General features: G+C 50.1%; 4 protein-coding genes across 9 annotated transcripts in view; 3 read left to right on the top strand and 1 right to left on the bottom strand.

Annotated features, from left to right (window-relative positions):
- U2AF1 (U2 small nuclear RNA auxiliary factor 1) overlaps positions 1-41,373 on the top strand; it is a 54,993-nt gene extending 13,620 nt beyond the window's left edge. The window contains exons 2-8 of one of the 2 annotated variants that reach the window (XM_075332736.1): positions 3,702-3,764; positions 29,328-29,394; positions 29,482-29,531; positions 29,776-29,874; positions 30,897-31,030; positions 40,196-40,288; positions 40,738-41,373. In XM_075332736.1, the coding sequence (XP_075188851.1) occupies positions 3,702-3,764; positions 29,328-29,394; positions 29,482-29,531; positions 29,776-29,874; positions 30,897-31,030; positions 40,196-40,288; positions 40,738-40,894 (663 nt within the window). In that variant the 3' untranslated portion in view covers positions 40,895-41,373. Of the gene's footprint in view, positions 1-3,676; positions 3,765-29,327; positions 29,395-29,481; positions 29,532-29,775; positions 29,875-30,896; positions 31,031-40,195; positions 40,289-40,737 lie in introns of both variants that reach the window. The other variant, XM_075332738.1, reaches the window with a different exon arrangement.
- Positions 41,374-70,806: 29,433 nt separating this feature from the next.
- Positions 70,807-96,336, top strand: CBS (cystathionine beta-synthase). 4 transcript variants are annotated; one of them, XM_075334808.1, is made up of 16 exons: positions 70,807-70,938; positions 77,681-77,874; positions 77,959-78,065; positions 78,179-78,313; positions 78,807-78,886; positions 91,484-91,618; positions 91,863-91,932; positions 92,296-92,387; positions 92,705-92,830; positions 93,099-93,183; positions 93,314-93,419; positions 93,509-93,586; positions 93,993-94,127; positions 94,396-94,504; positions 94,640-94,724; positions 96,026-96,336. In XM_075334808.1, the coding sequence occupies exons 1-16, from the start codon at positions 70,822-70,824 to the stop codon at positions 96,181-96,183; spliced, it is 1,812 nt and encodes a 603-aa protein (XP_075190923.1). In that variant the 5' UTR covers positions 70,807-70,821; the 3' UTR covers positions 96,184-96,336. The 4 variants fall into 4 exon arrangements, with proteins under 4 accessions (XP_075190923.1, XP_075190922.1, XP_075190926.1 ...); XM_075334807.1 differs by having other exon boundaries at positions 96,023-96,336; XM_075334811.1 differs by lacking the exon at positions 70,807-70,938 and adding an exon at positions 71,044-71,124 and having other exon boundaries at positions 96,023-96,336.
- Positions 96,337-120,264: 23,928 nt separating this feature from the next.
- Positions 120,265-231,732, top strand: PKNOX1 (PBX/knotted 1 homeobox 1). Of its 2 annotated transcripts, none has more exons than XM_075332731.1 (11): positions 120,265-120,386; positions 171,533-171,632; positions 172,081-172,196; positions 172,307-172,478; positions 172,798-172,962; positions 187,874-187,964; positions 202,326-202,423; positions 202,529-202,657; positions 202,880-202,956; positions 203,165-203,334; positions 231,074-231,732. In XM_075332731.1, exons 1-11 carry the CDS (start codon positions 120,301-120,303, stop codon positions 231,283-231,285), a joined length of 1,416 nt encoding a protein of 471 aa, XP_075188846.1. In that variant the 5' UTR covers positions 120,265-120,300; the 3' UTR covers positions 231,286-231,732. The 2 variants fall into 2 exon arrangements, with proteins under 2 accessions (XP_075188846.1, XP_075188847.1); XM_075332732.1 differs by lacking the exon at positions 120,265-120,386 and adding an exon at positions 127,057-127,141.
- A 5,130-nt stretch (positions 231,733-236,862) lies between these two features.
- NDUFV3 (NADH:ubiquinone oxidoreductase subunit V3) lies at positions 236,863-247,402 on the bottom strand. The gene is made up of 2 exons (XM_075334806.1): positions 246,533-247,402; positions 236,863-237,073 (listed from the first exon to the last, which is right to left on the bottom strand). The coding sequence occupies exons 1-2, from the start codon at positions 247,323-247,325 to the stop codon at positions 236,904-236,906; spliced, it is 963 nt and encodes a 320-aa protein (XP_075190921.1). The 5' UTR covers positions 247,326-247,402; the 3' UTR covers positions 236,863-236,903.
- Between the last annotated feature and the right edge of the window lie 13,261 nt (positions 247,403-260,663).

Genomic DNA, 260,663 nt, shown 5'->3' with positions numbered 1-260,663 from the left:
GGTCTGTGGTGGGCTCGGTATTACAGGTAGGGGGGTCTGTGGTGGGCTCGGTATTACAGGTGAGGGGGGCGTCTGTGGTGGGATCGGTATCACAGGTTGGGGGGGGGGGTCTGTGTTGGGCTCAGTATTACGGGGGGGCTGTGGTGGGCTCGGTATTACGGGAGGGGGGTCTGTGGTGGGCTCGGTATTACGGGGGGGGCTCTGTGGTGGGCTCGGTATTACGAGGGGATCTGTGGTGGGCTCGGTATTACGGGGGGGGGGGTCTGTGATGGGCTCAGTGTTACAGGTGAGGGGGTCTGTGGTGGGCTCGGTATTACAAGTGAGGGGGAGTCTGTGGTGGGCTCGGTATTACGGGGGGGTCTGTGGTGGGCTCAGTGTCACACGTGGGGGGGGGTCTGTGGTGGGCTCGGTATTACAGGTGAGGGGGGGGGGTCTGTGGTGGGCTCAGTGTTACAGATGAGGAGGGGTCTGTGGTGGGCTCGGTATTACGGGGGGGTCTGTGGTGGGCTCAGTGTCACACGTGAGGCGGGGTCTGTGGTCGGCTCGGTATTACAGGTGAGGGGGGGGTCTGTGGTGGGTTCAGTATTACAGGTGGGGGGATCTGTGGTGGGCTCGGTGTTACAGGTGAGTGGGTCTGTGGTGGGCTCGGTGTTACAGGTGAGGGGGGGTCTGTGGTGGGCTCGGTGTTACAGGTGAGTGGGTCTGTGGTGGGCTCGGTGTTACAGGTGAGGGGGGGTCTGTGGTGGGCTCGGTGTTACAGGTGAGGGGGGGTCTGGTGGGCTCGGTGTTACAGGTGAGTGGGTCTGTGGTGGGCTCGATGTTACAGGTGAGGAGGGGGTCTGTGGTGGGCTCAGTGTTACAGGTGAGGGGGGGTCTGTGGTGGGCTCGATATTACAGGTGAGGAGGGGGTCTGTGGTGGGCTCGGTGTTACAGGTGAGGGGGTCTGTGGTGGGCTCAGTATTACAGGTGAGGAGGGGGTCTGTGGTGGGCTCGGTGTTACAGGTGACGTGGGTCTGTGGTGGGCTCGGTATTACAGGTAGGGGGGGGGGTCTGTGGTGGGCTCGGTATTACAGGTAGGGGGGTCTGTGGTGGGCTCGGTATTACAGGTGAGGGGGGCGTCTGTGGTGGGATCGGTATCACAGGTTGGGGGGGGGGTCTGTGTTGGGCTCAGTATTACGGGGGGGCTGTGGTGGGCTCGGTATTACGGGAGGGGGGTCTGTGGTGGGCTCGGTATTACAGGGGGGGGTCTGTGGTGGGCTCGGTATTACGAGGGGATCTGTGGTGGGCTCGGTATTACGGGGGGGGGGGGGTCTGTGATGGGCTCAGTGTTACAGGTGAGGGGGTCTGTGGTGGGCTCGGTATTACAAGTGAGGGGGAGTCTGTGGTGGATTCGGTATTACAGGTGAGGGGGGGTCTGTGGTGGGCTCGGTATTACGGGGGGGTCTGTGGTGGGCTCAGTGTCACACGTGGGGGGGTCTGTGGTCGGCTCGGTATTACAGGTGAGGGGGGGTCTGTGGTGGGTTCAGTATTACAGGTGGGGGGATCTGTGGTGGGCTCGGTATTACAGGTGAGGGAGGGGGTCTGTGGTGGGCTCAGTGTTACAGATGAGGAGGGGTCTGTGGTGGGCTCGGTATTACGGGGGGTCTGTGGTGGGCTCAGTGTCACACGTGAGGCGGGGTCTGTGGTCGGCTCGGTATTACAGGTGAGGGGGGGGGGGGTCTGTGGTGGGTTCAGTATTACAGGTGGGGGGATCTGTGGTGGGTTCGCTGTTACAGGTGAGGGGGGGTCTGTGGTGGGCTCGGTTTTACAGGTGAGGGGGGGTCTGTGGTGGGCTCGGTATTACAGGTAGGGGGGGGTCTGTGATGGGCTCGGTATTACAGGTGAGGAGGGGATCTGTGATGGGCTCAGTGTTACAGGTTAGGGGGTCTGTGGTGGGCTCGGTGTTACAGGTTAGGGGGTCTGTGGTGGGCTCGGTATTACAGGTGAGGGGGGGGGTCTGTGGTGGGCTCGGTATTACGGGGGGTCTGTGGTGGGCTCAGTGTCACACGTGAGGGGGGGTCTGTGGTGGGCTCGGTTTTACAGGTGAGGGGGGGGTCTGTGGTGGGCTCGGTATTACAGGTGAGGGGGGGGGTCTGTGGTGGGCTCGGTATTACAGGTAGGGGGGTCTGTGATGGGCTCGGTGTTACAGGTGAGGAGGGGATCTGTGATGGGCTCAGTGTTACAGGTTAGGGGGTCTGTGGTGGGCTCGGTGTTACAGGTTAGGGGGTCTGTGATGGGCTTGGTGTTACAGGTGAGTGGGGGGTCTGTGGTGGGCTCGGTGTTACAGGTGAGGGGGGTCTGTGGTGGGCTCGGTGTTACAGGTTAGGGGGTCTGTGGTGGGCTCGGTGTTACAGGTGGGGGGGGTCTGTGTTGGGCTCAGTGTTACAGGTTAGGGGGTCTGTGGTGGGCTCGGTGTTACAGGTTAGGGGGTCTGTGGTGGGCTTGGTGTTACAGGTGAGGAGGGGGTCTGTGATGGGCTTGGTGTTACAGGTGGGGGGGTCTGTGGTGGGCTCGGTGTTACAGGTGAGGGGGGGTCTGTGGTGGGCTCGGTGTTACAGGTGAGTGGGTCTGTGGTGGGCTCGGTGTTACAGGTGAGGGGGGGGTCTGTGGTGGGCTCGGTGTTACAGGTGAGTGGGTCTGTGGTGGGCTCGGTGTTACAGGTGAGGGGGGGTCTGTGGTGGGCTCGGTGTTACAGGTGAGTGGGTCTGTGGTGGGCTCGGTGTTACAGGTGAGGAGGGGGTCTGTGGTGGGCTCGGTGTTACAGGTGAGGGGGTCTGTGGTGGGCTCGGTGTTACAGGTGAGGGGGTCTGTGGTGGGCTCAGTATTACAGGTGACGTGGGTCTGTGGTGGGCTCGGTGTTACAGGTGACGTGGGTCTGTGGTGGGCTCGGTGTTACAGGTGGGGGGGTCTGTGGTGGGCTCGGTGTTACAGGTGAGTGGGTCTGTGGTGGGCTCGGTATTACAGGTGAGTGGGTCTGTGGTGGGCTCGGTATTACAGGTGAGGAGGGGGTCTGTTGTGGGCTTGGTGTTACAGGTGAGTGGGTCTGTGGTGGGCTTGGTGTTACAGGTGAGTGGGTCTGTGGTGGGCTCGGTGTTACAGGTGAGGGGGGGTCTGTGGTGGGCTCGGTGTTACAGGTGAGGGGGGGTCTGTGGTGGGCTCGGTGTTACAGGTTAGGGGGTCTGTGGTGGGCTCGGTGTTACAGGTGAGTGGGTCTGTGGTGGGCTCGATATTACAGGTGAGGAGGGGGTCTGTGGTGGGCTCAGTGTTACAGGTGAGGGGGGGTCTGTGGTGGGCTCGATATTACAGGTGAGGAGGGGGTCTGTGGTGGGCTCGGTGTTACAGGTGAGGGGGTCTGTGGTGGGCTCAGTATTAGAGGTGAGTGGGTCTGTGGTGGGCTCAGTATTACAGGTGACGTGGGTCTGTGGTGGGCTTGGTGTTACAGGTGACGTGGTTTTCTTAGAGTCCACTTTTCGGGTGTGTTGCTGCTGGTTTTACCGGTGACTTAGTGGCTGTCTTCCAGGAGCGGCGGTTACCGATGGTCTGCTGGTCACCTTGGCGATAGTGACTCCTGGTGATGAGTTTGCCCCTAGTGTAGATTTTAGTGTGTGTTTATAACAGGGACCTGTTTTCTCCTCAGGGTTAACTGCTCCTTTTACTTTAAGATTGGGGCGTGTCGCCATGGAGACCGATGTTCACGACTCCACAACAAGCCCACGTTCAGCCAGGTGAGTGTGCCCTCCACTGATTACACATTACTGATCTGAAAGTACACCCGTAAATGTCACCTGGGTCACCAAGCAGACCCATCATCTTGCCAGGTCGGGCCGCCGGGACCTCTTTGTTCTAGGTCCAGGTTACTGGGCTCGGTATTACAGGTGGGGGCACCTCTGGGTGTGTGAGTAGCCTCCATCTACTGTGGTGCACCTCCGGGTGTGAGAGTAGCCTCCATCTACTGTGGTGCATCTCCGGGTGTGAGAGTAGCCTCCATCTACGGTGATGCACCTCCGGGTATGAGAGTAGCCTCCATCTACGGTGGTGCACCTCCGGGTGTGAGAGTAGCCTCTATCTACCATGGTGCACTGTGACGGGGTATGCGACAGAGCAGGCAGGGACAACCAGGCCAAGGAACAATCTAACAAGTTTTATTGTGGAAAGGAGCATAGAACATCCAATATCAATATTGTTCTTTAGATTCCATAATGAGTCGTCAAAATTCCGGCAATCCGACGCTAGAGAACACGTTGAAGTAATCCTTGGAAGAAGTCAATGGATCCAACAGATTAGGGACACAACCCAATCCCACGTGACAGCTTCCATAAATCCACACACGGGTGCCAGAGTCTTGCCTCAGCGAAGATCTTAGCTGCTTGAACCACAGCACACACTCAACTCAACTGTCTGATCCACCAAGAGTGTGTTCTCCAGGGCCTGTTGCTCCCTCCCTGGAGGGGAAGGGTTCACACCCACTTTTGAGTAGTGGCTATGTATGGAGAAGTCTCCAGAAGCTCATGGCTCCATTGTCTCCCGCAGGCCTGTCTATTGGAGTCACCCCCAGCTGAGAAGAACAAAGATAGCCAAGCAACCTACATGACCCTATTCACTGTGTGCAGAATTATTAGGCTATGTGCCCACGGGGACAGTGTCCTGTGGATATATCCGCAGGACATTCCGACTAGCGGCTAAATGATCAGTTGTCTAAAATAAGCATCGCTTACTGCGCATGCGCCGCTACCGCCTCCTCCTCTCCTGTTGATCCGCCCGCCTGCTCCTGGCCACGTTCCCGAGCTACGTGCACCCGCCGCCTATCATGCACCCGCCGGGAAACCCGCCAATTTTCAAGACTGCAGTGGAGTGTCACAGAGATTAACCCTTACACCACCAGCGTGCTACAGTGATTAACCCTTACACCGCCAGCCCGCTGGGAAGCCCAATATTCAAGGCTGCAGTGGAGTGCCACAGTGATTAACCCTTACACCGCCAGCCCGCCGGAAAAGCCACCAAATTCAACTTTGCAGTGTAGTTCCACGGTGATTAACCCTTACACCCACAGCTGTATACAGCAAGCTGTATACAGATCGGGGGGGCTATATACTGTTGTAGAGGAGGAGAGCTATATACTGTTGTAGAGGAGGAGAGCTATATACTGTTGTAGAGGAGGAGAGCTATATACTGTTGTAGAGGAGGAGAGCTATATACTGTTGTAGAGGAGGAGAGCTATATACTGTTGTAGAGGAGGAGAGCTATATACTGTTGTAGAGGAGGAGAGCTATATACTGTTGTAGAGGAGGAGAGCTATATACTGTTGTAGAGGAGGGGAGCTATATACTGTTGTAGAGGAGAGCTATATACTGTTGTAGAGGAGAGCTATATACTGTTGTAGAGGAGAGCTATATACTGTTGTAGAGGAGGAGAGCTATATACTGTTGTAGAGGAGAGCTATATACTGTTGTAGAGGAGAGCTATATACTGTTGTAGAGGAGGAGAGCTATATACTGTTGTAGAGGAGGGAGCTATATACTGTTGTAGAGGAGAACTATATACTGTTGTAGAGGAGGAGAGCTGTATACTGTTGTAGAGGAGGAGAGCTATATACTGTTGTAGAGGAGGAGAGCTATATACTGTTGTAGAGGAGAGCTATATACTGTTGTAGAGGAGAGCTATATACTGTTGTAGAGGAGAGCTATATACTGTTGTAGAGGAGGAGAGCTATATACTGTTGTAGAGGAGAGCTATATACTGTTGTAGAGGAGGTGAGCTATATACTGTTGTAGAGGAGGGAGCTATATACTGTTGTAGAGGAGAACTATATACTGTTGTAGAGGAGGAGAGCTGTATACTGTTGTAGAGGAGGAGAGCTATATACTGTTGTAGAGGAGGAGAGCTATATACTGTTGTAGAGGAGAGCTATATACTGTTGTAGAGGAGGAGAGCTATATACTGTTGTAGAGGAGAGCTATATACTGTTGTAGAGGAGGAGAGCTATATACTGTTGTAGAGGAGGGGAGCTATATACTGTTGTAGAGGAGAGCTGTATACTGTTGTAGAGGAGAGCTGTATACTGTTGTAGAGGAGGAGAGCTATATACTGTTGTAGAGGAGAGCTATATACTGTTGTAGAGGAGGAGAGCTATATACTGTTGTAGAGGAGGGGAGCTATATACTGTTGTAGAGGAGAGCTATATACTGTTGTAGAGGAGAGCTATATACTGTTGTAGAGGAGAGCTATATACTGTTGTAGAGGAGAGCTATATACTGTTGTAGAGGAGGAGAGCTATATACTGTTGTAGAGGAGGAGAGCTATATACAGCTATATACTGTTGTAGAGGAGGAGAGCTATATACTGTTGTAGAGGAGGAGAGCTATATACAGCTATATACTGTTGTAGAGGAGGAGAGCTATATACTGTTGTAGAGGAGGAGAGCTATATACTGTTGTAGAGGAGGAGAGCTATATACTGTTGTAGAGGAGGAGAGCTATATACTGTTGTAGAGGAGGAGAGCTATATACTGTTGTAGAGGAGGGGAGCTATATACTGTTGCTGAGGAGGAGAGCTATATACTGTTGTAGAGGAGAGCTATATACTGTTGTAGAGGAGAGCTATATACTGTTGTAGAGGAGAGCTATATACTGTTGTAGAGGAGAGCTATATACTGTTGTAGAGGAGAGCTATATACTGTTGTAGAGGAGGGGAGCTATATACTGTTGTAGAGGAGGGGAGCTATATACTGTTGTAGAGGAGAGCTATATACTGTTGTAGAGGAGGAGAGCTATATACTGTTGTAGAGGAGGGAGCTATATACTGTTGTAGAGGAGAACTATATACTGTTGTAGAGGAGGAGAGCTATATACTGTTGTAGAGGAGAGCTATATACTGTTGTAGAGGAGGAGAGCTATATACTGTTGTAGAGGAGGGAGCTATATACTGTTGTAGAGGAGAACTATATACTGTTGTAGAGGAGGAGAGCTATATACTGTTGTAGAGGAGAGCTGTATACTGTTGTAGAGGAGGAGAGCTATATACTGTTGTAGAGGAGAGCTATATACTGTTGTAGAGGAGGAGAGCTATATACTGTTGTAGAGGAGGGGAGCTATATACTGTTGTAGAGGAGAGCTATATACTGTTGTAGAGGAGGAGAGATATATACTGTTGTAGAGGAGAGCTATATACTGTTGTAGAGGAGGAGAGCTATATACTGTTGTAGAGGAGGGGAGCTATATACTGTTGTAGAGGAGAACTATATACTGTTGTAGAGGAGGAGAGCTGTATACTGTTGTAGAGGAGGAGAGCTATATACTGTTGTAGAGGAGGGGAGCTATATACTGTTGTAGAGGAGAGCTATATACTGTTGTAGAGGAGGAGAGCTATATACTGTTGTAGAGGAGAGCTATATACTGTTGTAGAGGAGGAGAGCTATATACTGTTGTAGAGGAGGGGAGCTATATACTGTTGTAGAGGAGAGCTGTATACTGTTGTAGAGGAGGAGAGCTATATACTGTTGTAGAGGAGGGGAGCTATATACTGTTGTAGAGGAGAGCTGTATACTGTTGTAGAGGAGGAGAGCTATATACTGTTGTAGAGGAGGAGAGCTATATACTGTTGTAGAGGAGGAGAGCTATATACTGTTGTAGAGGAGGGGAGCTATATACTGTTGTAGAGGAGAGCTATATACTGTTGTAGAGGAGGAGAGCTATATACTGTTGTAGAGGAGAGCTATATACTGTTGTAGAGGAGGGGAGCTATATACTGTTGTAGAGGAGAACTATATACTGTTGTAGAGGAGGAGAGCTGTATACTGTTGTAGAGGAGGAGAGCTATATACTGTTGTAGAGGAGAGCTATATACTGTTGTAGAGGAGGAGAGCTATATACTGTTGTAGAGGAGGGGAGCTATATACTGTTGTAGAGGAGAGCTATATACTGTTGTAGAGGAGGAGAGCTATATACTGTTGTAGAGGAGGAGAGATATATACTGTTGTAGAGGAGAGCTATATACTGTTGTAGAGGAGGAGAGCTATATACTGTTGTAGAGGAGGGGAGCTATATACTGTTGTAGAGGAGAGCTGTATACTGTTGTAGAGGAGGAGAGCTGTATACTGTTGTAGAGGAGAGCTATATACTGTTGTAGAGGAGGAGAGCTATATACTGTTGTAGAGGAGGAGAGCTATATACTGTTGTAGAGGAGGGGAGCTATATACTGTTGTAGAGGAGAGCTATATACTGTTGTAGAGGAGGAGAGCTATATACTGTTGTAGAGGAGGAGAGCTATATACTGTTGTAGAGGAGGGGAGCTGTATACTGTTGTAGAGGAGGAGAGCTATATACTGTTGTAGAGGAGGAGAGCTATATACTGTTGTAGAGGAGGGGAGCTGTATACTGTTGTAGAGGAGGGGAGCTATATACTGTTGTAGAGGAGAGCTATATACTGTTGTAGAGGAGGAGAGCTATATACTGTTGTAGAGGAGAGCTATATACTGTTGTAGAGGAGGAGAGCTATATACTGTTGTAGAGGAGGGGAGCTATATACTGTTGTAGAGGAGAGCTGTATACTGTTGTAGAGGAGGAGAGCTATATACTGTTGTAGAGGAGAGCTGTATACTGTTGTAGAGGAGGAGAGCTATATACTGTTGTAGAGGAGTGGAGCTATATACTGTTGTAGAGGAGAGCTGTATACTGTTGTAGAGGAGGAGAGCTATATACTGTTGTAGAGGAGAGCTATATACTGTTGTAGAGGAGGAGAGCTATATACTGTTGTAGAGGAGGGGAGCTATATACTGTTGTAGAGGAGGAGAGCTGTATACTGTTGTAGAGGAGAGCTATATACTGTTGTAGAGGAGGAGAGCTATATACTGTTGTAGAGGAGAGCTATATACTGTTGTAGAGGAGAGCTATATACTGTTGTAGAGGAAAGCTATATACTGTTGTAGAGGAGAGCTATATACTGTTGTAGAGGAGAGCTATATACTGTTGTAGAGGAGAGCTATATACTGTTGTAGAGGAGAGCTATATACTGTTGTAGAGGAGGGAGCTGTATACTGTTGGTGAGGAGAGCTATATACTGTTGGTGAGGAGAGCTATATACTGTTGTAGAGGAGGAGAGCTGTACACTGTTGTAGAGGAGGAGAGCTATATACTGTTGTAGAGGAGGAGAGCTATATACTGTTGTAGAGGAGGAGAGCTATATACTGTTGTAGAGGAGGAGAGCTATATACTGTTGTAGAGGAGGAGAGCTATATACTGTTGTAGAGGAGGAGAGCTATATACTGTTGTAGAGGAGGAGAGCTATATACTGTTGTAGAGGAGGAGAGCTATATACTGTTGTAGAGGAGGAGAGCTATATACTGTTGTAGAGGAGAGCTATATACTGTTGTAGAGGAGAGCTATATACTGTTGTAGAGGAGAGCTATATACTGTTGTAGAGGAGAGCTATATACTGTTGTAGAGGAGGGAGCTGTATACTGTTGGTGAGGAGAGCTATATACTGTTGTAGAGGAGAACTATATACTGTTGTAGAGGAGGAGAGCTGTATACTGTTGTAGAGGAGGAGAGCTATATACTGTTGTAGAGGAGAGCTATATACTGTTGTAGAGGAGAGCTATATACTGTTGTAGAGGAGGAGAGCTGTATACTGTTGAAGAGGAGGGGAGCTATATACTGTTGTAGAGGAGAGCTATATACTGTTGTAGAGGAGGAGAGCTATATTCTGTTGTAGAGGAGAGCTATATACTGTTGTAGAGGAGAGCTATATACTGTTGTAGAGGAGGGAGCTGTATACTGTTGGTGAGGTGAGCTATATACTGTTGTAGAGGAGAGCTATATACTGTTGTAGAGGAGGGAGCTGTATACTGTTGGTGAGGAGAGCTATATACTGTTGGTGAGGAGAGCTATAAACTGTTGTAGAGGAGAACTATATACTGTTGTAGAGGAGGAGAGCTGTATACTGTTGTAGAGGAGGGAGCTGTATACTGTTGGTGAGGAGAGCTATATACTGTTGTAGAGGAGGAGAGCTATATCCCGTTGTAGAGGAGGAGAGCTATATCCCGTTGGGGAGGAGGAGAGCTATATCCCGTTGGGGAGGAGGAGAGCTATATCCCGTTGGGGAGGAGGAGAGCTATATACTGTTGTAGAGGAGGAGAGCTATATACTGTTGTAGAGGAGGAGAGCTATATACTGTTGTAGAGGAGGAGAGCTATATACTGTTGTAGAGGAGGAGAGCTATATACTGTTGTAGAGGAGGAGAGCTATATACTGTTGTAGAGGAGGAGAGCTATATACTGTTGTAGAGGAGGAGAGCTATATACTGTTGTAGAGGAGGAGAGCTATATACTGTTGTAGAGGAGGAGAGCTATATACTGTTGTAGAGGAGGAGAGCTATATACTGTTGTAGAGGAGGAGAGCTATATACTGTTGTAGAGGAGGAGAGCTATATACTGTTGTAGAGGAGAGCTATATACTGTTGTAGAGGAGAGCTATATACTGTTGTAGAGGAGAGCTATATACTGTTGTAGAGGAGAGCTATATACTGTTGTAGAGGAGGGAGCTGTATACTGTTGGTGAGGAGAGCTATATACTGTTGTAGAGGAGAACTATATACTGTTGTAGAGGAGGAGAGCTGTATACTGTTGTAGAGGAGGAGAGCTATATACTGTTGTAGAGGAGAGCTATAAACTGTTGTAGAGGAGAACTATATACTGTTGTAGAGGAGGAGAGCTGTATACTGTTGTAGAGGAGGGAGCTGTATACTGTTGGTGAGGAGAGCTATATACTGTTGTAGAGGAGGAGAGCTATATCCCGTTGGGGAGGAGGAGAGCTATATCCCGTTGGGGAGGAGGAGAGCTATATCCCGTTGGGGAGGAGGAGAGCTATATCCCGTTGGGGAGGAGGAGAGCTATATCCCGTTGGGGAGGAGGAGAGCTATATCCCGTTGGGGAGGAGGAGAGCTATATCCCGTTGGGGAGGAGGAGAGCTATATCCCGTTGGGGAGGAGGAGAGCTATATCCCGTTGGGGAGGAGGAGAGCTATATCCCGTTGGGGAGGAGGAGAGCTATATCCCGTTGGGGAGGAGGAGAGCTATATCCCGTTGGGGAGGAGGAGAGCTATATCCCGTTGGGGAGGAGGAGAGCTATATCCCGTTGGGGAGGAGGAGAGCTATATACCGTTGGGGAGGAGGAGAGCTATATACCGTTGGGGAGGAGGAGAGCTATATACCGTTTGGGAGGAGGCGAACTATATACCCTTGGGGAGAAGGAGAGACCATCCGTTGCAATCTGCCCTTACTAGAAGCCTATGAGGAAGAAACTGCTTGTATGGGGAGCTCTAGTTTCCAACATGGGGTCACATGTGCGGGAGCTCCACTGTTTGGGCACATCAGGGGGATCTCCAAACGCAACATGGTGCGGCTAACGATTCCAGCTAATTTTCCATTGAAAAAGTCAAATGACGCTCCTTACCTCTGCCGTGCGCCCAAACAGTGGTTTTCTTTCTCGTATGAGGTATCAGCGTACTCAGAACAAATTGCCCAACAAATTCTGCGGTCCAATTTATCCTGTTACCCCTGTAAAAATTAAAAAATTGAGCCTAAAATAACATTTTTGTGGAAAAAAAAGAACTTTTTTGTTTTTATGTCTCAATGTATGAAGCACGTTAGGGTTCAAAGTGCTCATTACCCATCTAGATTTATGCCATGGCGGGTCTAGTTACCAAAATGAGGTCACTTGTGGGGGAGCTCCATTGTTTAGGCACCTCAGGGGGTCTCCAAACGCAACATGGCGTACGCTAATAATTCCAACCAATTTTGCTGTGAAATGGTGCTCCTTCTCTTCTGAGCCCCGCCGTGCACCCAAACAATTACTTTCCACCACATATGAGGTATCTGTGTACTCAGGAAAAATTGCACAATACATTTTATGGTGCATTTTTTCCTGATACCCTTGTGGAAAAAAAAGCTACCTGGTTGAAATAACAATTTCATGGTAAAAAAAAAATATATATTTTCACGGCTGAACATTCTAAACTTTTGTGAAGCCTCCAGGGGTTCAAAGTGTTCAGTAAACATTTAGATAAATTCCATGAGGGGTCTAGTTTCCAAAATGGGGTCACTTGTGGGGGAGGTCTATTGTTTAGGCACCTCAGGGGGTCTCCAAACACAACATGGCATCCACTAACTATTCCAGACAATTTTGCGTTTGAAAAGTCAAATGATGCTCCTTGCCTTCTGAGCCCTGCTGTGCGCCCAAACATTTGATTTCCACCACATATGAGGTACCTGTGTGCTCAGGACAAAATGCACAATACATTTTAAGTTGCAATTTTTCCTGATACCCTTGTGAAAAAAAAAGCTACCTGGTTGAAATAACAATTTTGTGGTAATTTTTTTTTATTTATTTATTTTCACGGCTCAAAGTTATTAACTTTTGTGAAGCCCCCAGAGGTTCAAAGTGCTCAATAAACATCTAGATAAATTCCATGAGGGGTCTAGTTTCCAAAATGAGGTCACTTGTGGGGGAGCTCCATTGTTTGAGCACCTCAGGGGGTCTCCAAGCACAACATCGCATCTGCTAATTATTCCAGACAATTTTGCTTTCAAAAATTCAAATCATGCTCCTTCTCTTCCGAGCCTTGCCATGCACCCAAACAATTGATTTCCCCCACATATGAGATATCGGTGTACTCAGGAGAAATTGCACAATTAATTTTATGGTGCATTTTTCCTGATAACCTTGTGAAAATGCTAAATTTTATGGCTAAAGTAACATTTTTGTGTAAAAAAAGTAAAATTTTCATTTTTTCCTTCCACATTGCTTTAGTTGCTATAAAGCTCCTAAAGGGTTAATAAACTTCTTGGATGTGGTTTTGAGCAGTGTGAGGGGTGCAGATTTTAGAATGGGGTCACTTTTGGGTATTTTCTGCCACCTAGGCCTCTCAAAGTCACTTCAAATGTGATGGGGTACCTAAAAAATTATTTTTGTAAATTTTGTTGGAAAAATGAAAAATTGCTGATGAACTTTGACTCCTTCTAACTTCCTAACGGAAAAAAAATGTGTTTAGAAAATTGCGCTGGTGTAAAGCAGACAAGTGGGAAATGTTATTTAGTAACTATTTTGTGTGACATATCACAGATTTATAGGCATAAAATTTAAAATTTTGAAAATTGCTAAATTTTCAAAATTTTAGTCAAATTTTTAAAATTTTCACAAATAAACGCAAAACATATCGTCCTAAATTTAACACTGACATGAAGTACAATATGTCACGAAAAAACAGTGTTAGAATCACCAGGATCCGTTGAAGCGTTCCAGAGTTATAACCTGTCAAAGTGACACTGGTCAGAATTGCAAAAAATGGCCCGGTCTTTAAGGTGAAAACAGGCTGGGGGCTGAAGGGGTTAAATTACTACCCTCCGATATGTAATCAAAGGTTTAGCAGCAGTCATTTCGCTGAGGTCACTGTCCTCCAAAATGTGCCAGTTGGGTCATTCCGTGTCAAGTGGACCAGTTTTAAAAATCGTCCCCACTCGACGTTCTCCGATTTTGCTGAAAATTTATAAGGATGTACATGTATGTTTGAAAAGAGGTTCTGTAAATTTTTAGGGCCAGATCTCAAATATATTGGGCACTGTTGACCTTTCACTGGAGGCCCCCCCCAAGGCTGCGGCTTCAGCTTAGAGGATTGTGCAGACTTTGGCACATAGCCATTAGAGTTCTATACTGGCTATGATGCTGAAATTTGGCATACTAGCTCAACTTTTGCTGCTAAACGCGATAAAATTATTACCGGCTATGACAAACCAATATTTCGCCCGCAATTTTGTGTCAAAGTAGCTTGCAAAACGCCATGCATAAAATTTATGCCAAACTTTGCCCATATATAACTCAAGACCAAAAACCAATAGGAACTGGTGCTTTGCCCTGTACAACAAACACCTACATGACTGTGCATTGCTGCAATATCACGGTCAAAGCATATGTATTTGTGGAAATATTCACACCCACATATGATGAAAAACTTAAAAAAACCGAATTTTACCTATTTTTAGGTCAAATTTCCCAAAAAGGGTCCCCCTAAAATATATTAATTCTGTTATCATTTGAAAGAGCACATTTTTCTCTACAAGGATCATTGGGGGTTTTTTTGGAGTCTCTCCATTTAAGAAAAGAAAAATGCCACTGAACATGGTACAAGTAAAATATATCTTTGTACCGTGTTAGCCAGTAGAGATAATTTATTTATTTATTTAATTTATCTCTACTGAACATGGTGTTATTTATTAATCCGCAATGAATGTAACTGCACTATTCATCCCTTGCGTTGGTCCATGGTGGTTATACCACAACCAATTCCCTAAGAATTGGTATTATAATCCTATTAAGAATTGTAATAATGCTGTCTTTCGAGAATTGGCAGCCCCATCGCCTAGGAGCCATGGCCGATAGCCGTGCAAGGCAAGTCGCGGGCGGTCTCTTTATCGCAGGTTCCAAAGCCTGAGGGTGGGTGTCTTTGCCTAGGATCCCAAGCCTAATATTGGGGATCTTTTGTTGGTTCCTAAGCCATAATGTTCAGTGTAAGTAAGTGGTCTGGAATTGTTGCTGAATTTTCTGTATTGTCGGCCCATTGCTGCTGCAGCTGGTGCTGGAATTATTGCAATGATCGACTGCTCGGGAATCCAGCATGTATCATTATCACAGGCCAGTGACAGAAGCTGCTCCATGAGGATGCATAAAATGTATTAATGCATCATGGTCGTCGACTGAAATTTCAGAAATATTTCCAATCCACCAGTTCCTATGGTAAATGCAGGCAATGTATTGCCCTGGCTGGAGGTGATTGGCACAAAAGGCATTTCTGATCTGACAGATCCATCTACATGGGCAATGACAGATGAAGGCTCATTTCACACCCTTGAAATGCCAATCTTTTTGTCATCAATTTCATTCTCCATCACTAAAAAATAAATAATATATGCATTCAAATGTAACAATAGTCAATAGGTTTATAGGTTTTTGATTATAATAGACATTGCTAGCAACAATACAACTCTGTAACGTGATAAGAATCTGAAAATCAAACACAAAATCAATGCATTACGTGCACACATAACACCATGTTCAGTGGCATTTCTCTTTTCTTAGGCTATGTGCGCACTGGGAAATGGAATTTTCTTGAGAAAATTCCGCATGCTCTCAAAAATTACCGCACCCGCGGTAAAAAACCGCGGGAAACCGCACCCGAAAACCGCATGCGTTTTGCTGCGGTTTTACCGCGGTATTATTTGCGGTATTGCCGCGTGCGGGTTGGGATGTGCTTTATTGCATTCAATGCAATAAAGCACATTGAAAAAAAAAAAAAAAAGTCATTTAATTCTGAGATAGTAGATAGATAGATAGATAGATAAAGAGACAGAAGAATAGATAGAGGGATAGATAAAGCGATAGATAGATGACAGATCGCTGCATTTCCCACGGTCGGCAGTGAGTTCACATTACCGGCCGTGGGAAATGACCGGTAATTACCTCTGCTGTCTGCTGCATTCAGCCTGTGTCTGTGACAGTCGCGGCTGGATGTCAGCAGTGCAGGACGCCGGAGCTGTGGATTATGCCGGAGCTGTGTGGATTACGCCGGAGTTTTGTTGCGGGAGGGGTTAATAAAATGGTGAACGAGGCTTGTTGGTTTTATTTAAAATAAAGGATTTTTCGGTGTGTGTGTTTTATTCACTTTACTTACGGGTTGATCATGTCAGCTGTCACATAGACGCTGCCATGATCAAGCCTGGGGTTAATGGCGGTGATCCCCCACCATTAACCCCTTGTATTACCCTGCCGCCACTGCTACACGGCGGCAGGAAGAGCCGAGGACACTCCCGGTGCTGCCGCATAATGGATGCGACAGTGCCGGGGCAGCTGCGGCTGATATTCTCGGCTGCCGGAGGGGGAGTGAGGCGGGGGACATTAACCCTGCCCCTCTCCCTCCCCAGCCTGAGAATACCGGGCCGCCGCTGTGTGCTTACCTCGGCTGGATGGTAAATATGCAGCGGAGCCCACGTTCTTTGTTTTCTATATTTCCGTTTTCTTTCTATGTGTGTTCTATGTGTCTGTGTTCTATGTGATCTATGTCTGTGATGTCTGTGTGTGTGTCTGTGATGTGTTCTATGTCTGTGTCTGTGATGTCTGTGTTCTATGTCTGTGTGTGAGTGTGATGTGTTTGTGTTTACTCTCTGCACGGCTTCCTCTTCCTGTAATGACATCACTTCCCTGCAAAACCGCAAGCAAGTGATGTACATTACCGGAGGTAAACCGCAAAATACCCCAGGGAATAACGCAGGAAAACGCAGTGAACCGCACAGAATTTGCTGCCTGCGTTATTCCCTGCGGGATTTCACGATTACATTGGAGTCAATGGAGTGAAATCCCGCAGCGATGTGCGGAAAAGAAGTGACATGCACTTGTTTTTGCTACGGGATTCCCGCAGCAAAACATGCAGCTGTCAAATTCCGCCCAGTGCGCACAGGATTTTTTTTCTCCATAGGATTTGCTGGTGATTCACTGCAGAGATGTTATGAACATTTTCTGCAGCGAAACATGCAGCAAATCCGCGAAAAATCCGCGGCAAAATCCGGTAAGTGCGCACATAGCCTAAAATGGAGAGACTCCAAAAAAACCCCCAATGATCCTTGTAGAGAAAAATGTGCTCTTTCAAATGATAACAGAATTAATATATTTTAGGGGGACCCTTTTTGGGAAATTTGACCTAAAAATAGGTAAAATTCGGTTTTTTGAAGTTTTTCATCATATGTGGGTGTGAATATTTCCAGAAATACATATGCTTTGACCGTGATATTGCAGCAATGCAAAGTCATGAAGATGTTTGTTGTACAGGGCAAAGCACCAGTTCCTATTGGTTTTTGGTCTTGAGTTAAATATGGGCAAAGTTTGGCATAAATTTTATGCGAGGCGTTTTGCAAGCTACTTTGACACAAAATTGCGGCCGAAATATTGTTTTGTCATAGCCGGTAATAATTTTATCGTGTTTAGCAGCAAAAGTTGAGCTAGTATGCCAAATTTCAGCATCATAGCCAGTATATTACTCTAATGGCTATGTGCCAAAGTGTGCAAAATCCTCTTAGCTGAAGCCGCAGGCTTGGGGGGGGCCTCCAGTGAAAGGTCAACAGTGCCCAATATATTTGAGATGTGGCCCTAAAAATTTACAGAACCTCTTTTCAAACATACATTTACATCCTTATAAATTTTCAGCAAAATCGGAGAAGGTCGAGTGGGGACCACTGGTCCACTTGACACGGAATGACCCAGTTTCTGTACAGGGAGTTTTTAACAGCAGATTCTAACGGGACAAATTTAAAATTAAAAATAAAGCTACGGGGCTGTACCCTCTTAGAGGACCAATCAATGGAGCCAGAATCCCTTTTCCTAGTATGATTTAATATGCGTTTATCAAAAGAAGCCTCTCTTACCTGTTGTGGATGTCCTCTCTCCCTTAACCCTTTCACGACCGGCCGATTTTTCGCTTTCCGTTTTTTTTTTTCGCCATTCTTTTTCTGAGAGACGTAACTTTTTTATTTTTCAGTCAATATGGTCATGTGAGGGCTCATTTTTTGCGGAACGAGCTGTACTTTTAAATGAAACCATCAGTTTTACCATATTGTGTACTAGAAAATGGCAAAAAAATTCCAAATGCTGAAAAATAGCAAAAAAAGTGCGATAGCACTATGGTTTTTGAGATATTTTATTCACTGTGTTCACTATATGGTAAAACTGATGTGTGGGTGTGATGCCTCAGGTCAGTGCGAGTTCGTAGACACCAAACATGTATAGGTTTACTTTTATATAAGGGGTTAAAAAAAAATCGGAAGTTTGTCCGAAAAAAGTGGCGCACGTTTTACGCCATATTCCGTGACCCGTAGCGTTCTCATTTTTCGGGATCTTAGGCTCAATGACGGCTTATTTTTTGCGTCTCGAGCTGACGTTTTTAACGGTACCATTTTTGCGCAGATGCTACGTTTTGATCGCCTCTTATTGCATTTTGCGCAAAAGTTGTGGCGACAAAAAAACGTCGTTTTGGCGTTTGGAATTTTTTTGCCGCTACGCCGTTTACTGATCAGATTAATTGATTTTATATTTTGATAGATCGGGCGTTTCTGAACGCGGCGATACCAAATGTGTGTATATTTTTTATTTTTTTAACCCTTTAATTTTCAATGGGGCGAATGGGGGGTGATTTGAACTTTTAGGTTTTTTTGTTTTTTTTTAATTTTTTAAAACTTATTTTTTAACTTTTTTTTTTTATTTTACTAGTCCCCCTAGGGGGCTATTGCGATCAACATTCCGATCGCTCTGCAGTATCTGCTGATCACAGCTATACAGCTGTAAACAGCAGATACGCTGTCTTTCTCTTTTGCTGTGCCCCGGGCACAGCGAAAGTGAAACCAAGTCATGTGTAGTACAGGAGTCATCACATGACCCTGTGCTACCATGACAACTATCGGGAGTCACGTGATCGCGTCACGTGACTTCCGGTTTCGGGTGGTAAGTAAATGCTTACCGCAATCGCGCTTATAATGGCGCTGTCATGTATTGACAGCGCCATATAAGGGGTTAATCGGCACGAGCAGATAACGATTCTGCTCGTGCCTAGCAGGCACACATCTCAGCTGTGAAAATCAGCTGAGATGTGTGCCGATCGCGGCATGCTGCCGCCGGAGGACCGCGGGCAGTAACATTATGTCATTTAGGACGTAATTTTACTGCCCGCGGTCGTTAAGGGGTTAATCTTAATTTCAAGTCGGCCGATTGTTGCAAAAAAACCCGCATCATCACTATTGACGCGTCTCAGGCGATCCAAATGTCCTGCGGTTTGCAGGTCTAGAGTTTCTCTGCCTCCTCAAGGAGGTGATTTACACAAATTGCTCTTACAAACGGAGGTGAGGCTTATTACTAAATATAGAGCCCAAGGGAATTTAGGATTAAATGACAAAAACGACCTCTGTTTTCTTGTGGTTTTGTACACCTCATTGTGTCCGCATATTTTAATATATGTTGGTTTGTTATTGTTTTGTACTATATTGATTGTAGTTTTATCTTGTATGACATTGTGAACGTTATGCACTATTTTGTTGTTTTTTGTTGCACTCCGCACATGTTTTTAATTTGGCAGTGACGTAGACCTGACACAGCCCTCTCATAAGGCGATGGTCTATGCCTGTCCACATGGACCCGAAGAAGCGTATTCATACGCGAAACTGCCGTCGTCCGTGAGGGGGACCTGCTGTCAGCTCTGCTCCTGCTGTTTTACTGCACCTATATTCAATAAAGATTTATGCTGGATTCCGGTGAGTGCCGTCCTTTCTCTAAATTGGATTCTGCTCAGGAACTTTTACCTTACGAGATGTGCACCTCATTACCAGCCCACGTGGAGGATCCCTGTCCACTTTCCGTTGAGAGCTTCTAAGGATCATGCCTGTGGGTGGGTAGTTGCAGCAATTTTCCTGTTTCAGTTTTGTCTGAATTAACCTAGGACTTAGTGGCAGCTTTGGGCTGCTATTAACTCCTTATTAGCACGATTGCCACAGCACCAGGCCAATTCGAGATGAGCCGGGTAGAGTCCCGGGACTATTGCATCTAATGGATGCGACAATTCCGGGTGGCTGCTGGCTGATATTGTTAGGCTGAGGGGCTCCCCATAATGTGGAGCTCCCCAACCTGAGAATATCAGCCTTCAGCTGTGTGGCTTTACCTTGGCTGGTATCAAAATTGGGGGGGGGGGACAGCGCTTTGTTTTTTTTTTTAATTATTTATTTTACTACACGATATAGACATGCCCAACGGCGGCTGTGATTGGTTGCAGTGAGACAGCTGTCACTCAGTGTGGGGGGCGTGTCTGACTGCAACCAATCATAGGCGCCGTTGGGTGGGGAAAGCAGTGAATACGGGATGGAATAATGAGCGGCCGGCTTTTTCAAAAGAGGAAAAGCCGCCAGAGCAGTGTGACAGCCATGCAGCGACGCGTCCGTGATCGGTTAGTATGAGAGAGGGGATGAGAGGGAGAGACCGAGAGAGAGACCGATCAACAGACCGACCGACAGAGAGAGAGACCGACCGACAGAGAGAGAGAGACCAGGAGTAATTGTAAACGATTTAGAGCGTTCTGCTGGACATGCTGAGCATGATCAGTAGAACTTGACGGAAACCTGCAATGGAATCCGTCACCAAATGCATGGAAACGGTATCCTGCACCATAGACATTCCTTATGCCTCTTAAGGATCCTGACGGAATCCTGCGGAGTGCGTTTTTTACAGCAACAAAAAACGCTACATTCAGCGTTCCTTCCGCCCGACGGTCACTGACAATCCCTGACAAAACAACTGATGCGCCGCGGGGCAGATGCAACGCAAGCCCATCCGTTGCAATCCGTCCTTAATAGATGAATATAAGGAATAAACATTTTCCTGCAACGGTTACTTTAATTCCTCAAGGCGGCGGATTGCAACAGATGCTGCACAACGCAAGTGTGAAAGCAGCCTTAGTCAATGCTTCCTCCAAAAATCCTGGCTTTTCCTTCAGATTTTTTTTTCCATTTAAAAATCCCATGTTCTATTTTGCAGTGCCAATCGCCGCTGGAAAAGCGAAATGATTAGCGCTAAAAAAAAAGCACTATTGTGAAACTGGCCTTAGGCTGCTTACACAACAGCCCTTTTCAAAGCACTTTTCACAGGTGCTTTTACAGTGCCTGAAAAAAGCGCTCAGGAACTGTGCTGATGTGAATGTGGCCTTAAGCGCTAGTGTCACGGGCGGGGAGGACGCCGTCGCTGCTGCGCTCTCGCTAACACTCGGGTCCGGCGCTGCTGCGATGGCTGCTCGGTGGCTCGAGCGGTGGGCCGGATCCGGGGACTCGAGCGGCGCTCCTCGCCCGTGAGTGAAAGGGGTGGTTGGTTTGGGGGATTTAGTCCGTGACGCCACCCACGGGTCGTGGTGAAGATAGGCACCACCGCTGCTGTTGACGGGGATCCCGGGAGCGATGGTAGGGAGCAGCTGGGATGTTGTTTCCCCCCTCCGTGGGTAGGGGTCGGTGGTCCCGTGGCCCGATGATGTGACGGGGAGGCAGGGTTGGTGAGATGCAGGGACAGTGCGGCGCGGTGCCGGATGGCACGGATGTACTCACTCAGCAAGAAAGGTACAAAGTCCTCTGTAAACCAAACGGCTGGATGGACGGGTCCCGCAGCCGGCTGCAGTGTCTTTTCCCGGACAGGTGATGGCGGCTGTCTTTCCCTGCACCTTGATGTTCTCCTTCTGGCTACTATGGATTCCCAACGGTAGTCCGCTCCCCGGTGTATGGGTACCGGAGGAGCCTGTTTGCCCGCAGGCGCTGGCCCTTGGGTCTCTAGCCTTAGGCGGTAGCTGTATACCCTCACGGTGTGGGCGGTTGCCTTCAATCGGCACTTTTGCTGTTGTGAAACCCCTGGGGTTCCTGTTACACTCGGATCTGACTATTGACGGCGGATCCAAGCCTGGTCGGGGTCCGATGGGCCTGCCTGTGTGTGATGGCTTCACTTCGCTCCCCGGTCGGTACCGGCGGGCCGTCGCCTGTCCCCAGTCCTACGGTTCCGCGTTGCTCCACCACTCCTGCAGACGGCCACCACCGTCTGCCAACCTTGCTGTCAGTGCCTGGGCCACAAACCCAGACACCTAAGTGCTCACTCCTCTCACTTCAAACTCCAACACTGTTCTACACTGAACTGTCACTTTTCCCGCCTCCAGGCCTGTGAACTCCTCGGTGGGTGGAGCCAACTGCTTAGCTCCGCCCCACCTGGTGTGGACATCAGACCCTGAAGGGAGGCAACAAGGGTTTCTGTTTGGCTGTTGTCCCTGTCTAGTGGGGGGTGGGGTGTTTGTATGTTATCTGTGTTGACCTGGCTAGGCCAGGGTGCCACACTAGCGCTTTTAAGTCCATAGGTATTCATTGTAACAAAACGGCTATTTTCCTAGAGATGTTCTGAGCGGTTTCCCAAGTGCTTTAAAATCGCACACTTTAGCAGTGAAAAAGCGCTGTTGTGAAAGTCTCCTTAGGGACCATTTTAAATGCTTAGGAAGCCTTTGCAGGTGTTTAGGATTCATTTTTCTAATTTTTTTAAATACAGTGGAACCTTGGTTTACGAGAACAATCCGTTCTGGGAGTGTGCTTGTAAACCAAGTTACTCGTCTAGCAAAGCAAGATTTTCCATAGGAAATATTGCAAGATCAAACAATTAATTCCACAACTTGTTCAATGTCCCATCCTGGTCCCCTATTGTGCCATTCCACACATGCACAAACACAAACAAACACACACACACACATATTATGCTCACCTTACCTTCCATTCCATCGCCGGCCTCCCGGTTCTTGTAGTTCGCCGATACAGAATGTGTATCGGTAACCATCGCGACGATGGAGGAACGTCCGCTGCTAGAGCGCTGACGTCAAAGGCAGGAGCCGCTTACCTCTGATTGGTCAGCGCGCTGCCTTTGAGAAGCGGCTGACAAGTGGAAGTTCCTCCATTGTCGCAATGGTTACCCGATACACATCCTGTATCAGTGAACTACAAAAACCATGAGGCCGGCGAGGGAACCGAAAGTAAGGTGAGCATAATATGTGTGCTTGTGTGTGTTTGAAAGGATTGCAAGAGCGGGTTAGAGCACGGTTAAAGTACGGAAACGGAAATATGTGCGGTGAGCATTTTGCTCGTACAGCAAAGCTTGCTCGTAAACTGAGTTACAAATTTACAGCAAGCTTTGCTCGTATAGCAAAATGCTTATGTTATGCCCTGGACTAGCCAGGTAGTCACAGACACACCAACTTCCCCGGACAGGTGACACCCGTCACACTTTAAACCCTTGTTGCCACCCTCCAGGGGCTGATGTCCACACCAGGTGGGGCGGAGCCAGGCGGTTTTCCCCGCCCACCGAGGAGTTCACAGGCCTGGAGACGGGAAAAACAGTCAGTTGAGAGTAGTGAGGAGTTCTAGTTTGGAGAGTGGAGGAGAAAGCACACGCACCAGCGGACCTGTGATCAGGCCTGCCAGTGGAACTACCAGGTGTCTGGGTCGGAGCCCAGTCACCTTCAGCAAGGTCGGCAGATGGTGGTGGCCGTCTGCAGGAGTTGGAAAACGGTCGGTGGAACCGTAGGACCGGGGTCGGGCGGTGGCCCGCCGGTACCGAACCCGGGGAGCCGATTGGAAGCCAAGCACCAGGCAGGGTACTCAGACCCCGACTAGGCTCAAGGCCGCCCTTTTAGTCAAATTAACTGATTGAGGTCTGGATTATAGGTGCATTCCCACACAAGTCCCGACTGAAGACAACAGCCCACCCGTACCGGATAAGAGCCACCGCCACAGGCTAGAGATCCAAGGGGCCAGCGTCTGCGGGCAAACGGGCTCTTCCGGCACGTATACGCCGGGGAGTGGACTCCCAGTGCCCAGGCACAGGAGTCAAACAATAAAAACGCTGGTGCAGGGAACGACAGCCATCAACAACCCGTCCAGGGAGAACACTGCAGCCGGCTGCGGGCCCCTTTCATCACTCCGTTTGGTTTACCAGTGTCTTGTGTCAGAGTGAGTACAACAGTGCCATCAGGCACCGCACCGCGCTGCAACGCAACCCTGCGCCCTGCACCCCGGCCCCTGCCTACCGGGCCTCGGGACACACTGCCCCTACCCACGGAGAGGTTAACATCAAGCTGCACCACTACACCGCTCCCGGGAGCCCCCACCTTCACCGCAGCGGTGGTGTCCACCATCACCACAACCCGTGGGTGGCGTCACAAACTATCTCCCAAAACACAAATCCCCTTTTTACTCGTGAGCGAGGAGCGCTTCTCGAGCCCCCGGATCCGGCCCCACTCGAGCCACTGAGGAGCAAAGTGCCGGACCCGAGCGTGATTTCCCCGAGCGGCGGCCCCCATGAAACGGAGGATCGGTCCCCTTTTCCTCCGCCCGCGACACTTACAAACCGGATTACTTGTAAACAGAGTTTCCACTGTAATGACTTTTGGGTTTTCCTTGGCTGTAAGCAATCAGCATCAACATTAACAGAAATAAACACTTGAGAATGTTCCCTCTGTTTGTAATTACTCTACATACGTGGTCACAATTGTTGGTACCCCTCGTTTAATAAAAGAAAAACCCACAATGGTCACAGAAATAACTTTAATTTATCCAAAGTAATAATAAATAAATAACAAATCAATGAAAATGAACACATGAAAGTCGGCAGAACTACTTGCACAACTTTTGACTGCTTTCACATGAGCACTTTTAGAAGCTCTAATCACCAAGATCTTCCACGGTGTGATTAGAGCTTGAGAGGCCCCATATGCCCACTGTACGTGATCAATTGTGGGATCCGCAGTGCAGATTCCGCAGTGCAGATTCCGCAATTGATTTGGGCAATTCATTCCTGAGGGAATTTCTACTCTGCGACGTCGCTGTGACCGGCGAACCGCCTCCTTTCTAAGGGGGCGGTTCATTCAGCGTCACAGCGACGTCACTGAACCGCCGCCCAATAGAAGCGGAGGGGCGGAGATGAGCAGGACGTAACATCCCGCCCACCTCCTTCCTTCCACATTGCGGGCGGCCGCAGGGAAGGAGAAGTTCCTCGTTTCTGCGGTGTCACACATACCGATGTGTGCTGCAAGAGCAACGAGGAACTACATCACTAGCTGCAGCAGCAGCGATATTCGAGAATAGGGGGCATGTCACCGATGAGCGATTTTGACCATTTTTGCGACGATTCAAAATCGCTCATAGGTGTCACACGCAAAGACATCGCTAAAGCGACTGGATGTGCGTCACAAATTCCGTGACTGCAACGAGATCGCTTGAGCGATGTCGCAGCGTGTAAAGCAGCCTTTAGGCTGCTTTCACACATGCGTTGTGCGGCATCCATTGCAATCCGCCGCCTTGAGACATTACAGTAAAGCCATTTCTTCCTCATAGGCTTCTAGTAAGGGCGGATTGCAACGGATGGTCTCTCCTCCCCAAGGGTATACAGCTCTCCTCCTCCCCAAGGGTATATAGCTCTCCTCCCCAAGGGTATATAGCTCTCCTCCCCAACGGTATATAGCTCTCCTCCTCCCCAACGGTATATAGCTCTCCTCCTCTCCAACGGGGTATACAGCTCTCCTCCTCTCCAACGGTAAATATCTCTCCTCCTCACCAACAGTATACAGCTCTCTCCACCAACAGTATACAGCTCTCTCCTCTACAACAGTATACAGCTCTCCTCCTCTACAACAGTATATAGCTCCCCTCGTCTACAACAGTATATAGCTCCCCTCCTCTACGACAGTATATAGCTCTCCTCCTCTACAACAGTATATAGCTCCCCTCCTCTACAACAGTATATAGCTCTCCTCCTCTACAACAGTATATAGCTGTATACAGCTCTCCTCCTCTACAACAGTATATAGCTCCCCTCGTCTACAACAGTATATAGCTCCCCTCCTCTACAACAGTATATAGCTCTCCTCCTCTACAACAGTATATAGCTGTATATAGCTCTCCTCCTCTACAACAGTATATAGCTCCCCTCCTCTACAACAGTATATAGCTCTCCTCCTCTACAACAGTATATAGCTCTCCTCCTCTACAACAGTATATAGCTCTCCTCCTCTACAACAGTATATAGCTCCCCTCCTCTACAACAGTATATAGCTCCCCTCCTCTACAACAGTATATAGCTCTCCTCCTCTACAACAGTATACAGCTCTCCTCCTCTACAACAGTATATAGCTCTCCTCCTCTCCAACAGTATATAGCTCTCCTCTCCAACAGTATATAGCTCTCCTCCTCTCCAACAGTATATAGCTCTCCTCCTCTACAACAGTATATAGCTCCCCTCCTCTACAACAGTATATAGCTCCCCTCCTCTACAACAGTATATAGCTCTCCTCCTCTACAACAGTATACAGCTCTCCTCCTCTACAACAGTATATAGCTCTCCTCCTCTCCAACAGTATATAGCTCTCCTCTCCAACAGTATATAGCTCTCCTCCTCTCCAACAGTATATAGCTCTCCTCCTCTCCAACAGTATATAGCTCCCTCCTCTACAACAGTATATAGCTCCCCTCACCAACAGTATACAGCTCTCCTCCTCTACAACAGTATACAGCTCCCTCCTCTCCAACAGTATATAGCTCTCCTCCTCTCCAACAGTATATAGCTCTCCTCTCCAACAGTATATAGCTCTCCTCCTCTCCAAGAGTATATAGCTCTCCTCCTCTACAACAGTATATAGCTCCCCTCCTCTACAACAGTATATAGCTCCCCTCCTCTACAACAGTATATAGCTCTCCTCCTCTACAACAGTATACAGCTCTCCTCCTCTACAACAGTATATAGCTCTCCTCCTCTCCAACAGTATATAGCTCTCCTCTCCAACAGTATATAGCTCTCCTCCTCTCCAACAGTATATAGCTCTCCTCCTCTCCAACAGTATATAGCTCCCTCCTCTACAACAGTATAGAGCTCCCCTCACCAACAGTATACAGCTCTCCTCCTCTACAACAGTATACAGCTCCCTCCTCTCCAACAGTATATAGCTCTCCTCCTCTACAACAGTATACAGCTCCCTCCTCTCCAACAGTATATAGCTCTCCTCCTCTACAACAGTATATAGCCCCCCCCCGATCTGTATACAGCTTGCTGTATACAGCTGTGGGTGTAAGGGTTAATCACCGTGGAACTACACTGCAAAGATGAATTTGGTGGCTTTTCCGGCGGGCTGGCGGTGTAAGGGTTAATCACTGTGGCACGCTGGCGGTGTATGGGTTAATCTCTGACACTCCACTGCAGTCTTGAAAATTGGCGGGTTTCCCGGCGGGTGCATGACAGGCGGCGGGTGCACGTAGCTCGGGATCGCGGCCAGGAGCAGGCGAGCGGATCAACCGAAGAGGAGGAGGCGGTAGCGGCGCATGCGCAGTAAGCGATGCTCATTTTAGACAACTGATCATTTAGCCGCTGGTGACATTCCGCAGGTGCTCCCAGGAAACAGCACCAGCAGCCGGGTCACTCTCTCAGCGTCTGCAGGAGAAGGTGGGCGGGCCTGAACTAGCTCCGGCTGTCACATCACCGGAGCTCGTGCAGGCTCCACCCACCTCTTCCTTCCTGTACCTGGATTCACCGCGCTCCTGTACACCAAACGAAGAAAGTGACTCTGGTGAGGCAGGTAAGTATATGGGACCCTTTTGAGAAATCCGCAACAATAATGGACATGCTGTAGATTTTTTCACACGAAAATCCGCACGATTTCCGCTGCGGAAAAATCCGCAGCGTGGGCACAGCATTTCCCAAATGCCATAGAAATGGCTGGGGAGTAGCTGTGCTGCAGATTTCTGGAAAATCCGCGGCTTTTCCGTGAGAAATCCACGGCAAAATCCGCGTATTTTCCGCAGCGTGGGCACATAGCCTTAGGCAAATGAGTATTTTGATCACATGATACTTTGTATACATGTTGTCCTACTCCAAGCTGTATAGGCTGAGAGCCAACTACCAATTAAGTAAATCAGGTGATGTGCATCTCTGTAATGAGGAGGGGTGTGGTGTAATGACATCAACACCCTATATAAGGTGTGCTTAATTATTAGGCAGCTTCCTTTCCTTTGGTAAAATTGGTCAGAAGAGAGATTTGACGGGCTCTGAAAAGTCCAAAATTGTGAGATGTCTTGCAGAGGGATGCAGCAGTCTTGAAATTGCCAAACATTTGAAGCGTGACCACCGAACAATCAAGCGTTTCATGGCAAATAATCAAGAGGGTCGCAAGAATCATGTTGGGCAAAAAAGCACAAAATAACTGCCCATGAATTGAGGAAAATCAAACGTGAAGCGGCCAATGCTATTTGCCACCAGTTTGGCCATATTTCAGAGCTGCGACGTTACTGGAGTATCAAAAAGCACAAGGTGTGCCATACTCAGGGACAGGCCAAGGTAAGGAAGGCTGAAAAACCACCACCTTTGAACAAGAAACATAAGAAAACGCCAAGACTGGGCCTAGAAATATCTTCAGACTGATTTTTCAAAGCTTTTATGAACTGATGAAATGAGAGTGACTTTTGATGGGCCAGATGGATGGGCCAGAGGCTGGATCAGTAAATGGCAGAGAGCTCCACTCCGACTCAGACGCCAGCAAGGTGGAGGTGGGTACTGGTATGGGCTGGTACTATCAAAGATCAACTTGTGGGACCTTTGAGTTGAGGATGGAGTGAAGCTCAACTCCCAGACCTACTGCCAGTTTCTGGAAGACAACTTCTTCAAGCAGTGGTACAGGAAGAAGTCGGTATCATTCAAGAAAAACATGATATTCATGCAGGACAATGCTCCATCACATGCATCCAACTACTCCACAGCGTGGCTGGCCAGTAAAGGTCTAAAAGATGAAAAATAATGACATGGCCCCCTTGTTCACCTGATTTGAACCCCATAGAGAACCTGTGGTCCCTCATAAAATGTGAGATCTACAGGGAGGGAAACAGTACACCTCTGGGAACAGTGTCTGAAGGCTGCGGTGGCTGCTGCACGCAGTGTTGATCGTAAACAGATCAAGCAATGACACAATCTATGGATGGTCGGCTGCTGAGTGTCATCAGAAAAAAAGGTGGCTATATTGGTAACTCATTTTTTGGGTTTTGTTTTTGCATGTCAGAAATGTTTATTGTTGATCAATAATAAAAAAAATCCTCTAAAATACAACTCTCCTAATAATTCTGCACACAGTGTATGGCATAGAGTAGTACATGAATACAGGCCGGAGGGATGAGGGACCCACCACCACATGCACATCTCGGGAACCCTCTGCCCGTCTACGGTCTCTTTGTGTGGGGTCTTTATGTTTCTGAAGCCACTAGGCCTGATAAGAGTTTGAGGTCAGTGATCTGGAGTCTGTTTTACGTGTCATGTTGATAGGTGTGACTATCACTCATGTGCGGCCTGCTGTCTGTACACACGTGGGACAAGGTGTCAAGACCTCGCACGGTTTTAGTATGACACTGCAGTGGGTGAGGAGAACCCCTCCGATGGTTCCCCCTGTGTGTGGTAGCTCATACATCTTCCAACCTTCCAACCATCAGCCACATGAGTAAATATAAAGGATTGGTAAGTGATGATATGGGGTCCTAGCTGTATGATGGAAATGCACTCTAATGGATAGCTTATAGGTGACGTGTTTGTGCTCTGAGATTATAAATAAGTATTGAAGAATTCCTGTGATTGGCATAACTACATGAAATGTTATTTGTGGCTCCTTTTATTCCAGACTATCGCTCTACTTAACATTTACCGAAATCCACAGAACTCCTCGCAGTCGGCAGATGGCCTGCGCTGTAAGTGCCCCCCCCACCTGTCCCCAGAAGGGTCCTGCCCAGCATAGGGTCCTGACCGTCCTTGCTGATCCTTCTCTTCCTTCCCAGGTGCTGTGAGTGACGTAGAGATGCAGGAACATTACGACGAGTTCTTTGAGGTAAGAGGCAGCAGTTGCTGCTCTGTCTGCCCGGCTGCCAACACTGGAGCTGAACGTCTGTTGTGCTGACGGTTATGGCGCGCCGCTCGTCCTGCTTCCAATAGGTCCTTGTGTGTTCATTGATGACATCAAAAGCTGTGAATGTCCTGCTGTCATTAATGGGAGAACATGTGGATTCTGCATGAGCTGTATTCACACACAGTAGTTGGCTTTATTAATTGTATTCCTTGGGCTGTTCCTGTAGGAAGTATTCACGGAGATGGAGGAGAAGTATGGAGAAGTAGAGGAGATGAATGTCTGTGATAACCTGGGAGACCATTTAGTGGGGAACGTATATGTGAAGGTGAGTGTTATCCGCTTCCCGGGAGGTGTCGCCTGCAGCGTGCCTTCAAACAGTCACGGGGCTCATGTAGCCACCTGGCTCTGGGTCTACGCTCGGTACTGGGGGTTTGGACGCACTTGACCTTGCATGTGCTGACGTCTTGCTGTGAGTGTTCGCTGCTCTGGAGATTGGCTCCTTATAATGTGGTCACTTATTCACTGAGCACTGGTCTCTTGTGCTACGCTCAGTTATGACTTACTGTACTTATAAGATTGCAGCCATTTTCTGTATCCACCTGAACAGCATAAAGCCAACTCCAGTCACTAAAGGTTATCATTAGATACATGTGAATGATATACATACACCACCGAGCATTTAAGTCAGTGTATTGTACATGTGTGATGAGAAAGGTACTAACTGTACCCATGTAGAAAAGCAGTAATGAAATGGTAAAATATGTAAGACGCGGTCATCGGGGTGTGCAGATAGAATCTAATTCAACGCCATCTTACAGAACGAAACAAGCGCTGGGGCATCCTCCTGTGGTGGTCAGTATCTGATGTGTTCTCTCCTGAAGGTTATTATTCAGATGGTGGTCATCACTTTCCCTCCACCTGTGGTGATCAGTATCGGATGTGTTCTCTCCTGAAGGTTATTATTCAGATGCTGGTCATCACTTTCTCTCCACCTGTGGTGGTCAGTATCTGATATGTTCTCTTCAGAAGATTATTATTCAGATGGTGGTGGTTACTTTCCCTCCATCTGTGGTGATCAGTATCTGATGTGTTCTCTCCTGAAGGTTGATATTCAGATGGTGGTCATCACTTTCCCTCCATCTGTGGTGATCAGTATCTGATGTGTTCTCTCCTGAAGGTTGATATTCAGATGGTGGTCATCACTTTCCCTTCACCTGTTGTGATCAGTATCTGATGTGTTCTCTCCTGAAGGTTGATAGTCAGATGGTGGTCGTCACTTTCCTGGAGATGGCAGCATGCCGTTGATACTTTGTCCCCATTTTATTACCTGACATAATTTGGTTTCAGTTCCGGCGAGAAGAAGATGCAGAAAAAGCTGTGAAAGATCTAAATAATCGTTGGTTTAATGGTCAGCCCATCCACGCAGAGCTGTCTCCAGTTACTGATTTCCGGGAAGCTTGTTGTCGACAGTATGAAATGGGGTGAGTGTATGACATGAGGGAATCGCAGAGCAAAGTGGTAGGGCAGGCATTACTGTTGAGATGCCCACAGAGGCGGCTAGATGGCATGGACTTTGGGAAGTCCATAAAGGTAGCGGGTGATCATGACTTTTGGGGAGCCCTCAGAAGTGGCAGGATGGCATTGATGTTGGCAAACCTATGGAGGTGGCGGGCGGGCATTGCCTTGGGAAGCCCACAAAAGGTGGCTATATAGCATAGACTTTGGGAAGCCCATGGTGGTGGCGGGCATGGCCTTTAGGGAGCCCACAGAGGTGGCTGGATGTCATTCACTTTGAGAAGCCCATGGGGTGGCGGGTGGGCATGGCCATTAGGGAGCCCACAGAGGTGGCTGGAAGGCATTGGGAAGCCCATGGAGGTGGCGGGCGGGCATTGCCTTTGGGAAGCCCACAAAGGTGGCTAGGTGGCATGGTCTTTGGGAAGCCCATGGAGGTGGCGGGTGGGTATGCCCTTTAGGGAACCAACAGAGGTGGCTGGATGGCGTGGACTTTGGGAAGCCTATATAGAGGTGGCAGGTGGACATGACCTTTGGGGAGCCCACAGAGGTGGCTGGAAGTTTGTAAAGCCCATGTAGGTGGCGGGCATGGCTATTAGGGAGCCCACAGAAGTGGCTGGATGGGATTGCCTTTGGGAAGCCCACAAAGGTGGCTAGATGGCATTGACTTTGGGAAGCCCATGGTGGTGGTGAGCATTCATGGCCTTCAGGGAGCCCACATAGGTGGCTGGATGGCATTGACTTTGGGAAGCCCATGGAGGTGGCAGGCGGACATGGCCATTAGGGAGCCCACAGAGGTGGCTGCCTGGAAGGCATTGGCTTTGGAAAGCCCATGGAGATGGCGGGCGGGCATTGCCTTTGGGAAGCCCACAAAGGTGGCTAGATGTCATGGACTTTGGGAGGTCCATGGTGGTTGCAGGCGGGCGGGCATGGCCTTTAGGGAGCCCACAGAGGTGGCTGGATGGCATTGACTTTGGGAAGCCCATGGAGGTGGCAGGCGAGCATGGCCATTAGGGAGCCCACAGAGGTGGCTGGAAGGCATTGGGAAGCCCATGGAGGTGGCGGGTGGACATGACCTTTGGGGAGCCCACAGAGGTGGCTGGATGGCATTGACTTTGGAAAGCCCATGTAGGTGGTCGGCGGGTATGGCCATTAGGGAGCCCACAGAAGTGGCTGGATGGCATTGACTTGGGAAGCCCATGGAGGTGGCGGGCATGACCTTTGGGGAGCGAGCCCACAGAGGAGGATGGCATTGACTTTGGGAAGCTCATGGAGGTGGCGGGCATGACTTTTGGGGAGCGAGCCCACAGAGGTGGATGGCATTGACCTTGGGAAGACCATGGAGGTGGCAGGCGGATATGGCCTTTAGGGAGCTCACAGAGGCGGCTTGATGGCATGGACTTTGGGAAGCCCATATAGAGATTGACCCAACCCATCACTACTTCTACAATGGTGTTGTCACAAAACGGGCCGGGGGGGGGGGGTCACTAGAGATCCCTCCGCTCTGTCGTGGACCTGTCCATCCGTGACAACCCCACTCCTCGCAATCCCACCCTGACGTCTTTATTACGTCAAAGCTGTGTGGTACGACTTTGTCACTCCCGCCAACATGCGACGTTCCATGCCCCCAAGGGGTACGTAAGGTCCACTTGGCATAATGTAACACTGACACATCCTGTCCCCGCGGGCACAGGGAGGGGAAGCAGTGCAGGCCACGCAACCTTCGGTGCACCACCCAGCTTTCTCACAACCCGATCAGGTCAACAAAAAGTTTCCATTAGCCCCAGTGGAACAGGAATCTGCCGGTCCGGTACAGTCCAGTAGTCTGCCACCAGTTCCTCCTTAGATATAGGCCTGGTCCGTTAGCAGGACTATATTGGGCCGGAAATCAGCCCCAGGTAGCATGTAATACTAAGCCAAACTCAAGAAAATGAGGTTCGGGGATCGAGATAAAAGCAACAGCCCAGGATTAAATTTTATATTTAATCGCCTTAAGGGCACATTAGATAATACACTATATACAAGATGGGATTTACAGAATATGTCAGAAGTACAGTTACAGATAAGTTATGGTTACACACAGATGGATCCGTTACCTTGTTCCTTTTTGATTAGGCCTGGTGCTGGCTTACACAGGGGAAGCGCTGTGGAGCCACTGGTTTCCTGGGACTCCCCACATGTGTACCGCACGTGACCTCTCAGAGAAGAACACTCAAATTGTCTGCAGTGGTTTTTATGGACCTACATACCCTTCACGTCCCCTCTACTTTGTGACCTAAGACTAGGCTGAACATGGGATGTGCTGCGGCTTTCCAGAAAGGTATGAATTTGCGTTTTTCCCATATCTCCGCCCCTGATTGACTCATGCGGCTGATATGACCATCAATTTCCTAGTTATGATTTGATCTATAGTTATGAAATATGATAGGTCTGTGGGCTTCCCCCTGCAAGATATTGATTTTGAGCTAATCTGCACATCACACTATTAATAGAAAATGTGTGATGTGCATCTTGCTGTCATGAAGCTGGAAATATACCTGTCCTATATGTGGGATCGAAGCGCTCCCTAATATTGTAACTTTTACATAGGAGTCTCAAAGTCTAGGACCCTGGTTTGAAGCTGGATGTAAAACTGTCCGCCCATCTCTTTGGCTTAATGCTCTTCACAGCAGGGGGTTGCTTCTACTCAGGAACTTCATTAGGCTTAATTGGATTTGTCTCCTTGGCCATTTGATCTGGGGAATTCTTCCCTGCAGGGCAGGGTGTGTGTAAATGACAGTAACAGCTGACTGACCTTTGACTGTCATATTTTTCATAATATATCTCAGAATAATCCTCACACCTTCCCCCTTTAGAGGGTGCTAGGGGGCAGCACATTTCTGTGTTTCCCCGAATGCCCGTCTGTGACCTCTCCTTGCCGGGACAACCCATCGGCGTTACGGTGGTCACTGTCTTTCTTGTGGCGAATGGTGAAGTGGAAGGCTCAAGCACAACAACCTCCTATTCGTCCTGGAGACAATGTGTAGCCAGCTAAGGAGGTTGTGGTCCGTATCCACGATGAAGTGACGCCCGTATACGTAGGGTTGCAGACTCCCACTTATGGCTAGGCATTCCTTTTCCATCATGGAGTAGGCCACCTCCCTCGGTAACAGCTTCCTGCTCAGGTACAAAACTGGGTGTTCGTGGCCCGTTGAGTGAACTTGGCTGAGTACCCCGTTGAGGCCAAAGTCACTGGCGTTGGTTTGTATTGCAAACGGCCGCATGACGTCGGCTGCCTGTAGTACTGGGAAGCTGCACAGGGCGATCTTGAGTGCCCGGAAGGCTGTCTTGTAGTCCATTGTCCAATCGACTGCGGTGGGCAGCTTCTTCTTGGTGAGGTCTGTCAGGGGCTTCGCCAGGCTACTATAGTGTGGAATGAACCTCCTATGGTATCTGGCGGTCCTCAAGAAGGACATCATCTGCTTCTTAGTTTTGGGGGAGGGCAGGATGTGATAGCATCCACTATCTCGGGCTCTGGCATCAGAGTCCCCAGCCTACCCGATGACCCAGGTAGAGGACCTCACTCATGCCCAGCTGACACTTCCCCTGGCTTAATGGTCAAGGCTGCCTAGTGGATCCACCTGAGCACCTGCTCTAGATGCTCCAGGTGATCTTCCAGGTGGGACTAAAGATGGAATGTCATCCAGATACATGGCCGCGTATCCTTCAAGTCGTCCCTTGAGCAAGGTGTCGAACATTCGCTGAAAAGTGGCAGGGACATTTTTTATTCTGAATGGCATGATCGTGGACTTATACAGTCCAAATGGGGTGATAAAGGCAGAACATTCCCGGGCCTCATGGGTCGGGGGTTCTGCCAATATCCCCGGCTCAGTTCTATGATGGTCAGGTACTTTGCCTCGGCCAACTGATTGAGCAGGTCATCTATGCGTTGCATTGGGTACGCATCGGCAACCTTGACAGCGTTTAGCCCCCTGTAGTCCACGCAGAACAGAGTTGTTCGGTCCTTCTTTGGGACGAGAACTACAGGCTAGGCCCAAGTGCTGTTGGATGCCTGGATCACCCCCAGCTTCAGCATCTCGTCAATCTCCTGGCGCATGTGCTGCTGCACCTCCAGGGAGACCGATATGCTGAATGCCGGATTGGGGGATGATCCCTGGTGTCCACATGATGGACGGCCGACTCTTCCTTTCGGGCTGGCTGCTAAACAACTCCCAGAAGAGGTGTAGTGTATCCCACAGCTGAGACCGTTGGTCCTCCAAAAGCTGGTGGCCAATCTCCACATCTTCGATGGATCCACCTTCCCTGACCTGGACAAGCATATCCAGGCTGGTGTCTGTTTCTCCCTCTTTGGGCAGATTGCACACGGGAAGTGCACAAGCCTCCCGCTCATGATGTGCCTTCATCATGTTCACGTGGAAGGCCTTCCATGGGTGGGTTTCAGGGTGGCCAGGTACGTTACAGGGTTGAGCTGCTGGTACACGAGGTATGGGCCTTCCCAGGCCACCTGAAGCCTATGCTGTGATACGGGAACCAGTACCCACACTTTTTGACCCACTTGGTAGGTCCTCTCACAAGCATTCTGGTCATACCAACGCTTCTGATTGGCCTGGGCTTGACCCATATTGTCATGCACCAGCTGCGTCAAGGCCTGCATTTTGTCCAGGTAGCGCATAACATACTCGATGACCGACACTCCAGGAGTGACCAAGTCCCTTTCCCAAGCTTCTTTCACCACAGCCAGGTGGCCCCACACACATCGCCCGTACAGGAGCTCAAAAAGTGAGAATCTCATTGAGGCCTGTGGAACCTCCCGATAGGTAAATAACAGGTGTGGGAGATACCGCTCCCAGTCATGCCTGTGGGAGTCAACCAACTTCTGAAGCATCTGCTTTAGGGTGCCATTGAACCGCTCACACAAGCTATTAGTCTGAGGGTTCTAAGGGCTGGCCGGCCACTAGTTGTTGCACCTGGATTTGCTTACAAAGGGACTCCATCAGCTGCTACATGAATTGGGTCCCCGGTCAGTGAGCATTTCCTAAGGAAAACCCACTCGGGGGAAATCTCCAGCAAGGCGATGGCCACCTTGTCAGTCCGAATGGACGACAAGGCTACCACCTCGTGGTACTGTGTGGCATAATTTACAGTTATTATAGTTAGTACGAAGCGTTTCGCAGAGCTGCTGGGATGGCCAGCAGGCCAACTAGGTCCACAGCCACCCTCCTGAAAGGCTCGTCAATGATGGACAAAGATATCAGTGAGGCTTTGGGGCATGGCCCCGCCTTCCCCACGCTCTCACAGGTGTCACATCAGCCCCCATTTTTGGCTACTAGAAATGCTTGGTTAACCTGGCCTTGGTCTTCGCGATCCCTAGGGGTCCGGCTATTGGAATCCCATGTGTGATCCGCAACAACTCCACCTGGAACAGATAGGGTACCACTAACTGTTGGTCCCTGGGCCACACCTCCGGTGAACCCTGCTAGGACGTGACCCAGTACAGCCGTCCTTGGTCCCAGATCACCCACTCCGGGTCTGAGTCCAAGGGAGGCTGTGCTGTCTGCTCCTTAAGAGTTTTCAGGCTGTTGTCAGCTTCCAACCCTGCCTGAAACCCCTGACTAGACGTGGCCAAAATAGATGAAACTGCCACATCTTCTGTCAGTTCCCCAGGACCTGTGTCCTTGTCTCCGTTAGACTCTGCTGCCACTTGGTCGGAAGTGTAAAAGCTTTCGGACCTCCATGAAGCTCCTTGGGCACCAGCACTCCCAACGCGATTGACAGTGGCTACGGCCGCTGTTACCACGGGTCGTGCCTGTTTCTCCTCAGTTACTGACCAAGTCGCCGGTTCATGCAGCATTACCTGGCTTCCTGACACCCTGGTTGTGGAAGAACCCTGCAAGAGATTTTACCTGGGAGCTCTTCCGCTCCTGTGACAGCCCCACCCCAGTCTCAATTGCCTGTCCCCCCCATCCCCTATCTTGTGGCGGCGGCAGATCCCTGGCGTGAGGTCTCATCCAGGGGCCCCGCATTCCCTGTGGAGGCCTCCACCTCCAGCACTGGTTTTCTCCCTGCAGAATCCTGTCCTCTGCTTATCCTTACAGAGGACAAAAGGTCCCAGCACACTGGCTGATTACCTGTAAAGGCATAGTCACACTTTTCTGTGACCTTTCCGCTGCCACAGCTGTAAATCCTGTGTGTGTGTGTGTGTGTGTGTGTGTGTGTGTGTGTGTGTGTGTGTGTGTGTGTGTGTGTGTGTGTGTGTGTGTGTGTGGTATAAAGTGTAAGCGAAGTTCCCAGAGTTCACTCCCCCCTCCCCTACAGCAAGCACAGGTAATATAGAGAAATTAACAACATCAACAGGTCAACACTGTCTGAAGGATCAGCACTTGGGATTTCAGTGGCCACATACTGGGAGACTACCCGCCCCAAATCTGTCTCAAGTGACACATTTGCAGGAATATTTGCAGTTATTCCCACTTCCCTCATCCGGTGCCCCAATCCAAATAAACCTTGACGACAGGCAGCACCGGTTCAACGCCTTCAATTCCGGAGACGATAAGGATTTTCCCAGGTACCAAATCTTGGGGGACACCATCTCGTGCCGTACCAGGGTCATCTCAGCGCCGGTGTCCCACAGCCACATGGCCACAGCCTGGCCAATGGTGACTGGTTGGAAATTGACAAGGGACCTACCACCACCCCTGCCCACACACAGCACCATGGACAGTTTTTGGGACAGGGACAGAGTCTTGTGACGCTGGGGATACATGGTCTTGAAGTGTCCGACTTGATTGCATAGGTGGCACCTTCTGGGTTCTGCCACGGGCCTAGAGAGGGAAGTCGAAGGGGCGAAGGGGACACCCCCTGCAGTCTAGGAGCAGGAGAGACCTTTTCAGGATTCATCTTACCCCCTCTCCAGGTGCTGCTAGCAGCCTTCTTGGCCTCAGGGGCCCGATTTTTTTTTTTTTTTCGTGTAGTCATCCGCCATGGCGACTATAGCAGAGGACCCCTTTGGCTTTTGGTCACAGGTGAACTGGCGGAGGTCTTTGGGGCAGTTCTACTAGAATTGTTCTGTGATGAACAAATCCAGGATCTCTGGGCTGGTGGTGAGCTTCAGGACCTTGGTCCAGTGGTTGGCAGCTCTCACGAGGGCCCGCCTGTAATCGGCCCAGGTGTCTTCTGCTCCCGTACTGAATTTCTTGCAGTAGGACTTTGGAGTTAGGTTTTACTGTTGGATCAGCGCCTGTTTGATGACGTCCTAGTCCTAGGTCTAATGGCAAAGAAAATTCCAAACTCCAAAATTATGTTTTTTGGTTGCCACAAAATTGTTTCAAAAAGGCAATAACAGGCGACCAAAGCTTAGCATCTGCGCAAAAATGGTACCGTTAAAAACGTCAGCTCGAGACGTAAAAAATAAGTTGTCACTGAGCCCCAGATCATGAAAACAAATTTGTATCGACCTGAGGCATCATATGGACACATCAGTTTTACCATATAGTAAACACGATGAATAAACCCCCCCCGAAACAATCCTGCTGTAATCCCACTTTTTTTTGCAATTCCAAAATTAATAAATTACTAGGAAACAATAACCAAAACAACAAATGAAAAAATCCCCAAAAAAAAGATATCTTTGTTACAGTCTTGTTAAAAACAGTCCAAAAAGTGCACAAGTAGCCATAAAAGGGTTATCCGTGAGAAGGGGACCTGTGCACCAAAGTGTAGCTGATAAAGTACCGGAAGGACTCAAAAGGATGGCTAAATGAGGTCACGTCCCAAAAATATTGGAAGATGTACTTTCCCTATGTCCACTCGTTCCTACCTGTCAGCGGAGTGTCAACACACTAATACTTGGTGCCACCGCTCCACGTCGGCTGTCCCTCACTTACCCTGCATACAAATTATAACACAAGTCCACCATCTTTTTTGTTAAAGTGCAAGTGCAATGACAGGTAGGAAAGAGTGGACATAGGGAAGGTACATCTTCCAATATTTTGGGGACGTGACCTCATTTAACCATTCTTTTGAGTGCGTACTCCTGCCGTTACTTTATCAACTACACTTTGGTGCACAGGTCCCCTTTTCACGGATAACCCTTTTTATGGCTATTTGTGCACTTTTTGACCGTTTTTAATAAGACTGCAATAAAAATATCTTGTAGGGGTTTTTTCAGTTGGTGTTTTGATTGTCAGACGTACAGTTACAGATAAGTTATGGTTACAAACAGATACATAGATTTATCTTTTACCTTGTTCCTTTATGATTAGGCCTGGTGCTGGCTGGCACGGGGGGGGGGCATTGTGGAGCCACGGGTTTTCCTGGGAGTCCTCACACGTGTACCACACGTGACGTCTCAGAGAAGAATACTCAAAAAATGTCCGCACTGGTTTTTATGAACCTACGTACCCTCCATGTCCCCTTCCACCTTGTGACCTAAGACTGGACTGAAAATGGGCTGCGCTCCCAGTTTACAGAAAGGTATAAATTTGCAGTTTTTCCCATATCTCTGCCCCTGAGTGTCCCACGCAGAAGATATGTCCATTATATTTCCAGTCATGATTTGATCTTTCCATAGTTATGAAACATGATAGGTCTGTGGGCTTCTCACTGTGAGATATTCATTTTGCGCTAATCTACATGTCACATTTTTAATAGAAAATATGTGATGTGCGGCTCGCCGTTGTGAAGCCGGAAATATGCCTCCCCTATATATGGGACCGAAGTGCTCACTAATATTGTAACTCTTACAATGGAGCCTCCAAGTCTAGGACCCTGGTTTGAAGCTTGGTTGTAAAACTTGGAAATGCCCGGCCATCTTCTTGGCTGAATGCTCTTCATAGCAGAGGGTTGCTTCTACTTGGGAACTTCTTTAGCTTAATTGGATTTGTCTCCTTGGACATTTGGTGACTATATCTGGGGAATTCGTCGCTGCAGGGAAGGGAGTGTGTAAATGAACAGTGACAGCTGACTGACCTGTAACTGTCATAATCATCACAATATTTCTCAGAATAATCCTCACAGGTGTCTTTTATATGCCCTGGCTTCTGATGCAATAGATCCGTGTCTATGACGAGCTGCTGCCATGTACGGTGATTTCTACGTTCACTTTTGCTTTACGGGTATTCATTTTCTGTCTTCAGGGAGTGCACACGTGGTGGCTTCTGTAACTTCATGCATCTAAAGCCCATCTCCCGAGAGCTGCGCAGAGAGCTGTATGGCCGACGGAGGAAGAAGTAAGCTGACAAGTCTCCTGTAGACACACTTAATCTTCCATGTTTTTTGTCATAAGCGATAAGTTAATGTTTTTTAGATGGGCAGGTTCTGCCTGGTCTGGTCACAGCCGGTCTCTATTTTTTTCTTTATTGATAATTGTGTCCGTATCTGACTTTCATAACGCTTCCCAACATTATCTCAAAATCCAGATTTACTAGAACATGCTACGGCCATTGTCTAGCTGCATTGTCTATTAACCGGTTTTGAGTGGTTGTACCCCAGTTATGGCTGACCTCAAGAGACTGAGCATTATAGCACAATAAGCTTCTTCCGGGCCCTATTCCGGTGCTGGGCTGTGCTCACACACCGTTTCTGCTGGATGGGTTGTTTGGGAAATATCTCAGCATTGTATTGTTCTCACACCTCTTTTGCTCCTGAAAGGCATCATGATTCCTTTTTTTTTCTTCAGGCATCGTTCCCGCTCCAGATCCCGTGAACGTCGCTCTCGTTCTAGAGACCGCGGCAGAGGTGGTGGTGGTGGTGGTGGTGGTGGTGGTGGTGGTGGTGGTGGACGTGACAGAGATCGACGGAGGTCCAGAGACCGAGAGAGGTCGGGACGTTTCTGAGCCTCTGTTTTTATTCCATGCGGTGGGAGTTTCCAGTGACTGAAGTTGGCGGCAGGGGCTGCACTCATCAGCTCTGGGGGGGAGGGGATGCTGGGATGTATTTCATTTTTTTTTCTAAGAGCCAGGCTTCTGAATAAACATTTGTAGTGATCCAGTATCTAGTGTCAGTCTGTTCCATGAGACGCCACCATATGGGGCGCCATCTTTGGCTGTGTAGACTCACGCCATGTGGCGAGGTTGCACCTCCAGTCGGACGCCTGTGCCAAGATTCTGGTGATAAGGTGACACATTCCTGGCTCTAGAGAATCCATGGAGCAGTTCGGTACGTAAGCTGCAGTATAAATATGCTGTTGTATGCGACGGCAGTAAGTATCACAACTGTACGGAGCACAGGGCTCACAAAAAAAAAAAAAAACCTCTCACCCCTTTGCCTTAGGAACAAATTTTGGTTTTAGAAATCTAGTTTTTTCAATCCGCTCTTGGAGGAAACTTGCCTTTTTCCGTTGATTTAGATGTATGAGGGCACGTGCAGGTGCAGTTTACACCACTAACTTTACCACATAATGTACTGAAAATGAGAAAAAATTCTAAGTGGGGAGAAAAGAAAAAAAAAAACATAATTCCACCACGTGATTCTCTGTCAGTACAATTACATTGACGCCAAACTTGTACCGGGTTTTTGTTTTTTTTATATTATAGTTGTTAAATAAATTGTCACCCTTTGAGAAAAACATAAATAAAATAAATTTGTATTGTCGCCAGTTTCTCAGACACCACTTTTTTCTGTTCCTGTTGATGGACCTATTTCTGAGCTAAATTTAATGTGATATTTTGATAATTTCTTCGGCGCTCCATTGGGAGACCCAGACGATTGGGTGTATAGCACTGCCTCCGGAGGCCACACAAAGCATTACACTAAAAAGTGTAAGGCCCCTCCCCTTCTTGCTATACACCCCCCGTGGGATCACGGGCTGCTTCAGTTTTCAAGCTTTGTGCGAAGGAGGTCAGACATCCACGCATAGCTCCACTGTTTAGTCAGCAGTAGCTGCTGACTATATCGGATGGAAGAAAAGAGGGCCCATACTAGGGCCCCCAGCATGCTCCCTTCTCACCCCATTCCTATTGGCGGTGTTTGTTAAGGTTGAGGTACCCATTGTGGGTACGGAGGCTGGAGCCCACATGCTGTTTTTCCTTCCCCATCCCCCTGAGGGCTCTGAGGAAGTGGGATCTTACCGGCCCCCAAGCCCTGAGGCCGGGCTCCATCCACAGACCCGTAGAACCTGCTGGATGCGGAGCTGGGTACCGTTCAGGGACAAGACCCTGCAACTTTCAGGTACTCTGTGTCCCCGTATGGACAGGCCGCGCACACTCCAGACTTGCTGGGTGTGCTAGTGCGCCGGGGACAGTAGCGCTGCGCGCTGGGGTTACAGTCACTGCAGTTTCGCTGAGGGACTTTATGTGTTGGGGACTGCCGCGCCGGCCGCCCCTGGAGCGGCGGCGCGGCTGAGACTTGTGGTGCGCCGGGGACTTAGCGCCGGCCGTGCTTTTACGACGGCGGCGCTTATAAATCTAGTCCCCGGCTTTTGCGGCCTAGCTCCGCTTCGTTCCCGCCCCCACCCTGTCAATCAGGGCAAGGGAGAGACGCTGTACGATAGTCAGCGCCGAGGGCTGGAGTCTGATTTACATACTCCAGCCCTCTCACTGGGCACAGTGGGACGCCAGTTCCCGCTCTTTGTCTGCACACGCCCAGGGCCCGCCCCTCTCCACAGGACGCCGGCAGCCATTCCTACATGCAGTCTGGCTGGAGAACGGACACAGGCTCTGGGAGACCCAGACAAGGGATTTCTGGCGACCACACACCCGCGTTAAGCGGGCGGTAAGCAGCACATTAGTGCTGGCCCCACTAGTGCCACAGTGTTATATTGGTGTATTTTTTTCTCTATACCATATATATATATATATTGCACTGTAAGGTCGCTTCTTGGCTGTATACCCTATATTGCTCTGAGGAGACGACAACATGTCATCCGCAAAACGCAAGGGTGCCAAGACACAGGCTGTATACGCTGCTTGTGCCGCTTGTGGGGCTGATCTACCGGCAGGTTCCAAAGACCCCCATTGTGTGCAATGTTCGGTCCCTGTGCCACTTCGTCAGCCGGAGTCTATGGTGGTAGTGGCCCAGGCAGAGTCACCGGTGAACCCTGTCCCGGTGACGGGGACAGAGTTGCAGTTTTTGCTGACAAGATGTCTGTCACTATGACAAAAATCCTAGAGACCTTGCAGGCCAGGACGGTCACTCAGACCATGGACACTGCTGCGTCAATGTTCCCCGGTCCCCCTCAGTTGGAATTAATCCGTGCTTCAAGGGGGTCCCAGACATCTCAGGCTGAAGGCTCTGACTCAGATGACAGTCCCAGGCAGCCTAAGCGAGCTCGCTGGGAGAGACCCTCCACGTCATCACGCGGATCAGGGTCTCAGCGAGAAGAGTCTCTGCGTGATGAGACAGAGGAGGGTGATCAGGAGTCTAATCCTGACACCGCTCTCAATCTGGATACTCCTGATGGTGACGCCATGGTAAATGACCTTATAGCGGCCATCAATAGACTGTTGGATATTTCTCCCCCAGCCCCTTCAGCAGAAGAGGCAGCTGCACAGCAGGAGAAGTTCCATTTCAGGTACCCCAAGCGTAAACTGAGTACTTTTCTGGACCACGCTGACTTCAGAGAATCAGTCCAGAAACACCAGGCTTATCCAGACAAGCGTTTCTCCAAACGTCTTAAGGATACACGTTATCCCTTTCCCCCTGACGTGGTCAAACGCTGGACCCAGTGTCCAAAGGTGGATCCCCCATTCTCCAGGCTTGCGGCTAGATCCATAGTTGCAGTGGAGGATGGGGCTTCACTTAAAGATGCCAATGACAGACAGATGGACCTTTGGTTGAAATCTGTCTATGAAGCTATCGGCGCGTCATTTGCTCCAGCATTCGCGGCCGTGTGGGCACTCCAAGCTATTTCAGCTGGTCTGGCACAGGTGGACTCTATCATACGTCCAGCAGTGCCGCAAGTGAAGTCCTTAACTTCGCAAATGTCTGCGTTTGCGACCTATGCTATCAACGCTGTCCTGGACTCTACGAGCCGTACCTCAATGGCGTCTGCCAACTCGGTGGTTTTGCGCAGAGCCTTGTGGTTAAAAGAATGGAAAGCGGATTCTGCTTCCAAAAAATGTTTAACCAGCTTGCCACTATCTGCAGACAGACTGTTTGGTGAGCAATTGGCTGAAATCATTAAACAGTCCAAGGGTAAAGACTCCTCCTTACCCCAGCCCAGATCAAGCAAACCTCAACAAAGGAGGTGGCAGTCGAGGTTTCGGTCCTTTCGAGGCTCCGGCAAGGCCCAATTCTCCTCGTCCAAAGGGACTCAGAAAGAGCAAAAGGGCTCAGATTACTGGCGGGCTCATTCACGCCCCAAGAAAGCAACCGGAGGAACCGCTTCCAAGGCGGCTGCCTCATGACTTTCGGCCTCCTCCCTCCGCATCCTCGGTCGGTGGCAGGCTCTCCCGCTTTTGCGACATTTGGCTGCCACAGGTCAAGGACCGGTGGGTAACAGACATTTTGTCTCACGGGTACAGGATAGAGTTCAGTTCTCGTCCTCCGCCTCGGTTCTTCAGAACTTCCCCACATCCCGACCGAGCAGAGGCTCTTCTGCAGGCGGTGGGCTCACTAAGAGCAGAAGGAGTGGTGATCCCTGTTCCGCTTCAGGAACAAGGGCAAGGTTTTTACTCCAATCTCTTCGTGGTTCCAAAAAAGGACGGCTCGTTCCGTCCTGTTCTGGACCTAAAGCTGCTCAACAAGCATGTGAACGCCAGGCGGTTCCGGATGGAATCCCTCCGCTCCGTCATTGCCTCAATGTCTCAAGGAGATTTCCTTGCATCAATAGACATCAAAGATGCTTATCTCCACGTGCCGATTGCTACAGAGCACCAACGTTTTCTACGTTTTGTGATAGGTCACGAACATCTCCAGTTCGTAGCTCTGCCATTTGGTCTGGCGACAGCCCCACGGGTTTTCACCAAGGTCATGGCGGCAGTGGTAGCAGTCTTGCACTCCCAGGGACACTCGGTGATCCCTTACTTGGACGATCTACTTATCAAAGCACCCTCTCAAGAGGCATGCCAACACAGCCTGAATGTTGCGCTGGAGACTCTCCAGACTTTCGGGTGGATCATCAACTTTTCAAAGTCAAATCTGTCACCGACTCAATCACTAACGTATCTTGGCATGGAGTTTCATACTCTGCCAGCGATAGTGAAGCTTCCGCTGGACAAGCAACGGTCACTACAGACAGGGGTACAGTCTCTCCTTCACGGTCAGTCGCACTCCTTAAGGCGCCTCATGCACTTCCTAGGGAAGATGGTGACAGCAATGGAAGCAGTCCCGTTTGCACAGTTTCATCTGCGCCCACTTCAATGGGACATTCTCCGCCAATGGGACGGGAAGTCAACTTCCCTGGACAGGAAAGTCTCCCTTTCCCAGACGGCCAAGGACTCTCTGCAATGGTGGCTTCTTCCCACCTCATTATCACAGGGAAGATCATTCCTGCCCCCTTCCTGGGCAGTGGTCACGACAGACGCAAGTCTGTCAGGGTGGGGAGCAGTTTTTCTCCACCACAGGGCTCAAGGGACGTGGACTCAGCAGGAGTCCACCCTTCAGATCAATGTTCTGGAAATCAGGGCAGTATATCTAGCCCTACTAGCCTTCCAGCAGTGGCTGGAAGGAAAGCAGATCTGAATTCAGTCGGACAACTCCACAGCGGTGGCATACATCAACCACCAGGGAGGGACACGCAGTCGGCAAGCCTTCCAGGAAGTCCGGCGGATTCTGCTGTGGGTGGAGGACAGAGCATCCACCATATCAGCGGTTCACATACCGGGCGTAGAAAACTGGGAAGCAGACTTCCTCAGTCGCCAGGGTATGGACGCAGGGGAATGGTCCCTTCACCCGGACGTGTTTCAGGAAATCTGTCGCCGCTGGGGGGTGCCGGACGTCGACCTAATGGCGTCGCGGCACAACAACAAGGTCCCGACGTTCATGGCGCGGTCTCGCGATCAAAGAGCTCTGGCGGCAGACGCCTTAGTGCAAGATTGGTCGCAGTTCCGGCTCCCTTATGTGTTCCCACCTCTGGCACTCTTGCCCAGAGTGCTACGCAAGATCAGATCCGATTGCAGCCGCGTCATACTCGTCGCCCCAGACTGGCCGAGGAGGTCGTGGTACCCGGATCTGTGGCATCTCACGGTCGGCCAACCGTGGGCACTACCAGACTAAGGCTATGTGCGCACGTTGCGTAAAAACATGCAGTTACGCTGCGCTTTGTAGCGCAGCGTAACTGCATGCATCCTGCGGCCCCTGCACAGTCTATGGAGATTGTGCAGGGGCCGTGCGCACGTGGCGTCTAAGAGCGCAGCGCTTCGGCTACTGCCGAAGCGCTGCGCAAAAAGAAGTGACATGTCACTTCTTTCCTGCGCTTTGCCGGCAGCTCCTGCTCTGTCTATGGCAGGAGCTGCAGGCAGAGCGCATGGAATCGGCGCTCACTACGGACATTTCTGCAGCGATCTAAAGCGCACATGTGCTCTTCAGATCGCTGCAGAAATTTCTGCAGGGCTTGTACGCAACGTGCGCACATAGCCTTACTGTCCCAAGGGCCGTTTTTCCATCGGAATTCTGCGGCCCTGAACCTGACTGTGTGGCCATTGAGTCCTGGATCCTAGCGTCTTCAGGATTATCCCAAGGAGTCGTTGCCACCATGAGACAGGCTAGGAAGTCCACTTCTGCTAAGATCTACCACAGAACGTGGAGGATTTTCTTATCCTGGTGCTCTGCACAAGGAGTATCCCCCTGGCCATTCGCGTTACCTACTTTTCTTTCCTTCCTGCAATCTGGGTTGGAAAAGGGCTTGTCGCTCGGCTCCCTTAAAGGGCAAGTCTCGGCACTATCTGTGTTTTTTCAAAAGCGTCTAGCACGACTTTCTCAGGTGCGCACGTTCCTGCAGGGGGTTTGTCATATCGCCCCTCCGTACAGGCGGCCGTTAGATCCATGGGATCTAAACAGGGTACTAGTTGCTCTCCAGAAGCCGCCCTTCGAGCCTCTGAGGGATGTTTCACTTTCTCGTCTCTCACAGAAAGTGGTCTTTCTAGTGGCGGTCACGTCTCTTCGGAGAGTGTCTGAGCTAGCAGCGCTGTCATCCAAGGCTCCCTTCCTGGTGTTCCACCAGGACAAGGTAGTGCTGCGCCCCATTCAGGAGTTTCTCCCTAAGGTGGTATCCTCTTTTCATCTTAATCAGGATATCTCCTTGCCTTCCTTTTGTCCTCATCCAGTTCTTCGGTATGAAAAGGATTTACATTTGTTAGATCTGGTGAGAGCACTCAGAATCTACATTTCCCGCACGGCGCCCCTGCGCCGCTCGGATGCACTCTTTGTCCTTGTCGCTGGTAAGCGCAAAGGGTCGCAGGCTTCAAAAGCCACCCTGGCTCGATGGATCAAAGAACCAATTCTTGAAGCCTACCGTTCTGCTGGGCTTCCGGTTCCATCAGGGCTGAAGGCCCACTCTACCAGAGCCGTGGGTGCGTCCTGGGCATTACGACACCAGGCTACGGCTCAACAGGTGTGCCAGGCAGCTACCTGGTCGAGTCTGCACACTTTCACCAAACATTATCAGGTGCATACCTATGCTTCGGCGGACGCCAGCCTAGGTAGAAGAGTCCTGCAGGCGGCAGTTACCTCCCCGTAGGGGAAGGCTGTCTTCGCAGCTCTAACATGAGGTATTTCTTTACCCACCCAGGGACTGCTTTTGGACGTCCCAATCGTCTGGGTCTCCCAATGGAGCGCCGAAGAAGAAGGGAATTTTGTTACTTACCGTAAATTCCTTTTCTTCTAGCTCCTATTGGGAGACCCAGCACCCGCCCTGTTGTCCTTCGGGATTGTTGGTTTTTTTCGGGTACACATGTTGTTCATGTTGAACGGTTTTCAGTTCTCCGATGTTACTTCGGAGTGAATTTGTTTAAACCAGTTATTGGCTTTCCTCCTTCTTGCTTTAGCACTAAAACTGAAGCAGCCCGTGATCCCACGGGGGGTGTATAGCCAGAAGGGGAGGGGCCTTACACTTTTTAGTGTAATGCTTTGTGTGGCCTCCGGAGGCAGTGCTATACACCCAATCGTCTGGGTCTCCCAATAGGAGCTAGAAGAAAAGGAATTTACGGTAAGTAACAAAATTCCCTTCTTTTTTATTGCATTTTTGGACAGAGAAATTTCTGTCCTGGTGTTCCAATTTTATTTTTCAAACTACAAGACCCGTCAGTTACCAAATATGATTCTATTTTTGGAATTGGGGAAAAGTGTGATGATTCAAACTTTTATTTTTTAATAATATTAACCTTATAAGAGGGTAACGGGACATGTCCTGGTTGGAGTGAGTCACCGAGGTGCCTAGCCTCGGACACATGAAACCCAGAAAATGGGCTCCAGCTCCTATAGTGCTGAGAGGGTTTTTAATGGGCCGGGTTTTAGGAACGGTCACTAGAGCTGGGTGGGACTGGCCATTCCCTTCCTCCCAGTTCCAGATTTTGGATGAAGTAATAAAAGGAAACTAACCTACCGTATTGGTGCAGTGAAAAAGTGTTGGTCAGCTCTGGAAGATGCTGTGTTTGAGGACGTAAGAAAGACCTATATGGACTGCTCTGGTTGTATAAGTTTTCCTAATACTTATGCCAGAGGAAAGGTTGTTTGTTTTGTTTTGGAGGTTTATGGACTTTAGGAATAAATCTTCCCGTGTTTTGTTTTTTTCTTTCTATAAACCACGCTGCCTGTGATTACCTCGACTGCTGCCGATGAGTGAATGCCTTACAGTTGATGCTTGGAGTGCGGGCAGTGAATCCCAAGCAGCAGAAGCCATTGTGGACTGAGCTTATGTCCACATGATCAATGTTTGCAGCATTTTTGGACCGTGTTTCGCTGCGTCCAAGCACAGTGGATGGGATTTACTGAAATCTCCTGCCCACTGTGCTTTCCATGCCACACGTCAGTTTATGCTTGCAGAGACGTAAGTGTTCTCAGCAGGAGAACACAGTGAAAATCCGCTGCAACCAGAATCCTGATCTTGAGCACGGACGCTGCATTCTCCCATGGAGAACACTTGCGTCACCTTGGGAGGGAAGACGCTGCGTCTGAAATACAGTATCTCCTGATTGTGTCCTGGGTGAAAGCTGCTATTCAGGCTGGAAACATGGAGAAGCTAATCAAACAGCTGGCCCAAGCCGCAGCAACATCAAACTCAGAAAGAGACTAAGAAACTCCAGATGCAGCACCCCCTCCAAGCAGAGACAACGATATCCAGGAGAGGAAGACTGTTAGAAAGGCATTGCAGACAATGACTTCAGGGAATGATGACTTGTTGTTCCTGACTATCTTGGAGAGGGTGGCAGAGCGGGAGAAATTGCCTTGAGAGCAGTGGGAGAGGTTCTGGCTCCATACTTGACGGGGAATCGCAGAAGGAATAATACAACTTAAAACTTCAGGATACCAAGGAATATAGCTGAGATCTTGGCTCAATCCGGTGTTAAGCCTACTTTACACGCTACAATATATCTTACGATGTGTCGGCGGGGTCACGTCGTAAGTGACGCACATCCGGCATCGTAAGGTACATTGTAGTGTGTGACAGGTACGTGCGATTGCGATTGAACATTAAAACGTTGATTGTATACACGTCATTGAATCCTGACGAATTGCACGTCGGGTTGTTCAATGTTCCCGAGGCAGCACACATCGCAGTGTGTGACACCCCGGGAACATTGAACAGATCTTACCTGCGTCCCGCGGCTCCAGCCGGCAATGTGGAAGGAAAGAGGTGGGCGGAATGTTTACGTCCCGCTCATCTCCGCCCCTCCGCTTCTATTGGCCGGCTGCCACGTGACGTCGAACGTCCCTCCCACTCCAGGAAGTGGATGTTCGCCGCCCACAGCGAGGTCGTATGGATGGGTAAGTATGTGTGACGGGGGTAAATCGTTTGTGTGACACGTTCAACAAATTGAACGTGCCGCACATACGATGGGGGCGTTGCAAATCGCATACGATATCGTATGCGAAATTGCAACGTGTAAACCAGGCTTTAAGGCCGCTTTACACGCTACGATATATCTTACGATATGTCGTAGGGGTCACGTCGTAAGTGACGCACATCCGGCACAGTTTGATATATCGTAGCGTGTGACAGCTACGAGCAACAGTGAACGAGCAAAAATACTCACCTTATCGTTGCTCGTTGACACGTCGCTCATTTTCTAAAAATTGAACGTCCTTCTGTGGTCCAGTTGTTCAGCGTTCCCGGAGCAGCACACATCGCTCCATGTGACACCCCGAGAAGTGGATGTTCGCCGCCCACAGCGAGGTCGTTTGGAGGGTAAGTACGTGTGATGGGGGTTTAAGACTTTGTGCGACATGGGCAACAAATTGCCCATGCCGCACAGACGATGGGGGCGGGTGCGATCGCACGAGATAACGACGTGTGTAAAGCAGCCTTTACCCTGGCAGTCTGGGCACAACGGGTGCACCACTGGAACTATTACAGGGATCAGCCTTCCCGTTCGCAGATGTTCCACCTGCTACACCTGGTGCAAAAGTGGCTGCAGCCTGAGACTTCTCCCCCAGCACACATGGTGGAGAGGGTTGTGATTGACTGATTTATACACTCTCTGCAAAACCGATTCAGTGCTGTGTTGCCAAAGGAGATCCCAGAACCCTGATGGCCTGTTGGAGAGTTTTATGGGGTGTCATGGGGCTTCGGCAACACCTTACTGGGGTTCTCAAAGGGGGGCAGACACTCTAAAGATGGAGGGCTAAAACTTCACCAGTGGGATGCTAAAGGCCCAAGAAGAGTCCAAACAGCCTCTGAGAGATGAGTCCCTTGCTGTGGTCTGCTGAAGGTGTCATGCCCCTGAGTATATAGCCACCCGGTGCCTCCTGACCTCTGAGTTCAAGAACTGCAGCATAATCCGGCGCTGCTCCTACTTTGCATACCCCTCTTGCAGTGCAATTCCCCATTCTGGCAAGGGTCCTCAGGCCTACAAAGTGACTGTGAACAATCCACAGGTGTAAGGACTGATAAGGGCCACACTTCCACATATGGTTGTCCCAGGAAAGATGGTTGATGTGAGGTGTATATATGGGATGTCAATAATTACCTGGTGGCCTGCGTCAATATAAAAACGGACCATAGTACTTTGTCTCATGAAGTGGGGGTGGTTAAGGAAGTAATGCACCCTATAATAGTGGGACTTGATTTTTCTGTGTTTTGGGACATGTGGGGGAAAGCATGGTCTTCTGATGCTGACAAGTTTCCATTTTCTTTGGTTTCGGGTGATGTTACCTCATCACCGTCGCCAGCTAGCAATGTTCTTGATCTGGAGGTGTCCCAGGGAAACTTTGGTACCGCTCAGCTCAGGATTTAACTCCTGTAAGGTGCCTTGGAAAATGTTAGTGTTAAATGGAGTTCCACAAGAGGAGTGGGGCAGTAATCAACTTCTTCATTGTTCTATGAATGGTAATTTATTGTATCAGGTGACTAGGTAATAGATCAGTTACTCGTGCCCAAGCCCTATAGATGCAGTGTTAGATCTGACTTATTCTCATGTATTGGGTGGGCATCTGGGGGTAGAAAAGACCCAAGAAAGGGTCCTCCAGAGAGTCTATTGGCTTGGCTGCTATACAAAAATCCAGAATTGCTGTCGGTCCTGTCATAGGTGCCAATTAACCTCCCCAGTGCCCCATTTTCGCAGTCCTCTAGTTCCATTGCCCATCATCGAGAATGCGATTGAACGTGTAGCTATGGACTTAGTGGGACCCCTGGTAAAGTCCGCAAAGTGGCATAAATAGATCTTGGTGGTCCTGGACTATGCCAAACAGTACCCGGAGGCAGTGACTTTAAGAAACTCCTCCGCAAAGTGCATAGCTCTCAAATGGGTCTGGTGAGGGATTGTCTTATAGATCAAGGTTCATGTCCAAGATCATGAGAGCATTATGCAAAGTACTACAGATTTCACAGTGAACGACCTCTGTGTACCATCCGCAGATGGACGGTCTTACATAGAGATTCAATAAAACTCTGAAGGCCATGCTGACGAAGGCAGTGGATAAGGATGGCTGGGACTGTGCCCTACCCTATCTGTTGTTCTCCATAAGGGAAGTTATTCAAGTCCCCACAGGCTTCTCATTTGAGCTGCTTTACGGTCGACACCCTCGTGGCATACTGGATCTGGCAAAAGAGACCTGGGAAGCAGAGACCACACCCTGCAGAAGTGTGATCGGACATATGACCCAGATGCAAGACATGTTTGCCAATGTGATGCCCAATTTGAAGGAACACTTCCTCAAGGGTGTATAATCGGTCGACTAGAGTGTAACTGTTCAATCCTGTACATTGCGTTCTTGTGTTTTTACCCACAGTGGAGAGCAAATTCTTGGTCAAGTGCCAAGGTCCGTATGAAGTGGTGGAAAAAGTTGCAAACGTCAGCTATATAAAGTTCACCAGCCAGGGAGAAGGAAGCCTTACCAGGTTTATCATGTCAATGTGATTAATCCCTGGCAGAACAGAGAATCCGTTTAGGCTCGTTGTCTGGAATAGGAGACATTAGAAACCTTGTCCTGCTACCAGAAGCAGCACTGTCGGGAGGTTTAGCATAAGATTAGAGACCTGATCTCAGAGTTAACCAGTGTCTTGGGGTCCTCCGATTTCACACAATCAACAGAGTGGGAGATGAGTGAACAATCCAAAGATCCTTTATTCCATGCAAATCAGAAGATCCATAAAATAATCCACCAAACAGAGGGTAAAGTAGTCCAGTAATGGCATAAAAGTCCTAGGCGGTTAGTCACAATCCTCCAGCAGTCCATTTCCAGGGATATCAGGGTTTCTCACAGTCTCTGTGGGGTGTCAGCTTCTCCATCAGAGGATCAATCTTACTCCTTCTCACTTGTAAGTCTCACCCAGAATGCCTGTATCAAGGCAACCAGACAGGTTGAGCCTTTTAAGCCCCCACCCCCAGACCTAGAGATGGAGGCACTACAGGGGGTGATTCCCAGTATTTGGAGAGCTGGGTATTAAAGAATAGATAGTTAGGAAATATCCTTGGGGGCTTAACAAAAGGAAAGCAAATGGTAATCGAGGCAAGTTAATTAACCTGCAGACGGGACAAGGAATACACAGAATGAATGGAGCAACTCTCCTAAAATATGAACGTACACAAAATGATACACAACCCCCCATTATTCCACCATCACAACCTCTCCCTCCTTAATAAATGAGTGCGCCATGAGGTCTACACAGACTTCTGGCCACCTCGCTTAAGTCCATGTTGCTCAGCTGTGGATAGTCCCTTGTACAGCGGTAACATTGTAAGGACAAGCTGCCCTTTGTGTCCTCCTTCACTCAAACTGTGTTTCCTGCACCCACTCAACATTGTAGATCTCCCACATCATTTCCTAGGAGAATATCTGTAGGCAGACCGCTCATCACCCCTACCACGCATTGCTTGACTCCAAAGCCAAAGTCCAGATGTACATTCGCTGTTGTGATATTCCTCCTTTGGCCTCCAGCCAATTAAATAACAATCCCTGGTTCATAATGTATCGACTCTGGCTGAACCACTCAGGGATCAGCTATTGTGAGAAATACCCCAGAGTCACAAAATCCCATCACTCTCCATCTATCCAGCATGACCTTCTGTAAGTGCTTACTTTGATGATAGGAGGAACTCTGAGCTGTGGCTCGCACCCCATAAACCCCCCAAGTGGTCAACCAGGAGTGTCTAAGTCATTAGGAAAGTCAATTTGAAGGGATGAGAACTCTTCCCCCATTGTATTTGGCTGTAGAGGATGAACAGGTAGATTCCTCAAACGACCAGCAGGGCAAGTGTCTTGCAAATGCCCAGGCTGCCAACATCGATAACATCTCCTCTGCATAGTACTTCTTCCCATTTGCATTATGGAGAAGACAGTGGGAGAACCTGGTGACAAAAGCCAGAGGCCATACTCTCCAACAGGGGCATCTATGGTGCAGTAATGAGCGGTACACTCCAGTATAGGTGGTGGTACCTCTTCCTCAGGCGGGATGGAATGCACAAAATGCACTGGAGGAGGTAGAGATGCTTGGGGCTCCTTTTGAGTCCTTGAGGAACAACCGAATTGCAGGTGCCCAGGTTGCCCACACCCATAACATTTCTCTGTGATTCACCCAGGGCGTGGTCGAAACTTTTGGGCCCCAGGATTGTGGGCTGTGGCTGTCATTGGACTGTGGCTGGTTGGGGGGCAGTTATAACCGGAGGAGGTCAGAGCACAGGAGCAGGCTGTGGCTTATTGTCCAGAACTGTCCTCCATTGCGGTCGGATAGTAAGAGCCTCATCAGCCAGGGCTGCAGCTCGATCTAAGGTTTGTGGCGTGCGCTCTCGAACCCAATCTCTTATTTGTAGGAACACCTGTATAATATCTTCCAACGCGCGTTTCGCCGTCTTTATCAAGGGAAACGTCTCACGCGTTTGGAAGCCTCCCAGTGGTCCCCTGCTTGTAAGTACTTCTTCTCGAATGATATATGATGCATCTATATACAAATGTATACCTTGGCGTGTTCTAGGCATGATATTCTCACCAGCATATCTGTTCATCCTTGGCTTATAGGATATATATGTGTAATTTATAGTTATAGGCTTTTTTGCAACATCTGGTGCATTGGGCACTATTTACCTAATTAAATACCTATTTGGTTATATATACTTCTATTTTTGATTGATATGTACCTTGCTTTGGATGAGCACATATGCTGAGCACACCTTATGTCTGCTGTAAATGATTGATGCAAAATTCTCTGGACAAACGGAATATATATGGAGCCCTTACACATGTAATGATTTGATATACTCCATCTCTACTCCTCAGATAGTGTTTATCCATAACCTATAAGAGATTATATGTGCCTTTAAGCTACAGGCTCTTTTGTAATAACTAGTGCACTGGGCACTTTATATTTAAATAGTTATCTACCTGGTTATACTTATCTTTACTCAATCTCTATATACTATGCTCTGGATAAACATCTTTGCTGAGCATACTATATATCTGTTTTAAACGATTGATGTAATAAGTTCTCTGGTCAAATGGAGTACATATGGAGTTCTCATATATATATTTGCATATATTGTATATATTTGTGCTAGTCAAATTGACCATTCACACATTAAAGCACTGGCTTTTTACTTGCCATCTTAGGCCTTAATCCTATCTAATTTATCTATGTTTGATATACTCCATCTCTACTCCTTTGACATTGAGATTATACTGTTGTTTTATATATCACTAAATGACCTTGATGTGATCTATACTCACAAGTTTCCTCTATTTAGTCCACATATAGGAATTTAACTAATATTTTCTATCAGTCCAGGGCATTGAGCACTTTCTTTATAATCTTATATTACATTCGGTTTCATATAATTGAATTTGTCCACGTATATAGTAAAGCCCATTAATTCCTAGTCAGGTGTATTTAACCCCATTTTTGGACACCTGTCTGTTGTAACTTAGACCTTATATGATTAATAATATAAGCTACTCTTATTACCTATATATCTAGAGGTTTTAGATTACATCTAGTTGCATGGACTGATTTATTTCATATCACTCCATAGGTATACTAATTGATACTTTGCATTGATCATCTATATTATCCCTTTACAAGTTTTGGGTGGCCAACTGGGGGTCATTTTGTACAATCACTGTTTTATTTCCTTCTCTCTCCCCTTTTTCCTTATTTCTCTTTTGTAATCCCAATTCTTTTAAAAAAAATTATACAATAATAAAAATTGTTTTTTACAGTATGTGTTTCAGTGTTTTTCCTGTAGGTTTTCATGTTTATGCACACTGGAACCACTAATATGTTATCTTGTATATTAAAATATAGAAGAGGTTACAAAGGGGCACAATACAAATACAGTGTAGACAGTAACATAAAAATAAAAGGGATAAACATGAAACTTACTAAACTCGTGTCATATATGTGACATCCAAATTTATGGAGGTAGGGGCTCCAGTAGAAGATGGTAGACTAACGGGCATCACCACAGTTTAACTATGCCCTGCTGAACGGACAAAGCCCAAAAATGAGTTTCTGACTTTTATGACCTAAGTTTACCATCCAATCTATGACCTAATTTTACGATACCTTGTGGGCTGTGCCGAGGGCTTCAGAAAAATAGGTAATTCTAGTTTTTCCGCATATCTTTGCCCCTGGCCACACAGGTAAGAGGATATTAGTGTTATATATTATACAGGGCTGTGGAGTCGGAGTCGTGGAGTCGGAGCTCATTTTGGTGGAGTCTGAGTCGGTATAAAATGCACCGACTCCGACAATATATAATAAATTGGGGACAGTAGTGCAATGCAGAATGTGCTGAATATTTTACTAAATAACATTTAGTATAATGCTTATATTTAAGTGAAAAATGTATTGTAGTACAATGTGAACATCAGACATTTAATTATTTTTATGATACAATAATCAAGATATTTGGATAGAACATAAAATATATTTATTGGAATACAACTTTAGAACACAAAAAACTAATAAATTGTAAATATGTAATACAATATGTAATATATGTATATATATATATATATATATATATATATATATACACACACACATACACACACACACGATATATATGTAATCTACTGTATATTAGATAGTGTATTACATATTTACAATTTATTACAGTTTGTGTTCTAAAGTTGTATCCAATAAATATATTTTATGTTCTATCTAAATATCTTGATTATTGTATCATAAAAATTATTAAATGTCTGATGTTCACATACACATGTTCATGTATTACAATAAATTTTTCACCTAACTATAAGCAATATATGTAGGAGTCGGTGCAAGAGAAATTGAGGAGTCGGAGTCGCAGTTGAAGGTTTGGCTTACCGACTCCACAGCCCTGGCTCACAGTCATCTGTCCAGGTGACTACTTGCGGTAGCTTCTTTTTGGTGTGGTCAGTCAACAGCTTAGCAAGGGCACTATAGTTAGGAATGAACTTCCTATAGTACCCTGCTGTACCCAAGAAGGACATCACCTGCTTCTTTGGCTTGGGGATAGGCCAAGAGGTGATGGCATCAACCTTCCCTGGCTCTGGTTTTAGGATCCCACCACCCACTGTGTCCGAAGTACTGCACCTCCGTCATGTTGATCTGGCTTTATAGTCAGATCAGCGCTTTGGATCCGCCTGAGCACCTGCTCCAGGTTCCCCAGTTGTTCCTCCCAACTGGGAGTAAAGATGGCAATGTCATCCAGGTAAGCGACAGCAAACCCTTCTAGTCTCTCGAGCAGCTGGTCGACCAAGCGCTGGAAAGTGGCAGGGGCATTTCTCATGCCAAGAGATTCATACAGCCCGAATGGGATGATGGTGGACTTTCTTGTGCTTCCTTGGACATAGGAATCTGCCAGTACCCTCAACTCAGGTCCATGATTGTCAGGTATCGGGCCCCGGCAAGGCAATTCAGCAGCTCGAGGCGTGGCATTGGGTATGCATCGGTTGCTGTGATGGCATTTAGCCTCCTGTAGTCCATGCAAAACCGGGTTGTCCGGTCCTTTTTTGGAACCAAAACTACCGGCAAGGCCAATGCACTTTTGGACCTCCGGATCACCCCCAGGGTTAGCATTTCATCAGTCTCCCTTTTTATGTCCTTTTGGAAGACACGGCATGGGGGGATAACTCCCTGTGTCCACCTGGTGGGCGGCTAGCAACGTCTTCCCTGGGACATTCGTGAAGGTTGTCAGGTAGGGTCGGAATACCTCCCACAGCTGGGACCTTTGGTCCATGGATAGCTGTGGGTTGAATGCCGCCTCCTCAATAGACCCTCCATCCCAGACCAATGCGAGCAAGTCCCACCTCCTCAATTTTCATTCTCCTCCTCCTCTGAGCCGACAATACTGAGAACATCTAACAAAACTGTGGCCATTGACTGGGGGGAGATAGATCGTAAAATGTTTTGGGAGGCTCAATTTCAGGACCCCACCTTAGGACTTATCCGCAATGCGGCTGCCCAACCTGGTGGAGGAAATCAGGGGGGAGGTGTATAGATGGGAGAGAGGACTCTTATATCGGGAAAAACCTGCATCCTGCCCAGAGGAACCCTGGACCCATGTACATCAGCTTGTGGAACCCCAGCAGTACAGATGACAACTCTTGCACTTGGCTCATGATGTTCCTGCAGCTGGACACATAGGGGTCAAAGACCCGCACCCGCCTACTGCGTAGCTTCTTTTGGCCAAGGGTCACTCAAGAAGTGCAGAAATATAGAGCCTCTTGTCCTGTGTGTCAACGTATAAGAGGGAGCCCCATGTCATGGCCCGCTCCAACCCATGCCTTTGATAGGAGAACCGTTCCAAAGAGTTGCCATTAATTTAATAGGCATCTTAGCCATCCACCACCGCAGCGGAAAAAGTTTCATCCTCACCCTGGTAGACTTTGCCACCCAGAGGCTGTTGCTTTGTCCTCCATAGATGCGGAGCATGTGGCTCATGCTCTACTGCACATCTTCAGTCAAGTAGGGTTTCTGCAGGAGGGATTCATTGACTAGGGGGCCCAATACCAAAGCGAGCTGATTCAGACCTTCTGGGAGAAACATTGAGTCCGCCCCATGCGCACCACCCTCTGCCACCTTGCAACTAATGAGTGTGAGCGCTTCAACGGAACGCTTAAACAGCTCATTAGCCATTATGTAGAATCCATGGGGGGAGACTGGGAGAAAAACCTGCAGCAGCTCCTTTTTGCCTACCGGGAAGTGCCACAGGACTTCACCGGGTTCTCCCCCTTCGAATTGCTGTATGGCCGAAAAGTACAAGGGCCTCGCTCTGTTGATTGTGTGATATCGGAGAAGGACCCTGTCACACACATGATGTAATAAATAGAAACCTTCATTACACCACATTTGGCTATGCTGCTTTGATTTCTGCAAGCGCTTGTAAAACAAATCTTATTAATTTGGAGTTCCAAGGGCATAGAAGTAGAGTTTTTCGCTCACAACTACGTCACACAATGGTGTTATCAGTCTTATTACCTCACACAGGGGGTGTTATCAGTGTTATATAGTGTTATCACCTCACACAGGGGGTGTTATCAATGTTATTACCTCACACAGGGCATGCTATCACTGTTATTACCTCACACAGCGGGTGTTATATAGTGTTATCACCTCACACAGGGGGTGTTATCAGTTTTATTACCTTACACAGGGGGTGTTATCAGTTTTATTACCTTACACAGGGGGTGTTATCAGTGTTATTACTAGAGATGAGCCACCCCCCTAGTGTTCGAGTTCAGTTCCTGGAATGGTGGGTGTGTTCGTCGAACACCTTCGAACCCCATTGAAAACAATGGCAGGCAAACACTAACACATACAAACACCTAGAAAACACCTTCTTCTAAGGTGTCCAAAAGGTGACAACTCAGAAGACACCACAAACACATGGAAAAGTCACAAGTACATATACTCATTCTGAAAGAAAAGAGCTGGACGAGTAAAAAAAGAAGACACAGATATAGGCATGTCATGCCTTTCTAAAATCATGTAAAACACAGCAAGGGGACTCCAACAAGAGTCTCTATTTTTTAAAAAAATTGGGCCACAGACACCACTTAAGTGGCATCAATTGTCCCACAGTTGCAAACTTAACATGTTGATTTGCATGAAGCACAATCAAAAATCCACAAGTGTTTACTCTCCCCAGGATGACACAGGGGTAGAAAAGTCCTTGCGGATCCATGACTTGTTCATCTTGATGAACGTCAGTCTGTGCACATGGTCACTGGACAGACGCATGCGCTTATCTGTCAGCACACCCCCAGCAGCACTGAATACACGTTCCGAGAGAACGCTGGCTGCGGGACACGACGAAATCTCCAAGGCGTATGTGGGGAGCTCAGGCCATTTTTCCAGATTGGAAGCCCAAAATGTGCAAGGTTCCAGTTGCAGAGTCATAGCATCGATATTCACTTGGAGATACTCCTGTATCATCCTCTCCAGGCGTTGACTATGTGTCAGACTTCTTGTGTCTTGTGGCCTTGCAAAGGATTTGTCTAAAAAATTCATGAAACAATTCCATAAAATTGCTGTTACCACCAGATACGGTGTTGCTGGTACGGTTTGAGTGATGATGACTCGACAGTCCCATAGTTGACAAGTTAGAACTGTGAGATTCACTCTGTGCACCACTGGTGTTTATTGGAAAAGCTGAGCTAAGATTGCGTAACAGCTTCTGCTGATACTCCTGCATACGTCAGTCCCTTTCTATGGCAGGAATTATTTTACCAAATTTTGACTTGTACCGGGGATCTAAGAGTGTGGCAACCCAGTAGTCAGCATTACTTCTAATTCTGACAATCCGAGGGTCATGTTGTAGGTAGTGCAGCAAGAAGGCGCTCATGTGTCTTGCGCATCCAGGAGGACCAAGTCCTTGTTGTGTTGGTGGCGGCGAGGTGAGAATCATGCTTCCTTCCTCTGCCCTCTCCCCCCCAACCTCGCACAACAGAAATGTGATCATGGTCTCCCTCATCTGCTGAGTCTTCCATGCCCATCGCCAGTTTGTCCTCCATTTTTTCCTGGGCTCCTGCACCTTCCTCAGTTTGGCTGCTACCATGCGCCCTTGTAATCCCTCTCCCCCACCATCCCATGCCTGCCGCCTTGGTGCTGCTGACTGTCTGGACCTTGTAGATCTTGGCATCCCTTCCGCATATGAATCTTCCTGTACTTCCTCTTGTCCCACCACCTGACTCCGAATATTGTTTAGAGTGTGCTCCAGCATGTAAATGACTGGAATGGTCATGCTGATAATGGCATTGTCAGCGCTAAACATCTTCGTCGCCATGTCGAAACTGTGCGGAAGGGTGCATAGGTCCTTTATCTGAGACCACTCCAGCAGCGTGATCTGCCCCACCTCTGGATCTCGTTGGCCCAGGCTATACGTCATTACGTATTGCAGCAGGGCTCGGCGGTGCTGCCACAGTCGCTACAACATGTGGAGAGTCGAATTCCAGCGTGTCGGTACATCGCATTTCAGGCAGTGAACCGGCAGGCCCAAAGACTTCTGGAGGGATGCAAGCAGTCCAGCTGCAGCGTGTGAATGGCGGGAGTGAGCACATAGTGACCGTGCCCTGTGCAGAAGCCCATGTAGGCCGGGATAGTGGGTTAAAAATTGCTGGACAACAAGGTTAAACACGTGAGCCATACAAGGCATGTGTGTCACCTTGCCCAGGCGAAGGGCCACACCCAGGTTTTCAGCATTGTCACACACGGCCTTCCCTGGCTGCAGGTTGAGTGGAGACAACCATTGATGAAACTCGGTCTCCAGAGCTGACCACAACTGGTCAGCTGTGTGACTCACATTTCCAAGACATTTCAACTTAAAGACCGCCTGATGTCGTTGAGCTCTGCTGCCAGCATAGTAAGGAGGAGTGCGGGATTCCTTGTGCGCAGTTACAACGCGGGTGGCCTGACCAGACAGGCTTTGGGCGGAGGTGGAGGACCCAGACGAGGTGGAAAAGGCAGAAGCAGTTGAGGAACTTTTACAGACAGAGGATAGACGCACAACTCGTGGGGACGGCAAGACTTGTACAGCAGTGCCCAGTCAGCGACATGTAAGCCCCTGTCCATGCTTACTGGTCCAAGTATCTGTGGTGAAATGCACCTTGTCACACACAGAGTTTCTCAAGGAAGCGGTGATGTGTGCAACATGCTGGTGTAGCGCAGGCACACCTTTCTTGGAGAAGTAGTAGCGACTGGGCATCTAGTACTGGGGCACAGTGACTGACATAAGGTCTCGAAAATACTGTGTGTTCACCAGGCGGATAGGCAGCATTTCTGTAGCCAACAGCTTGCAGATGCTGAAAGTCAACCTCTTAGCTTTGTCATGGTTAGGAGGAAATGGTCTTTTACTTGTCCACATCTGAGGGACCGAGGGCTGGCTGCTGTGCTGAGACGGCGTTGAGTAGGGTGTCCCTGGAAAACTGCTGGTCTGTGAGGAAAGTGCAGGCGGAGACATAATGTTGCCTTCATCCAAAGGTGGTGCTCTCGATGTCAGAGAGCTCAACACCAGCAGCTGTTTCCACTTCCAAAACAACTGACGACCTGCCAATCATACTGCCTGTTGCGGGTAAAGAGGTGGAAGGTCTGCGTTCAAAAGCATGTGTGACTGCTGTCTCCACAGTCACAGAGGATTAAGAGCACACGGATACAGTTGAAGGGGCAGACAGTGGTTGGCCCACTCCGCTAGGCCGCATTGTAGAACAGTGAGCTTCCTACTGTGACTTATACTTCATATCCATGTGACGGTTCATGGACGAAGTACTCAAACTAGTGAGTTTTTGGCCTCTACTTAGAGATTGGCGACAAATCTTACAGATGACATGAGTTGGGAGATCCTTTGCGATGTCAAAAAAGGACCAGGCTAGGGAAGACTTAGAGCCCATGCAACCTGCAGAGACACCCCGACTTGTGCTCAGAGGCAGAGTTGTGGCTGAGGATGCAGTTGTTGACGTGCTTCCAGTACTCTGTCTCTGTCCAGGAAGGCGCAACCTAACCTCGTCGTCAGTAGCATCCTCTTCCACCTCCTCTGCTAACCTCATAGAGTACCTGACTGTGGGTGACAGTAAGTGGGATCTACAACCTCATCATCACCCTGTGTGTTTGCACTCCCCTCGTCCTCAGAGCCAACCTCTTCCTGCCCTGACCTAATACTTAAGTTGTCATTCCAATCAGGTATCTGAGTCTCATCGTCATCAGCATGTTCCTCATTGTCTCCACCAAGAGGAGTTACAGTTTGGGAATGAGGGTCTACATTATGCTCAGAACCTTCTTCATCTGGGCCTGAATCTGACTCACAAAGCTTATGTGAATCAGTGCAGATATTTCCTTGTCTGGACTCACTGTAGCTTTGGAGCAGACCTCTGATTCCCAGGCTATGGTGTGACTGAACAGCTCTGCAGACTCAACCATCTCTATTACCCCATACTCAGCAGGGTGGGTGGAGACTTGAGAGCTGGTAGGAAGCAAGTGCGATTGGGGTGACAACTCAGAGGACTGGAGTCTTTGAGATGTTGAAGTTGAGGTGGAGGAGATGCCACTTGATGGAGCACTTGAGATCCATTCAATCATCTGCTGCTTTTGTGCCTCATCTACCTTTGGTAGCAATGATCGTTTCCGTAACAAAGGGATCATATCAGATTGTCCACGGAAAGTAGTAGACATCTTACTTTGGCTGGAAGATGGTCTTTCATCAGCAGATGTTACTGTTGCTTTACCACCTACCACACGAACACAAACTTTTTTTCCCTTTCAAACACACCTGTTCCCCTTTCCACCAGCATCTGGCCTTTTGCCACTCATTTTGTTTGTGAACAAATTGGACACTGTTTGTTGCAGTTAAAAATTGGATAGTAGAAATGGAGAAGTGGTGTAGAATGGAGAGGTGAGGTAGCTTTCTTGACAGCAGAGGTACATCACTGACTATCACCCATGCTAATACTATGCCCCAAGGAATTGCCTGAGCTGATTTAGACAGACGCTGTGAAAAACCCTTGCACAGCGCTGGCACAGACCTGCCTAGCAAAAATGGCTATGAGCTGCTCTAATCTAGCCCTGAAAAGGGCTGAAATTAAAACTAGTCCCCACTCCCTAAACCGATGTCTCAATTGCACTTTATAGTGCCTTCAGCAGCAGCAGCGGGAGCGGTGACTGACACACACCCGCAGCAGTGAGATAATGGCGGCGATGGGGAAAATGGCCGGGTCTTATAGAGCAAGGACATGTGACATGCACAGCCAATGAAACATGCCCTTGCTTGTCTGGCAAAAATTCACTTTGCTGTGTGTGTGTCTGTCTGTGATTGGCTGACAGCCTGGCCCGCCCCACTGTACACTGTTAGGGGAAAAAAAATGGCGATCGCCATTCTTTCAGCACTCAGCAGCAGCAAACCCCTGCACACTATACTCTGAATTTTGATATCATTAGTAACAGTGACTGACAGTATTACAGTGACAAGCCAGCTAGTAACTAGCTACGCTTTTGGTGATCGAACCATTATCGTTACATTACATTATTGTACCATTACATTACGTATCGTACCATTACATTATCGGTAACTCGACCGGTCGAAAGTTAAGCAAATCATTCGAGTTCGTCGAACGACTCGAACAACGCCCAAAACAACTCGAATTTGAAATTGGTGAACGGTTCGATTCAAACGTTGCTCATCTCTAGTTATTACCTCACACAGGGGGTGTTATATCGTGTTATTACCTCACACAGGGGGTTGTGGAGACATGGAGCTCAGTGGGTGCTCTTGTCCACTGGCCCGGCCGTCTTTAGAAAGACAGCGTGGCTCAGGGCTCATCCCAACTGAACGCGCGACCTCCTTAACCGTGGGCGGAACACTACTCAGACAACACAGGGTGCGGGAACCACAATATTAACACTAGAACTACTGAGGTTGTCATTTTGACTACTTTGCACTATGTATTTCTATATAGGTGTCACGAGTCCAGTAGTTCTAGTGTTAAGACTTTATTGGATCCCCAAAATATTAACGGCACATAACACAACCAGCAAAACACACAAATGTAACAGGCAACAAAGTCTCAGCCTTCCGCTGGCTCACCAGGGATTTAGAATGTCCATGCCTCAGAGGTTCCAGGGCTATTTACTCCAATCCAGCAGCACCCCGCTTTCGGCGGGCACCCACCGAGACTGGAATAACGCCAGATTTAGGAAGCTGGCTGAGGTCTGCAAAGTCTGTACCAGGTGACTGAATTGTCCCAACCTGGGTTTCCTCCTTAAGTAGTCTATGGTTTGAAGTCATGTAGCCAAGTGTTCCTCTAGTCGGAGCCAAAGTCCCTTGACCGAGTCCACAAGGTATCCTGGTTCTGATCCTCTAGTCAGCTCCTAAGAGCTTAGACTGGATCATGCAAAATCCATCAACAACTGGTGACTTAACCCCTTCACGACCGCGGGCAGTAAAGTTACGTCCTATTTTAACGTGACTTAACGACCAGGGACGTAACTTTACTGCCTAAAGTTCATTTGATTGCCGTGGCCATAGCAACGGCTTTCAAATGATGTTCCCTGCTGTTTCTTACAGCAGGGGACCTTTGCTTGACCCCAGGGGGGTTGGCATCGCCAACCCCCCATAGACGATCGATGTGATTGGCTGTTCAAATCTGAACCGCCAACCACATCGTTCGCACCGATTTCGGCAAAAATAATGCCAGAATTAGTGCGATACTATGAGATCCTGCTATGACGTGCTGTAGCAGCTGCAGCATATCATAGGTGGACCTCAGACATGTCGCCCCCAGTCCCTGCAGCACTGATTGGAGCGATCGTAATATGACGCGCAGTCGCTCCAATCAGTGTGTGTGCAGTGGGGCGGTCTGATCTGCAGGTGGCTGCCCTCCCCAGGCCTGTGCTGGTCTGGGTACCCTCCCCCCAACATGTCAGCAGCGTGCACTGGCTGGTACTTGTGGTACCACGCCACCTCTGCTGCTGCTGATGTCACCGCTTCTGCTCCTGCACCACGTGAGTATTCCGCTCCCCTTGCAGCCCGTGCGCGCTCCCGTTATGGCCCCTGCGTGCTCCCGTTATGGCCCCTGCCCCCCTGCGATCCCCCCCCCACGCCCCGATCTGCCCCCCGACATCCCGATCTGCTCCCTCTGCGATCTGCCTGCCTCCTCTGTCATCTCTATTCTGCTTCCTTCCTTCTTTGCTTCTCCGGTATCCCACTCCCCCTTTGCTTTCCCCCTCCCCTCTCCCCTCGACGTTCTCTTACCTACCTTCACCGGGTCATCACTGGCTCGATCACATCTGCCTCCATCGCTGGGTCCTTCCTGGGTATTCTGCAGAGCTGTCCAACGTCCTGCCTGCTGCTCCTGTAAAGCTGTCCATCTCGCTTGCCTTCTGTTCCTCCTGCAGTTCCTCTGGTCAGTGATCCTCCTGCTAATCCTCTGGGTACTGTGAGTATAACTTTTTTTTTCCTGTATCCTGTCCATTTTTACACCTCATCTGTCCGTGCATCCCGCCGAGCACTGATCAGGGATGCAGATAATGGATCTGCATCCGTGGTCAATTTTTGGCGTGACTTTTTTTCCCCGTATCCCCAACGCGTTTTGTATCGCATCCGTCCGTGCGTCCCGCCGAGCGCTGATCAGGGATGCAGATAACGGAACGGCATCCCTGCTCAATTTTTGACGTGACTTTTTTTTTTTCCGTATCCCCGACGCTTTTTATATCTCATCCGAACGTGCGTCCTGCAGCGGCCGATCAGTGCACCGCGTCTGTGCGTTTGAAAAGTCAAATGACGTTCCTTCTTTTCTGAGCCCCGCTATTCGTCCAAACAATTACTTTCCACCACATATGAGGTATCTGCGTACTCAGGAAAAATTGTACAATACGTTTTATGGTGCATTTTTTCCTGATACCCTTGTGAAAAAAAGCTACCTAGTTGAAGCAACAGTTTTGTGCTAAAAAAATTTTTTCTCTTTTCACGGCTCAACGTTATAAACTTCTGTGAAGCCCCCAGGGGTTCAAAGTGCTCACCAAACATCTAGAAAAATTATTTGAGGGCTCTAGTTTCCAAAATAAATTGTAGGGTGCACTTTCTCTTTTCTCCCTTGTGAAAATGAAAATTTTATGGCTAAAGTAACATTTTTGTGTTAAAAAGTAAAATTTTCATTTTTTTCCTTCCACATTGCTTTGGTTGCTGTGAAGCTCCTAAAGGGTTAATAAACTTCTTGGATGTGGTTTTGAGCACTTTGAGGGGTGCAGTTTTTAGAATGGTGCCACTTTTGGGTATTTTCTGTCATCTCGGCCTCTCAAAGTCACCTCAAATGTGATGTGGTCCCTAAAAAAAATTATTTTGTAAATTTTGTTGGAAAAATGAGAAATTGCTGATGAACTTTGACCCCTTCTAACGAAAAACAATTTTGTTTCAAAAATTGCGCTGATGTAAAGTAGACATGTGGGAATTGTTATTTAGTAACTATTTTGTGTGACATATCTCTCAGATTTATGGGCATAAATTTTCAAAGTTTGAAAATTGCGAAATTTTCAAAATTTTCGCAAAATTTCCTAAATTTTCACAAATAAACGCAAAAAATATCGGCCTAAATTTACCACTGACATGACGTACAATATGTCACGAAAAAACAATCTCAGAATCGCCAGGATCCGTTCCAGAGTTATAACCTGTCAAAGTGACACTGGTCAGAATTGCAAAAAATGGCCCGGTCATTAGGGTGTTTTAATGGCCGGGGTGAAGGGGTTAAGGAAGTCCCTTATTATAGCCATAGCCTTCCCTTTGGATATACTGTGTCCTTCTCGGATTGGTTGTACAAGATTGCTTCTCTTATTGGATGAATTTCAAGCTGCATGGATAATGTTCATTAAAATGATGTGGATAGAAAGACTGAGGATATCTACATGAAGTCTGCAAGTCACAGACTAGACAATGGCTACTAAGGTAATTTACATTAGATTAGCAATACACAACTACATTACAATGAATGCTCCAAAGGGTCTGGTAGAAACAATAGTTTAGCAAACATGAGTTAACACACAGAAGAACAATACGTCTGGCTGAATTTTAAGAAACTTTAACCCATGCTAGGCATTGGGTGTTCATGTCGTCACAGGGGTGTTATATCGTGTTATTAGCTCACACAGGGGGGTGTTATCAGTCTTATTAGCTCACACAGGGGGGTGTTATCAGTCTTATTAGCTCACACAGGGGGGTGTTATCAGTCTTATTACCTCACACAGGGGGGTGTTATCAGTCTTATTACCTCACACAGGGGGTGTTATCAGTCTTATTACCTCACACAGTGGGGTGTTATCAGTCTTATTACCTCACACAGTGGGGTGTTATCAGTCTTAACACCCCCCTGTGTGAGGTAATAAGACTGATAACACCCCCCTGTGTGAGGTAATAAGACTGATAACACCCCCCTGTGTGAGGTAAGAAGACTGAAAACACCCCATGTGTGAGGTAAGAAGACTGAAAACACCCCCTGTGTGAGGTAATAAGACTGAAAACACCCCCCTGTGTGAGTTAATAAGACTGATAACACCCCCCTGTGTGAGTTAATATCAGTCTTATTAACTCACACAGGGGGGTGTTATCAGTCTTATTACCTCACACAGGGGGGTGTTATCAGTCTTATTACCTCACACAGGGGGGTGTTATCAGTCTTATTACCTCACACAGGGGGGTGTTTTCAGTCTTATTACCTCACACGGGGTGTTTTCAGTCTTATTACCTCACACAGGGGGTGTTTTCAGTCTTATTACCTCACACAGGGGGTGTTTTCAGTCTTATTACCTCACACAGGGGGGTGTTTTCAGTGTTATTACCTCACACAGGGGGGTGTTTTCAGTGTTATTACCTCACACAGGGGGGTGTTTTCAGTGTTATTACCTCACACAGGGGGTGCTTTCAGTGTTATTACCTCACACACGGGGTGTTTTCAGTGTTATTACCTCACACAGGGGGTGTTTTCAGTGTTATTACCTCACACAGGGGGTGTTTTCAGTGTTATTACCTCACACAGGGGGTGTTTTTAGTGTTATTACCTCACACAGGGGGTGTTATCAGTGTTATATAGTGTTATTACCTCACACAGGGGGTGTTATCAGTGTTATATAGTGTTATTACCTCACACAGGGGGTGTTTTCAGTGTTATTACCTCACACAGGGGGTGTTTTCAGTGTTATTACCTCACACAAGGGGTGTTTTCAGTGTTATTACCTCACACAAGGGGTGTTTTCAGTGTTATTACCTCACACAGGGGGTGTTTTCAGTGTTATTACCTCACACAGGGGGTGTTTTCAGTCATTACCTCACACACGGGGTGTTTTCAGTCTTATTACCTCACACAGGGGGTGTTTTCAGTCTTATTACCTCACACAGGGGGTGTTTTCAGTCTTATTACCTCACACAGGGGGTGTTTTCAGTGTTATTACCTCACACAGGGGGGTGTTTTCAGTGTTATTACCTCACACAGGGGGGTGTTTTCAGTGTTATTACCTCACACAGGGGGTGCTTTCAGTGTTATTACCTCACACACGGGGTGTTTTCAGTGTTATTACCTCACACAGGGGGTGTTTTCAGTGTTATTACCTCACACAGGGGGTGTTTTCAGTGTTATTACCTCACACAGGGGGTGTTTTTAGTGTTATTACCTCACACAGGGGGTGTTATCAGTGTTATATAGTGTTATTACCTCACACAGGGGGTGTTTTCAGTCTTATTACCTCACACAGGGGGTGTTTTCAGTGTTATTACCTCACACAAGGGGTGTTTTCAGTGTTATTACCTCACACAGGGGGTGTTTTCAGTGTTATTACCTCACACAGGGGGTGTTTTCAGTCATTACCTCACACACGGGGTGTTTTCAGTGTTATTACCTCACACAGGGGGTGTTTTCAGTGTTATTACCTCACACAGGGGGTGTTTTCAGTCATTACCTCACACACGGGGTGTTTTCAGTGTTATTACCTCACACAGGGGGTGTTTTCAGTGTTATTACCTCACACAGGGGGTGTTTTCAGTGTTATTACCTCACACAGGGGGTGTTTTCAGTGTTATTACCTCACACAGGGGGTGTTTTCAGTGTTATTACCTCACACAGGGGGTGTTTTCAGTGTTATTGCCTCACACAGGGGGTGTTTTCAGTGTTATTACCTCACACAGGGGGTGTTATCAGTGTTATATAGTGTTATTACCTCACACAGGGGGTGTTATCAGTGTTATATAGTGTTATTACCCCTCACACAGGGGGTGTTATCAGTCTTATTACCTCACACAGGGGGGTGTTATCAGTCTTATTACCTCACACAGGGGGGTGTTATCAGTCTTATTACCTCACACAGGGGGGTGTTATCAGTCTTATTAACTCACACAGGGGGGTGTTATCAGTCTTATTAACTCACACAGGGGGGTGTTATCAGTCTTATTAACTCACACAGGGGGGGTGTTATCAGTCTTATTAACTCACACAGGGGGGTGTTATCAGTCTTATTAACTCACACAGGGGGGTGTTTTCAGTCTTCTTACCTCACACAGGGGGTGTTTTCAGTCTTCTTACCTCACACAGGGGGGTGTTTTCAGTGTTATTACCTCACACAGGGGGTGTTTTCAGTGTTATTACCTCACACAGGGGGTGCTTTCAGTGTTATTACCTCACACAGGGGGTGCTTTCAGTGTTATTACCTCACACAGGGGGGTGTTTTCAGTCTTATTACCTCACACAGGGGGGTGTTTTCAGTCTTATTACCTCACACAGGGGGGTGTTTTCAGTCTTATTACCTCACACAGGGGGTGTTTTCAGTGTTATTACCTCACACAGGGGGTGTGATCAGTCTTATTACCTCACACAGGGGGTGTTTTCAGTCTTATTACCTCACACAGGGGGTGTTTTCAGTCTTATTACCTCACACAGGGGGTGTTTTCAGTGTTATTACCTCACACAGGGGGTGTTATCAGTGTTATATAGTGTTATTACCTCACACAGGGGGTGTTATCAGTGTTATATAGTGTTATTACCTCACCGTTGCGGATTCCCAGTGGTGACGTCACAGCTCTACAATATGACTGTGCAGTCCGGGTTGCATCATGCCCATCTGCTTTCTCTCTCAGGTGCGCGATCTCCGCCCACGTGACCGGGCACCATCAGCGTTTTGTGCGCGTTTGATTGGATATGAATGGTTACTTTGGACGTTCATCCCTCTTATCGTTTGACCAATCACGGATCCCCCTATTAACCACCGCCTTCCGTCTGACCAATGAGAAGACGGAACTGCAGTCCTAGACCAATCACGTGTCTGTGTTCTGTCAATTCCGCTCACTGCAGCTGCTGCGACTCTTACCAGGATCGGGAGCGCCTGAGTCTTGTCCGCCAGGTGAGGTGTCCGGGGGGGCTCTGCTGCGCCTCCTGCCCCCAGACTCCGGGGTATGCGCCCACCCACAGCTGCCCCTCCCCGTCCTCTTCATCCACATGCTCAGTGCCAGGGGTGAGGGGGTCTACAGCCCACCACGTCCAGGGGTCACCGTGCTGTGTCCCCTTCTCCTGGGTCCATGTGCCGCAGGTGAGGGAGTCTTTAACCCCGATGTCTGGATGCCGCAGGTGAGGGGGCCCCCCCCCCCCCCCTTCCCCGGTTTCTGGCTGGGTGCCGCAGGAGAGGGGGTCTCCCCCCACTAACCCCCCCCCCCCTCCCCCGTGTCTGGCTGGGTGCCGCAGGAGAGGGGGTCTCCCCCCACTAACCCCCCCCCCCCCTCCCCCGTGTCTGGCTGGGTGCCGCAGGAGAGGGGGTCTCCCCCCACTAACCCCCCCCCTCCCCCGTGTCTGGCTGGGTGCCGCAGGAGAGGGGGTTTTTCTCCCCCGGTGTCTGGCTGGGTGCCGCAGGTGAGGGGGGTTTTTCTTCCCCGGTGTCTGGCTGGGTGCCGCAGGTGAGGGGGGTTTTTCTTCCCCGGTGTCTGGCTGGGCGCCGCAGGTGAGGGGGGTTTTTCTTCCCCGGTGTCTGGCTGGGCGCCGCAGGTGAGGGGGGTTTTTCTTCCCCGGTGTCTGGCTGGGCGCCGCAGGTGAGGGGGGTTTTTCTTCCCCGGTGTCTGGCTGGGCGCCGCAGGTGAGGGGGGTTTTTCTTCCCCGGTGTCTGGCTGGGCGCCGCAGGTGAGGGGGGTTTTTCTTCCCCGGTGTCTGGCTGGGCGCCGCAGGTGAGGGGGGTTTTTCTTCCCCGGTGTCTGGCTGGGCGCCGCAGGTGAGGGGGGTTTTTCTTCCCCGGTGTCTGGCTGGGCGCCGCAGGTGAGGGGGGTTTTTCTTCCCCGGTGTCTGGCTGGGCGCCGCAGGTGAGGGGGGTTTTTCTTCCCCGGTGTCTGGCTGGGCGCCGCAGGTGAGGGGGGTTTTTCTTCCCCGGTGTCTGGCTGGGCGCCGCAGGTGAGGGGGGTTTTTCTTCCCCGGTGTCTGGCTGGGCGCCGCAGGTGAGGGGGGTTTTTCTTCCCCGGTGTCTGGCTGGGCGCCGCAGGTGAGGGGGGTTTTTCTCCCCCCGGTGTCTGGCTGGGCGCCGCAGGTGAGGGGGGTTTTTCTCCCCCCGGTGTCTGGCTGGGCGCCGCAGGTGAGGGGGGTTTTTCTCCCCCCGGTGTCTGGCTGGGCGCCGCAGGTGAGGGGGGTTTTTCTCCCCCCGGTGTCTGGCTGGGCGCCGCAGGTGAGGGGGGTTTTTCTCCCCCCGGTGTCTGGCTGGGCGCCGCAGGTGAGGGGGGTTTTTCTCCCCCCGGTGTCTGGCTGGGCGCCGCAGGTGAGGGGGGTTTTTCTCCCCCCGGTGTCTGGCTGGGCGCCGCAGGTGAGGGGGGTTTTTCTCCCCCCGGTGTCTGGCTGGGCGCCGCAGGTGAGGGGGGTTTTTCTCCCCCCGGTGTCTGGCTGGGCGCCGCAGGTGAGGGGGGTTTTTCTCCCCCCGGTGTCTGGCTGGGCGCCGCAGGTGAGGGGGGTTTTTCTCCCCCCGGTGTCTGGCTGGGCGCCGCAGGTGAGGGGGGTTTTTCTCCCCCCGGTGTCTGGCTGGGCGCCGCAGGTGAGGGGGGTTTTTCTCCCCCCGGTGTCTGGCTGGGCGCCGCAGGTGAGGGGGGTTTTTCTCCCCCCGGTGTCTGGCTGGGCGCCGCAGGTGAGGGGGGTTTTTCTCCCCCCGGTGTCTGGCTGGGCGCCGCAGGTGAGGGGGGTTTTTCTCCCCCCGGTGTCTGGCTGGGCGCCGCAGGTGAGGGGGGTTTTTCTCCCCCCGGTGTCTGGCTGGGCGCCGCAGGTGAGGGGGGTTTTTCTCCCCCCGGTGTCTGGCTGGGCGCCGCAGGTGAGGGGGGTTTTTCTCCCCCCGGTGTCTGGCTGGGCGCCGCAGGTGAGGGGGGTTTTTCTCCCCCCGGTGTCTGGCTGGGCGCCGCAGGTGAGGGGGGTTTTTCTCCCCCCGGTGTCTGGCTGGGCGCCGCAGGTGAGGGGGGTTTTTCTCCCCCCGGTGTCTGGCTGGGCGCCGCAGGTGAGGGGGGTTTTTCTCCCCCCGGTGTCTGGCTGGGCGCCGCAGGTGAGGGGGGTTTTTCTCCCCCCGGTGTCTGGCTGGGCGCCGCAGGTGAGGGGGGTTTTTCTCCCCCCGGTGTCTGGCTGGGCGCCGCAGGTGAGGGGGGTTTTTCTCCCCCCGGTGTCTGGCTGGGCGCCGCAGGTGAGGGGGGTTTTTCTCCCCCCGGTGTCTGGCTGGGCGCCGCAGGTGAGGGGGGTTTTTCTCCCCCCGGTGTCTGGCTGGGCGCCGCAGGTGAGGGGGGTTTTTCTCCCCCCGGTGTCTGGCTGGGCGCCGCAGGTGAGGGGGGTTTTTCTCCCCCCGGTGTCTGGCTGGGCGCCGCAGGTGAGGGGGGTTTTTCTCCCCCCGGTGTCTGGCTGGGCGCCGCAGGTGAGGGGGGTTTTTCTCCCCCCGGTGTCTGGCTGGGCGCCGCAGGTGAGGGGGGTTTTTCTCCCCCCGGTGTCTGGCTGGGCGCCGCAGGTGAGGGGGGTTTTTCTCCCCCCGGTGTCTGGCTGGGCGCCGCAGGTGAGGGGGGTTTTTCTCCCCCCGGTGTCTGGCTGGGCGCCGCAGGTGAGGGGGGTTTTTCTCCCCCCGGTGTCTGGCTGGGCGCCGCAGGTGAGGGGGGTTTTTCTCCCCCCGGTGTCTGGCTGGGCGCCGCAGGTGAGGGGGGTTTTTCTCCCCCCGGTGTCTGGCTGGGCGCCGCAGGTGAGGGGGGTTTTTCTCCCCCCGGTGTCTGGCTGGGCGCCGCAGGTGAGGGGGGTTTTTCTCCCCCCGGTGTCTGGCTGGGCGCCGCAGGTGAGGGGGGTTTTTCTCCCCCCGGTGTCTGGCTGGGCGCCGCAGGTGAGGGGGGTTTTTCTCCCCCCGGTGTCTGGCTGGGCGCCGCAGGTGAGGGGGGTTTTTCTCCCCCCGGTGTCTGGCTGGGCGCCGCAGGTGAGGGGGGTTTTTCTCCCCCCGGTGTCTGGCTGGGCGCCGCAGGTGAGGGGGGTTTTTCTCCCCCCGGTGTCTGGCTGGGCGCCGCAGGTGAGGGGGGTTTTTCTCCCCCCGGTGTCTGGCTGGGCGCCGCAGGTGAGGGGGGTTTTTCTCCCCCCGGTGTCTGGCTGGGCGCCGCAGGTGAGGGGGGTTTTTCTCCCCCCGGTGTCTGGCTGGGCGCCGCAGGTGAGGGGGGTTTTTCTCCCCCCGGTGTCTGGCTGGGCGCCGCAGGTGAGGGGGGTTTTTCTCCCCCCGGTGTCTGGCTGGGCGCCGCAGGTGAGGGGGGTTTTTCTCCCCCCGGTGTCTGGCTGGGCGCCGCAGGTGAGGGGGGTTTTTCTCCCCCCGGTGTCTGGCTGGGCGCCGCAGGTGAGGGGGGTTTTTCTCCCCCCGGTGTCTGGCTGGGCGCCGCAGGTGAGGGGGGTTTTTCTCCCCCCGGTGTCTGGCTGGGCGCCGCAGGTGAGGGGGGTTTTTCTCCCCCCGGTGTCTGGCTGGGCGCCGCAGGTGAGGGGGGTTTTTCTCCCCCCGGTGTCTGGCTGGGCGCCGCAGGTGAGGGGGGTTTTTCTCCCCCCGGTGTCTGGCTGGGCGCCGCAGGTGAGGGGGGTTTTTCTCCCCCCGGTGTCTGGCTGGGCGCCGCAGGTGAGGGGGGTTTTTCTCCCCCCGGTGTCTGGCTGGGCGCCGCAGGTGAGGGGGGTTTTTCTCCCCCCGGTGTCTGGCTGGGCGCCGCAGGTGAGGGGGGTTTTTCTCCCCCCGGTGTCTGGCTGGGCGCCGCAGGTGAGGGGGGTTTTTCTCCCCCCGGTGTCTGGCTGGGCGCCGCAGGTGAGGGGGGTTTTTCTCCCCCCGGTGTCTGGCTGGGCGCCGCAGGTGAGGGGGGTTTTTCTCCCCCCGGTGTCTGGCTGGGCGCCGCAGGTGAGGGGGGTTTTTCTCCCCCCGGTGTCTGGCTGGGCGCCGCAGGTGAGGGGGGTTTTTCTCCCCCCGGTGTCTGGCTGGGCGCCGCAGGTGAGGGGGGTTTTTCTCCCCCCGGTGTCTGGCTGGGCGCCGCAGGTGAGGGGGGTTTTTCTCCCCCCGGTGTCTGGCTGGGCGCCGCAGGTGAGGGGGGTTTTTCTCCCCCCGGTGTCTGGCTGGGCGCCGCAGGTGAGGGGGGTTTTTCTCCCCCCGGTGTCTGGCTGGGCGCCGCAGGTGAGGGGGGTTTTTCTCCCCCCGGTGTCTGGCTGGGCGCCGCAGGTGAGGGGGGTTTTTCTCCCCCCGGTGTCTGGCTGGGCGCCGCAGGTGAGGGGGGGTTTTTCTCCCCCCGGTGTCTGGCTGGGCGCCGCAGGTGAGGGGGGTTTTTCTCCCCCCGGTGTCTGGCTGGGCGCCGCAGGTGAGGGGGGTTTTTCTCCCCCCGGTGTCTGGCTGGGCGCCGCAGGTGAGGGGGGTTTTTCTCCCCCCGGTGTCTGGCTGGGCGCCGCAGGTGAGGGGGGTTTTTCTCCCCCCGGTGTCTGGCTGGGCGCCGCAGGTGAGGGGGGTTTTTCTCCCCCCGGTGTCTGGCTGGGCGCCGCAGGTGAGGGGGGTTTTTCTCCCCCCGGTGTCTGGCTGGGCGCCGCAGGTGAGGGGGGTTTTTCTCCCCCCGGTGTCTGGCTGGGCGCCGCAGGTGAGGGGGGTTTTTCTCCCCCCGGTGTCTGGCTGGGCGCCGCAGGTGAGGGGGGTTTTTCTCCCCCCGGTGTCTGGCTGGGCGCCGCAGGTGAGGGGGGTTTTTCTCCCCCCGGTGTCTGGCTGGGCGCCGCAGGTGAGGGGGGTTTTTCTCCCCCCGGTGTCTGGCTGGGCGCCGCAGGTGAGGGGGGTTTTTCTCCCCCCGGTGTCTGGCTGGGCGCCGCAGGTGAGGGGGGTTTTTCTCCCCCCGGTGTCTGGCTGGGCGCCGCAGGTGAGGGGGGTTTTTCTCCCCCCGGTGTCTGGCTGGGCGCCGCAGGTGAGGGGGGTTTTTCTCCCCCCGGTGTCTGGCTGGGCGCCGCAGGTGAGGGGGGTTTTTTTCTCCCCCCGGTGTCTGGCTGGGCGCCGCAGGTGAGGGGGGTTTTTTTCTCCCCCCGGTGTCTGGCTGGGCGCCGCAGGTGAGGGGGGTTTTTTTCTCCCCCCGGTGTCTGGCTGGGCGCCGCAGGTGAGGGGGGTTTTTCTCCCCCCGGTGTCTGGCTGGGCGCCGCAGGTGAGGGGGGTTTTTCTCCCCCCGGTGTCTGGCTGGGTGCCGCAGGTGAGGGGGTTTTTCTCCCCCCGGTGTCTGGCTGGGTGCCGCAGGTGAGGGGGTTTTTCTCCCCCGGTGTCTGGCTGGGTGCAGCAGGTGAGGGGGTCTTCCCCCCCCTTCTTTCCCCCAGTGTCCGGGCTCCTGGTTGCAGAGATGACCCACAGTGTTCCCTTAGCCTTCTCCTCGGCTCTGGTAGGCATGGTGGCTTGGTGGTGTTGGCTCCTCGTATTCCTTTGTGGTGTTTACTTTCAGGTGTAATGATTCTGCATCTGTTCTTAGATGGTGGTGATGTGAGAAGATGCCTCTGGCAGATCTAAGTTCACATTTCCGTTGTTTTTCATCAGTCACATGCGTTGCTTGGTGCTTGTCGGACTCTGTTGTAAAAGAGAGAGTGATCAGCTAATCGGTCACAATAGCCGGCCGCCGGGTGATCAGCCGATCGCTCACAGCAGCCGGCCACTGAGAATGTGTGCGGGGGGCGGAGCCGAGCGGGGAAGTGTCGGGCTCCATGCACACGTAGCCAGGGTAAATATTGGGTGACTAAGCAAAGCAGTTTGCTTGGTTACCCGATATTTACCTTGGTTACCAGCGTACACCGCTTAGCGCTGGCTCCTTGCACACGTAGCCAGGGTAAATTTCGGGTAACTAAGCAAAGCGCATTGCTTAGTAACCCGATGTGTACCCTGGTTACATGTGCAGGGAGCCAGAGAGAGCATGCGCAGCGAAATCCTACAGATTGCGCTGCTCAAAAAACGTTACAAGCTGCGTTCCTGCCGCCCGACGGTCAGTCGTTCCACGACTGATCTGTCGGGCGGAGCATGCAACGCAGCCTCATCAGTCACAATCCACCGCTCATACGAGTCTATGGGAACAAAGGAAACCGCCAAACGGATTGTGACTGATACAAATTGACGGAAATGGGAACCTAGCCTTATAGAAAGGATCTGCCTCCACGTTCATAGATGTTTGGCCTCCTCCAGGCTATTAGATCTCTAGCATCAGGAGTCTGAAGTTGGGGAGTACACTGTTAATGATTAAGGGGCTAATCCAGGAGGTTTGTCATACATCTCCTCACAATGGTCTGACCTAGCAGAAGTCCATGTCATGTGGAGCTGATTGGCCCCTGGGCCCCCAGATGCTTGCACACATTGTGTATTCTAAGCTTCTGTTTATGGGGTTTATGGGGTGGGGTATCCTAAAACTGCCGTTCACTCGTGTCCTTGTCCCAGAGCGCCCCCTTGTGCTCATTCTGATCAGGAGCCCCTGTGTTACGTGGGTGTGATGTGTGTCCTGCGGATGTCCATAGGAGCAGCTTCTTGTCTGTTTCCAATCCCTGATGGTCACACGGCCTGTAGTATGGATTTTGTTCTGCTGTGTATAAGTGGTTGGGGAGCTGTATCCTGTCAACCAGGTGATAAACCTCCCATTCCCCTCCCACAGGTCATCATGCCGTCTGTCCCCCCTGAATCGGAATCTGTCTCTTCTCCTCACCTTGCTAATAATCGCGTCACCAATGGTACTGTGAACGCAGAGCTTAGCGCGGAGCGGAAGTGGATCCGCCCAGACCTCCCCAGCAAGTGCACATGGCAGCTGGGAACGTCACCGGCCGAGTCCCCGCATCACCATGTGCCCCTGTAAGTATAATATGGGCAGCAGTCCTCCAGACACATCTGCTCGCTGCTACCTATGCAGGGACTAAGCAATCCTCTTTAATCCAGTAACCCCAGTCCATCCATCCTCCCGAACATCCTGCAGAAGATTGGTCACACTCCACTCGTTAGGATCAACAAGATCGGGAAGAGGCATGGACTCAAGTGTGAGCTGTGTAAGTAGCCACCGGACGGAGAGTGTCCGTCTCTTATTAGTTGCCCCCTTTCTTGCTAATCCTGTGTGTTCTCTGTACACGTTTTGATCTCCCCTTGTGTCTGTGTCCTGCAGTGGCCAAGTGCGAGTTCTTCAATGCCGGAGGCAGTGTGAAGGATCGGATCAGTCTGCGCATGGTGGAGGATGCGGAGAGAGAAGGGGTTCTTAAACCAGGAGACACCATTATAGAACCAACATCTGGAAACACTGGTGAGAATATAGGCGGCTTTATTACACGTGGCTTGCGTTACATTACTCCCCCCACACAGTGTGACCAGTGCCCCCCCGCATAGTGTGACCAGTGCTGGTGGCTGGAGACAGCGGTATTACATGTGGCTTGCATTATATAACTGTATATTAGATTCTCGTCCTTAAGTTGTGACGGGTGGTGCCGGCCCACTGGCTACTGAGGTGGCAGATACATATAGAAGTGGTGAGACAAGTTTGATCCCAATGTAGATGTTGAACCTTCACAGCTCCAGCACCTCGTTTTCTGGTCTCCATGTGACCGGAGGAGATGATGTCCTTTCTGAACGCTCTGGATCCCAAGGGTCAGAGCAGATGTGTGGGTGGCGAAGGTCTTGTTTGTCTGGTAGCGTTGTAGTCACAGCGGATAGTCCAGCATTGTTCAAGTCTCGGCCTCATTCTCTTCCCCTCCATATCTCACTGTATAGTATCCTATATCTCATACCTTCCTTCTCAGGGATCGGCCTGGCCCTGGCTGCTGCAGTGAAGGGATACCGCTGTATTATTGTAATGCCGGAGAAGATGAGTATGGAGAAAGTAAGTTTATCAGGAGCGCTATGTAATGTATACTGCTCGTGTGGAACCTTGCAGTGCTCTCCCCGGCCAAGCTCTAGACGATCTAGTACAGAGCTCACATTTCGAATGTGTCCACGCTATTATTGGCATCGGTCCACTCCGGTTTTACTATTCCACTGCACATGTTGCTCCATGCTGTTACTGGGTTTCCAGGGAACATACTAGATGTAAAATATCCTACTAAAAATCATCATTTCAGAACTTTCACGACCTTAATGTCGCTCATACTCTGTACAAATCTATAAAATTGTCCAAAATTTGTTTAATGTAAGAAGAGATCCAGTGCAGAAAGGAAGGCACTCTTCAATATAAATTTCCATGTGGTTTATTCCTTGTGCACACATGTGAAAGGTAGGTACAGACAGCCCCTAAGCAGGAGAAAAATGACTAGCGACGCGTTTCGACCGTATTACACGGTCTTAGGCGGGCTTTGCACGCTGCGACATCGGTAACAATGTGTTAGCGATGCTGCAGCGATAGTCCCGCCCCCGTCGCACGTGCAATATCTAGTGAACGCTGCCGTAGCGATTATTATCGCTACGGCAGCTTCACACGCACATACCTGCCGTGCGACGTCCCTCTGGCCGGCGACCCGCCTCCTTCCTAAGGGGGCGGGTCGTGTGGCGTCACAGCGACGTCACACGGCAGGCGGCCAATTGAAGCGGAGGGGCGGAGATGAGCAGGATGTAAACATCCCGCCCACCTCCGTCCTTCTCATTGCAGCCGGGAGGCAGGTAAGGTGATGATCCTCGCTCCTGCGGCTTCACACACAGCGATGTGTGCTGCCGCAGGAGCGAGTAACAACATCGCACCTGTCGCTGCATCGGCATTATGGAAATGTCGGAGGCTGCACCGATGATACGATAACGACGCTTTTGCGGTCGTTCATCGTATCAAAAAGGTTTTACCACGTTGCGATATCGACTGCGACGCCGGATGTGTGTCACTTTCGATTTGACCCCATCGACATCGCACGTGCGATGTCGCAACGTGCAAAGCCGCCCTTAGTCAGACATCACTAAGACCGTATAATACGGTCGAAACGCGTCGCTAGTCATATTTTTTCCCCTACTTAGAGGCTGTCTGTACCTACTTTTCACATGTGTGCACATGGAATAAACCATATGGAAATTTATATTGAAGAGTGCCTCCTTTCTGCGCTGGATTTCTTCTTACATGCTTGCAGCTGCCCGGCCGATTGTCCGTGCTGCGGAGAGAAGGCCTGGAGACTTGGAGTGGGTGAGCTGAATTCCTTTGTCATTCAAAATTTGTTTAATGGGGTAAATCAAAAGGTCAAACCTACAATAATGTGATTTAATTGTTCTAACGCTCTTATAACTGGGGCTATGGCTGTGTCAGACTCACTGATCGGCCCCATCATTTACACCAGGGGTCTCAAACACGCGGGCCGCATGCGGCCCCTCAGGGTGGTTCGTGCGGCCCACAGGCCCGTGCCCCTGGTCACTATCGCGGCAGGTGCAGGGGCCGCAGCCACTGTCTGCGATTTATGTCAGATGAATGTGTTGCTGGGGCTGCGCTCTCGCGCCGGCAATACAATCATCTCACATAAATCACTGACAGTGACACTGCAGCTGCCGCGATAGTGACCGGGGGCACGGGCCTGGGGGCCGCACGAAGCAGAGAGGAGGGAGCGCGGGACAGGTGAGAAGAAGTGTGTGTGTGTGTGTGTGTGTGTGTGTGTGTGTGATGTTAACCCCTTAGCGACCTATGACGTACTGGGTACGTTATGGCTCCCTGGTACTTAAGGACCCATGACATACCCATTACGTCATGGCAAAATCGCAGCCCCGGAGGCTGCGATCACTGCAAATACCTTAGATTCGGGGAGGAGGGGACCTCAGGAGGGGTGGTGTCTCCTCCCCGGACGTACGGAGGCTGTGATTGGCTGACGAATGCCGTTCAGCCAATCACAGCAACTAATGTTTCAGCCATTGAAAATCGCTGAAACATTGAAATCCAGCCAAGATCAGTGCAGCTGTAGCCCTGATCATTGGCTGGAGCTGGGTGACCTGTGTTTCACCCGCCCCCAGCTCTGATTGGAGAGACCGGCCTTGTGACCGATCTCTCCAATTACTGTGGATCTGGGGCCGGAGACCGCCCACTCAGCTTCACTCCGGCGTCTGTGACTCTGTGGAAGGTGAGGGGATCTGCTGACCCATTACTATAGGATGGGGACAAAGTGCGCACATTACTATGGGACGGGGATAAGGCTGGGGACATTACTATAGGATGGGGACATTACAAGGATGGGCACAATACTATTGGATCAGGAGATTATTACTATAGTATGGGGACATTAGGATAGGGACTAGGATGGGCACATTATTATAGGATTGGGACTAGGATGGGCACATTACTATAGGATAGGGACAAGGATGGGCACATGACTATAGGATGGGGACATTACTACAGGATGGGGACAAGGTGGGCACATTACTGTAGGATAGGGACATTACTACAAGGGAACAAGGATGGGAAACATTACTATAGAATAGGGATAATGCTGGGGACATTACTATAGGGTGGGGACTAGGATGGGGACATTACTATAGGATAGGGACTAGGATGGGCACATTACTATAGGATGGGGACAAGGATGGGCACATGACTATAGGATGGGGACATTACTACAGGATGGGGACAAGGTGGGCACATTACTGTAGGATAGGGACATTACTACAAGGGGACAAGGATGGGAAACATTACTATAGAATAGGGATAATGCTGGGGACATTACTATAGGGTGGGGACTAATTTGGCACATTACTAAAGGATGGGCACATTACTATAGAATGGGGACAGTACTATAGGATGGGGACATTGCTACAAGGGGACAAGGATGGGGAACATTACTATAAGATGGGGGACATTACTATAGGATAGGGACAAGGATGAACACATTACTATAACATGGGGACAAGGATGAACACATTACTGCAAAATGGGGACAAAGATGGGGAACATTACTGTGGGATGGGGCACAATACACCAAGGGGACAAGGATGGGCACGTTACAAGATGGGGAACATTGCTAAAAGATGTTGGTCAAAATTTCTATATAGTGCTAATTGTAAGACTATTAGTTACAAGAAAGGAATAAAATGTAAAAAAAAAAAAAAAGGTTTATATTTAAACAAAGAATGTGCACGTTTGCTATAATGAACAAGTGAAAATGTTGAAAATCAGTGATCCCAAGGTGTGTAAAAAAAAATAAAAATAAATAAAATAAAAAATATATGGTACCAATAAAAATGTCACTTTGTCCTGCAAAGAATGCGGCCCCCCAAATTATTTTTTTTCCTCTGTGCGGCCCATACACCCAGCCCAGTTTGAGACCCCTGATTTACACCGATCACATTCCTCCATGTCACACAGTATCGGAGTGTAGGAGGGGGCCAGGATACTCTTACTAGGTGCTGTATATAATGTGTGACTATATTACAGTGTGAGCTCTGCTGTCATACATGTATTATACTTATATGTACAGGAATAGATAGAAGGTTTGTTAGTGGCAGGAAGAGGAATATGCAGGTGCTGGGAAGTACAGAGCTGGATACTTTTGGTAACTAAGGGAACAGTGCCCTGTTTCAGGTGTGTGTCGGATTGGCCAGCCCCTTTCCTCCTCTGGACTGTGTGGTTTACCTCTCTATGGGGCTGTATTCGTTTAATTGGATGCCATTCGGTCTGTCCAGCGCTCTTGTGACGCCCTGGACCCCAGGGGTCACAGAATAACCCCACATACACACACAACCCCTCCCCTGGTAGGGAACATCCTTCAAACAAAAACCCTTGTTGCCTCCTCCAGGGTCTGATGTCCACACCAGGTGGGGCGGAGCCAGGTGGTTGGCCCCACCCACCGAGGAGTTCACAGGCCTGGAGGCGGGAAAAGTAGTTAGTCAAGTTAGAGCAGTCATGGCGAACCTTTTACAGGCCGAGTGCCCAAACTGTAGCCTTAAACCCATTTTTTTTTTTTTTTTCCGAAGTGCCAACCAATCCTATTATGTAAATAATTGATTGTAACCTTACCTTTGCCGTCTTCTCTTCTCCTCAGCAGGGGGCACCATGCTCATACATGCTTACCACACATTGAAGCTGAGCCCCTGCCCTTTCCAGACACAGCAGTTGGATTGATCTCTCTGGAAAAAATTGCAGCATATTAGACATAGATTTTAGCCTGGAATGCAATCAGATGTCACCCTGTAATCCACATCTACATTGCAAAGTCTGAACATCCTGAAATCCCATAAAGATGTACGAGTTGCTCCCCTCCCCTTTCATTGTGTAGTTCTGTCCCCCTTCCTGGTAAACATGTCCCCCATCCTGAATATATAATTCCTACATTCTGGTATATTTGTCCCCATCATGGCCCCATCCTGGTAAATGTACCCCATTCCTGGTAAATGTCCTCCACTCTGGTAAATGTACCCCATCCTGGTAAATGTACCCCATCCTGGTAAATGTACCCCATCATTGTAAATGTACCCCATCATTGTAAATGTACCCCATCATTGTAAATGTACCCCATCATTGTAAATGTACCCCATCATTGTAAATGTATCCCATCCTGGCATGTTCCCCCATGCTGTTAAATGACCCCATCCTGGTAAATGTACCTCATCCAGGCATGTTCCCTTATCCTGGTAAATGTCCCCTTTCCTGGTAATTGTACCTCATCCTGATAAATGTTCCCCATCCTGGCATTTGTTCATGTACCCCCATTCTGGTAAATGTACCCCTTACTGGCATGTTCATCTTCCTGCTAAATGTACCCCATCCTTGCAGTCATGTTTCCCCCCCCATCCTTGCAGTCATGTTTCCCCCCCCATCCTTGCAGTCATGTTTCCCCCCCCCCCATCCTTGCAGTCATGTTTCCCCCCCCATCCTTGCAGTCATGTTTACCCCCCCCATCCTTGCAGTCATGTTTTCCCCCCATCCTTGCAGTCATGTTTCCCCCCCCCATCCTTGCAGTCATGTTTCCCCCCCCATCCTTGCAGTCATGTTTCCCCCCCATCCTTGCAGTCATGTTTCCCCCCCATCCTTGCAGTCATGTTTCCCCCCCCATCCTTGCAGTCATGTTTCCCCCCCATCCTTGCAGTCATGTTTCCCCCCCATCCTTGCAGTCATGTTTCCCCCCCCATCCTTGCAGTCATGTTTCCCCCCCATCCTTGCAGTCATGTTTCCCCCCTCATCCTTGCAGTCATGTTTCCCCCCCATCCTTGCAGTCATGTTTCCCCCCCCATCCTTGCAGTCATGTTTCCCCCCCCATCCTTGCAGTCATGTTTCCCCCCCCATCCTTGCAGTCATGTTTCCCCCCCATCCTTGCAGTCATGTTTCCCCCCCATCCTTGCAGTCATGTTTCCCCCCCCCCCATCCTTGCAGTCATGTTTCCCCCCCCCCCATCCTTGCAGTCATGTTTCCCCCCCCCCATCCTTGCAGTCATGTTTCCCCCCCCCATCCTTGCAGTCATGTTTCCCCCCCCCCATCCTTGCAGTCATGTTTCCCCCCCCATCCTTGCAGTCATGTTTCCCCCCCCCATCCTTGCAGTCATGTTTCCCCCCCCCCATCCTTGCAGTCATGTTTCCCCCCCCCCATCCTTGCAGTCATGTTTCCCCCCCCCCATCCTTGCAGTCATGTTTCCCCCCCCCCCATCCTTGCAGTCATGTTTCCCCCCCCCATCCTTGCAGTCATGTTTCCCCCCCCCATCCTTGCAGTCATGTTTCCCCCCCCCCATCCTTGCAGTCATGTTTCCCCCCCCCCCATCCTTGCAGTCATGTTTCCCCCCCCCCATCCTTGCAGTCATGTTCCCCCCCCCCCATCCTTGCAGTCATGTTCCCCCCCCCCCCATCCTTGCAGTCATGTTCCCCCCCCCCCCATCCTTGCAGTCATGTTCCCCCCCCCATCCTTGCAGTCATGTTTCCCCCCCCCCATCCTTGCAGTCATGTTTCCCCCCCCCCATCCTTGCAGTCATGTTTCCCCCCCCCCCATCCTTGCAGTCATGTTTCCCCCCCCCCCATCCTTGCAGTCATGTTCCCCCCCCCCCCCCATCCTTGCAGTCATGTTCCCCCCCCCCCCATCCTTGCAGTCATGTTCCCCCCCCCCCATCCTTGCAGTCATGTTTCCCCCCCCCATCCTTGCAGTCATGTTTCCCCCCCCCCCCATCCTTGCAGTCATGTTTCCCCCCCCCCCCATCCTTGCAGTCATGTTTCCCCCCCCCCCCCATCCTTGCAGTCATGTTTCCCCCCCCCCCCATCCTTGCAGTCATGTTTCCCCCCCCCCCCATCCTTGCAGTCATGTTTCCCCCCCCCCCATCCTTGCAGTCATGTTTCCCCCCCCCCCCATCCTTGCAGTCATGTTTCCCCCCCCCCCCCCATCCTTGCAGTCATGTTCCCCCCCCCCATCCTTGCAGTCATGTTCCCCCCCCCCATCCTTGCAGTCATGTTTCCCCCCCCCCCCATCCTTGCAGTCATGTTTCCCCCCCCCCCCCATCCTTGCAGTCATGTTTCCCCCCCCCCCATCCTTGCAGTCATGTTTCCCCCCCCCCCCATCCTTGCAGTCATGTTTCCCCCCCCCCCCCCCCCATCCTTGCAGTCATGTTTCCCCCCCCCCCATCCTTGCAGTCATGTTTCCCCCCCCCCCCATCCTTGCAGTCATGTTCCCCCCCCCCCCCCATCCTTGCAGTCATGTTTTCCCCCATCTTTGCAGCCATATATGCCCCTGTGCTCTGTCGGTTTGCTCCCGTGCTCCCCATGTGTCCCCCGTGCTCCCCATGTGTCCCCCGTGCTCCCCATGTGTCCCCCGTGCTCCCCATGTGTCCCCCGTGCTCCCCATGTGTCCCCCGTGCGCGCTCTGTACCCCACACCTTGGCACAGCCGCACACAGCTTAAAAATAAAAAAACTCACCTTTTCAACACCTGCGCCATCGCTGCGTCCTCAGTTCACTTCCCGCGCGGCCACAAGACACTGGTACCGCCTACTGACGCTCCTCCGTCTCCTAGGCAACAGGAGAGGAGGCGTGTCAGGAGGAGGAGAGATGTCTCCTCTGCTAAACACCAATTTGCATGTCGGCGCGACCACACTGACAGTGCAAACTGGCTGAATGTGGCGACAGCGCGCGTGCCAACAAAAAGGGCTCTGCGTGCCCAGTTTGGCACGCATGCCATAGGTTCGCCATCACTGAGTTAGAGAGTCAAGTGGAGGAGTTTGGAGGTTGAAGTGGAGAGACTGTGTGTGTCTGTGCCTGGGCTCTGACCCAATCAGCAAGGTCGGCAGACGGTGGTGGCTGTCTGCAGGAGTTAGTGGAGGTCTGCGGAACCGTAGGACCGGGGTCGGGCGGTGGCCCGCCGGTACCGAACCGGGTAGCGGATTGAAGCTAAGCACCAAGGCAGGGTACTCAGACCCCAACTAGGCTCGGAAGCCGCCGTAACGGTCAAATTCTCTGATTGCAGTCTGAACCTCAGGGGTTCATTCCCTCCCAAGTCCCGTCAGAAGGCAACAGCCCAACCCGTCCGGATAAGAGCCACCGCCAACGGCTAGAAATCCAAGGGCCAGCGCCTGCGGGCAAAACGGGCTCTCCCGACACGTACAAGCCGGGGAGCGGACCACCTGTGGGAATCCTAAGGGGTCAAACACTTACACACAGGTGCAGGGAAAGACAGCTGCCATCAACCCGTCCGGGGAGAGTGAAGACGCCGCAGCCGACTGCGGGCCCCGTCCAGCCAGCCGTTTGGTTTACCAGAGACTCTGTTATTGACTACCTGAGTGAGTACACTAGTGCCATTCGGCACAGCACTGCACCGTATCGCTGACCCCGCATCCGCGCTGCCTCCCCGCATCGGCACCCGCACCTATCCCCTATCCACCGACATCCACTTTCCCAACCGGGGCCCCTGGGACCAACAGCCCCTATCCACGGAGGGGCCAACACCTCAGCTACTCCCCGCCATCGCTCCCGGGAACTCCCGTCACCAGCAGTGGTGGTGCCCACCATCACCACAACCCCGTGGGTGGCGTCACAACCGACATCCCACCACCAAACCTTCCCTTTTCACTCGTGGGCGAGGAGGCGCTGCTCGAGTCCCCGGGTCCGGCCCCGTGCTTGAGCCACCGAGGAGCAGAAGCTCCGGACCCGAGCGCCAGCGATTTCCCAAGGCGAGCGGCGTTCCCAAAAACCCCTCTCCGCCTGCGTCACTCTAGGTACCTTTCAACAGCTGATGGAAAAGTGCTTGGGGACTTGAACTTTTAAGCCACCCTCATTTATGTGGATGACATTGTCTACTCCAACTCATTCCAAAAACATCTCGACCGACTGAGACAGGTACTTGGGCACTACAATCTGAAGGTGAAACCCTAGAAATGGCATCTCTTCAAGATTGAGATTGAGTATCTAGGTCACACCGTGTCGTGAGATGGAGCACTGCCATCCCAGGAGAAGGTGGCTGCTATCCACAAGTGGCCTGCTCCCAAAACCTTGAGGGAACTAAAAGCCTTTTTAGGACTAGTTGGCTATTACTGCCGCTTCGTAAAGTACTTTGCGGGCCCCCCCAAATGAGTTAGAGAGGAATGGCTGGAGCACCAAAAAATCGGGCCATTCCCTGGTCCCAGAAATAAGATGAGCCCTTGAAGGACTCGCTTACTACAGCACAGATATTGGCTTAGGCAGATTTTGACCAGCCCTTTCACCTGTATACTGATGGTGGCCTCCACGGGCTGGGAGCCATTCTGTCACAGGAACAAGATGGACAGGAAAGAGTTATCACATATGTAAGTAGGTCCTTATGGGACACAGAAACCCCCATAAACTACAATTCGTTTCGTCTGGAGCTTTTGGCCCTCGTGTGGGCTTTGACAGAAACATTTGCAGGCTTCCTGACAGTCACCAAGATTCAAGTCCAAACAGACAACAATCCCTTAGCTCATCTGTAGAATACCAAACTGGGAGCTCTAAAGTAGTGGTGGGTGGCTCGTATAGCCAAGTTTGACTTCAGTATCCATTACCGTGATGCTGCCGCCTAGAGCGCTAATTCGGATGGACTGTCGAGGGTGACCGCTGAGGTTCCCTTAGACCATGATGAATCCTTGGAAGAGGAAAAGACTCCTGACTTCCGAAAGTTCATTCCCCTAGTTGTGGCAGTTCTGTCAGGTGGAGAATCATGTGTACTATCCAAGTCTCTGGGGTGAGCCAAAGAAGAGTGGGGGCGTGCTCAAGTTCAAGATTAAGGTCTGCGACAGATGAAGTAGTGAGTAGCCCAGCAGCAGAAACCGGGCAAGGAAAAAAAAGAGAGCATCTTAATGCCGAAATGAAGAGAGTACTTCACCAGTGGAAATGACTGGAGCTCCGAAAGACCGTACTTTAGTGTAGAAAACAATTCTCCAGAGTCCAAAGTGAGGTGTCAGGTGGCACTCCCGGGAAGCCTGGTGCACAAAGTCGTTGAAGATGTGCTTGAGTTTGGGGCCCACGTCGGCACGATCAAGATTTATCAGTGGCTGCAGCTATACGTGTACTACCCCAGATTGGAGTCTGTAGTAGAAGTCTGTAAGCACTGTCGAATGTGTGATCTTGTTAATGGCATTGAACAGAGGGCACCCATCCAGACCATCCGAAATAAGGAATCATTAGAACTCTTGATAATAGATTATCTTCTCGTGGTACACTCGGCTCGGGGGCCACAGTACTGTTTGGTCATGACTGATCATTTCTCCAAGTTTGTGTGGTCACCCTGACTGGAGATGAGATTGCCGAATCAGCTGCACGAATCATTTGTCACAATTTCATCACAGTGTACGGGTGCCCGACGTGGAACCAGTCTGACCCAAGGTGTATGTTTACAGGGCAAGGTAATGAATCTATATCGTTTGTATGGCATTGAGCGTTCTAGGACCACTCCCCATCATTCCGAGGGCAACGGAGCATGTGAGCGTTTCAACCGGACATTACTCCAGATGCTGAGGACTTTGGAAGAGGATAAGAAAATGCGTTGGCCAGACTACCTATCAGAATTGGTGTGGGCCTATAACAATTGGGTCCACTCCTCTACTGGGTACAATCCCTTCTTGCTGCTGTTCTGGAGAGCTGGACAAGAGGTTTTTGAACTGAACTTAGACCAGCCGGAAGATCTGACAGAGCAAAAGGCCACCTACTGGGTGAAAAAACATCGGCAAGGTTTTCAGACCATCCGACGTCTAGCCGGACAACAGTTGCAGAAGAAAGTTTACAATGGCTGAGGCCCAATCCAGGAGATTCCTCTTTGGCCTGGAGATCAAGTATTCGTCTGAGAGAAGTGCCCCAAGAGCAAATTGAGTGAGAGGTGGGAAGTACAGCCTTACATGGTAATAGAATGGGTGTAAGCTGAAGGTCCCATCTACAAGGTCCAGGTTGAAGACAGTTCGGCTGGTCCCCAAGTTCTCCACCAAAATATCTGAGTCTCCGCCATTCTGAAGTTCCTGCAGCACCAGTAGCCACTGAAGTGCCAAGCCCAGTTCCTGAGACCATGTTATATAAGGATAAGGCTGCACATCAAACTTAGATAATGGTATAATGCCTCAAGCATATGGAAAAATATTTGAAAAATACAATGAAAAATGCTACTTGCTAACTTGAACATGTGAATAATGAATTGCATACCTGCCATGAATATTAGGAAAAAGGAGATATTTAGCAATCGCATTGATCAATGTAACTGAGCCCCAAAACCTCATCAAGGTATATCTCTATATTGGGGTCCCTAGCTCTGTGACCCTAACTGTGTGTCATCTCATTGCAATTAAAAACTGCTGTGGGTGGAGAGGGGCAACCAAGAACTGTCTTATATAGGAGATGGAAAAAACATGGCCGAAAGGGGCGGAGCTGTGTTCACATTCAGAAAAAAAGTTAGTAAGTAGCATTTTTCATTGTATTTTTCAAATATTTTTCCATATGCTTGAGGCATTATACCATTATCTAAGTTTGATGTGCAGCCTTATCCTTATATAGTATGTATTTTTTAGCCTGAGACCATGTTGTCTGGCTATTATGGTGATGAAGACTGTTGGTCCGCTCCAGGAGCGGTTGAGAATCCGGCCTTCTGGTACCAGTGATTCCACAGCCGAACCACTACCGCCACATCAAGAAGAGGAACAGCTGAATCTTCCTGAGATTCCAGTGACAATTGTTTCTCTGGGAAACAATCGGGTTCTGCCCAAAGGTCAGGACCTCTGGTGTTCCCAGAGGTCTACTGCAGGGGTTCCAACAGTCAGATATGTGGTACAGTTTGTCTGCGCTGCCGATGTTCTCTTCTGCTATAGGTGATACATTCCTGTGTTACACTGTGGAACCGTCTGGGATGATGAGAGAGACGGTCACGCTTTGTTGTAGGGGGCCTTGCCAGAGATGAACCTGAAGAAGCTGGCTTTCTTGACTGACTCATGCCCTTACCTCGTCATGGCTGAGGACTGCCATGTTTAAAAAGGGAGGTGTGTAGGAGGTGGCCAGGATTCCCCCACTCCTGCTAGTTGTTGTACTAAAGTGTATTGCATATGTTTGTTTTTAGACTACTAAAAGGTGTAAGCTATTCTGTGTCCTAAAAGTATTGTAGTTACATGCATAGAAATAGGTCTTTTAGTGACAGAGTAATATGCAGGTGCTGGCACACACAGAACTGGATACTTTTGGTAACTAAGGGAACAGTACCACCTGTTCCAGGTGTGTGTTAGATTGGCTGATGTCTCCCATCTTCTCGACTGTGTGTGGTTTAACCCAGCAGAAAAAGTGCAGGAAAGAGTCTGAGAAGACAGACTGGACTGAGAGAGATATAGGAGTGGTTGTGACTCTGACATGGTGTAATCTTGCGGGACACTGCCTGAGGAAACTCCAATAAGCACGGAGTGGGAAGATATACGGTGCCAGCTGCGAAACATCCGTGAGTTGGACCATGGGAGAACCCAGACTTTAGCCAGGCCAGGACCCGTAAGAAGGGAAGACGTCGCCTGAAAGAGCCCAGCTGCCAAGTGCCAGAAGAGAAAAAAATTTCTCTTTTGCCTCGCCCGTAGAAGTGCGCACCAAAGAACCCTACTGTCCCCTGAGAGAGACTTTCTCACAACAGTACCGTGAGTCTACATTTGTGTACCTTATATAGGGCATAGTGTAGACCGCAGTCATTAGATCGCGAAAGCCTTGTGGCCCCAGTATTGGAGGCCAGTCAGACTGTAGCATAGCTAAGTGTATTTCTGATGTTCTGTACTGTTCCCGCTTCTTGTGAGAGTTGACGTGATGGCTGTAGTTTGCCTCAGCTAAGTAGTATACTTGTTTATTACCTCTGCAATTCCTCATACAACCTTTCCACTGCCTTGCTTAGGGGTGGTGAGGGCATTTGCTGCCCTTCCAGGGTGATAGGCAGGCTTGCACCTCCACATGGGGTCTCCGTGGGCTCGCGGCTCTGCGTGGGGTCTCTGTGGGCATGGGCTCGCGCCTCCGGGGGCGCAGACTCACGTCTCTGAGCGGGGTCTTCGGGCTTGCGCCGCCGCATGGGGTCTCTTTACAGAGCTGTATTCATTTCTCCGCAGGTAGACGTTCTCCGTGCTCTGGGAGCAGAGATTGTCCGCACTCCAACCAATGCCCGCTTTGATTCCCCGGAGTCGCATGTTGGGGTTGCTTGGAGATTGAAGAACGAGATCCCCAATTCTCATATCTTGGATCAGGTATTTGGAGAAATGGGGTTTGTTGCATTGGGTATGGGATGGTGGGCAGGGCTGGGTGCATGGGGTGGTGGGCAGGGCTGAGTGTGGCACCGGGCATAGCAGAGTAGATGAGCAGACTCTGCTCTGAAGGACTGAAGCTCAGGGTTGTTCCCTGTTGGATTAAGTGAAGGTGTAAGGCCCTGTCTGGCCACCACGATATGGGCCCTGGGTCATTATAGCTTATGCTCTTCTCTTTATCATCTAGTATCGGAATGCAAGTAATCCTCTTGCTCACTATGATAGCACCGCAGAGGAAATTATCCAGCAGTGTGGCGGTAAGTCGGCCGTGGTGTGGCGGGAAACAGAGACCTTTACCTGACCTGCTTGGGGATAGTCCGTCGTCCTGGGACCGGGCACTGGTTTATGTACAGGTTAGGTTCAGTATGAGACGCTGTGCTGCACAGAAGGTCCCCACAGCCTGGACATGGAGGGGCTCTCTGGCATCGCGATTTAGGGGGGGAGGGCGGCCCGGCCCGGGTACGTTGGGCTTTAGCATACTGTGCGGGTTCTCTACACAGGTTGGATATTGATTACACTACAGCTTCTGGGGAATGTACATGTCATTTTCTGATGTCCAGATAGCTGCTGACTGGATGATGCAGGCAGAAACTTCAGTTATGATCCCTGTTTTTCTGCAGGACGAGTGGACATGGTGGTGGCCGGAGCTGGAACTGGAGGGACAATTACTGGACTGGCACGAAAACTGAAGGAAAAGTGTCCAGACTGCAAGGTGAGGAGGATGAATGTGTAATGTGCATGCGCTGCACACATTGGATATGTGAGCCATGGCACGACACAAAGCAGATAACTTCTTACTGTGGCCTCAGACTAAAAAAGATAATGCACCCCCGGTCTAGAGGTGGAGTCTAACGCCGGTACTGCACATGTGTGGTAATCTTAGCGATGACCGTCTCCGGATGAGATGGGCACATGCATGGTAGCGGGCTGATCCCCATGTGGCCCAGACCGTCTGTATACATGACTTATAAAGCTGTCATGACGCCTATACAGGAGACTGGAAGAAAAGATGTTTTCACTTTTTCTTAGGTAGTCGGGGTGGATCCAGAAGGTTCAATTCTAGCAGAGCCTGAGGTGCTGAACCAGACAGACAAGACGGGATACGAGGTGGAAGGGATCGGATATGACTTCATTCCCACTGTGCTAGACCGGACGGTAAGACATCACCTCATGATGGTGAGACTATGCCTGGATTAACCAGTAACTTTTCAGTCATAGATCTGTGGCAGAATAGCTGGATTATCAGTAATCGTAGAGATCTGTGGTGGTAGAGGAAAAGCTGGAGAATTGGGGACCATAGTCTAGCGATTCCACCGCAGATCACTATCAGTGATAGTAGAGATCTGTCGGGGCAGCGAAGGGATCTATGTGCAGGACAGTGTGATCCTCTTGAAGCTGACATTGCGGATTCTCTACCTGGCAGGTGGTTGATAAATGGTACAAGTCAAGTGATGAAGAGTCTTTCTCTATGGCCCGAGCACTGATCAAGGAGGAAGGACTGCTGTGTGGTGAGTTCAGAAGTGTTATGAAGATGCAGATTATAATTTGCCAACACAGTGCAATGTTGGTTGCCCTCTGAGTGTTCATCCGGCGAGGGCCGCCATGGGCTGCCCGGTGACAGTGACTTTCTCTTGGCAGGAGGCAGTTCTGGCAGTGCCATGAGTGTAGCTGTGACTGCTGCACAAGACCTGGAGGAAGGACAGAGATGTGTGGTGATCCTGCCGGACTCTGTGCGGAATTACATGTAAGAGTCCATGTGCCGCCTGCTGCCGCGTTCACACCACGTGTTTGGAGCAGACCTGAGAATCCCTAACACATTTTATTTGTTCTCAGGTCCAAGTTCCTCAGTGATAAATGGATGACTCAGAAACAATTCCTTAAGGTGGAGGAACTGGAGGGAAGTAAACCCTGGTAAGAGGGGGTGCCAGCTTTTCATTTTAGGCTTTATTTTCTTCAGGATATTTTGATCTGATATGTGGCCTCCAGGTGTATCTGCCTTGTGCTTGTCTTTTTTCTGGAGATGGTTGTTGAGGACACGAAAGGACTTATTGTGCCGTTCAGTATGACATTGAGAGAGATATAGATAGAGATAGATTGAGATTATATATATATATATATAATATATATATATATATATATATATATATATATATATATATATATATATATATATATATATATATATATATAATCTCAATCTCAATCAATGTGCATTGTGGTATTTCATGGTTGAGCTAATCTCTCATGTATGGCACAATGTGACCATGTGCATGACTGTCATTTGCTGCTTCAATATTCCCTCATTTGTTATCTTCAGGTGGTGGAACGTCAAGGTTTCGTCATTATCTCTTTCTGCCCCCCTGACTGTCCTCCCAACTGTCAGCTGCAGCCAGACAATCCAGCTCCTCCGAGAAAAAGGTTTTGACCAAGTTCCCATTGTGTCAGAGTCTGGGTGAGTCACGGCACGACGAGTGCGCAGCCACACGGCTGTATCTGTGCTGCGGGTGATTATTATAACTTAATCTATAAGACTGCGGCAGACTGAACAACCTCTTAGACAGCCCCTTGCTTGCGGGCCTGTCCTCAGCCCCAAGCTGGCGGCCCCCGTGCCTGCGGGCTGTTCCCTGCCCCCACGCCCTGTCCCCAGCCCCATGCGCTGCTGTTGGCTCTTTACATTACTACACACGGTGACCTATTGTGGCCGGTGTTATATCTTGCAGGTTAGTTCTTGGTATGGTGACACTTGGGAACATGCTGTCGTCTGTGCTGGCCGGGAAGGTGAAATCCTCAGATCCTGTAACCAAAGTAATTTACAAGCAATTCACACAGGTACAGCGGGAGATTGTGGGGTGAATGTTATCAGACGTTGGCAATATGGCTGGTCCTCGTGGTGCTGAGTCTGTGGTCCAGCCGCTCTAAAGTAGAAGTATGTGCTCAATAGCCGTGATCATCTCTCTGTTCTAGGTGCACCTCATGGACAATCTGGGGAAACTTTCCCGCATCCTGGAAACGGATCACTTCGCTCTTGTTGTTCATGAGCAAATTCAGTGTAAGTTGCTGCGCCGCGCCCCTGCCTCTGCGCCGCGCCCCTGCCTCTCTTTTTTTTATTTCTTTATTTTTTGCCTTTTTATTCTTGTCTTGCAACAAAACAACGCTGCTGAAAAGTGAGCAGTGCTGGGCATCCTCGTGCTCATTTGGGCCAGCTCATACACAGTGTATGGGGCTGAGACTGGGCGTGACAAAGTCCACCCACCAAATTCATGAAGAGTTGTGAGTACCGTGTGCCAGGAATGTTACTGCAAGCACTGACTGGAGTAACGTTGCTGCTGGATCTGTGCTCTGCTTGTAACGTGCCTAATTCAGCAAGTGTTGTGCACCTGTTAATAACTTGGGGGATATGACTTTGTATCATGTTGTAGGCAAAGAGACCCTGAATCCTACGAGGTATCACTTAGATTACTGGCTGCGGCCATTCTGACACAATCAGAAATGCAGCATAGCTCAGTAGAGATTATAAATTGAAAGGGAGGTGACAATTAGAGGAGGACATGTGCCGGACCTCCATGCCTGTGACATTGTAGTCCAAGCAGTGAGAATTCCTGTTGCTTAAACAAACATGGCAAATAAACAGACTGCACCTTAACAAGCCAGGCCGCCCTGAAGAGGAGTCATTTCGAGGTGTCACAAGTTTCTTCTCCAGTATCACACAATCAACAGAACAAGGGATGGGTGAACATCCCAGGAACCTTTTTATTATGTGCAAACTGGAAGGTCCATAAAATAATCCACCACCCTGAGGCTAAAATAATCCAGAAATGGGATAAATGCCCCGGGAGATGAGTCACACTCCTCCAGGGGTGTCTATTCCAGGGTAATCAGAGTTTTTCCAAGTTTCTCTGGGGTGTGGCCGTAGCATTAGCATTCTACAAAGGATGAATTTTACTGCCTCCTTGTTCTCCTCAGGCCCAGTCCTTATAGCCAGGGGTAAGCAGACAGGTAGGCTGTTTTCAGGCCTCCATGGAGATGAAGGCACTACAGGGGGTGATTTTTGGCATTTAGAGAGCAGGGGAGTAATGAATGGACAGTCAGGACATGAGCTAATTCAATGATCCAACCTTCTGTATTGTACACAATGACACAGAATGACAAGCCAACAATCCTAAAATCAGTCAGAATATATATAAACAAAATACTAACCCACCATACTATACTATCACATTAACCCTTACAACATGCTGTCTTCAGATTACATTCTAGAAACCTGCTGCCAGATCCCCTTTATAACTGACCCAGCATCGGTCTGCCTGGTTTAGACCTGACATTTCTGAGTTCTGCGCTGTTTCTCAGCAGATCACAACGATGGCTCCTCCAGTAAGAAGCAGATGGTCTTTGGGGTGGTGACTGCTATCGATCTCCTGAACTTTGTGACGCGGGAGCGGGAACGGCGAGTTAGTGAATCGAGTGACAGAGACCCCAGTGAAAGGACCAGACACTTTAGTGCTTCTTAGATGGATGGACTCCGCGGATCCAGAGCTGTGCTAGTGTCGTACATAACGAAGAAGGAAATTTTACTACATGAAGGTCAATTTTAATGTCATGTTACTAAATTGCATTTTCTTTATGAAAGAAAAAGTGCTGAACCAATAAATGAGGTTACATTAGAGGTGTCCTGTGCATCCCCTGCACGCTGTGTCTCATTGCTGCTACATACAGGTCTCCTGCCCAGCGTTCACACCTTACTGGGAATGTCTGCGGTCACACAGGAAGATATCACTGGCCATTCCCTCGGGTTCAGTATAAATTAATAATGCTGGTAAAAAAAATAATTTCTCTAGTAACCTTCCACGACAGCATAGGAGGGTTGCCTGTCCACATCCTAATCAGGACAGGAAGTACAAGAGAGGTTAAAAGGACCCTCATTAGCCAGTGTCTTTCCTGTCCCCATAGGGCATGGAGAGGTTTTCTTCTTTTTTTTTGCTCACACTGTGGTGGCCGGCGAACTACAGTGTACCCTTTTGACAGCTGGGCAGTGTTGGTCAGGCTCTGCTCCTCCTGCTGCTTCCGCTCACCTCTGGTGAGGGACTGCTGCTCCAGCCTTCCGAACCACATCTGGGGCATTGCGGGCTGTGGGCTGCCCGGCCGGCGACCTCCTGTGCGCGTGCTGTCCTGCGTGGCCTGGAAGTGTTGCTGGGGACGGGACTTCCAAGTCTCGCGCTCCCTCAGCGGAAACGCAGCACTTCCAGGCGGGATCCGGCGGAGACAGCTTGCTGGACATGCCAACGCTTGCGGCGGCCTGTCCTGGGCCCGATGCGTGAGATGGGGAACAATTTTCTGACACTAGAGAGCAGGTTTTTTACATAAAGGCTTCCCTGAAGACATCTGAACCACGGTAAGGGTGACTGTGCTGACATGTCTTCCCCCTGCATATGTCCAGTGTTCCCCCTGCCGCAGTAAGTGGGTCCCTTATGCCTGATATGCAGGCTGTTACTGATGGCTCCCTTGTACTATGTGATTTTTTTTTTTTTTTTTTTTCCTTTTTCTTTCTAGGAAGACAAGGCTGCCCCTGGGAAGACTGGAAAATTAACAAATGCCCAGTTTGTGCAAAAAAAAACCCCTCCCTATGGTTTCGGATAAAAAGCTCTGCCAGAGTTGCACAGACCAGATTGTTAGGACTGAACAGCTTTCCTGGTGGATGAGTTGAGGTCCATGGCAGGAGATACAAGCCTCACTAGCCTCCCTCCCTATATCTGGTCTTTCCTCCCCTAACAAAAGGAAGCTACAAACAGCCCCGTCATATTATGAGGGGGCTCTCGATTCAGATTCTGATAGGCCTGATGAGGCCTTGTCGTCCGGGCGCACTGAACTGCGAACATTCTTATTCTCCTCTGACAATTTGGGAGATCTCATTAGGACAGTTTGGATCACTATGGGCTTGGAAGAGAAGCAAGTCCTTCCTTTGGTCTAAAATGAAATGTTTGCTGGCCTGAAATCGACAAAACATATCGGCTTTCCAGTTCATGCCAACATCTTGAATCTTATTTCTCAGGAATGGAAATTTCCTGAAAAACTATTCCAGAGCGATCTTAGACACCGTTTTCCCCTAGAGGAAAATGAGATGCACTGGGACGTCCCAAGGGTGGATATGCAGGTAGCGCGTGTGGCTAAGAAGACGGCACTCCCCTTTTGAGGATACTTCCCAACTTAGGCCAGGGAGGGACACGCTGTTACACCTATGTGTCTGGACTTTAATGTAATCAGGCCTAGGTCAACATCTAGTGGGCGACTGGTCTTTGTTCTTCTCTGCATGGGACTCATCCAATTCAAGCCTGTAGTTTCTGGAAACTTCTCCATATAAAGTCACATACTCAAAGAGTGGGTGTGAACCCTTTCCCATCCAGTGGGTGGATCTAAGGAGAAGTGGAAGAATCGGGCACATGTTCTGTTAGTTGATGCTGTGTTTGGTGAAGGGCTGGGATCTGTTGCTGCGGCCAGGTCCTGGTGCACATATATGGACTATTGAACAGTGAAGATAGGCTAGCACGTGGGATTGTGTGGTCTCTGCCACGTTGCTGGATTTAAGGAACTCATCTAAAGACTGTTGTTGCATTTTCCTTGGCATCGGATTACTGGGTATCACTCCCGGATCTGTTTCCTTTTGTGTGGACTTCTTGTGGACCCTAATGAACCATTTGGATATTGGATGTGCTATGCTCCCTGCCTCAATAAAACTTGTTGGATTGTTCATCGGCCTGGTGACCCTGCCTGCTCGGTCACATACCCCGTCACAAACTGGTTGGCAGCGGAGGGATCAGAGCAGAAGGAATGGAGGACAACGGCCCATCAACATCTGGAACTAGAACCTCAGAGTAGAAGAACTGGACTGGGTTGAGCCTACAAACAAAGGCCCATGAATTAGGAGTCGGCAACAAAGGACTCTCCAAAGTGCAACTAATTGAGGTTTTGGCGGACGCTTGCCTGCAAGATGGCACTGAGCAAGTATTTCCACAGCAAGGGGAGGAAAGACGGGAGCTCGAGGTAAATACCCCAAAAAGTCAGTGGGTTGAGTGGTACGAGGAGGAGATGGCACTGCTGGGAGATGGGGCCACCATAGAAGATAAGAGGGAGGCTATTCACGGAGTTAAGGAGAAGGCATTGCTAGAAAGACAGCTTGCTGTGGAAGCAGCTAGAAGCTCCAGACAAACTACCCACAGCACCCACCATGAGGGAGTTCCCCAGAGTGTCCCACAAGGACTTTAAGCCATTTAATGAGGCTGCAGAGGACATTGAGGGCTTCTTCCAGGCCTTCGAGTATCAGTGCCGGTTGCTGGATGTCCCGGAAAGGGAGAGAGTCCGACATCTGGTTGGGCTCTTAGAGGGTGGAACTGCTTAAGCTTATAGAGCTATAGACCCTCGGTGGAACTGTGATTATGGAACCATTAAAGAAACCATTTCTGAACATTAGGCCGTGACCCCAGATACATACAGGGCTCAGTTCCGTACTTTAGCCTGTGATGGGGTCTTTCAAGATGTATGCCCACAGACTCAAACAAGTATGCCATCGCTGGCTGGAGTGAGAAGGGGCATTAACTTGGGAGACCTTCTTCCAGGTCATCCTAAAAGAATAGTTCTACGCCAAGTGCCCTACTGAGATACAGGAATGGGTGCGTGAGAGGAAACCTAGAGACAATAGAACAAGCTGCTGCTCTAGCTGATGAGGTGCTCACTATTAAGACTCAGTGGAAGAAGCTGCTAGCGGATGGAGAAAAAAAAATGACCAGCACTCCAACACCAGAGGTCTCTTGTCCTTTAGTTCCCAATATTCCTCGACCTCCTAGATCACCACCTCATGTGGATACCCATGTGAATGTGCCTCCATTTGCTCTTACCCCATTTTCTGGAATGCGACGAGGAAAGAAAGTAGAAGAGTGACGATGCTATAGCTGTGGGCATCCTAGGCATCTGCAGGCCACATGCCCATCTATCCAGTGGAGTCCTCCTCCAAATCAATAACCACCTGCACATCCATATCAGTTATCAAGTTCTCCTACCTACTTCTCCAGAATGCAAACTGGAAGGAGTGAGACGCATCGCAAATGTTATCGATGTGGGCAGCCTGGCCATCTACAAGACACTTGCCCGGCCCGGGTGGACCCATGAAAGAACCCCTAGAGGTGCGAAACGGTACCGTTGTATTACGTGCTCTCTCCCCCTGTTGCCGGTGTCTCACCTGTCTGCATGAAGCAAAATTAAAGCCTACATACACCGCAGTGTGCTACCGACTTTTTCTTTGGACACATTGTTACAGTATACCATTGGTCCATCAACTGTGAAAAATTGTAATAAAGTGTTTCTTCTGTTTCGGTAATAATACACTTTGACATCATAAAGAAGATTCTTCTGTTTCAGTCTAGATGCAAGAAGTTCAGCTTTTTCTTTTGACAATGAAAGGTCTCTGATGAGACTATTTACTTCATGCTGTGTAAGGCTAGTTTCACACTTGCGTTGAATGGTATCCGTTGCATTGCATTGCATTGTGTGACGGATGCAACGGATGTGTTGCATATAGTGGCACAACGGATGCTGCAAAACAACGGAATCCGTTTTGATTTTTTTTTTTTTTACACAGTTTTACCGGCGGCAGACTATTGTGAACGATCAGCTGACCGCTCCCAGTAGCCGGGTGATCAGCTGATCGCTCCCTGCAGCTGACCGCCGGGTGATCAGCTGATCGCTCCCTGCAGCCGGCCGCCGGGTGATCAGCTGATCGCTCGGCCGCCAAGAATGTGTGCGGGGGGGCGGAGCTGAGCGGGGCCATGGAGCTGAGGACAGGTGTGTGTGCGTGTGTATATACACGCGGAGTGGAGTGCGGGAGGGGGCGGAGCCATGGCGCTGAGGACGTGTGTGTGTGTGTGTGTGTGTATTACATAATATATATATATATATATATATATATATATATATATATATATATATATATATATTACACATGCAGAGTGGAGTGCGGGAGGGGGCGGGGCCATGGCGCTGAGGACGTGTGTCTGTGTATTTTATATATATATATTGTGAGACTGTGACCGGGGTTATCTATGACGGCCGGTATGTCTCGCCCAGGTTGTGCTCACTCCATGATAGAAAGTAAATCCACTATAGGGTTAATGCTGTTTCCCTACAGACTGAAGGAAGGGTTAAATAGAATCAGGAACAAGGGCAGGTGTGCTGGGTGTGAGGGAGTGAACAGAACTCCCTGAGTTTTCTGCTGGAGAGGCACATGTATTGTGTTATGGACTTTTGTTTGAAGATTAAAACCGAGTGTTGTGAACCTATATGCCTGGATCCCGTGTCTTCTGCTGCGCAGCCGACCGTGCTACCTCACATATGGTGGAGAATCGGCGGGCATCACAGCCGGTGAGGTGTAGCATCCATCCCTGGTGACCCAGCTGCGCATGTCCTGGATTCGAGCGGCTATACTACAGCCCAAACCCGGCGACGCCATGGAGGACATACTAAAGCATTTGGCTCAGGCTAATGCACAGCAACAACAGACCAATGCACACCTGCTCCAATCCTTGCAAGTGCAGGAAAAAAAATTCCAAGAACAGATGGATCAGGCCAATGCACGTCAGCAGCAAGCCTTGCAATTGCAGGAAAAAAGGCACCAAGAACAGATGGTTCTCCTGGCCAAGTCGATCCGTGCCGGACCGGCAGCAACAACCCCGGGACCGGGTGATGACGGCAGCGTCCGGAAAGCGGTGAGACAAGCGTTGCAAAAGATGACCCCGGGGGACGATGTGGAAGCGTTCCTGGCGGTGTTTGAGCGGGTGGCCGAGCGGGAAAAGCTGCCGACCCCCCAGTGGGCTGAGGTATTGTCGCCCTATCTGACGGGGGAACCCCAAAAAGCGTACCTGGACCTCTGTACCGAGGACGCCATTGACTATGTGACCCTAAAAGCCGAAATACTGGCACGGTTGGGGGTGAATACCTATGTACGGGCTCAGCGGGTAAATCAGTGGTTCTATGAGGAAGCCAAACCCGTACGCTCCCAGGCCTATGACTTGTTGCATCTTGTAAAAAAATGGTTGCAGCCTGACACTCTGAGCCCGGCGCAGATGGTGGAAAGGGTAGTAGTGGATCGTTTTGTGCGCACTTTACCCGTCACCGTTCAACGGTGGGTAGGACAGGGTGACCCGAGTACCCTGGACCAGTTAGTGTCCCTGGTAGAGCGGCATGTGGCTACGCAGGACTTGATACGGGACACTGAGACTGTGCGTACCGCCCGTCGGTCCGGCCCCTCCAAGCCTAGGGCCAAGGACCCACCGCCGACAACGGTGCAGGAGTCCCCTACCGTCCCGCCTGAGGCCGCGGCCGCCAATCCTGAGGTCCGGAAGGTTCTGTACCCTAAACGACAACCCGTCAAGGGTGTTTCCGTCCCCATTAGATGTTGGCGGTGCCAGCGGGTGGGACATATGGAAGCCCAGTGTCCACTCACCACGGAGCCCATGGATTGTGGGGTTACCCGGCGGGGTTCAATGTATGCTCAGGTGGTGTGTACCGCTGACCTGGTCTCCCCAGAGACGGAGCCCCACTTGTGCCAAATACAGGTGAATGGATGTCCGGTTACAGGATTGTTGGATTCCGGAAGCTTAGTGACCCTTGTGCGATCCACCTTGAGGGCTAAAGTAAAGGCCACAGGACGTACCGTGGGGGTGGTTTGCATACATGGGGACCGCCGAGACTATCCCACGGGGATTGTCACCATCACAGCACCTTGCGGTCAGGTGCAACATGAGGTGGGACTTCTTAACACTCTTCCTTATGACGTGATCCTAGGAAGGGATCTGCCCTATTTTTGGACTTTATGGAAGGGACCCCCTAAGTCTCCTCAGATATTGGTCAGTCCGGGACCTGAGCCCTACAATCCTGAATCCGGGACACCTGCCGTAGGGGTCCCCATGATAGGGACAGAATGTGAACCCGATAGGTCGCCCCTAGAGGTATTGGCAGGAGAGGCTGAGACGGTCGAATCCATCCCGGAGTTGGAGGCGTCCCCGGATACGTTTGGGACTGCCCAACTCCAGGACCCTACATTAATACATGCCCGGAGTCGGGTGACAGTAATTGACGGGGTGGCACAGCTGCCCGGTGCCCAGGTAAGGTACCCCCATTTCGCTCTTAAGCAGGATTTACTCTACCGGGTAGATGAAATACGGGGCGTGGGGGTAGAGCAGTTGGTGGTGCCCCAGCCGCATCGTCGGCGGGTCCTCGACTTGGCTCATAAACACCTGATGAGTGGCCACCTGGGGGTCAAGAAAACGCAGGAGCGAATATTGCAAAGGTTCTATTGGCCCGGAGTCTTTGGGGAGGTAAAACGGTTCTGCGAAACCTGCCCGGAGTGTCAGCTTACCGCACCCCTGACCCATTTTCGCAGTCCGTTGGTACCGTTACCCATTATAGAAGTCCCTTTTGAACGGATAGGGATGGATCTGGTGGGGCCCCTCGTATAGTCCGCTCGAGGGCACCAACACATCCTAGTGATCGTTGACTATGCCACCCGGTATCCCGAGGCGATACCTCTCAGACATACTGCAGCAAAGCTTATAGCTCGGGAGTTGTTTGCTGTGTTCTGCCGGGTGGGGTTGCCCAAGGAGATCCTTACGGATCAGGGGACCCCATTCATGTCTAAAGTGACCAAAGAGCTATGCCGGCTACTCCAGATCAAGCAGTTGCGTACGTCTGTGTACCATCCTCAAACGGACGGTTTAGTGGAGCGTTTCAATAAAACCCTGAAAACCATGCTAAAAAGGGTGATTTCAAAAGACGGGAAAGACTGGGATATGATGCTTCCCTATTTGATGTTTGCCATCCGTGAGGTGCCACAGGCATCCACGGGGTTTTCGCCTTTTGAGTTGTTATACGGGCGACATCCCCGGGGATTGTTGGACCTGGCAAAGGAAACATGGGAGCAAGAGCCCACCCCCCATAAAAGTGTGATTGAACACATTTTGGGTATGCAGAACCGCATAAGCGCGGTCATGCCAATTGTGAAGGAGCATTTACAGGAGGCTCAGGCCGCGCAAAGCGGCCGCTACAATAGACAAGCCACCGTGCGGACCTTTAAACCCGGGGATCGGGTGTTGGTATTAATCCCCACGGCGGAGAGTAAATTCCTGGCTCAGTGGCAAGGCCCCTACGAGATAAAGGAAAGAGTCGGGGTGGTTAACTATAAAGTATTGCAGCCCGGTAGGCGGAAACCTGAACAAATATACCATGTCAACCTATTAAAACCCTGGCAGGAACGGGAAAGCCTGATGGCTGTTTTTTCCCCATCTCCCTCCTCTTCGGGTCCTTCACCTCCGGCTCCAGCGACCTCCGGAGAGGACGAACCGGAAGTAAGGATTGGAGAAGCCCTCACCAAGACTCAGAGGCGAGAGGCCAGACGGTTGGTTCAGCAGAACCCCGATGTCTTCTCCGAGCTGCCCGGTAGGACCAGTCTGATACGACATGATATTGTCACCGAGCCCCACCTGAAGGTACGCCTGAAGTCATACCGGGTACCGGAGGCTCGACGACAAGCCATATCGGAGGAAGTAAAGACAATGTTACGCATGGGGGTCATCGAGAAATCCCGGAGTGAATGGGCTAGTCCGATCGTCCTAATACCAAAACCCGATGGCTCCTTAAGGTTCTGCAATGACTTTAGGAGATTGAACGAAATATCCAAGTTCGATCTCTACCCCATGCCCAGAGTGGATGAGCTGATTGATAGGCTGGGACAGGCGCGGTATTTTACCACGCTCGACCTGACCAAGGGGTACTGGCAGGTGCCACTGACGGAGTCCACCAAGGAGAAAACCGCTTTTGTTACGCCGGAGGGTCTCTTCCACTATGTTGTCTTGCCTTTTGGGTTACATGGCGCTCCAGCCACGTTCCAGAGGTTGATGGACTTAGTGCTGGAACCCCACCAGGCGTATGCATCAGCGTACCTTGATGACATCATCATTTACAGCTCCGATTGGCAGACCCACTTGGAACAGGTACAAGCGGTGGTGGACGCGCTTCGAACAGCCGGACTGACAGCCAATCCCAAGAAATGTGCATTGGGACTCACGGAAGCCCGCTACTTGGGCTACGTGATAGGCCAAGGAGTGATTAAGCCCCAAATTAACAAGGTTGAGGCGATCCAGAAGTGGCCTAGACCCCTGACCACGAAGCAGGTTAGGGCCTTCCTGGGTATCGTGGGGTACTACAGGAGGTTTGTAAAGGATTTTGCGGGACTATCAGCCCCCTTGACGGACCTTCTCAAAGGCAAGAAGTCCGTCATGGTGCGCTGGACTCCGCAGGCCGAGGACTCCTTCCGGGCCCTGAAGGAGGTCCTGTGCGGACAGCCCGTTCTGGTCAACCCTGATTTCCGGAAGGAGTTCATTGTACAGACTGACGCCTCGGAGGTCGGCCTGGGGGCAGTACTGTCTCAGGTGGTTCAGGGGGAGGAACACCCCGTCACCTTCTTGAGTAGGAAGCTCACCCCTCCCGAGCGGAATTATAGCGTAGTGGAGAAGGAGTGCCTGGCGATCAAGTGGGCCTTGGAGTCCCTACGCTATTACCTGCTGGGACGGCAGTTTCGCTTGGTGGCGGATCACTCTCCACTGGTCTGGATGAGGTCCGCCAAGGTACGGAATGCCCGGGTTACCCGGTGGTTCCTTTCTCTGCAGAGATGCCTTGTCCCGCGGCCCGTGTTTGATGGCTGGAGTTCAACCCCGCACGCTTGAACTGAGGGGGGGGGGGTATGTGAGACTGTGACCGGGGTTATCTATGACGGCCGGTATGTCTCGCCCAGGTTGTGCTCACTCCATGATAGGATTATAGCAATATACAGGACTAGATCCACAGTGGAAGTATCATAAATAGCTGGACCAATAGCTTTGTAACAATAACATAAGCCAATAGAAGGATTAAACCTAAAACATAACTTTTAATATTCAATGTATAAAATTGAACAATCGTTCAAATCATAAGTTAAAACCAGGATTCACAATCGTACCTGTAATGGGACGATTAACCAGATCCCAAATATCCACAATTAGGATCAAAGATAAACGAACTGCCGCAGCTGACTTCAATCTTACATAAATAAGTGTCAAGAAACAAATACACTTACTTCAGCTGTAGAAAATACATAAAAGGTTTCGCCAAAGATCCTAAATAGAGAACCTATCTTAAACATGTATAATAGGCAGATTAGTTATATTGAGAATTAAAGCTGAGTTTCACACTCTCAATAAGGAATGGTCTTACCAAATCCCAAGATATTAGGCAGGCATTAGTAGCAAGTTACCGGCTCCAAAAACAGGGGGGCTGTCTCCCAGCACTTCAAATCCCATTTGGCCAGATAACCTCAGTCAGGCAATTTCAGTGGTTCCCACTCCCAACGTTTCACAATGGATCATCAGGGGAGTCCAAGTGGGATATCAGCTGTGGGCGTCATTAAGTCTTGCTTTAACATTAACATGCCGCGGCAATTTTGAACTAGGTCGGACATACACCTGGATGCGTGAACCGGGCATCTGTGGAGGGTCATGTTAAAGCAAGACTTAATGACGCCCACAGCTGATATCCCACTTGGACTCCCCTGATGATCCATTGTGAAACGTTGGGAGTGGGAACCACTGAAATTGCCTGACTGAGGTTATCTGGCCAAATGGGATTTGAAGTGCTGGGAGACAGCCCCCCTGTTTTTGGAGCCGGTAACTTGCTACTAATGCCTGCCTAATATCTTGGGATTTGGTAAGACCATTCCTTATTGAGAGTGTGAAACTCAGCTTTAATTCTCAATATAACTAATCTGCCTATTATACATGTTTAAGATAGGTTCTCTATTTAGGATCTTTGGCGAAACCTTTTATGTATTTGTTTCTTGACACTTATTTATGTAAGATTGAAGTCAGCTGCGGCAGTTCGTTTATCTTTGATCCTAATTGTGGATATTTGGGATCTGGTTAATCGTCCCATTACAGGTACGATTGTGAATCCTGGTTTTAACTTATGATTTGAACGATTGTTCAATTTTATACATTGAATATTAAAAGTTATGTTTTAGGTTTAATCCTTCTATTGGCTTATGTTATTGTTACAAAGCTATTGGTCCAGCTATTTATGATCACTCCATGATAGAAAGTAAATCCACTATAGGGTTAATGTTGTTTCCCTACAGACTGAAGGAAGGGTTAAATAGAATCAGGAACAAGGGCAGGTGTGCCGGGTGTGAGGGAGTGAACAGAACTCCCTGAGTTTTCTGCTGGAGAGGCACATGTATTGTGTTATGGACTTTTGTTTGAAGATTAAAACCGAGTGCTGTGAACCTATATGCCTGGATCCCGTGTCTTCTGCTGCGCAGCCGACCGTGCTACCTCACAATATACACATATGCAGAGTGGAGTGCGGGAGGGGGTGGAGCCGAGCGGGGAAGTGTCGGTGTCCCTGAACACGTGGCCAGGGTAAATATCGGGCAAAGCACTTTGCGTGGTTACCCGATGTTTACTTTGGTTACGGGTGCAGGGAGCCAGAGAGAGCATGCGCAGTGAAATCCTAAGGATTCCACTGATCAAAAAAAGTTACATGCTGCGTTCCTCCCGCTGGGCGGAAGCAACGGAGCGTGACCCAGCGGAAGCAGCGCAGGTCCTTTTGGCACAATCCGTCATCCATACAAGTCTATGGGAAACAGCGGAATCCGTTAACGGATTCCGCTGTTTTCCAAAAGGGCGGATTGTGATGGAAGGAAAACAATGCAAGTGTGAAAGTACCCTAAAGCGTTCTGGCTGCTCCAACAGGTACATACTCATCGTGACTTGAGGTCTCTATGTCTTCGCCAGTAGCTTCAGCTCCATAGTCTTCATATTCTACTTCATTTTCATCCAATCCATACAACGGTGGTACAGGAAGTGCCGAGGTGCCATCATGTGGAACTGGCCTAATTGCAGATTCAAGTTCAGGGTAATTAATCTTAGGTTTGTTCTTTGTAGAAAAGCCCTTCAGTTTGACAAAACAAAAGTAGCCGTCATCACTATGATTTTTGGGTTCTCTCCAAATTATGGCAACAGCAAAGGGAATAGCCACTTTCCTCATATTCAACCAGTCACGAAGACCATCTGAACAACTTAAGCAAATCACACAAGGGGCCTGGCATATCACAGGAGAGGCCCGGCATATCACAGGAGAGGTCCGGCATATCACAGGAGGGGCCCAGCATATCACAGCAGAGGCCCGGCATATCACAGCAGAGGTCCGGCATATGACAGGAGGGGCCCAGCATATAACACGAGGGGCCCGGCATATCACACGAGGGGTCCAGCATATAACACTAGGGGCCCAGCATATAACACGAGGGGCCCGGCATATCACACGAGGGGCCCGGCATATCACACGAGGGTCCCGGCATATCACAGGAGGGGCCCAGCATATCACACGAGGGGCCCAGCATATCACAGGAGGGGCCCAGCATATAACACGAGGAGTCCGGCATATAACACGAGGGGTCCAGCATATAACATGAGGGGCCCGGCATATCACACGAGGGGTCCAGCATATAACATGAGGGGCCCGGCATACAATGAAAATGCAGAAATAACGGAATAACAAAAATACTTCTCAGAAACTTTGTGATACAGCAAAACTAAGCAGATTATGGAATCAGCAGATGAAACTCCATAAAACAGATATATTACCTTTTGCTGATTTTTTTTTTTTTGTGTTGACCAGTATAATTATTCAGGATACAAGCAAAGAAAAGAATGCGTTTTTGGCTAATAAGCCTTTTTCAAACAAAAAGGCTTATTAGCCAAAAACACGTGCTTTTCTTTGCTTGTATCCTGAATAATTATGGAATAATTCACTTATAATCATTTATAAAGTTTGGAGTCTAATCCTTTATTTGCTGCATATAGTGGATACATACAGATATGGACACATATATTGTGGTTACATATCGATATATATATATATTGGTGGTTACATATAGCTATATACACATATAGTGGATACATATAGCTATATGCACATATACTGGTTACAAATGGATATATACACATATAGAGTGGTTACATATAAATATTGACACATAGTGGTTTTATATAGATAGCTATATATATATATATATATATATATATATATATATATATATATACACACACATATAGTGGCTACATATAGTTATATACACATATAGTGGATACATATAGATCTATACACATATATTCTGTTTACATATATACATATAGACACATACAGCTCTGGCAAAACTTAAGAGACCACTTCCAAATTGTCAGTTTTTCTTTATATTTTTCAGTAAAATGTAAATTGTTCTTTATTCTATATAATCTACTGACAAAGTGTCTGAATTTCCAAGCAATACATTTTGTATTAATTTTCTGACAATGAGAAATGGTGAAAATAACAGAACAATGCATGGCTTTCACCTCAAATAATGCAAAGAAAACAAGATCATAATAATTTAGAAACAACAATACTAATAATGTTTTACCTCAGGAAGATTCAGAAATCAATATTTTGTAGAATAACCACGATTTTTAATCACAGCTTTCATGCGTCTTGGCCGCCTTCCACCAGTTTATTACACGGCTTTTGAGTGACCTTATGCCACTCCTGGTGCAAAAATGTAATTAGTTCTTCTTTGTTTGATGGCTTGTGACTATCCATCTTCCTCTTGATTACATTCCAGAGGTTTTCAGTGGGGCAGGTCTGGAGATTGGGATGACAATGACAGGGTTTTGATGTGGTGGTCCTTCATCCACACATTGATTGACCTAGCTGTGTGGCATGGAGCATTGTCCTGCTGGAAAACCAGTCCTCAGAGTTGGGAAACATTGCCTGAGCAGAAGGAAGCCGCTGTTTTTCCAGGATAACCTTGTATGCGGCTTGATTCATACGTCCTTCGCAAAGTTTAATCTGCCCAATTGCAGCCTTGCTGAAGCATCCCCAGATCATCACCGATCCTCCACCAAATTTCACAGTGGTTGCAAGACACTGTGGCTGTCATGTCTCCACCAGAGCCTACTCCGGGGACATCTGCCTCGGTCACCAGGTGCTGCTCTACTGTCATGTCTCCACGAGGGCCTGCTCCGGTGATGTCTGCCTGGGTCACTAGGCATTGCTCAGCTCACACTGTAGATAACAGAGAGAGGTAGCAGAACGGGGCTTTCAAACACCGCGCCAATGATCACTGATGATATCCTGTATTAATGTAAACTTTTATTTTTCCACAGGTCTACGCATTTCGGGAGGCTCAGCTCCCTTCCTCAGGACAGATAGGCATAAGATACATCAAATCTTTGAGACCTGTGGAAAAATAAAAGTTTACATTTATCCATGATATCATCAGTGATCATTGGCGCGGTGTTTGAAAGCCCCGTTCTACTACCTCTCTCTGTTATCTACCACCTGGGGTACTGCTCCTATTACATGCTGTTACAGGTGTTGTGACTGCCACAACCCTACTTGGTGAGTAGGATTGCCCTGAAATCGCCCCTAGTCTACCGGGGTAAGACCCTATTGCGCTTTCTCTCCACAGGCCCCTATTTTTCAGCTCACACTGTAGGCAGTGCTGGGGGAGAGGTCAGTTGTAGGGGCTCTGGTGGGCGGAGTCGCCGCACACTCACCAGGCTCGGTCTGGCTGTAACTTGCAGTACTGCTGACTGACTGTAGGGGTGTGTGCCTTCCAGCTGGTATCAGCTCCTACTCTAGCCTATAGGAAGGCACCACACCCTTTTTATATCCTTCAGTGTTCCTGGATCTTTGCAAGATATAGTCTTGTGTTGCTGTGAGCCATATCCTTCCTGGTGCTGTGCACCTTGCTTTATGCCTCGCATGAACTTGGCTTTGTTTATTGACGTCCCTCCTGCCTGCTCTTTTGTACCTCGCCTGACCTCTCGGTTTTGACCTCGGTCTGTTTTTCTGGACATTCCGTCTGCCTTCCTATTTTGTACCTTGCTGACATTCTGGTTTGCCTGGTGTCACAAACCACCGGGGGGGGTCACTCAGAAATCCCCCGCGCTGGCTACCAGTACGTCACAATCGGGGGGTAACAAGTGGGGGTCACCCCTCCTTTATACCTCCCGACCGACAGACAGAGCACGTGACGCGCTCTCTAGCGCCCCTCTTATAGTCAGGCCAATTATGGAATTGCCCGACAATAAGCAAGGAGGCCGCTATACTACTTATGCCGATTATTGAAGGGTCCCCGGTGAGAGTAGGGTATATATTCCCCCGACCTCCGCGGGCGGAATATATAATATCTCCCCGAATCTCACTGGCCTCCCCACAATAATCCTTGGCACAATTCGCTGCCACCAACCGATTTACGGTAACTATTAGCCGAACACACAGACGTGGGATTCAAGATCGAGATAACAGAACAGCCCAAGATTAATTATATAATTTAATCAGCCTAAAGCACACTAGAAACTACAATATATACAATAGGGAATCTACAGAATATACATATGTCAGAGTACAGTTACAATCAAAGCATGGGTTACAAACAGGCATACACAGTTCCAGCAGTTACCTTGTTGCGTCTGGCCACAGGGGGGCGCTGTAGACCAGGTTTCCAGGAACTCCCTCACAGGTCTTTCCCAACCAGGCCCCCGAGCAGAAGAACACTGGAAAATGGCCGAAGTAGGGTTATCAACCTGGGCAATCCAGGTCCCCTCCTACCTTAGTGACCTCACAGGGAAGCACTGCTCCACCCCTGGCTGGAGTTATGGACAAAATCCACAACATGGAATATGGCCATAACTTGGCCTGGGAGCGTCGTAGGCGGACGCCAATGCTCTCATTGTGACAGTTATGAATTTAGCTACAGAACGAGGGGACTCATGACCTGTCTGCCAGTTCCCCATTGGCTGATATCACGCCTGGGGCATTTCCCAATGTCCCGCTCCCATAAAAAGGGGGTGCCGGCATCGTCCACATGCGGAGACACCATTTTTATGGTTGCCATATTTATCGGAAATATGGCTTGCGAGATATGAACCATTTTTTACTGGAGTCGTTCTGTCTGGCTATTTCCATAGCCTTGCTAACTAGCTAGCAGCTCCTACTACAGGGTGACGGCAGGGAGTCATCCTGTGTCCATTGTCCTAAAGCCACCTAATTTCCATATCACAGGACATGGCCATGGAGGTGTAAGTGGAACACTGAGAACAAGAAGGGAGGGGGCACTGCCAGGGAGTGATGAGCGATTATGACTGGAGTCATAATTCATCTTCATATCCCGGGATTTGCCTCACACCTCCCCCCTTTTGAGGGCGCTAGGGGGCAGCACACTCCGGTGTTCCCCCGTGCGCCCGTCCGCGACCTCTCCTTGTCGGGACAGCCCGTCTGCGTTACCGTGGTCACGGCCCCTTTTGTGGCGAATGGTGAAGTTGTATTGCTGGAGCGCAAGGCTCCATCGCAACAATCGCCCATTCGTCCCAGAGACGGTGTGCAACCAGCTGAGGGGGTTGTGGTCCGTCTCCACGATGAAGTGGCGCCCGTATAGATAGGGTTGCAGACGCTGCAGGGCCCACACTATGGCCAGGCACTCCTTCTCCATCGTGGAATAGGCAACTTCCCTTGGTAACAGCTTCCTGCTCAGGTACAAGACTGGGTGCTCTTGGCTCGCAGAGTCCACCTGGCTGAGCACCGCACCGAGGCCGAAGTCACTGGCGTCGGTCTGTACTACAAACGGCCGCGTGAAGTCGGCTGCCTGTAGCACGGGCGGGCTGGACAGGGCGTCCTTTAGGGCCCGGAAGGCTGTCTCGCAGTCCATTGTCCAATCGACTGCAGAGGGCAGCTTCTTCTTGGTGAGGTCCGTCAAGGGCTTTGCCAGGCTACTATAGCATGGAACAAACCTCCTATAGTACCCAGCGGTCCCCAAGAAGGACATCACCTGCTTCTTGGTCCTGGGGGTGGGCCAGGATGCGATGGCTTCCACTTTCTCAGGCTCGGGCTTCAGTGTTCTCCCACCTACCCGGTGACCGAGGTACTGGACCTCGCTCATGGCCAGCTGACACTTTCCCGGCTTGATGGTCAAACCTGCCCGGTGGATCCGCCTGAGCACCTGTGCTAGATGCTCTAGGTGGTCCTCCCAGGTGGGACTGAAGACGGCAATGTCATCCAGGTACGCGGCCGCGTACCCTTCAAGTCCCTTGAGCAGGGTGTTGACCATCCGCTGGAAAGTGGCAGGGGCATTCCTCATCCCGAATGGCATCACCGTGGACTCGTACAGTCCAAATGGGGTAATAAAGGCAGAGCGTTCCCTGGCCTTGCGAGTCAGGGGGATCTGCCAATATCCCCGGCTCAGATCCATGATGGTCAGGTACTGAGCCCCGGCCAACTGATCGAGCAGGTCATCGATGCGTGGCATTGGGTACGCATCGGCGACCGTGACCGCATTGAGCCCCCTGTAGTCCACGCAGAACCGAGTGGTTCGGTCCTTCTTAGGGACGAGGACTACAGGCGAGGCCCAAGCGCTGTTGGATGCCTGGATCACCCCCAGCTTCAGCATCTCGTCAATCTCCTGGCGCATGTGTTGCTGCACCTCCAGGGAGACCCGATATGCTGAACGCCGGATCGGGGGATGATCCCCAGTGTCCACGTGATGGACAGCCAAGTCAGTCCTTCCGGGCTGGTTGGTAAACAACCCCCGGAAGGGGTGTAGGGTGGCCCACAGCTGGGACCGTTGGTCCTCCAAGAGCTGGTGGCCAACCTCCACATCCTCAATGGATCCGCCTGCCCTAACCTGGGCTAGCATATCCAAGAGGGTTTCCGCTTCTCCCTCCTCGGGCAGGTTGCACACGGGGAGCGCACATGCCTCCCGCTCATGATGTGCCTTCATCATGTTCACATGGAAGGGCTTCCGCCTTCCACGGGCAGGGTCCAGGGTGACCAGGTACGTCACAGGGTTGAGCTGCTGGTACACGAGGTATGGGCCTTCCCAGGCTGCCTGAAGCTTGTCCTGTGGTACGGGGACCAGTACCCACACCTTTTGACCCACTTGGTAGGTCCTCTCACAAGCGTTCTGGTCGTACCAACGCTTCTGATCGGCCTGGGCTTGAGCCATATTGTCGTGTACCAGTTGCGTCAAGGCCTGCATTTTGTCCCGGAAGCGCATGACATACTCGATAACCGACACTCCAGGGGTGGCCAAATCCCCTTCCCAAGCCTCTTTCACCAGAGCCAGGGGGCCCCGCACACGTCGCCCGTACAGGAGCTCAAACGGTGAGAATCCTGTTGAGGCCTGTGGAACCTCCCGGTAAGCAAATAACAGGTGTGGGAGATACCGCTCCCAGTCACGCCCATGGGAGTCGACCAACATCTTAAGCATCTGCTTTAAGGTGCCATTGAACCGCTCGCACAGGCCATTAGTCTGTGGATGGTACGGGCTGGCCACCAGATGTCGCACCTGGACTTGCTTACAGAGGGCCTCCATCAGCTGGGACATGAATTGGGTCCCCCGGTCAGTGAGCATTTCCTGGGGAAAACCCACTCGGGAGAAAATCTCCAGCAATGCGGTGGCCACCTTGTCAGCCCGAATGGACGACAAGGCCACTGCTTCTGGGTACCGGGTGGCATAGTCCACTACCGTCAGTATGAAGCGTTTCCCGGAGCTGCTGGGGATGGCCAGCGGGCCGACCAGATCCACAGCCACCCTCCTGAAAGGCTCATCGATGATTGGCAGAGATACCAGTGGGGCTTTGGGGCGTGGCCCCGCCTTCCCCACTCTCTGACAGGTTTCACACGAACGGCAGTAGGCAGCCACATCGGCCCCCATTTTTGGCCAGTAGAAATGCTGGTTTAACCTGGCCTTGGTCTTAGCGATCCCTAGGTGTCCGGCCATCGGAATCTCATGTGCGATCCGCAACAACTCCGTCCGGAACGGATAGGGTACCACCAACTGTCGGTCCCTGGGCCACGCCTCCGGTGAACCCTGCTGGACCGTGGCCCGGTACAGCCGTCCTTGGTCCCAGACCACTCGCTCCGGGTCCGAGTCCGAGGGAGGCTGTGCCGCCTGCTCCTTAAGAGCTTTCAGGCTGTCGTCAGCTTCTAACGCTGCCTGAAACCCCTGACTAGATGTGGCCAGAATCGACGAGACTGTCACATCTTCAGTCAGTACCCCGGGACCTGTGTCCTGGCCTCCACCTGACTCGGCTGCCACTTGGTCAGAAGGGGAAGAGCTATCGGACCTCCGGGAGGCCCCTTGGCTTCCAGCACTCCCACTGCGGGTGACAGCGGCCACAGCCGCTGCGACCGTGGGTCGTGCCTGCTCCTCCTCCGTTCCTGACCAAGTCGCCGGTTCAGGCAGACCTACCTGGCTTCCTGACACCCCGGTTGTGGGGGAACCATGCACCGAGATCTTACCTGGGAGCACTTCCGCTCCTGGACCGGCCCCAATCTCACCTGCCTGTTCCCCTCCTGCAGCAACAGAACCCCGCTGTGAAATCTCTGGGGACCCCACATTTGCTGTGGTAGCCCCCACCCCACACACTGGTCCTCCCCCTGCAGCACCCTGCTCTCTGCTTATCCCTGCAGAGGGCAACAGATCCCAGCTCACAGGCTGGTTACTTGTAGAGGCATTGTCACACCTTTCTCTGACCCCCTCCCCTGTCACAGCTGCAGCTGTGTGTGTGTCTATGGTGTCTGTGCAAGCAGAAATATCAGAGTTCACTCCCTCCTCCCTTACATCATTCATCGATAACACATTAACATTGTTAGGAGTCATGTCAGTACGGGCTGAAGGTTCAGCCCTGGGTTGGGGCCCGAACTGGGAGGTTATCTGCCCCAAATCTGTCCCAAGTAGCACGTTTGCAGGGATCCGATCAGTTACCCCCACCTCCCTCACCCCTCGCCCTGCGCCCCAGTCCACATAAATGTCAGCAACAGGCAGCGCCGGGTCAGTGCCTCCAATCCCGGAGACAGCGAGGGTTTTTCCAGGGATCAAGTCTTGGGGGGACACCATCTCAGGCCGCACCAGAGTCACCTCCGAGGCGCTGTCTCGCAGTCCTATGGTCACAGACCGGCCGACGGTGACAGGTTGGAAGCTGTCCAGGGACCTACCACCACCCCCACCCACACAATACACCTTGGGCGGCCCTTGGGACGGGGACGGAGCCGGGGCCTTGGGACGCTGAGGGCACATGGCCTTGAAGTGTCCAGGTAGGTTGCACTGGTGGCACCGTCTTGGTTCCGCCACGGGCCTGGAGAGGGGAGTTGAGGGGGACACCCCCTGCAGTCTAGGGGCAGGTGGGGCAGTCGCAGAAGTCATCTTACCCCCTCTCCAGGTGCTGCTGGTGGCCGCTCTCCTGGCCTCAGGGGCCCGGTTGTTGGTGTAGTCATCGGCAAGGGCAGCTGTAGCCGTGGACCCCTTTGGCTTCTGGTCTCGGATGAACTGGCGGAGATCCTCAGGGCAGTTCCACAAGAGTTGCTCCGTGATGAACAAGTCCAGGATCTCCGGTCCGGTGGAAAGCTGCAGGCCTTGGGTCCAGTGGTCGGCAGCTCGGGCAAGTGCCCGCCGGTGGTCAGCCCAGGAGTCCTTTGGTCCCTTCTGCAGGGTCCGGAACTTCTTGCGGTAGGACTCTGGAGTGAGGTTGTACTGTTGGATCAGGGCCCGCTTGATGGTGTCGTAGCCCTGATCTGCCTCAGCAGGCAAGTCACCAAGGATATCCAGGGCCTTACCCCTTAAACGGGGGGTCAGGTATTTGGCCCACTGGTCCTTGTCCAGATGGTGCTGCAAGCAAGTCCGTTCAAAAGCAGTCAAGAAAGAGTCCAAGTCTCCATCCTTCTCCAGCACTGGGAAGTCCTCAACACGGACCTTTGGAAGTTTGGTGTCTCGAAGGTCACATGTGGCTGATGAGGGCCGGAGCTGAGCTAGCTGCAGCTGGTAGTCACGGTCTGCCTGTCGCTCTCGCTCTTCACGCGCTGCCTGCCGCTCTCGCTCCGCAGCCTCACGCTCTGCGTGCCGCTCCGCAGCCTCAGCGTCACGCGCTGCCTGCCGCTCTGCCCTGCGCTCTGCCAGGAGTTCCTTGTAGCCCTTCTGGTCTCCAGCCTGGAGAAGGGCCATAGCCATTTGAAGAAGGCTATCCGAGCCTCCCAGGCTCGGTGGAATGGCACGTGGTGATCTGCGGCACGCTGCAGAGCTAGGCGATTCACTGTCCCTTTCAGAGCGGAGGGCTGGCATCTGGCTCGTTGAGGAACCTTGGGTGAGCTCCTCCTCATCTTGTCCAGCAGTGCCAGGTTGCGCAATGTCCTCGGCAGAACGGTTTTCTGGCGTCGAGCTCCTGGAGGACTCGTGGGCAACCTCCTCATTGCTGTCCACAGCACCGTCCTCCCTCTCTTCGGCTCCTGCCTTAGCATTGGCCAGTTGCATAGCTCTGCTCCTGGTGCCATCAGCCATTCTTGCAGACTTTTGGTCACTGACACAGAACTGACACCTGATGCCTCCACACACCTTACAGTATCTGCACTCTGACACTCTAGTGTTGAGCTAGTCTGAAGACCCCAGCAGCCACAGCTGCTGCAGGCAGTCTTTAGTGTCTGGGAGTATGGGTCTCACACTCACACACACTATTATCTCGATCCCACCGCTATGCCACCAATATGTCACAAACCACCGGGGGGGGTCACTCAGAAATCCCCCGCGCTGGCTACCAGTACGTCACAATCGGGGGGTAACAAGTGGGGGTCACCCCTCCTTTATACCTCCCGACCGACAGACAGAGCACGTGACGCGCTCTCTAGCGCCCCTCTTATAGTCAGGCCAATTATGGAATTGCCCGACAATAAGCAAGGAGGCCGCTATACTACTTATGCCGATTATTGAAGGGTCCCCGGTGAGAGTAGGGTATATATTCCCCCGACCTCCGCGGGCGGAATATATAATATCTCCCCGAATCTCACTGGCCTCCCCACAATAATCCTTGGCACAATTCGCTGCCACCAACCGATTTACGGTAACTATTAGCCGAACACACAGACGTGGGATTCAAGATCGAGATAACAGAACAGCCCAAGATTAATTATATAATTTAATCAGCCTAAAGCACACTAGAAACTACAATATATACAATAGGGAATCTACAGAATATACATATGTCAGAGTACAGTTACAATCAAAGCATGGGTTACAAACAGGCATACACAGTTCCAGCAGTTACCTTGTTGCGTCTGGCCACAGGGGGGCGCTGTAGACCAGGTTTCCAGGAACTCCCTCACAGGTCTTTCCCAACCAGGCCCCCGAGCAGAAGAACACTGGAAAATGGCCGAAGTAGGGTTATCAACCTGGGCAATCCAGGTCCCCTCCTACCTTAGTGACCTCACAGGGAAGCACTGCTCCACCCCTGGCTGGAGTTATGGACAAAATCCACAACATGGAATATGGCCATAACTTGGCCTGGGAGCGTCGTAGGCGGACGCCAATGCTCTCATTGTGACAGTTATGAATTTAGCTACAGAACGAGGGGACTCATGACCTGTCTGCCAGTTCCCCATTGGCTGATATCACGCCTGGGGCATTTCCCAATGTCCCGCTCCCATAAAAAGGGGGTGCCGGCATCGTCCACATGCGGAGACACCATTTTTATGGTTGCCATATTTATCGGAAATATGGCTTGCGAGATATGAACCATTTTTTACTGGAGTCGTTCTGTCTGGCTATTTCCATAGCCTTGCTAACTAGCTAGCAGCTCCTACTACAGGGTGACGGCAGGGAGTCATCCTGTGTCCATTGTCCTAAAGCCACCTAATTTCCATATCACAGGACATGGCCATGGAGGTGTAAGTGGAACACTGAGAACAAGAAGGGAGGGGGCACTGCCAGGGAGTGATGAGCGATTATGACTGGAGTCATAATTCATCTTCATATCCCGGGATTTGCCTCACACCTGGCGACTATCCGTGTCTTTGGACTGCAGCCTACCTTAGGCAGTGAACCCCTGGACTCTGCAGTAATTCCAGATCCCTGTATAGGGGTTAAAGGGTTTCGGGGTACCTCGGGGTCCTGCTTACTGGGTGGCTTGCCGTTATAGTGGCTTGTACGCCTCTACAGGTCTCCGTCTAACCATTAGACGACCAGGTGTTGGGCAAAGCTGAAAATTAGACTCATTAGAAGATTACCTTACTCTAGAAATTGGGCAGATTAAACTTTGCAAAGTACGTATGAATCAAGCCACCTTCACTTCCTCTGGTCAATGTTGAGTGTGGTACACACCATGTCACCAAACAGCACAGTGAGTATCTGTAGCCCTATATACAGGCCACTGACTGATTACAAGAGTGTAGATACCTGTGATGCTAATTAGTGGACACACCTTGATGTAACATGTCCCTTTTGTCACATTATTTTCAGGGGAACCATCATTTCTGTCCAGGCCGATTTCATGAGTGGAAGCAGAAAAGCAGCAGTGTCTGACTGTAATTTGTTCATTTCATAGATTTTTTTTTTATTTATTACTTTTATCAGATTCAGGTTATTTCTGTCACCATTGTGGGCTTTGTTTTCATTAAATGAGGGGCACCAACAATTTTGACCACGTGTGTAGTGGTTACATATAGCTATAGACACACACCGTGTGCAGAATTATTAGGCAAGTTGTATTTTAGATGATTTTTTTTTATTATTGATCAACAACTACTGTGTTTCCCCGAAAATAAGACATCCCCCGAAAATAAGAAATCCCATGAGTTTTCAGGGAAGCTTTAATATAAGACATCCCCTGAAAATAAGACATAGCTGCGGTCAATAATGAAGTGTCATGCAGTGGTGAAAGAGTTAAAAACACTGCAGGACACTTCATTATAGGCAGCGGGCACCCCCATATGAGAGAAGACAGAAGACAGAAGACCCCCGATCATACTCACCAGAAGCCGACCGGGAGCAGGTGAGCGCATCAAGGTCCTGCAGCGGCGGAACACACACGCACACACACGCACACACACACACACACACACACACACACACACACATCCATCAGATCACACTCACTCTCACACACCCCTCACACACATCCACACACTCACAACATCCGGCGATATCGCTTGCTTCTCGGCGGCGATACTCTGCGTGCAGTGATCTTCCAGGACCTGCCGGAGGATCACATGGCCGGAAGCATGTGGTATCTCCGGATGTTGTGAGTGTGTGCGCGCATTTGTGCGATATTGTCAGTGTGTGTGTGTGTGAGTGTATGCGATCGGATGTGTGCGTGTATGCTGTCTGATTTGTGAGTGTGTTCTGATGTGTGAGTGTGTGTGTGAATGTATGCGATCGGATCTGTGTCGGCAGAAGGCAGAGGAGCACGGCGTGCAGCACAGCTGCTGGGACCGCCCACCGGAGGGCACAGGGAGAAGTGGGGTGTGTGTGTGTGTGTGTGTGTATGCGATCAGATGTGTGCGTGTATACTGTCTGATGTGTGACTGTGTGTGAACGTAAGCGATCGGATCTGTGAGTGTCGGCAGCAGGCAGAGGAGCACGGCATGCAGCACAGCTGCTGGGATCGTAGGGTGGGTGGGAAGAAGTGGGGTGGGTGTGTGTTTGTGTGTGTGTGAGTGAGTGTGATCTGATGTGTGTGTCTGTGTGAGGTCTGATGTCAGCCAGACGCAGGGGAGGCATGCAGCACACCTGCTGGGAGATCACAGATGGATCTGGGAGCCATACAGACGCCCTGGGCTGGTAAGTGTGACGATCCTGGGATGGGGGGGTTTTGCTTTTTGTGGGGGGTAAAGTTACCCCCAACCATGTCTCCTCGAGAATAAGACACCCCCTGAAAATAAGACATAGTGCTTTTTTCAGGGGAAAAAAAAAATAAGACAGTGTCTTATTTTCGGGGAAACAGGGTATGTTCTCAATCAACCCAAAAGACTCATAAATATCAAAGCTTAATATTTTTGGCAGTTGGAGTGGGGTTTTTTAGATTTGGCTATCTTAGGAGGATATCTGTTTCTCCAGGTAACTATTACTGTGCAGAATTATTAGGCAACTTAATAAAAACCAAATCTATTCCCATCTCACTTGTTTATTGTCACCAGGTAAACAAATATAACTGCACAAAATTTAGAAATAAACATTTCTGACATGCAAAAACAAAACCCCAAAAAATTAATGACCAATATAGCCCCCTTTCTTTATGATGACACTCAACAGTCGACCATCCATAGATTCTGTCAGTTGCTTGATCTGATTACGATCAACATTGCATGCAGCAGCCATCACAGCCTCCAGACACTGTTCCGAGAGGTGTACTGTTTTTCCCTCCCTATAGATCTCACATTTTATGAGGGAGCACAGGTTCTCTATGGGGTTCAGATCAGGTGAACAAAGGGAGCAATGTCATTATTTTTTTTATCTTTTAGACCTTTACTGGCCAGCCACACTGTGGAGTAGTTGGATGCATGTGATGGAGCATTGTCCTGCATGAAAATCATGTTTTTCTTGAACGATACCGATTTCTTCCTGTATACTGCTTGAAGAAGTTGTCTTCCAGAAACCGGCAGTACTTCTGGGAGTTGAGCTTCACTCCATCCTCAACCCGAAAAGGTCCCACAACTTCATCTTTGATGACACCAGCCCATACCAGTGCCCACCTCCACCTTGCTGGCGTCTGAGTCAGAGTGGAGCTCTCTGCCCTTTACTGATCCAGCCTCTGGCCCATCCATCTGCACATCAAGAGTCACTCTCATCTCATCAGTCCATAAAACCTTTGAAAAATCAGTCTTAAGATATATCTTGGCCCAGTCTTGACGTTTTATCTTATGTTTCTTGTTCAAAGGTGGTGGTTTTTCAGCCTTCCTTACCTTGGCCATGTCCCTAAGTATGGCACACCTTGTGCTTTTTGATACTCCAGTAACGTTGCCGCTCTGAAATATGGCCAAACTGGTGGCAAATGGCATCTTGGCAGCTTCACGCTTGATTTTCTTTAATTCATGGGCAGTTATTTTGTGCCTTTTTGCCCAACACGCTTCTTGCAACCCTGTTGGCTATTTGCCATGAAACACTTGATTGTTCGGTGATCACGCTTCAAAAGTTTGGCAATTTTAAGACTGCTGCATACCTCTGCAAGACATCTCACAATTTTGGACTTTTCAGAGCCCATCAAATCTCTCTTCTGACCCATTTTGCCAAAGGAAAGAAAGTTGCCTAATAATTAAGCACATCTTAGGCCTCTTTCTCACGTCCTTGTCTCCAGTACGTGTTTGGTCCTTTTCCTCACGCACCGGAGACACGGGCACATGTAGACCCATTAAAATCAATGGGTCTGCACTCATGTGCGTGTTCTGCCATGGACCGTGTGTTTGTGTGGAGCATTCGTGTGTCCGTGTGCTCCACACGTCAACATGTCCGTTTTTCTCCGGCATCGCGGGTGTCACACGGAACGCAAACGGACCACACGGAGGTGTTCTGTGTGACGCGCCGGAGAAAACACACGTGTCTGAGAAAAAAAAACAAAACTTTACTCACCTTCTCCAGCACTGCTGTCTCTGTCGCTGCTGTCACTTGCTGCCGACCGCCGCTCATTATGCTCATTGCATATTCACTTCACTGCTGCCGGAAGCTGCAGCAGCGGGGAGTCAGCAGGACTGGAGACCGAAGATCAGCACCACGGACAGCGACACCAGGGACAGGCGGATAACACACGGAGAACACACGTGTGCCATAAACACGGCTCACGTAGGGCAATACGCACCTTAGACACGTCCGTGAAAAACGTGCGTGATTTTCACGAATGTGTGAAAGAGGCTTTATATAGGGTGTTGATGTCATTACACCACACCCCTCCTCATTACAGAGATGCACATCACCTGATTTACTTAATTGGTAGTTGGCTCTCAGCATATACAGCTTGGAGTAGGATAACATGTATTTTTATTATTTATAGAGCACCATTGATTCCATGGTGCTGTACATGAGAAGGGGGTTACATACAGAATACATATACAAGTTACAATAGACAGACTAGTACAGAGGGCTTACATTCTAAAGGATTTTGGGGAGGAGACAGTAGGTGGGGTGGCAGCAGCTCCGCACGGTGGTGGGGCGGCAGCTCTGCACGGTGATGGGACAGGGGGGGTCATTGAAGATTATAGGCATTTCTGAACAGATGAGTATTCAAGTTCCGTTTGAAGTTTGCAAGTGTAGTAGATAGTCTGACGTGTTGAGACAGCGAGTTCCAGAAGACTGGGGATGCTCGGGAGAAGTCTTGGAGGCGGTTGCATGAGGAGCGAATGAGAGAGGAGGAGAGAAGATCTTGAGAGGAGGACCGGAGGTGACGTGTTGGAGTGTAGCGAGAGATTAGTTCAGAGATATACGGAGGAGACAGATTATGGATGGCTTTGTAGGTCAGTGTTAGTAGTTTGAATTGGATACAGTGGAAGATTGGGAGCCAATGGAGGGATTTTCAGAGAGGAGAAGCGGGGTGGTATTGAGGAGAGAGGTGGATCAGTCGGTCAGCAAAATTAAGGATGGACTGGAGAGGGGCGAGCGTGTTAGCAGGGAGACCACAGAGGATGTTGCAGTAATCGAGGCGGGAGATTATGAGAGCATGCACTAGTATTTTTGTAGATTGAGAATTGAGGAAAGGACGAATTCTGGAAATATTTGAAGACGGCAGGAGGTGGTGAGGGATTGAATGTGTGGTATGAAGGATAAGGCAGAGTCACAGATCACTCTGGGGGCACCGAACTTTGTGTGCTGGGGAAAGCCTGGTGTTATTTATTGTAATAGATCAGGTGGAGAGTGTAGGTGAGACGGAGGAAAGATGATCAGTTCAGTTTTGGCCACATTGAGCTTTAGGACGCGAGAGGAGAAGAAGGAGGATATAGACGATAGACACTCAGAGATTCTGGACAGCAGAGATGTGACATCTGGGCCAGAGAAGTAGATCTGAGTGTCATCGGCATATAGGTGGTATTGGAAGCCATGGGACTTTATGAGTTGTCCCAGGCCAAATGTATAGCTGGAAAAGAGTAAGGGTCCCATGACAGAGCCTTGAGGGACGCCAACAGAGAGATGGTGGGATGAAGAGGTTGTGTGGGACGGGAGACACTAAAAGTGCGGTTGGAAAGGTATGAGAAGAGCCAAGACAGGGCGAGATCTCCGACACCAAGGGAAGAGAGGATCTGTAGTAGGAGGGAGTGGTCGATAAAAATTATCATGTGATCAAAATACTCATTTGCCTAATAATTCTGCACAGTGAATGTAGTGGTTACATATGGTTACATACACATATATAGTGGTTACATATATAGACACATATATCGTGGTTACATATAGTTATAGTCACATATTTCGTGGTTACATATAAATATAGACACATATATAGTTGTGTTATATATATATATATATATATATATATATATATATATAGGTCCAGAAATCTTTGGCCAGTGACACAGTTTTCGCGAGTTGGGCTCTGCATGCCACCACATTGGATTTGAAATGAAATCTCTACAACAGAATTCAAGTGCAGATTGTAACGTTTAATTTGAAGGTTTGAACAAAAATATCTGATAGAAATTGTAGGAATTGTCACATTTCTTTACAAACACTCCACATTTTAGGAGGTCAAAAGTAATTGGACAAATAAACCAAACCCAAACAAAATATTTTTATTTTCAATATTTTGTTGCGAATCCTTTGGAGGCAATCACTGCCTTAAGTCTGGAACCCATGGACATCACCAAACGCTGGGTTTCCTCCTTCTTAATGCTTTGCCAGGCCTTTACAGCCGCAGCCTTCAGGTCTTGCTTGTTTGTGGGTCTTTCCGTCTTAAGTCTGGATTTGAGCAAGTGAAATGCATGCTCAATTGGGTTAAGATCTGGTGATTGACTTGGCCATTGCAGAAGGTTCCACTTTTTTGCACTCATGAACTCCTGGGTAGCTTTGGCTGTATGCTTGGGGTCATTGTCCATCTGTACTATGAAGCGCCGTCCGATCAACTTTGCGGCATTTGGCTGAATCTGGGCTGAAAGTATATCCCGGTACACTTCAGAATTCATCCGGCTACTCTTGTCTGCTGTTATGTCATCAATAAACACAAGTGACCCAGTGCCATTGAAAGCCATGCATGCCCATGCCATCACGTTGCCTCCACCATGTTTTACAGAGGATGTGGTGTGCCTTGGATCATGTGCCGTTCCCTTTCTTCTCCAAACTTTTTTCTTCCCATCATTCTGGTACAGGTTGATCTTTGTCTCATCTGTCCATAGAATACTTTTCCAGAACTGAGCTGGCTTCATGAGGTGTTTTTCAGCAAATGTAACTCTGGCCTGTCTATTTTTGGAATTGATGAATGGTTTGCATCTAGATGTGAACCCTTTGTATTTACTTTCATGGAGTCTTCTCTTTACTGATGACTTAGAGACAGATACACCTACTTCACTGAGAGTGTTCTGGACTTCAGTTGATGTTGTGAACGGGTTCTTCTTCACCAAAGAAAGTATGCGGCGATCATCCACCACTGTTGTTATCCGTGGACGCCCAGGCCTTTTTGAGTTCCCAAGCTCACCAGTCAATTCCTTTTTTCTCAGAATGTACCCGACTGTTGATTTTGCTTCTCCAAGCATGTCTGCTATCTCTCTGATGGATTTTTTCTTTTTTTTCAGCCTCAGGATGTTCTGCTTCACCTCAATTGAGAGTTCCTTAGACCGCATGTTGTCTGGTCACAGCAACAGCTTCCAAATGCAAAACCACACACCTGTAATCAACCCCAGACCTTTTAACTACTTCATTGATTACAGGTTAACGAGGGAGACGCCTTCAGAGTTAATTGCAGCCCTTAGAGTCCCTTGTCCAATTACTTTTGGTCCCTTGAAAAAGAGGAGGCTATGCATTACAGAGCTATGATTCCTAAACCCTTTCTCCGATTTGGATGTGAAAACTCTCATATTGCAGCTGGGAGTGTGCACTTTCAGCCCATATTATATATAGAATTGTATTTCTGAACATGTTTTTGTAAACAGCTAAAATAACAAAACTTGTGTCACTGTCCAAATATTTCTGTACCTAACTGTATATAACATCTATATGTATCTATAATAGTGGTTACATATAGCTATAGACACATATCGTGGTTACATATATAGACATGTACATCGTGGTTACATATAGATATACATACATAGTGGTTACCTATAGCTGTAGACACATGTAGTGGTTACATATAGTTATATACACATATATAGTGGTTACATATAACTATAGACACATATGCAGTCGTTACATACACAAACATAGAGGTTACATATATAGACACATATATCGTGGTTACAAATAGATATAGACATATTGAGGTTACATATAGATATATACAGTAGTTACATATAGCTATAGACACATATATCGTGGTTTGATATAGACACATATATAGTGGTTACATATTTAGACACGTATAGTGGTTACATATAGATATATACATATAGTGGTCACATATAGCTATAAACACATATCGTGGTTACATATACATAGACACATGTATAGTGGCTACATATAGCTATATATATATATATAGCTATATATATATCTACACACACATATATATAGGTTACATGTAGCTATAGACACATATCGTGGTTACATATAGAAATAAACACATATATAGTGGTTACATATAGACACAAATATAGTGGTTACATTTAGCTATATATAGTGCTTACATATAGAAATAGACACATATATATTGGTTATATGTAGACACAAATATAATGGTTACATATAGATACACATATAGTGGTTACATATAGATATATACACAACTACACATGTGGCTACATATAGCTATATACACATATATAGTGGCTACATGTAGCTGTATACACATTGCTGTTACATATAGATATACACACAAATATAGTGGTTACATATAGACATATCACATATAGATATTTACATAGACATATATAGTGGTTACATATAGCTATAGACACATATATAGTGGTTACATATAGATATACATAACTGCACATATAGTGGCTATATATACTGTATACACACAAATATAGTGGTTACATATAGATATATGTCACATATAGTGGTTACATATATACACATAGTGGTTTAATATAGATATGTCACATATAATGGTTACATATATACACATAGTGGTGTAATATAGACTTGCACACACTATATACATTATACTGGGGTGTCTGTACAGTCACGTCTAGGTCTCTTCAGAATTTTTAACACTGCGCATGCGCAGACATAATTCCCTCTAAGACCTTTAGGTGGGAGCCTTATTAAATATTCATGAGGCTTCAGCGAATTAAAAGAGAGACGTCTGAATAACTAACAACAGGCCCCGCCTGTACGTGATGACGATTCACAGCGAGGCAGCCTCATGCTAATATGCGGCGTGCAGCGTGATGACGTAGGCGCCCCTGCGGGTCCCGATTGCTGCAGCCGCTTGTCAGTGTGACGAAGATTGGCACCGGGTAAGCTGTCACTCACAGCGCCCGCCCGCCGGCCCGCACCGCTCCCCTGCCCTGCTCGCCGCCCCCCGGCCCTGGACACCACACACACACGCTGCCATAGCCGCCGGGGTGCCCACTTCTCCGTTTTGCGCGCCCCCTGCCTTCCACGGTGCTGTCCTTGCGCGTCCACGGGCCCTCCCCCTCCCTGTACGCGTTATGGACCCGCCCTCTCGCCGCATGCACGCGCTTCTCCCACATGATCGCGCCTTTTTTTCCATCCAATCCACGGCGTCGTGTCTATTGCTTAGCCAATCAGAGCGGGCATAGCCCTGTTGCCAGGGTTCCTGTATTTGTGCCCGGAGGTGCTGAACCATCGCGGCAGAGATTCGGGGGGAGGGGCCTTAGTAGAAAGGGGCGGGGAAAACGAGGAAAAATGTTATACTGAAATGTTACACCCCCCACTGTGTGCACCCTGAAAACGTGTCCCCCACTGTGCACCCTGAATAGGAGTTCCCACCCCCACTGTGTGAACCCTAAAAACGTATCCCCGACTGTTTGCATCCTGAAAACGCGTCCCCCACTGTGCACCCTGAATAGAAGTTCCCACCCCCACTGTGTACACTCTGAATAGGAGTCCCCACCCCCACTGTGTACAGCCTGAAAACGTGTCCCCCCCCCCACTGTGTGCATCCTGAAAACGTGTCCCCCCCCCACTGTGTGCATCCTGAAAACGTGTCCCCCCCCCCACTGTGTACAGCCTGAAAACGTGTCCCCCCCCCCACTGTGTGCATCCTGAAAACAGGTCCCCCACTGTGTACACTCTGAATAGGAGTCCCCACCCCCACTGTGTACAGCCTGAAAACGTGTCCCCCCCACTGTGTGCAGCCTGAAAACGTGTCCCCCCCCCCCACTGTGTGAACCCTAAAAACAGGTCCCCCACTGTGTACACTCTGAATAGGAGTCCCCACCCCCACTGTGTACAGCCTGAAAACGTGTCCCCCCCCACTGTGTACAGCCTGAAAACGTGTCCCCCCCCCCACTGTGTACAGCCTGAAAACGTGTCCCCCCCCACTGTGTACAGCCTGAAAACGTGTCCCCCCCACTGTGTGCAGCCTGAAAACGTGTCGCCCCCACTGTGTACAGCCTGAAAACGTGTCCCCCCACTGTGTGCAGCCTGAAAACCTGTCCCCACACTGTGTGCACCCTGAAAACGCATCCCCCCACTGTGTACAGCCTGAAAACGTGTCCCCCCCACTGTGTGCACCCTGAAAACGCGTCCCCCACTGTGCACCCTGAATAGAAGTTCCCACCCCCACTGTGTGCATCCTGAAAACAGGTCCCCCACTGTGTACACTCTGAATAGGAGTCCCCACCCCCACTGTGTACAGCCTGAAAACGTGTCCCCCTCCACTGTGTACAGCCTGAAAACGTGTCCCCCCCACTGTGTGCAGCCTGAATACGTGTCCCCCAACTGTGTGCAGCCTGAAAACCTGTCCCCCCACTGTGTGCACCCTGAAAACTTATCCCCCCACTGTGTGCACCCTGAAAACGTATCCCCCCACTGTGTGCACCCTGAAAACGCGTCCCCCACTGTGCACCCTGAATAGGAGTTCCCACCCCCACTGTGTGCATCCTGAAAACAGGTCCCCCACTGTGTACACTCTGAATAGGAGTCCCCACCCCCACTGTGTACAGCCTGAAAACGTGTCCCCCCCCACTGTGTACAGCCTGAAAACGTGTCCCCCCCCACTGTGTGCAGCCTGAACATGTGTCCCCCCACTGTGTGCAGCCTGAATACCTGTCCCCCAACTGTGTGCAGCCTGAAAACCTGTCCCCCCACTGTGTGCACCCTGAAAACGCGTCCCCCCCACTGTGTGCACCCTGAATAGGAGTTCCCACCCCCACTGTGTGCATCCTGAAAACGTGTCCCCCACTGTGTACACTCTGAATAGGAGTCCCCACACCCACTGTGTACAGCCTGAAAACGTGTCCCCCCCACTGTGTACAGCCTGAAAACTTATCCCCCCACTGTGTGCAGCCTGAAAACGTGTCCCCCCCACTGTGTGCAGCCTGAATACGTGTCCCCCCACTGTGTGCAGCCTGAATACGTGTCCCCCCACTGTGTGCAGCCTGAATACGTGTCCCCCCACTGTGTGCACCCTGAAAACTTATCCCCCCACTGTGTGCACCCTGAAAACGTGTCCCCCACTGTGTGCAGCCTGAAAACGTGTCCCCCCACTGCGTGCACCCTAAAAACGTTTCCCCCACTGCGTGCACCCTGAGTAGGAGTCCCCACCGCCACTGTGTGCTTCCTGCTAACGTATCACCCCACTGTGTGCTCCCTGAAAACATGTCCCCCAATGTGTGCACCCTGAGTAGGAGTCCCCACCCCCATTGTGTGCACACTGAATAAGGCTGGTTTCACACTACGTTTAGTTAACATCCGTCCATAACGTTTTTTTAGCGGAAAAACGGATCCAGTGCAAATGCGTTTTCACTTCAATGCATTTGCAATGGACTCGCGTCCACCTGCGTTCACCTGCGTTTGCGTGCGTTATAGTGAGGATCCAGCGACTTGCAGTTTTTTAACATCTTTCAAAAACGCTACTTGTAACGTTTTTGAGCTGCGTCCAAATACTGCAAGTCACTGGATCCTGAGTAAACAGCACGCAAACGCAGGTGAACGCTGGCATGCTGATAGACAGGATCCTGCTTTTGTACTGAGCATGCCCAGAACCAGTCTCGCGTGATCTGTCTCTCTCTCCTCCTCCCTCCCTCACCCTCTCTCTCTCTATCTCTGTCTTTCCCCCTTCCTCCCCTCCCTCTCCCCCACCTGAGAGCTGCGGACACTCGTAACCAAGGTAAATATCGGGTAACCACTTCTCTTAGTTACCCGATGTTTACGTTGGTTACGTGTGCAGACAGCCCTTCTCCTAGCAGCTGCAGACACTCGTAACCAAGATAAATATCGGGTATCCAAGCCCGATGTTTACCTTGGTTACCAGCGTCTGCAGCTGTCAGAAGCCGGCTCCCAGTCTAGTTCCCCTCACTCCCGATCACATGACTCCAATGCCCGCCCCTAAACATCCAGTGCAGGATCCTGCAAAATAACAGATGCGTTTGCATGCGTTTTTTGCTGTAAAAGCAGGATCCGCTTTTGCAGCAAAAAAACGTTCCTGACGCATGTTAAATAAACGTAGTGTGCATCCCGAAAACATGTCCTCTACTCTGTGCACCCTGAAAACATGCCCCCCTCTGTGTGCTCCCTGAAAATGTGTCCCTAGTGTGTGCACCCTGAATAGGAGTCCCCACCCCCACTGTGTGCATCCTGAAAACTTTTCCCCCACTGTGTGCATCATGAAAACCTGTCCCCCACTGTGTGCACTCTGTCCCCTCCCCCCACAGTGTGCACCCTGAAAACGTGTCCCGCCGCTGTGTGTCCTGATAAGGTACCCCCACCCCCCACTGTACACTCTGAAAACGTGTCTCCCACTGTGTGACCCTGACAAGCTGTCCCCACCCCCACTGTGTGCACCCTGTAAATGTGTCCCCACCCCCACTATGTGTACCTTGAAAATATGGCTCCCCATTGTTTTCACCCTGAAAAGGTGCCCCCATCTCCCACTGTGTGCACCCTGAATACCTGCCCCCCACTGTGTGCACCCTGAAAACTTGTCCCCCAACTGTGTGCACCATAAAAACATATCCCCCACACTGTGTGCATGCATCCTCATTGTTTGCCCTCTGACAATGTTTCCCCCAATTGTGTGCACCCTGAAAATTTGTCCCCACCCTTATTATGTGCACCCTGAAAATATGGCCCCTCACTATATGTCCCCTCCCTCACTGAGTCTCCCATCCCCAATACACAGCCTCCGTCCCCTCTGACTCCCGGTCCCCAGTATAGATCAAAAATATTGGTCTGCACTCAGAGAAGTGGGTGGTGCAAGTGAAAAATGGGTCCAATGCAAGAGGATCAATAACTTCACTGCACTCATCGATTGTGATGCAAAAAAATGGTCAAATTTATTGAGGCGACTGAAGCATTCGACGTTTCGACCCCGCCTGGGCCTTAGTCAAGAGTCGCTTAAGGCTACATGCGCACGCTGCTTTTTTCCTGCTTTTTTGCTGCTTTTTTGGCTGCAGTTTTGTTGTCAGAACTTTCTGACATCTGACTTCCCAGCAAAGTCTATGAGAAGTCAGATTTGTCATGCGCACGTTGCAGTTTATTTGTCAGCGTTTTATTTGTCAAAGGTTTGTGACAAATAAAATGCAGCATGTTCATTCTTCCTGTGTTTTTGTCAACATTTGTCACAAAAATGCAGCAAAAACGCAGGGTGTGAAATACGCACCGAAAACCCACCAAAAACGCACCAAAAACGCATCTAAAATTACATGCGTTTTTTGTGACATTTCCAGGCTCTCTATGACAAGGTGCAGTTTTGGCTGCATTTTGGCTGCAGTTTTGGCTGCAGTTTGTGAACACAAAAAGATGCAGCATGCGCATGTAGCCTAAAAATGGGTGCCTGGGATACGGAAATTTGAGTGGATTATAGCGTTGGTAGAGGATACCTTGAGGATAAAGGTCCTGGGTTTAGCCCGCGCAGCAGCGCTGTGGCTGGTGATATGGTGTATCCTGCGCGGGCTAAACCCAGGACCTTTATCCTCAAGGTATCCTCTACCAACGCTATAATCCACTCAAATTTCCGTATCCCAGGCACCCATCTTTAAGCGACTCTTGACTAAAGACCGCTTTACACGTAACGACATCGCTAACGGGATGTAATTGGGGTCACGGAATTTGTGACGCACATACGGCCTCGTTAGCGACATCGTTGCATGTGACACGTACGAGCGACCACTAACGATGTAAAATACCAAATCGTTAATCGCTGACACGTCGTCCATTTCCCAAATGTCGTTGCTGCTTTTGGACGCAGGTTGTTGGTCGTTCCTGAGGCAGTGCACATCGCTACGTGTGACACCCCCGGAACGACGAACAACACCGTACCTGCGTCCTCCGGCAACAAGGTGGGCGTGTCTTTCATGTGGCTACTCTCCGCCCCTCCGCTTCTATTGGACGCCTGCCGTGTGACGCCGCACGAACCGCCCCCTTAGAAAAGAGGCTGTTCACCGGCCACAGCGACGTCGCTAGACAGCTAAGTCCGTGTGATGGGTACTAGCGATATTGTGCGCCACGGGCAGCGATTTGCCCGTGACGCACAAACGACGGGGGCGGGTGCGATCAGCAGCGACAGGCGATGTCGTTGCGTGTAAAGTGGCCTTTAGACCCAGGCGGGGTCGAAACGTCGAATGACTCCACAGTCGCCTCAATAAATTTGAAAATTTTTTTGCATCACAATCTATGAGTGCAGTGAATTTATTTATTATCTTGGATTGGACCCATCCCCAGTACACAGCCTCCGTCCTCTCTGACTCTCCCATCCCCAGTACACAGCCTCCGTCCTCTCTGACTCTCCCATCCCCAGTACACAGCCTCCGTCCACTCTGACTCTCCCATCCCCAGTACACAGCCTCCGTCCTCTCTGACTCTCCCATCCCCAGTACACAGCCTCCGTCCTCTCTGACTCTCCCATCCCCAGTACACAGCCTCCGTCCTCTCTGACTCTCCCATCCCCAGTAAAAAGCCTCCGTCCTCTCTGACTCTCCCATCCCAGTACACAGCCTCCGTCCTCTCTGACTCTCCCATCCCAAGTACACAGCCTCCGTCCTCTCTGACTCTCCCATCCCCAGTAAAAAGCCTCCGTCCTCTCTGACTCTCCCATCCCCAGTACACAGCCTCTGTCCCCTCTGACTCTCCCATCCCCAGTACACGGCCTCCGTCCCCTCTGACTCTCCCATCCCCAGTACACGGCCTCCGTCCACTCTGACTCTCCCATCCCCAGTACACAGCCTCCGTCCTCTCTGACTCTTCCATCCCCAGTACACAGCCTCCGTCCCCTCTGACTCTCCCATCCCCAGTACATGGCCTCTGTCCCCTCTGACTCTCCCATCCCCAGTACACGGCCTCCGTCCCCTCTGACTCTCCCATCCCCAGTACACAGACTCCGTCCTCTCTGACTCTGCCATCCCCAGTACACAGCCTCCGTCCCCTCTGACTCTCCCATCCCAGTACACAGCCTCCATCCTCTCTGACTTTCCCATCCCCAGTACACACCCTCCGTCCTCTCTGACTCTCCCATCCCCAGTACACAGCCTCCGTCCCCTCTGACTCTCCCATCCCCAGTACATGGCCTCTGTCCCCTCTGACTCTCCCATCCCCAGTACATGGCCTCCGTCCCCTCTGACTCTCCCATCCCCAGTAAAAAGCCTCCGTCCTCTCTGACTCTCCCATCCCCAGTACACAGCCTCCGTCCCCTCTGACTCTCCCATCCCAGTACACAGCCTCCGTCCTCTTTGACTCTCCCATCCCCAGTACACAGCCTCCGTCCACTCTGACTCTCCCATCCCCAGTACACAGCCTCCGTCCTCTCTGACTCTCCCATCCCCAGTACACAGCCTCCGTCCTCTCTGACTCTCCCATCCCCAGTACACAGCCTCCGTCCTCTCTGACTCTCCCATCCCCAGTAAAAAGCCTCCGTCCTCTCTGACTCTCCCATCCCAGTACACAGCCTCCGTCCTCTCTGACTCTCCCATCCCAAGTACACAGCCTCCGTCCTCTCTGACTCTCCCATCCCCAGTAAAAAGCCTCCGTCCTCTCTGACTCTCCCATCCCCAGTACACAGCCTCTGTCCCCTCTGACTCTCCCATCCCCAGTACACGGCCTCCGTCCTCTCTGACTCTCCCATCCCAGTACACAGCCTCCGTCCTCTCTGACTCTCCCATCCCCAGTACACAGCCTCCGTCCCCTCTGACTCTCCCATCCCCAGTACACAGCCTCCGTCCTCTCTGACTCTTCCATCCCCAGTACACAGCCTCCGTCCCCTCTGACTCTCCCATCCCCAGTACATGGCCTCTGTCCCCTCTGACTCTCCCATCCCCAGTACACGGCCTCCGTCCCCTCTGACTCTCCCATCCCCAGTACACAGACTCCGTCCTCTCTGACTCTGCCATCCCCAGTACACAGCCTCCGTCCCCTCTGACTCTCCCATCCCAGTACACAGCCTCCATCCTCTCTGACTCTCCCATCCCCAGTACACACCCTCCGTCCTCTCTGACTCTCCCATCCCCAGTACACCGCTTCCGTCCCCTCTGACTCTCCCATCCCCAGTAAAAAGCCTCAGTCCTCTCTGACTCTCCCATCCCCAGTACACAACCTCCGTCCCCTCTGACTCTCCCATCCCAGTACACAGCCTCCGTCCTCTCTGACTCTCCCATCCCCAGTACATGGCCTCCGTCCTCTCTGACTCTCCCATCCCCAGTACACAGCCTCCGTCCTCGCTGACTCTCCCATCCCCAGTACATGGCCTCCGTCCCCTCTGACTCTCCCATCCCGAGTACACGGCCTTTGTCCTCTCTGACTCTCCCATCCCCAGTACACGGCCTCCGTCCCCTCTGACTCTCCCATCCCGAGTACACGGCCTTTGTCCCCTCTGACTCTCCCATCCCCAGTACACGGCCTCCGTCCCCTCTGACTCTCCCATCCCCAGTACACGGCCTCCGTCCTCTCTGACTCTCCCATCCCCAGTACACAGCCTCCGTCCACTCTGACTCTCCCATCCCCAGTACACAGCCTCCGTCCTCTCTGACTCTCCCATCCCCAGTACACAGCCTCCGTCCTCTCTGACTCTCCCATCCCCAGTACACAGCCTCCGTCCTCTCTGACTCTCCCATCCCCAGTACACAGCCTCTGTCCCCTCTGACTCTCCCATCCCCAGTACACGGCCTCCGTCCCCTCTGACTCTCCCATCCCCAGTACACGGCCTCCGTCCACTCTGACTCTCCCATCCCCAGTACACAGCCTCCGTCCCCTCTGACTCTCCCATCCCCAGTACATAGCCTCCGTCCTCTCTGACTCTTCCATCCCCAGTACACAGCCTCCGTCCTCTCTGACTCTTCCATCCCCAGTGCACAGCCTCCGTCCCCTCTGACTCTCCCATCCCCAGTACATGGCCTCTGTCCCCTCTGACTCTCCCATCCCCAGTACACGGCCTCCGTCCCCTCTGACTCTCCCATCCCCAGTACACAGACTCCGTCCTCTCTGACTCTGCCATCCCCAGTACACAGCCTCCGTCCCCTCTGACTCTCCCATCCCAGTACACAGCCTCCATCCTCTCTGACTCTCCTATCCCCAGTACACACCCTCCGTCCTCTCTGACTCTCCCATCCCCAGTACACCGCTTCCGTCCCCTCTGACTCTCCCATCCCCAGTACACAGCCTCCGTCCTCTCTGACTCTCCCATCCTCAGTACACGGCCTCCGTCCCCTCTGACTCTCCCATCCCCAGTAAAAAGCCTCAGTCCTCTCTGACTCTCCCATCCCCAGTACACAACCTCCGTCCCCTCTGACTCTCCCATCCCAGTACACAGCCTCCGTCCTCTCTGACTCTCCCATCCCCAGTACATGGCCTCCGTCCTCTCTGACTCTCCCATCCCCAGTACACAGCCTCCGTCCTCTCTGACTCTCCCATCCCCAGTACACGGCCTCCGTCCCCTCTGACTCTCCCATTCCGAGTACACGGCCTCTGTCCCCTCTGACTCTCCCATCCCCAGTACACGGCCTCCGTCCCCTCTGACTCTCCCATCCCCAGTACACGGCCTCCGTCCACTCTGACTCTCCCATCCCCAGTACACGGCCTCCGTCCACTCTGACTCTCCCATCCCCAGTACACAGCCTCCGTCGCCTCTGACTCTCCCATCCCCAGTACACAGCCTCCGTCCCCTCTGACTCTCCCATCCCCAGTACACGGCCTCCGTCCCCTCTGACTCTCCCATCCCCAGTACACAGACTCCGTCCTCTCTGACTCTCCCATCCCCAGTACACAGCCTCCGTCCCCTCTGACTCTCCCATCCCCAGTACACGGCCTCCGTCCCCTCTGATTCTCCCATCCCCAGTACATGGCCTCCGTCCTCTCTGACTCTCCCATCCTCAGTACACGGCCTCCGTCCCCTCTGACTCTCCCATCCCCAGTAAAAAGCCTCAGTCCTCTCTGACTCTCCCATCCCCAGTACACAACCTCCGTCCCCTCTGACTCTCCCATCCCAGTACACAGCCTCCGTCCTCTCTGACTCTCCCATCCCCAGTACATGGCCTCCGTCCTCTCTGACTCTCCCATCCCCAGTACACAGCCTCCGTCCTCTCTGACTCTCCCATCCCCAGTACACGGCCTCCGTCCCCTCTGACTCTCCCATTCCGAGTACACGGCCTCTGTCCCCTCTGACTCTCCCATCCCCAGTACACGGCCTCCGTCCCCTCTGACTCTCCCATCCCCAGTACACGGCCTCCGTCCACTCTGACTCTCCCATCCCCAGTACACGGCCTCCGTCCACTCTGACTCTCCCATCCCCAGTACACAGCCTCCGTCGCCTCTGACTCTCCCATCCCCAGTACACAGCCTCCGTCCCCTCTGACTCTCCCATCCCCAGTACACAGCCTCCGTCCTCTCTGACTCTTCCATCCCCAGTACACAGCCTCCGTCCCCTCTGACTCTCCCATCCCCAGTACATGGCCTCTGTCCCCTCTGACTCTCCCATCCCCAGTACATGGCCTCCGTCCCCTCTGACTCTCCCATCCCCAGTACACAGCCTCCGTCCTCTCTGACTCTCCCATCCCCAGTACACGGCCTCCGTCCCCGCTGATTCTCCCATCCCCAGTACACGGCCTCCGTCCCCGCTGATTCTCCCATCCCCAGTACACGGCCTCCGTCCCCTCTGACTCTCCCATCCCCAGTACACAGACTCCGTCCTCTCTGACTCTCCCATCCCCAGTACACAGCCTCCGTCCCCTCTGACTCTCCCATCCCCAGTACACGGCCTCCGTCCCCTCTGATTCTCCCATCCCCAGTACATGGCCTCCGTCCCCTCTGACTCTCCCATCCCCAGTACACGGCCTCCGTCCACTCTGACTCTCCCATCCCCAGTACACGGCCTCCGTCCACTCTGACTCTCCCATCCCCAGTACACAGCCTCCGTCGCCTCTGACTCTCCCATCCCCAGTACACAGCCTCCGTCGCCTCTGACTCTCCCATCCCCAGTACACAGCCTCCGTCCCCTCTGACTCTCCCATCCCCAGTACACAGCCTCCGTCCTCTCTGACTCTTCCATCCCCAGTACACAGCCTCCGTCCCCTCTGACTCTCCCATCCCCAGTACATGGCCTCTGTCCCCTCTGACTCTCCCATCCCCAGTACACGGCCTCCGTCCCCTCTGACTCTCCCATCCCCAGTACACAGACTCCGTCCTCTCTGACTCTGCCATCCCCAGTACACAGCCTCCGTCCCCTCTGACTCTCCCATCCCAGTACACAGCCTCCATCCTCTCTGACTCTCCCATCCCCAGTACACACCCTCCGTCCTCTCTGACTCTCCCATCCCCAGTACACCGCTTCCGTCCCCTCTGACTCTCCCATCCCCAGTAAAAAGCCTCAGTCCTCTCTGACTCTCCCATCCCCAGTACACAACCTCCGTCCCCTCTGACTCTCCCATCCCAGTACACAGCCTCCATCCTCTCTGACTCTCCCATCCCCAGTACATGGCCTCCGTCCTCTCTGACTCTCCCATCCCCAGTACACAGCCTCCGTCCTCGCTGACTCTCCCATCCCCAGTACATGGCCTCCGTCCCCTCTGACTCTCCCATCCCGAGTACACGGCCTTTGTCCACTCTGACTCTCCCATCCCCAGTACACGGCCTCCGTCCCCTCTGACTCTCCCATCCCGAGTACACGGCCTTTGTCCTCTCTGACTCTCCCATCCCCAGTACACGGCCTCCGTCCCCTCTGACTCTCCCATCCCGAGTACACGGCCTTTGTCCCCTCTGACTCTCCCATCCCCAGTACACGGCCTCCGTCCCCTCTGACTCTCCCATCCCCAGTACACGGCCTCCGTCCTCTCTGACTCTCCCATCCCCAGTACACAGCCTCCGTCCACTCTGACTCTCCCATCCCCAGTACACAGCCTCCGTCCTCTCTGACTCTCCCATCCCCAGTACACAGCCTCCGTCCTCTCTGACTCTCCCATCCCCAGTACACAGCCTCCGTCCTCTCTGACTCTCCCATCCCCAGTAAAAAGCCTCCGTCCTCTGTGACTCTCCCATCCCAGTACACAGCCTCCGTCCTCTCTGACTCTCCCATCCCAAGTACACAGCCTCCGTCCTCTCTGACTCTCCCATCCCCAGTAAAAAGCCTCCGTCCTCTCTGACTCTCCCATCCCCAGTACACAGCCTCTGTCCCCTCTGACTCTCCCATCCCCAGTACACGGCCTCCGTCCCCTCTGACTCTCCCATCCCCAGTACACGGCCTCCGTCCACTCTGACTCTCCCATCCCCAGTACACAGCCTCCGTCCCCTCTGACTCTCCCATCCCCAGTACACAGCCTCCGTCCTCTCTGACTCTTCCATCCCCAGTACACAGCCTCCGTCCTCTCTGACTCTTCCATCCCCAGTACACAGCCTCCGTCCCCTCTGACTCTCCCATCCCCAGTACATGGCCTCTGTCCCCTCTGACTCTCCCATCCCCAGTACACGGCCTCCGTCCCCTCTGACTCTCCCATCCCCAGTACACAGACTCCGTCCTCTCTGACTCTGCCATCCCCAGTACACAGCCTCCGTCCCCTCTGACTCTCCCATCCCAGTACACAGCCTCCATCCTCTCTGACTCTCCTATCCCCAGTACACACCCTCCGTCCTCTCTGACTCTCCCATCCCCAGTACACCGCTTCCGTCCCCTCTGACTCTCCCATCCCCAGTACACAGCCTCCGTCCCCGCTGATTCTCCCATCCCCAGTACACGGCCTCCGTCCCCGCTGATTCTCCCATCCCCAGTACACGGCCTCCGTCCCCTCTGACTCTCCCATCCCCAGTACACAGACTCCGTCCTCTCTGACTCTCCCATCCCCAGTACACAGCCTCCGTCCCCTCTGACTCTCCCATCCCAGTACACAGCCTCCATCCTCTCTGACTCTCCCATCCCCAGTACACACCCTCCGTCCTCTCTGACTCTCCCATCCCCAGTAAAAAGCCTCCGTCCTCTCTGACTCTCCCATCCCCAGTACACAGCCTCCGTCCCCTCTGACTCTCCCATCCCAGTACACAGCCTCCGTCCTCTCTGACTCTCCCATCCCCAGTACACGGCCTCCGTCCCCTCTGACTCTCCCATCCCGAGTACACGGCCTCTGTCCCCTCTGACTCTCCCATCCCCAGTACACGGCCTCCGTCCCCTCTGACTCTCCCATCCCCAGTACACGGCCTCCGTCCCCTCTGACTCTCCCATCCCCAGTACACGGCCTCCGTCCACTCTGACTCTCCCATCCCCAGTACACAGCCTCCATCGCCTCTGACTCTCCCATCCCCAGTACACAGCCTCCGTCCCCTCTGACTCTCCCATCCCCAGTACACAGCCTCCGTCCTCTCTGACTCTTCCATCCCCAGTACACGGCCTCTGTCCCCTCTGACTCTCCCATCCCCAGTACATGGCCTCTGTCCCCTCTGACTCTCCCATCCCCAGTACACGGCCTCCGTCCCCTCTGACTCTCCCATCCCCAGTACACAGCCTCCGTCCCCTCTGACTCTCCCATCCCCAGTACACAGCCTCCGTCCTCTCTGACTCTTCCATCCCCAGTACACAGCCTCCGTCCCCTCTGACTCTCCCATCCCCAGTACATGGCCTCTGTCCCCTCTGACTCTCCCATCCCCAGTACACGGCCTCCGTCCCCGCTGATTCTCCCATCCCCAGTACACGGCCTCCGTCCCCGCTGATTCTCCCATCCCCAGTACACGGCCTCCGTCCCATCTGACTCTCCCATCCCCAGTACACAGACTCCGTCCTCTCTGACTCTCCCATCCCCAGTACACAGCCTCCGTCCCCTCTGACTCTCCCATCCCAGTACACAGCCTCCATCCTCTCTGACTCTCCCATCCCCAGTACAAACCCTCCGTCCTCTCTGACTCTCCCATCCCCAGTAAAAAGCCTCCGTCCTCTCTGACTCTCCCATCCCCAGTACACAACCTCCGTCCCCTCTGACTCTCCCATCCCAGTACACAGCCTCCGTCCTCTCTGACTCTCCCATCCCCAGTACACGGCCTCCGTCCCCTCTGACTCTCCCATCCCGAGTACACGGCCTCTGTCCCCTCTGACTCTCCCATCCCCAGTACACGGCCTCCGTCCCCTCTGACTCTCCCATCCCCAGTACACAGCCTCCGTTGCCTCTGACTCTCCCATCCCCAGTACACAGCCTCCGTCCCCTCTGACTCTCCCATCCCCAGTACACAGCCTCCGTCCTCTCTGACTCTTCCATCCCCAGTACACAGCCTCCGTCCCCTCTGACTCTCCCATCCCCAGTACACGGCCTCTGTCCCCTCTGACTCTCCCATCCCCAGTACATGGCCTCCGTCCCCTCTGACTCTCCCATCCCCAGTACACGGCCTCCGTCCTCTCTGACTCTCCCATCCCCAGTACACGGCCTCCGTCCCCGCTGATTCTCCCATCCCCAGTACACGGCCTCCGTCCCCGCTGATTCTCCCATCCCCAGTACACGGCCTCCGTCCCCTCTGACTCTCCCATCCCCAGTACACAGACTCCGTCCTCTCTGACTCTCCCATCCCCAGTACACAGCCTCCGTCCCCTCTGACTCTCCCATCCCAGTACACAGCCTCCATCCTCTCTGACTCTCCCATCCCCAGTACACACCCTCCGTCCTCTCTGACTCTCCCATCCCCAGTAAAAAGCCTCCGTCCTCTCTGACTCTCCCATCCCCAGTACACAGCCTCCGTCCCCTCTGACTCTCCCATCCCAGTACACAGCCTCCGTCCTCTCTCACTCTCCCATCCCCAGTACACGGCCTCCGTCCCCTCTGACTCTCCCATCCCGAGTACACGGCCTCTGTCCCCTCTGACTCTCCCATCCCCAGTACACGGCCTCCGTCCCCTCTGACTCTCCCATCCCCAGTACATGGCCTCTGTCCCCTCTGACTCTCCCATCCCCAGTACACGGCCTCCGTCCCCGCTGATTCTCCCATCCCCAGTACACGGCCTCCGTCCCCGCTGATTCTCCCATCCCCAGTACACGGCCTCCGTCCCATCTGACTCTCCCATCCCCAGTACACAGACTCCGTCCTCTCTGACTCTCCCATCCCCAGTACACAGCCTCCGTCCCCTCTGACTCTCCCATCCCAGTACACAGCCTCCATCCTCTCTGACTCTCCCATCCCCAGTACAAACCCTCCGTCCTCTCTGACTCTCCCATCCCCAGTAAAAAGCCTCCGTCCTCTCTGACTCTCCCATCCCCAGTACACAACCTCCGTCCCCTCTGACTCTCCCATCCCAGTACACAGCCTCCGTCCTCTCTGACTCTCCCATCCCCAGTACATGGCCTCCGTCCTCTCTGACTCTCCCATCCCCAGTACACAGCCTCCGTCCTCTCTGACTCTCCCATCCCCAGTACACGGCCTCCGTCCCCTCTGACTCTCCCATCCCGAGTACACGGCCTCTGTCCCCTCTGACTCTCCCATCCCCAGTACACGGCCTCCGTCCCCTCTGACTCTCCCATCCCCAGTACACGGCCTCCGTCCACTCTGACTCTCCCATCCCCAGTACACGGCCTCCGTCCACTCTGACTCTCCCATCCCCAGTACACAGCCTCCGTCGCCTCTGACTCTCCCATCCCCAGTACACAGCCTCCGTCCCCTCTGACTCTCCCATCCCCAGTACACAGCCTCCGTCCTCTCTGACTCTTCCATCCCCAGTACACAGCCTCCGTCCCCTCTGACTCTCCCATCCCCAGTACATGGCCTCTGTCCCCTCTGACTCTCCCATCCCCAGTACATGGCCTCCGTCCCCTCTGACTCTCCCATCCCCAGTACACGGGCTCCGTCCTCTCTGACTCTCCCATCCCCAGTACACGGCTTCCGTCCCCGCTGATTCTCCCATCCCCAGTACACGGCCTCCGTCCCCGCTGATTCTCCCATCCCCAGTACACGGCCTCCGTCCCCTCTGACTCTCCCATCCCCAGTACACAGACTCCGTCCTCTCTGACTCTCCCATCCCCAGTACACAGCCTCCGTCCCCTCTGACTCTCCCATCCCAGTACACAGCCTCCATCCTCTCTGACTCTCCCATCCCCAGTACACACCCTCCGTCCTCTCTGACTCTCCCATCCCCAGTAAAAAGCCTCCGTCCTCTCTGACTCTCCCATCCCCAGTACACAGCCTCCGTCCCCTCTGACTCTACCATCCCAGTACACAGCCTCCGTCCCCTCTGACTCTCCCATCCCGAGTACACGGCCTCCGTCCCCTCTGACTCTCCCATCCCGAGTACACGGCCTCTGTCCCCTCTGACTCTCCCATCCCCAGTACACGGCCTCCGTCCCCTCTGACTCTCCCATCCCCAGTACACGGCCTCCGTCCACTCTGACTCTCCCATCCCCAGTACACAGCCTCCATCGCCTCTGACTCTCCCATCCCCAGTACACAGCCTCCGTCCCCTCTGACTCTCCCATCCCCAGTACACAGCCTCCGTCCTCTCTGACTCTTCCATCCCCAGTACACAGCCTCCGTCCTCTCTGACTCTCCCATCCCCAGTACACAGCCTCCGTCCTCTCTGACTCTCCCATCCCCAGTACACGGCCCCCGTCCCCGCTGACTTTCCCATCCCCAGTACACGGCCTCCGTCCCCTCTGACTCTCCCATCCCCAGTACACAGCCTTCGTCCCCTCTGACTCTCCCATCCCCAGTACACGGCCTCTGTCCCCTCTGACTCTCCCATCCCCAGTACATGGCCTCCGTCCCCTCTGACTCTCCCATCCCCAGTACACAGCCTCCGTCCTCTCTGACTCTCCCATCCCCAGTACACGGCCTCCGTCCCCGCTGATTCTCCCATCCCCAGTACACGGCCTCCGTCCCCGCTGATTCTCCCATCCCCAGTACACGGCCTCCGTCCCCTCTGACTCTCCCATCCCCAGTACACGGCCTCCGTCCCCTCTGACTCTCCCATCCCCAGTACACGGACTCCGTCCTCTCTGACTCTCCCATCCCCAGTCCACAGCCTCCGTCCCCTCTGACTCTCCCATCCCAGTACACACCCTCCGTCCTCTCTGACTCTCCCATCCCCAGTAAAAAGCCTCCGTCCTCTCTGACTCTCCCATCCCCAGTACACAGCCTCCGTCTGTGACGGGGTGTACATCAGAGCAAAGAGAGACAACAGGCCGAGGATGATCCAACAGGTTTACTAACAGGAATACAGGAACAGCACACGACAAGTCCAAATAAAACAGATTCGGGGGCACCTCCCGATAATCCAAAGTGCCAGATCACAACGTAATAGTCCTTTTCAGAGTCCCAGAAATCCCACACAATCCACTGGACGGCGAGGTCTGTCCGCAGATTCAGATCTCGCTCCCTTCCTCTTCAAAAACTCAACTCCCAACTGCATTTAGAAACAGGAGTGAATTGTTTGAGCTCGTGGGCCCGCCCCTCAAGTGTAGGGGTCTATGCAATGGTTGGGCCCACTAGAAGATTCTAGAAGGTTGGCTCCGAGATGTCTACAGGTTTGTGTAGTTGGCGTTATCCACTGCTTACGAAACAATGAGAAGTTCCCCTGGCTGTGTGGACAAGAGATAATTGCATTATGGGCCCAGAGACACAGGAGATGGGGGGAAGGTATGGTTACTTACATCCCAAGACATTTCAAAGTGTTCAGTAAGTACAACCAAAGGAAAGTGACATCACATCCTGCCATAGTATTACAGCAAATACAGTGAGAAGGTAAAATACATCATGACAATTCCTTCCCCTCCCAACTTGTGTACGTACTAGGGACCTCTACAGGTCGCTGGTTAAGTACACGCAGGCATGGCTGACAGGACTCAAGGCTCCTCTTGCCTGGACAGTCCATCTGCATTTTGGTGTTGGCTGCCCCTTCTATATTGTATGGTAAAGTTATAGGGCTGCAGAGCCAGGCTCCATCGCAGTAAGCGTCCATTGTCCCCAGAGACTCTGTTCAGCCAGGTGAGGGGATTGTGATCAGTAACCACAGTGAATTCCCGTCCATACAGATACGGCCGTAGTTTCTTAAGGGCCCACACTACAGCCAGACATTCCTTCTCAACAGTTGCATAGGCCACTTCTCGGTCCAGCAGTTTCCGGCTGAGATAGGCGATGGGGTGCTCGTCCCCAGCTGCATTCACCTGGCTGAGGACAGCTCCCAGTCCATAAGCAGAGGCATCCGTTTGCACAATGAATCTCCTCTTGTAGTCTGGAGCAGCCAGGACAGGATCGCAGATCAAAGCATCCTTCAGCCGGTTAAAAGCCTCATCACAGGCTGGAGTCCAGATCACCAGCCGGGGCATTGTTTTCTTGGTCAGGTCGGTAAGAGGCTTGGCCACAGTACTGAAATGAGAAACAAATTTTCGGTAATAACTGGCAGTGCCCAGAAAAGCCATAACTTGTTTCTTAGTTTGGGGTACAGGCCAGTCTCTAATAGCCTGGATTTTGGCAGGCTCAGGTCGGAGCTTCCCTCCTCCCACTCTATGTCCTAGGTACTGGACTTCCCCCATCCCCAATTGGCATTTATCGGGTCGAATAGTTAGGCCGGCTGCAAGAATCAGGTCCAAAATAATGGCTACTTGATTCAGATGTTCCTCCCATGTGTGGCTGAAGACGGCGATATCATCCAAGTAGGCACAAGCAAAGTCATCACATCCCCGGAGGATCTGATCCACCATTCTCTGGAAGGTGGCCGGGGCATTTTTCATTCCAAAAGGCATGCTTAGAAATTCATACAGACCAAAGGGGGTTATAAAAGCGGACCGTTCTCTCCCTTCATCCGTTAGAGGGATCTGCCAGTATCCCTTACTGAGATCCAAGGTAGTGACATATCGGGACCCAGCCAGTCGGTCTAGAAGTTCGTCAATACGAGGCATTGGGTAAGGATCGCTGACGGTATGGTCGTTTAGTCGCCGATAGTCCACACAAAATCGAGTACTCCCATCCTTCTTGGGTACTAACACCACAGGGGAGGCCCAAGGGCTATGGGAGGCCTGGATTACCCCAAGCTGTAACATCTCCTCCAGTTCGTGCTGCATGGTGTTTCGAACTGATTCAGGTACCCGGTAAGGAGCCAGTTGTATGGGACGGATGCCCTGAGTGTCCACATGATGTTGGGTGACGGTGGTTCGACCTGGTTGGGATGAGAAAGCAGCCCGTCTCTGTTGAAGCACTTCCAGCATCTGGATTTTCTGTAAGGAGTCCAGGTAATCTCCCAGGGGAACCTGTTCCACAGTGGATGGGGCTCTCGCTGCTTCCACGAGATCAGGTAGAGAGTCCTCATCTTCTTGACCATCTTCTGAAGCCAACCGACAGCTTGCTATCATTGGAATGTTCCGGTCATGGTACTCCTTAATCATATTCACATGGACAGTCTTTTGCCTTAGCCCCTGATCATCTAAAGCAAGAAGGTAATTGGTATCATTCAGTTTTCTGAGAACCCGGAAGGGACCCTCCCATGTGGTCTGCAGTTTATTCTGCCGATGGGGAACAATCATTAAGACTTGTTGTCCTTCTACAAACTCCCGATAGCGTGCGTTACGGTCATACCATGTCTTCTGTCTGGTTTGAGCCATACGCAAATGACTCTGTGCAAAACTAGCAAGTTGGGCCAAGGTTTCTCGCAGCTTTAGGACATAAGGGACAACAGGGGTTCCTGTATCTTCAACTTGCCCCTCCCAGTATTCCTTGAGCAGGGTTAAGGGTCCTCGGACCTTTCTTCCATAGAGTAGTTCAAAGGGGGAGAACCCAGTGGACTCCTGGGGAACTTCCCGATAGGCAAACAAGAGATGGGGTAGGTACTTCTCCCAGTCTGAATCTCGGTCCGTGAAGGCCCTCAGCATATTCTTCAGAGTGCCGTTGAATCGTTCACAAAGTCCATTTGTTTGGGGATGATACGGGGTCGTTCGGATCGCTCGTACTCCACAGGTGCGCCACAGACACTGGACCAACTCTGACATAAACTGGGAGCCTTGGTCCGACAAGATCTCACTGGGGAATCCTACTCTGGTAAAAATAATAACCAAGGCCTCGGCCACCTTGGCTGCAGAGATACTTGACAAGGCCACGGCTTCTGGATATCGGGTGGCGTAGTCCACAACAGTGAGAATGTACTGCTTTCCAGATTTACTTGGTTTAGCCAGAGGTCCAATGATATCAACAGCTACTCTTTGAAAGGGTTCTTCTATTATAGGGAGCGGTTGCAGGGGTGCCTTTGGGTGATCTCCGGGTCGCCCTCTACGCTGACATATGTCACAAGTTCGGCAGAAATGCGCCACTGCTTGGGAAATCCCCGGCCAATAAAAAGTTTGAGTCAATCGCCTCTCGGTGCGGGTTTTGCCTTGATGGCCAGCCGTAGGAATGTCATGAGCCAGGTGTAATAGGGGAATTCTGTACTTCTGAGGAACAATCAGCTGTTTGCTATAAGTCCAGGGCTTATCTAGGGAGTCGGCATTGGCAACCCGATACAGAAGTCCATTTTCTCTGATAATTCTTTCTCCGTTTTCCCCTAGCTGCCCTATTTCAGCCCGAGTTCTAAAACTAGCAAGGGTGGGGTCAGTCTCTACTTCTTGTCTAAACTGAACTTTATCCCAAGTAACATTCATATTATCCCCACAAGAAGAATCACTCACCGGCTGTAATGGCAGTTCTGGTGGCCTCAGTTCCATGGATGGGTTGTACACGTCCACATGGGCTGCTCTCTTGGCTTGACTTCTGGTTACCGCACCGACAAAGTGGCAATGAAGATTCCCCACATCATTTCCTAGAAGAACGTCTGCAGGGAGGCCGCTCATCACACCGACCACACATTGTTTTGCCCCAAAGCCATAATCCAGGGTCACACTCGCTCTTGGAATATATCTCTGGGTACCTCCTGCCAGTTCAATGGCAATTCCTGGTCCCTTTTGAATTGCTTGTGGTTGAATTACTCGGGGATCGGCTATGGTGAGGAAAGCCCCAGTGTCACGGAAGCCAACAACTTTTTGGCCATCCAGCACGACCTCCTGTAGATGTTTGTCCTGAAGATCAGAAGAACAGGTGGCTGGAGCTCGCACCCCATAGACTCCGGGTAGGGGAGCCAGGATATCTGAGTCACTTGGCAAGTCATCAGGCACAGAATCCAGCTCTTCTCCTGGTGAAGGTGTCTGTAGGTAATGAACAGGCAAAGGCGGTCTGTAGCTGTTCTGTCTACGAACACCTGGACATTGGAATTGCATGTGCCCAGGCTGCCCACATCCATAACATCTGCGCTCTGGGATTCTTCCTCCGCGTCGTATTCCCAAAGGTGGAGCATGAGTAATGCGAGGCACAGTCACACGAAGGTCCCCATGAGTTGACGGTCTAGGGTGATGGTGAACATTGGGGCCAGAAGGACCAGGGGCCACCAGCGTTGGGGGGTTGGTGTTTTTTTTCTCACTGGGTAGTAGTTTTTTCCACTGAGGCTTGATGGTGAGAGCCTCATCAGCTAGAGCTGCAGCTTCCTCCACAGTGGCTGGTCTCCTTTCACGCACCCATTCCCGGATCTCAGCGGGGCACTTGAAGTAAAACTGCTCTTTTAGGAGGACCTGGAGGACGGTCTCCAAGGTTAAGGCCTCCTCTGCCTCCAACCAACGATGCCACAGATGTTTGAGTTTGTGGGCATACATCTTGAAGGACACTTCCTCATCACATGCTAGAGTACGGAACTGAGTCCTGTAAGTGTCTGGCGTTACAGCATAATGTTCTAGAATAGTCTGTTTAATATCCGCATACTCACAGTTCCACCGAGGGTCCATAGCTCTATAGGCTGCAGCAGCTCCACCCTCTAAGAGCCCAACCAGATGCCGGACGCGCTCCCTTTCTGGGACTTCCATTAATCGACACTGATGCTCAAAGTCCTGGAAGAAGCCCTCAATGTCACCAGAGGCCTCATTAAACTGCTTGAAGTCTTTGCGGGACACTCTGGGAAGTTCCCTCATGATGGGTGCTGGGGTTACAGTCTGTCTGGAACCTCTCGCGGCTTCCACAGCGAGCTGCTTATCCAGCAATGCCATCTCCTCCATCCTGCGCTCCTTCTCTTCAGCTCCACGCATGGCCTCCCTCTTATCTTCTATGGTGGCCTCATCTCCAAGCAGTGCCATCTTTTCCTTGTACCACACAACCCATTGACTTTTTTGGGTATTCACCTCCGGCTCCCGTCTTTGCTCCCCTTGCTGTGGAAATTGTTCCTCGGTGCCATCTTGCAGGCAAGCGTGTTCCAATGCCTCAATTAGTTGCTCCTTAGAGAGTCCTTTGTAGCCGACACCTAATTCACGGGCCTTTGTTTGTAGACTCGCCAAAGTCCAGTTCCTGTATCCTGAGGTTCTGGTTTCAGACGTCGATTGGCTGTTGTCCTCCATTTCTTCTGCTCTGATCCCGCCGCTGCCACCAGTTTGTGACGGGGTGTACATCAGAGCAAAGAGAGACAACAGGCCGAGGATGATCCAACAGGTTTACTAACAGGAATACAGGAACAGCACACGACAAGTCCAAATAAAACAGATTCGGGGGCACCTCCCGATAATCCAAAGTGCCAGATCACAACGTAATAGTCCTTTTCAGAGTCCCAGAAATCCCACACAATCCACTGGACGGCGAGGTCTGTCCGCAGATTCAGATCTCGCTCCCTTCCTCTTCAAAAACTCAACTCCCAACTGCATTTAGAAACAGGAGTGAATTGTTTGAGCTCGTGGGCCCGCCCCTCAAGGGTAGGGGTCTATGCAATGGTTGGGCCCACTAGAAGATTCTAGAAGGTTGGCTCCGAGATGTCTACAGGTTTGTGTAGTTGGCGTTATCCACTGCTTACGAAACAATGAGAAGTTCCCCTGGCTGTGTGGACAAGAGATAATTGCATTATGGGCCCAGAGACACAGGAGATGGGGGGAAGGTATGGTTACTTACATCCCAAGACATTTCAAAGTGTTCAGTAAGTACAACCAAAGGAAAGTGACATCACATCCTGCCATAGTATTACAGCAAATACAGTGAGAAGGTAAAATACATCATGACACCGTCCCCTCTGACTCTCCCATCCCAGTACACAGCCTCCGTCCTCTCTGACTCTCCCATCCCCAGTACATGGCCTCCGTCCCCGCTGATTCTCCCATCCCCAGTACACGGCCTCCGTCCCCTCTGACTCTCCCATCCCCAGTACACAGACTCCATCCTCTCTGACTCTCCCATCTCCAGTACACAGCCTCCGTCCCCTCTGACTCTCCCATCCCAGTACACAGCCTCCATCCTCTCTGACTCTCCCATCCCCAGTACACAGCCTCCGTCCTCTCTGACTCTCCCATCCCCAGTACACGGCCTCCATCCTCTCTGACTCTCCCATCCCCAGTACACGGCCCCCGTCCCCGCTGACTTTCCCATCCCCAGTACACGGCCTCCGTCCCCTCTGACTCTCCCATCCCCAGTACACAGCCTTCGTCCCCTCTGACTCTCCCATCCCCAGTAAACGGCCTCCGTCCTCTCTGACTCTCCCATCCCCAGTACACGGCCTCTGTCCCCTCTGACTCTCCCATCCCAGTACACAGCCTCCATCCTCTCTGACTCTCCCATCCCCAGTACAAACCCTCCGTCCTCTCTGACTCTCCCATCCCCAGTAAAAAGCCTCCGTCCTCTCTGACTCTCCCATCCCCAGTACACAACCTCCGTCCCCTCTGACTCTCCCATCCCAGTACACAGCCTCCGTCCTCTCTGACTCTCCCATCCCCAGTACATGGCCTCCGTCCTCTCTGACTCTCCCATCCCCAGTACACAGCCTCCGTCCTCTCTGACTCTCCCATCCCCAGTACACGGCCTCCGTCCCCTCTGACTCTCCCATCCCGAGTACACGGCCTCTGTCCCCTCTGACTCTCCCATCCCCAGTACACGGCCTCCGTCCCCTCTGACTCTCCCATCCCCAGTACACGGCCTCCGTCCACTCTGACTCTCCCATCCCCAGTACACGGCCTCCGTCCACTCTGACTCTCCCATCCCCAGTACACAGCCTCCGTCGCCTCTGACTCTCCCATCCCCAGTACACAGCCTCCGTCCCCTCTGACTCTCCCATCCCCAGTACACAGCCTCCGTCCTCTCTGACTCTTCCATCCCCAGTACACAGCCTCCGTCCCCTCTGACTCTCCCATCCCCAGTACATGGCCTCTGTCCCCTCTGACTCTCCCATCCCCAGTACATGGCCTCCGTCCCCTCTGACTCTCCCATCCCCAGTACACGGGCTCCGTCCTCTCTGACTCTCCCATCCCCAGTACACGGCTTCCGTCCCCGCTGATTCTCCCATCCCCAGTACACGGCCTCCGTCCCCGCTGATTCTCCCATCCCCAGTACACGGCCTCCGTCCCCTCTGACTCTCCCATCCCCAGTACACAGACTCCGTCCTCTCTGACTCTCCCATCCCCAGTACACAGCCTCCGTCCCCTCTGACTCTCCCATCCCAGTACACAGCCTCCATCCTCTCTGACTCTCCCATCCCCAGTACACACCCTCCGTCCTCTCTGACTCTCCCATCCCCAGTAAAAAGCCTCCGTCCTCTCTGACTCTCCCATCCCCAGTACACAGCCTCCGTCCCCTCTGACTCTCCCATCCCAGTACACAGCCTCCGTCCTCTCTGACTCTCCCATCCCCAGTACACGGCCTCCGTCCCCTCTGACTCTCCCATCCCGAGTACACGGCCTCTGTCCCCTCTGACTCTCCCATCCCCAGTACACGGCCTCCGTCCCCTCTGACTCTCCCATCCCCAGTACACGGCCTCCGTCCACTCTGACTCTCCCATCCCCAGTACACAGCCTCCATCGCCTCTGACTCTCCCATCCCCAGTACACAGCCTCCGTCCCCTCTGACTCTCCCATCCCCAGTACACAGCCTCCGTCCTCTCTGACTCTTCCATCCCCAGTACACAGCCTCCGTCCTCTCTGACTCTCCCATCCCCAGTACACAGCCTCCGTCCTCTCTGACTCTCCCATCCCCAGTACACGGCCCCCGTCCCCGCTGACTTTCCCATCCCCAGTACACGGCCTCCGTCCCCTCTGACTCTCCCATCCCCAGTACACAGCCTTCGTCCCCTCTGACTCTCCCATCCCCAGTACACGGCCTCTGTCCCCTCTGACTCTCCCATCCCCAGTACATGGCCTCCGTCCCCTCTGACTCTCCCATCCCCAGTACACAGCCTCCGTCCTCTCTGACTCTCCCATCCCCAGTACATGGCCTCCGTCCTCTCTGACTCTCCCATCCCCAGTACACAGCCTCCGTCCTCTCTGACTCTCCCATCCCCAGTACACGGCCTCCGTCCCCTCTGACTCTCCCATCCCGAGTACACGGCCTCTGTCCCCTCTGACTCTCCCATCCCCAGTACACGGCCTCCGTCCCCTCTGACTCTCCCATCCCCAGTACACGGCCTCCGTCCACTCTGACTCTCCCATCCCCAGTACACGGCCTCCGTCCACTCTGACTCTCCCATCCCCAGTACACAGCCTCCGTCGCCTCTGACTCTCCCATCCCCAGTACACAGCCTCCGTCCCCTCTGACTCTCCCATCCCCAGTACACAGCCTCCGTCCTCTCTGACTCTTCCATCCCCAGTACACAGCCTCCGTCCCCTCTGACTCTCCCATCCCCAGTACATGGCCTCTGTCCCCTCTGACTCTCCCATCCCCAGTACATGGCCTCCGTCCCCTCTGACTCTCCCATCCCCAGTACACGGGCTCCGTCCTCTCTGACTCTCCCATCCCCAGTACACGGCTTCCGTCCCCGCTGATTCTCCCATCCCCAGTACACGGCCTCCGTCCCCGCTGATTCTCCCATCCCCAGTACACGGCCTCCGTCCCCTCTGACTCTCCCATCCCCAGTACACAGACTCCGTCCTCTCTGACTCTCCCATCCCCAGTACACAGCCTCCGTCCCCTCTGACTCTCCCATCCCAGTACACAGCCTCCATCCTCTCTGACTCTCCCATCCCCAGTACACACCCTCCGTCCTCTCTGACTCTCCCATCCCCAGTAAAAAGCCTCCGTCCTCTCTGACTCTCCCATCCCCAGTACACAGCCTCCGTCCCCTCTGACTCTCCCATCCCAGTACACAGCCTCCGTCCTCTCTGACTCTCCCATCCCCAGTACACGGCCTCCGTCCCCTCTGACTCTCCCATCCCGAGTACACGGCCTCTGTCCCCTCTGACTCTCCCATCCCCAGTACACGGCCTCCGTCCCCTCTGACTCTCCCATCCCCAGTACACGGCCTCCGTCCACTCTGACTCTCCCATCCCCAGTACACAGCCTCCATCGCCTCTGACTCTCCCATCCCCAGTACACAGCCTCCGTCCCCTCTGACTCTCCCATCCCCAGTACACAGCCTCCGTCCTCTCTGACTCTTCCATCCCCAGTACACAGCCTCCGTCCTCTCTGACTCTCCCATCCCCAGTACACAGCCTCCGTCCTCTCTGACTCTCCCATCCCCAGTACACGGCCCCCGTCCCCGCTGACTTTCCCATCCCCAGTACACGGCCTCCGTCCCCTCTGACTCTCCCATCCCCAGTACACAGCCTTCGTCCCCTCTGACTCTCCCATCCCCAGTACACGGCCTCTGTCCCCTCTGACTCTCCCATCCCCAGTACATGGCCTCCGTCCCCTCTGACTCTCCCATCCCCAGTACACAGCCTCCGTCCTCTCTGACTCTCCCATCCCCAGTACACGGCCTCCGTCCCCGCTGATTCTCCCATCCCCAGTACACGGCCTCCGTCCCCGCTGATTCTCCCATCCCCAGTACACGGCCTCCGTCCCCTCTGACTCTCCCATCCCCAGTACACGGCCTCCGTCCCCTCTGACTCTCCCATCCCCAGTACACGGACTCCGTCCTCTCTGACTCTCCCATCCCCAGTACACAGCCTCCGTCCCCTCTGACTCTCCCATCCCAGTACACACCCTCCGTCCTCTCTGACTCTCCCATCCCCAGTAAAAAGCCTCCGTCCTCTCTGACTCTCCCATCCCCAGTACACAGCCTCCGTCCCCTCTGACTCTCCCATCCCAGTACACAGCCTCCGTCCTCTCTGACTCTCCCATCCCCAGTACATGGCCTCCGTCCCCGCTGATTCTCCCATCCCCAGTACACGGCCTCCGTCCCCTCTGACTCTCCCATCCCCAGTACACAGACTCCATCCTCTCTGACTCTCCCATCTCCAGTACACAGCCTCCGTCCCCTCTGACTCTCCCATCCCAGTACACAGCCTCCATCCTCTCTGACTCTCCCATCCCCAGTACACAGCCTCCGTCCTCTCTGACTCTCCCATCCCCAGTACACGGCCTCCATCCTCTCTGACTCTCCCATCCCCAGTACACGGCCCCCGTCCCCGCTGACTTTCCCATCCCCAGTACACGGCCTCCGTCCCCTCTGACTCTCCCATCCCCAGTACACAGCCTTCGTCCCCTCTGACTCTCCCATCCCCAGTAAACGGCCTCCGTCCTCTCTGACTCTCCCATCCCCAGTACACGGCCTCTGTCCCCTCTGACTCTCCCATCCCTAGTACACAGCCTCCGTCCTCTCTGACGCTTCCATCCCCAGTACACGGCCTCTGACTCTCCCATCCCCAGTACACGGCCTCCGTCCCCTCTGACTCTCCCATCCCCAGTACACGGCCTCCGTCCCCTCTGACTCTCCCATCCCCAGTACACGGCCTCCGTCCACTCTGACTCTCCCATCCCCAGTACACAGCCTCCGTCGCCTCTGACTCTCCCATCCCCAGTACACAGCCTCCGTTCCCTCTGACTCTCCCATCCCCAGTACACAGCCTCCGTCCTCTCTGACTCTTCCATCCCCAGTACACAGCCTCTGTCCCCTCTGACTCTCCCATCCCCAGTACACGGCCTCTGTCCCCTCTGACTCTCCCATCCCCAGTACATGGCCTCCGTCCCCTCTGACTCTCCCATCCCCAGTACACGGCCTCCGTCCTCTCTGACTCTCCCATCCCCAGTACACGGCCTCCGTCCTCTCTGACTCTCCCATCCCCAGTACACGGCCTCCGTCCCCGCTGATTCTCCCATCCCCAGTACACGGCCTCCGTCCCCGCTGATTCTCCCATCCCCAGTACACGGCCTCCGTCCCCTCTGACTCTCCCATCCCCAGTACACGGCCTCCGTCCCCTCTGACTCTCCCATCCCCAGTACACGGCCTCCGTCCTCTCTGACTCTCCCATCCCCAGTACACAGCCTCCGTCCACTCTGACTCTCCCATCCCCAGTACACAGCCTCCGTCGCCTCTGACTCTCCCATCCCTAGTACACAGCCTCCGTCCCCTCTGACTCTCCCATCCCCAGTAGACAGCCTCCGTCCTCTCTGACTCTTCCATCCCCAGTACACAGCCTCCGTCCCCTCTGACTCTCCCATCCCCAGTACACGGCCTCCGTCCCCTCTGACTCTCCCATCCCCAGTACACGGCCTCCGTCCCCTCTGACTCTCCCATCCCCAGTAAAAAGCCTCCGTCCTCTCAGACTCTCCCATCCCCAGTACACAGCCTCTGTCCCCTCTGACTCTCCCATCCCAGTACACAGCCTCCGTCCTCTCTGACTCTCCCATCCCCAGTACATGGCCTCCGTCCTCTCTGACTCTCCCATCCCCAGTACACAGCCTCCGTCCTCTCTGACTCTCCCATCCCCAGTACACAGCCTCCGTCCTCTCTGACTCTCCCATCCCCAGTACACAGCCTCCGTCCTCTCTGACTCTCCCATCCCCAGTACACAGCCTCCGTCCTCTCTGACTCTCCCATCCCCAGTACACGGCCCCCGTCCCCGCTGACTTTCCCATCCCCAGTATACGGCCTCCGTACCCTCTGACTCTCCCATCCCCAGTACACAGCCTCCGTCCCCTCTGACTCTCCCATCCCCAGTAAACGGCCTCCGTCCTCTCTGACTCTCCCATCCCCAGTAATCGGTCTCCGTCCCCTCTGACTCTCCCATCCCCAGTACACGGCCTCTGTCCCCTCTGATCTCCCATCCCCAGTACACAGCCTCCGTCCCCTCTGACTCTCCCATCCCCAGTACACGGCCCCCGTCCTCTCTGACTCTCCCATCCCCAGTACACGGCCTCCGTCCTCTCTGACTCTCCCATCCCCAGTACACGGCCTCCGTCCACTCTGACTCTCCCATCCCCAGTACACAGCCTCCGTCCCCTCTGACTCTCCCATCCCCAGTACATGGCCCCCGTCCTCTCTGACTCTCCCATCTCCAGTACACGGCCTCCGTCCCCTCTGACTCTCCCATCCCCAGTACACAGCCTCCGTCCCCTCTGACTCTCCCATCCCCAGTACACAGCGTCCGTCCCCTCTGACTCTCCCATCCCCAGTACACAGCCTCCGTCCCCTCTGACTCTCCCATCCGCAGTACACGGCCTCCGTCCCCTCTGACTCTCCCATCCCCAGTACACAGCCTCCGTCCTCTCTGACTCTCCCATCCCCAGTACACAGCCTCCGTCCCCGCTGACTTTCCCATCCCCAGTACACGGCCTCCGTCCCCTCTGACTCTCCCATCCCCAGTACACAGCCTTCGTCCCCTCTGACTCTCCCATCCCCAGTACACGGCCTCTGTCCCCTCTGACTCTCCCATCCCCAGTACATGGCCTCCGTCCCCTCTGACTCTCCCATCCCCAGTACACAGCCTCCGTCCTCTCTGACTCTCCCATCCCCAGTACACGGCCTCCGTCCCCGCTGATTCTCCCATCCCCAGTACACGGCCTCCGTCCCCGCTGATTCTCCCATCCCCAGTACACGGCCTCTGTCCCCTCTGACTCTCCCATCCCCAGTACACGGCCTCCGTCCCCTCTGACTCTCCCATCCCCAGTACACGGACTCCGTCCTCTCTGACTCTCCCATCCCCAGTACACAGCCTCCGTCCCCTCTGACTCTCCCATCCCAGTACACACCCTCCGTCCTCTCTGACTCTCCCATCCCCAGTAAAAAGCCTCCGTCCTCTCTGACTCTCCCATCCCCAGTACACAGCCTCCGTCCCCTCTGACTCTCCCATCCCAGTACAGAGCCTCCGTTCTCTCTGACTCTCCCATCCCCAGTACATGGCCTCCGTCCCCGCTGATTCTCCCATCCCCAGTACACGGCCTCCGTCCCCTCTGACTCTCCCATCCCCAGTACACAGACTCCATCCTCTCTGACTCTCCCATCTCCAGTACACAGCCTCCGTCCCCTCTGACTCTCCCATCCCAGTACACAGCCTCCATCCTCTCTGACTCTCCCATCCCCAGTACACAGCCTCCGTCCTCTCTGACTCTCCCATCCCCAGTACACGGCCTCCATCCTCTCTGACTCTCCCATCCCCAGTACACGGCCCCCGTCCCCGCTGACTTTCACATCCCCAGTACACGGCCTCCGTCCCCTCTGACTCTCCCATCCCCAGTACACAGCCTTCGTCCCCTCTGACTCTCCCATCCCCAGTAAACGGCCTCCGTCCTCTCTGACTCTCCCATCCCCAGTACACGGCCTCTGTCCCCTCTGACTCTCCCATCCCCAGTACACAGCCTCCGTCCTCTCTGACGCTTCCATCCCCAGTACACGGCCTCTGACTCTCCCATCCCCAGTACACGGCCTCCGTCCCCTCTGACTCTCCCATCCCCAGTACACGGCCTCCGTCCCCTCTGACTCTCCCATCCCCAGTACACGGCCTCCGTCCACTCTGACTCTCCCATCCCCAGTACACAGCCTCCGTCGCCTCTGACTCTCCCATCCCCAGTACACAGCCTCCGTTCCCTCTTACTCTCCCATCCCCAGTACACAGCCTCCGTCCTCTCTGACTCTTCCATCCCCAGTACACAGCCTCTGTCCCCTCTGACTCTCCCATCCCCAGTACACGGCCTCTGTCCCCTCTGACTCTCCCATCCCCAGTACATGGCCTCCGTCCCCTCTGACTCTCCCATCCCCAGTACACGGCCTCCGTCCTCTCTGACTCTCCCATCCCCAGTACACGGCCTCCGTCCTCTCTGACTCTCCCATCCCCAGTACAAGGCCTCCGTCCCCGCTGATTCTCCCATCCCCAGTACACGGCCTCCGTCCCCGCTGATTCTCCCATCCCCAGTACACGGCCTCCGTCCCCTCTGACTCTCCCATCCCCAGTACACGGCCTCCGTCCCCTCTGACTCTCCCATCCCCAGTACACGGCCTCCGTCCTCTCTGACTCTCCCATCCCCAGTACACAGCCTCCGTCCACTCTGACTCTCCCATCCCCAGTACACAGCCTCCGTCGCCTCTGACTCTCCCATCCCTAGTACACAGCCTCCGTCCCCTCTGACTCTCCCATCCCCAGTAGACAGCCTCCGTCCTCTCTGACTCTTCCATCCCCAGTACACAGCCTCCGTCCCCTCTGACTCTCCCATCCCCAGTACACGGCCTCCGTCCCCTCTGACTCTCCCATCCCCAGTACACGGCCTCCGTCCCCTCTGACTCTCCCATCCCCAGTACACAGCCTCCGTCCCCTCTGACTCTCCCATCCGCAGTACACGGCCTCCGTCCCCTCTGACTCTCCCATCCCCAGTACATGGCCCCCGTCCTCTCTGACTCTCCCATCTCCAGTACACGGCCTCCGTCCCCTCTGACTCTCCCATCCCCAGTACACAGCCTCCGTCCCCTCTGACTCTCCCATCCCCAGTACACAGCGTCCGTCCCCTCTGACTCTCCCATCCCCAGTACACAGCCTCCGTCCCCTCTGACTCTCCCATCCGCAGTACACGGCCTCCGTCCCCTCTGACTCTCCCATCCCCAGTACACAGCCTCCGTCCTCTCTGACTCTCCCATCCCCAGTACACAGCCTCCGTCCCCGCTGACTTTCCCATCCCCAGTACACGGCCTCCGTCCCCTCTGACTCTCCCGTCCCCAGTACACAGCCTTCGTCCCCTCTGACTCTCCCATCCCCAGTACACGGCCTCTGTCCCCTCTGACTCTCCCATCCCCAGTACATGGCCTCCGTCCCCTCTGACTCTCCCATCCCCAGTACACAGCCTCCGTCCTCTCTGACTCTCCCATCCCCAGTACACGGCCTCCGTCCCCGCTGATTCTCCCATCCCCAGTACACGGCCTCCATCCCCGCTGATTCTCCCATCCCCAGTACACGGCCTCCGTCCCCTCTGACTCTCCCATCCCCAGTACACGGCCTCCGTCCCCTCTGACTCTCCCATCCCCAGTACACGGACTCCGTCCTCTCTGACTCTCCCATCCCCAGTACACAGCCTCCGTCCCCTCTGACTCTCCCATCCCAGTACACACCCTCCGTCCTCTCTGACTCTCCCATCCCCAGTAAAAAGCCTCCGTCCTCTCTGACTCTCCCATCCCCAGTACACAGCCTCCGTCCCCTCTGACTCTCCCATCCCAGTACACAGCCTCCGTCCTCTCTGACTCTCCCATCCCCAGTACATGGCCTCCGTCCCCGCTGATTCTCCCATCCCCAGTACACGGCCTCCGTCCCCTCTGACTCTCCCATCCCCAGTACACAGACTCCATCCTCTCTGACTCTCCCATCTCCAGTACACAGCCTCCGTCCCCTCTGACTCTCCCATCCCAGTACACAGCCTCCATCCTCTCTGACTCTCCCATCCCCAGTACACAGCCTCCGTCCTCTCTGACTCTCCCATCCCCAGTACACGGCCTCCATCCTCTCTGACTCTCCCATCCCCAGTACACGGCCCCCGTCCCCGCTGACTTTCCCATCCCCAGTACACGGCCTCCGTCCCCTCTGACTCTCCCATCCCCAGTACACAGCCTTCGTCCCCTCTGACTCTCCCATCCCCAGTAAACGGCCTCCGTCCTCTCTGACTCTCCCATCCCCAGTACACGGCCTCTGTCCCCTCTGACTCTCCCATCCCCAGTACACAGCCTCCGTCCTCTCTGACGCTTCCATCCCCAGTACACGGCCTCTGACTCTCCCATCCCCAGTACATGGCCTCCGTCCCCTCTGACTCTCCCATCCCCAGTACACGGCCTCCGTCCCCTCTGACTCTCCCATCCCCAGTACACGGCCTCCGTCCACTCTGACTCTCCCATCCCCAGTACACAGCCTCCGTCGCCTCTGACTCTCCCATCCCCAGTACACAGCCTCCGTTCCCTCTTACTCTCCCATCCCCAGTACACAGCCTCCGTCCTCTCTGACTCTTCCATCCCCAGTACACAGCCTCTGTCCCCTCTGACTCTCCCATCCCCAGTACACGGCCTCTGTCCCCTCTGACTCTCCCATCCCCAGTACATGGCCTCCGTCCCCTCTGACTCTCCCATCCCCAGTACACGGCCTCCGTCCTCTCTGACTCTCCCATCCCCAGTACACGGCCTCCGTCCTCTCTGACTCTCCCATCCCCAGTACACGGCCTCCGTCCCCGCTGATTCTCCCATCCCCAGTACACGGCCTCCGTCCCCGCTGATTCTCCCATCCCCAGTACACGGCCTCCGTCCCCTCTGACTCTCCCATCCCCAGTACACGGCCTCCGTCCCCTCTGACTCTCCCATCCCCAGTACACGGTCTCCGTCCTCTCTGACTCTCCCATCCCCAGTACACAGCCTCCGTCCACTCTGACTCTCCCATCCCCAGTACACAGCCTCCGTCGCCTCTGACTCTCCCATCCCTAGTACACAGCCTCCGTCCCCTCTGACTCTCCCATCCCCAGTAGACAGCCTCCGTCCTCTCTGACTCTTCCATCCCCAGTACACAGCCTCCGTCCTCTCTGACTCTCCCATCCCCAGTACACGGCCTCTGTCCCCTCTGACTCTCCCATCCCCAGTACACAGCCTCCGTCCTCTCTGACGCTTCCATCCCCAGTACACGGCCTCTGACTCTCCCATCCCCAGTACATGGCCTCCGTCCCCTCTGACTCTCCCATCCCCAGTACACGGCCTCCGTCCCCTCTGACTCTCCCATCCCCAGTACACGGCCTCCGTCCACTCTGACTCTCCCATCCCCAGTACACAGCCTCCGTCGCCTCTGACTCTCCCATCCCCAGTACACAGCCTCCGTCCCCTCTGACTCTCCCATCCCCAGTACACAGCCTCCGTCCTCTCTGACTCTCCCATCCCCAGTACACAGCCTCCGTCCCCTCTGACTCTCCCATCCGCAGTACACGGCCTCCGTCCTCTCTGACTCTCCCATCCCCAGTACACGGCCTCCGTCCCCTCTGACTCTCCCATCCCCAGTACACAGCCTCCGTCCCCTCTGACTCTCCCATCCGCAGTACACGGCCTCCGTCCTCTCTGACTCTCCCATCCCCAGTACACGGCCTCCGTCCTCTCTGACTCTCCCATCCCCAGTACACGGCCTCCATCCCAGGGCCGGACTGGGCCTCGCATTCAGCCCTGGCATTTGGGGGTGCACAGGCCCACTGTCCGCGTGGTGAATGTGTAGTATCTTTGTGCACTTGTAGGTTGTGTAACACGACCATATAACATGCGGTCACGGCTGCGTCCAGTATTACAGCTCAGGCCTATTTATTGCTCTTAGTAGCAGGACCTGGTGAAGCTGCTATATTCCTACAGAGCCGGGTCTCGCAGATAATGAAGAGGATGCTCAGCTCTCCATAGTGCTGCGGTCACACAGCTGATGGGCAGGGGTACACAATCACACCCCCTGACCTGATATTGATATAATAACACCACACACACACTACAATGCACCCCCCATCACCACACACACACAATGCACCCCCACCACCACACACACACACACAATACAATGCACCTCTAATCACCACACACACAATACAATGCACCCCCCATCACCACACACACAATACAATGCACTCCCACCACCACACACACACACACACACACAATACAATGCACCCCCATCACCGCACACACACAAACACACACACACACTACAATGCACCTCCCATCACCACACCCACAATACAATGCACTCCCATCACCACACACACAATACAATGCACCCCCATCACCACACACACACACAATGCACCCCCACCACCACACACACACACACTACAATGCACCTCCCATCACCACACCCACAATACAATGCACTCCCATCACCACACACACAATACAATGCACCCCCATCACCACACACACACACACACAATGCACCCCCACCACCACACACACACACACTACAATGCACCTCCCATCACCACACCCACAATACAATGCACTCCCATCACCACACACACAATACAATGCACCCCCATCACCACACACACACACACAATGCACCCCCATCACCACACACACACACACTACAATGCACCTCCCATCACCATACCCACAATGCAATGCACTCCCATCACCACACACACAATACAATGCACCCCCATCACCACACACACACACACACAATGCACCCCCACCACCACACACACACACACACAATACAATGCACCCCCATCACCGCACGCACACACACACATACACACACACACACACACACTACAATGCACTCCCATCACCACACACACAATACAATGCACTCCCATCACCACACACACACACAATACAATGCACTCCCATCACCACACACACAATACAATGCACCCCCATCACCACACACACACACACAATGCACCCCCATCACCACACACACACACACACACACACTACAATGCACCTCCCATCACCACACCCACAATACAATGCACTCCCATCACCACACACACAATACAATGCACCCCCATCACCACACACACACACACAATGCACCCCCACCACCACACACACACACACACAATACAATGCACCCCCATCACCGCACGCACACACACACATACACACACACACACACACTACAATGCACTCCCATCACCACACACACAATACAATGCACTCCCATCACCACACACACACAATACAATGCACTCCCATCACCACACACACAATACAATGCACCCCCATCACCGCACACACACACACACACACACACACACACACACACACACACTACAATGCACCTCCCATCACCACACACACAATACAATGCACTCCCATCACCACACACACAATACAATGCACCCCCATCACCACACACACACACACACACACACACACACTACAATGCACCTCCCATCACCACACTCACAATACAATGCACTCCCATCACCACACACACAATACAATGCACCCCCATCACCACACACACACACAATGCACCCCCACCACCACACACACACACACACACACAATGCACCCCCATCACCACACACACACAATACAATGCACCCCCATCACCACACACACACACACAATGCACCCCCACCACCACACACACACACACACACACACACACAATGCACCCCCATCACCACACACACACACACACATACAAACATACACACACTGCAATGCACCCCCCCCACACACACACACACAATACCATACAATGCACCCCCCATCACCACACACACCTAACCCCCCCCCCTCGGAATACAGTTCTCCCCCTCTGCCTGTTGCTAAGCTGTGTTCCTCACAAATGTTCCCCATTATGTGCCCTCAGCTTCTCCCCACTCATCCCCATTAATTAAACCTGTCATCTTTTGCTCCTCCATGGAGTGCTTACCACTGCCCGATCTGTCTGTGTCTCCCGCAGCATTGTGATGACATCAGCAAGGTGCTGATCTCATCACGTCGCTGCATGTCGGGGGTGGGCCGCAGTCATGGTACTACACACTGTTCAAATGTATTTACGTCTGAGAAACGCAAATACATTTGCCTAGGAAGGAGGAAGCTGTGGTCCTCAGCAGTGTGTGCATGCCGGGCGGACACACTATCACACAGGAGGGCCGGCACAGCGCAGCGTGCTACCTCCTGGTCCTGCTGCAGCTAGTGTGCGCACGGCCAGTAATGCTGCCCGGCCTGCACACTGCTGAGCAGAGCGGCGGTGACTGCAGATAGAGCGGCCACTACAGGCACTGGCCCACTACAGGGACCGGCCCATCTGGGATTTGCCAGAATTGCCCTATGGCCAGTCCGGGCCTGCTCCATCCCCACTGATTCTTGTGTCCCGAGTACTCGGCCCCCATAGCTGCTGACTGCACGTCTCTAGTACATGGCCTCCGTCCTTTCTGACTCTCTGTCCCCAGTATATGGCCTCCATCCACGCTGACTCCCCTTGCCTAGTATATAGCCTCCGTCCCTGCTAACTCCCCATCCCCACTACACGGCCTCCGTCCCTGCTGACTCCCCGTCCCCAGTACACGACCTCCGTCCCTTTTGGCTCTCCCATCCCCAGTACACGGCCTCCGCCCCAGCTGACTCTCCCGTCTCCAGTACACAGCCTTCATTCCTGCCAACACCCCTTCCTCCGACCTCGCTGATTCTTTCGTCCCCAGTACATAGCCTCTGTTCAGAATTGCCCTATGGCCAGTCCGGGCCGGCTCCATCCCCACTGATTCTTGTGTCCCGAGTACACGGCCCCCATAGCTGCTGACTGCACGTCTCTAGTACATGGCCTCCGTCCTTTCTGACTCTCTGTCCCCAGTATATGGCCTCCATCCACGCTGACTTCCCTTGCCTAGTATATAGCCTCCGTCCCTGCTAACTCCCCATCCCCACTACACGGCCTCCGTCCCTGCTGACTCCCCGTCCCCAGTACACGACCTCCGTCCCTTTTGGCTCTCCCATCCCCAGTACACGGCCTCCGCCCCAGCTGACTCTCCCGTCTCCAGTACACAGCCTTCATTCCTGCCAACACCCCTTCCTCCGACCTCGCTGATTCTTTCGTCCCCAGTACATAGCCTCTGTTCCTGCTAACTCCCCGTCCCCAGTACACTGCCTCCGTCCCTGCTGACTCTCCCTTCCCCAGTACACGGCCTCTGTTCCTGCTGACTCCCCGTCCCCAGTACACGACCTCCGTCCCTTTTGGCTCTCCCATCTCCAGTATACGGCCTCCGTCCCAGCTGACTCTCCCGTCTCCAGTACACAGCCTTCATTCCTGCCAACACCCCTTCCTCCGACCTCGCTGATTCTTTCGTCCCCAGTACATAGCCTCTGTTCCTGCTAACTCCCCGTCCCCAGTACACTGCCTCCGTCCCTGCTGACTCTCCCTTCCCCAGTACACGGACTCTGTTCCTGCTGGCTCTCCCCTTCACCAATACATGGCCTCTGTCCCCGCTGACTCTCCCGACCACAGTAAATGGCCTCCGTCCCCCTGACTCCTTTTCCCCAGTACACAGCTTGCTTCCCCGCTGATTCTCTCGTTCACAGTACACGGCCTCTGTTCCTTCTGACTCCCCGTCCCCAGTACATGGCCTCCATCCCCGCTGGCTCTCTCTGTCCACAGTACATGGCCTCCATCCCCAGTGACTCCCCATCCCCAGTATACGGCCTCCTTTCCAGCTGACTCTCCTATCCCCATTACACAGCCTTCATTCCCGTCGACCTCTTGTCCCCAGTACACGGCCTCCTTCCTCGCTGACTCTCCCAACCCCAGTACACGGCCTCCGACCTCGCTGACTCTCCCAACCCCAGTACATGGCCTCCGTCCTCACTGACTCTCCCAACCCCAGTACACGTCCTCTGTCCTCGCTGACTCTCCCGAACCCAGTACATGGCCTCCATCCCTACTGACTCCCCTTCACCAGTACACGACCTCTGTCCACGTGGACTACCGCCCCCAGTACAAGATCTCCGTCCTTGCTGACTCCCCGTCCCCAGTACACAGTCTCAGTCCCTGCTGACTCCTCGTCCCCAGTACACGGCCTCCGTACCTGCTGACTCCTTGTCCCCAGTACACGGCCTCCGTACCTGCTGACTCCCCGTCCCCAGTGCACGGTCTCCGTACCTGCTGACTCCCCATGCCCAGTACATGGCTTCCATCCCCGCTGACTCCTCATCCCCAGTACATGCCTTCAGTCCCCGCTGACTCTCCCATCCGCAGTACATGGCCTTCGACCCCGCTGACTCCACGGTACACGGCCTCCGTTCCCGCTGACTTTCCCGTTTTCAGTACACGGCCTCCGTCCCCACTGACTCTCCCATACCCAGTAAACGTCCTCCGTTCTCATTGACTCTCCATCTATAGTACACAGTCTATGTCCCTGCTGACCCTCCGTCCCCAGTACATGGTATCCGTCCCCGCTGATTCTGTCGTCCCCAGTACATGGCCTCCGTCCTCACTGACTTTCCGTCCACAGTGCACGGCCTCCGTCCCCGCTGACTCTCCTGTTCCCAGTACATGGCCTCTGTCCCCGCAGACTCTCCCGTAGCCAGTACACGACTTCCATCCCCGCTGATTCCCCGGCCTCAGTACACGGCCTCCGTACTCACTGACTTTCTGTTCACAGTATACGGCCTCCGTCCTCGTTGACTCTCCATCCCCAGTACACGGCCTCCGTCCCCACTGAACCCCCGTCCCCAGTACACGGCCTCCGTCCCTGCTGACTCCCCGTTCTTAGTATGCGGCCCCCATCCCCGCTGACTCTCCATCCCCAGTACATGGCCTCCGTCCCCGCTGAACCCCCGTTCTGAGTACACGGCCCCAGTTCCTGCTGACTCCCCGTTCCCAGTATGCGGCCCCTGTGACGGGGTGTACAGCAGAGCAAGGAGAGACAACAGGCCGAGGAACGATCCAACAGGTTTATTCACAAGAACACTGGAACAGCACACGATAAGTCCACGTAAAACAGATTCGGGGGCCCTTCCCGACAATCCTCGGACCGGATTACAAAGCAATCGTCCTTACAGTAGTCCAAAGAGTTCCACACAATCCCACGGGCCGCCACACAGGCCTAGCTCCGTCCGTGTCCACAGCCACACAGGCTGGAGCTCCTGGTCCCTTCAAGTTTCAGCTCACTCTGAAGTTACAAAAAGGGAAATGCATTGTCTGTGCTCCTTGACCAGCCCACCATGTTCAGGGGGTGGGGGTCACACATCCTATCATCAATGGTTTGGTCCATCACAGGGCTCCGATATGTCTGCCAGCCACAGTAGATGAAGGGATCCCCTGCTGTGCAGAACAATGACTATTCCTTCACTGGCCAATTCAATTACAGATTAGATACACAACTATGTGGCTTCATGCAGCCACGAATTGGCATCGTAGCTCTCCCACATCATTGCCCAGGAGAACAGCTGCAGGCAGACCACCCATCACCCCAACCACACATCGCTTGACCCCAAAACCAAAGTTCAGATCCACAGTGGCTGTGGGAATAGTCCTCCATTGTCCACCAGCCAGTTCAATAACAATCCCAGGTCCTCTATGGATTGCCTCAGGCCGAACCACTCGGGGATCAGCCAGTGTGAGGAAAGCACCCGAGTCACAAAATCCAACAAGTCTCTGTCCATCCAGCACAACCTCCTGCAAGTGCTTACCTCGATGAGCAGAAGTCGTCATAACTGCGGGTCGCACCCCGTAAACTCCTGGTGGTGCAACATGGGGGCTGAGTCACTAGGCCAGTCCTCACATAACGGTGCCACATCTTCCTCCATGGCACTGGGCTGTAAATAATTAACAATCCGATTGGGTGCAGGATCAGTCCTCATTTGAACAGCTGGGCAGGAGACTTGCCGATGCCCTGGCTGTCCACATTGATAGCATCTGAGCTGGGTCTCCCTCCATCCAAGGCGTCCTCTTGGGTAAGGAGTAGGGGAACTTGGAGGCCGGCTCCCACCTGAAGGTGCTGTAGGGGTTTGAGGATGATTCCTCCATGGCCTGGCTGGGCATGAGGCCTGCAAATGCCCGGGATGCCTACAAACATAACACCTGCGCTCTGTTACTTCCTCTCCCCGGCGTATTCCAGAAAGTGCAGTAGAAGCAACTGGAGGCACATTAACACGGGTATCAACATGTGGTGGCTTAGAGGAACGGGGAACAATGGGGACAGAATAACTGGGGGCATCCGGTGTTGTGGAGCTGTTAGGCGTCTCTCCATCCTCCAACAGAACCCTCCACTGAGGCTTGATGGTGAGAGCCTCATCAGCGAGAGCAGCAGCTTCCTCCACTGTCGCTGGTTTTCTCTCACGCACCCATTCCCGGATCTCAGCGGGGCACTGGGCAAAGAATTGTTCTTTTAGGATGACCTGCAGGAAGGTCTCCCAAGATAAGGCCTCCTCTGCCTCCAGCCAGCGATTACATATTTGTTTGAGTCTATGAGCATATATCTTAAAAGACACTTCCCCATCACAGGCTAAAGCACGGAACTGAGTCCTGTAAGTGTCTGGGGTCACAGCATAATGTTCTAGAATAGTCTGTTTAATATCCGCATACTCACAGTTCCACCGAGGGTCCATAGCTCTATAGGCTTCAGCAGCTCCCCCCTCTAGGAGCCCAACCAGATGCCGGACACGCTCCCTGTCCGGGACTTCCATTAATCGACACTGATGCTCAAAGTCCTGGAAGAAGCCCTCAATGTCGCCTGCAGCCTCATTAAACGGCTTAAAGTCTTTGCGGGACACCCTGGGAAGTTCCCTCATGATGGGTGCTGGGGTTACAGTCTGTCTGGAACCTCTCGCGGCTTCCACAGCGAGCTGCTTATCCAGCAATGCCATCTCCTCCATCCTGCGCTCCTTCTCTTCAGCTCCACGCATGGCCTCCCTCTTATCTTCTATGGTGGCCTCATCTCCAAGCAGTGCCATCTTTTCCTTGTACCACACAACCCACTGACTTTTTTGGGTATTCACCTCCGGCTCCCGTCTTTGCTCCGTTTGTTGTGAGGATCCTTCCTCCACGTCATTTTGCGAGCAGACTCCTTCTAGCGCCTCAATCAGCTGCTCCTTGGAGAGTCCTTTGAAACGAACTCCTACTTCACGGGCCTTTGATTGCAGGCTCCCCAAAGTCCAGGTCTTGTACTCTGCAGTGTTGGTTCCTGATGTTGAGCCATTGTCCTCCATTCCTTCTGCTCTGATCCCAGCGCTGCCAACCAGTTTGTGACGGGGTGTACAGCAGAGCAAGGAGAGACAACAGGCCGAGGAACGATCCAACAGGTTTATTCACAAGAACACTGGAACAGCACACGATAAGTCCACGTAAAACAGATTCGGGGGCCCTTCCCGACAATCCTCGGACCGGATTACAAAGCAATCGTCCTTACAGTAGTCCAAAGAGTTCCACACAATCCCACGGGCCGCCACACAGGCCTAGCTCCGTCCGTGTCCACAGCCACACAGGCTGGAGCTCCTGCTCCCTTCAAGTTTCAGCTCACTCTGAAGTTACAAAAAGGGAAATGCATTGTCTGTGCTCCTTGACCAGCCCACCATGTTCAGGGGGTGGGGGTCACAGCCCCCATCCCGCTGACTCTCTCGTCCCCAGTACATGGCCTCCATCCCCACTGACTCTCCATCCCCAGTAGATGGCCTCCGTCCCCGCTGACTCCCCATACCGAGTACACGGCCTTCATCCCCGCTGACTCGCCATCCCCAGTACATGGCCTCCGTCCCCGCTGACTCCCCGTCATCAGTACACAGCCTCCATCCCCACTGTTTTTCCCGTCCCCTGTACACGGCCTCTGTCCCCGCTGACTCCCCGTTTCCAGTATAGGGCCTCCATCCTCGCTGTTTCTTCCGCCCCCTGTACACGGTCTCTGTCCCCGCTGACTCTTCCGTCCCCAGTACAGGGCCTCCGTCCCCGCTGACTCCCCGTCCCGAGTACACGGCCTCCATCCCCACTGTTTCTTCTGTCCCCAGTACACGGCCTCCGTCTCCGCTGACTCTCCCATCCGCAGTACACGGCCTCCATCTCCGCTGACTCTCCCGTCCCCAGTACATGACCTCCGTCTCCGCTGACTCTCCCGTCCCCAGTACACGGCCTCCGTCTCCGCTGACTCTCCCGTCCCCAGTACACGACCTCCGTCTCCGCTGACTCTCCCGTCCCCAGTACACGGCCTCCGTCTCCGCTGACTCTCCCGTCCCCAGTACAGGGCCTCCGTCTCTGTTGACTCTCCTGTCCCCAGTACAGGGCCTCCGTCTCTGTTGACTCTCCTGTCCCCAGTACAGGGCCTCCGTCCCCGCTGACTCCCTGTCCTGAGTACACGGCCTCCATCCCCACTGTTTCTTCCGTCCCCAGTACACGGCCTCCTTTCTCGCTGACTCTCCCAACCCCAGTACACGGCCTTCGACCTCGCTGACTCTCCCAACCCCAGTACATGGCCTCCGTCCTCACTGACTCTCCCAACCCCAGTACACGTCCTCCGTCCTCGCTGACTCTCCCGAACCCTGTACATGGCCTCCATCCCTACTGACTCCCCTTCACCAGTACACGACCTCTGTCCACGCGGACTCCCATCCCCAGTACACGGCCTCCGTACCTGCTGACTCCCCGTCCCCAGTACACGGCCTCCGTACCTGCTGACTCCCCGTCCCCAGTACACGGCCTCCGTACCTGCTGACTCCCCGTCCCCAGTACACGGCCTCTGTACCTGCTGACTCCCTGTCCCCAGTACACGGCCTCCGTACCTGCTGACTCCCCATCCCCAGTACATGGCTTCCATCCCAGCTGACTCCTCATCCCCAGTACATGCCTCCAGTCCCCGCTGACTCTCCTATCCACAGTACATGGCCTTCGACCCCGCTGACTCCCCGGTACACGGCCTCCATTCCCGCTGACTTTCCTGTTTTCAGTACACGGCCTCCGTCCCCACTGACTCTCCCATACCCAGTAAACGTCCTCCGTCCTCATAGACTGTGTACTATAGATGGAGAGTCAATGTCCCTGCTGACTCTCCGTCCCCAGTACATGATATCCGTCCCCGCTGATTCTGTCGTCCCTAGTACATGGCCTCCGTCCTCACTGACTTTCCGTCCACAGTGCACGGCCTCCATCCCCGCTGACTCTCCTGTTCCTAGTACATGACCTCTGTCCCCGCAGACTCTCCCGTAGCCAGTACACGACTTCCATCCCCGCTGATTCACCGTCCTCAGTACACGGCCTCCGTACTCACTGACTTTCTGTTCACAGTATACGGCCTCCGTTCCCGCTGACTCTCCATCCCCAGTACACGGCCTCTGTCCCCACTGAACCCCCGTCCCCAGTACACGGCCTCCGTCCCTGCTGACTCCCGGTTCTTAGTATGCGGCCCCCATCCCCGCTGACTCTCCATCCCAGTACATGGCCTCCGTCCCCGCTGAACCCTCGTTCTGAGTACACGGCCTCCGTTCCTGCTGACTCTCCGTTCCCAGTATGCGGCCCCCATCCCCGCTGACTCTCCCGTCCCCAGTACATGGCCTCCATCCCCACTGACTCTCCTGTCCCCAGTACACGGCCCCCGTCCCCGCTGACTTTTCCGTCCCCAGTACACGGCCCCCGTCTCCGCTGACTCTCCTGTCCCCAGTACACGGCCCCCGTCCCCGCTGACTCTTCCGTCCCCAGTACACGGCCCCCGTCTCCACTGACTCCCCGTCCCCAGTACACGGCCTCCGTCTCTGCTGCCTCTCTCATCCCCAGTACATGGCCCCCGTCCCCGCTGACTCTCCCGTCCCCAGTACACGGCCTCCGTCTCCGCTGACTCCCCGTCCCGAGTACACGGCCTCCATCCTCACTGACTCTCCTGTGCCCAGTACACGGTGCCGTCCCCGCTAACTCTTCCATCCCCAGTACACGGCCCTCGTCTCCGCTGACTCTCCTGTCCCCAGTACACGTCCCCCGTCTCCGCTGACTCCCCGTCCCCAGTACACGGCCTCCGTCTCTGCTGACTCTCTCGTCCCCAGTACACGGCCCCCATCCCCGCTGACTCTCCCGTCCCCAGTACACGGCCTCCATCTCCGCTGACTCCCCGTCCCGAGTACACGGCCTCCATCCTCACTGACTCTCCTGTGCCCAGTACACGGTGCCGTCCCCGCTAACTCTTCCGTCCCCAGTACACGGCCCTCGTCTCCGCTGACTCTCCTGTCCCCAGTACACGGCCCCCGTCTCCGCTGACTCTCCTGTCCCCAGTACACGGTGCCGTCCCCGCTAACTCTTCCATCCCCAGTACACGGCCCTCGTCTCCGCTGACTCTCCTGTCCCCAGTACACTGCCCCCGTCCCCGCTGACTCTCCTGTCCCCAGTACATGGCCCCGTCCCCGCTGACTCTCCTGTCCCCAGTACACGGCCCCCGTCCCCGCTGACTCTTCCGTCCCCAGTACACGGCCCCCGTCTCCGCTGACTCTCCTGTCCCCAAGTACATGGCCCCCGTCCCCGCTGACTCTTCCGTCCCCAGTACACGGCGCCGTCCCCGCTGACTCTCCCGAACCCAGTACACGGCCCCCATCTTCCCTGATGCTCCGGTACACAATATTCGGGGCTTTCTGGACTTGTCCTTTCCATTTGTGGATCCTCAGGTAATCCTCCTGTTTCTCTGCAGGTCCGCCACTGATTTGCCGCTTTGCGATGAGGTCAGCGGTGAATGCAGTATGATGTCCGCTGAGCAGATGGGTATGGAGACCTACCCGGAGGAGCCACAGGTACTGCAGGATGACAGCGCCCCTGTGTGGACACTGGTGCAGTGCAGAGCGCAGTTCCATTGTCTCTCCATTTGTGCAATCCTCCATCATGTTGCCGCCTCCTGACATCTTGTGCTGTAATGCTCTGCGTGTGATCCTCTGCAGCGATGCTCTGCTGGGCAATGTTTTATGGCCGATGCTCTGCACTGATGTTTTGTGGCTGATGCTCTGCAGTAATGCTCTGTAGCGATGTTGTGAGACCAATGCTCTGGAGTGATGCTCTGCAGCGATGCTCTGCAGTGATGATGTGAGACCAATGCTCTGCAACGATGCGCTGCGGCGATGCTCTGTGCTCTGCAGTGATGTTTGGAAGCAGATGTCTGCAGTGATCCTCTGTGAGCGATGCTCTGCAGTGATGCTCTGCGGCGATACACCTGACCCGCCTCTCACCCCGGTTCATTCTCTCCAGATTCAGGTTGTCACCCACTTTAAGACGGAGGAGGATGCGGTGATGGGGGAGCCGTCCTCTCAGAGCCCTGTGGCAGGGGACAGCCCCATGGAGACGGATAAACAGGCCATATACAGGTAGGGTGGCTGTGTTGCATACTACCAGTGTGGCTGACAGCAGCTGTAGCGCTGCGTACTGCCCGTGTGGCTGACAGCAGCTGTAGCGCCTCTGCTTCTCTTGCCCACAGACACCCACTCTTCCCTCTGCTCGCGCTGCTCTTTGAGAAGTGTGAGGGCTGCACCCAGGGGTCCGAGACCACCACCTCTGCCAGCTTCGACCTGGATATTGAGACCTTTGTGAGGAGGCAGCACAAAGAGGGGAAGGACTTCTTCTCTGAGGACCCCGAAACGGACAGTCTGGTACGTAGACCCCCTATGGTCACTGATCAGGACCCTCACAAGTGACACCATGCGGGGAGTTGTTGTGGTGAATAGGGTGACACCATGCGGGGGGCTGTGGCAGAGTACAGGGTGACACTATGTGGAGCGGTTGTGGCGGAGTACAGGGTGACACCATGCGGGGGGTTGTTGTGGAGTAAAGGGTTACACCATGCGGGGGGCTTTGGCAGAGTACAGGGTTACACTATGCGGGGGGGGTTGTGGTAGAGTACAGGGTGACACCATACCCCCGTATGTGACCTCTGCTGTGCCCCCATCACTTCTGTGCTGTTCTCTGCAGATGGTGAAGGCCATTCAGGTGCTGAGGATCCACCTCCTGGAGCTGGAGAAGGTGAATGAGCTCTGCAAGGACTTCTGCAGCCGCTACATTTCATGTCTGAAGACCAAGATGAACAGCGAGACGCTGCTGAGCGGGGACCCGGGGGGCCCGTACTCCCCAGTACAGGTGCGTACTCACAGTATAATTGTCACGTTGAAGAGGCGTGGAGATGTTTCAGTGAACTTACACGACCACCGGTGGAGCGGTGGCAGTAGCATACCCGATACAGCAAGAAAGTGGAGAGGAACTTGAGAAAACCGAAGATGTTTATTGAAAGAAACGGTAAACTAAGGAAAAGGAGGCTGAGAGAGAGGGTCACAACACTGAACTCTACCGGACGACCAACCGTTGATGATAAACAGGGATTATCCCAGCACAGCTCCGGAAGGTCAAAAAGCCGCGTCTCCCATACCAGAGGGATGACTCCTACAGACCGTAGAAATACAAACTAGACTGTGGAATGCTGGCTCAGTCAGTGGAAAGAATCTGGAATGCTCTGCACCACCCTGGCAATGCGGATCCAGCCGTTGGAGGAATCCAGAAGGTTCCATTATGACCAAAGGGGTTAGAACTGCCGGAACTGGAATTCTGAGCCTGCAGTGAAGCCAGGAATGATGGGCCGACAGTGGAAGATTCTGTGGAGAGAGAGGTAAGTATATTGCACAGCAGGACAAGGCACAGTCAGAAAGCACAGAGCGCTACAGGTGAGGGCCTGAACCCTAGCAAAGTTCCAAATTAATGAACACGTTGCCCAGGCACCTTCCATAGGGAAAAGGTGCCTTATAAACACAGACCAATCCTGCAATCAGAATTAGAGTACAACAAGGAACATGTGTACTGTCCCTTTAAATCACAGCAGAGTGCGCCGCCTAAGTGCTCTCACAAAGGATCTGCTCAGAGAACGCAGGTTCCAGGAGGAGAAGGAGGCAGTGAAACACTAAGCACAATGGACAGGGTGAGTGAATCACCGCGTAGCAGGAGTGGAGATGGGCACAGAAGAACTGCAGAGAGAACGCCGGTCCTCCTACCTAACAGAGATGAAGCCAATAGCGGAGACCGACCCATTGGCAGGAATGGAGGTGCGGGGAGAAGTTCAATCTCCCGGCCCAGGGAAGACCAAACCCGCGACCGAGGGCATGACAGTATTCCCCGTTTACGCCCCTCCTTTTCACACTTGCTTGAAATCTTTTGTGCGAATCCCCAACTCCTTCCACATCTTTTTTGAAACCGGTGATCTTCGGCCTTTACTTCCAAGACCCAGGTACTCTTCCTTCCCCAGTTGGAGTGGAGGATGTTTTTGAGGTAAAAGACATTCAAAAAAGATGTGGAAGGAGTTGTGGTTTCGCAGAGAGGTAGGCTATATCAATTGGTAGCTTACCTCATTAATCCAATGGAGAACCTCCAAAGGACCTATGTAGCAAGGAGACAGCTTGAAAGAGGGAACTTGAAGATGGATGTGCCTGGAGGACAGCCATACAGTGGGGGAAATAAGTATTTGATCCCTTTCTGATTTTGTAAGTTTGCCCACTGACAAAGACATGAACAGTCTATAATTTTAAGGGTCAGTTTATTTTAACAGTGAGAGAATATCTAAAATAAAATCCAGAAAATTACATTGTATATATTATGTAAATGTATTTGCATTTTGCAGAGAGAAATAAGTGTTTGATCCTCGACCAACCATTAAGAGTTCCGGCTACTACAGACACTTAGATGCTCCTAATCACCTCATTACCTGCCTTACAGACGGCTCTTACATTGTCCCCTGTATAAAGCCTCCTGTCCACAGAATCCATTAATCAGTCAAACTCTAACCTCTACAACATGGGTAAGACCAGAGAGCTTTCTAAGGATCTCAGGGACAAGATCATAGACCTGCACAAGGCTGGAATGGAGAAGACCATAGACCTGCACAAGGCTGGAATGGAGAAGACCATAGACCTGCACAAGACTGGACTGGGCTACAAAACCATAAGTAAGACGCTGGGTGAGATGGAGAAACTGCTGGTGCAATAGTACGAAAATGGAAGAAATACAAAATGAGTGTCAATCACCATCGATCTGGGGCTCCATGCAAAATGTCACCTCGTGGGGTCTCCAGAATCATGAGGAAGTTGAGAGATCAGCCTAAAACTACACGGCGGAAACTTGTTACTGATCTCAAGGCAGCTGGGACCACTATCACCAAGAAAACCATTGCTAACACATTACACCGTAATAGTGCCCGCAAAGTCCCACTGCTCAAGAAGGCCCATGTGCAGCCAGTGCGTCTGAAAAAGCCCCATGTGCAGCCGGACCCTCTGAAAAAGGCCCCTGTGCAGCCTGCCCATCTGAAGAAGGCCCACGTGCAGCCGCCCGTCTGAAGAAGACCCATATGCGACTGGCTCGTCTGAAGAAGGCCCATGTGGAGCCGGCCCGTCTGAAGAAGACCCATATGCAACCGGCCCGTCTGAAGAAGGCCCATGTGCAGCCGGCCCGTCTGAAAAAGACCCATATGCAACCGGCCCGTCTGAAGAAGGCCCATGTGCAGCCGGCCCGTCTGAAGAAGGCCCATGTGCAGCCGGCCCGTCTGAAGAAGGCCCATGTGCAGCCGGCCTGTCTGAAGAAGGCCCATGTGCAGCGGACCCGTCTGAAAAGTCCCTTGTGCAGCCGAACTGTCTGAAGTTTGCCAATGAACACCTGGATGATTCTAAGAGTGATTGGGAGAAGGTGCTGTGGTCAGATGAGACAAAAATTCAGCTCTTTGTCCTCAACTCAACTTGCCATGTTTGGAGGAAGAGAAATGCTGCCTATGACCTAAAGAACACAATCCCCACTGTCAAGCATGGAGGGGGAAACATTATGTTTTTTGGGTGTTTCTCTGCTAAGGGCACAGGATTACTTCACCTCATCAATGGAATAATGGATGGAGCCACGTACTGTATAATCCTGAGTGACAACCTCCTTCCCTCTGCCAAGACATTAAACATGGGTCATGGCTGAGTCTTCCAGCACAACAATGTCCCAAAACATACAGCCAAGGCAACAAAGGAGTGGCTCAAAAAGAAGCTCATTAGGGTCATGGAGTGGAATAGCCAGTCTCCAGGCCTTAATCCCATAGAAACTTATAGCAGGATAAGGCACAGCCACAGTGTAAGAGATGTTGAGGTGCACTTGTAGGTTTCCACACCATATGTCCAGAGAATTAGAAACAAGGCACTCTCAAATGGTGATTCAAACAAAGAATTCATTCCATAATTCTTAAAGCAACATGTGACGTTTCGGCCAGGTGGCCTTCATCAGACAACTTGTTATTAAGACTGTCAGGGTAGTGGTAAAGGCAGTGGTATCCACCACTAAGGCGGGCTTTGCACGTTGCGACATCGCAAGCCGATGCTGCGATGTCGCACGCGATAGTCCCCGCCCCCGTCGCAGGTACGATATCATGTGATAGCTGGCGTAGCGAAAATCATCGCTACGCCAGCTTCACATGCACTCACCTGCCCTGCGACCATCGCTCTGGCCGGCGACCCGCCTCCTTCCTAAGGGGGCGGGTCGTGCGGCGTCATAGCGACGTCACACGGCAGGCGGCCAATAGCGGCGGAGGGGCGGAGATGAGCAGGATGTAAACATCCTGCCCACCTCCTTCCTTCCGCATATCCAACGGAAGCCGCAGTGACGCCGGTAGGAGATGTTCCTCGCTCCTGCGGCTTCACACACAGCGATGTGTGCTGCCGCAGGAACGAGGAACAACATCGGACCGTCGCGTCAGCGTAATTATGGATTACGCCGACGCTGCACCGATGATACGATTACGACGATTTTGCGCTCGTTAATCGTATCATCTAGGCTTTACACAGTACGATGTCGCATGCGATGCCGGATGTGCGTCACTTTCAATTTGACCCCGCCGACATCGCACCTGCGATGTCGTAGTGTGCAAAGCCGCCCTAAGACTTATGGAATAAATTCTTCGTTTGTATCACCATTTGAGAGTGCCTTGTGTCTAATTCTCTTAATCCCATAGAAAACGTATGGAGGAGCTGAAGCTCCGCGTTGCCAAGCGACAACCTCAAAATCTTAATGTTTTAGAGATGATCTGCAAAGAGGAGTGGAGCAAAATTCTTCCTGACATGTGCGCAAACCTCATCATCAACTACAAAAACGCCTGACTCCTGCGCTGCCAACAAGGGTTTTACCACCAAGTATTAAGTCTTGTTTGACAGAGGGATCAAATACTTATTACTCTCTGCAAAATGCAAATAAATTTATATAGTTTATACAATGTGATTTTCTGGATTTTATTCTGGATATCCTTGCACTGTTAAAATTAACCTACCCTTAAAATTATAGACTGTTCATGTCTTTGTCAGGGGACAAACTTACAAAATCAGCAAGGGATCAAATAATTATTTCCCTCACTGTACCATATCTCTGGGTAGAAATGGCGGGGAATCCAGGCGTCTCTTATCAGCATGCTCCTTGGTCCGAGCCGATGCCTTTGCTATGGAGGTCCTGGTCTCAGCCCAAATTCGGGAGAAATCCCTGGCCAGGGACTCAGCCGCAGGGTTGCAGGAAGCGAGAGGCAATGGAGTTGGAATCCTAGGATGGTGTCTGTAAACAAGAAAAAACTGAGAATTAGAGGAAGCCTCCCCGACATGATTGTTGTAGGAGAACTCTGTCCACGGTAGTAGCAGAATCCAGTCATTGTGGTGTCCATTCACAAAGTGTCGCAGATAGTTGGTGAGGACATGGTTCACACGTTCAACCTGGCCGTAGATTGAGGATGATAGCCCAAGTAGAAGTCAAGAGTGACATCCAACAGCTTGCAGAGAGACTGAAAAAAACCGGGAGATGAATTGAACCCCTTGGTCTGAGACAATATGGAGTGGGAGTGGAGTGGAGTGGAGTGGAGTGGAGGGAGTAGAGAAAAAAATTGAAAGATAAGAACCAACGGTCCTGGCGAGGGTTGAGTCTCTGAGCAGACTGGAGATGCGACATATTTTTATGGTGCTTATATATATGATGACTGGATGAACTGCACCCTCAAGCAGATAACACAATTCCTCTAGAGCTAACTTAATAGCTAGTAACTCTTGATCTCCAATCAAGTAGTTACGTTCACAAGGAGAAAAAGTCTTAGAGAAGAACCCACAGGTCACCATCTTACCCATAGGCAGTTTTTGATTGAGGACTGCTCAGGCTCCGGAAGAAGAAGAATCCACCTCCAGAAAAAAACTGCTTATTGGCCATTGGTCTGTAAAGAGTAGGAGCGGTTGAGAAAACTTGTTTGAGGGTGGCGAAAGATGACTCAGACTCAGGAGGCCAATCCTTTAGTTTTGGACCCTTTATGGGTCAGAGCGGTGAGAGGTTTTACCAGAGACAAGAAGTGTGGAATGAATTGCCTTGAGTAGTTGGTGAATCCCAAGAATCACTGAATGGCCTTGACTCTCACCGGACGGGGCCACTTAAGCATGGCAGAGACCATCTCTGGATCCATCTCGAGACCTGAATAAGAGATAATGTAACCAAGAATGGGAAAGGACCTCTGTTCAAACAGACATTTCTCGAACTTCACGTGAAGGCAATTCTCCCTTAATCTTTGAAGAATGAGGTGAACATTCTTCCTGTGAGTTAGCAAGTTGGGAGAAAACACAAGGATGTGTCCAAGTATATCACCACACAAATATAGAGTAGGTCGCGAAAGATGTCATTGATAAATTCCTAAAAAACCGCAGGTGCATTGCTTAACCTGAAGGGTATCACCCGATATTCATAATGACAATCTCGCGTGTTGAAGGTGGGTTTCCACTTATCTCCCAATCGTATCGTAACAAGGATGTTAATCCCACGGAGATCCAACTTGGTGAAAATCCGGGACCCTCGAAGATGATCAAAGAGCTCAGGGATTAAGGGAAGAGGATATTTATTTTTTACCATAATAAGGTTGAGACCACGGTAATCGATGCAAGGGTGAAGAGACCCATCCTTCTTGACGAAGAAGAACTCGGCACCTGCCGGAGAGCAGGACTTCTGGATAAACCCTTGAGCCAAATTCTCCTTGATAAAATCGGACATAGCCTGAGTCTCTGTGGAACAAAGAGGGTAGATCCTACCTCAAGACGGTATAGATCCTGGAATTAGATTAATGGGACAATCGTAAGGTCTGCGAGGGGGCAGAGTGTTAACTTCCTTTTTGTCAAAGACATCCACAAAGCAGCAGTAGGACACAGGTAACCCGAGTAAAGCTGCCAGAGGTTGTGGAATGGATCCCGGCCGTACTAATTTGAGGCAATGATTGGCAACGATAATGGACATCACCGGATGCCAGTCCAGGACAGGTTCGTGGAGGCGTAACCACGGAAGGCCAAGTAAAAATGGAGGAGATAGATTTGGTAACACATAGAAGACGATTTTCTCTCTATGAAGTGCTTCGATCTGCAGCTTCAATTCTTCGGTAATACCCAGAATGGAATCCTGCAGGGGTCTTCCATCCTTGGAAGTGACACGTCGGTGTTCTTGCAGAGGAGTGATAGGAATCCCAAACCTCCTGGCCACAGCTTGTTAGATGAAGTTTCCTCCTGACTCGGAATCCAGATAGGCTGTCTTGGAGAACCAGATCTTGCCGAACAACACCTGAACTGACTCAGTTAAAGGGAGAGAAGAGTCACTATATAATACACCGTACTCCCCAGTACAGGTACATAATCACTGTATAATACACCATACTCCCTAGTACAGGTACATAATCACTGTATAATACACCATACTCCCCAGTACAGGTACATAATCACTGTATAATACACCATACTCCCAGTACAGGTACATAATCACTGTATAATACACCATACTCCCCAGTACATGTACATAATCACTGTATAATACACCATGCTCCCCAGTACAGGTACATAATCACTGTATAATACACAGTACTCCCCAGTACAGGTACATAATCACTGTATAATACACCATACTCCCCAGTATAGGTACATAATAACTGTATAATACACCGTACTCCCCAGTACAGGTACATAATCACTGTATAATACACCATACTCCCCAGTACAGGTACATAATCACTGTATAATACACCATACTCCCCAGTACAGGTACATAATCACTGTATAATACACCATGCTCCCCAGTACAGGTACATAATCACTGTATAATACACCATACTCCCCAGTACAGGTACATAATCACTGTATAATACACCATACTCCCCAGTATAGGTACATAATCACTGTATAATACACCGTACTCCCCAGTACAGGTACATAATCACTGTATAATATACCATACTCCCCAGTACAGGTACATAATCACTGTATAATACACCATACTCCCAGTACAGGTACATAATCACTGTATAATACACCATACTCCCAGTACAGGTACATAATCACTGTATAATACACCGTACTCCCAGTACAGGTACATAATCACTGTATAATATACCATACACCCCAGTACAGGTACATAATCACTGTATAATACACCATACACCCCAGTACAGGTACATAATCACTGTATAATACACCATACTCCCAGTACAGGTACATAATCACTGTATAATACACAGTACTCCCCAGTACAGGTACATAATCACTGTATAATACACCATACTCCCCAGTATAGGTACATAATCACTGTATAATACACCGTACTCCCCAGTACAGGTACATAATCACTGTATAATATACCATACTCCCCAGTACAGGTACATAATCACTGTATAATACACCATACTCCCCAGTACAGGTACATAATCACTGTATAATACACCATACTCCCAGTACAGGTACATAATCACTGTATAATACACCGTACTCCCAGTACAGGTACATAATCACTGTATAATATACCATACTCCCCAGTACAGGTACATAATCACTGTATAATACACCATACTCCCAGTACAGGTACATAATCACTGTATAATACACCATACTCCCCAGTACAGGTACATAATCACTGTATAATACACCGTACTCCCCAGTACAGGTACATAATCACTGTATAATACACCATACTCCCCAGTATAGGTACATAATCACTGTATAATACACCGTACTCCCCAGTACAGGTACATAATCACTGTATAATACACCATACTCCCCAGTACAGGTACATAATCACTGTATAATACACCATACTCCCCAGTACAGGTACATAATCACTGTATAATACACCATACTCCCAGTACAGGTACATAATCACTGTATAATACACCGTACTCCCCAGTACAGGTACATAATCACTGTATAATACACCATACTCCCCAGTACAGGTACATAATCACTGTATAATACACCATACTCCCCAGTACACGTACATAATCACTGTATAATACACCATACTCCCCAGTACAGGTACATAATCACTATATAATACACCGTACTCCCCAGTACAGGTACATAATCACTGTATAATACACCATGCTCCCAGTACAGGTACATAATCACTGTATAATACACCATACTCCCACTACAGGTACATAATCACTGTATAATACACCGTACTCTGTGGTACAGGTACATAATCACTGTATAATACACCATACTCCCAGTACAGGTACATAATCACTGTATAATCCACCATACTCCCCAGTACAGGTACATAATCACTGTATAATACACCATACTCCCAGTACAGGTACATAGTCACTGTATAATGCACCGTACTCCCCAGTACAGGTACATAATCACTGTATAATACACCATACTCCCCAGTACAGGTACATAATCACTGTATAATACACCATACTCCCCAGTACAGGTACATAATCACTGTATAATACACCGTACTCCCCAGTACAGGTACATAATCACTGTATAATACACCGTACTCCCCAGTACAGGTACATAATCACTGTATAATACACCATACTCCCCAGTACAGGTACATAATCACTGTATAATACACCATACTCCCAGTACAGGTACATAATCACTGTATAATACACCATACTCTGTGGTACAGGTACATAATCACTGTATAATACACCATACTCCCCAGTACAGGTACATAATCACTGTATAATACACAATACTCCCCAGTACAGGTACATAATCACTGTATAATACACCGTACTCCCCAGTACAGGTACATAATCACTGTATAATACACCATACTCCCCAGTACAGGTACATAATCACTGTATAATACACCGTGCTCCCCAGTACAGGTACATAATCACTGTATAATACACCGTACTCCCCAGTACAGGTACATAATCACTGTATAATACACCGTACTCCCCAGTACAGGTACATAATCACTGTATAATACACCGTACTCTGTGGTACAGGTACATAATCACTGTATAATACACCATACTCCCCAGTACAGGTACATAATCACTGTATAATACACCATACTCCCCAGTACAGGTACATAATCACTGTATAATACACCATACTCCCCAGTACAGGTACATAATCACTGTATAATACACCGTACTCCCCAGTACAGGTACATAATCACTGTATAATACACCATACTCCCAGTACAGGTACATAATCACTGTATAATACACCATACTCCCAGTACAGGTACATAGTCACTGTATAATACACCATACTCCCAGTACAGGTACATAGTCACTGTATAATACACCATACTCCCAGTACAGGTACATAATCACTGTATAATACACTACACTCCCCAGTACGGGTACATAATCACTGTATAATACACCGTACTCCCCAGTACAGATACATAATCACTGTATAATACACCATACTCCCCAGTACAGGTACATAATCACTGTATAATACACCATACTCCCCAGTACAGGTAAATAATCACTGTATAATACACCGTACTCCCCAGTACAGGTACATAATCACTGTATAATACACCGTACTCCCCAGTACAGGTACATAATCACTGTATAATACACCGTACTCCCCAGTACAGGTACATAATCACTGTATAATACACCGTACTCCCCAGTACAGGTACATAATCACTGTATAATACACCATACTCCCCAGTACAGGTACATAATCACTGTATAATACACCATACTCCCAGTACAGGTACATAATCACTGTATAATACACCGTACTCTGTGGTACAGGTACATAATCACTGTATAATACACCATACTCCCCAGTACAGGTACATAATCACTGTATAATACACAATACTCCCCAGTACAGGTACATAATCACTGTATAATACACCGTACTCCCCAGTACAGGTACATAATCACTGTATAATACACCGTACTCCCCAGTACAGGTACATAATCACTGTATAATACACCGTACTCCCCAGTACAGGTACATAATCACTGTATAATACACCGTACTCTGTGGTACAGGTACATAATCACTGTATAATACACCATACTCCCCAGTACAGGTACATAATCACTGTATAATACACCATACTCCCCAGTACAGGTACATAATCACTGTATAATACACCGTACTCTGTGGTACAGGTACATAATCACTGTATAATACACCGTACTCTGTGGTACAGGTACATAATCACTGTATAATACACCATACTCCCAGTACAGGTACATAATCACTGTATAATACACCATACTCCCAGTACAGGTACATAATCACTGTGTAATACACCATACTCCCCAGTACAGGTACATAATCACTGTATAATACACCATACTCCCCAGTACAGGTACATAATCACTGTATAATACACCGTACTCCCAGTACAGGTACATAATCACTGTATAATACACCGTACTCCCCAGTACAGGTACATAATCACTGTATAATACACCATACTCCCCAGTACAGGTACATAATCACTGTATAATACACCATACTCCCAGTACAGGTACATAATCACTGTATAATACACCATACTCCCCAGTACAGGTACATAATCACTGTATAATACACCATACTCCCAGTACAGGTACATAATCACTGTATAATACACCATACTCCCAGTACAGGTACATAATCACTGTATAATACACCATACTCCCCAGTACAGGTACATAATCACTGTATAATACACCATGCTCCCAGTACAGGTACATAATCACTGTATAATACACTACACTCCCCAGTACGGGTACATAATCACTGTATAATACACCATACTCCCAGTACAGGTACATAATCACTGTATAATACACCATACTCCCAGTACAGGTACATAATCACTGTATAATACACCATACTCCCCAGTACAGGTACATAATCACTGTATAATACACCATACTCCCCAGTACAGGTACATAATCACTGTATAATACACCATACTCCCAGTACAGGTACATAATCACTGTATAATACATCATACTCCCCAGTACAGGTACATAATCACTGTATAATACACGGTACTCCCCAGTACAGGTACATAATCACTGTATAATACACCATACTCCCCAGTACAGGTACATAATCACTGTATAATACACCGTACTCCCAGTACAGGTACATAATCACTGTATAATACACCATACTCCCCAGTACAGGTACATAATCACTGTATAATACACGGTACTCCCCAGTACAGGTACATAATCACTGTATAATACACCGTACTCCCCAATACAGGTACATAATCACTGTATAATACACCATACTCCCCAGTACAGGTACATAATCACTGTATAATACACCATACTCCCCAGTACAGGTACATAATCACTGTATAATACACCGTACTCCCCAGTACAGGTACATAATCACTGTATAATACACCGTACTCCCCAGTACAGGTACATAATCACTGTATAATACACCGTACTCCCCAGTACAGGTACATAATCACTGTATAATACACCATACTCCCCAGTACAGGTACATAATCACTGTATAATACACCATACTCCCAGTACAGGTACATAGTCACTGTATAATACACCATACTCCCCAGTACAGGTACATAATCACTGTATAATACACAATACTCCCCAGTACAGGTACATAATCACTGTATAATACACCGTACTCCCAGTACAGGTACATAATCACTGTATAATACACTATGCTCCCCAGTACAGGTACATAATCACTGTATAATACACCATGCTCCCAGTACAGGTACATAATCACTGTATAATACACTACACTCCCCAGTACGGGTACATAATCACTGTATAATACACCATACTCCCAGTACAGGTACATAGTCACTGTATAATACACCATACTCCCCAGTACAGGTACATAATCACTGTATAATACACCGTACTCCCCAGTACAGGTACATAATCACTGTATAATACACCGTACTCCCCAGTACAGGTACATAATCACTGTATAATACACCGTACTCCCCAGTACAGGTACATAATCACTGTATAATACACCGTACTCCCAGTACAGGTACATAATCACTGTATAATACACTATACTCCCCAGTACAGGTACATAATCACTGTATAATACACCATGCTCCCAGTACAGGTACATAATCACTGTATAATACACCATACTCCCCAGTACAGGTACATAATCACTGTATAATACACCATACTCCCAGTACAGGTACATAGTCACTGTATAATACACCATACTCCCCAGTACAGGTACATAATCACTGTATAATACACCGTACTCCCCAGTACAGGTACATAATCACTGTATAATACACCATACTCCCCAGTACAGGTACATAATCACTGTATAATACACCATACTCCCAGTACAGGTACATAATCACTGTATAATACACCATACTCCCAGTACAGGTACATAATCACTGTATAATACACTATACTCCCCAGTACAGGTACATAATCACTGTATAATACACCATGCTCCCAGTACAGGTACATAATCACTGTATAATACACTACACTCCCCAGTACGGGTACATAATCACTGTATAATACACCATACTCCCCAGTACAGGTACATAGTCACTGTATAATACACCATACTCCCCAGTACAGGTACATAATCACTGTATAATACACAATACTCCCCAGTACAGGTACATAATCACTGTATAATACACCGTACTCCCAGTACAGGTACATAATCACTGTATAATACACTATACTCCCCAGTACAGGTACATAATCACTGTATAATACACCATGCTCCCAGTACAGGTACATAATCACTGTATAATACACTACACTCCCCAGTACGGGTACATAATCACTGTATAATACACCATACTCCCAGTACAGGTACATAATCACTGTATAATACGCCATACTCCCCAGTACAGGTACATAATCACTGTATAATACACCATACTCCCCAGTACAGGTACATAATCACTGTATAATACACCATACTCCCCAGTACAGGTACATAATCACTGTATAATACACTACACTCCCCAGTACGGGTACATAATCACTGTATAATACACCATACTCCCAGTACAGGTACATAATCACTGTATAATACACCATACTCCCCAGTACAGGTACATAATCACTGTATAATACACGGTACTCCCCAGTACAGGTACATAATCACTGTATAATACACCATACTCCCCAGTACAGTTACATAATCACTGTATAATACACCGTACTCCCCAGTACAGGTACATAATCACTGTATAATACACCGTACTCCCCAGTACAGGTACATAATCACTGTATAATACACCATACTCCCCAGTACAGGTACATAATCACTGTATAATACACCATATTCCCAGTACAGGTACATAGTCACTGTATAATACACCGTACTCTGTGGTACAGGTACATAATCACTGTATAATACACAATACTCCCCAGTACAGGTACATAATCACTGTATAATACACCATACTCCCAGTACAGGTACATAATCACTGTATAATACACCATACTCCCCAGTACAAGTACATAATCACTGTATAATACACCGTACTCCCCAGTACAGGTACATAATCACTGTATAATACACCGTACTCCCCAGTACAGGTACATAATCACTGTATAATACACCGTACTCCCCAGTACAGGTACATAATCACTGTATAATACACCGTACTCTGTGGTACAGGTACATAATCACTGTATAATACACCATACTCCCCAGTACAGGTACATAATCACTGTATAATACACCGTACTCCCCAGTACAGGTACATAATCACTGTATAATACACCGTACTCCCCAGTACAGGTATATAATCACTGTATAATACACCGTACTCCCCAGTACAGGTACATAATCACTGTATAATACACCATACTCCCCAGTACAGGTACATAATCACTGTACAATACACCGTACTCCCCAGTACAGGTACATAATCACTGTATAATACACCATACTCCCCAGTACAGGTACATAATCACTGTATAATACACCGTACTCCCCAGTACAGGTACATAATCACTGTATAATACACCGTACTCCCCAGTACAGGTACATAATCACTGTATAATACACCCTACTCCCCAGTACAGGTACATAATCACTGTATAATACACCATACTCCCCAGTATAGGTACATAATCACTGTATAATACACCATACTCCCCAGTACAGGTACATAATCACTGTATAATACACCATACTCCCCAGTACAGGTACATAATCACTGTATAATACACCGTACTCTGTGGTACAGGTACATAATTACTGTATAATACACCGTACTCTGTGGTACAGATACATAATCACTGTATAATACACCATACTCCCCAGTACAGGTACATAATCACTGTATAATACACCGTACTCCCCAGTACAGGTACATAATCACTGTATAATACACCGTACTCCCCAGTACAGGTATATAATCACTGTATAATACACCGTACTCCCCAGTACAGGTACATAATCACTGTATAATACACCATACTCCCCAGTACAGGTACATAATCACTGTATAATACACCGTACTCCCCAGTACAGGTACATAATCACTGTATAATCCACCATACTCCCCAGTACAGGTACATAATCACTGTATAATACACCATACTCCCCAGTACAGGTACATAATCACTGTATAATACACCGTACTCTGTGGTACAGGTACATAATCACTGTATAATACACCGTACTCTGTGGTACAGGTATATTGTAGCCAGTTGGGGATTTTTAAAATGTAAAGTTTTATAATTTTCCATCTCACTCTGGTCTTTTTGTATTTACAGAGTGGACTCAGCGGTGCCCTTAGTCCTCAGGGTATCGTAGTTCCAGCATCGGCTCTTCAGCAGGGCAATGTAGCTGTGGCCACTGTGTCAGGTACCACATCCAATTCTGTTCTCTCAACAGCTCTGAAGATGTCACTTCCTGTTTTCTGTGATGTCACTTCCTGTTTTCTGTGATGATAATGATTACTATTATTTATTTATTTATAGAGCACCATTGATTCCATGGTGCTGTACATGAGAAGGAGTTACATCTAATATATATGAAGCTGAATGTGTGTATGTTTGTGTGTGTGTGTGTGTGTGTGTGTGTGTGTGTGTGTGTGTATGTATGTATGTATGTATGTATATATGTCCGGGATTGGCATCTGCACAGTCGCAGCTACAGCCACAAAATTTTGTAAAGAGGAAGACTAAGAGTTTTTAAAGTGCAACAATACAATTTTTCTTTATTTAGACAAAGTAGGGATAAGCATCCCATGAAGTTAAAAACATGATTAAAATTACATAACGGATTTAACCCCGTACATCAAAATGACAGAGGCAGTGGTATATATGTTCAGGACACACAAACGAACATGATCCTAGCAGGTAACAGATAAGCCTGTGGGCATATACATATCACTGGGCTAACTCAGCAACAATCATGCCGCCCATAAATGATGACAAATTATATACAAGGTAGTCCTAATTCAATAGATGGCCCCACTAAATGTTCTGCAATGCTAGGCATGAACGGTGCCTATGTAAATATCGTTACCACATATCAGCCAACCAGGATATGCCAGAAGAGGGAATCCGTAGAAAAGAGCCTCAAGACATCCACAACCTACGTACGTTTCGATTTTCTTAAGCTGTCAAAATCTTCATCAGGGAGGAAGCATCTCGCACTCCTCACCCCAGATGACAGGCTTTAAATGAGCGGCGAACCACATCATAGACCCGGAAGTCTCGCTAGCGGCGGTCGCGTCAATGCACAGGACGAAGTCCCGCGAGTCGCCGGCCGTCACGTCACATGCGCGGGAGCGCGGACGCGTCACCATAGCTCCCGCGCATGCGCGCAACACATAGACGGCCGCGGCTGCGCGCACAACTCCTGTGCCGGACGCGACCGCACGGAGACAGTCCAACAACAGAATGTAAACAGTAATGACAAGTGTCCGTCCTCATTTTAGAATCAAGTATTCAATGTTTGTGGGACATGATAATATCATAAACAAGTGTCCATTTGCTTATTGGAACAGAGGAAATCTTGATGTTCTTAATTTTCAGCCGATGGGTCAAATGATTAGTTCCCGTGTCCTATTGGTAAAAGGACATAAATCAATATTACATAAGCCTGAATGTCCGAGGGGAGAGCACGAGGAAGAGAATAAAAACAGTTAAAAAATATATAAAAAGAGACAAGGGATGCAGATGACGAAAAGGATGACAAATTCAATGTATCCTCATATCATATAATCACTTTTCATATGAGGTAAATTATGCAAGACGGAAACGCATGAACAAAATATGGTGGAAGGACAATGGCCCCCAAGAGAGAGAAATATAATCTGTGTGAGGTCAATACCGGATCATAAAAATGGAGCGTAGCTCACCGATTCGTTTAGACCTTTAGGGATCAGTGTGTCCAGAGTCACTAGCCATTTAGTTTCACACTGCGCCAGACGTTTTTTCAGATCACCACCTCTGATGCCCCCTGTTATTACATCAATCCCCCTTACCTTCAGTTTAGAGGGGTCACGGGAGTGATGTGATCTAAAATGTCTGGGCAGTGTTTTGAGTACCGTCGGATCTTCCTCAGTTTTGGCTGCAGCAATATCCCTCACGTGTTCCCTGACCCTAACGCTGAGCTCCCAGGAAGTAAGTCCCTCGTAGGTCAGGGGGCACGTGCATGTAGCAAAATACACCACATATGAAGTCCCACATGTGATGTAATGCCTAATATTAAAGCTCTTTCGTCCATCAGATGAATTGAATACATTGCTCCGAAGGACATTGCTGCATGCCATACAGTGGCCACATGGAAAACATCCATGTGGGGGTCCGCGAGATCCAAATGGGTTTACTCGAGGTGGAATGTAGTGGCTCTGGACCAAAAGGTCCCTCAAATTTCGTGCTCTCCTGGAGGTCATTAGAGGGTTCGGGGCAAGTACTTCAGATAATGTCGGATCATTCATTAAGACCGGCCAATGTTTTTTCAAAATTTGGCGCATAGTTTCCCACTCCTGGTTATATGTTCCGATGAATCTCACCGCAATATCCTGTGGTACTTGTTTTTTTGAAGCATCAGTAAGAAGTTCCAGCCGGGAAGTCCTCTTGGCCCGATTGTAACCTGCCCTGATGCTTCTGCCACTATAGCCTCTTTCACGGAATCGATCCCTGAGATCAGCCGACTGGGTCTCAAAATCACTATTGGAGGAGCAGATCCGCTTCATCCTTAAATACTGACCGGTCGGGATGGCGCGAATAGTTGAAGGGTTGTGAGCAGATGAGGCATGTAATAATGCATTAATGGACGTTTCCTTACGGAAAACGTCCATCTGAATCGATCCCCTCTGATCCACCTTAATTGTGATATCGAGGAAATCTATCCTACATCTGCTACTTTTATGAGTGAGCTTGATATTAAAGTTGTTAGTGTTTAGTTGTCCCACAAACTTGTCGAGCTGCTCAGCTGAACCCTGCCACACAAACAGAATGTCATCAATATATCTAAGCCAGTACTGCACATGGGCGCTAAGCCCGGAGCCCTCGTCAGCAAAAGCTAGCCTCTCCCAGAAACCCAGGAAGAGACCAGCGTACGAGGGTGCACAGGCCGCGCCCATGGCAGTGCCACGCTGCTGTAGGTAATAGACATCCTTGAAGACAAAGAAGTTGTGTGACAGCTGAGCAATCCCCTGAAGAAAGCACGCTGAAACGCGCGTCAGGATATTGCGATTTACCAAACAACCCTGACCATTTTCAAGGTATTTTGATTATAGCAACAAACTTTGCACTTTGCTAGCACTTTATCTCTATAGGCTATTCTCTTTTTATACCTTTTACACCATACCTAATTAGTGGCATTTAGGAAGATAGAGCACTTTTGCACTTTTGCATATATATTATATATTCCATAGGTTTTTTAATTATGGTGGTCCATACAATTTGGTCTTAAACTTTATTGTGTTGTATTTTTTGGTTTTATCGCTGCTGTTCAAACATGGGTATTTGATCCTGTCCTTTTACACAGATATTTATGAATATGTACTAGTTGTATTTTTTAACTAAGAATTGTGAATAAAAATTAATTATTTTAAAGAAAAAGACACTTCCTTTCTTGAACCCCTTATGGTTCTAAAGGTATTTTTTGATTTATAATACCCCAGGTTAAATAGTATCCCACCGCTGCCACCAATTGTGGAGACACGGGGGTCAGTGGGTGCTCTCCTGTGGAGACACGGGGGTCAGTGGGTGCTCTGCTGTGGAGACACGGAGGTCAATGGGTGCTCTCCTGGGGAGACACGGGGGTCAATGGGTGCATTTGTCCACTAGCCCGGCCGCCTTTTGAAAGACCGTATGGACCAGTGCTCATCCCAACTGAATGCCCAAATTCAACAAACACAAGTTACCACTGTGAGGTAACAGCGTTGCTTGGGCAAAAACATGAGGCAGTGAGGCAGCAGCGTGTTTACACCAACAGTCTATTTATTGTTGCAGCATAAATAGATCCAATTTCCCACAGTCAAAGTCTCTTCCGGAGCACAGCCGGTGCATATAGACAAATCCTTTGTATCAAAAGTCTTGTTACCTTAGGGTTCTCCGAGGCTCACACTCCTGGCCTGTGTTCACTCCACACAGAGCCAGCTCAGCTCACACAGCATGTGTTAGCGTCAACAAGCCTGGCTCTCAACTGAGACACACCCTGATGTGCTCTGCCAGATTTAAACTAAAATGCTGGACATGAGGATTGCTACAAAACCTGGACTGGGAGGAGGGATCTGTCTACCTGTTACCGTTTGTGCTATAATCCCCGTAATAGCTATAGCAAACTCAGAGGGTTTCCAGACACATTCTAGGGGACACATAGCGGTCTTAAAATATTACCCCTGTCACTGCCTCACATATCCCCCCCCTTCGTTCAAACGGGCGGGGTTAAACATTCGCCAACATACAAGGGGCCCTGGAGAGGGCATCCGCATTGCCCTGCAACTTACCAGCCCGGTGTTCCACAGAAAAGTGAAAGTTCTGCAAGGAGAGAAACCACCTGGTGACTCTAGCATTGCTCTCCTTGTCAGTCCTCATCCAGACCAAAGGGGAGTGGTCTATCACCAGGCGAAAGTGTCGCCCCAGGAGGTAGTAGCGTAGGAATTCCAGAGCCCATTTCATGGCCAGGCACTCCTTCTCCACTATGCTATAGTTCGTCTCTGCCGGGGTGAGTTTTCTCCTCAAATAGGTGACTGGGTGCTCTTCTCCATCTACCTCCTGGGACAGAACTGCACCCAGACTCACCTCAGAGGCATCTGCCTGTACTATAAACTCCCCCCAGACCCACCTCAGAGGCATCTGCCTGTACTATAAACTCCCCCCAGACCCACCTCAGAGGCATCTGCCTGTACTATAAACTCCTTTTGAAAGTCAGGGTTGACAAGGACAGGCTGACCACATAGGACAACCTTTAGTGCCTGAAAGGCTTCCTCTGCTTGTGTATTCCAGTGGACCATGACCGACTTCTTCCCTTTTAAGAGATCAGTCAAAGGCGCCGACCTTCCAGCAAAATTGGGTATGAATCGTCGGTAATACCCCATTATACCCAGAAAGGCTCTTACCTGTTTTGTGGTAAGGGGACGAGGCCAGTTTTGAATGGCTTCGATTTTGTTTACTTGTGGCTTGATAACCCCTTGGCCTATCACATAGCCCAAGTAACGGGCTTCTTTGAGACCCATAGCACATTTGTTTGGATTCGCTGTCAGACCAGCAGCTCTGAGCGAATCCACTACCGCTTGTACCTGAGATAGGTTGGTGCTCCAGTCACTGCTATAGATGATGATGTCATCCAAATATGCGGAGGCATATGGTTGAGAGGTTCTAACACTATGTCCATTAATCTCTGAAATGTGGCCGGAGCCCCATGTAAACCAAATGGCAAGACGACATAGTGATAGAGCCCCCCTGGCGTGACAAAAGCGGTCTTTTCTTTTGCCGCCTCTGTCAGCGGCACCTGCCAGTAACCTTTAGTGAGATCGAGAGTCGTGAAGTACTGGGCCCGTCCCAGTCTCTCTATCAGCTCGTCGACCCTGGGCATGGGATACATATCAAATTTCGAAACCTCATTTAACTTTTGGAAGTCATTACAGAATCTTAAAGAACCGTCTGGTTTCGGGATCAGCACAATGGGACTGGCCCATTCACTCGTGGACTTTTCAATAACCCCTAGTTGGAGCATCTTTTTTACCTCCTCCGCAATGGCTTGCCTACGAGCCTCTGGCACCCGGTATGGCCTCAAGCGTACCCTTACTTGAGGCTCGGTGACAATATCATGGTGGATTACGTTTGTTCGGCCGGGTAGGCTTGAGAACACATCCGTATTCTGCTGCACTAACCTCCGAGACTCCCCTCTCTGCTGTTTTGCGAGAGAATCCCCTATCCTTACTCCCAATTCATCATCAGGGGACTCCTCCTTGGTTGTTGTCAAGGCACCTGAAAAGGTTAGGTCCAACGTTATGTCAGTCACCATACATTCCCTGTCTTTCCACGCCTTCAGCAGGTTTACATGGTAGATTTGCTCTGGTTTTCTTCTCCCTGGTTGATACACCTTATAGTTTACTTCCCCTACTTTCTCCCGGATCTCATAGGGACCTTGCCATTTGGCTAAGAACTTACTTTCTGCGGTAGGTATTAGGACTAAGACACGATCCCCCGGTTTAAAAGACCTGACGGAGGCCTTTCTATTTACTGAGTACTTTGGGCCGCCTGAGCATCCAGCAAATGCTCTTTAACAATGGGCATTACTGCCGTGATACGATCCTGCATACCCATAACGTATTTGTGGCACCCTGGACTAGCCAGGTCGTCACAGGTACTACAACATACACCCCCACCCTGAGACAGGCACATCAGCCAGACACAAAATCCTTGTTGCCTCCCTCCAGGGGCTGATGTCCACACCTGGTGGGGTGGAGCCAGGCGGTTGGCCCCACCCACTGAGGAGTTCACAGTCCTGGAGGCGGAAAAGGAGTCAGATGAGTCGGGGAGAGAGTTCAGGGCAGTTAGGCAAGTGGAAGGAGAGAGGAGTGAAGTGAGGAGCAAACTGACCGTGTCCGGGTGTGTGGCCCAGGCACCAAGAGCAAGGTTGGCAGACGGTGGTGGCCGTCTGCAGGAGAGGCAGATCAACGTGGAACCGTAGGACCGGGGACGGGCGGTGGCCTGCCGGTACCGAACCAGGGAGCGAAGTGAAGCCAGCACACATAGGCAGGGCCTACGGACCCCGACCAGGCTTGGAGTCGCCATTAGAGGTCAAATCCGTCAGTGACCGGAACCCCAGGGGTTTCCTAACAGCCAAGACCCGATTTAAGGCAACCGTCCGACCAGCAAGAGGAAATACAGCTACCGCCACAGCTAGAGTTCCAAGGGCCAGAGCCTGCGGGCAAAAGGGCTCCTCCGGCACATATACACGCTGGGGAGCGGGTTACCGGTGGGAATCCATCGGGACCGAACATACACAAAGGTGCAGGGAAAGGCAGCCACCACTAACCGTCCAGGAGAAGCCACAGCAGCCGGCTGCGGGACCCGTCCATCCAGCCGTTTGGTTTACCAGAGACTTTGCGTACCTTTGTGGCTGCGCAGCCCAAGCGACCCTGCATCCATCCAACCCCGCCTCCCTGTCATCTCACCGGGCCCCGGGACCACCAACCCCTACCTAAGGAGGGGGAAAACAACATCCCAGCTGCTCCCTGCCATCGCTCCCAGGATCCCCGTCACCAGCAGCGGTGGTGCCTAACCTCACCACAACCCGTGGGTGGCGTCACGGACCAAATCCCCAAACCAAACTACCCCCTTTCACTCACGGGCGAGGAGCGCCGCTCGAGTCCCCGGATCCGGCCCACCGCTCGAGCCACCAAGCAGCCATCGCAGCAGCGCCGGACCCGAGTGTTAGCGAGTGCAGCGGCGTCCTTCCCTGCCCGCGACAACTTGGCATCACAAACAGGATCTTACCGTTCTGCCGGCTGGTGGAAGTGCGCCTTGTGCCCCGCCGGCGGTGTCCGGCTGAAAAATTTCAGAATCCGTCATCTTGGGCGCGAAGATTTTCCTGCTCGAGCGTCTTCTCGAGCAGTGGAGGCGCGAAAGCCGAAGCCCCGCCCCTGAAGAGGAGGTGCCGAGAAAAGACCAAGGGAGGATGGATGGCGGCCGGCCGCATGTAAAACGAGGCCATAGAAGCAGGGACGCCAAGACTCTGTAAACGACCCGGTTCCTGGAACCCTGAAGCCGCGATACCATGTCCGCCCTGCCAGCACCGCCTGAGGCCCAGCAGCCCGGGACCGTGGCGTGGGTGAGGGCCCGAGTAACTGAGTCTAACCAACGTCATCGGAATCAGATACGTCTCCTGGCGGAGCAGTGGACCACCGAGGTGGAAGCGCTGGTTGCGATTGCCCAGATGCACGAGATGGGAGCCGACGTGACGGAGCTGGTGAGTGACCCACGCCTCCATGTCCCACAGGGACCGGCCATTGCGGCTGGGAGACCCATTCCAATCCTGGCCCTTGTACCGTCCCTGCCACTACCCATGGGGCTCCCCAGCGCTAACCTACCTGACCTGCTGCCCCGTGCTACAGCGGTGGGGCCCGAGATGCTGAGAGCCGAGGGCCCGGATGCTGCCGCGGCTGGTGGCGACCCACCTAGCGCAGAGGAGAAGAAGGCCCCGGCAGTCCGCCTGGCCCTAGAGGGAGCGCCTGACCGTGAGGGGGTTAGGAGCGATGATTCCGGACCTGATACAGAGCCAATTATGGAGTCCGAGGAAGCGGGTGAGAGCCTACGCAACGGCGGTGGGCTGGTAGCTTTCTATATCCCGCGCGACGGTGGAAATGGATACCGGGCGCCCCTTTCCCAACAGGCCTGCCGCCGCATGTTTGAAATATTGGCAGTGGAGGGTGAGGCCACCTCAGAGGAAGAGTCGGAATAAGGCAGCGGTCCCTCTGTTGCACCGTTGTCCCCGTTGGGACCGCCAGTACCGTTAACCTGTTAAGTGAATGACTGTGAATGAACCGAGTAAATCATCTGATTATCCATCCGAAGAGACCCGTTGGGACTGAAGTTGTTGTCCCCTGATTAACCGTTGATTACCCCCCACCGTGCATAAGAAACTGCTTATGGACATGCCTGAGAACTTGCAGGGCACCCACGAACTTGTGGGATTGTAAATAGGTTGGGGCACGTTTTCTGTTGCCGCCTCCGTAGAGGCTGATTTGGAGAATGGGCCTGGAGGAAAGAGATGGCCCAGGCCCGCCACTACCGCAACCGGTGGCAATCCTCTGGGAGTCAGGGGTCCCCCATGGACGTGGGGTCCCCTGAAGTGACAGTCGGGTGCGAGACACCTTACCCGTTCCCGCTCGGGCAGCCTGGATCTGGACTGGGGTCAAGGGGTGCTGCCCAGTTTCTTAGGGGCAGCATCAGGGCCAGGTTGCTTGGGTGGGAGAGCGGAAGCCGTCCGTTTATTGTTAATAAAAATGTAAATATAATTGTTGTGCAACGTTCAAGTGTCCTTACAAGTATGCATATCTTGAAAAGTTTAAATGTTATTTATCTTTTTCAGTTGAGAAAAATAAAACCGGTGATGGACGGGCAGCCCGCGGACGGTCTGCATTTAACCAAGGGGGAATGTGGCGCCCTGGACTAGCCAGGTCGTCACAGGTACTACAACATACACCCCCACCCTGAGACAGGCACATCAGCCAGACACAAAATCCTTGTTGCCTCCCTCCAGGGGCTGATGTCCACACCTGGTGGGGTGGAGCCAGGCGGTTGGCCCCACCCACTGAGGAGTTCACAGTCCTGGAGGCGGAAAAGGAGTCAGATGAGTCGGGGAGAGAGTTCAGGGCAGTTAGGCAAGTGGAAGGAGAGAGGAGTGAAGTGAGGAGCAAACTGACCGTGTCCGGGTGTGTGGCCCGGGCACCAAGAGCAAGGTTGGCAGACGGTGGTGGCCGTCTGCAGGAGAGGCAGATCAATGCGGAACCGTAGGACGAAGTGAAGCCAGCACACATAGGCAGGGCCACCCGTGGGTGGCGTCACAGACCAAATCCCCAAACCAAACTACCCCCTTTCACTCACGGGCGAGGAGCGCCGCTCGAGTCCCCGGATCCGGCCCACCGCTCGAGCCACCGAGCAGCCATCGCAGCAGCGCCGGACCCGAGCGTTAGCGAGCGCAGCGTAGCGGCGTCCTTCCCCGCCCGCGACATATTCAACCGTGCTTTTGTGAGGGGTGGGATCCTGCTCCCAAGTTTCTTTAACAATATCCATCAGTCCCCGCGGATGTCTGCCATACAGTAACTCAAATGGCGAGAACCTGGTGGAAGATTGTGGGACCTCGCGGATAGCGAACATTAAATAGGGCAATAAAATGTCCCAATCTTTCCCCTCTTTGGAGACCACCTTTTTCAACATAGCCTTCAGAGTTTTATTGAAACGTTCCACTAGACTAGACCATCGGTCTGGGGATGGTACACTGACGTGCGTAGCTGCTTGATCTGAAGGAGTTTGCACAGTTCCTTTGTAATTTTAGACATAAAAGGAGTGCCCTGTTCGGTCAGGATTTCTTTGGGTAACCCCACGCGACAGAACATAGCAAACAACTCCCGAGCAATAAGCTTCGCCGAGGTGTGACGCAGTGGAACGGCCTCCGGATAATGCGTCGCGTAATCCATCACTACCAGGATGTGCTGGTGACCACGGGCTGATTTTACAATGGTTCCGATCAGATCCATAGCAATCCGCTCAAAAGGCACCTCTATAATGGGTAAAGGTATCAGAGGACTACGGAAACGGTGCGTGGTTGCGGTCAACTGACAAACGGGGCAGGACTCACAGAACCTCTTAATTTCTGCGCCGACCCCTGGCTAGTAAAACCGCAGAAACATGCGTTCCCGCGTTTTCTCTTCACCTAGGTGCCCACTCATTTGGTGGTTATGAGCCAATTCCAAGGCCTGACGGCGGAACGGCTGAGGGACTACCAACTGTTCCACTATTTCCCCCCGGATTTTATCAACCTGATAGAGCAACTCTCGCTTTAGAGCCTTGTAGGGAGTTTCCAGCTTGGCACCAGGCCGCTGGGGGACTCCATCAATTGCCTGTACATTTCCACGTCCTGGAGCCAATGTGGGGTCCCGGAGCTGTGCTGTTCCAAAATTATCTGGAGACACGTTCAACTCTGGGATTACCTCAGGTGGCTCAACCTCTCCGGCCATTACCTCTAGGGGGAACCTGGCAGGGTTACACTCTTTCCCTATACTGGTGACCCCTATGGCAGGTATCCCGGAGTCGGGATCGTCCGGCTCAGGGCCTGGTTCTATCATACACCTCGGAGCGCTGGGCCGCCTCCCACATAATGTCCAGAACAGGGGCAAGTCTCTTCCCAAAATAACATCATATGGAAGTCTTTTCATCACCCCCACTTCATGTTGAACCTCTCCACATGAGGTAGCAATGGTGACCCTTTCCATTCACGTAGGTCTCCATGTATACAAAGTACCCCTACTTTATGTCCTGTGGGGTTTTCCCCGGAGATCAAGGAGGCATGTACAAGAGTCACAACACTTCCTGAGTCCAACAAAGCCTCTGCTGTATAGCCATTAACACGTACTTTGCAGAGATGAGGCTCTTCCCCCATAGTATGGTCAGTAGTAAACAGTATGGTCATACAATGATTCCCGGCGAGCGTACCGGCAGTCCATGGGTTCTGATGTGAGTCGGCACTGTGCCATCATATGCCCCAGCTGATGGCACCGCCAGCACATAGCAGAGGTGTCCCTGTTTCGGGTGTCCGATTTTGGAAAACCGGGACTCCGGCTGACCTTAGTCTGGGGTTTACTCTCTGCCAGGGCTGAAGACGGGGCAGCACCCGAGGAGGGACGGGAGTCTTTCACCAACTGTGAAGGGGGCGTATCCCTACGGAGTGCTCGCCGTGAAGCAGAATCCCAGACCAACTCCTGGGTAGCTGTGTATCGTTCCACCAAATTAACTAGTTGGTCTAGGGTACCGGGATCCCCCTGGCCCACCCACTGTTGAATGGGGGCTGGCAAAGTCCGCACAAACCGTTCAATCACCACCCGCTCAATCATCTGTCCGGGGTTCAAGGTCTCCGGCTGGAGCCATTTTTTCACAAGGTCCAGTAAGACATGGGCCTGTGAACGTGCAGGTTTTCCCTCCACAAAGGACCACTGTTTCACTCGCTGGGCCCGGAGATAAGTGTTAACTCCCATTCGTGCAAGGATCTCACCTTTCAGTGTGCCATAGTCCTTGGCATCCTCCGTACTGAGATCCAGGTAGGCTTTTTGGGATTCACCTACCAAGAACGGGGCCACGACGTTAGTCCAACGGTCGATAGACAATTTCTCTCGCTCAGCGGTCCTCTCAAACACGGAGACAAAGGCTTCTGGGTCATCCTCTGCACTCATCATCATAAGTGCCGCCCTTACTCTGTCCTGGGCCGCAGGAAGGACTGGATGACCTGGAGTTACCGTTGGGAGTGCATCTCGCAGAGCCGCAAGCTGCTGAGTCAGCAAGCTGCTTGTCTCCTGTTGCTGAACTAATGCCCGCTGGAGCTGGGCATTGGTTTGTTGCTGCTGAGCATTAGCCTGTTGCTGGTGAGCATTGGTTTGTGCAAAAGCCTGCTGTAGTTGAGCAGTAGACTGGGCCAGCTGCTTTATAAAGATCCTCCATGGTGACTGCTGAGTTAAACTGTAACTTTGCAGGTTTGATCATAAACATGTGAACTGGGTTGTTGCCCCTAGCAACCAGGCTGCAATGCCCGCATTCTCCACCATAATGTGAGGTAGCAGCGTTGCTTGGGCAAAAACGTGAGGCAGTGAGGCAGCAGCGTGTTTACACCAAAAGTCTATTTATTGTTGCAGCATAAATAGATCCAATTTCCCACAATCACAGTCTCTTCCGGAGCACAGCCGGTGCATATAGACAAATTCTTGGTATAAAAAGTCTTGTTACCTTAGGGTTGTCCTAGGCTCACACTCCTGGCCTGTGGTCACTCCACACAGAGCCAGCTCAGCTCACACAGTATGTGGTAGCTTCATCAAGCCTGGCTCTCAACTGAGACACATCCTGATGTGCTCTGCCAGATTTAAAACTAAAATGCTGGACATAAGGATTGCTACAAAACCTGGACTGTGAGGAGGGATCTGTCTCCCTGTTACCCTTTGTGCTATACTCCCAGTAATAGCTATCGCAAACTCAGAGGGTTTCCAGACACATTCTGGGGGGCACATAGCGGTCTTCAAATATTACCCCTGTCACTGCCTCACACCACACAAAAGGGACCCCTGTCTGGCCAAATTAAGAACATTAACCCCTGACAGACATTGAACAGAGCTGTGTCTTCACAATATCGCTTCCTGTTTTCTGTGATGGTCACTTCTTGTTTTCTGTGGTGATGCCACTTCATGTTTGCTTTGATGATGTCTCTTATTGTTTTCTGTGATGATGTCACTTGTTTTCTGTGATGATGTCACTTCCTGTTTTCTGTGATGTCGCTTCCTGTTTTCTGTGATGATATCTCTTCTTGTTTTCTGTGATGTCATTTCTTGTTTTGTGTGATGATGTCAGTTCTTGTTTTCTGTGATATCACTTATTGTTTTGTGTGATGATGTCAGTTCTTGTTTTCTCCTATGATGTCACTTCCTCTTTTCTGTGATGATATCTCATCTTGTTTTCTGTGATGATGTCACTTCTTGTTTTCTGTGATGTCATTTCTTGTTTTGTGTGATGTCGCTTCTTGTTTTCTTTGATGATGTTGCTTCCTGTTTTCTGTGACGATGTCGCTTCCTGTTTTCTGTGATGATGTCACTTCCTGTTTTGTGTGATGATGTCTCTTCCTGTTTTCTGTGATGATGTCTCTTCCTGTTTTCTGTGATGATGTCTCTTCCTGTTTTCTGTGATGATGTAACTTCCTGTTTTCTGTGATGATATCTTTTCCTGTTTTCTGTGATGATGTCTCTTCCTGTTTTCTGTGATGATGTCGCTTCTTGCTCTGTGATGTCATTTCTTGTTTTCTGTGATGATGTCAGTTCTTGTTTTCTCTGATGTCACTTCTTGTTTTGTGTGATGATGTCACTTCCTGTATTCTGTGATGATGTCTCTTCTTGTTTTCTGTGATTATGTCGCTTCTTGTTTTCTGTGATGTAATTTCTTTTTTTCTGTGATGATGTCGCTTCCTGTTTTCTGTGATGATGTCGCTTCTTGTTTTCTGTGATGATGTCGCTTCTTGTTTTCTGTGATGATATTGCTTCTTGTTTTGTGTGATGATGTCGCTTCCTGTTTTCTGTGATGATGTCTCTGCTTGTTTTCTGTGATGATGTCGCTTCCTGTTTTCTGTGATGTCACTTCTTGTTTTTTGTGATGATGTTTCTTCCTGATTTCTGTGATAATGTCACTTCCTGTTTTCTGTGATGATATCTCTTCCTGTTTTCTGTGATGATGTCGCTTCTTGTTCTGTGATGTCATTTCTTGTTTTCTGTGATGATGTCACTTCTTGTTTTGTGTGATGATGTTGCTTCCTGTTTTCTGTGATGATGTCACTTGTTTTCTGTGATGATGTCGCTTCCTGTTTTCTGTGATGGTGTCTCTGTGTTTTTTGTGATGATGTCACTTCCTGTTTGATGTGATGATGTCACTTCCTGTTTGATGTGATGATATCTCTTCCTGTTTGATGTGATGATGTCTTTTCCTGTTTGATGTGATGATGTCTCTTCCCGTTTGATGTGATGATGTACTTTTCCTCTTTTCTGTAATGACAGTACTTCCTGTTTACTGTGATGATATCTATTCCTGTTTGATGTGATGATGTCTCTTCCTGTTTGATGTGATGTTTCCTATTTTCCGTGATGATGTCACTTCCTGTTTGATGTGATGAAATCTCTCCCTGTTTGGTGTGATGATGTCTCTTCCCGTTTGATGTGATGATGTACTTTACTGTTTTCTATGATGTCACTCCTGTTTGATGTGATGATGTACTTTCCTTTTTTCTGTGATGACGTAACTTCCTGTTTGCTGTGATGATATCTATTCCTGTTTGATGTGATGATGATTCCTGTTTTCCGTGATGATGTCACTTCCTGTTTGATGTGATGATATCTCTTCCTGGTTGATGTGATGATATCTCTTCCTGTTTTCTGTGATGACATCGCTTCCTGTTTTCTGTGATGATGTTGTTTCCTGATTTCTCAGTGTCATTCATTTTTCTCACTATCAGGCGGCACTTTGTACCAGCCCGTGACAGTCGTCACCCCGCAGGGACAGGTTGTGGCTCAAGCACTGTCTCCTGGGACCATCCGAATCCAGAACTCACAGGTGAGGACTGCTCATCATCATACAGAGACCCCTTACTGCTGTCTCCCCATTATCTGACCCATGTGTCAAGCATCTTCCTGGCAACCCCTTTATATCCCGCTCCAGCTCCAGTTGCAGCTCAGTCAGGATCTTGGGCTCTTGCAGACAGATGATGGATCTGGAAAGAACAAGCGTGGGGTCCTCCCTAAGCAAGCCACTAATGTGATGAGGTCTTGGCTCTTTCAGCACATCGGGGTGAGTCTGGCGACGATGCAGCCAAAACATGGGTCCTGTGCTCTGCAGTAATGAAGGTTGTACAGCTTTTTTTGAGTCACCAGAAGATGCCACAAATCCTCCTCCCCCTAATTCCATCCATCATGTCATCCAGTATGGGGGGCTCACTAGTATCAGATATGGGATACCCCACAGTGTGCTTCAGATGTGCGTGAATGTGTCTCATCTGCTCCATCTCTACAGCATCCCTACCCAACCGAGGACGAGAAGAAGCAGATCGCAGCTCAAACCAACCTTACTCTGCTCCAGGTCAACAACTGGTGAGTCCCCATCCAAGGTCAGAGCTCCAGTCCTAGCTGTATTCAGCGCTTCTTCCGCCTCTCGCAACTGATGGGTTTAGTACAGATTAGGCTAGGACTGCAGGTTACATTGTAAAAACATCTCAACCATGTGAAGGTGGGGACGGGTGTTCCTCTAGGATAAGGTTATGTCACACACCCTTTTGCTAAGTCTTCTCTTTATTTGTAGGTTTATAAATGCCAGACGTAGAATTCTTCAACCCATGCTGGATTCAAGCACAACGGACACCCCAAAGGCCAAAAAGAAGAGTGGGCAGAGCCGTCCCGTGCAGAGGTTCTGGCCGGACTCCATTGCCGGGAGCACTCCACAGCAGGGAGGAGACCTGGGCATATCTGATGGTGAGATGAGGACTCTAGACTTTACAAGAACTGCTGTCTGCATCTATAGCATATTGCCTCCACCTTTCATGTGTGTCCTGTGGTCTCTTCCACCCTTCATCTGCTTCCTGTGGTCTCCTTCACCTTTCATCCGCATTCTGCATCCTCTTCCACCCTTGTTCCGCATCCTGCGGTCTCCTCCACATTTCATCTGTGTCCTGCGATCTCCTCCACCCTTCATCTGCGTCCTGTGGTCACATCCACCATTCATCTGCAGCCTCCTCCACCTTTCAGCCGCATCCTCCATTCTCCTTCACCCTTCATCTGCATCCTGCATTCTTCTTCACCTTTCATCCGCATCCTGCGGTCTCCTCCACCCTTCATCCACCCTTCATCCACATCCTGCAGCCTCTTCCACCCTTCATCCGTATTCTGCGGTCTCCTCCACCCTTCATTCGTATCCTGCAGCCTCCTTCACCCTTCATCCACATCCTACAGCCTTTTTCACCCTTCATCCACATCCTGCGGCCTTCATCCGCTTCCTGCAGTCTCCACCACCCCTCATCCGCTTCCTGCAGTCTCCACCACCCTTCATCCGCTTCCTGCAGTCTCCACCACCCTTCATTCGTATCGTGCAATCTCCTCCACCCTTCATCTGCATCTTGGGATATTCTCCACCCTTCATCTGCATCCTGCAGTCTCCTCCACCTTTCATCCTAATGCTGCGGTCTCCTCCAACCTTGATCCACTTCCTGCAGTCTCCTCCACATTTCATCCACATCCTCTGGTCTCTCCCACCTTCCATCTGCGTCCTGCGCTCTCCTTCACCCTTCATTTGCATTCTGCAGCCTCCTCCACCCTTCCCCCGCATCCTCTGGTCTCTCCCACCTTCCATCTACGTCCTGTGGTCTCCTCCACCCTTCATTCACATCCTGCAGCCTTCTCCACCCTTCATTCACATCCTACGGCCTCCTTCACCTATCATTCCCATCCTACGGTCCATCCACCTTTCATCCGCATCTTGCGGTCTCCTCCACCTTTTATCCGAATTCTGCGGTCTCCTCCACCTTCATCCGTGTCTTGGGATAGTCTCCACCCTTCATCCCCATCCTCCAGCCTCCTCCTTCTTTCGTCCTCATCCTGGGGTCTCCTCCACCTTTCATCCACATCCTGCACCCTCCTCCACCCTTCATCCGCTCCCTCCTTCATCCACTTCCTGCAGTCTCCACCACCCCTCATCCGCTTCCTGCAGTCTCCACCACCCTTCATCCGCTTCCTGCAGTCTCCACCACCCTTCATTCGTATCGTGCAATCTCCTCCACCCTTCATCTGCATCTTGGGATATTCTCCACCCTTAATCTGCATCCTGCAGTCTCCTCCACCTTTCATCCTAATGCTGCGGTCTCCTCCAACCTTGATCCACTTCCTGCAGTCTCCTCCACATTTCATCCACATCCTCTGGTCTCTCCCACCTTCCATCTGCGTCCTGCGCTCTCCTTCACCCTTCATTTGCATTCTGCAGCCTCCTCCACCCTTCCCCCGCATCCTCTGGTCTCTCCCACCTTCCATCTGCGTCCTGTGGTCTCCTCCACCCTTCATCCACATCCTGCAGCCTTCTCCACCCTTCATTCACATCCTACGGCCTCCTTCACCTATCATTCCCATCCTACGGTCCATCCACCTTTCATCCGCATCTTGCGGTCTCCTCCACCTTTTATCCGAATTCTGCGGTCTCCTCCACCTTCATCCGTGTCTTGGGATAGTCTCCACCCTTCATCCCCATCCTCCAGCCTCCTCCTTCTTTCGTCCTCATCCTGGGGTCTCCTCCACCTTTCATCCACATCCTGCACCCTCCTCCACCCTTCATCCGCTCCCTCCTTCATCCACTTCCTGCAGTCTCCTACACACTTCATATGCATTCTGCAGCCTCCTCTTGCAGCCTCCTCCACCCTTCATCCACATTCTGCAGTCTTCTCCACCCTTCATCCGCGTCCTGTAGTCTCCTCCACCCTTCATCCGCGTCCTGTGGTCTCCTCCAACCTTCATCCGCGTCCTGTGGTCTCCTCCATCTTTCATTTGCGTCCTGCGGTCTCCTTCACCCCTCATTCACATCCTGCAGTCTCCTCCACCCTTCATCCGTGCCCTGCAATCTCCTCCACCACCCTTCATCCATGTCCTACAGCCTCCTCCATCCTTCATCCGGGTCCTTCCAGTCACCTCCTCTTTTCATCCGCATCCTGTGGTCTCTTCCACCCTACACCTCTTTCAGTCTCCTTCACCCGTCCTCCAAGTCTTGATGTCTCCTCCTCCCTTCCTCCGCACCTGCGGTCTCCTTGTCCCTTCCTCAGCATCCTGCAGTCGCCTCCTCCTCCCTTCATCCGAATCCTGTGGTCTCCTCCTCCCTTCCTCCGCATCCTGCGGTCTCCTCCTCCCTTCCTCCGCATCCTGCGGTCTCCTCCTCCCTTCCTCCGCACCTGCGGTCTCCTTGTCCCTTCCTCAGCATCCTGCAGTCGCCTCCTCCTCCCTTCATCCGAATCCTGTGGTCTCCTCCTCCCTTCCTCCGCATCCTGTGGTCTCCTCCTCCCTTCCTCCGCATCCTGCGGTCTCCTCCTCCCTTCCTCCGCATCCTGCGGTCTCCTCCTCCCTTCCTCCGCATCCTGCGGTCTCCTCCCTTGCTCCTCATCCTGCGGTCTCTCCATGTCTTGCGGCCTCCTCCTCCCTTACTCTATGTCTTGCCTTCTCCCTTCATCCTATGGTCACCTCTTCTCTTCATCTGCATCCTGTGGTCTCCTCCTCCCTTCCTCCGCATCCTGCGGTCTCCTCCTCCCTTCCTCCGCATCCTGCGGTCTCCTCCTCCCTTCCTCCGCATCCTGCGGTCTCCTCCCTTGCTCCTCATCCTGCGGTCTCTCCATGTCTTGCGGCCTCCTCCTCCCTTACTCTATGTCTTGCCTTCTCCCTTCATCCTATGGTCACCTCTTCTCTTCATCTGCATCCTGTGGTCTCCTCCTCCCTTCATCTGTGTCCTCTGGTTGCCTCTGCCCTTGGAGCTTTGTATGTGTGATAGATGGTCATGTGGGATTCTTTATGTAGGGTAGATGGTCACGTGGGGCTCTGTATTTCTGATGAATGGTCACAAGGGGCTCTGTATGTGTGATGGATGTTTACATGGAACTCTGTATGTATGATGAATGGTTACATGGAGCTCAGTATGTGTGATGAATTGTGGCATGGGGCTCTGTATGTGTGATTGATGGTCACATGGAACGCTGTATGTGTGATGAATGATAACACCTATATCACAATCCATCTAGTGAGAACCTCAACCATAAATAGCTTCACCAATAATAACAATTAAAAAAATCCTTTTCTCATTTTTATTGAAAGAAAAAAAATATATAAAATTGTATAAAAAGGTTATCTCTACAAACTGAACCCCAACAGATGGGGAATGGGAACTGAATATATTGGGGACACCAAGCCGAACAATGGTAATTTTAACTCAGATAATAAATAGTACAACCAGACCATAATATTCCTTAGATACAAACACAAGTGTGTCAGTGATGCACTAAAAAATACAGAACATTGCTTGTGATAAAGCCAAGTAATCACCTAAGATTAGTTACCAATGGTAATGAATTACACGAGTGTGTCAGCATCACAGGATATCTGTAACATAAATCCAAACAGTGGCCTCATAATGTATCACCTACATCACAGTATATCTGTAACATAAATCCAAACAGTGGCCTCATAATGTATCACCTACATCACAGTATATCTGTAACATAGATGCCAAACAGTGGCCTCATAATGTATCACCTACATCACAGTATATCTGTAACATAGATGCCAAACAGTGGCCTCATAATGTATCACCTACATCACAGTATATCTGTAACATAAATCCAAACAGTGGCCTCATAATGTATCACCTACATCACAGTATATCTGTAACATAAATCCAAACAGTGGCCTCATAATGTATCACCTACATCACAGTATATCTGTAACATAAATCCAAACAGTGGCCTCATAATGTATCACCTACATCACAGTATATCTGTAACATAGATGCCAAACAGTGGCCTCATAATGTATCACCTACATCACAGTATATCTGTAACATAAATCCAAACAGTGGCCTCATAATGTATCACCTACATCACAGTATATCTGTAACATAAATCCAAACACTGGCCTCATAATATATCACCTACATCACAGTATATCTGTAACATAGATGCCAAACAGTGGCCTCATAATGTATCACCTACATCACAGTATATCTGTAACATAAATCCAAACAGTGGCCTCATAATGTATCACCTACATCACAGTATATCTGTAACATAAATGCCAAACAGTGGCCTCATAATGTATCACCTACATCACATTATATCTGTAACATAAATCCAAACAGTGGCCTCATAATGTATCACCTACATCAAAGTATATCTGTAACATAGATGCCAAACAGTGGCCTCATAATGTATCACCTACATCAAAGTATATCTGTAACATAAATCCAAACAGTGGCCTCATAATGTATCACCTACATCACAGTATATCTGTAACATAAATCCAAACAGTGGCCTCATAATGTATCACCTACATCAAAGTATATCTGTAACATAGATGCCAAACAGTGGCCTCATAATGTATCACCTATATCACAGTATATCTGTAACATAGATGCCAAACAGTGGCCTCATAATGTATCACCTACATCACAGTATATCTGTAACATAGATGCCAAACAGTGGCCTCATAATGTATCACCTACATCACAGTATATCTGTAACATAAATCCAAACAGTGGCCTCATAATGTATCACCTACATCACAGTATATCTGTAACATAGATGCCAAACAGTGGCCTCATAATGTATCACCTACATCACAGTATATCTGTAACATAGATGCCAAACAGTGGCCTCATAATGTATCACCTACATCACAGTATATCTGTAACATAAATCCAAACAGTGGCCTCATAATGTATCACCTACATCACAGTATATCTGTAACATAAATCCAAACACTGGCCTCATAATGTATCACCTACATCACAGTATATCTGTAACATAGATGCCAAACAGTGGCCTCATAATGTATCACCTATATCACAGTATATCTGTAACATAGATGCCAAACAGTGGCCTCATAATGTATCACCTACATCACAGTATATCTGTAACATAAATCCAAACACTGGCCTCATAATGTATCACCTACATCACAGTATATCTGTAACATAAATCCAAACAGTGGCCTCATAATGTATCACCTACATCACAGTATATCTGTAACATAGATGCCAAACAGTGGCCTCATAATGTATCACCTACATCACAGTATATCTGTAACATAAATCCAAACAGTGGCCTCATAATGTATCACCTACATCACAGTATATCTGTAACATAGATGCCAAACAGTGGCCTCATAATGTATCACCTACATCACAGTATATCTGTAACATAGATGCCAAACAGTGGCCTCATAATGTATCACCTACATCACAGTATATCTGTAACATAAATCCAAACAGTGGCCTCATAATGTATCACCTACATCACAGTATATCTGTAACATAAATCCAAACAGTGGCCTCATAATGTATCACCTACATCACAGTATATCTGTAACATAGATGCCAAACAGTGGCCTCATAATGTATCACCTACATCACAGTATATCTGTAACATAAATCCAAACAGTGGCCTCATAATGTATCACCTACATCACAGTATATCTGTAACATAGATGCCAAACAGTGGCCTCATAATGTATCACCTACATCACAGTATATCTGTAACATAAATCCAAACAGTGGCCTCATAATGTATCACCTACATCACAGTATATCTGTAACATAAATCCAAACAGTGGCCTCATAATGTATCACCTACATCACAGTATATCTGTAACATAGATGCCAAACAGTGGCCTCATAATGTATCACCTACATCACAGTATATCTGTAACATAAATCCAAACAGTGGCCTCATAATGTATCACCTACATCACAGTATATCTGTAACATAGATGCCAAACAGTGGCCTCATAATGTATCACCTACATCACAGTATATCTGTAACATAGATGCCAAACAGTGGCCTCATAATGTATCACCTACATCACAGTATATCTGTAACATAGATGCCAAACAGTGGCCTCATAATGTATCACCTACATCACAGTATATCTGTAACATAAATCCAAACAGTGGCCTCATAATGTATCACCTACATCACAGTATATCTGTAACATAAATCCAAACAGTGGCCTCATAATGTATCACCTACATCACAGTATATCTGTAACATAGATGCCAAACAGTGGCCTCATAATGTATCACCTACATCACAGTACATCTGTAACATAAATCCAAACAGTGGCCTCATAATGTATCACCTACATCACAGTATATCTGTAACATAAATGCCAAACAGTGGCCTCCTAATGTATCACCTACATCACAGTATATCTGTAACATAGATGCCAAACAGTGGCCTCATAATGTATCACCTACATCACAGTATATCTGTAACATAAATGCCAAACAGTGGCCTCATAATGTATCACCTACATCACAGTATATCTGTAACATAAATGCCAAACAGTGGCCTCATAATGTATCACCTACATCACAGTATATCTGTAACATAAATCCAAACAGTGGCCTCATAATGTATCACCTACATCACAGTATATCTGTAACATAGATGCCAAACAGTGGCCTCATAATGTATCACCTACATCACAGTATATCTGTAACATAAATGCCAAACAGTGGCCTCATAATGTATCACCTACATCACCGTATATCTGTAACATAAATCCAAACAGTGGCCTCATAATGTATCACCTACATCACAGTATATCTGTAACATAAATGCCAAACAGTGGCCTCATAATGTATCACCTACATCACAGTATATCTGTAACATAGATGCCAAACAGTGGCCTCATAATGTATCACCTACATCACCGTATATCTGTAACATAGATGCCAAACAGTGGCCTCATAATGTATCACCTACATCACCGTATATCTGTAACATAAATCCAAACAGTGGCCTCATAATGTATCACCTACATCACAGTATATCTGTAACATAAATCCAAACAGTGGCATCATAATGTATCACCTACATCACAGTATATCTGTAACATAGATGCCAAACAGTGGCCTCATAATGTATCACCTACATCACAGTATATCTGTAACATAGATGCCAAACAGTGGCCTCATAATGTATCACCTACATCACAGTATATCTGTAACATAGATGCCAAACAGTGGCCTCATAATGTATCACCTACATCACAGTATATCTGTAACATAAATGCCAAACAGTGGACTCATAATGTATCACCTACATCACAGTATATCTGTAACATAGATGCCAAACAGTGGCCTCATAATGTATCACCTACATCACAGTATATCTGTAACATAGATGCCAAACAGTGGCCTCATAATGTATCACCTACATCACAGGATATCTGTAACATAAATCCAAACAGTGGCCTCGTAATGTATCACCTACATCACAGTATATCTGTAACATAAATCCAAACAGTGGCCTCATAATGTATCACCTACATCACAGTATATCTGTAACATAGATGCCAAACAGTGGCCTCATAATGTATCACCTACATCACAGTATATCTGTAACATAGATGCCAAACAGTGGCCTCATAATGTATCACCTACATCACAGTATATCTGTAACATAGATGCCAAACAGTGGCCTCGTAATGTATCACCTACATCACAGTATATCTGTAACATAGATGCCAAACAGTGGCCTCATAATGTATCACCTACATCACAGTATATCTGTAACATAAATCCAAACAGTGGCCTCATAATGTATCACCTACATCACAGTATATCTGTAACATAAATCCAAACAGTGGCCTCATAATGTATCACCTACATCACAGTATATCTGTAACATAGATGCCAAACAGTGGCCTCATAATGTATCACCTACATCACAGTATATCTGTAACATAAATCCAAACAGTGGCCTCATAATGTATCACCTACATCACAGTATATCTGTAACATAGATGCCAAACAGTGGCCTCATAATGTATCACCTACATCACAGTATATCTGTAACATAGATGCCAAACAGTGGCCTCATAATGTATCACCTACATCACAGTATATCTGTAACATAAATCCAAACAGTGGCCTCATAATGTATCACCTACATCACAGGATATCTGTAACATAGATGCCAAACAGTGGCCTCATAATGTATCACCTACATCACAGTATATCTGTAACATAGATGCCAAACAGTGGCCTCATAATGTATCACCTACATCACAGTATATCTGTAACATAAATCCAAACAGTGGCCTCATAATGTATCACCTACATCACAGGATATCTGTAACATAGATGCCAAACAGTGGCCTCATAATGTATCACCTACATCACAGTATATCTGTAACATAGATGCCAAACAGTGGCCTCGTAATGTATCACCTACATCACAGTATATCTGTAACATAGATGCCAAACAGTGGCCTCATAATGTATCACCTACATCACAGTATATCTGTAACATAAATCCAAACAGTGGCCTCATAATGTATCACCTACATCACAGTATATCTGTAACATAGATGCCAAACAGTGGCCTCATAATGTATCACCTACATCACAGGATATCTGTAACATAAATCCAAACAGTGGCCTCGTAATGTATCACCTACATCACAGTATATCTGTAACATAAATGCCAAACAGTGGCCTCATAATGTATCACCTACATCACAGTATATCTGTAACATAGATGCCAAACAGTGGCCTCATAATGTATCACCTACATCACAGTATATCTGTAACATAGATGCCAAACAGTGGCCTCATAATGTATCACCTACATCACAGTATATCTGTAACATAAATCCAAACAGTGGCCTCATAATGTATCACCTACATCACAGTATATCTGTAACATAAATCCAAACAGTGGCCTCATAATGTATCACCTACATCACAGTATATCTGTAACATAGATGCCAAACAGTGGCCTCATAATGTATCACCTACATCACAGTATATCTGTAACATAGATGCCAAACAGTGGCCTCATAATGTATCACCTACATCACAGTATATCTGTAACATAGATGCCAAACAGTGGCCTCATAATGTATCACCTACATCACAGTATATCTGTAACATAAATGCCAAACAGTGGCCTCATAATGTATCACCTACATCACAGTATATCTGTAACATAGATGCCAAACAGTGGCCTCATAATGTATCACCTACATCACAGTATATCTGTAACATAAATCCAAACAGTGGCCTCATAATGTATCACCTACATCACAGTATATCTGTAACATAAATCCAAACAGTGGCCTCATAATGTATCACCTACATCACAGTATATCTGTAACATAGATGCCAAACAGTGGCCTCATAATGTATCACCTACATCACAGTATATCTGTAACATAGATGCCAAACAGTGGCCTCATAATGTATCACCTACATCACAGTATATCTGTAACATAAATGCCAAACAGTGGCCTCATAATGTATCACCTACATCACAGTATATCTGTAACATAAATCCAAACAGTGGCCTCATAATGTATCACCTACATCACAGTATATCTGTAACATAAATCCAAACAGTGGCCTCATAATGTATCACCTACATCACAGTATATCTGTAACATAGATGCCAAACAGTGGCCTCATAATGTATCACCTACATCACAGTATATCTGTAACATAGATGCCAAACAGTGGCCTTATAATGTATCACCTACATCACAGTATATCTGTAACATAAATCCAAACAGTGGCCTCATAATGTATCACCTACATCACAGTATATCTGTAACATAGATGCCAAACAGTGGCCTCATAATGTATCACCTACATCACAGTATATCTGTAACATAAATCCAAACAGTGGCCTCATAATGTATCACCTACATCACAGTATATCTGTAACATAAATCCAAACAGTGGCCTCATAATGTATCACCTACATCACAGTATATCTGTAACATAAATCCAAACAGTGGCCTCATAATTTATCACCTACATCACAAGCACGTATGCTTATATAAATAACATGCTTTTGCTGCCGTTTGGTTATAGGTAAATACATGTTATTTATATAAGCATACGTGCTTGTGATGTAGGTGATACATTATGAGGCCACTGTTTGGATTTATGTTACAGATATACTGTGATGTAGGTGATACATTATGAGGCCACTGTTTGGATTTATGTTACAGATATACTGTGATGTAGGTGATACATTATGAGGCCACTGTTTGGCATCTATGTTACAGATATACTGTGATGTAGGTGATACATTATGAGGCCACTGTTTGGATTTATGTTACAGATATACTGTGATGTAGGTGATACATTATGAGGCCACTGTTTGGCATCTATGTTACAGATATACTGTGATGTAGGTGATACATTATGAGGCCACTGTTTGGCATCTATGTTACAGATATACTGTGATGTAGGTGATACATTATGAGGCCACTGTTTGGCATCTATGTTACAGATATACTGTGATGTAGGTGATACATTATGAGGCCACTGTTTGGCATTTATGTTACAGATATACTGTGATGTAGGTGATACATTATGAGGCCACTGTTTGGCATCTATGTTACAGATATACTGTGATGTAGGTGATACATTATGAGGCCACTGTTTGGCATCTATGTTACAGATATACTGTGATGTAGGTGATACATTATGAGGCCACTGTTTGGCATCTATGTTACAGATATACTGTGATGTAGGTGATACATTATGAGGCCACTGTTTGGATTTATGTTACAGATATACTGTGATGTAGGTGATACATTATGAGGCCACTGTTTGGCATCTATGTTACAGATATACTGTGATGTAGGTGATACATTATGAGGCCACTGTTTGGCATCTATGTTACAGATATACTGTGATGTAGGTGATACATTACGAGGCCACTATTTGGCATTTATGTTACAGATATACTGTGATGTAGGTGATACATTATGAGGCCACTGTTTGGCATCTATGTTACAGATATACTGTGATGTAGGTGATACATTATGAGGCCACTGTTTGGCATCTATGTTACAGATATACTGTGATGTAGGTGATACATTAGGAAGCCACTGTTTGGATTTATGTTACAGATATACTGTGATGTAGGTGATACATTATGAGGTCACTGTTTGGCATCTATGTTACAGATATACTGTGATGTAGGTGATACATTATGAGGCCACTGTTTGGCATTTATGTTACAGATATACTGTGATGTAGGTGATACATTATGAGGCCACTGTTTGGATTTATGTTACAGATATACTGTGATGTAGGTGATACATTATGAGGCCACTGTTTGGCATCTATGTTACAGATATACTGTGATGTAGGTGATACATTACGAGGCCACTGTTTGGCATTTATGTTACAGATATACTGTGATGTAGGTGATACATTATGAGGCCACTGTTTGGCATTTATGTTACAGATATACTGTGATGTAGGTGATACATTACGAGGCCACTGTTTGGCATTTATGTTACAGATATACTGTGATGTAGGTGATACATTACGAGGCCACTGTTTGGCATCTATGTTACAGATATACTGTGATGTAGGTGATACATTATGAGGCCACTGTTTGGCATTTATGTTACAGATATACTGTGATGTAGGTGATACATTATGAGGCCACTGTTTGGCATTTATGTTACAGATATATGTTGATGTAGGTGATACATTATGAGGCCACTGTTTGGCATTTATGTTACAGATATACTGTGATGTAGGTGATACATTACGAGGCCACTGTTTGGCATTTATGTTACAGATATACTGTGATGTAGGTGATACATTACGAGGCCACTGTTTGGCATTTATGTTACAGATATACTGTGATGTAGGTGATACATTACGAGGCCACTGTTTGGCATCTATGTTACAGATATACTGTGATGTAGGTGATACATTATGAGGCCACTGTTTGGCATCTATGTTACAGATATACTGTGATGTAGGTGATACATTATGAGGCCACTGTTTGGCATCTATGTTACAGATATACTGTGATGTAGGTGATACATTATGAGGCCACTGTTTGGCATCTATGTTACAGATATACTGTGATGTAGGTGATACATTATGAGGCCACTGTTTGGCATCTATGTTACAGATATACTGTGATGTAGGTGATACATTATGAGGCCACTGTTTGGCATTTATGTTACAGATATACTGTGATGTAGGTGATACATTATGAGGCCACTGTTTGGCATCTATGTTACAGATATACTGTGATGTAGGTGATACATTATGAGGCCACTGTTTGGCATTATGTTACAGATATACTGTGATGTAGGTGATACATTATGAGGCCACTGTTTGGCATCTATGTTACAGATATACTGTGATGTAGGTGATACATTATGAGGCCACTGTTTGGCATTTATGTTACAGATATACTGTGATGTAGGTGATACATTATGAGGCCACTGTTTGGCATCTATGTTACAGATATACTGTGATGTAGGTGATACATTATGAGGCCACTGTTTGGCATTTATGTTACAGATATACTGTGATGTAGGTGATACATTATGAGGCCACTGTTTGGCATCTATGTTACAGATATACTGTGATGTAGGTGATACATTACGAGGCCACTGTTTGGCATCTATGTTACAGATATACTGTGATGTAGGTGATACATTATGAGGCCACTGTTTGGCATCTATGTTACAGATATACTGTGATGTAGGTGATACATTATGAGGCCACTGTTTGGCATCTATGTTACAGATATACTGTGATGTAGGTGATACATTATGAGGCCACTGTTTGGCATTTATGTTACAGATATACTGTGATGTAGGTGATACATTATGAGGCTACTGGTTTGGCATCTATGTTACAGATATACTGTGATGTAGGTGATACATTATGAGGCCACTGTTTGGCATCTATGTTACAGATATACTGTGATGTAGGTGATACATTACGAGGCCACTGTTTGGCATCTATGTTACAGATATACTGTGATGTAGGTGATACATTATGAGGCCACTGTTTGGCATTCTATGTTACAGATATACTGTGATGTAGGTGATACATTATGAGGCCACTGTTTGGCATCTATGTTACAGATATACTGTGATGTAGGTGATACATTATGAGGCCACTGTTTGGCATCTATGTTACAGATATACTGTGATGTAGGTGATACATTATGAGGCCACTGTTTGGCATCTATGTTACAGATATACTGTGATGTAGGTGATACATTATGAGGCCACTGTTTGGCATTTATGTTACAGATATACTGTGATGTAGGTGATACATTATGAGGCCACTGTTTGGATTTATGTTACAGATATACTGTGATGTAGGTGATACATTATGAGGCCACTGTTTGGCATTTATGTTACAGATATACTGTGATGTAGGTGATACATTATGAGGCCACTGTTTGGCATCTATGTTACAGATATACTGTGATGTAGGTGATACATTATGAGGCCACTGTTTGGCATCTATGTTACAGATATACTGTGATGTAGGTGATACATTATGAGGCCACTGTTTGGCATTTATGTTATAGATATACTGTGATGTAGGTGATACATTATGAGGCCACTGTTTGGCATCTATGTTACAGATATACTGTGATGTAGGTGATACATTATGAGGCCACTGTTTGGATTTATGTTACAGATATACTGTGATGTAGGTGATACATTATGAGGCCACTGTTTGGCATTTATGTTACAGATATACTGTGATGTAGGTGATACATTACGAGGCCACTGTTTGGATTTATGTTACAGATATACTGTGATGTAGGTGATACATTATGAGGCCACTGTTTGGCATTTATGTTACAGATATACTGTGATGTAGGTGATACATTACGAGGCCACTGTTTGGCATTTATGTTACAGATATACTGTGATGTAGGTGATACATTACGAGGCCACTGTTTGGCATCTATGTTACAGATATACTGTGATGTAGGTGATACATTATGAGGCCACTGTTTGGCATTTATGTTACAGATATACTGTGATGTAGGTGATACATTATGAGGCCACTGTTTGGCATTTATGTTACAGATATACTGTGATGTAGGTGATACATTACGAGGCCACTGTTTGGCATTTATGTTACAGATATACTGTGATGTAGGTGATACATTATGAGGCCACTGTTTGGCATTTATGTTACAGATATACTGTGATGTAGGTGATACATTACGAGGCCACTGTTTGGCATCTATGTTACAGATATACTGTGATGTAGGTGATACATTATGAGGCCACTGTTTGGCATCTATGTTACAGATATACTGTGATGTAGGTGATACATTATGAGGCCACTGTTTGGCATCTATGTTACAGATATACTGTGATGTAGGTGATACATTATGAGGCCACTGTTTGGCATTTATGTTACAGATATACTGTGATGTAGGTGATACATTATGAGGCTACTGTTTGGCATCTATGTTACAGATATACTGTGATGTAGGTGATACATTATGAGGCCACTGTTTGGCATTTATGTTACAGATATACTGTGATGTAGGTGATATATTATGAGGCCACTGTTTGGCATTTATGTTACAGATATACTGTGATGTAGGTGATACATTATGAGGCTACTGTTTGGCATCTATGTTACAGATATACTGTGATGTAGGTGATACATTATGAGGCCACTGTTTGGCATTTATGTTACAGATATCCTGTGATGTAGGTGATACATTATGAGGCTACTGTTTGGCATCTATGTTACAGATATACTGTGATGTAGGTGATACATTATGAGGCCACTGTTTGGCATTTATGTTACAGATATACTGTGATGTAGGTGATACATTACGAGGCCACTGTTTGGCATCTATGTTACAGATATACTGTGATGTAGGTGATACATTACGAGGCCACTGTTTGGCATCTATGTTACAGATATACTGTGATGTAGGTGATACATTATGAGGCCACTGTTTGGCATCTATGTTACAGATATACTGTGATGTAGGTGATACATTATGAGGCCACTGTTTGGCATCTATGTTACAGATATACTGTGATGTAGGTGATACATTATGAGGCCACTGTTTGGCATTTATGTTACAGATATACTGTGATGTAGGTGATACATTATGAGGCCACTGTTTGGCATCTATGTTACAGATATACTGTGATGTAGGTGATACATTATGAGGCCACTGTTTGGCATCTATGTTACAGATATACTGTGATGTAGGTGATACATTATGAGGCCACTGTTTGGCATCTATGTTACAGATATACTGTGATGTAGGTGATACATTATGAGGCCACTGTTTGGCATTTATGTTACAGATATACTGTGATGTAGGTGATACATTATGAGGCCACTGTTTGGCATCTATGTTACAGATATACTGTGATGTAGGTGATACATTATGAGGCCACTGTTTGGCATTTATGTTACAGATATACTGTGATGTAGGTGATACATTATGAGGCCACTGTTTGGCATCTATGTTACAGATATACTGTGATGTAGGTGATACATTATGAGGCCACTGTTTGGCATCTATGTTACAGATATACTGTGATGTAGGTGATACATTATGAGGCCACTGTTTGGCATCTATGTTACAGATATACTGTGATGTAGGTGATACATTATGAGGCCACTGTTTGGCATCTATGTTACAGATATACTGTGATGTAGGTGATACATTATGAGGCCACTGTTTGGCATTTATGTTACAGATATACTGTGATGTAGGTGATACATTATGAGGCCACTGTTTGGATTTATGTTACAGATATACTGTGATGTAGGTGATACATTATGAGGCCACTGTTTGGCATCTATGTTACAGATATACTGTGATGTAGGTGATACATTACGAGGCCACTGTTTGGCATCTATGTTACAGATATACTGTGATGTAGGTGATACATTACGAGGCCACTGTTTGGCATCTATGTTACAGATATACTGTGATGTAGGTGATACATTATGAGGCCACTGTTTGGCATCTATGTTACAGATATACTGTGATGTAGGTGATACATTATGAGGCCACTGTTTGGCATCTATGTTACAGATATACTGTGATGTAGGTGATACATTATGAGGCCACTGTTTGGCATTTATGTTACAGATATACTGTGATGTAGGTGATACATTATGAGGCCACTGTTTGGCATCTATGTTACAGATATACTGTGATGTAGGTGATACATTATGAGGCCACTGTTTGGCATCTATGTTACAGATATACTGTGATGTAGGTGATACATTATGAGGCCACTGTTTGGCATCTATGTTACAGATATACTGTGATGTAGGTGATACATTATGAGGCCACTGTTTGGCATTTATGTTACAGATATACTGTGATGTAGGTGATACATTATGAGGCCACTGTTTGGCATCTATGTTACAGATATACTGTGATGTAGGTGATACATTATGAGGCCACTGTTTGGCATTTATGTTACAGATATACTGTGATGTAGGTGATACATTATGAGGCCACTGTTTGGCATCTATGTTACAGATATACTGTGATGTAGGTGATACATTATGAGGCCACTGTTTGGCATCTATGTTACAGATATACTGTGATGTAGGTGATACATTATGAGGCCACTGTTTGGCATCTATGTTACAGATATACTGTGATGTAGGTGATACATTATGAGGCCACTGTTTGGCATCTATGTTACAGATATACTGTGATGTAGGTGATACATTATGAGGCCACTGTTTGGCATTTATGTTACAGATATACTGTGATGTAGGGTGATACATTATGAGGCCACTGTTTGGATTTATGTTACAGATATACTGTGATGTAGGTGATACATTATGAGGCCACTGTTTGGATTTATGTTACAGATATACTGTGATGTAGGTGATACATTATGAGGCCACTGTTTGGCATCTATGTTACAGATATACTGTGATGTAGGTGATACATTATGAGGCCACTGTTTGGCATCTATGTTACAGATATACTGTGATGTAGGTGATACATTATGAGGCCACTGTTTGGCATTTATGTTATAGATATACTGTGATGTAGGTGATACATTATGAGGCCACTGTTTGGCATCTATGTTACAGATATACTGTGATGTAGGTGATACATTATGAGGCCACTGTTTGGCATTTATGTTACAGATATACTGTGATGTAGGTGATACATTATGAGGCCACTGTTTGGATTTATGTTACAGATATACTGTGATGTAGGTGATACATTACGAGGCCACTGTTTGGCATTTATGTTACAGATATACTGTGATGTAGGTGATACATTATGAGGCCACTGTTTGGCATCTATGTTACAGATATCCTGTGATGTAGGTGATACATTATGAGGCCACTGTTTGGCATTTATGTTACAGATATACTGTGATGTAGGTGATACATTATGAGGCCACTGTTTGGCATTTATGTTACAGATATACTGTGATGTAGGTGATACATTACGAGGCCACTGTTTGGCATCTATGTTACAGATATACTGTGATGTAGGTGATACATTATGAGGCCACTGTTTGGATTTATGTTACAGATATACTGTGATGTAGGTGATACATTACGAGGCCACTGTTTGGATTTATGTTACAGATATACTGTGATGTAGGTGATACATTATGAGGCCACTGTTTGGATTTATGTTACAGATATACTGTGATGTAGGTGATACATTATGAGGCCACTGTTTGGCATTTATGTTACAGATATACTGTGATGTAGGTGATACATTATGAGGCCACTGTTTGGATTTATGTTACAGATATACTGTGATGTAGGTGATACATTATGAGGCCACTGTTTGGCATTTATGTTACAGATATACTGTGATGTAGGTGATACATTATGAGGCCACTGTTTGGCATTTATGTTACAGATATACTGTGATGTAGGTGATACATTACGATGCCACTGTTTGGCATTTATGTTACAGATATACTGTGATGTAGGTGATACATTATGAGGCCACTGTTTGGCATCTATGTTACAGATATACTGTGATGTAGGTGATACATTATGAGGCCACTGTTTGGCATTTATGTTACAGATATACTGTGATGTAGGTGATACATTACGATGCCACTGTTTGGCATCTATGTTACAGATATACTGTGATGTAGGTGATACATTATGAGGCCACTGTTTGGCATTTATGTTACAGATATACTGTGATGTAGGTGATACATTATGAGGCCACTGTTTGGATTTATGTTACAGATATACTGTGATGTAGGTGATACATTATGAGGCCACTGTTTGGATTTATGTTACAGATATACTGTGATGTAGGTGATACATTATGAGGCCACTGTTTGGCATCTATGTTACAGATATACTGTGATGTAGGTGATACATTATGAGGCCACTGTTTGGCATCTATGTTACAGATATACTGTGATGTAGGTGATACATTATGAGGCCACTGTTTGGCATTTATGTTACAGATATACTGTGATGTAGGTGATACATTACGATGCCACTGTTTGGCATCTATGTTACAGATATACTGTGATGTAGGTGATACATTATGAGGCCACTGTTTGGCATCTATGTTACAGATATACTGTGATGTAGGTGATACATTATGAGGCCACTGTTTGGATTTATGTTACAGATATACTGTGATGTAGGTGATACATTATGAGGCCACTGTTTGGCATTTATGTTACAGATATACTGTGATGTAGGTGATACATTATGAGGCCACTGTTTGGATTTATGTTACAGATATACTGTGATGTAGGTGATACATTACGAGGCCACTGTTTGGCATTTATGTTACAGATATACTGTGATGTAGGTGATACATTATGAGGCCACTGTTTGGATTTATGTTACAGATATACTGTGATGTAGGTGATACATTACGAGGCCACTGTTTGGCATTTATGTTACAGATATACTGTGATGTAGGTGATACATTATGAGGCCACTGTTTGGCATCTATGTTACAGATATCCTGTGATGTAGGTGATACATTATGAGGCCACTGTTTGGCATTTATGTTACAGATATACTGTGATGTAGGTGTTACATTATGAGGCCACTGTTTGGCATTTATGTTACAGATATACTGTGATGTAGGTGATACATTACGAGGCCACTGTTTGGCATCTATGTTACAGATATACTGTGATGTAGGTGATACATTATGAGGCCACTGTTTGGCATCTATGTTACAGATATACTGTGATGTAGGTGATACATTATGAGGCCACTGTTTGGCATCTATGTTACAGATATACTGTGATGTAGGTGATACATTATGAGGCCACTGTTTGGCATTTATGTTACAGATATACTGTGATGTAGGTGATACATTACGATGCCACTGTTTGGCATCTATGTTACAGATATACTGTGATGTAGGTGATACATTATGAGGCCACTGTTTGGCATCTATGTTACAGATATACTGTGATGTAGGTGATACATTATGAGGCCACTGTTTGGATTTATGTTACAGATATACTGTGATGTAGGTGATACATTATGAGGCCACTGTTTGGCATTTATGTTACAGATATACTGTGATGTAGGTGATACATTATGAGGCCACTGTTTGGATTTATGTTACAGATATACTGTGATGTAGGTGATACATTACGAGGCCACTGTTTGGCATTTATGTTACAGATATACTGTGATGTAGGTGATACATTATGAGGCCACTGTTTGGCATCTATGTTACAGATATCCTGTGATGTAGGTGATACATTATGAGGCCACTGTTTGGCATTTATGTTACAGATATACTGTGATGTAGGTGATACATTATGAGGCCACTGTTTGGCATTTATGTTACAGATATACTGTGATGTAGGTGATACATTACGAGGCCACTGTTTGGCATCTATGTTACAGATATACTGTGATGTAGGTGATACATTATGAGGCCACTGTTTGGATTTATGTTACAGATATACTGTGATGTAGGTGATACATTACGAGGCCACTGTTTGGATTTATGTTACAGATATACTGTGATGTAGGTGATACATTATGAGGCCACTGTTTGGATTTATGTTACAGATATACTGTGATGTAGGTGATACATTATGAGGCCACTGTTTGGATTTATGTTACAGATATACTGTGATGTAGGTGATACATTATGAGGCCACTGTTTGGCATCTATGTTACAGATATCCTGTGATGTAGGTGATACATTATGAGGCCATTGTTTGGCATCTATGTTACAGATATACTGTGATGTAGGTGATACATTATGAGGCCACTGTTTGGCATCTATGTTACAGATATACTGTGATGTAGGTGATACATTATGAGGCCACTGTTTGGCATCTATGTTACAGATATACTGTGATGTAGGTGATACATTATGAGGCCACTGTTTGGCATCTATGTTACAGATATACTGTGATGTAGGTGATACATTATGAGGCTACTGTTTGGATTTATGTTACAGATATACTGTGATGTAGGTGATACATTATGAGGCCACTGTTTGGCATCTATGTTACAGATATACTGTGATGTAGGTGATACATTATGAGGCCACTGTTTGGCATCTATGTTACAGATATACTGTGATGTAGGTGATACATTATGAGGCCACTGTTTGGCATTTATGTTACAGATATACTGTGATGTAGGTGATACATTATGAGGCCACTGTTTGGATTTATGTTACAGATATACTGTGATGTAGGTGATACATTATGAGGCCACTGTTTGGATTTATGTTACAGATATACTGTGATGTAGGTGATACATTATGAGGCCACTGTTTGGATTTATGTTACAGATATCCTGTGATGCTGACACACTCATGTAATTCATTACCATTGGTAACTAATCTTAGGTGATTACTTGGCTTTATCACAAGCAATGTTCTGTATTTTTTAGTGCATCACTGACACACTTGTGTTTGTATCTAAGGAATATTATGGTCTGGTTGTACTATTTATTATCTGAGTTAAAATTACCATTGTTCAGCTTGGTGTCCCCAATATATTCAGTTCCCATTCCCCATCTGTTGGGGTTCAGTTTGTAAAGATAACCTTTTTGTATAATTTTATATATTTTTTTCAATAAAGATGAGAAAAGGAATTTTTTAATTGTTGTTATTGGTGTAGCTATGTGTGATGAATGGTCACATGGGGCTTTGTATGTGTGATGGATGGACACGTAAAACTCTGTATTTCTCATGAATGGTCATGTGGTGCTTTGTATGTGTGATGGATAGTGACGTCGGGCTCTGTATGTGTGATGAATGGTCACATAGGGTTCTGTATGTATGATGGAAGGTCACATTGGACCCTGTATGTGTGATGGATGGTCTTCTGGAGCTTGTCTGTGTGATGGATGGTGACATGGTGCTCTGCATGTGTGATGGATGGTCATGTGGGGCTCTGTATGTGTGATGGATGGTTATGTAGGGTTCCTTGTGTATGATGGAAGAGCACATGGGGCTCTGTATCTGTGATGGATTGTCATGTTTATTTCTGTATATGTGATGGTAACGTGTTACTCTGTATGATGGAAGGTCACATTGGACCCTGTATGTGTGATGGATGGTCTTCTGGAGCTTGTCTGTGTGATGGATGGTGACATGGTGCTCTGCATGTGTGATGGATGGTCATGTGGGGCTCTGTATGTGTGATGGATGGTTATGTAGGGTTCCTTGTGTATGATGGAAGAGCACATGGGGCTCTGTATCTGTGATGGATTGTCATGTTTATTTCTGTATATGTGATGGTAACGTGTTACTCTGTATGATGGATGGTCACATGGGGCTCTGTATGTGTGATGGACGGTCATGTTTGTTTTGTATGCAGATGTAGAGCTGTGGAGACGGTAAGCCAAACCTCTGACTCCAACTCCCTCACTATACAGACACATCTGCAGGTTTTTCCCCCTGCTCTCTATAAAGACACATCTGCAGGTTTTTCTCCTGTTTTCAGTCAATTAGGAACCAAAATTATTTCCATTTGCCAAATGCCAGAATAATGAGAGAGAGAAAGAGAGAGAAAGAGACAGACAGAGAGAAAGAGAGAGAGAGACAGAGAGAGAGAAAGAGAGAGAGAGGAAGAGACAGAGAAAGAGACAGAGAGAGAGAAAGAGAGAGAGAGGAAGAGAAAGAGACAGCGAGAGAGAGAGAGAAAGAGAAAGAGACAGAGAGAGAGAGAAAGAGAGGAAGAGAGAGAGAGGAAGAGAAAGAGACAGAGAGAGAGAGAAAGAGACAGAGAGAGAGAGAAAGAGACAGAGAGAGAAAGAGACAGAGAGAGAAAGAGACAGAGAGAGAGAGAAAGAGATAGAGAAAGAGACAGAGAGAGAGAAAGAGAGAGAGAGACAGAGAGAGAGAAAGAGACAGAGAGAGAGAGAGAGAGAGAAAGAGACAGAGAGAGAAAGAGAGAGAGAGAGAAAGAGAAAGAGAGAGAGAAAGAATGTTTTCAGGCATTTTTATTACTTTCTACAAAGTGAAATTTCCATACACTCAGAATCCTGTGCCTTTTCACAATATGGGACCGCCCATATGGTGATGTCATGTCTTTGGAAGCTTCTGATAGGTTTATTGGCCACATCTGAGTTAATTAGAGACACACCTGTGGATGTATTGTAATGCACCTGAAACACACGGCTTCTTTGTGTAGCATTATGGGAAAGTCAAAAGAAATCAGCCAAGAATCAGGCATCTCAGGAAGAGAATTGTGGACTTGCACAAGTCTGGTTCATCGTTGGGTGCAATTTCCAGATACCTGAAGGTGCCTCGTTCATCTGTACAAACAATTATACACAAGTACAAACAAGATGGGAATGTCCAGTCATCATACCGCTCAGGAAGTAGACAGGTTCTGTGCACCAGAGATGAACGTGCTTTGGTCAGACATGTGCAGATCAACCCAAGAACAAAAGACCTTGTGAAGATGCTGGCAGAAGCTGGTAAGATTGTGTCATTATCCACAGTGAAATGAGTCCTGTATCAACATGGGCTGAAAGACCACTCTGCCAAGAAGAAGCCATTACTCAAAAAGAGATAAAAAATCTAGATGTTTGTAAATGCACACAGGAACAAAGAGCTTAATTTCTGGAGTCGTCCTGTGGTCTGATGAAACTAAAATTGAACTGTTTGGCCATAATGACCATCGTTAACTTTGGAGGAAAAAGGGAGAAGCTTTGAAGCCTAAGACCACCATCCCTACTGTGACACACGGGGGCGACAGCATCATGTTGTGGGGTTGTTTTGCTGCAGGAGGGACTGGTGCACTTCAGAAACTAGATGGCGTCATGAAGAAAGAAGATTATGTGGCCATACTGAAGAACATCTCAAGACATCAGCCAGGAACTTACAGCTTGGGTGGAAATGGGTCTTCCAAATGGACAATGACCCGAAGCTACTGCCAAACTGGTTACAAAGTGGCTTAAGGATGACAAAGTCAATGTTTTGGAGTGGCCATCACAAAGTCCTGATCTCAATCCTATGGAAAATGTATGGGCAAAGCTGAAAAGGCCGGAGCGAGCGGCGACCTCCAAACATGGCTCAGCTCCACCAGATCTGTCAGGAGTCGGCCCAAATTCCACCAACTATTGTGAGAAGCTTCTGGAAGGATCCAAAATGTTTCCCCAAAGCCACACAGTGTAAGGGCAATGCCACCATATACTAATGACATGGAGGAAATGTCACTGTGCAAAAAGGAAGAAAAATGCCTGAAAACATTCTCTCATTATTCTGGAGAGCAGAGGCCAAAACCTGCAGAATGTCTGTATAGAGAGAGGAGGGAAAAACCTGCAGATGTGTCTGTATAGAGAGCGGAGGGAAAAATCTGCAGATGTGCCTGTATAGAGAGCGGAGGGAAAAACCTGCAGATGTGTCTGTATAGAGAGTGGAGGGCAAAACCTGCAGATGTGTCTGTATAGAGAGCGGAGGGAAAAACCTGCAGATGTGTCTGTATAGAGAAGAGGGCAAAACCTGCATATGTGTCTCTATCGAAAGCGGAGGGCAAAACCTGCAGATGTGTCTGTATAGAGCAGAGGGAAAAACCTGCAGATGTGTCTGTATAGAGAGCAGAGGGAAAAACCTGCAGACGTGTCTGTATAGCGAGTGGAGGGAAACTAAAGCCTGCTTTACACGATACGACCGATTGTGCGATAGCACGATCGATCGTACCCGCCCCGTCGTTTTTGCGTCACGGGCAATTAGTTGCCCCTGGCGCACAAACTCGTTTAACCCCCGTCACATGTACTTACCTTCCGGACAACCTCGCTGTGGGCGACGAACGTCCACTTCCTGGCGTGGGAGGGACGTTCGGCGTCACAGCGACATCACACGGTAGCCGGCCAATAGAAGCGGAGGGGCGGAGATGAGCAGGATGTAAACATCCCGTCCACCTCCTTCCTTCCATTAAGCCGGCGGGTGCCGCGGGAGGCAGGTAAAGCTGCTGTTCATCGTTCCCGTGGTGTCACACGGAGCAACGTGTGATGCCACGGAAACGATGAACAACCGCCGCCATTTTAATTAAACAATTTTAAGAAACCTAGCGACGAGTACACGACTCACGATTTGTGAGCGTTACTGCGTCACTAGGAGGTGTTACACGAGACGACGTCATGTACGATGCCGGATGTGCGTCACGAAAAACGTGACCCCGACGATGCATCACACGATCAGTCGTCTCGTGTAAAGCCCGCTTAAGGGTTTACACCAAAGATCTCAAACAATTGGGCCGCATGCGGCCCCTCAGGCTACTGCTTGTGGCCTGCAGATCTGGTAGCGATCGCTGCTGCTGCAAGGGTTGCAGCCGACAGAGCATTATTTCAGATGAACATTTTGCCGGCGCTGTGAAGTCAAACCCTCTCTGCACAACTTAATTCTGTTGCCGGCCAATCAGAGGCAAGCAACTGACGCATATGACCACAGTTGCTTGCCTCTGATTGGCCAGTGGCTGCTATAGAGAACTTGACTCTGCGGCGTCAAAACGTTCATCTGAATTTCAGATGAAGCGCTGACAGTGGCTGCGATCGTTACCGGGTCAACGTCCCTGCGGGCCGCATGAAGCAACGAGGAAAGAGGACGCCAAGGGAACGGAGAACAGGTGAGAAGAAAGTTTTGGTGTATGTTGCCCGCTGAGGCTGCACAGGTCAGAGTGTGTGTGTGTGTGTGTGTGTGTGTGTGTGTGTGTGTGTGTACGCAGTGTGTGTGTGTGTGTGTACGCAGTGTGTGTGTGTGTGTGTGTGTGTGTGTGTGTGTGTGTGTAGAATGGCACAACAGGGGATCCAGGATAGGACATTGCTACAAAAAGAGGTCCAGTAAACAGGACATTACTACAAGAAGGGGACCTGTAAGGACATATTACTACAGGATAGGCACAAGGATGAGGACAAGGATGTGCACATTACTACAGGATCGAAATAAGGAGCACAGTACTACAAGGATTGGTATATTGCTACAGAATGGGGAGCAGGATGGTGCACATTGCTACAAGAGGAAGAGGATATGGGACATTACTAAAAGATGAAGGGAACATTACTACAAGATGTTGGCCAAAATTACTATATGGTGCTAATCTTAAAACTGTTACTATTTACAAAAAGGGGATAAAATGTAAAAAAAAAATAAAAGCATGATTTGTAAGCGATTGCCTGCTCACGTGATGGGGGCACTCACTTGGCTGCGTTTCCGAGGTAACACAGGAACACAGTCTTAAAAATCCAAACGGTTTATTAAAAAAACACCATAAACCGCTTCTCCAAACAAAATCACAAATACAGACGGATTTCAAGTCCGTTAAAGTCACGGCACTCCCGCTCAGTTCAGATACCCTCGATCTGAGTGGAGCTCTCTCTTCAGTCTGTCAGTCAGTGACTCCTGTCGCTGCCGCAGCTCCCACTTCATGGCTCCACACCACTCTAGGAACTTTCGTGGACCCGGCTGATCCAAAGCAACGACACCTCAGCAGTGTGCAGGAAAAAAATCTTCATGGACCCGGCTGATCCACAGCAACGACACCTCAGCAGTGTGCAGGAAAAAAATCTTCATGGACCCGGCTGATCCACAGCAACGACACCTCAGCAGTGTGCAGGAAAATCTTCGTGGACCCGGCTGATCCACAGCTGTGAATATCCAACACGTGCTCCTCAGAACGCTGCCCGCATTCTCTACCATATGTGAGCGATTGCCTGCTCACGTGATGGGGGACACTCACTTGGCTGCGTTTCCGAGGTAACACAGGAACACAGTCTTAAAAATCCAAACGGTTTATTAAAAAAAACACCATAAACCGCTTCTCCAAACAAAATCACAAATACAGACGGATTTCAAGTCCGTTAAAGTCACGGCACTCCCGCTCAGTTCAGATACCCTCGATCTGAGTGGGCTCTCTCAGCGTCTACTCACTCACGTGTGAAGCCACCCTCTGCTCCTTCAGACGGGTTCCTTCCAGAGGATTCAGACCTCTCTGAGGTAAACGGCCTCTCTTCCCTCAGAGGCTGCTCCTCATGCAGTGCTCATACTCTGCTCCACACACTCCATGTGCCAAACAAGCCACCCATAGGCAGGGGCATGTGGATGGCCAGACCCACCCATCTCTTAGCCATCCGCAATCCTGGCCCATTCAATACTATAGAAACTGTCTGTGGCACTACAAGTACCAGAAAGAACTCCCAGGATCACACCACTTCCGTGGTACATATCAACCATTCACAATATAACCGGTCGCCTTGTCACAAAATATAACACAACTGTACATTTGTTATGATAAACAAACAAAAAATGTTCAAAAACAGAGATCCAAAGGTGTATATTAAAAAATAATGTACCAATAAAAATGTCACTTTGTCCAGAAAAGAATGCATTTTTCTATGTGCGTCCCTCATACCCAGCCGAGTCCCTGGTTACACTGTACATGACTGATGTGTGTGATAAATTTCCTGTAGTAAATGGTGACCTCTCTCCTTATATCATGGAGATGAGGTGCAGCACAGATTCATCTCCACTAAAACCCGAGATCCTCACATCAGGAACAGAACAGACATTTATAGGACTTTTCAGACTTTTCTGAACTTTCCCAAATTCTAATGAAAAAATATTCATCACATTCTGCACTGAGCGCTGGACCCCATGTATTATGCATTTTAGGAGTTGGAGTCGCTCCATTTTAGATAGTCTCCAACTCCACCAAAATGAACTCCGACTCCATAGACCTGGTGTATGTGTGATGGATGGTCACATGGGGTGCTGTATGTGTGATGGATGGTCACATGGGGCGCTATGTGTGATGGATGGTCACATGGGGTGCTGTATGTGTGATGGAAGGTCACATGGGGCGCTATGTGTGATGGATGGTCACTTGGGGTGCTTTAGGTGTGATGGAAGGTCACATGGGGCGCTGTATGTGATGGATGGTCACATGGAGCGCTGTATGTGTGATAGATGGTCACATGGGGCGCTGTATGTGTGATGGATGGCCACATGGGGCGCTGTATGTGTGATGGAAGGTCACATGGGGCGCTGTATGTGATGGATGGTCACATGGAGCGCTGTATGTGTGATAGATGGTCACATGGAGCGCTGTATATGTGATGGATGGTCACTTGGGGTTCTGTATGTGTGATGGAAGGTCACTTGGGGCTGTGTATGTGTGATGGATGGTCTTGTGTTGCTCTGTTAATTTCTTTATTGTTCACCCCCAGGTGACGTTGTGACCCTCTCAGCTGCTGGTGGTCTCGGCGCAGACAGTCTGCAGTCGCTGACATCGGACGGAGCCACGTTGGCTGTGCAGCAGGTTATGCTGGGAGGACAGAGTGACGACGACTCTCTGGACACAGACCAGGAGGACACAGAGACGGGACTCAGTGCAGGGGACCTGCGGGGTTTGGTCCTGAGCGGTGGAGGACTCCAGTGAGAAGGACACTTTGGTCGCACACACTTTATATTGTCCTTGTGATGACCGTATGCACAGGACAATTGTGACCCAAACTATTTTATCTTCACTTGCGACAAATATTTGCACCTTAAAAAAAAAGAAAACCTGTCGCTTCCAAGGATTTCACTGCCTAACGCCCCCTTCCCCGGTGCCAAATGTCTCTCTGCCCAGTGTGACGTGGGGCAGTGTTCCCCGTATTTTGCTTCTGCAGACGGTGGAATCGTTGAGGGCTGTGCAGCACGTAACACTCCGGGCACCGGCATTTCTACACTCCCAGCTGTAGGATTCGTGGACGGTAGCATCCGCCCTGTCGGGGAGCGAGGCCTACTCAGCGTCTGGAGGGAAAATTCACAAAATGTTGATTTACTCCCTAAATAGAACTGTATTTTTGTAGAGTTGTGAAAGAATAAACTTGGAAAAGTTTCACCGGCCTCCGTGTTCTGTGGTGAGGGGTCTTCAGTGCAGTAATGGATGATAGGAGTCATCAGTGGACTCTATTCTTGTATCGTGAGGAGTGTGACAGGTGAGAAGAGTTGTCAGATCCAGTGATGGCGACTCAGGAAATCTGCAGCTTACAAAATGTCTCCATGTGAGGAGGCTCAAACCCCAGAGAGGCTCTGTGCCAAAACCACCTGTCACCACAAGCTGCCGCTAACACAACGTGTGTCCATGTGAGGAGGCTCAGACCCCAGACAGGCTCCGTGCCAGGACCACCTGTCACCACAATCTGCCACTAACACGACGTGTGTCCATGTGAGGAGGCTCAGACCCTAGAGAGGCTTTGTACCAGGATGACCTGTCACCACAATCTGCCACTAACACGGCGTGTGTCCATGTGAGGAGGCTCCGACTCCGTGCCAGGACCACCTGTCACCACAATCTGCCGCTAACACGACGTGTGTCCATGTGAGGAGGCTCAGACCCCAGATAGGCTCCTTGCCAGGACCACCTGTCACCACAATCTGCCACTAACACGACGTGTGTCCATGTGAGGAGGCTCAGACCCTAGAGAGGCTTTGTGCCAGGACCACCTGTCACCACAATCTGCCGCTAACACAACGTGTGTCCATGTGAGGAGGCTCAGACCCCAGAGAGGCTCCGTGCCAAAACCACCTGTCACCACAAGCTGCCGCTAACACGTGTGTCCATGTGAGGAGGCTCAGACCCTAGAGAGGCTTTGTACCAGGATGACCTGTCACCACAATCTGCCACTAACACGACGTGTGTCCATGTGAGGAGGCTCCGGCTCCGTGCCAGGACCACCTGTCACCACAATCTGCCGCTAACATGACGTGTGTCCATGTGAGGAGGCTCAGACCCTAGAGAGGCTTTGTGCCAGGACCACCTGTCACCACAATCTGCCGCTAACACAACGTGTGTCCATGTGAGGAGGCTCAGACCCCAGAGGCTCCGTGCCAAAACCACCTGTCACCACAAGCTGCCGCTAACACAACGTGTGTCCATGTGAGGAGGCTCAGACCCCAGACAGGCTCCGTGCCAGGACCACCTGTCACCACAATCTGCCACTAACACGACGTGTGTCCATGTGAGGAGGCTCAGACCCTAGAGAGGCTTTGTGCCAAAACCACCTGTCACCACAAGCTGCCGCTAACACAACGTGTGTCCATGTGAGGAGGCTCCGGCTCCGTGCCAGGACCACCTGTCACCACAATCTGCCGCTAACACGACGCGTGTCCATGTGAGGAGGCTCAAACCCCAGAGAGGCTCTGTGCCAAAACCACCTGTCACCACAAGCTGCCGCTAACACAACGTGTGTCCATGTGAGGAGGCTCAGACCCCAGACAGGCTCCGTGCCAGGACCACCTGTCACCACAATCTGCCACTAACACGACGTGTGTCCATGTGAGGAGGCTCAGACCCCAAACAGGCTCCGTGCCAGGACCACCTGTCACCACAATCTGCCACTAACACGACGTGTGTCCATGTGAGGAGGCTCAGACCCCAGACAGGCTCCGTGCCAGGACCACCTGTCACCACAATCTGCCACTAACACGACGTGTGTCCATGTGAGGAGGCTCAGACCCTAGAGAGGCTTTGTGCCAGGACGACCTGTCACCACAATCTGCCACTAACACGACGTGTGTCTATGTGAGGAGGCTCAAACCCCAGACAGGCTCCGTGCCAAAACCACCTGTCACCACAATCTGCCACTAACACGACGTGTGTCCATGTGAGGAGGCTCAGACCCCAGAGAGGCTCCGTGCCAAAACCACCTGTCACCACATTCAGCCGCTAACATGACGTGTGTCCATGTGAGGAGGCTCAGACCCCAGAGAGGCTCTGTGCCAGGACAACCTGTCACCACAATCTGCCGCTAACACGACGTGTGTCCATGTGAGGAGGCTCAGACCCCAGAGAGGCGCCTTGTCAGGACCACATGTCACCACAATCTGCCGCTAACACGACGTGTGTCCATGTGAGGAGGCTCAGACCCCAGAGAGGCTCCGTGTCAGGACAACCTGTCACCACAATCTGCCACTAACACGACGTGTGTCCATGTGAGGAGGCTCAGACCCCAGAGAGGCTCTGTGCCAGGACAACCTGTCACCACAATCTGCCACTAACACGACGTGTGTCCATGTGAGGAGGCTCAGACCCCAGAGAGGCTCTGTGTCAGGACAACCTGTCACCACAATCTGCCGCTAACACGACGTGTGTCCATGTGAGGAGGCTCAGACCCCAGAGAGGCTCCGTGTCAGGACCACCTGTCACCACATTCAGCCGCTAACATGATGTGTGTCCATGTGAGGAGGCTCAGACCCCAGAGAGGCTCCGTGCCAAAACCACCTGTCACCACAATCTGCCACTAACACGACGTGTGTCCATGTGAGGAGGCTCAGACCCCAGAGAGGCTCCGTGCCAGGACCACCCGTCACCACAATCTGCCGCTTACATGAGTTGTGTCCACGTGCTGCATGCATAGTATGTGAGACAAACTGCTGCGCTGTAATCCCCTGTAGTAATTAAGCACTGCCGGGGATTATATAAATGCAGGAAATAAATGCAGATATCTGCAAGAAAAAAGAAGCAGCGTGGGCACCGCAACTCACAATTGTCATAGATTTTGCTGGGATGTTTTTCTTTGCTTTTATTGATTTTTAAAAAAAAAAAAACAAGGAAAAATGCATAAAAAAACGCAATAGGTAGCATTGCCCTTACACTGTGTGACCTTGTGGAAACGTTTCGTATCTTCCAGAAGCTTCTCACAATAGTTGGTGGAATTTGGGCTGATTCCTCCTGACAGATCTGGTGGAGCTGAGCCATGTTTGGAGGTCGCCGCTCGCTCCGGCCTTTTCAGCTTTGCCCATACATTTTCAGTAGGATTGAGATCAGGGCTCCAAAACATTGACTGATTTCCTTAATCCACTTTGTAACCAGTTTAGCAGAAGCTTCGGATCATTGTCCATTTGGAAGACCCATTTCCGCCCAAGCTGTAAGTTCCTGGCTGATGTCTTGAGATGTTCTTCAGTATTGCCACATAATCTTCTATCCTCATGATGCCATCTATTTTGTGAAGTCACCAGTCCCTCCTGCAGCAAAACAACCCCACAAAATGATGCCGCCGCCCCCCTGTGTCACAGTTGGGATGGTTCTTAGGCTTCAAAGCTTCTCCCTTTTCCTCCAAACATACAAATGGTCATTATGGCCAAACAGTTCAATTTTACTTTCATCAGACCCAGGACAAGTCTCTGGATTTTAAGTTCTTTGTTCCTGTGTGCATTTGCAAATATTAATCTGGCTTTTTCCTGTTTCTTTTGGAGTAATGGCCTCTTCCTGGCAGAGCGGCTTTTCAGCCCATGATGATACAGTACACTACAGTACAGTACACAGTTTCACTGTGGATAATGACACAATGTTACCAGCTTCCACCAGCATCTTCACAAGGTCTTTTGCTTTTGTTCTTGGGTTGATATGCACACATCTGACCAAAGCACATTCACCTCTGATGCACAGAACCCATCTCCTTCCTGAGCAGTATAATGGCTGCACATTCCCATCTTGTTTGTACAGATGAACGAGGCACCTTCAGGTATCTGCAATTGCACCCAAGTCCACAATTCTCTTCCTGAGATGCCTGATTCTTGGCTCATTTCTTTTGACTTTCCCATGATGCTACACGAAGAAGCAGTGCTTTTCAGCTGTGCATTAAAATGCATACATAAGTGTCTCAAATTAACTCAGATGTTGACAATAAACCTACCAGAAGTAAGAAAAATGCCTGAAAACATTCTCTCTCATTATTCTGGCATTTGGCAAATAGAAATAATTTTGGTTCCTAATTGACTGAAATGGAAGAAAAACCTGCAGATGTGTCTGTATAGCGAGCGGAGGGAAAAACCTGCAGATGTGTCTGTATAGAGAGCGGAGGCAAAAACCTGCAGATGTGTCTGTATAGAGAGCAGAGGGAAAAACCTGCGGATGTCTGTATATAGAGCGGAGGGAAAAACCTGCAGATGTGTCTGTATAGAGAGCGGAAGGAAAAACCTGCAGATGTGTTTGTATAGAGAGCAGAAGGAAAAACCTGCAGATGTGTCTGTATAGAGAGCGGAGGCAAAATCCTGCAGATGTGTCTGTATAGAGAGCGGAGGCAAAATCCTGCAGATGTGTCTGTATATAGAGAGCAGAGGGAAAAACCTGCAGATGTCTGTATAGAGAGCAGAGGGAAAAACCTGCAGATGTGTCTGTATAGAGAGCGGAGGCAAAATCCTGCAGATGTCTGTATAGAGAGTGGAGGGAAAACCTGCAGATGTGTCTGTATAGAGAGCGGAGGCAAAATCCTGCAGATGTGTATGTATAGAGAACAGAGGCAAAAACCTGCAGATGTGTCTACAGAGAGCAGAGGGAAAAACCTGCAGATGTGTATCTACACTGTGTGTAGAATTATTAGGAGAGTTGTATTTTAGAGGATTTGTTTATTATTGATCAACAACTCTGTTCTCAATCACCCAAAAGACTCAAATATCAGCGCTTAATATTTTTGGCAGTTGGAGTGGGGGTTTTAGATTTGGCGATCTTAGGAGGATTCTGTTTGTGCAGGAAACTATTACTGTGCAGAATTATTAGGCAACTTAATAAAAACACAAATCTATTCCCATCTCACTTGTTTAGGTTTCAACTGTATATACCTTTATAACCCCGCACAGCGTAGATGATAAAGTAACAGGTCTGAGAGAGCAGAATTCTCGCTGGTGGTCGGGGATCAAATACTTATTTCATGCAATAAAATGCAAATTAATTAATTATAAATCATATGATGGGATTCCCTGGATTTTTTTTTATTCTGTCACAGTTGAAGTTACCCACGATAAATAGAACAGACCTCTCCATTCTTTTTAGGTGGGAAAAAGTGCAAAATCGACAGAGGGTCAAATACTCATTTTCCTCATTGACGGAGCAGAGCGGTGAATGCAATAACGACGCTGGGGACGCGAGCACGTTATCGACGTGACACTTTGTAAGATAGGCTATATGGAAAATCCTTAAAAAATGAATGAACGAAGTGCATAAATTGACAATGCATGAGACAGACGTGAAAACATTGTATGTACAGAGTTTATTGTTCCAAGAATCAGATCTCAGTGACGCGGTGAGGGACGTCCTGATGATGGCTGAGGCAGCCGAAGCTTCGCCAGCTCCACGTCCACATCTACAAAGGTAAAGGGGGTGTAGGTGAAATGCTGCAAATTCTGGTACTTTGAGTTATCAAATGGCTCCTGGGGGGCAGCACGAGGCTCCGGGGGTAAATCTGCAAGACAAGACAATAACTGTAAAAAGGAAATCCAACAGAACACAAGACACGAGGGTGAAGAAATCAGGGAGACCACAAACACAAGGAAAGCTGCCCTCCAGTGACTGCATCCGGAGGTGTAAACAATGGTACCCAACATGGTGCGCTCATCCCTACAGCTGAAAGACATATGGTAACATCACTGGAACAGGACAATCAGCGTCTCAATGGCAACATTAATGTTCACATACACTGCGGAGTCTAAACCCTGCCGAGGTATGGAGACAAGTGACGGCCTTCACGATGAGGAGCAAGAATCTGACTGCATCCGGAGGTATAAACAATGGTACCCAACATGGTGCGCTCATCCCTACAGCTGAAAGACATAGTAACAGCACTGGAACAGGACAATCAGTGTCTCAATGGCAACATTAATGTTCACATACACTGCGGAGTCTAAACCCTGCCGAGGTATGGAGACAAGTGATGGCCTTCACGATGAGGAGCAAGAATCTGACTGCATCCGGAGGTATAAACAATGGTACCCAACATGGTGCGCTCATCCCTACAGCTGAAAGACATATGGTAACATCACTGGAACAGGACAATCAGCGTCTCAATGGCACCATTAATGTTCACATACACTGCGGAGTCTAAACCCTGCCGAGGTATGGAGACAAGTGATGGCCTTCACGATGAGGAGCAAGAATCTGACTACATCCGGAGATATAAACAATGGTACCCAACATGGTGCGCTCATCCCTACAGCTGAAAGACATATGGTAACATCACTGGAACAGGACAATCAGCGTCTCAATGGCAACATTAATGTTCACATACACTGCGGAGTCTAAACCCTGCCGAGGTATGGAGACAAGTGACGGCCTTCACGATGAGGAGCAAGAATCTGACTGCATCCGGAGGTATAAACAATGGTACCCAACATGGTGCGCTCATCCCTACAGCTGAAAGACATATGGTAACAGCACTGGAACAGGACAATCAGCGTCTCAATGGCAACATTAATGTTCACATACACTGCGGAGTCTAAACCCTGCCGAGGTATGGAGACAAGTGATGGCCTTCACGATGAGGAGCAAGAATCTGACTGCATCCGGAGATATAAACAACGATACCCAACATGGTGCACGCATCCCTACAGCTGAAAGACATATGGTAACAGCACTGGAACAGGACAATCAGCGTCTCAATGGCAACATTAATGTTCACATACACTGCGGAGTCTAAACCCTGCCGAGGTATGGAGACAAGTGATGGCCTTCACGATGAGGAGCAAGAATCTGACTGCATCCGGAGATATAAACAACGATACCCAACATGGTGCGCTCATCCCTACAGCTGAAAGACATATGGTAACAGCACTGGAACAGGACAATCAGCGTCTCAATGGCAACATTAATGTTCACATACACTGCGGAGTCTAAACCCTGCCGAGGTATGGAGACAAGTGATGGCCTTCACGATGAGGAGCAAGAATCTGACTGCATCCGGAGATATAAACAATGGTACCCAACATGGTGCACGCATCCCTACAGCTGAAAGACATATGGTAACAGCACTGGAACAGGACAATCAGCGTCTCAATGGCAACATTAATGTTCACATACACTGCGGAGTCTAAACCCTGCCGAGGTATGGAGACAAGTGACGGCCTTCACGATGAGGAGCAAGAATCTGACTGCATCCGGAGGTATAAACAATGTGATACCCAACATGGTGCGCTCATCCCTACAGCTGAAAGACATATGGTAACAGCACTGGACAAGGACAATCAGCGTCTCAATGGCAACATTAATGTTCACATACACTGCGGAGTCTAAACCCTGCCGAGGTATGGAGACAAGTGACAGCCTTCACGATGAGGAGCAAGAATCTGACTGCATCCGGAGGTATAAACAATGGTACCCAACATGGTGCGCTCATCCCTACAGCTGAAAGACATATGGTAACAGCACTGGAACAGGACAATCAGCGTCTCAATGGCAACATTAATGTTCACATACACTGCGGAGTCTAAACCCTGCCGAGGTATGGAGACAAGTGACGGCCTTCACGATGAGGAGCAAGAATCTGACTGCATCCGAGTCACTGCTCAAGCATTGTCCCAACCTTGTGTACAAACTCATCATTGCACATGTGGTATTCTGATCAGGGCTTCCCTTCCCTCCCACCGTGTCTTTGTCAGATTAATCTAGCACATACCCAGCTTTATAAGACTGGAGTAGAGCAGAGATGTTAGAGACACTTTCATTCAAACATTGCTTGTACACACCTGTTCATACAATGGTTTTCTTTATTATTTGTAATGTGCACATTGCAGATTCACAATGAAGGCAGCAAAAATACAGAACACATATGGAAAAAAGAAGTAAAGAAACTAGTGTGAATCAAACCAGAATATGTGCTACATCTTAGATTACTCAAAGTACACCCTATTACTCTGATGACAGCGTTACACCCCCTGGCGTCTTTCAGCAGCTTCATCAGGTCATCACCCAGAATGGCTTCAAATAGTCATGACGGAGTTTCCTGAAGTGCTGAGTGCTTGTTTTCTAATGTGCCATCAATCTGCGTTTAAATCATCCCACATCACCTCACTTGGGTTGAGGTCAGGTGATTGCGGAGGCCAAGTCATTGGACACAGCCTCCACCGCTCTCCTATTGGGTCACATAGCTTTTATATAGCAAGGACGTGTATTTAAGGTCATTGTCCATTAGCAACAAATGATAGTCCAACTAAGCGCAGACCAAATGGGATGGTGGTTCCGATAGAACGTTGCGGTCATCATACTGGGTAAGTGAGCCTTGGTATAAGGGTCATTCCACATCAAGTGGACCAGTATTAAAAATCGTCCCCACTCGACCTTCTCCGATTTTGCTGAAAATTTATGAGGATGTACATGTATGTTTGAAAAGAGGTTCTGTAAATTTTTAGGGCCAGATCTCAAATACATTGGGCACTGTTGACCTTTCACTGGAGGGTCCACCGAGCCTGCGGCTTCAGCTAAGAGGATTTTGCAGACTTTGGCACATAGCCATTAGAGTTCTATACTGGCTATGATGCTGAAATTTGGCATACTAGCTCAACTTTTGCTGCTAAACACGATAAAATTATTACCGGCTATGACAAAACAATATTTCGGCTGCAATCTTGTGTCAAAGTAGCTTGCAAAACGCCTCGCATAAAATTTATGCCTAACTTTGCCCATATATAACTCAAGACCAAAAACCAATAGGAACTGGTGCTTTGCCCTGTACAACAAACATCTTCATGACTTTGCATTGCTGCAATATCACAGTCACAGCATATGTATTTGTGGAAATATTCACACCCACATATGATGAAAAACTTAAAAAAAACGAATTTTACCTATTTTTAGGTCAAATTTCTCATAAAGGGTCCCCCTAAAATATATTAATTCTGATATCATTATAAAGAGCACATTTTTCTCTACAAGGATCATTGGTTTTTTTTTTAGTCTCTCAATTTAAGAAAAGAAAAATTTCCTGAACCTGGTGTTATTTCTGCGCGTAATGCACTGATTTTGTGTTTGATTTTCAGATTCTTATCACATGTTACAGAGTTGTATTGTTGCTAGCAATGTCTATTATCAAAAACCCTTTATGAAAAGTTATTGACTATTGTTACATTTTAATGCATATATTTATTTTTTAGCGATGGAGAATGAAATTGATGAAGAATCGGCCCAGTGCTCTATCGGCCTTGCGAACAATTCGAAGTGCCACCTTAAGACATTCACCCATAGCAAGGATGAGTTGAAATTGTTTACAAGCTTTGGATTGGAAGAACAGCAAAAGTTGAGCTAGTATGCCACATTTCAGCATCATAGCCAGTATAGAACTCTAATGGCTATGTGCCAAAGTGTGCAAAATCCTCTCAGCTGAAGCCGCAGGCTGAGCTGAAGCCGCAGCCGCAGGCCAGTGAAAGGTCAACAGTGCCCAATGTATTTGAGATCTGGCCCTAAAAATTTACAGAACCTCTTTTCAAACATACATGTACATCCTTATAAATTTTCAACAAAATCGGAGACGGTCGAGTGGGGACGAGTGGTCCACTTGACATGGAATGACCCATAAATTATCATCAGTAGTGTCATCAGCCCAGCAACTCCACATCATCACACCTTCTACACATGTGGTAATCATCCACTCACCTTGAGTCTCACAGACAAGGAGGATGGGACCAGAAACCTAAACGTTTGACATCTCAGACCTTACATAGTTACTTAGGTTGAAAAAAGACCTAGGTCCATCTAGTTCAACCTGCCTCCACCAGTTCTACATTTAGTCACTAAGTCATTTATAACCAACAATGTTTTGTGTACTGAGGAAATCATCCAGCCCTTTTTTAAAAGCTGTTATAGTATCTGCCATTACTACCTCTTGTGGTAGTGTATTCCACAGTCTGACCGCTCTAACTGTAAAGAACCCTTTCCTATTTAGCTGTCGGAATCGCTTTTCTTCCACTCGCAGTGAGTGCCCCCTGGTCCTTAGTACTGTCTTTGGAAGAAATAAGTCATGTGCCAGTCCTTTATATTGACCACACATGTATTTATACATATAAATGAGATCTCCTCTGAGACGTCTTTTTTCTAAGCTAAACATATCTAACTTTTTCAACCTGTCATCATATGGGCGGCCTTCCATTCCTTGTAATAGTCTAGTTGCCCGCCTTTGAACTGACTAACTTCTGAATGTCCTTTTTAAAATGTGGAGCCCAAAACTGGATCCCGTATTCCAGATGTGGCCTTACAAGTGATTTATAGAGGGGTAACAATACGTTGGGATCACAGGATCTAATCTCTCTTTTTATACACCCTAAAATCTTGTTTGCTTTAGCAGCTGCTGCCTGACATTGGGTGCTGCTGCTCAGCTTATTTGTAATGAGAATACCCAAGTCCTTCTCCTGTTCTGTAGTCCAGAGTTTACTTCCATTTAATGTATACGCAGCTATAGGATTACTCCGTCCTAGGTGCATTACTTTACATTTATCAACATTAAATCTCATTTGCCAAGTATCTGCCCATTCTGACATCTTATCCAGATCTTTTTGTAATATTGTACTATCCAGGTCAGTTTTTAATATCCTACATAGTTTGGTGTCATCGGCAAAGACTGACACTGTACTATCAATCCCATCCACAAGGTCATTAATAAAGAGAGTAAAAAGAATCGGTCCAAGCACAGATCCCTGCGGTCCCCACTGCTCCCAGTACAGATCCCTGCGGCCCCCCCAGTGCTCCCAGTACAGATCCCTGCGGTCCCCACTGCTCCCAGTACAGATCCCTGCGGTCCCCACTGCTGACTATGGCCCATTTAGAGAATGTTCCATTTATGACTACTCTTTGTTTCCTATCTTTTAGCCAATTCCTTACCCAGTTGCATATTGTGTCCCCTAGTCCTTGCTTCTGGAGCTTTAATATAAGGCTATTATGTGGTACAGTATCAAATGCCTTTGCAAAGTCCAAATAAATCACATCAGCTGCATTACCAATATCCAGGTTTGAACTTACCCCCTCATAGAACCCCAACAGGTTGGTTAGACACGACTTATCTTTCATGAATCCATGCTGTTTGTCAGTTATCATATTATTTTCTGCAATATATTTTTGCATGTCATCCCTTAAAACGCCCTCAAAAACTTTGCATACTACTGATGTCAGGCTTACTGGACGGTAGTTGCCTGGATCTACCCTCTTACCTTTCTTAAATATCGGTACCACATCAGCAATCCTCCAATCCTGAGGCACCAACCCTGTTACAAGTGAGTCTAAAAAGATGAGATACAGCGGTCTGTCGATTACGGAGCTCAATTCCCTCAATATTCGTGGATGAATGCCATCTGGCCCTGGGGTTTGTCAATGTTTAATTTACTCAGACGTAGGCGTACTTCATCTTGTGTTAAATTAATTATATCGGGTGGTGGACTTTCATTTTTCACTTGTTGAATGATCCCTGGTACAGTCAGTTCCTTGGTGAATACAGATGAGAAATGCCTATTTAATATCTCAGTATTTTGTTTGTCCTCTATAACTAACTTGTTATTATATTTTAAGGGGCCGATACTATCCTTTGTTTTCTTTTTGGCATTAATGTATTTATAAAAGATTTTGGGATTTATTTTAATGTCATTGGCGATTTTTGTTTCAGTTTGATTTCTTTTTTACATTTCCTATTGATATCTTTATACTCCTGCAATGCTATTTCTGTATTCTCAGCCTTTAAGATTTTAAATGCCCTTTGTTTTTGTTTTATTATACTTTGTACAGTCTTATTTATCCATAGTGGTTTCTTTTTATTCCTGGACATTTTATTACCAGAGGGTATACGTTTTTTTACAGGACTCTAGTAGTATATCCTTAAACTTACCCCATTTATGTTCGGTATCCCCAGTTACCATGACTTTGTCCCAATCTACACATTTAAGCTCTTCCCTTAATTTGTTGAAATCCGCTTTCCTAAAATTCCAGGTTTTAGCATTCCCCCTTTGAAATGTTCTATTGAATATTATGTTGAAGCTTACCATATTATGATCGCTGGTGCCCAAGTGCTCCCGGACCTGTAGATCTGAAATTGTATCCGGTCTATTTGACAGGACCAGATCTAGCAAATTATCTCCCCTGGTCGGTTCACCTACCATCTGAGAGAGGAAATGGTCTTGAATGGTAGATAAGAACTTACAGCTTTTAGCAGAACCAGAAGATTCTATGTCCCACTGAATGTCTGGAGAGCTGAAATCCCCCATAATAAGAACCCGATTATTATTATTAGCTGCCTTTTCAATTTGTTCCAGCATTTCACCCTCTATTTGTTCAGGTATGTTAGGAGGCTTATAGCAAACTCCAATTAGCATTTTTCCATTATTCCCCTCCCCATGTACATTTACCCATACTGACTCTACATTGTTGCTGTTCCCCTCAATGTCATCATACAACACAGGTTTTAGGTTAGATTTAATAAATATACACACCCCACCACCTTTTTGGCCTTTCCTGTCCTTCCTAAATGTACTATAACCCTGTATGTTTGTCACCCAGTCATGGCTTTCATCCAGCCAGGTTTCCGTAATGCCCACCACATCATAATCCATGGTTGACATAAGAGACCTCAGTAGAGATTTTTACTGATCTAATGTCCAGTCCTTGTGTTGCAGTGCCTTGCTTGTAGAAATTCTACCATATTTTGCTTCTCGTAGTCTCCTATAAACACCTGACATGGAGATGTTTGCTACCTAATCTTTGTGTATAAATTATAAAGGCTGTTACAAGAAGTGCTGGTGTAAATTTGTCATTTCTGAGGCTGGTAACTGATGATCTTATCCTCTGCAGCATAGGCCATTCTTGATCTATCATTCCTGGGTTCTCACGACAATTGATGGTTTCAATGACTGAATTTGAGGGTCTGGCGATTCTACGGACTTCCTGACCTTTATTTCTCTTAGTCGAGTGGTTCTTGCCATAATCTGGCTTAAAACAGCTGTGGAATAAGTTCAGCAATTATGGAGCTGTGCACCAAAACTGCCTCTGTAAAATACCCGACAGTAGCAAATACTGAAGGCTGGTGATTGCAATGAATGAATTCTTGACAAGGTGACCTGTTCATTGGAGCCATTCCAGGTGTCGATCTGATGGAGATGCTTAAGAATCACAAGGGATGTAAAGCTGTCAAGAGTCAAAGGGGAATTTTGTTCTCACACCTACTTCTTTACTCCTTGTTTCCATTTGTTCCTTCATAGTTTTGCTGCCTTCAATCTACAATATTTACATTCCTTTATCAATAGATAAAACCACTGCATGAGCAGAGGTGTACAAAAATGACTGGTACTGGAGCACATTCAGCTCTGTTCTTCTAGAATCAAAGCAGAGAAAAAATCATTTGTTTTGTGGCACGGAGCTGAGGAGCAAGGAATCAACAGTAGTTCACGGAAATCATGGAAAAGTCCAGCGTGCGGCGCATCAGTCGTTTAGTGACTGACCGTCGGGCAGGAGGGACGCAGAATGCAACGTTTTTGTAGCGGCAAAAAAACCGCACCCGTCATGATACCGTTGTAATCCGTCAGGAGGCATAATGCAGGTCAATGGTGCAGGATTCCGTTGTCATGCGTCACGCGACTGATTCTCTTGTACCACTGCTTATTTTTATACGGAAATCATTTCACCAACGGAATCTGCTTTTTCATGACAAACAATTCCATTTCTTGTTACCCGTTGTACAACGCATCAGTCACAAGCGTCAAGCAACACAGGCGACTGATGCAAAAAACGGAAATGTGAACATAGCCTAACTGGACTGCAGTGTACTTGATGCAGAGAAATAAATAGTGACCTCTGCAGCGCGTGCCGGTAGGCCTCTGCAGCGCGTGCCGGTAGGCCTCTGCAGCGCGTGCGGTAAGCCCCAGCAGCGCGTGCGGTAAGCCCCAGCAACGCGTGTCGTAGGCCTCCTGCGTCTAGCAGATGCTTCCATAAGTCGGGGCCTTTTATTTCTTGACACGAATCATGCACTCTGTGTAATCACAGCATGCTGCGTTTTGCAGCGAGTCTCGGCTCACGCACCCCCATACAAGCCTATGGGAGTTTGTGAAACATCGCACTGCACTCACATGTTATGCGACTGCAGTGCGATATATGCAGACACAGACAGCGGAGGAGTTTTAACTATGCAACTATGTAACTATGACACTGCCTCATTAACACTGGTGCGAGTGCAATCCGATTTTTTATCGGATCGCGCTCGCACCAGAAAATCGCAAGTGGAAAAGAGCCCTAACTGCAATGCTCTGCAGATCCTGAAACCTTTCTATTATAGCTGCAATGTTCTGCAGCTTCTGACACATCATAGCTGCGACGCTCTGATATATCCTACAAGACCCATCATCTACCGGGAACACCCCCCTCTCCCCAAAAGACCCGCCATATACCAGGAACACTCCATCTACCAGAACCACTCAAGACCCGCCATCTTCCGGGAACACACCATAAGACCCACCATCTTCCGGGAACACACCACAAGACCCGCTGATTCTGAGATGAGGCAGTCATCTAGTAATCACTATTTCACCCTTGAGTAGGTGAGTATATACTATTCACTAGTGAAGCTCCTACCATGTACCCTTCCCTATGGTCCTTTTCTATGTGTGAAGGAGAAAGATATAAGAGTAGGAGCCCACTATAAAACACATCAGTAGAAAAGAAAGGGAAGAAGCTTAAAAGGTCATATCAGCCATTGCTACACAGAGAAAGCTCAGGAGCAAGCAATGAATATCAGACAGAAGTGGCAGAAGAGTAGAAGAGCCCCACGTTCTTGCATCAGTCCAGCAGGTCTGGAGCAGGAGCTGAGGACAAGGTGCAGAGCCAATGGCACAGAGGCGTGGACTGATCTGTAAGCTTCTGAATAGGAGAGGACAGAAAACAGAGGAAAAAAGAAATGTGTCCTCACAAGGTTCCTGTAGCTCTGCTTCCTTCTCCAAAACTGGAAGCCCCTCGGATGTTAGGACCCATGTCTCTTCAGCTTTAGGTGTGGAGGTCTCCACTGCTCCTGCTGAAAGCTCCTCAGATGTTAGGACCCAGGTCTCTCCAGCTTTAGGTGTGGATGTCTCCTCTGCTCCTGCTGAACACTTCTCAGATGTTAGGACCCAGGTCTCACCAGACTTAGGTGCTGATGTCTTCTCTCCTGCTGCTGCTGGAAGCTTTTCAGATGTTACCCTGGACTCAGGAAATGATGTCTCTACGATTTCTAAGGGTTTTTCTTCAAATGTTGACATGATCACAATCTCCTCAGAATCAGCCATGGTTGATGCTCCTCCAGTAGGCCCTGATCGATCTATTGTCTCTACTTTGTCTGCTGCAGGTAGTGTGATCTTTGAGTGTAGGGGTGGAGTGTGCAGACTTGGCTCTTCTGCAGTCACCACTGAGGCAAAGTCTTGGATGTCTTCAGCATTCTCCTTGCTCAACCTTGGAAAGCCCTGTTGCTCTTGTATGATTTGACTCGGTTTCTCTAGACTTGTGTCACCAGAAGAGGACGACTTTTGGCGAGATGGTGACCAGTCCTGGAGATCTTCACTGCTGTCACCTTTATTTACGTGTAGATCAGTGACCTTCCTAATCTCTTCTTCATTTTCGGAGTCAGAGCTGGAATCTGAGCTGGAGTCAGAGCTGGAATCATCTTCTTCATGAGATGACCCATCCACACACTGAGCAGCACCACCTGAAACCTCCCGTCCAAGCTGCATCTCTCTGTCCGACAGTCCACCTGACCCTCCCACCTCCAGCAGAGGAGCCGTCGCTGGTCTTAGGGTGATATTTCTATTCTCACCTGTACCTGGTTGCTGGAAGTGAGAGCCTTTCACTGGAAAAGAGACCAGTGTCTTATTGACTCCTGTGTGAGGTGAGCCCTTACCTAAGAGAAAGAGACATTCAGTGTCACAAAACAGTCACAACGAGACATTCTTCAAGAGGTGAGCTCGTTACTGCAAGCAGAGATCTGAGAAAGACACGGTATTACTAGTCCATGATGGCGGAAAATGGTTAAAAGGGAGTTAGTCCAGACCCTGGCCATATCACAACCACATCATCCCACCACACACAGGAGGAGTAACTGAAGATGACCTGCCAATCCAGCCACAAGGTTCGTGACATAAGGGTGATGATCCCCGGAGGAAAGCTGCTGACCTCACTGTGGCCACATGTAGTGAGGGGCGCCATGCACAACCATTCAGGCAGGATGAAGACATCTGGGAGCTATGGGTCCTCACCAGACTCTCAGGAGTGCAGCGTCGGCCCATAAAGCTCAGCCTGGAGGCCGTGCTCTGGCTGTGACCAGATAACAGGACTTTTTGCAGGATGCCTTGTCTGTTTACATAGTGATACTTTGGGTAAATATAATGGAAAATAGAACATTTTCATTTTTTGTGGAGGGTGGGGCAACATCCCCCAATAGCTCCCACCCCCCCAAATCTGCAGCAATTCCACCATTTCTATGCTTCCAGCGTTCACTAGAAGTTAAAATGAAAAACGTAGCATTGTTTTTTCTGATTAAGACATTAATATATTTTTTAGATTGGCCCGCGCTCCGTCAGCAGACAGGCCCGCGCGCGATCAAACATGCCCAGGTTAGGAGCTGCTGTATCAGACACACTCAGGGACACAATGTCGCCATGGTCCTCTATTTCTGGATAATTCCATTATGACATAGCTGAGGGTCATATGACGCCCGTCATGTCTGCTGTGTGAAGCGTACATGGCCAGCATATCTGTCACAGCCCGATCATACAACCCAAGATGGCAAGACATTCTGCTATTGGGGGGGCTCCTCCTGAAAGGAACAGACCCCTGAATATCCTGCACTGCAGTCTTGAGCAGTCAGACTGTGAGCAAGAGGCATGGTCGCGGAGCAGTCAGACTGTGAGCAGGAGGCATGGGCGCGGAGCAGTCAGACTGTGAGCAGGAGGCATGGGCGCGGAGCAGTCAGACTGTGGGCAGGAGGCATGGGCGCGGAGCAGTCAGACTGTGGGCAGGAGGCATGGGCGCGGAGCAGTCAGACTGTGGGCAGGAGGCATGGGCGCGGAGCAGTCAGACTGTGGGCAGGAGGCATGGGCGCGGAGCAGTCAGACTGTGGGCAGGAGGCATGGGTGCGGGGCAGTCAGACTGTGGGCAGGAGGCATGGGTGCGGAGCAGTCAGACTGTGGGCAGGAGGCATGGGCGCGGAGCAGTCAGATTGTGGGCAGGAGGCATGGGCGCGGAGCAGTCAGACTGTGGGCAGGAGGCATGGGTGCGGAGCAGTCAGACTGTGGGCAGGAGGCATGGGCGCGGAGCAGTCAGACTGTGGGCAGGAGGCATGGGTGCGGAGCAGTCAGACTGTGGGCAGGAGGCATGGGCGCGGAGCAGTCAGACTGTGGGCAGGAGGCATGGGCGCGGAGCAGTCAGACTGTGGGCAGGAGGCATGGGCGCGGAGCAGTCAGACTGTGGGCAGGAGGCATGGGTGCGGGGGCACAAGGACTGGTATCTCACCTCCACTCTCAGCCCGGACAGGGGTCACACCAAGCCTTGGCAGCAGCAGCACCTGCTGGACAGACAGATGGACATACAGTCACTACTGAACCCCTAATATACCCCCAAGGGGGAAGCACAAACAATGCCCAGCATAAATTACTACACCCCCCTACATCAATATCTCACTGAACATCAGAACAATTTCCAAAATTTTGACAAGATGGAGTTTAAGAGAACATTTTTTTTTAACCCATAACATGAAAGTAGAAAAACGTTACTAGATGCACCAGAAAACTGCCTGGTGCCTTCAATGAGACCTGGTGGTGCCGGTGCCTTATGTGAGCTATATGAGCTGCTGATGTCGAGGGCACATGTAATCCGGATACAGGACCGACATCTGAGGAGAAGAACAGGTGACAGTAATTCAGGAGCAGAGCGGCTCCAGGTCTGACAACAGCGCCCCTCTGAGGAGACGAGTTGTCAGCCCTCTCCATCCAGCGTTCCGGCCCTAGAAGAGCTCGTCCTGGAGATGGAGGACACAGTAATATGTCACCGTCTATTCCAGGCCTAGAAGCCTCGGTGCCATCCTCACACGTCATGGCGGTCGTACACAATACTAGATAGAGGAGGTTGTGATGTGGGGGGCACTCGTGTGCATCGACTAATGTGAGCAAAACTGAAGATTTTGTAATGAAAGATCAATTATTAACCTTGCCATCATGTCACGGGGGGAAAAGGGGAAAATGTTCCTGAAACGCAGAATTGTGGAAGGTGTTCTTGTATTTAGTGAGATATTGATGAAAACGTTACTTTTTAAAGGGGTGTACTTATTTATAAGGCGCACTAATTATAATATATATATATATATCACACATACATGCACACACAAAGTCTACACATATCCTATGTATCTGTTCTGTAGAATAAACATTTCAGAACTTTTCTCCCTAAAGTGTGCTTTACACGCTGCGACATCGCTATTGATATATCGTCAGGGTCACGTTAGTGACGCACATCCGGCGTCGTTAGCGACATCGCAGCGTGTGACACCAATGAGCGACGATCAACCAGCACAAAAACGTGAAAAATCGTAGCTCGTTGACACGTCGCTCCTTTTTATAATATCGTTGCTGCTGCAGATATGATGTTGTTCCTCGTTCCTGAGGCAGCATATATCGCTGTGTGTGAAGTCGCAGGAACGACGAACATCTCCTTACCTGCCTCCACCGGCAATGCGGAAGGAAGAAGGTGGGCGGGTCGTTCCAACCGCTCATCTCCGCCCCTCCTCTGCTATTGGCCGCCTGCCGTGTGACGTCACTGTGACGCCGCACGAACCGCCCCCCTTAGAAAGGAGGCGGATCGCCGGCCAGAGCGACGTCGCACGGAAGGTAAGTCCGTGTGACGGGTGTAAGCGAGGTTGTGTGCCACGGGCAGCGATTTGCCCGTGACACACAACCGACGGGGGCGGGTACGATCGCTAGCGATATCGGTACAGATATCGCAGCATGTACCCTTTTGGGTATCTTTTTTTTTTTTTTTTTTTTTACCACAAAGATGCAATGTTTTTGTCCCAAAAAAACCCAAAAAAACACGCTAGAAAAGCGCACTGCAGCAAAAATGCATTTTTACCACATTTTGCCCAATGCATTTTTAAGTCAAATCTATTGACTGGAAGCGCTCAAAAACGCTGGAAAAACGCAAAAAGAATTGACATGCTGCATCTTCAAAAACACACCCAAGATACAGCCAACAAAAGATGCCCAGTGTGGACAGCGACATAGAAATCTCAGACTTTGCTGGGAGAAGGAAATGCAGGCATCTTTGTGACCTCAAAAACGCACCAAAAATGCAGCAAAAGATGCCCTGTGTGAACTTAGCCTCATAATGTCGCCCATAATCTGTACAAATCCATGGAAAATAAACCGAAATAATAAAGTAAAATAATGTGGATGTTTAAACCTGCACCCTGATACTTTGCTGAAGTCCCCGGTGACTTCCTAGCAGCGATCAGTCTTTTTGGATAGGAGTCCATCGTAACGCAAATCAAGAATTGGCGATCCTTACCCCCTCCTCCTTGCAGTAGCTCCACGTCGGAGCTCGGGCATCTCCCGTGTACAGCTCCATCACCAATCTTCCCCTGGCCTCAGGTCTGTGCTCGGGCATCTCCCGTGTACAGCTCCATCTTCAGGCCATCACCAATCTTCCCCTGGCCTCAGGTCTGAGCTCGGGCATCTCCCGTGTACAGCTTCATCTTCAGGCCATCACCAATCTTCCCCTGGCCTCAGGTCTGAGCTCGGGCATCTCCCGTGTACAGTTCCATCTTCAGGCCACAACCACTCTTCCCCTGGCCTCAGGTCTGAGCTCGGGCATTTCCTGTGTACAGCTCCATCTTCAGGCCATTACCAATCTTCCCCTGGCCTCAGGTCTGAGCTCGGGCATCTCCCGTGTACAGCTCCATCTTCAGGCAATCACCAATCTTCCCCTGGCCTCAGGTCTGAGCTCGGGCATTTCCTGTGTACAGCTCCATCTTCAGGCCACCACCACTCTTCCCCTGGCCTCAGGTCTGAGCTCGGCCATCTCCCGTGTACAGCTCCATCTTCAGGCAATCACCAATCTTCCCCTGGCCTCAGGTCTGAGCTCGGGTATTTCCTGTGTACAGATCCATCTTCAGGCCATCAATCTTCCCCTGGCCTCAGGTCTGCGCTCGGGCATCTCCCGTGTACAGCTCCATCTTCAGGCCATTACCAATCTTCCCTTGGTCTCAGGTCTGCGCTCGGGCATCTCCCGTGTACAGCTCCATCTTCAGGCCACCACCAATCTTCCCCTGGCCTCAGGTCTGCGCTTGGGCATCTCCCGTGTACAGTTCCATCTTCAGGCCACCACCAATCTTCCCCTGGCCTCAGGTCTGCGCTCGGACATCTCCCATGTACAGCTCTATCTTCAGGCCATTACCAATCTTCCCTTGGTCTCAGGTCTGAGCTCGGGCATTTCCCGTGTACAGCTCCATCTTCAGGCCACCACCAATCTTCCCCTGGCCTCAGGTCTGCGCTCGGACATCTCCCGTGTACAACTCCATCTTCAGGCCACCACCAATCTTCCCCTGGCCTCAGGTCTGTGCTCGGGCATCTCCCGTGTACAGCTCCATCTTCAGGCAATCACCAATCTTCCCCTGGCCTCAGGTCTGAGCTCGGGTATTTCCTGTGTACAGATCCATCTTCAGGCCATCAATCTTCCCCTGGCCTCAGGTCTGCGCTCGGGCATCTCCCGTGTACAGCTCCATCTTCAGGCCATTACCAATCTCCCTTGGTCTCAGGTCTGCGCTCGGGCATCTCCCGTGTACAGCTCCATCTTCAGGCCACCACCAATCTTCCCCTGGCCTCAGGTCTGTGCTCGGGCATCTCCCGTGTACAGCTCCATCTTCAGGCCATTACCAATCTTCCCTTGGTCTCAGGTCTGAGCTCGGGCATCTCCCGTGTACAGCTCCATCTTCAGGCCACCACCAATCTTCCCCTGGGCTCAGGTCTGCGCTCGGGCATCTCCCGTGTACAGCTCCATCTCCAGGCCATTACCAATCTTCCCTTGGTCTCAGGTCTGAGCTCGGGCATCTCCCATGTACAGCTCCATCTTCAGGCCATCACCAATCTTCCCTAAAGGGTGCTTTATACGCTGCGACATCGCTAGCGATTGCTAGCAATGTCGAGTGCGATATCACCCGCCCCCGTCGTACATGCGACATTTGGTGATCGCTGCCGTAGCAAACATTATCGCTATGGCAGCGTCACATGCACATACCTGTGCAGCGACGTCGCTGTGACCGCTGAACAATCCCTCCCTCAAGGGGGAGGTGCATTCGGCATCACAGTGACATCACCGCAAAGTCACTAAGCGGCCGGCCAATAGAAGCGGAGGGGCGGAGGTGAGCGTCCGGAACATGCCACCCACCTTCTTCCTTCCTCATTGCCGGTGGACGCAGGTAAGCAGATGTTTGTCGTTCCTGCGGTGTGACATGTAGCGATGTGTGGTGCCGCAGGGACGACGAACAACATCGTACCGGCAGCAGCAACGATATTAGGGAAATGAGCGGTGTCAACGAGCAACGATTTTTCACGTTTTTGTGCTCGTTGATCGTCGCTCATTTGTGTTACACGCTGCGATGTCGGTAACGGCGCCGGATGTGCGTCACTACCGACGTGACCCCGACGATATATCGTTACCGATATTGCAGCGTGTAAATTCCCCTATAGCCTCAGGTCTGAGCTCGGGCTTGGCTATTCCAGAACTTCTATCTTCTTCTGGTGAAGTGGTTCTGTGGTGATTTGGAGGTTGCTCAGGGTCGTTGTGATGTAAGGCCATCTTCAGCTTTTTAGCAGAGGCCTGAAGTTTTTCATGTAAAATTGTCTGATGTCACCCTTACATTGAGAATTAGAATATGGCTTCACTATAACTTGGTAAGGAAATGAGCTAGCACTCTAAACGTGTCCCCTGATCTGCTACGCTTCCATGCGGTCCCTTCTATGCCAAGGTTTTGCCCGGCGATGTGGATGACGTCACCTGCTTCATATTAAGATTGGAGATCTCATACCGTTTCTGAGGACAGAGGTATGTGGGAGTGACTGCTATATAGCAGTCTGAATACGCTCCTTGTTCAGTCTGGGAATATACAGCTCACTGTACGACTGCTGCATATTTCAGTGAGAGCTTCCCTCTCCATATTAAATAAACATGCCATCCCCGCGACTGTACAGTTAGGTCCAGAAATATTTGGACAGTGACAAAAGTTTTGTTATTTTAGCTGTTTACAAAAACATGTTCAGAAATACAATTCTATATATAATATGGGCTGAAAGTGCACACTCCCAGCTGCAATATGAGAGTTTTCACATCCAAATCGGAGAAAGGGTTTAGGAATCATAGCTCTGTAATGCATAGCCTCCTCTTTTTCAAGGGACCAAAAGTAATTGGACAAGGGACTCTAAGGGCTGCAATTAACTCTGAAGGCGTCTCCCTCGTTAACCTGTAATCAATGAAGTAGTTAAAAGGTCTGGGGTTGATTACAGGTGTGTGGTTTTGCATTTGGAAGCTGTTGCTGTGACCAGACAACATGCGGTCTAAGGAACTCTCAATTGAGGTGAAGCAGAACATCCTGAGGCTGAAAAAAAAGAAAAAAATCCATCAGAGAGATAGCAGACATGCTTGGAGTAGCAAAATCAACAGTCGGGTACATTCTGAGAAAAAAGGAATTGACTGGTGAGCTTGGGAACTCAAAAAGGCCTGGGCGTCCACGGATGACAACAGTGGTGGATGATCGCCGCATACTTTCTTTGGTGAAGAAGAACCCATTCACAACATCAACTGAAGTCCAGAACACTCTCAGTGAAGTATGTGTATCTGTCTCTAAGTCATCAGTAAAGAGAAGACTCCATGAAAGTAAATACAAAGGGTTCACATCTAGATGCAAACCATTCATCAATTCCAAAAATAGACAGGCCAGAGTTACATTTGCTGAAAAACACCTCATGAAGCCAGCTCAGTTCTGGAAAAGTATTCTATGGACAGATGAGACCAAGATCAACCTGTACCAGAATGATGGGAAGAAAAAAGTTTGGAGAAGAAAGGGAACGGCACATGATCCAAGGCACACCACATCCTCTGTAAAACATGGTGGAGGCAACGTGATGGCATGGGCATGCATGGCTTTCAATGGCACTGGGTCACTTGTGTTTATTGATGACATAACAGCAGACAAGAGTAGCCGGATGAATTCTGAAGTGTACCGGGATATACTTTCAGCCCAGATGCAGCCAAATGCCGCAAAGTTGACCGGACGGCGCTTCATAGTACAGATGGACAATGACCCCAAGCATACAGCCAAAGCTACCCAGGAGTTCGTGAGTGCAAAAAAGTGGAACATTCTGCAATGGCCAAGTCAATCACCAGATCTTAACCCAATTGAGCATGCATTTCACTTGCTCAAATCCAGACTTAAGACGGAAAGACCCACAAACAAGCAAGACCTGAAGGCTGCGGCTGTAAAGGCCTGGCAAAGCATTAAGAAGGAGGAAACCCAGCGTTTGGTGATGTCCATGAGTTCCAGACTTAAGGCAGTGATTGCCTCCAAAGGATTCGCAACAAAATATTGAAAATAAAAATATTTTGTTTGGGTTTGGTTTATTTGTCCAATTACTTTTGACCTCCTAAAATGTGGAGTGTTTGTAAAGAAATGTGACAATTCCTACAATTTCTATCAGATATTTTTGTTCAAACCTTCAAATTAAACGTTACAATCTGCACTTGAATTCTGTTGTAGAGGTTTCATTTCAAATCCAATGTGGTGGCATGCAGAGCCCAACTCGCGAAAACTGTGTCACTGGCCAAATATTTCTGGACCTAACTGTATATACTGGATTATATCCTTTGTAATATCGTTAGTGTATTTTTATAAACCTTGCCTAATTTCCTGAATTAAATATATAAAATGTAATAGCTTTATTCCTATTACTCTAGAACCGCATCCCTGAAGCCTCTCGTGAGACCAAATGTGACCAGTAATGGATGTATAATCAGCCTGTACAAACGATGGGAGGTGGCAGCTAGGAGGTTACCTTGGGTCACTGCGGAGCTTTGCAGTGACTGTACAAAGGTGTATATATATTCCATTCATTAGAATTGGGTGTGTATATATTATACGTACACTGTGGAAGCCCCCAATATTTGGCCTAGTAGTGAAAGCAGCTGTCGCCTCCTCCATCAATTGTGTGCTGACGATCGGAGGGAGCGGAGATAGCGGAGGGCCGCCCGTGACGAGCAGAGGGCCGCCCGTGACGGGGGCGGAGGGAGCGGAGGGCCGCCCGTAACGGGGGCGGAGGGCCGTCTGTGACGGGGGGCCGCCTGTGACGGGGGCGGAGGGACGCCTGTGACGAGGGCGGAGGGAGTGGAGGGCCGCCTGTGACGGGGGCGGAGGGCCGCCTGTGACGGGGGCGGAGGGAGCGGAGGGCCGCCCGTGACGGGGGCGGAGGGCCGCCCGTGACGGAGGGAGCGGAGGGCCGCCCGTGACGGGGGCGGAGGGAGCGGAGGGCCGCCCGTGACGGGGGCGGAGGGAGCGGAGGGCCGCCCGTGACGGAGGGAGCGGAGGGCCGCCCGTGACGGGGGCCGCCCGTGACGGGGGCGGAGGGAGCAGAGGGCCGCCCGTGACGGGGGCGGAGGGGAGCGGAGGGCCGCCCGTGACGAGCAGAGGGCCGCCCGTGACGAGCAGAGGGCCGCCCGTGACGAGCAGAGGGCCGCCTGTGACGGGGGCGGATGGCCGCCCGTGACGGGGGCGGAGGGAGCGGAGGGCCGCCCGTGACGGGGGCGGAGGGAGCGGAGGGCCGCCCGTGACGGGGGGCGGAGGGCCGCCCGTGACGGGGGCGGAGGGCCGCCCGTGACGGGGGCGGAGGGCCGCCCGTGACGGGGGCGGAGGGCCGCCCGTGACGGGGGCGGAGGGAGCGGAGGGCCGCCTGTGACGGGGCGGAGGGAGCGGAGGGCCGCCTGTGACGGGGGGCGGAGGGCCGCCTGTGACGGGGGCGGAGGGAGCGGAGGGCCGCTTGTGACGGGGGCGGAGGGAGCGGAGGGCCGCCTGTGACGGGGGCGGAGGGAGCGGAGGGCCGCCTGTGACGGGGGCGGAGGGCCGCCTGTGACGGGGGGCGGAGGGCTGCCTGTGACGGGGGCGGAGGGCCGCCTGTGACGGGGGCGGAGGGCCGCCCGTGACGGGGGCGGAGGGCCGCCCGTGACGGGCGGAGGGCCGCCCGTGACGAGCGGAGGGAGCGGAGGGCCGCCCGTGACGAGCGGAGGGCTGCCCGTGACGAGCGGAGGGATAGGAGGGCCGCATGTGACGGGCGGACGGCCGCCTGTGACGGGCGAAGGGAGCAGAGGGCCGCCTGTGACGGGCGGAGGGAGCGGAGGGCCGCCTGTGACGGGCGGAGGGAGCGGAGGGCCGCCTGTGACGGGCGGAGGGAGCGGAGGGCCGCCTGTGACGGGCGGAGGGAGCGGAGGGCCGCCTGTGACGGGAGCGGAGGGCCGCCTGTGACGGGAGCGTAGGGCCGCCTGTGACGGGAGCGGAGGGCCGCCTGTGACGGGAGCGGAGGGCCGCCTGTGACGGGAGCGGAGGGCCGCCTGTGACGGGAGCGGAGGGCCGCCTGTGACGGGAGCGGAGGGCCGCCTGTGACCAGCGGAGGGCCGCCTGTGACCAGCGGAGGGCCGCCTGTGACCAGCGGAGGGGCGCCTGTGACCAGCGGAGGGCCGCCTGTGACAAGCGGAGGGCCGTCTGTGACAAATTGCTTCAGTTCCAGCTGCCAAAACCAGCCCCCGAGCAAAATGCTGCCCCCACCAGGCCTCACTGCATGGAGGGGGATCTTCTGGAGACGCGCAGTGCTGACAGAACACGTTTGCTGCTTCTGGCGGATGTGATGGAGGTTTTGGCGGCACACAGCCGGGCTTGGATGGCTTCCGTGTTGCCTGCTCCCCCAGTCTGGACATATGAAGAATACGGGGGGTAGTTGTCATATGCAGCACACAACCAGGACTCACCAGAAACTTCTGCAGCTCCTTTAACCCCTTCAGCCGCTGAGCACTTTCCGTTTTTGTTTTTTTGCTCCCCTTCTTCCGAAAGCCGTAACTTTTTTATTTTTCCATCAATCTTGCCATATGAGGGCTTGGTTTTTGCGGGACGAGTTGTACTTTTAAATGAAACATTAGTTTTACCATATGGTGTACTGGAAAACAGCAAAAAAATTCCAAATGCAGAAAAATTGCAAAAAAAGTGTGATGGCACAATAGTTTTTGTGATGTTTTATTCACGGTGTTCACTATATGGTAAAACTAATGTGTTGTTGTGATGCCTGAGGTCGGTGCGAGTTTGTAGACACCAAACATGTATAGGTTTACTTGTATCTAAGGGGTTAAAACACATTCACAAGTTTGTCCAATAAAAATGGCGCACGTTTTGCGCCATTTTCCGAAACCCGTAGAGTTCTCATTTTTTGGGATCTATGGCTCAGTGACGGCTTATTTTTTGCGTCTCGAGCTGACGTTTCTAATGGCACCAGTTTTGCGCAGATGCTACCTTTTCATCGCCTGTTATTGCATTTTGCGTAAAACTTGCGGTGACCAAAAACGTAATTTTGGCGTTTGGAATTTTTTTGCCGCTACGCCGTTTACCAATGAGATTAATTGATTTTATATTTTGATAGATCGGGCAATTCTGAACGCGGCGATACCAAATATGTGTATATTTATTATTTTTTAACCCTTTAATTTTCAATGGGGGGAAAGGGGGGTGATTTGAACTTTTAGGGGTTTTTTTTTAAACTTTTTTTTTTATTTTACTAGTCCCCCCCTAGGGGGCTATAGCGATCAGCAATGAGATCGCTCTTATCTATCTGCTGATCACAGCTATACAGCTGTAAATAGCAGATACAGTCACTTTCTGTTTCCCTCTGCTCCGTGCCGAGGGAAAACGAAAGTGAAACTTCATAGCTGCAGGCGTCATCACATGACCCTGTGCTACGATGGCAACCACCGATAGTCATGTGATCACGCACGTGACTTCCGGTGGGAACGGCGGTAAGTAAAAAACATGGCCGCGCGAATATAGATCTTGCTGCCAGACTTTGGCAGCAAGATTTAAGAGGTTAATGGCCGCGGGTGGAAGCGATTCCACCCGCGGCTAGCAGGCACACATGTCAGCTGTTGAAAACAGCTGATGTGATTGCCAACCTCCGCCTGCCCACGGCAGGGGGCGGGGCTTAACGGGACACGCTCCATGACAGATATATCCGTCCATGGTTATGAAGGGGTTAATGTTGCGGTGTTGGCCTCATACAAGCATCCAGGACCAATGGTCTTCTTGATGAGGTCTTCTCAGCGACCATGTTGGCTCTAACACCTGGGACATGCTTCTGTCCCCTCTTCTGACTGATCGCTTTCCACAGTGAGACCCTTTGCTGCGTTGTCAGCTGTTTCCCGGAAATTCCTCCTAAGGCAGCGACACTTTGTGTCCGGTGATTCTCAGCACAACATACGAGGGGGTCACACGAAGCAACTACATTTTTTTCAATATATTTTTCCTTTAATTTTGCTGGTCTCTCAATGGCTTTGCAGAGATGATGGGCGACAGAGGCCTGAAGCGCTTCTTCTTGGCAGGGTTGTGTTCCCCCGCTGTATATACACCACCCGTCCTGTTATACTATATAACAAGCTTCCCTTTGTCACTGAACATGAGCTATACGAATAAGTATATACCCCCAGCCCATATACAGGGCCTTCTCTGGCCTCCATCGTCATGCATAGAAATTACTATGGCGTCGGCCCTCGGCAGACACTAAACCCCTCTACAGGATAATGGTGGTGTGAGAGGACGTCTCCACCATCATCCAGAAGAGGCCGATGTTGGGGGAAGCCGGGCTCACAAGCCCTGTGGGCCGGGATCTGTGCGGTGTCTGTATGGGCCTGGTGCACTGGGTACAGGCATGGGGAACAGATGAGGGTCTTCCCCAAACTGCCCCCACAAAGCTGAAGCTACAATGCTCCACAATGTGCTGAGATTAAGATTCCCCCTCACTGTAGATAAGGGTCCGCAGCCGCCCCCTGATAACACCCCGGAGCATCCTCATCCTCCTCCCCCATCCGTACAGCGGACACAATGCAGTCAGGGGGTAACGTCCTCCATCAGATGCAGACAAGTGTGTGTGTGTGTGTGTGTGTGTGTGTGTGTGCAAGGGGGGGGGGGGGGGGGTTATACACCGTGGGGGGGTGTGGAGCTGGAGGTTATACACCGGGGGGGATGTGGAGGAGCTGGAGGTTATACACCGGGGGGGGGGGGCGGCGGCAACTGGAGGATATACACCGGGGGGGGAGCTAGAGGTTATACACCGGGGGGGATGTGGAGGAGCTGGAGGTTATACACCGGGGGGGATGTGGAGGAGCTGGAGGTTATACACCGGGGGGGGGGGGGGGGTCAACTGGAGGATATACACTGGGGGGGAGCTAGAGGTTATACACCGGGGCGGGGGGGGGGTGGAGCTGGAGGTTATACACCGGGGCGGGGGGGGGTGGAGCTGGAGGTTATACACCGGGGAGGGGGGGGTTGGGGGGTCAACTGGAGGATATACACTGGGGGGGGAGCTAGAGGTTATACACCGGGGTGGAGCTGGAGGTTATACACCGGGGAGGGGGGGGTTGGGGGGTCAACTGGAGGATATACACTGGGGGGGGAGCTAGAGGTTATACACCGGGGGGGGGGGGTTGTGGAGCTGGAGGATATACACCGGGGGGTGGGGCTGGAGGATATACACCGGGGGGGGGGGGGGGGCTGGGGGAGATATACACCGGGGGGTGGGGCTGGAGGATATACACCGGGTGGTGGGGCTGGGGGAGATATACACCGGGGGGGGGGGGTCAACTGGAGGATATACACTGGGGGGGGAGCTAGAGGCTATACACCCGGGGGGGGGGTTGTGGAGCTGGAGGATATACACCGGGGGGTGGGGCTGGAGGATATACACGGGGGGGGGGGGGGGTGAGGGGCCACTGCTCCGCTTCTTGTG

Source organism: Anomaloglossus baeobatrachus, chromosome 2 (genome assembly GCF_048569485.1).
Source record: "Anomaloglossus baeobatrachus isolate aAnoBae1 chromosome 2, aAnoBae1.hap1, whole genome shotgun sequence".
Classification (NCBI taxonomy): Eukaryota; Metazoa; Chordata; class Amphibia; order Anura; family Aromobatidae; genus Anomaloglossus; species Anomaloglossus baeobatrachus.
This window is presented reverse-complemented; position numbering and strand designations above follow the sequence as displayed.

Excerpts from the sequence above, each read along its gene's own strand:
- PKNOX1 (XM_075332731.1), top strand. The coding sequence starts at position 120,301 with ATGTCAGCCAGACGCAGGGGAGGCATGCAGCACACCTGCTGGGAGATC. Across the intron at positions 172,479-172,797 it reads ACCCCGAAACGGACAGTCTG|ATGGTGAAGGCCATTCAGGT; the intron begins GTACGTAGACCC and ends TGTTCTCTGCAG. Across the intron at positions 202,957-203,164 it reads CTGCTCCAGGTCAACAACTG|GTTTATAAATGCCAGACGTA; the intron begins GTGAGTCCCCAT and ends CTTTATTTGTAG.
- CBS (XM_075334807.1), top strand. The coding sequence starts at position 70,822 with ATGAGAAGACGGAACTGCAGTCCTAGACCAATCACGTGTCTGTGTTCT. Across the intron at positions 78,066-78,178 it reads TGGACTCAAGTGTGAGCTGT|TGGCCAAGTGCGAGTTCTTC; the intron begins GTAAGTAGCCAC and ends TGTGTCCTGCAG. Across the intron at positions 91,933-92,295 it reads AATTATCCAGCAGTGTGGCG|GACGAGTGGACATGGTGGTG; the intron begins GTAAGTCGGCCG and ends GTTTTTCTGCAG.
- NDUFV3 (XM_075334806.1), bottom strand. The coding sequence starts at position 247,325 with ATGCAGCTTGGACGGGAGGTTTCAGGTGGTGCTGCTCAGTGTGTGGAT. Across the intron at positions 237,074-246,532 it reads AGCAGAGCTACAGGAACCTT|ATTTACCCCCGGAGCCTCGT; the intron begins GTGAGGACACAT and ends CTTGTCTTGCAG.